General features: G+C 42.3%; 8 protein-coding genes, 1 long non-coding RNA gene and 1 pseudogene across 11 annotated transcripts; 3 read left to right on the top strand and 7 right to left on the bottom strand.

The window, feature by feature from the left end:
* Nucleotides 1-15,117: 15,117 nt before the first annotated feature.
* On the bottom strand, nucleotides 15,118-28,494 carry LOC139463545 (carbohydrate sulfotransferase 11-like). The gene is made up of 4 exons (XM_071244816.1): nucleotides 28,436-28,494; nucleotides 24,047-24,201; nucleotides 16,989-17,128; nucleotides 15,118-16,766 (listed from the first exon to the last, which is right to left on the bottom strand). Exons 2-4 carry the CDS (start codon nucleotides 24,141-24,143, stop codon nucleotides 15,657-15,659), a joined length of 1,347 nt encoding a protein of 448 aa, XP_071100917.1. The 5' UTR covers nucleotides 24,144-24,201; nucleotides 28,436-28,494; the 3' UTR covers nucleotides 15,118-15,656.
* Nucleotides 28,495-38,294: 9,800 nt separating this feature from the next.
* LOC139463546 (uncharacterized) lies at nucleotides 38,295-39,985 on the top strand. Its single transcript, XR_011653046.1, has 3 exons — nucleotides 38,295-38,497; nucleotides 39,180-39,270; nucleotides 39,955-39,985. It is a non-coding gene; the product is annotated as an uncharacterized lncRNA (long non-coding RNA).
* An 8,787-nt stretch (nucleotides 39,986-48,772) lies between these two features.
* LOC139463665 (uncharacterized) lies at nucleotides 48,773-64,273 on the top strand (annotated as a pseudogene).
* Nucleotides 64,274-74,962: 10,689 nt separating this feature from the next.
* LOC139464052 (neuronal acetylcholine receptor subunit alpha-7-like) lies at nucleotides 74,963-90,997 on the bottom strand. The gene is made up of 6 exons (XM_071245578.1): nucleotides 90,931-90,997; nucleotides 85,548-85,687; nucleotides 84,797-84,841; nucleotides 82,036-82,145; nucleotides 80,030-80,574; nucleotides 74,963-79,169 (listed from the first exon to the last, which is right to left on the bottom strand). The coding sequence occupies exons 1-6, from the start codon at nucleotides 90,974-90,976 to the stop codon at nucleotides 78,733-78,735; spliced, it is 1,323 nt and encodes a 440-aa protein (XP_071101679.1). The 5' UTR covers nucleotides 90,977-90,997; the 3' UTR covers nucleotides 74,963-78,732.
* Nucleotides 90,998-94,849: 3,852 nt separating this feature from the next.
* LOC139463547 (neuronal acetylcholine receptor subunit alpha-6-like) lies at nucleotides 94,850-143,797 on the bottom strand. 3 transcript variants are annotated; one of them, XM_071244818.1, is made up of 6 exons: nucleotides 143,744-143,797; nucleotides 113,102-113,241; nucleotides 103,364-103,408; nucleotides 100,721-100,830; nucleotides 99,801-100,339; nucleotides 94,850-97,131 (listed from the first exon to the last, which is right to left on the bottom strand). In XM_071244818.1, exons 1-6 carry the CDS (start codon nucleotides 143,787-143,789, stop codon nucleotides 96,704-96,706), a joined length of 1,308 nt encoding a protein of 435 aa, XP_071100919.1. In that variant the 5' UTR covers nucleotides 143,790-143,797; the 3' UTR covers nucleotides 94,850-96,703. The 3 variants fall into 3 exon arrangements, with proteins under 3 accessions (XP_071100919.1, XP_071100921.1, XP_071100920.1); XM_071244820.1 differs by lacking the exons at nucleotides 103,364-103,408; nucleotides 113,102-113,241; nucleotides 143,744-143,797 and adding an exon at nucleotides 102,650-102,661; XM_071244819.1 differs by lacking the exons at nucleotides 103,364-103,408; nucleotides 113,102-113,241; nucleotides 143,744-143,797 and adding an exon at nucleotides 102,140-102,148.
* Nucleotides 143,798-160,309: 16,512 nt separating this feature from the next.
* Nucleotides 160,310-167,121, bottom strand: LOC139463548 (uncharacterized). Its single transcript, XM_071244821.1, has 5 exons — nucleotides 167,075-167,121; nucleotides 165,509-165,698; nucleotides 162,246-162,385; nucleotides 161,807-161,933; nucleotides 160,310-160,583 (listed from the first exon to the last, which is right to left on the bottom strand). The coding sequence occupies exons 1-5, from the start codon at nucleotides 167,112-167,114 to the stop codon at nucleotides 160,388-160,390; spliced, it is 693 nt and encodes a 230-aa protein (XP_071100922.1). The 5' UTR covers nucleotides 167,115-167,121; the 3' UTR covers nucleotides 160,310-160,387.
* Nucleotides 167,122-178,025: 10,904 nt separating this feature from the next.
* Nucleotides 178,026-197,107, top strand: LOC139463666 (vitelline envelope sperm lysin receptor-like). Its single transcript, XM_071244923.1, has 8 exons — nucleotides 178,026-178,103; nucleotides 183,269-183,325; nucleotides 188,974-189,030; nucleotides 189,292-189,471; nucleotides 190,770-190,826; nucleotides 191,507-191,864; nucleotides 195,372-195,789; nucleotides 196,090-197,107. The coding sequence occupies exons 1-8, from the start codon at nucleotides 178,026-178,028 to the stop codon at nucleotides 197,105-197,107; spliced, it is 2,223 nt and encodes a 740-aa protein (XP_071101024.1).
* Nucleotides 197,108-213,955: 16,848 nt separating this feature from the next.
* LOC139463667 (vitelline envelope sperm lysin receptor-like) lies at nucleotides 213,956-217,557 on the bottom strand. The gene is made up of 2 exons (XM_071244924.1): nucleotides 217,005-217,557; nucleotides 213,956-214,005 (listed from the first exon to the last, which is right to left on the bottom strand). Exons 1-2 carry the CDS (start codon nucleotides 217,555-217,557, stop codon nucleotides 213,956-213,958), a joined length of 603 nt encoding a protein of 200 aa, XP_071101025.1.
* Nucleotides 217,558-218,005: 448 nt separating this feature from the next.
* On the bottom strand, nucleotides 218,006-253,738 carry LOC139463668 (pneumococcal serine-rich repeat protein-like). Its single transcript, XM_071244925.1, has 5 exons — nucleotides 253,679-253,738; nucleotides 223,929-224,010; nucleotides 219,269-221,637; nucleotides 218,859-219,207; nucleotides 218,006-218,817 (listed from the first exon to the last, which is right to left on the bottom strand). Exons 1-5 carry the CDS (start codon nucleotides 253,736-253,738, stop codon nucleotides 218,006-218,008), a joined length of 3,672 nt encoding a protein of 1,223 aa, XP_071101026.1.
* A 16,276-nt stretch (nucleotides 253,739-270,014) lies between these two features.
* LOC139463669 (uncharacterized) lies at nucleotides 270,015-270,638 on the bottom strand. Its single transcript, XM_071244926.1, has one exon. The coding sequence runs from the start codon at nucleotides 270,636-270,638 to the stop codon at nucleotides 270,015-270,017; it is 624 nt and encodes a 207-aa protein (XP_071101027.1).
* Between the last annotated feature and the right edge of the window lie 17,720 nt (nucleotides 270,639-288,358).

The raw sequence follows: 288,358 nt of genomic DNA on the forward strand, positions 1-288,358 counted from the left end.
CAGCCGTTGATGTGGATTGTTATACACATTCAGCAGGGGGGCGTTTGGATGAAGCTGTAAAATTGATCCCCAAACGCTACGTTTATGTGATTTGAATGTGTTTTCGCGAATTATAGACACATCATCTTTCTGTTTGACTTATTTGGTTCTCATTTAATGTAATTATTTTAGATATTTAGCAAAGTGATTTTACATCTATGTCAAGTTTCTTTTTTTGAAGAGTATATATAATATAACAACCGGTATATTGATACCGTACAAACAGCTAGTATTACGATGACAGTGCCAAATGTGATATTTCGGATATTTTTCGGCCTTTTAGATCAATGACAGTGGTTCTGGTGTCAGCTTTGGTGTGACTCTCTCAGTGATTTGAAATGGATTTCTGTTGATCCGAGTTACTCTGACATCACTCTGATATCACAACTGGCTTTTGGTCACATTATTTATGAAATTATGAATTTTGCCAGCAGTTTTATGTCATGGGCCAATCTGGGTTTTCGTGTTCTTCAGAAATGTGTCATGGGCCGAACCAGCCTGGCATGTGTTCTTTAAGATATCACAGCTTTTCAAGTCTTTATTTTCTGTAGTATAGCACCTTTGTAGCCCTGATGTTGCAGACTGGCTTCCACGGCAATGTCGTCCTTGTTGACACGCGGGTAGGGAGCATGGGTACTGAATCCTATTAATTACACACAACACACTCATTCTGGTTCATCAAAGACTTTCAACTGTCGACATGTGGACTCTTCTTTTAAAGAAACAGTACCTCAAAATGATGATTCCTGGCCGAGGTTCTTAGTTATAACATTTGCTGATGGTAACCCATTACAATTAATAGCTTCTTTAAGATTTTAAAAGATTCGATAGATGAATCACGTTTTGGGGATGATTTTAACATGTCTTGTCGTGGAAAGAATATGCGAACAATAGAAAGACAATCACAATCGTGTCTAAATAAAATACATAAACGGTTTTAAATTTTCAAACTCTGAAAGAAATTGTATTCACTTTTGTAGAAAATACAAACCTCGTGGAGAATCAGAATTAGTTTTGGGTTGCAGTCCTATTAGGGTTGTCAACGACGCAAAGTTCTTGGGTATAATTATTGACAGCCATTTGACCTTTTCACCTCACATCAAACATTTTAAAAATAGATGGCTGAAGGCCCTTGATTTACTGAGAGTTGTTTCAAATTCAAAGTGGGGTGGGGATCAGAAAACCCTACTCCAACTGTACCGATCACTGTGCTCTGAACTAGATTATGGCTCCATCGTCTGTGGTGGGGCCTGTAAAGGTATTTTAAAATTATTGGATACTATTCATAAAGAAGGTCTGAGGCTCTGCCTTGATGTCTCCAGTCAGTAGCCGATATGTGGAAGCTGGTGAGCCATCCTTGAAGCAACGTTGCATATAATTAGCCTTGCACTTTGTTACAAAAAATTACTCTAATCAATTTAATCCTGCATATTACTGTTTTTTCATCCTTCGTATGAGGACTTGTACAATAAAAAATCATCCCTTAATCCATCTCTGTCAATAAAACCTACCTTTTCTGATGCTAATATTAACCTTAAAATTATATCTCCGACTCCGAATGTGTCTTCTCCACCATGGCACTTCGTAAAGCCCGAGGTATACCTAACATCAAATAAACTAAAGAAATCAGAAACGAACCAATGAAGTTATTAACAACAACATAATGAATTAAGAAACAGGTATGGTACTTACAAATCTTTATTTACAAATGGATGCAAGGCTTGTGAGTCTGTTGTCTGCGTCACTGTCATTGGGTCAAGGACTATCTCATCCAGATTATCTTAGAACTGTTCTATTTTTATACAACAGAATCAAATGCCATTTTGACAGCACTAATGTATATGAGTAAACAGTCAAAATACAAGAAGTCTGTAACATTCTCAGATTCACTTTCGTGCCTACAGGCTATTCCTAACATGTCATATAAGCTTCCACTTTTGATCGGACCCGTGAAGATCCGGGATAGACTAGGTCTTCAGCAACCTATTCTTGCCCTAAAAGGAGACTACGCTTGTCGTAAGAGGCGAGTAACGGGATCGGGTGGTCAGGCCCGCTGACTTGGTGGATGCATGTCATCGATCCCAATTGCGTGGATCGATGCTCATGATATTAATCACTGGATTGTCTGGTGCAGACTCGATTATTTACAGACTGGTGTTATATGGCTGGAATATTGCTCAGTGCTGCGTTAAACAACAAACCAACCAACCAAATCATAACATGTCAGATGAACATCTACTTTTGATCGACATCTTTTGATCAGTTACACGTGCTTGTGTTGCCAGTCCAGATTTGAAGAGGTCATAATACGACGATATTGGCATATAAACACATGGATATTTGTTGAAAGGTGAGGATCCTCCATTTTGTATCCCCTGTGATCGGAGAATCACACAGTCAAGCATGTCCTGCTTGACTGTGTCGACCTTGCCATCACAAGAGATATATATTTCAAATCATCATCTGTCATGGAACTTTTAAATATTATTAGTTCTCATATTACTACTGTTTTTAAAGGTTTGAACAAATTTATTCATATGTATTCAATTTTTGAGAAATCTAAATGTCGTTTTGAAATTGGTAGATTAAATTTGCAAATGAGATTGTTAGTGGCTGTATTCTTGAAGGGGGTTAAAGTACTGAAAAATGATGTAAAAGTACACTTAGGCCTTCCCCCTTTTTAATTGTAGTATATTTATAAGTTTTAATTGATAGCTAAAATTGACTACAATCACCGGCGGATGATGGGATGGTGTAAACCCTGCTGGGGAACCGTGCTGGAAGCGAAGTATCGTCCCCACGGTCCCTAGTATGGTGGCTTAGCTTTGGGTGCTGGTGATCACCAGCTCGTTTTTATCATGTTTTTTATGTATAGTGATATCGTTTTATAATTCCATACTAGCTTCAAATACATCTGTGGTACTCTAGTTATATTTGGCTGTCCTTTGCTGACAGCTTTTTAGAAAGTCTAAACATATGTCGTATTGATGTCTAAAAGGTTGTAGGAGGCACGGGTGGCCCAGTCGTCTAAAGCGCCGAGATTCGCTGTGCAGAGTTGCGTCCCTTGGGCACGCCAGAAACCTATGTTTGTGGGTTCGAATCCCGGTTCGCCCCAATTATGTTTGTAGGTTTCTGGGTTTCACCGAAGTGGTATACGTCTGAGACTTGCATCACTTCGGGCTTTCCTCCCACATCAAGCTGACACGCCACGATATAACTGGAATACTGTTGAAAGCGGCCTTACGCCCAACTCTGTCACTCACTAAAAAGTTGAAGTCACGAAATGGCTGAAATACTGCCGATGTGAAAATATATTTTAGCTCACTAATATCATCTGAGGAAGTTGTTGAGCAGTGCTGCTTCAAGGCATCTCGGTCATACATTAGATGCATTTATTAAACGGACAAATTAAAGCGTGTTTCACCTTAGCTTTATATTCACACCCATGTATACAGGACGTCATGTAAGATCCAATTATGACATGCCTAAAGGACCGTTCACTGAAACGTTTTTGCAACACCGTATCTGCTTTCATTTTCATTTACTTTCATTTACCCATGTTTTTCAGGTGAACGATTGACTTGCCATTGCATGTGTTTGTGACAGGTGCCATCAGTGGGACAGGATGTGCTCACCTTTTCGCGAAAGCCTGATATAATTACTATTTGACTGTGATTCAAAAACACATGCTCATTATATAGTCGGAATCGCACAATCGACTCTGCTTTATGCAGAGATTTCTATTGGATAAGGAAAGGGTTTTGTCGCGATGTTGAATGGCCCACGGTTCCTTTTGAATCTTTGATGTGTTTGTAAGACATTATCAAGTTGCTCTTTTCAGTCTCATTGACACAATGGCTTTTTGAAGAATGTTGCAGAACATCGAAGACAGATGTCATTATTTTGACAAACCTTTGGCTGTATGACCTTGTGTGTATGTCCTTGACTTGGACACGGACGTCGTAATGTTTGCTTTCTCTTTCAGGCTGCCATTAAGAAGGGAAGCAGACACGTACAGTTGATGGTTCGGGACCGGAATGTAAAGGCAAGGGGTTTCTACAAGAAGCTGGGAGCTGTAGGTATGTATAAAGAAGAAGGATGGCTGTTCTGTCAACTTCATTCTGACGCCATGACAACTGTCATTGGAAGCCCAACTGCTGACACTACAGTTACTTGTGGATAGGACTTCAACGCCGAAACAATTCAATAAATATATTTGCTATAATCGAAAGCAAGACTGTAGTTACGATTGCTTGTTTAGGTAATGTAAATATAAAACATTATCTCAGTCTCGATTGGCCGCTGAAACAGATTCCATTGGGCATAAAGGGGAGATAGTGGTGACAATGAGATATCAATGGATGACTGAAAATCAGTGACACCAGGTGTTCTCGAAAAGGGTAAGCATATCCTGCTCTACCGGTAATACCCGTCACTCTTCGTCACAATATTTAATAATTTGCTGATCACCATGACCTCACTGAAACATTCAACTAATACATGTCCCATGTGAAGTTCCTGCCTTGTCAGTCTTCACACTGTATTAGCACATCTGTACGGGGCACGGGTGGCCACATCTGTACGGGGCACGAAAAGCCACATCTGTACGGGGCACGGATAGCCAAAGATGTACGGGGCACAAGTGGCCGCAGCTGTACGGGGCACGGGTGGCCACATCTATACAGGTAACGGGTGGCCACAGCTTTATGGGGCACGGATGGCCACATCTGTACGGGACACGGGCGGCCACATCTGTACGGGGCACGGGTGGCCACATCTGTACCGGTCACGGATATCCACAGCTGCACGAGGCACGGATAGCCACAGTTGTACGGGACACGGGCGGCCACATCTGTACGGGGCACGGGTGGCCACATCTGTACGGGGCACGGGTGGCCACATCTGTACCGGTCACGGATATCCACAGCTGCACGAGGCACGGATTGCCACAGCTGTACGGGACACGGGCGGCCACATCTGTACGGGGCACGGGTGGCCACATCTGTACGGGGCACGGGTGGCCACATCTGTACGGGGCACGGGCGGCCACATCTGTACGGGGCACGGGTGGCCACATCTGTACGGGACACGGGCGGCCACATCTGTACGGGGCACGGGTGGCCACATCTATACACGGCCACATCTGTACGGGGCACGGGTGGCCACATCTATACAGGTAACGGGTGGCCACAGCTGTATGGGGCACGGGTGGCCACATCTGTACGGGGCACCGGCGGCCACATCTGTACGAGGCACAGGTGGCCACATCTGTACAGGGCATGGGTGGCCACATCTGTACGGGGCACGGATATCCACAGCTGTACGAGGCACGGATAGCCACAGCTGTACGGGGCACGGATAGCCACAGCTGTACGAGGCACGGATAGCCACATCTGTACGGGGCACGGGTGGCCACATCTGTACAGGACACGGGTGGCCACATCTGTATGGGGCACGGGTGGCCACATCTGTACGGGGCACGGGTGGCCACATCTGTTCGAGGCACGGGTGGCCACATCTGTACCGGGCATGGGTGGCCACATCTGTACGGGGCACGGATATCCACAGCTGAACGGGGCACGGATATCCACAGCTAAACGAGGCACGGATAGCCACAGCTATACGGGGCACGGGCGGCCACATCTGTACGGGGCACGGGTGGCCACATCTGTACGGGGCACGGGTGGCCACATCTGTACGGGACACGGATAGCCACAGCTGTACGAGGCACGGATGGCCACATCTGTTCGGGGCACGGGTGGCCACATCTGTACGGGGCACGGGTGGCCACATCTGTACGGGGCACGGATAGCCACAGCTGTACGAGGCACGGATAGCCACAGCTGTACGGGGCACGGGCGGCCACATCTGTACGGGGCACGGGTGGCCACATCTGTACGGGGCACGGGTGGCCACACCTGTACGGGGCACGGGTGGCCACATCTGTACGGGGCACGGATATCCACAGCTGTACGAGGCACGGATGGCCACAGCTGTACGGGGCACGGGTGGCCACATCTGTACGGGGCACTGGTGGCCACATCTGTACGGGGCACGGATAGCCACAGCTGTACGAGGCACGGATAGCCACAGTTGTACGGGGCACGGGCGGCCACATCTCTACGGGGCACGGGTGGCCACATCTGTACGGGGCACGGGTGGCCACACCTGTACGGGGCACGGGTGGCCACATCTGTACGGGGCACGGATATCCACAGCTGTACGGGGCACGGGCCGCCAAATCTGTACATCTGTAACTAAGATGTGTAAATAAGGTATGTAAATGGTGTATGGCACACCTATTCATCAGCCTGTTCATGTCTGCTGTTTTCTAATCAAAGTTGACTGAGAATTAGCTTTCAGAAATCGTCGCATGGAGTGTTATATGTGAGCATTATTTATTTTAAACACGGCGTATTGTAACCAATAGTGGTGTAGTTAGATTCCTGCTGGTGGTGTAGATAGATTCCTGCTTGTGGTGTAGAGGGCTTCCTTCTGGTGGTGTAGTTAGATTCTTGCTGTTGGTGTAGAAGGCTTCCTTCTGGTGGCGTAGTTAGATTCCTGCTGTTGGTGTAGAAGGGTTCCCTCTGGTGGTGTAGTTAGATTCCTGCTGTTGGTGTAGAAGGGTTCCTTCTGGTGATGTAGTTAGATTCCTGCTGTTGGTGTAGAAGGGTTCCTTCTGGTGGCGTAGTTAGATTCCTGCTGTTGGTGTAGAAGGGTTCCCTCTGGTGGTGTAGTTAGATTCCTGCTGTTGGTGTAGAAGGCTTCCTTCTGGTGGTGTAGTTAGATTCCTGCTGTTGGTGTAGGAGGCTTCCTTCTGGTGGTGTAGTTAGATTCCTGCTGTTGGTGTAGAAGGGTTCCTTCTGGTGGTGTAGTTAGATTCCTGCTACTGGTGTAGAAGGGTTCCTTCTGGTGGTGTAGTTAGATTCCTGCTGTTGGTGTAGAAAGCTTCCTTCTGGTGGCGTAGTTAGATTCCTGCTGTTGGTGTAGAAGGGTTCCTTCTGGTGGTGTAGTTAGATTCCCGATGTTGGTGTAGAGGGGTTCCTTCTGGTGGTGTAGTTAGATTCCTGCTGTTGATGTAGAAGTGTTCCTTCTGGTGGTGTGGTTAGATTCCTGCTGTTGGTGTAGAAGGCTTTCTTCCGGTGGTGTAGTTAGATTCCTGCTTGTGGTGTAGAAGGGTTCCTTCTGGTGATGTAGTTAGATTCCAGCTGTTGGTGTCGAAGGGTTCCTTCTGGTGGTGTAGTTAGATTCCTGCTGTTGGTGTAGAAGGCTTCCTTCTGGTGGTGTAGTTAGATTCCTGCTGTTGGTGTAGGAGGCTTCCTTCTGGTGGTGTAGTTAGATTCCTGCTACTGGTGTAGAAGGGTTCCTTCTGGTGGTGTAGTTAGATTCCTGCTGTTGGTGTAGGAGGCTTCCTTCTGGTGGTGTAGTTAGATTCCTGCTGTTAGTGTAGAAGGGTTCCTTCTGGTGGTGTAATTAGATTCCTGCTGTTGGTGTAGAAGGCTTCCTTCTGGTGGTGTAGAAGGCTTCCTGCTGGTGGTGCAGAAGGCTTACTTCTGGTGCTGTAGGAGGCTTCCTTCTGATGGTGTAGAAGGCTCCCTGCTGGTGTTGTAGAAGGCTTCCGTCTGGTGGTGTAGTTGGCTTCCTGCTGGTGGTGTAGAAGGCTTCTTCCTGGTGGTGTAGAAAGCTTCCTGCTTGTGGTGTAGAAGGTTTCGTTCTGGTAGTGTAGAAGGCTTTCTTCTGGTAGTGTAGAAGGCGTCCTGCTTGTGGTGTAGAAGGCTTCCTTCTGGTGGTGTAGAAGGCCCTTCTGGTGTTGTAGAAGGCTTCCTTCTGTTGGGGTAGAAGGCTTCCCGCATTTGGTGTAGAAGGCTTCTCCCTGGTGGTGTAGAAGGCTTCCTTCTGTTGGTGTAGAAGGCATCCTTCTGTTGGTGTAGAAAGCTTCCTTCTGATGGTGTAGAAGGCTCCCTGCTGGTGTTGTAGAAGGCTTCCTTCTGGTGGTGTAAAAGGCTTCCTTCTGGTGGTGTAGAAGGCTTCCTGCTGGTGGTGTAGAAAGCGTCCTGCTTGTGGTGTAGAAGGCTTCCTTGTGGTGGTGTAGAAGGCTTCCTTCTTGTTGTGTAGAAGGCTTCCTTCTGGTGGTGTATTTAGATTCCTGCTGTTGGTGTAGGAGGCTTCTTTCTGGTGGTGTAGAAAGCTTCCGGCTGGTGTTGTAGAAGGCGTCCTGCTTGTGCTAAAGAAGACGTCCTACTGGTGGTGTAGAAGGCTTCATTCTGGTTGTGTAGAAGGTTTCCTGCTAGTGGCGTAGAAGTCCTTCACAGCCCAAACGACGCTATCATCATTGCATAATGCTTACAAGACAGGTTTCTCTCCACGTTTGACTGAGGTGAATATCTGAGGGTGCCCAATGTAGTTATATCTGGGGATGTTCAATGGTGACCACAGACTTGTGCGCCGGGGCATTGTCCTGGTGTAACAACTCGACTTTGGTGGGGAGTTTTCCATGAAGCTTTGGATCGATATTCTCACCACTTTTCCCACGACCTTTGGCCTTTTAGCATTGCCTATGCAGATTAGCATAATTTTGGCCATGCATTGTCTGACCTTTCGGGAGCTAGGCCACCAGTAAGATTCCCAAGAAGACCGAAGCTGTCACATTACCTGCTAATCGATGGAACAGACGTTGCCTTTTTCGTCGGAGGTGACCTGTTAGTTGTCAGTTGTTTTCAACTGCGTTGACTTTTGCTGCGTCAGGCAACTATGGAATCCTAGACACCTGGGTTACTTTTGATAGTTTGTGACTGGAAGGGCGACAATGCGACAGGGCGACAATGTCACTACTAGGATTCCATACAACACTCACTTTTTATGTTCATTGTGTGAGTGGAGGGTGCTACCTGTAGGGCAGAACATGTTTACCCTCTTCGCGAACACCTAGTTACCACAGATTGTTGTGCTCTCTCGCGTCAAGACTGGCAAATTGTTGTACTCTCTGGCGCCACGGCTAGCAGATTGTTGTGCTCTCAGGCGCCACGGCTGACAGATTGTTGTGCTCTCTGGCGCCACGGCTGGCAGATTGTTGTGGCAACAGCGTATGTAGCTGACCGAGAAGAAACATGTTATGGTGTGTTTTTGAAATCTCGAAAAAGCAATTATAGACACATATGTTATAAAGTGTCAGTGTGTAACACTTAGCGCTAAATTATCAAATGTTGTAAAATTACATAGAGATTAGACTTATTGCTATACACTATACGTTGACATGGGGTTATATGCGTGCTGCGTTAGGTTTTATATCACGAGCCGGAGGCGAGTGGTTTTTTTACCTAACGGGGGACGCACAAAACTCCATGCACCCTCTTGATCCTGCTGCAACGAATGTATCTCACCGACATGTCTTAATATGACATTGTAAAAAATTCGAACAAATTCAAATTTGATAGAAAGTAGCTGTTCGATTGAGCTGAGGTCATCTTGCGCTATGTCACGTGACTTGACTCGGAAAAAGCGTGCGGATCTTTGCTCGTGGCGGGGTATAAGAGATTTATTCCCCCGCTGAGAAATGTTGTCCCCTCCAAGGCGGGTTACACTGTTTTTTATCAAGATCTTGTGGACCAATCAGATCTCATCATTCTGACATGGAGGTATGGTAAATGTCTTTATTTGCACTGAAATGAATTCAACTTCTAATACAGATCAGCGGGCAGCCTTCATGAAGGTTCGAGGTTCGAGGTGCAAGGTGAATAAAGCAACCAACCTGTTGATAGGACACGGTGAACACTACATTGTTTTATGTCCATCGAGTTTATCGTAGTTACAAGAGTTCATCTTTGGAAGGAGGTATTAGGGCCGTAGGTTCATACATAAATATGGATCTATATTTCTAGTGTATCCGTAGAATTCCATGTCGGTAGAGGTTCCCAGCAACCTACGCTGGTCCCACGAGAGGACTCGGTGACTTGGTTGATTGCGTGTCATCATACTCCGATGGCGTGTAATGTTGCCCTTATTATCGATAACTGGATTGTTTGGTCCACATATATTTACAGGCCGGCGTCATATAATAACTGTCATATTAATGCGTGCGACATTAAACAACAAACAAACATTTTCGAAGGGACAGATCGGATAACCTTTTCAAATAAGCGTTTTAGCATGGCGTTACACTGCACACTCACGCAAGAACTGACATTTGACACAATATAAATATTTAGGGATAGGCCTAGGTATTGTCGTAGACGTGTTTATACAGTCTTTGCTTCAAAAAGAAACTGCCTGAACTGCCATTACCATATAAGTAGAGGTATAGCTCAGTTCACAATGCCGCCATTTGTTTGATAGATATATACATAATTATGAAAACCTTCGGTGCGAAACCAGTTCGAGAGTGCTTGTTCCTGGGATTCAAATGTTCACTATGTACACCGATGTGTGGAACTTTAAGTGGACAAACGACATATTTATGATTTCACCGAGGATTATAATTACATTGAAATAATAGGCAGATGTTTATAGCTATGTGTACAGTCGGGTCGATTTTTTTAATCAAGATTTCGTTATTGATTTTATGAATACTGTATTCATTGTGTGTAACTACACATGTATTCATACTTCTGACTAAAAGAGATTGTATTACGTTGTGTCAATAAGCATTCTCTCTTCACCATGCTGGATCTAAGCATAGGCATAGAATTTGTATTTTCCGAAGTCGCTTTCAGTAAATTTGCTTTGCCTAAATGACAGGAAATGATAAAAAGAAGGGGGGTGGGGGGGGGGGGGGGGGGGGGTGTGGGGGGGGGTGTTGGGGTTTCAAAACTGTGAAATGTATTAGTTTGCTGGATGTATTTTGAATTTTATTCGACTTCGAAGTGAGGGTTGAAGAGGAGGGACATATGTGTCGCTGTAGTATCCAGAGGGTTTACACTCTAAAAACGATAACGCTGACAACAGATAATGTAACTGATAATAATAACAAACAAACTCGAAGACGAGGATGCGTTTGTTTATTATTATTAATCACACGGTCCCGTGGTTAAATACAGACGTAGGCGAACATTCGACTGAAACAAAAGCAACTTATGAATGACTTATACTCGGGAAAGTAGTCCGTCATCATCTGACCTCAGGTCATCACCATGGAGTAGCCAGTCACGGGCCTGGAATTCGATCTCATACATATGTTTGATACCAGTTATCTCAAATGGGTTTCTCACCCACCGGTATGTAAGAAAAGGTGGTACCGTATTTTCTTGAGTATAGTGCGCACCCATGTATAATGCGCACCCCTCTCTAGCGGGTTCAATATTTTGGAAAAAAAGAAATTTGAATATTATGCGCAGAATTTTTTTACACCGTACCCTTTCAGAGAAGTCAGGAAAACGAACGGGTGCTGAGAAACTTCGTCAGTACAAATTTGAAATTTGAGATAAAAAATCACCAGACATGTTTATCTACCGTTTAAATAGAATTTATTGTTCTGCTAGGCATTGTTTTATATCTAGGGATTAAGATTACCTTGTGTATTTTCTCGTAAACTAAGCCGGAAACAGCAATCAGCTGTACACACGTTTTCTTGGAATCGACCGGTGATTCGGTCAAGACACACCCAATGATATAACTTTATAGCATTTTTAATGCAAGGATCGGCAACAATTGTATCTGAAACTAATTTTTTTATCAGGAATAATATATTCCATTATTTTCTTAATTATATGCAGCCTTTACTAAACATATTTAAAATAATAATAACCCTAAGCGAAGCAGCTGATCGCTATTGACGGGTATTATTTTTTACATGGAACCAGTCTGACCAGTCACCGTAAAGGCTCAAGCGCACGTGATCGCGAGAATTTAATGTTGACATAGAATCGTCAAACAATAACAAATATGACTTTTAACGAGTAAAAGTATGTCATTTATGATATATGTATCCATTCTCTGTCAACTAAAGTTCGTTTCAAGGCGTCAATAGCGGTATTCTGACCGTGGTTGCTGTTAATAACGGTGAGTTGTGCGATCTTCCTATCGCTTCACACACGATTTCGCCGTAATTAATAAAAACAATATTATATATATATTATTATTATTATATATATGTATATAAACCTGTCGAAGTACCCAAGCGGTCTGTATAGACTATGGTCCATCTTTATAATGCCATGGTTGGAGATAACGATCACATAACGATCAGTGATCCTCACTATACAAAATTATCATTGTCAACAGTGCTATGGAAGTTGCGGTTGAACACATTTTTATGTTATGTTGGAATAAATTGTCTAAGCAACAAGGCGATCGAAGCATATGTTCAAACATGTATCTTGTCGACGTAGACATCCACTGTCAATTACCACGGTTATTATCTTTGATAGCAACTGTCATCTTGATCGGTAACCCTTGTCGAAATCTTGTTACGCTTGGAGTTAAAGGGTAGGTCAGAAAGTAGTGGCGAATTAATTTGACATCATCGTTCATTGAATGAGTTGTATTGGTCCACAAGTAATTGCCTGACTCGCCCGAGAGAAGCACTGACAGAAAGAGCAATGTTCTTTTTCGGCGTATGATATAAAGGAATATAAAGACGCTGCAGTTCACTGTGACAAAGAACATGAAATACTTCCTTCACGCCGAAGCCTGTTTTCACAATAAGATGTGTGTGAACACAATGCTGTTAACGAGAATGAAGTTACGTTATAACCAGGTGCAACACATCTACAACAGATTTTGTCAGTGAATGGAGTCACAACAGACGTTGTGACTACTGTGATCCTGGGTCTCGAAGCCTTGGTGGATATAAGCTATAAGAACACCCGTCGATAAAAGCCTTGGAGTTACAAATCTTTATCGACTTGTGTTGATATATTTGCCATCACATGACTCGAGTGAGATTCTCCATGTCTACTTCACAAAGGTTGTATGCATAATATACCATTGAACCACATGGTTGGATGGGAAATGCTGGGCTTTGAAAAGGTTTGGCAAATTGAAACTAATACTTTCCTCATATTTCTCATTAAACTCGTACCAGTGAAAATTAGACTTTGGTTATAAATTTGACATACAAATATACTTAAATATTAATTAACACGACAAACGCGTTTCTGTCGGACCATTGTTAGTGTAGGTGAGTCGCATATTAAGATCAAAAGCCTGCTTTGTGATGAGAAATGGTCTACCTGACATACACTTCCGGTGTCCTTGTGTAAAGCCTAGTTTATTATTGCTTGAGTCCACGTCGACTGAATCAGAGTTCCAATGATCATGGGACTGGAGTTGAGCCCTTTTAGAATATGACGTCACTCATTCGGGTGACTTTGAAAGTGACTGAGAAAATGAAATTCTAAGGATTGTATGTGCATGTCATCAAGTTAATGCGGGTGTCGACACATGTCCTAAAATGCGTCTGAAAGTAACGCGAATAGCCTTTAAACTCTAAAAACTAATCCTCTGTATAATAGGTCATATATATGACACAGGTAGAGTACAGAGTTAGCAATAAAGTGTCGCCTACTGCTGGAGTACAGGTAAGATAATTGTACAGTTTGTAGTGACATATGTTAAAATTGAACAGTTAAGCTGAAAGTAATATGGAGGCCTACTAAAGAAAGAACCTAAGTCTAGAAAAGTTGGGCTGTTGGTGTCGGGGATGCGAGGTAAAGCGGTTGTTGGTGCTAGTGAGTTGGCTTTGTTTGGATGGTCAAGACATTAGCGTCTGCTCTGGGTTATTGAGGTTCTGGTTTGGAGAATGGATATGAGCGATTTGGCGCGCAGACGCCGTAGAAGACAATCCGCGCTGGAAGTTTCGTCTCCGATCCTAAATGAGAAAATTTGGGTTTTTTAGGAAAAGGTTTAAGGCGGCGTTCGTCAGGGATGTCTTAAAACAATTCTGTGAGCTTAGTGTTATGAATAAATTGTATGATTCCGTTGATGATTGTGGAAGATTTGAATGAGTAGAGAATTAATTGTTTATATAGTGAGAAGGGATATCGTGATATAGTTGTGTATGAAGGTGTTATAGAAAGGACAGTTGTTAAAAACATGGTTTCGGTTAGGATGAGTAACAGTGGCTGCAGTTACTATTAATGTGTCTATTTGGGCTATACAGTATGTAATGTAGTCTTGCGTTGCCACTAATGATACGGGATATTAATTTATCATGAAAGTTCAAAAGGTTGAAATTGTGTCACATATTTATGGGTTTAGTAAATAGAGTTTTGATCAATTTTGAGCTAGAATGTTGAATGAGAGTTTTGAAAGTTTGAATTTTGATGCAATGTTTGATTTTATCTCGACCTTTGAAAACTAGGTTCGGATGATGGGTTTGTTGTTGCTAGTTTAGCTGCTGTCTGCTCTGTCGTCCCCTGGTGTGTTTGAGTGGCTAGGCATCCATAGTAGATTAACTGTTTTATCATCTGATTTTAATTCTGATATTAGTTTTATGATGTTGTTAATCAGATCGGGTCGGGTGTTTTTGTTTTAAATTTGTTTATCGTCATTACACCTTTACTGTCATGTCATCAGTTCCCTTTTCTGTCGGTAGTATATATGTTTGGTTGGTAGCGAGTTTTTGCTGTTTGGTGGCCGAGTTGTTTTGGCTTCAAAGATTATCTACAAGTTGATACAGAATATGTATGTTTTGGACTCATTACGAGATCCTTCAATATTTCATTGGTTTGCACCCTTGTTCCGAGCATATTCCCGGTCGACTAGTTAACCCCAATTCACTCATCCCCGACAGAAAACAGCTCAAAACATAGACTATATGTAATACCTTTCTCTGTCGTTGATGTTCCATACAGTCTGGTGTTGAGGCTGTTACACTTGATGACACTTCCGACTCGTGTTTTTTTTGTGTTTTCATCCTTGGTAGCCATATTAAATTTCTCAAAATACGATATGGCCACAAGAGGTCCAAAATATTACTTGAGAATCAGTAAAATAAAAATAACAAATAAATATATTTCCTTTACGATTCATTTTACAGAACGAAAATGAGCATAGACCCAAATAAGAAACATGGGCCTATTACATACAACATTTGGTGTGTTACGTTATTAAAATTCTTGCCTTCTATTGGAATTTGGCCCAGAGACTATTCTACTGTTGACTATTCGAAAAACGGTTGGTCAAAAATGTCCATAATGACGCATCCGAATTCACCTAATACCTGTTCACTGGAGGAATGGTAGTATATCATAACAAAACAAAACAAAACTCTATGAGGCAAATTTAATTGAGCATGGCCACACTCACATTCTGACACTGATTTTCAAAGACCAATAACATATATCGGTATCGTTCTCAGTTTTGGTATCAGGCTACTGAGTACTGTGAGCCTTTCTTGAAGACATACTGATTATTTTATTGCAAGTATAACCCATGCAGGGCAATGTGCTTATAAAAGGTCCAATATTCTAGCTAGTCACTAAAGCACAGTTACTTGTTGTGCAGTGTGTCATAATAAATATGACTGAGAGGTAACCTACACGGGTTGCTAAAATCTTTGATGCGGAGGTTCGTGTTATATGCGCTTATAACGTCTCAATAATATAAAGTCTCACTTTTACACAGCTCCGTCATTCCGCTATAGGATGAAACAATCCCCGACACAGTTAACGCAGTGCCCGTTATAAACTCAAAGACATTGCATCATAGTAGTCGAAAGAGTTTTTGTTCTTAGGTTTGGCTGAACCTTTCCCATCAAACAGATAAGATGGCCTGTCTTCATAATCAAACAGTATTAAGTCTTTGAGGTATTTCAGCCGCAGTTGTTCGAGGTCCTCCAAAGGAACCTGGCTGTAGGCTTGGAGCAGAGCTTCTTGTTTGTTAAATCTAGCCGCATGCGTTGATCGCCCATACGCTCGTAACATCAAATCCGTTATCACTGTTACATTTGCCTCTTGGCTCTCGTCGGGGTTTAAAGGGTAGTTGTCAAACTTATCAATCAACCCTCCTATCTGTAGGACACGCCACAAACGAAGATGTACCATGTGATCACTGATGCATTTCAAAGACAGTTTCTTTAAAGCAAAAGCTCTTCTTACTTTAAAAATAATGTTATCTACGTTTTTTTCCTCTGCGAAATCCTTGAATATGACACCTTTCTCAGATGCATTCGTTATGTTTCGAATGTACATGACGTCATGCTTAAATGTTTCGACTTTACCTATCACGTCATAATGAATATCGCATACGTCACATTGAGAAGACACAGGCTTAAAATGACGATCGTAAGATTCAGGGTCCGTTGCTATCAGATATTTCACAAGTTCCCCAAACTGTACATCTTGACCACATTGAAACTTTGTATTTAACTTTGATTTTCGGACAATACTTAATATTTTTCTGCCAATAGACCAATATCTACCGTTTGGACTTACCAATTTATCAATGTAAGTTGAGAATATCCTCTTGTAGGGATCTCGTGTGAACATGATTTTCTGGGCCAATTTTATTCTTTTTGCAATTTCTGCATTATTTACGGAATTTCTTATGCGATATACCGACTTAGGGCCGTCTGAAATCTCAAATGGTGAAGTATGTTCACCGGTTTCCATCACATGAAACATTCTGAACCAGAATTTCGTCCCAACCTTTGGTACAGAACAATAAAGAACATTGATGTTCTTGTAATATGATACTCGATTCATGATGTCAGCCATTTCAAATCTCTTCAACACAGAGCACATCTGAGTCACGTGGTTCTGTCGCTGTTTCATTAGCGTGTCATCAAATTCCTGGAAACGGTAACAAGTTTTAAAGTTTTCAGTAACGTAAGAGGTACACTAAAAGGTAACACAAACAACTACTTTCCATTAATCGATACAAAACAATCATGAAACACATGCTAATAAACCTATTTCACAAAATTATCAAAACGATCTTACATCCATTGATAAAAAACATTCATAAATACTTATTATGATATTCTTGCATGTCATTGCATCCACTATACTAACTTGGAGTATATCCATTTTATCCCCCAGCTGTTGATGCACCTGGCGGATCGCTGCTTCAAAGAATGCGCCTTTCTTTGCAATGGTGTCATTAATAATTACGCTCACGTGCGACCTGCCTGCCATCGGTTTCCCTTGATAATCTGCAAATCAAAACGCCTAGGGTAGGGACGTAGAAACATCATATCATAACATTGTATAGCAATTGGGTCTCTTTTGAGACATGCTTTTCACCATTTACATCCCGGGAGAAGCCTTCTGTCATCTGATTGTTCACACAACATTTTCTCGTCTGAAATAAGTTGTTTTTCCATGTACTTCGATTTATCCCGAGTTTCAATTCAAGTGAGTCTGGTTATTCTTACTTCTTTGTTATCATCTGCTGTTCGAACGACACATCAGGACACATTTCACACGGCCATAAAAATACCACACATCATAAACAAATATTATAATACATGATATTAGAAGATGAAACGCACATAAGACATGTAACATTAATCTCTTCCCTAAAATGATGCAAACAAATATGTTGTCCTAACGTTTCAAACAAGAATCGTTCATAGGACATGTTCTGATACACAACCTGTCCAAGAGACAATGTTTGGCTCCTTGCTTGTTGTAGCAGTTCCACCCCAACCCACTATACCTCACCTTAGTGACGGATTGCTAGTACCGATACAAAACGGTTCACTTATTTAGTCCATGAGCCAGACCCCAAAATTTTATAAAGCGGTACCACCTGGGGTGGCAAAATCTCAGTATGATTTTTTGAAAGTCATATATCCATAGATGCAAAAAAACTTTGAAAGCAATCCGGGACTCACAGCTTAGTGGTAGTAATCACCACGTAAAGGGGGACCCCAGAGTCAAATCCACGGGACTAGATTTCAGGGTAGGGGAAACCAGAAAGTGGAATAACTTTACAAGCAATAGTCATATGGTGAAAATGTTGGTAACCTGACGCTCTACATGTTGGTATGTAATATAGGACTAATACAGTAAAAATGTAGGTCACCAGAGGTCAAAAGGTCACAACATTTGACCTCTGCTTCAAATATTACCACCTGTCAGAAAATAAACTGCACATACCACTACAATGGGACTTTCTTAACCCAAATGGGCTATGATTGAAGCCAAGAAGTACCCAAGTCCGTTAAAAGTCTGAAAAAGGTGAAATTTATAATCTTTTGTGGTATGGTAAAGAATGGTTTTGATGCATTTTAAGACAAATGTCGTTTTGCGCTAAAAGCATACAAGATTTGTATGAAGTTGGACTTCCTGATATATGTCATTTTGTTTTAATAAAAACCTACTCCTATTGCTCATAGTCATGCCCTATATGTATTCAAATGATGGTTAAGTTACATTTTGATGTAATTTGGTTACCACTAATCCATGAAGAATGCCATCCTGTAATATATTTGAACTCGGTTTTAACCTGAATATATACTGAAGAGCATTGAAAACGCACCAGCAATAAATCTTGAATTACTACAAAAACAACTTGTGCAATGATCGATTTTAATTAGAACAGACATAGACGGATTATTAAGAAAGACGACAAAGGAAACAGGAATACCACACAGTAATTACATTTACGTCATCAGTGTGAGGAAGACACATACATGTAGGGTTAAAATGAAAAGTCAATATCTGGTATGTCCGCCATTGGCAGCAACACAGGCCATGCAAGGTCTTTTCATTGATCGAATAAGTCTGCGAATAGTGTTCTGTGGGATAGCATTCCACTCTTGACGTAGTGTATCTTCAAGTTCTCTCAGGTTCCGTACTTGCGGACGACGTGAGAGGCGTTGACCCAGGTAATCTCATAGATGTTCAATTGGCGATAGATGGGGGACAGGCCTGGCCATGGAAGCAGAGGCACATTATTGTTCGCTAGGTGCTGTGTTGAAACACGTGCTGTGTGCGCTCTCGCATTATCTTGCTGGAAGGTGTGCATATCCTGGTGCTGGTGAAGGAATGGGATGACGTGATTTGCCAATATGTTATTCCTGTAGTAAAGGGCATTAACTCTTCCACGATAAACATGGAGCTCTGTTCGATGGTTATGACTGATGACGCCCCACAACATGACACTCCGAGCACGTAGCCCAGCTGAGCGGAGATCTAGTGTCAGCGCTGATCTAACTCTGTCGGCCTTGTACGGTTGCTGCTATCCTGGTAGCCGGAAGTGTACGATCACAAAGATGCCAACGAACAATCCTGGCGATCGTGACGTGGTGTAGTTACACGACGTTGACCCGGACGTGGTCGATCTCTGGTGGTTCTTGTCTGCTGGTATCTGCTCAGTAGCCTGAGGACTGTTCAATGATGGCATTGAAACCGTTGTGCAACGACCCTACTTGACGTACCAACTTGAAGCATGCCCAAGGCACGTTCACGTTCCTCTGCTGTTAATCTTGGCATTTCTTGTGTCAGTACCCTTTACGTCTGCAGCAACAAGTGATGTGGCTTTTATAAGTCTGTCTTTTATAACCCTATTCTGCGTGCTTCCCGTGAAACAAAACACGTTTTCCATGATGCGCACACAATTTGTTGCGTTTTGGCGTTGACGCTCACAAAAAAATTAGGAATGTGTTTCGACGAGCTGTTCTTCTTCATGCTTCGTCCAGAACGTCGTATATTACTCATTCAATTATATATTTTCATATGACATAAGCCCGGATAAAAATACATCCATTTTCATGGTGGTGTGTTTTCAATGCTGTTCAGTATATTACAAAATATGACCCTTTAAGTTAGAATAAGAAGGGACCTTTATTCTGCGAAAGAAAAGACAAACTTAATGTTTTGTACTAAAGTTGAATTTTGAGACAATGACTGCTCGCTTTCAATGGCCTCCTCATAAGAACAAGAACAGGGATGTGAGCCAGAAGCATTATGTGAGCATAGAAGCTTTTTTTATTGGAAAACAGTTGCTAATATTTAACTCTACTTAACATAGGAAAGTTCAAATGATCAAATACACATTTTCCAAGTCACATTAACGGTACTAAACATTCTTAAAAAGGAATCCAAACAGTGTTGTCTGCTTTTCAAGAGACATAACTCTCATCTATCGTTTTTCAAAAGGGAGCAGTTAATGATTTTGGGGTCGCTGCTGAAGGAGATTTCAATCGCTCTGGCTATACACTAAGCTTGGAAAGACGCCACAAGCCAAATCTAGTGCTGCGGCAGCTTCCAGGGGGACATCACACTAAGTGAATGGAATCAACGTGCAGCAAAAGGTGAGTGGTCCACAGCATTTGAAGGATGTCCTGAATGAACCAACAGAGAAGCATGGAACTATCAAGGTTGTCAAGTCGCAGCTTCCTATCTACAATGCATGTGTATGAGCTGGTCCGCCACCCCATGATAACATTGAAGTAGATGACATAGAACTGAAACAGGATGTGAACAAGAAAACCCTACTCTGGATGATAACTCGGTTGCATTGTTCAGCAAACCAGACTGCGAGCAGGTTGAAGGGGTTCAATATTCATGTTCCACTCACTGTCCATGAAGTTTTTTGTCAGTCCCAGATGATCAGAACGCCACTAGCCCTTGGGAGCATTGTTTTGGTTTGCGACCAAGCATTGTATGTAAAGGCAACTGAAAACATTTTGAAACAGAAGAAGCTATTCTCTGAATCGTTCCTAGGTTAGGCGTATTTCACACAGTGTACACACTGTTAGGTGTGGTAGAAAAACTGGATTAAGAGACCTCTGCATAGAAACTGGAGTGATCTATAGACAAGTATTATGTCTACCTAAATACCACTTTATAGTGTCTCAGATCGCGGTATTTAAAGAAAACAAGGTGCTCAAAGTGAAGCTCCTGTGTGTAATCGGTTTAATTGTACGGTATACATTGTAGACAGACAGACAATAATTTATTAATGCCTCACTTCTGTACATACATAAAACAGCTTTGTACAAATAAACATTGATATAATGTACAGAACCATTCAATAGAATTATGAGAGATTATTAACAGAATATCCCACTGCTAAGTATATGATAAATTGTTGAATTAACATTAGATAAGGTTGAGAATTAATTGTGTGTGTTTTTTCAATACATCTTAGACTGGTGAGTCTTGCCCTAATAGCTCTTTTGCGCACTACCTTTGCAATGTATCGTATGTTATTCAGGCAGCCAGCGAGAATGGTTCCAGGGAGGGAATTAAGGTCAAGCATGTAACGCGCACTCAGTCGTTCTCCCTTCACACTGCTATTGCAAATTATTGTTCAACACGATTAAATACCAGGCGTCTATGAAGCATGACTTTGTTCAATAAACAACACATGTAAAACAACGGGTTTGATATCAGATATTTGTAATAAGTTGTCTTCACAATCACATGTATGGTGCTTGCTGTGCAGATTTGAGCACAGTTTCAAGTAGTTCACTGTATATAAAATATGATTCATACCGTTTCATACGGCGGTTTATGGTTCTGCATGGTTTATTGTATTGACAGTTGTTTTAACTTCCTGCACAGATTATACACCCGTATAGGATCTTTGCTTCTGGATACATTGGAAATCAACAAGCTGGCCCTTAGTTTGCAATTATTCTCCTGAAAAATCATTCGGTTGCTTGATATATTCACGATGTTTGGCTTGAACATAGTAACATTCTTCTAAACATACTTCAAATTTAAGCCGGAAGTAATTACAACACAAACCCAGTTAACCAAACGGAATCGTACACAAGAGTAGTAAGTGAGTGAGTTGGGTTTAACGCCGCTTTGAATAGTATAATTCCAGTTATATCACGGCGTGTCAGCTTGATGTGGAAGGAAAGCCCGAAGTGATGCAGGTATTAGACGTTCACCACTTTGGTGAAACCCATGAGCACGGGTATAGTGCTGACAACATAATCGGGATTTGAACTGTAAGAAAATACAGTAAAAGTGTTTGACTTTAACGGATCAGTTTTCATTCAATGCGATGTACTGTGCCATTATAAACTGATACATAGGTAGATATAATACTACTCTATAGATGTAAACACATTTGATGATACATCTGTGTGTTTAAAGTTGATTTTGACAGCCCGGGCCAAGTCGGACCGAACACTTGTGAGACTGTTGTTAGTATGGGGAGAAGAGGTCTACTTTAACCAACGTGTCTGCTTTAAATACGATGAACAGTGACACTATTAAGTGGTATTTACTTAGATATAGTCCTGTCCTATACATGTAAACGCTATGCCAACAGATGGAAATTTGTATCACAATAGCTAGAAGTATTTTTATACGTTTCAAATCCTATTTCGTTTAACGATTGCCCTTTTACATGTTACCTAGATCAGCGACGCTTACACACAGCTCCACTTTCTGGTTTTCAAGCGATATACTCCGAATCACTTAATTATTGTGCACGTTCTTGGTTGATGATTGTTCATTAATGTCAAGTGTGTGTGTCAATGATATGTAGGTATGGTCGCCGATAATGGAGTAATTAGCCAATACAACTTTGGCCCGTCTTGGCCCGGCCCGACTTTTATACAATCCCGTTTACAAGCTGTGATACCGTCAGCTGCTTCACTGGAAGAGGAAATGTTTCAGCCCTCAGGCTACTCCCCAGCGACATACACAGCAACACATTGACTTGCGTATGCACAAGCTGGAAAGTTTCACCACAGCTGTTCAAGGCACTAGAGTCACAAATGTGCTGTCTATACAGCACAAGGACACTTATTGAGAAGTGAATTGCGGTACAACCTGTTTTGCGCAAAGTGGCAGCTTCCTCATTGCGCCTCTTCACCGCAGAACCATTGCAAGAGGGACAATTATCAAGTATGGAAAAGGAGCATGGAGGCTTTTCCTGTTGGTCATGGTTGGAAGGAGGAGGGTGTGGCCTTGGTTATTGACTTGGGGGGGGTGGGGGGGGGGGGGGGGGGGGGATGCACCACTTGCTTCTGCGACAGTGATGGAATTGGTTGCATGTAACTGTTTAAAGAAGGTTTTAGAGTATAATAAATAAATAAACATACCTTTTCAAATTACAGACATGTAGCATTCAGCAAGTTAAGGACGAGGTTGAATTTGAAGCGAGCGATGTTGATGATGGTCCAGATGATGGGTAATCAACAGTGTACAATGTAGGCTCATACCCTTGTTTCGGTTTACAATAATCAAGACTTAAGTTTCTAATACTAATGTGATAAAAATAGTTTTTGTGTCTAATTGTGTGATCTTATCAAATATTAATATTCATTATGCAACAGATAACTGCATTTTATGTTATTGCGGTTAGCATATCCAATTTGACACCTATTTGACCTTCAGTTTAATCTTGTGAGCCCCCCAAAAAAGAACAATGTATCTTCAAAACAACTTCTGACTACATCTAGCACATGGCCTTTATAATTTGGAGTTGAGAGTTATACATTCATGTGAACTTATTTCAAGCAGCCAAACATTATACAATTTTACATCTTTTTAGCGCATGATGACATTCGTTTTAAAATGTACCAAAAACCGTGCTGTACCACACCATAAAAGACAATAAAGTTCCTTTTATCAGACTTTAAACAGACTTAGGTACTGCTTGGCTTCAATCATAGCCCATTTGGGTTAAGAAAGTCCCATTGGTGTGGCATCTGCAGTATATTTTCTGGTAGTTGATAATATTTTAAGCAAAGGTCAAATGTTGTGACCTTTCGACCTCTGGTGACCTACATTTTTACTGTATTAGTCCTATATTACATACCAACATGTAGAGCGTCAGGTTACCAACATTTTCACCATATGACTATTTCTTGTAAAGTTATTCCACTTTCTGGTTCCCCTACCCTGAAACCTGGTCCCGTGGATTCGACTCTGGGGTCCCCCTTTATGTGATGATTACTACCACTAAGCTGTGAGTCCCGGATTGCTTTCAAAGTTTTTTTGCATCTATGGATATATGACTTTCAAAAAATCATACTGAGATTTTGCCACCCCAGGTAGTACCAATATCTGGTCTGGCTCATGGACTAATTGTGGTGTTATTGCCGCATGTATATACGTAGTTCTCACTTTCTTGGCTTTTGTATTTCTTCACTTACCAATATTCCATGTAAAAAACATAAAACTTGCGGACAGGAAGACAGTCGCAAAAAGAAATGTAGCTCTGTACGACCGTCCATATCGTATATTAAACATGCTGCCACGAACAGTTCCAGATAGGGACAAAGGCTACCCAGTTATGCTTCAACAAACTCTGAAACAGAAAAAGTAAGTTTCCTCCTTGACAGTCTGCATATTTGTCTTGTGTTTTAAGTATGTTCCGACTAAATTGTTTTAAATACATGAATTGTCAATGCAATATAATAACCAGTCTACATTATTTGGCCTAAAGGCAAAGTTGTGAAAATTATATGAATGGACCACTGAAAATCAGGTGTTCGCGAAAAGGGTAAGCATGTCTTGCCGTGACTGTAGCACCCGCCATTTACGCATTCTTTAAATGTTTGTGATGAATATTAGAGTTAACTGTCACACACGAATAGGATATGATTATTCATCATCGGGTTACGTGTGTATTTTTTTTTTGTTTAACTCCGCGTACAGCAATATTCATCAGGTTAAGCTTCGTGAAACATGATATTTTAAACTTAACATCCTTCTCCTTGTGTCGTTCAGTTAATGCCAAATCCGAAAATGAGAAAACTTAGAGAACAGAAATAAAATTTATATGATGTATATTACTTTAGGGGTTATACATTTAGTTCATCGCATTAACCTTTCTCAAATTCATGATACTATCAGAATATCATTAACCGCGGATTCCTGAAACATTGAATTTCTCTTATTCTTGGTATTATCTTGCAACATTAAATCATTCAAGCAAGCTACTTTAATAACATGGATAAGAATAAAGTCACTGTGTCAGCCCGAAAGCAAGAAAGTAAACAACGGCTTCTGTTATAGAGTTTCTAATCATTAACGAATTATTTATATCATTATATACACATGCATTTATGACTACAATTGTCAATTATATTTTTTATATGATTACTACTATTTGAAACTGCTGTCCTTACTATGGAAACAAGACATCCATCTTCAATTGTTTCGATACATTAGAGCAATGTTTTCACGTTATAATATTACGATGTTTGGGTGAGACTGTTTGTTTATGGGCAAAAAGGTATTCTTGACTACTACAAAAAGAAACTGAGGAGGTAAGGGTTATCTAAGGGTCATTTTCTATCTTCCCCACCGATCTTAAAAAGTGTTGATGTGTAAATTGTTAAGTCTACATTGTCGACGATTAGATATAAAGGGATATTTGGAACCAGTTTTACGAAAGGTGTAAACGTCCATAATGCCACTGTGGCTTTGACGTTGAGATTAAAAGATTTTCATTAGATCGTTCAATTGTTTACAGCCCTACAAAAAGTAAATAAGACAAACCTAAAACATATTTGATAATTTATCAAATTTACATGTTCATGTACAATTATTTCCAAATTTTCAACGGCAATGCTAAAAATCAAATGTTATTCCTTATGACGCCCTTTTGAAGGCAATACTTGTACAATCTTTACACCAGGAGTTCATTTTTTTCAATTTAAGGTGTTTTATTTTTGTCTCATTATTTGTACATAGTGCGGACAAAAGTCAGCGGAGCATAATACATCAACACATGTACAAACGTCACCCAAACGGGCTATGAGAGGCACTAAAATCCAGATATAATTCTGTGTAAAAAGTTAAAAAATCGTGTTAAGTTTACTCTGCGAAGCAAGTACACTTACGCACATGCACATGTATATAACTTCCTTACACTAATAAATAAACATATACATTTATCCCCACATGGACATACGGTATATGCGTATAAATACATAGTTAGCGTAATATGCACCAAGGAGAAGGAAAAGGTATAAGAATAACATATATGAAATAAATTATGCTTATTAGGATATAAATTATGAATAAAAGAATAGTTTTCTGTGTGAAAATTTTACAGCCCATAGTACCTAATGAAGACCTCGGGTATTATCGTTGAGCAAAATATTCAAATTAGTGGCGGAGCAATCACTGAATAAGGTCGGAAGTTTACTGCGACGGATATCATTACACTGAAGTAGGAAATGGTTTTCATTTCCAACACCATCTGAACAAAAATTACAAAAACGTTCGTTTGCAGGGACTGGTGGGTTACTGTATCGGCCCGTTTCAATCTCCAACTTCAGGGAGCCAGATCTCAAGGAAGCAAGGGTGGATCTCCTATGGCGTGGTAGTTGAGTGTAGGGTTTAGTGTATAATTCTGAGTATGATCTTCAGATAGTTGTTAAAATGTCAATTAATCCAAAATCAGTAACAACACGTTTCAACTTTCTCTCCCAGAACTTCCACAGTGCGAGCGACCACTTGTGAATTTTATATACGTTTATTTTCAGGCGTGCACCATCAGACGGGCAGGTTCCATGTACAGTTTCAACTGAGAATCCAACCATCCCATATCACCCCACGCAGCCAGGTGTTACGTATTTCTTGACATATACGACATGCTCTGTTCTGAATAGCATATACATCCTGATATTTACATATTCCATAGCAGTTTTCCAACACAGGTTGCACTACACTGTCATTCAGTCTTGCAAACACTTTAAAGTGCATATCACCACAAAAGAAGACAATATGGCCTAGGAAACTCAGTGCTCTGGAGGCAGATTTGACCAGTTCCCGTGCAGTATGACGTTGAGTACGGTGGACATATGACCATAGACGGGGTAACGGTAGCTATATCTGCGCACGCTCACTCTCCCCTTGGACGTTTATTTCGCAAAATTAAAATGAATTTGCAAAACCATACTTTTGTTAATATTGTGACAATATTTATACTTATGAATAAGGTTCTGTATATCTGCAGTACTCTCCACATATGTATTGACATATACAGTTATGTCTATAATCAGACAATATATGTATTGGTAGACTCACTCAGGCAATGTACATATTGCCTGAGACTTGACTACATATGCTAATATCACTCGTTATAAAACTGTACAAATTCCTTGTAAGAATCACAAAAAGGCGTAGTTGTTAAACCAATCCATTCCAAGGATTTTGAGGCCAGGTCGACCTTGTCGACATGCAGTCAATGGCGATTGGCTCCTAGGGCGCTCTCAAAATTAGGAATAGGGTTCTGTTATAAGAATATTATTTTGGTGAAAAAAAAACAGTTGAAAGATAAATTTCGTGGTTTATGCTGACAGCCTGAAATGTTTATGTACGACAGATATATGTTTCCAGAATTATATTGCCCATAATTAAGGGTGCATATAACACACGAGTGTGTTAGATACGCAAATAAATAAGTCTTGTGTACATTGATCAGTTGGAAGGGGTTCTTATTGGGATTGTTCACTTGCCAATATATCAGCAAATTTCGCCGTGGGCGATTTGGAGCGGGGCGCTTATTACGTCGAATACGGTATCACTGGTAAAAGGTAGCATCATTGCGAAAATTAAAATTAGATAAAAGATCTCACATAGAAAAGGGCAGCCAGGTGCAGGAGGAATGTACCGAAGAACAATGTGAAAATTGCTCTGCTATATTTGACGGCCCAACTTGCCACACTTCCAGAGAAACGTCCTATTTGGAGACGGGGCGATTAACCCTGTGGGCCAGAAGGGGACTGGAGAACCTTAAATTGGTGGGGCAAAAACACGTTTGCCAGCTGCATGAGAAATTAATTTCACTATTCCTTTAAATTTCCTTTTTGGGACAATATAAAATTAATATAAAATGTGCAGACAATACCCAAACTTAGATACTCGTATCTTAGAGATCAGTTCAAACATTCGATTATAGCTGCTATTTTTTAGATTTAAGGATAAATATCCGGGAAAGGTAACGGATGGCAAACTTGCAGACCTGTTGAAACGCCATTCACCGAAAACTTAAGGAATTTAGCTTCTTATCCGACATCGAACTTAAAAACTGTTTTTCTCCTTAAAATATTCAAAGAAATCCAGTCGTATATTAAGAGAAAAGGCGATTTTGATTTTAAAGCTGTTTGCTATGAAATAAAATAATGGCATCATTGTACATTTGTACATGTTATAAAAAATATTGTTGTTTAAAGCTACCGTTTATAACTGCACTTGCTTAGTTAACTGTACATAACTTGAATGTTGTATATTTATTATAATTCGAAATATAGTGCATGTTTTTACTCATTATCTTTGCAACATTATTCATTGTCTGATAATGTAAGTATGTCAGGTGAAGGCCAATGTAACCATACCAAATCCTGTAATTGTCTAATGTGGACACGGACAGATAATATTCTATTAAACTTCTCGGACGGTCTAATTTGATGCGAATTCCGATCAGAATGACTATGAGCATAAACCGATGATAATGCCCTGTGAGATGTTACTCAGCCGCCCACAGGGCAAATAAGCAGACAATATGTAGGTTTTGATAAATGACTCACCGTGCTTACGCCGTTAATATTCCCCACCTCGTTCTCTGCAATCTGATTTTCGTTCAGTGCTTGCGACGAATTATGACCATACACGTTATTATCATAATCGATGTCTGATGTCACACCTGCCATTTGGCGAAGCAGGTGGACGTGCGGCCAGTGGTTGATTACAAACATTAATCTTAGGGACAAGGAACAGACAGACAGACAGACAGACAGTTTATTCAGTTATTTAGACATCAAGGCCCAAAGTACAATGCAGATTGGTTATTAACATTTATCACGTGATGTACATGATTAGATTTTAAATCAAGTTAAACATTCCTCATTATAAAGACATGTTTGAAATATACAGAAACAGCATAGATCATGTCATGATTTGATTTTCAGAGTTTAGCAGATTTATAATTAACTGACGGTCTTTCAAAATACCTTGCAACATCGGGAGACTAACGCACTATGTAATCTATACCTAAAATGGGAATACGTTTCACATATAAGTAAGACATGGTATTCATCCTCTATTTCTCCGGATGAACAGTTTGTACAAATAGTGTTCACAATATCCCTGTCCTTGGACCTGTGACAAACATTTACATTAAAATTGTGCAAAGAAATGCTAAATTTACAATAAGCTCTGATTCAACTTTTATCGTTTAAACAAGTAAAATATCTTTCATTTTGTAACAATGATTTTACTTTGCTGTAATTGCTAAGATAAAGTAGTACAGAAATACTTCGGTGCCACTGTTGACAAAATATATCCTTTTGTCTTTACTTAAATGAATCTAAAAATAACTGTGGATCTCCCACATCTAGGGAAATTAATACATATGAAAAGCCACTAATAAGTAATAGATTTCTCACTTCTGAAACCCATTTTTTCCCCATGATCATCAAGTAACATTTTGTAATACTGATATGGGTATCTATCAGGCATCATTCTAAGTAGCGATTCGCTGTGCAGAGTTGCGTCCCTTGGGCACGCCAGAAACCTATGATTGTGGGTTCGAATCCCGGTTCGCCCCGATTATGTTTCTAGGTTTGTCAGCACCATACCCGTGCTCGTGGGTTTCACCGGAGTGGTAAACGTCTGAGACCTGCATCACTTCGGGCTTTCCTCCCACATTAAGCTGACACGCCGTGATATAACTGGAATACTGTTAAAAGCGGCGTTAAACCAAACTCACTCACTCACTCATTCTAAGTAGCTTTATCCAATACTATATTACCCTTAATTGGCTGGCTACAAAAATATTACCTAAGCCTGTTTCACTAAGGATTGCCTTGTTTGAGGCACACTTACAAACACTTAGAAAACATTTAAAATATGAAGTGGGAACTTTTTCAATTGCAGCGTAATACTTAGCACCCCATATTTCGGAAACGAGACAGTATCGTCGTTGCCTGACTATCGTATGCCTTCAGTAATGTCATGTAGCTAACACAGCAAAAAAAATGCAGTTTCCGGTATCCGGATACCTGCCGGATACCACCGGACACTTACCCAAAACGCGTCCGGGTATCCGGTGGCAGATACCTTGCCGGATACCAGATCCGTGGTATCCGGCATGGACACCTCACCTGAAAGTATGTCACCTGGAATCCGGGTATCCAGCACCGGATACCTCACCGGATACCTCAATCTGGGTGTCCAGGGATCCGGCACCGGATACCTCATTCTGAGTTTCCAAAAACATGTCACAATTTGGGGGGTGCATTTTGTTCAACTAAGTGTGAAACACCTAAAAATATATTGGAAACTAACCATGAAAATTGAACAATGCTGAAGGTATCCGGCAGGTATCCGGATGCAATTTTTCGAGATGTCTTTCTCCTAGTAAATAATGTTAGCCTGGGCATAGCATATAGCTGTAGTAATATTCTGTGTTATTTTGGTTGTAAATATCCCCTTAAAGTTGAGATCTATGGGCAGGTACTTTTGGTGAAAACATTTTTCAAATTCATATATATTTCATTTTAGATGTTCAGCGTATTAAATGAAAAGCATTCAGTCCTGGTATGATGGTATCCTTACATTTCATCTTCATATTCCCAGTTTGTTCTAGCTTCTCGTGGTTGAAGCGCTCGATTCACCACATCGGTACATTGCTTGGTGTCACCCATCATGATATTGTTGGAATTTTGCTCATAAAGTGACATAACACCATATTCACTCTGACAAAAAAAATGAAAGTCATTGGCTTTGTGCTCACTTGGGCCTTTGTTCCTGGTGAGATTAAAAGATTATTTTGGAACTGTATCAGTACTTGTTACATCTTGACAGACGAGTTTCATTGAAGTTTGAAACAGAATATCATAAACCCAAATGGGTGCATCCACAGAAAACACCTAATAAAGTACCGGTACATAAAAATATCAATGTAATTTTTCTACTGACATGGAACTAAAAACTTCATTCAGTGAGCTGTATTAATTGCAGGAAAACATTCAGGGCATTAGTATATTTGATATGTGTTAGCACCTATGTTATGAATGATCAATATCATATTTCTTTAAAGAAGCAAAACAAAAAAATTTGTTAAGATAACAAATCATATTTATTGATTTTATGACATTTCATTGGTTCAGTAACAAAAGGTGTTTGCAAGAACATTCAAAAACAGAAACAGATGCTTCAATGCCATTTTCTAAATAAACAAATCAGTCAAATCTCAGAATAATTTCAAGGGAGAAGAATATCTAAAGTCAATTATGTTTGTGCAGTAAACCACAAAAGTCATTCAGATTTGTATAGTCAGCGTCAGTGTACACCACATAAACATAGTCTCACTGCTGTGGTATTAATTCCTTTAGACTTGATTAATGTCGTAATAAAACAACCTACAGAATCACACTGATGTGGCATTATTCATTCAGAATCATCACTTTCTGAGGTGAACCTGCTAGTTGTTCTAGGGAGGATTATTCATCACCCTGAGAGTCCTTTGTATGACTTGTCTGATCTGGTGTCATTGTGAAATCCAGGTGCCTGAAACAATTTATAACATCTTTAAAATATTGTTATTAAAAATATAAGAAACACACATATATTGACAAAGGGTAAAAAGTTGGTTTCTCAATGAGTAAGGTAATGACAGTTTATCAAGCAACTGTTAACCAAACCATGTTAACCAATGTAAAAAGCCATGGCAAACAGTAAATTTTACCGAAAATACAAAATTGTAATTGATCTTCTGAAAACAATTCCTGTAGTGCCATAGGCAGGCTCACCTGAATTTTTCTCAAATGTTTGCATTACATCAAAACATAAGGAAGGGTAAACAAGGCAATGCAAATTGCATAAAATAGGTTCTTATACATAAAAACAGAACTACCGTATTTGATGTAATAAGCGCCTCGCTCTAATAAGCGCCCACGGGAATATTTGCTAATATATTGGCTAGTTAACAATCCCAATTAGCACCCTTTCCAATTGATCAATGTATACAAGAATTATTTATTTGCATATAATACACATTCGTGTGTGATATGCACCCTTAATTATGGGGAATTTCATTCTGGAAAAATATATTTGTCGTACATTAACATTTCAGGCTGCCAGCATAAACCACGAAATTTTGAGAGCACCCTGGGCGCTTATTCTGTCGAATACGGTATTCATAATTATCAAAACTTTCAATCACACAAGTCATGTAAGTGATCTCAAAATATTATATAATGAGTGTGTAAGTTAGTATAGTTCCACACAGCTTTTAGCAATATTCCAGCAATATATCTGCGGGGACACCAGAAATGGGCTTTTCACTCAGTGCCCATGTGGGGAACAGAACCCAGTGCTTCGGAGAACGCATTACCCACTAGGCTACCAAATACAAATATCATCTCAAATACAAAAGTAAGTAACATTAGGATTTCATACAACAGATATTTTCACCAAATATCAAGTCACTATACAACTGATTGAATTACTGATTAGAGAAGCAAGTACATATAAATGTAGCAGCTGAATCAGGCTTAATTTGAATCGTTCCTTGCTTCAGTTGCAATGGGAGCCACATTGAAAATAATTATCTCACTTATTATTGATAATTAATATCTACCATTAATTGGTAGGCCAAAATAGACACTGATACAAAAAATCAACTGAAAAGAACCACCTGAACAATCGACTAAAAACTATGTATATTACATTTTGGGGACCTTATTTCGGCTGCTGGCAATAGCATGGGCGGATACAGAGGGGGGGGGGGGGGGGGGTGCTGTGTTGCGCACCCCCCTTTTTATTTTGAAAATAAATCTTTATTTCTGTATAAATTACCACCAAAGACAATAAATAGCTGTAAAAAAAGCTGTATCCGCCCATGATTAGTCATGAGTAAAATCATTATCATATTTTTATCATTTATCCTATCTTTAAGATTAACAATAACGGGAAAAACTGCCAAATATATTGGTCAAGTGTAATCATAATTTAAGTAGTTCTATTTGGTTTAGGAACTTTTCAAGGGTCATTGTAAATATATGTGTATTCCTATTTGAATACTCGTTTGATTGTTATAAAGTTACACAGTATTGCATCTATCGTCTGTTTCTAAATACAGTGGAACCCATCTTTGACTTGTGTGACATAATTGAATCATACCCCAATTGAATCATACCCCAAGTGCATTGTTATGCATCTGCACAGAGTGGTCAAAGTCCTTGTCACACACATAGTTTGCTACAAGGCAGAATCCAATAAGTACAGTTGAGACATCAGGTTGTATCCAGACAACTTACTTACTTACTTACTTTGGAGATTTAACGTGCGCTTTCCGACTGATGCGTATTTCGCACACGGGCCCGGCCAGGCCATTTAATGTGTTTCCGAAAGGGGCGAGGGTGGTCTGTGCAACCCAAGAGGGGGCTTAAGGGGTTGCTTATATAGAATTTGGGAATTTTGAGATTTGGAATAGATGCCGATGGGGTTGGGGAGGAGAACTAAGGGAGCTGGGTATGGTGGATGCTTGTTTGTTTATGTGATTTTGATTTGGTAGGTTATTATGGTTTTAGATGCGTTTTATTAGTTCCGTTTTTATTAAGAATACGCCTAAGGCCTTGAAGTTTTCTAGTTTATTTTGTGGGTTTAGTATTGCTTCTAGAGTGAGAGCCTTGTTTAGATTGAGGGTGGTTTGTAATGCGGTTCGATGTGTTAGGTAGTGTGTGCAGTGGATGAGTGCGTGTTCTGGGGTTTCTGGTTGTTTGCAGTGTGGGCAGTTACCTGTAGTGTGTTTTTTAAATTTTTTTAGGTGGTTATTTAGGTTGGTGTGTCCTGTTTGGAGTTTAGTGATTACTCTGTCGATTTTTTTTGATGGATGGAGAATTTTTGGTTTGGTTAGTGGTTTGCTGAGCACTCTTTTGATTTTGCTATTTGAGTTTAGATATAGGTTATGCCATTTTTTTGTGATTTTTTGTTTGTTTACACTTTTAATTTCTGATTTTGAGATGGGTAAGTTTAAGCTTATTTCTGGGATTTTAAGGGATAGTTTAGCTGCTTTATCGGCGTTTTCATTACCGTATATTCCTACGTGGGCGGGTATCCACAAGAAGGTTATTTGTTTGCCTGCTTTTGTTAGGTCGTTGGAGCTTTTAAGTATTTGATTTATTAATTTAGGTCGGTTTTTGGTATTTTTGTTTTGGAGGGCTTGTAGTCCACTTAGGGAGTCAGTAAGTATTAGGATTTTTTGGTTGTTTTTGGATTCTTGATTGTGGAGGGCTGAGGCCATGCCCATTAGTTCGGCCGTGAATATTGATTGGTTATTTGGGAGTCGGAAGGATTGTGTGGTTTTAGTTGGTTGTGTGGTATGGACTCCGAAACCCGTGTGTTTGGAGGTCGGATCTGAGGATCCGTCCGTGTAAATGTGACACCAATTTGGCCAATTTTTGTGTATGTATGCTAGTGTGGTAGTTTTAGCTATGTTTGGGTCGGTTTGTTTATTTATTTGGCTAGCTAGTGTTGTGTCTATTTTGGGTATTTTAAGTTTAGGGGTGAAGATATTTGATTGTTTGCAGTTTTGTTTAAGATTTTTAATTTGGTGTTCATTTAGGTAGTTTGTTATTCTTTGGGATATTGGGGTAAGTAAGGGGTGTTTACGAGCTAGAGCTTGGTTTTTAGGGCTGATGTTTTGGTTTATTAAGTTTTGGATGAGAGGGTTTGATTGGGACGCGGCCCAGAAATTTAAGCTTAGCTGTTCCCTGCGTAGACTTAGTGGCATTTCTCCTGTTAAGGCCTGAAGTGAGGTGTAGGAGGTGCCATGTTGGGTGCGTGTAATGAGTTTGAGAGCCTGATATTGTATTGAGTCAAGTTTTTTGGATAGAGAGTTGTTTAGGGTGTTGTATATGGCGCAGCCGTAGTCTAGTTTTGATCTAATTAGGGATATGTAGAGAGAGAGGAGAGTATCTTTGGAGGCTCCCCAGTTAGAGCCAGTTAGGCATCTTAGGGTGTTTAGGTCTTTACTGCATTTAGTTGTTAGGTTTTGGATGTGAGCATCCCAGGTGAGATGTTCATCGAAAATAAGTCCTAAGAATTTGGTTTGTTTTTGAAATTTGATTGTTTGGTTGTTTAGCTGGAGGATTGGGGAGGCGGGTTTCATGTTTTTATGTTTGAATACTATTCCTGTTGTTTTTTCTGAGTTAAGGGAGAAGCCCCATTTGTCAGCCCATTGTTGTATTTTATTAAGAGATTTTTGGAGTAGATTTGTGGCCATTTTCATGCTTTTAGTGCGGATCCAGATGGCTCCATCATCCGCGAATTTTGATGTGTTTACTTTAGGGGATAGACCCTCGAATAGATCGTTTATCATTATATTGAAGAGGGTGGGGCTGAGGATACTGCCCTGTGGAGTGCCATTTTCTAAGGGACATTGGTCCGATAGAGTTTGGTCTATACACACGGTTATTTTACGTTTGTTTAGGAAGTCCTGGATGTAGTTTATTATCTGACCTTTGAGTCCTATTTTTTTAAGTTTTTGTATTAGCCCATCGTGCCATACCATGTCGAAAGCTTTAGAGAAGTCTAAGAAGATGCCTGTGGTATATTGTTTATTTAGTTGTCCTGTCTTAATATCTTGTTCTAGTCGGGCGAGGTTATCTAGGGTTGAGCGGCCAGGAGTGAAACCGCTTTGATCTGGGTTTATGGTGTTATTTTGGGTTAAGTAATGTTGTAATCTATTTTTAGCCATTGATTCCATTACTTTACATAAGTTTGAAGTTAGGGATATTGGTCTATATGAGTTAGCTTGATTAGCTGGTTTATTAGGTTTAGGGATTGGTATGACTAGGGCCTGTTTCCAGGGTGTAGGAACCTGTCCGTTTAGGTAGATGAGATTGTATAGTTTGAGTAGTGCCTGGAGCAGTTTTAGGGGTCTGATAATCTCAAGTATGGTCTTGGTAGGATCAAGGGATGTAGTTAATCCTAAATAAACATTAAACAAATGACATAATCTCTTCTACAGAACACTTGATCAAAGCCTGCCCCACCTTTGATGTATATCATCTTGTTACGCTCACAACAGCTCATTAGCAAGATGAACTCAATGTCAACTCATGGTGGATTAGGGATTAACAGGGCAATTAGTGTCAGGTGGGTATTATCACTTGCAATTATCTGTTAATTACTTAATTGAGTAGTGACGGCTTAGTTAGTTTCCAACCACACTGACAAGTCAGTTTACAGTTTACTGGTAACATGTTTCTGTGGACCAAGGAAATGTATCTTGTCAGATACTTAAAAAGTTCTACTCATAAGTAATAAAATAATGACAGTTTTGATATGCAATTCTCCCTACAAAGACATTTAAGACATTGATATACATAAACTGTCTGTTGAAACTATGATGATGCTAATATACAAGTCGCACAAAACAACTAATTCATATACTGGTACCTAGCCAAACATACATATTTTTTCTATACGCGTATGCACATGCTTGTACATATATACCTCTACTGGCACATCACACATACAAACAATCATTAGATGGATGTAATCGTTCAAAAATATTTTACATACACAAACAAGTGAACAGATTCTGTAATAGCACGGTTAATATTGGGAGATGTTTAAGCATTTCCATTTTCACAGAATCGAAGGCATATCCTTTCAGGACTCAGATCAGCTTGTAGTGATTTAAATTCACATAAAAATGATTAATGTCAAATGACCTATCCCGCATGTGTGGCACCTGTTATAAAAATACCATTAATTACTTATTTGTGTGTCCAAATTATGCTATTATTAGAAATAATAGGTATATTATACAGCATGGATATAAGAAAGCTTTATATGGAATTGTTGAAAATTATGTACAGGAAAACATTGAAATAAATCAATCAATACGTGCATTTATCTCAGAATCTGGTACATTTAATCAATATGGACTTCTCCTTCATTATCTAATTATAATCAGATGATTACATTATTGCTCAACTGATAGTTTGCAATAGTATAGAATTAGTATCTTATTAATAATTATTTTGTATTTGAGCATCATTTAGATAAGCCAATGAAAAAAATATATGTTTAAAACACATGTAGTAGAACATATTGCAATAGTTAAGACCCAAAAAGAAGTTATGTGTAGGATCCTCAAAATGGTATCCACAAGAGCAGGTTGTAGAATCATGTTGGTGTTTGTTGTTTAACTCTGCACTCAGCCATATTCCAGCTAAATGACGGCGGTCTGTAAATAACCATGTCTGGACCAGACTATCCAGTGATTGACGTCATGAGCATCCATCCACACAATTGGGATAACAATGACATGGATCAACCAAGTCAGCCAGCCTGATCAGCCGATCTATTAAGTTATCTCTTACAACTAGCATAGGTTGATCATGTTGATGGGAACTAACTTCAACCTGGAATCCCCATGTGAGTATGTATGCGGCTGTTAGCTTTGTTTGATGTTTAACGCCACACTCAGCAATATCGCAGCTATGTGGCAGGAATCAAACCTGCATGGGTCTTCAGCACGAAGAGTGAACGCTTCAACCACTAGGCTACCCCACCACCCAAAATTCCCCCATGATAAAGTTGTCATCATGGTTATTGTTCAGCTAGTTCAAGTGAAAATGTTCATACCCTTAAAATGTCTTATCTTCCACTTCACGATGATCTCTGATGCAAAACTTCCCTGTTCTTGATTCTTCACATCTGGAAAAATATGTTGAGGCTATTAATCATCTCACAGAGTAAAGGGAGTATATGAAATAAGACAGTGAGTCACATTAGCATACAAATTATCCAGTTAAAGTAAACATATTTCTTCATTATATACATAAGCAAATACTAACATATGATAGACAGGCTACTTGTTATATAAAAATATAATTATATCCTGATACATTTACTTACATGTTGGCTATAAAAGTTAATATGTCACATGTGACAGGCTTACATGTGGTAAATTACTTTAATACGTGATCATTGTAATATTCACATATTCCTTACCTTAATGTGTCACTTCAGCTGCCAGCATTACCTCAGCTGCAATCTCAATATTTGGCCAATTTTGACGAAATGACCGATCGTGTTCAGTGTATAAGCTGGGCCTCGTCTCTAATATAACTTGGCGCAAGTTGACGACGCGCATAGAGAGCCGGGAACCAGCTTATGTCGTGTTAAATTGGTTTCCGGCTCCCTATGCGCGTCGTCAACTTGCGCCAAACAATATTTTGATATTAGAGACGGGGGCCCAGCTTTGTGTTAACCCGGAACAAGCCAATTTACCCATATTCCCCTGCGGTCCAGGGCCCCGTTCCACAAAGCGAGCTTAGTGCTACGTTGGTCGTAAGCCTATGATAAAGTATGGGAGTTACGACCAACTTAGCACTAAGATCGCTTTGTGGAACGGGTCCCAGGGCGCCATTTTAGAACATGGATGTAAACAAACCTCGTGTATCGATATACACTGTGATGCTTGATTACGATAAGCTTACCTCGTGTATCGATACATTGTTCTCATTCACCTCCACCACGGAAATGCCGGCCGAAGTTCCTCTGAGCCATCCACAACGCGGAAGTCAACAGTATTTGGAAAGGCGATTGGCAGCAAATGCGGATGCCAGGTACGTAGCAGGGCTTCGTGACCTTATGATTTCCGTGCAGAGATCTTATGGAACGGATTGATTTAGATATTTTCCTGCTCTACATACTTTACCGTAAACGCCAAGGGTCTTTTTTTAGAATTATGGTCAACTGTTTGTTATGACGACAAGGATTTGGATAAGGGGCGTAATGGATTTGTGGTCCAAACAAGATGATCCAAATTAGATCCGCTTTTTATAGATAATGAAGAAATGTACAAAGATGTAGGAACAATTATTAACTCTAAACTTTTGCGGGATGCTAATACAGACTATAATTTACAATAATGGCCACCAAAGACTTTACTTTTTTTACGCTTAACATATTTTTATAATTACACTGTTATGTCCTTGTTTTGTATAAGCTTCATAACTAAATAATTCAATATTTCATGGAATGACTCTGACCTTGGCGAGGATCTTTTTTGCAACAAGTTATTCCCTATGTAAAGTGTATGTTGAATGACCCTGGCTTTGTTGTTAAATAATTGTTTGACAGTTGTTAAATATGGGATTATGTTTTATCTCTGAATGTTTGGGATGAAATATTTTAATAAGGACAGTTCTAAGTTGGAAACTCAACTGGGGCCTTTTCAATTGAATTCAATGTACAGCATGTACAGTTTGGATATTTCTGTAATGTGAATGCTACTTATTTTTGCAGAATGTCTGGATGAATGAATGAGTCAGTCATCTGCACAGCATCAATGGAAAAAGGGAAGCAATGAGGAACAAGAGAAGAGTAGCAGTGAGTGGTAAATATTTGAAATTATTCTGTTTGGTTCATCATGTTCATGTAGCTATTCTGCAAATATTTCTTCAGTTTGCTTGTTCTTTATCACCTGTTGGCATGGATGGCCTAATTATCAAAGGCACCACAACTTGCTGTGCATAGTTGCATCTCTTGGGCTTGACAGAAACCGATGGTCGTGGGTTTGAATCGAGGGTAACATCATACACTTGCTTGTGGGTTTCATCAAAGTGGTAAACATGTAAGACCTGTATCACTTCGGGCTTTCTTCCCATTTCACTCATTTAACACCACATCCAACAATAGTTCAGCTAAATGACAAGGATTATAAATAATCAAATCTCAAATCTCAACTAGGCAAACCAGTGATTAATGTTATGAGCTCGATCCAGACGCACCGATGATGACTGTTATGGACAACATCCCACGTTATTGGGTACGATTACGAGCGATCAATGAGCCCACTTGCTACCTCATCTATTACTTTGGCTTGTATGGCAAGCATTTTTAAGAGATGTCAGTTAATGATTGTTTCAACTCATCAGCATGGAACAATATATATCTCCAATGTTTGGTATATAACAAAACTCAAAGATGATAAATTAAGTGAATTTGCTGCCTTTTATCTGTAAGTACATGTTGCAACAATTCTTTTCTATTGCTACAATCTTTATACATAATTTTGCAGAAACTGAAGTCCAGCTTGAGATACCCGGATGATTGGTTGACAGTCTGGAAGGACCCTTCCAGATATCAGAAGTGATAGGCAGACAGTGATGAGGAGAATCCTGTTATTTCAATGGGGGCCTACCAAGAAGTTATATCCCAATTGACACTGGGACACACTCACAAAGGCTGGTCCAGCTAATGTGAGAAGACCAACCAATGCCAAGTCGGAATGGAACCCTTTAAGGACGTTGAAGAAATTATTGTCTTTGGCCTTGTGGTAATCACTTGAAAGGAATGATGTTTGCGACTACTTGTCTATAAATGTGGACCCAAACACCAAATAGAATGTTCACAATTCTACTAACACAATGCAACAGGGATAGAGCCGATCTGGCCTCCCCTCATCCTGGTTCATCCCTCAGAAGGAAAAGGATATTTGAGGGCAAGTAACTCTGAACTGGTGAGCATGGTCTGCTTATGCTTTCAAGCGAACAGTTATCCCACTCTGTTATGAGTATTGAAGAATAGGAGGAAATTGCATACTGCATCAGGAACCATCATGTGAACAATGTTCAGTGTGTGGTATAGGCATATAAATAAAAGAAATTGATAATTTGTTTGTTGTTTATGTTTCTTTAGCCAGGTGTGTAAATGGGGATTTTCCAATATTTTGCCTCAGTTTGATAGCCACAGTTATCGTATGAAACCATGCATTGCTTGGACATCTTTGGAATAACACATTGATCTGCTATGTCAAAGGTCAATGTCATAGCCAGACAAAAAAATTGTTAATGGCCAAACTCTTCCTTAGGGCAGGGATAGAAGTTGGCAACAGGTCATACACTTACTTTTTATCCCCCCCCCCCCCCCCCCCCCCCCCCGGCATATAATACGGGGTGATACAGCGAGCAGCCAGTCTGTCTGTCCATCCGTAATCATTTCCTTTTCCAGGGCAGGATTCCCAAACCATTCAGTGTATTTGATCGAAACTTGGCAAATCTATCAGGCACATACTGAAGTGGTGCCTTTTGATATTTGGGGATTTTTCTAAAAAAATTTAAATTTTTTTTTTTATGGAATGACGTTGGACATAGACTCAATTGGGGATGGGGTTCGTTTCCGGGGCAGAATTAAAAAACCTTCAGTGTATTTGATCGAAACTTGGCAAAGCTACCTTTACAAATAATCATATTATCATCTCACTGGGACCAAAGGCCCAAGTGAGCACACAGTCGATGAGTTTATACTTTCACTCAGAACTATCTGGAAGTCTGAACATGAAATTTAAGGATATCATCATACATGTATTAGAACTGATGTTTGTTCATTAAACAGCTTAACATCTAAAACGATTGAAAAAATTGTCTTCTCCAAAAGTACATGCCCATAGATCTCAACTTTAAGGGGATATTTACAACTAAAATGACACAGAATGTTACTACAGCTATCTGATATGCCCAGGCTAACATCATTTACCAGGATTAAGACATCTCAAAAAATTGCATCCGGATACCTGCCGGATTCCTTCAGCAATGTTCAATTTTCATGGTTAGTTTCCAATATATATTTAGGTGTTTCACACTTAATTGAACAAAATGCACCCCCAAATTGTGACATGTTTTTGGAAACTCAGAATGAGGTATCCGGTGCCGGATCCTTGGTATCCAGTGCCGGATCCTTGGACACCCATCATATCACACAACAACACTTATCATATCATATCACATCATGTCATGTCACATCATATTATTTCATATACATATAATACTAAACCATTTGTAATATCCCGTCCCACAATATCATATGACAGCCTAGTAGTTTAATACCATTTCTAACGCTTTTGTTTGTAGTTTATTCAGATGGCAAATATCTATAAATATGTACTTAATGTATATACACAATAGTTTCCTAATACCAAGCAGCTAAGATTATTCTTTCATAAGGTTCTGTCGGTATAAAGAGGCATACTATATGTACATGGAAACATTTTGTAAGATACTTCTTTTTTGTGTTTGACAGCAGTGTAACAAATTTAATAATATTAGGGTACCTGTAATAATAAGTCTGTCATATATACAAGTTTTTGGGGTCCAAATGAGGACCCGATCGACACAGTAGAGATGCTGTGCTGACAAGATACATGATTACATGCTTGTCAACAGTCTTGTGTACTCCTCCAAGCTTGGCCAAATGTCACAACAATGATCATTGCCTTATACTGGCTTGAACTAAAATGAATGTATGATGCATCTATTGCTTCCTCAATAACACTATAGTATCCGGGATGCAGCTGACGAGAACAATGTGTCAGTCTTCATCCGTGTCCAGCAAGGCAGAGTTGACAATGTGCAATATGTATCGTGCTGGCTTGGGTATTGGGGCGTACCGAGTATTGAGGTTATATCTTTAGACCTCATGTTGTACATGGTATTATCTTAATAAAAGGTCAACAAAAAATGTAATGGCTAAATGTTTGCCACATATTTCCAGATGTGTGTTTGTTTGCAAGACTATTTCCAGTAAATATGAATCCAGTTCAGACGTCCCAGCACTGACTTAATGATATCGATAAACTCTGTTTCATAATCAAAATATGAACCGTCAGCGCCAGAGAATAATTTAAATATTTGTCCAAACAGATTCCTTTGTTTTGGGCGTGAAAGATTTTGTTGAACGACAAACGACATCTTAAATTTTAATTACGTATGCTGCGAATAAGTGCAGATATTCAGATGCCACTTACGACAATCATAGTCGCCTCTCACATAGAGCATGGGTTGCTGAAGATCAATTCTAACCCGGACCCCCATTGGTAGCTTTCATGATAAGAGTACCACGATGCCTCGGATAGCTGAATAAGAGGAATGAAGGGCCGTTCATACACCTGTTTACCCATATGCAAGTAACACTATCAAGCTGCCATTGTGTATGTGTGATTTTACCCGAACCAACCACAATAGGTACAGTACATAGGTACAATGAGTGAAGCTCAATGAATAGTGTACATTACAAAGTCGGGAACATGGTTGTTCTCAAATATCTGAGTGTGATCTGATGGTAATGGCCTTCCGTGACGACTGCACGAACACTATTGATGATGATACTGTTACCTCATGACCCGTGGAAGTTGACAAGTTCTCACGACAAGCATGGGTTGCTGAAGATCTATTCCTACCCGGATCTTCGCGGATCTACACTACCATTTTAACACGTTACATCACTATTAACTGTTTAATATTAATGTCATAACATACATTTTAAACTGCCATTATGTTGAGATGTTGTAAAGATTCACGGAAACCCTCGAGCTACAGAAGCAGAAAACAGAGTGATAAATTGCTTGAATGTATATGCCGATAGGGTACAATCATCTTCCAGAGGCAAGGGAGTTAACTAAGTTATTATCTTTAGAAACTCACTTCTTAAAAGTACCTAGCCAGAATATAGGACATGGCGAGGCTCAATTGGGCTTGAATGTGAACACGTGATTCAAGTAGAGGACATATTTGCCAATAACCATAGAAACAACAGCCAAAACTGCGTTCAATAACCCGGGAAGAAGATGTGTATCTCCAAGCACAGACTTTACGACTTGACAGGTGCTTTAAGGTCTGCTTTTAAAATGTAAATGGACAAGCCACGTGTAAGTACCCCCACTGCATCTACTCAGGCGGTCGCCTCGTGAGAGACTATGACACTAGAAATTGTCATAAACACAACTTGTCATGCACTGATAATATTCACATACATGTAGGTAGTAGGACTCTCGCCTCAAGACACAAAGGTATGCTGAATAGCCGAGACCATATGTGATACTGATATGTATACACCGGTCGGTATATGGTCTCTGTGAAGAGTCGCCATGTATGTGATACTGATATGTATACACCGGTCGGTATATGGTCTCTGTGAAGAGTTGCCATGTCTGTTGCTGATATATATACACCGGTCGATATATTGTCTCTGTAAAGAGTCGCCATGTATATGATTGATATGAATACACCAATCGGTATATGGTCTCTGTGAAGAGTCGCCATGTATGTGATACTGATATGTATACACCGGTCGGTATATGGTCTCTGTGAAGAGTCGCCATGTATGTGATACTGATATGTATACACCGGTCGGTATATGGTCTCTGTGAAGAGTCGCCATGTATGTGATACTGATATGTATACACCGGTCGGTATATGGTCTCTGTGAAGAGTCGCCATGTATGTGATACTGATATGTATACACCGGTCGGTATATGGTCTCTGTGAAGAGTCGCCATGTATGTGATCACAGTTTCTCTTTTCTGTCTTTGCTATGATATGTAGGGGTGTCATTACTACCACCTGACAGTCTCGACTATACTCGGAACTCTTAATATTGGAAGTGTTAGGTAGAAATAACATAGAAAGTCATAGGCTAAAGCTCCATGTGGTCCCGCATTATGCATTGACAACGTACAGATAGATCGAAGGGAAGCCTTAAGCTCTAGGTGATGGACATTTGTAAGGAGTGGAGTAAGGAGACAATGGTCACCACAGGCTCAAGTAAAATGTGATTAGTGATCGCGACGTCAAGAGCGAAAAAGTTTTTAGGTTGTTCATTTCTGATTGCTTGTTTGCTGTTTAACGCCGCGTTCAGCAATATTCCAGCGCTATGACGGCGATCTGTAAATAATCGAGCCTGGACCAGACAATCCAGTGATTGACATCATGAGCATCAATCCACGCAATTGGGATACGATGACATGCATCAGCCAGGTCAGCGAGCCTGACCACCCGTTAATGGCCTCTTATGACAGGCAGAGTCGCCTTTTTCGGCAAGCATGGGTTGCTTAAGACCTATTCCCTCCCGGCTCTTCGCGGGTGGTTCATTTCTGAATATTTTAATACCAGACATGGATGGCTTACCCAATCTTAGCTACAAAATAAATCGTTGAAAACATTGCACTAACAGACAGGATATTTATTTTGGTGGTGGTTTCGTTCAGGCGGCAATACCTTTGAATAAACACATAGTCAGAAATCCATGCCTTATATCCCAGATCGAGAATAATTTGTGACGACGTCTATGGTAAACAGCGAACAACCCGCTCTCGTCAAGCTCATCTTTGTGCAATGTATGTCGTGTCACGGTCTAATGCTGTCAACCAGTGAACATTGCCCCATTGCATGTACACCACCTGACACGAAGTCTCACAACGGTCATGGGAATAAATTCATGACAGCGAAAAACTTGAATCTACAGAGAGTTCCTCCATCTGCAGATAGGATGATGCCTCTAAGCGTATGCGTTGCACTTGTCGATGTGAACAAGGGTATTGGTCTGAAGGACAAACTACCTTGGCCACATATTAAGTACGTCACCTACAACCGACATGCAGACAGTTCAACCATGTATATGATCAGGTCTTATATAGAGTTCGTATTTGAACAATGGAAGAGGCGCATACAGTGGTTGTGATCACGATAAAACGTGCTGTTAAGACAAAAAAGGGGCTGATAACTTTCAGAGTAGTCACTCTTTTCTATTAAATGTGCATGTATTTGGTAGATGAAAACATTATGTGTCCTTTGTGTGCTGCCCTTGGCCTGAATGTAGTGCCATAGAACGTGTATGGTGATGTCAGTTGAGGTTGACCTTTATGTTGACTTGTTGACCTGATGAAGGAGTAAGTATATACCCCTGAACGTCGTGTTCCTCATAACAAATAAGTTAAAATACATAAATTCTCTTTCTTATGTGTATAATTTCTAAATGCAATTCAGAGTGAGTGAGTATGGTTTTACGCCGCTTTTAGCAATATTTCAGCAATATCACGACGGGGCACACAGGAAATGGGCTTCACACATTGAACCCATGTTGGGAATCGAACCCGGGTCTTGGGCGTGACGAGCGAACGCTTGAACCTCTAAACTACCCGACCGCCCCTGCAATTCAGAGGCTTAATATCGACTATTGGATGAAAACTGAACAAGAAGATAAAGTATTCAATATCCCCCACCATTCAACTATGTGTATACATCGAACAGTGTGTATGTCGTATACTAGTACCTGATTATACATAAACAGGTCAGTGAGTACAACTGACATTAGACAGATGACTAAACCGCAAACAGAAACCCTCGGGTGAACATTTTATGAGTTATGCTTTTAAAACGACCCCTACCCTCGTGAATTCCCACTTGTTGTCATGGAAACGCAAAAAATGAATAAAAACGTCCCGAGTGCAGTGTATGTATGCCTGATGTGTATACCAAGTTGCATGACGAAATATTGCATGATTTATGAGTTATGCTCCTGAACGAAACGTGACAGACGGACCACGTTACTTCATTTGATCGGGGAATAGTCAAAAACATTAAAGTGAATATGTGTGTACATTTATGTACTTTAGCATACAGAAAATACGTGTGCGTATTATTTTTGCAAAAATTAAGTTCAGTTCATACACCCAAACAGAAACGGCCCTTATTTTTCAGGCAACTAAATTGCATATGACACAACAATTACAACTCACTTTTTGTCACCCATGTTTCCTGGTATAACCCTACACCTGTGTATTTGTCGTCGTTCACATGATACTAAGTTAATGAATTTATTACACGTATAATTAGTGGTAGTACAACGCAGATAACCTGACAAATGCCTATCTTTCCGTATTAATTCCAAGACATTAATGTGGCGATACGCTTTTGTACTCTCAATGAAAAGCGACAGATTCGTAACATAGGTCGCGAATTAATCGAGATTTCAGGGATAAGATCCGGGTAACCACGCGAAAGAAACAGTAACAAAGGCAGCATCCCGTCCTGGAGAATTGTCAGAGATCAGATCCCCCTTTAAAGTGGTCGCCGTGAATTACCTGTCTGTCTGTATGTCTGTCTTCCTTCTTGTTTTTGTTTTTTGGTACCTCGAAGAATGTATATACAAACACACATTCATTTGGTGCATGTTGTCACGAGGTGATGCCCAGCTTGACACGCAGTGGTTTCGGAAATCGGTAAACTAAAGTGTGAAATCAGTAAACGACCACTCAAGATCATTCAATAATCAACAAATTATATTCCAACACAGCTTTAGATTTACAATAACAACGGCAATACAATGGCTGAAGTAAGTGACGGCAGCAATACGTTACAAGCCCAAGAATCGATATTAGTGCACTCACAAAAGTCCAGAATTCTGTCTTTGCTGAGTGTCTTGAAACAGACAAGAATTCGGTGTTTCCAAACCGAACTTGGCAAATAAGACACGTTAGGGCACGCTTGCACAAAGCCCCATTTTCCGAGGACACTATTTGCAGCGTAGGATGTTTTTAAAACACGCCCTTAAAAAAATTACACTGTTTTCATAAAGCACCCTCAGTGCCATCACAAGGAAAAGATTTTCTACGACCGCCCTTTGCACTAGCTAGGGTCAAACTCTTTTGCAATGGAGATGCGTATTCCCCTGAGTTTCCTTACTGGAGTAGTCTCCCTTCCCACAAGGGCACGACCTTTTACTAGCACTTCAATCTTTTAAATTGCTGCCACCGTTAATTGGTACAAATATATTTGAAACAGCCTCTACTGCTAGATAACAATGTGTTCCCCAAAACAAGAGATAATATGAGCGTTTATCATATCATTCAGAATGATAAGATCTGATTGGTCCACGTGATCTTGATAAAATACGGTGTAACCTGCCTTGCAGGGTAATAAATTTCTCAGCTGGGGAGGGGGCACGGGCGGCCCAGTCGTCTAAAGCGCCGCGATTCGTTGTGTAGAGTTGTGTCCCTTGGGTACGCCAGAAACCTATGATTGTGGGTTCGAATACCGGTTCGCCCCGATTATGTTTCTAGGTTTGTCAGCACCACACCAAAGCTCGTTGGTTTCACCGAAGTGGTAAACGTCTGAGACCTGCATCAGCTCCCTCACTTAGCGGGGGAATAAATTTCTTATACCCCGCACGGAGCACTACAGGCTGCACGTGCATTTCAGAGAGACAGAATAAATCCTCAAAACCCCGCACGCTTTTTCCGAGCCAATGGATGTCACGTGACAGATCGCAAGCTAACCTCACCTCATTTGAGCAGCTGTTTTCTATCAAATTGGAATTTATTTGAATTATTTTACGATGGCATATTAAAACATGTAGATAAGATAAATACGTCGTAGCAGGATCACTCCGGGAACATGGGGTTTTATGATTTTTTCCGGCTGGTGGCATAAAACCTAACGCGGGACACATAAAACCCCATATGCCCCTTGTGATGCTGCTAAAACTTATAATGTAATGCCTGGTTACAACAAATAAATTTGAATAATATCATCACAAGGTGAGCAATGCCTGTTAAGAACATTCTCAGTATATCAAGCACAGTGACTATGTGTCGAAATACATTTATTTCAAGTACACTTTAAGTACATCAGAGCAGTGCAAACCCCTTTCTGTAACACTACTGGGCATTGAGGCATGTGTCCATAACTACCAGAGCAGCCTCAGTGTAAACCCCTTTCTGTAGCACAACTGGACATTGAGGCATGTGTCCACAATTACCAGAGCAGTCTCAGTGCAAACCCCTTTCTGTAGCACTACTGGGCATTGAGGCATGTGTCCATAACTACCAGAGCAGCCTCAGTGCAAACCCCTTTCTGTGCATACATCGGCAGGACACGTTTGTCCAGCGACTATGAAAGTGAGAGTGTTTGTGTCGCGATGTGACTCTGTCTCATGTCATGACAACTGTGGGTTTTGCATGGGTGTTCTCACACTGGGAAATATGTATTACATCATATAGCTGTCTGTTGTATGTACGCTAGGGTAAACTGTGTGCACACCGACACTGACAGGGTGTCCTTGTCATGTTTGACACGTACCATAGTCAGATGAACCGACGTACATGTGCTGTACTTTCTTTCGATACGGAGGGTTCGCATAGGAGTCTTCACAAAGTTGTGACGTCATTTGATGAAGCTGTAGATTATGCCGTTTCTGGACCCCGCCGAGGTGAGATCGAGGCAATCTGGGTGATGGAAGACACCAACGTGTATGAGGTAGGTACGCTGAGCTACAGCTGTATCCGCAGATTATTTCGATATAAGCATTTCTAAATGTTAGGATTCTGGGACATGTGTGCTGTGCTGTGCTCATGTCATGAGCCACATATTGTTTTATATTGCTGACTTCAGGCTGCGCCAATATAGCTGATATATTGCTGACTACAGGCTGTGCCAATATAGCTGACATATTGCTGACTACAGGCTGCGCCAATATAGCTGAAATATTGCTGACTACAGGCTGCGCCAATATAGCAGACATATTGCTGACTACAGGCTGCGCCAATATAGCTGACATATTGCTGACTACAGGCTGCGCAAATATAGCTGACATATTGCTGACTACAGGCTGCGCCAATATAGCTGAAATATCGCTGACTGCAGACAGTTGGCATCTAGTTGACATATTGCTGACTACAGGCTGCGCCAATACAGCTGACATATTGCTGACTACAGGCCGCTGTCATCTAGTTGACATATTGCTGACTACTGGCCGCTGTCATCTAGTTGACATATTGCTGACTACTGGCCGCTGTCATCTAGTTGACATATTGCTGACTACAGGCTGCTGTCATCTAGTTGACATATTGCTGACTAAAGGCCGCTGTCATCTAGTTGACATATTGCTGACCACAGGCCGCTGTCATCTAGTTGACATATTGCTGACAACTGGCTGCTGTCATCTAGTTGACATATTGCTGACTACAGGCCGCTGTCATCTAGTTGACATATTGCTGACTACAGGCCGCTGTCATCTAGTTGCCATGCTGCTGACTACAGGCCGCTGTCATCTAGTTGACATATTGCTGACTACTGGCCGCTGTCATCTAGCTGACATATTGCTGACTACAGGCCGCTGTCATCTAGTTGACATATTGCTGACTACAGGCCGCTGTCATCTAGCTGACATATTGCTGACTACAGGCCGCTGTAATCTAGTTGACATATTGCTGACTACAGGCCGCTGTCATCTAGGTGACATATTGCTGACTACTGGCCACTGTCATCTAGCTGACATATTGCTGACTACAGGCCGCTGACATCTAGTTGACATATTGCCGACTACTGGCCACTGTCATCTAGCTGACATATTGCTGACTACAGGCCGCTGTCATCTAGTTGACATATTGCTGACTACTGGCCACTGTCATTTTGTTCACATATTGCTGACTACAGGCCGCTGTCATCTAGTTGACATATTGCTGACTACAGGCTGCTGTCATCTAGTTGACATATTGCTGACTACAGGCCGCTGTCATCTAGCTGACATATTGCTGACTACAGGCCGCTGTCATCTAGTTGACATATTGCTGACTACAGGCCGCTGTCATCTAGCTGACATATTGCTGACTACAGGCCGCTGTCATCTAGTTGACATATTGCTGACTACAGGCCGCTGTCATCTAGGTGACATATTGCTGACTACTGGCCACTGTCATCTATCTGACATATTGCTGACTACAGGCCGCTGTCATCTAGTTGACATATCGCTGACTACAGGCCGCTGTCATCTAGTTGACATATTGCTGACTACTGGCCACTGTCATCTATCTGACATATTGCTGACTACAGGCCGCTGTCATCTAGTTGACATATCGCTGACTACAGGCTGCTGTCATCTAGTTGACATATTGCTGAGTACTGGCCGCTGTAATTTAGTTGACATATTGCTGACTACAGGCCGCTGACATCTAGTTGACATATTGCCGACTACTGGCCACTGTCATCTAGCTGACATATTGCTGACTACAGGCCGCTGTCATCTAGTTGACATATTGCTGACTACTGGCCACTGTCATTTTGTTCACATATTGCTGACTACTGGCCACTGTCATCTAGCTGACATATTGCTGACTACAGGCCGCTGTCATCTAGTTGACATATTGCTGACTACAGGCCGCTGTCATCTAGTTGACATATTGCTGACTACAGGCTGCTGTCATCTAGTTGACATATTGCTGACTACAGGCCGCTGTCATCTAGATGACATATTGCTGACTACTGGCCACTGTCATCTAGTTGACATATTGCTGACTACAGGCCGCTGTCATCTAGTTGACATATTGGTGACTACAGGCCGCTGCCATCTAGTTGACATATTGCTGACTACAGGCCGCTGTCATCTAGCTGACATATTGCTGACTACTGGCCGCTGTCATCTAGTTGACATATTGCTGACTACACGTCGCTGTCATCTAGTTGAAACATTGCTGATTATAGGCCACTCATATATAGTTGACATATTCCTGACCAAAAGAAGCAACAACAATAATGTCTGTTTTTTTCTTTACCGTTTATAATGAAGTCTGCATATATATAGAGTTTGGTTAATGCAGCGACATTAGGTTCAGACTGCATGGTGTGCTTATCTCAACCGTTCTTTAACAGAATGCCATCAATCACCCGATGTGTCAAAGGCTATATTTGACAAGAGTCTTCGGAACCTTTGATGCAGATGTCTTTTTTCCAAAGTTTGAGGAAAAGTTCAAGAAAATAAGGTAAATGGGTTTCAAAGGAAAAACGTTTAAGGTTATATAACTCGATACGTACTCACAATTCAGATAAAACGACATCCTTATTGTCTTTGGTATCAATTGTTCCAGTGATCTGAATATGGATGGTGAGCCGAGGGAAGATAATGGTGTCAGATACCAATTCGAGGTATATGAGCGTCTGAGAGAGATGGTTTAGTACCACGGGCAGATGAAGACAGGAGCACCATCGATGTCGGATACAGGAACCTAGAGCCTACCTGACTGGAGCCTACCTGACTGGAGCCTACATGACTGGAGCCTACCTGACTGGAGCCTACCTCACCGGAGCCTACGTGACTGGGGCCTACCTGACTGGAGCCTACGTGAATAGAGCCTACGTGACTGGAGCTTACATGTCTGGAGCCTACCTCACTGGAGCCTACGTGACTCTAGCCTACGTGACTGGAGCCTACCTGACTGGAGCCTACCTGACTGGAGCCTACGTGACTGGAGCCAACATGACATGGCCTGGGTGGTGCACTGTTGTACAGTTGTATAGCCATTATTTTCTAAGGTTACATACTTTATTGTCATTTCATATTTAAATCATGTATTTGTCATTTAATTTCAGAAATATCTCCTATTATGACAATGCTCTTGTTTCGAAAAGTGAAATTATGTATTAGCTTTTTTGATGATTGTTAATGTTCTGTATTTGTTTCAAACATTTCTATATTTATGAAAACCAACACGGTACCAGGCTGATTCCGACATGCTGAGAACACGTGTTATCTGACTATATAGATAAGAGTTGTTGTAGCTCAGACCTCTTGAAATGCAGATTGATTGTTGTTGACTCACTAATTGCTTGATTGTCAAGTGTTCTTATTGATACAACTTGATGACATGAGAAGATTTTCTTCAGGTGTTCAATCGTTAACTAAGCGGCGTGCCATGAGAATCTCCTTGTCGAAATGTGACGCTCCTGGTGTTCCCTGTATATGCATTACCTGTATACAGCAATATATTATGTTATCAGGGAAATATTAAAACTGTTTAGTCGATAAAGCTAATGAAACATTACATGAAGCATATTAACCTGATCGTTTAACTGGCAGAACTTATGTTTATTACGGTATGATCGGATCAAACTATTCCTCTCCAAATAACCTCTTTAGGAGTTCCGGGTCTGAGAAGTACCCGAATACCCACTAGATTGTTGTAATACGTTAAACAGTAAATATATTAACACACATTCAAATATCTTTTGTTGACTTATTTTCAAAGCTATGCAGTCTATAACTGCTCTGTTATTCCAAGTGTGTTGCTGAGGTGCACATATGAACATAGGCTTATCAACTGTGTAATCTGCCAACTCGTGCTGCAATCTATTATATGTATTATCTTACAGTGTTACATTGCCGACAAACATTGCATACAGACATCTTTCCATTAATCTATAGATTAAGGTTGATTTATCACCAGATTAAATAACCAGAGTTTACAATTATTCAGCCATGTGTATTGATGACAGTGCATCATCTTCGTGACATATTGTTCGTAAAGGGCACACAGAAAGCGATCAATTTCACGAACACTACTACAATTGACATTGAATGGTTTACACCCCAGGGGACGCACGATGCGGATGACGGTTTACAAGTGTGGCAAATATATTCTAACATGCACTTGCACCTTCCTGAATAATCTTACCACCGACAAAATCCGAGTATAATGTTGCACACATTATAAGGATCAATCAGGTCATGTCAGTCTTTACGACGACTGCTGAAGCAGAGTGTTGTGTGTTTTGACGAGACTTCCTGCGGGAGGTTCAGAGCATCGCTAAGTGTATTCGTGACAATATTGTAAGTACATGCAACTGGGATACGAAGGAACATAAATACAGGACAGGTCACGCTTGTTGACCAATGTCCGTACTATTTGTGCTTTATGTTATCCCTGAAATGTCATGGCATCGTGTCTGGACTATACTGAGGTCACGTTCTGCAAACGTCTTTTCCAGATCACAAAGGGATTCTGGTCAAGACGAATATTGACTAACATTCTCTGACATTCCAAGAATCCACGAACTGGATACAGAACTATCTCTACGATTTCACCGAGGAGATGCAATTTATACCTGTCATGAGACATGTTTATATGTTGGAGTTATACTAAAGATTATAAAACAACACGATACACTTATGTTCATGTTTTGTGTTAAGAACTGTTCTCCATGATCAATAAGACAATTTCATGAATCTCTTGAAATCTCCAGGACGTTAACGTACGCGTTATGTGACGACATGGCCCCAACTCGTCAGTCACTCGATGGTTCACGCAACGGGTGTGTATGTTGTATCACGTGGCATTGGTCAGACCAGCTTATGACCGACATGCAATACAAATTTAATAAAGTTTTGAACTGAAATATTGGCCAGTTACATTTCTCAGAAAAGAATACTGTCGCTTGTATAGGCGCTGAAAGACTATAGGAATGATACACCAAGATAAGTATTCAGCAGATATACATTATTTATTATAGATACTGACGGAAACAAATAAGGGAACAATGACAAATATAGGGAAATAAGCTTTACTAGTACTGTCAGTACAATTGTAATAGCGTCCATAGAAATTAAACATATGTCAGAATCAAATGCTGAGATGTGTTTGTGTGCATTGTTTCCAACCTGTATTTGTAAGACAAGGCTGGGAACACATGACAGCATACCATTTTACTGTGTCTAGAACTAATTGCTCCCTCATTACTCTCCATCAGCATATTAGCAATGGTTTACTAAATATATCTGCTAATATAAAATATATCTCACTTGTGAAAAATAACTCAGAACGACTTTCTGTATGTTCCCCCAGTATCTCCTACACATGATGTGCAGACGTGTAAAGCAGAGGTTGATCAATGATAGCGTACAGCAGGTGACAACAGATGGCTCTATCGACATAGTTGTTTACTGATTGCTTGAGTATACTTGAAATATCACCTTAGCTCTGTACAGCTGTCACAGCGGGTCATGCGTGTCGAAATATAAAGTTTGATTGTATAAAAAATTTACATAATCTAATAGGTAGCAAAGATCGATCATCCATGGGTATTTATAGATGTGTTGTTTAATATACTTTATGGATGTATATACATTTTGACTCGTCTGAATATAGTTAACAATTAAATATTCACTTTATCATACCCATAAGTTTGGAATGAAGGCAATCGTGCTTCCAAGTAACTGTAAAACGGGAAAAGGTGGCAGCAGTGTACGTTTCAACGATACGTATGACGGTTGATATTTGTCATTTCACTATCTGGAAGCATAGATATCCTCAAACAAGCTGCATGACTTGTGATAACAGTGTTGAATAAGTAAGAAATAGACTCACGGTCGTTGTTTATCGTACAATAAAACACTGCAGGGGAATAAACCATGAATTTACATACATATTGTACAGCATGTTGTGGATGTTAATAAAATGTTTAAACTTTAAACATATTTACCCGTATATAAATAATGATGACTCATTGAATATAATCCGACCTCGGCAATGTCGGACAAGTCCATTTTGTGAACAAGGGTTTTCGTTTGGTATTTCCCCCATATTCTCGCAATTGTCATGTCGATTATCTGTACCTTTTCCCCAAATATATGAATGCGATCGTTCGGCCACTGCGTTCTTTTCCATTGCCCGGCTCCATCTATGGGGTACAACAAAATAAGGTCGTCCAATTTACATCGTTCAAGTTGCGAGCGCATGTTCGAATCTCCAGAAATGACATCATGATAGAACAATTTTTAGCGTAAAATAGACGTGTGAAGAGATGACTGAGTGTGCATCCAAATATCTTGCCATGAAAAAAATGTTTATCAGACCAAAAGACTAAAACAATATATCATATTTGACCCGTTTAATGTTCTTGTCTTTACATGTTTAACAGTGCCTTGTTGACAGAGATTATTCTCCCATTGTTTCAGCCACGTCGGCGATTTCGGAAGAGGCACGTCATCGTCTCTGCCTGTATATAATTGATGTTGGTTCGTAGTATGATGAGCTGTAAGAGCATGTTCCTTTTATGTTGAGTTGTCTGATGATGAGTGTGTTATGATGACCTGTCAAATCATGATCGAATTATGTTGAGTTGTCTGATGATGAGTGCATTGTGATGAGCTGTCAAATCATGGGGGCGGTCGGGTAGCCTGGTGGTTAAAGCGTTCGCTCGTCACGCCGAAGACCCGGGTTCGATTCCAGACATGGGTACAATGTGTGAAGCCCATTTGTGGTGTCCCCCGCCGTGATATTGCAGGAATATTGCTAAAAGCGGCGTAAAACCATACTCAATCACTCACTCACTCAAATCATGATTGAATTATGTTGAGTTGTCTGATGGTGAGTGTATTGTGATGAGCTGTCAAATCATGATTGAATTATGTTGAGTTGTCTGATGATGAGTGTATTATGATGAGCTGTCAAATCATGATCGAATTATGATGAGGTGTTGGATGATGAGCGTATTATGATGATCTGTCAAATCATGATTGAATTATGTTGAGTTGTCTGATGATGAGTGCATTGTGATGAGCTGTCAAATCATGATTGAAATATGATGAGGTGTCAGATGAAATATATTATGATGACACTTTGACACTCTTTGACTGTGACTTTTTGCGAAGGGAATGAGGAGTGAGTGAGTCAATTATTTACTTTGCCTTTTTGGGTCTTGTCTTCGGGTGAAAACTAGAATTTCGAGAAAGGGTTATATACAATGTGTTGAATGACATATCGCGAGTGTATTACGGTGAGAAATCCGTACAAAATCAGACCATGTATGGGTTCGTATTCTGAAACTGAAAATTCCGTTCATAATTTCAAATATCTGTTAGACTATGTTCCTAATACAATACGTTGAGGCAGATCATCAGCTGTAATTGAGTAGGGTGAGCATATACCATAACGAATAAGGATGATGTACGGTTGTGTTTGTTACAATGGAGATGATCTGTAGGATGAATTATGTCAACAGATGGACCAGAATCGTCAGCAGACACATCCATGAAGAGGCGACATCTTCACGTTAATGAGGTACATGACGGTGTTTCATTCCGTACCAACTGAACTGTGTGAACAACTTTGTTCATTCCTTTGTTCATTTAGTTTAACTAGTGTGTTTCCGGAGCAGACAAAGGTGCCCTAGTACACAATGCATGTCGTAAGGGACATGCCACATAATACTGAGATATTTGTTAGCGCCACAAAAAACTAAACTAATCAGCGACAACAACAAAAACAACAACAACGACGACGATGATATGATGATGATGATGATAATCATAATAATAATAATAACAACAACAACAACAACAACAACAACGCGCTCAAACTCCACAGCGTACTCATGGCGTCTTCACAAAACGAAAAAGAAATAATGGGATGTTGAAGTAGAGTTTTGAAAGATGGGTCTTTTACTGTGCTTTGAATTGTGCCAAAGATTCAGCAAATCCCCGAAAAGGAAAATAATTCCACTTCGTAGCTGCTTCTACTCCGAAAAAGTGATATCCCAAAAATATTTGACTATAAATATAAACCTGATGGCCACAGTGACGACATGGGATGGGAGGTAGCTGAATGTGTGACATCAACCGCAGGTCAATTCCTGGTTGTACTCAGTCTTTGTTTGTGTCAACTGACACCACACGTACTTTTTACTATCGATTAATTAATCTATATTGCCCAATAAAACGTGATAAATCTCCGGTGCTCCTAAATGTATTCCCAATCACTCGGTAAAGGAGCAGAGCCGAATTGTACCGATTCCGGATAATAATAGTAATCTGGGTCATCCATGTTTTATAGCCCCATTAGTAATACATAAATAGGAGAAAGTCTACATTTTAATGAAAGTAAAAGTTCTACCACTTACAAACAAATTTAACTACAAGGTATATATCAGATGAGGAAAAAGAATTATCTGAAATTGGCAATAGAGGGCATCCATACGTCCGATGAAAAAGTGTTACTGAAGCGCTACCATGACAGCCTGATGACTGCACTGGGAAACAGAAGCGAGGAGACCAAGATGAGAAGCAAATGTATCTTGCATGCTTCAGTTTCCACTTGTGCTACCTATCCCCCGCTAACGTCCAGGCTGATACGTGACCCGCTGTTCGTGTGTTATTCAACTGTGTAAGGGCATCAGTGTACATATTTGCTTTCCTCAAACCGACCGTATTTCGCACAGTTTCTTGATTTCTTCCGACCAGCTGGCAACCCCCCAACCTGATCACAAAAGTGATGGAAATGAAAACAATAAGATAGAGATATTAATATGGCATGCTGGGTAATGTAGGCGAGCGGCCGTGTTTACTGAGATCCCGAGATGGGTATATGTCTAGAGCAATATCGTGCGAAAATAGGCACCTTTTCGCAACCAAATAAGTCCATACGCCCTGTGCATTGCATTTCGCTCAGATGAAAGTCTGTATCGATGACTCTGAGGCTTGTTTTGATGTTGTTTACACTACTGACTGTATGTGGTGACGTGGAAGCTAATCCCGGTCCGGACATTCGACAATCAACGCTCTCACGGAAAGATATAGGTGCTGTCGGCATTTCAAAGACAAAATATACAAACGATGATATCATGCAAGCTCTGTTAGACTTAAAAACTGATTAAAACAGTGAACGAGCGTGTAACAACAATGGACATGAAAGTCGACAAAATGGCGGCTGAGGTATGCGAACAACGAGAGACGAAATCGCTCAGCTTCGTGATGATAATAAAGTACTCCAACAACAGACCAGTGCAATGAGAGACAGGCTTGATGACTTCGAATCCCGATCAAGGAGGAATAACCTTCTGTTCCATGGACTTGGAAGATAAGAACGAAACTTGGGAAACTTCGGAGCGTAAAGTTCGAGAATTCATGAAGGAAAAATTGGATATCACTGAAGCAGACGATATACTTAATACAAGAGCTCATCGATTACGCAATGGGAAGCAAAACCCACCTATTATTGCAAATTTCGTCATTACAAATACGAGGAACAACATTCTATATTCGGCTAAAGGAAATTCAAAGGTCAACAAAACCCACAGTACAGAGTCACAGAGGACCTGACACAGCGTGTACGCGAGGCCCGACGCTCCTTAGCTCCATTATATTCTGAAGCTCTAAAAGCCGGATTAAAACCGAAAATTAGACACGACAAACTCATGTTTGATGGAAAAGTGTTTGTATAAGACAGTGTGAAGAACATGAATGTATGCACGACCAATGGAAACAAGATATCAACAAACATCATAGGCACACAGTCTAACCAACAGCACATACACGCCCCTTTGTTTACGTCGGAATCTGGATCCGGAAATGGAATGGAGAGCACTCCGGACAGAGGTCCGCGATCGACAACGTGGAGATGAGGAGAAGGCCAAGGCACAAGTTGTAGTATTCTCAGTTGGAATATTAATGGATTGTACAAATACGTGAGTTCTTCATATAGTGATTTTAAACAGTTCTGCAGTAGATACGACATTATTAGTTTCTGTGAGTCCTTTGTTAAGCAGGAAGATGATCTATTGTCCGATTTTCAATCATTTAACCTTTGTCGACCTAAACATAAACAACGTTGCTTACAGTGGTGGTTTAACCGTATTGGGGAAAGATAATTTCATCAAGAACAATCTTATTCGTCGAATATGTCATCCATTTATCGGTTGTGTTGTGCTGCACTTTCAAACAAGTTATTTTGGATTACAAAAAGATTCAGTTTTAATATTTGTTTATATCTCGCCTGAAAACTCAGGTGTTTATAGGGGGCACTGGTGCCCCAGTCGTCTAAAGCGCCGCGATTCGCTGTGCAGAGTTGCGTACCTTGGACACGCCAGAAAACTATGATTGTGGGTTCGAATCCAGGTTCGCCCCGATTATGTTTCTAGGTTCGTCAGCACCATACCCGTGCTCGTGGGTTTCACCGAAGCGATAAACGTCTGAGACCTGCATCACTTCGGGCTTTCCTCCCACATTAAGCTGACACGCCGTGATATAACTGGAATACTGTTAAAAGCGCCGTTAAACCCAACTCACTCACTCCCCTGTTTATAATGAGGCTAACATTGATCCCATAAGTCGCCTTGAGAGATATATTGAGACAATCATAAATAGTTATAACAATCATTACCTACTACTTGCTGGAGATTTCAATGCAAGGATGCGTACATTCCTGGATTATATCCCAGCTGATGATCACATGATCAACTTCATCCATGAGAACAGTGATGACTCTCCAACTGATGGGATTGATATTCCCCGTAAAACAAAGGATAACACTCGATACAACAGTTATGGTGTCCAACTATCAGAATTACGTTGCACACATGACGTTCATGTACTAAACGGGCGGCTATTTGATGATATGGATGGGAACTTTACTTGTATCACTCACAATGGTGCCAGTGTGGTGGACTATTTTCTGGCAAGTACAGATTTATTTCCATATTTTAGCTCCTTTGGTGTTCATGAGAGAGATGAATCTAATCACTTCCCTCTTTACTGTACTATTGACTTTCCACTTTATTACTCTGAGGAATCCAACAGCAACCCCAATGTTTTTGATCATAGTCATATTGGTAATGTACAGATATTTAGGAATTATTTTCTCACCAAAGTTATCTTGGACCAAGACCCAAGCATGTCTAGCAGCCCAGGCAAGGAAAGCACTTCTATCAATATATAATTATCAAAAACAATTTGGATACATTAATCACCATGATCTCTTTAATATGTTTGATGCTATGATTTCACCAATCCTATGTTATGGATCAGAGATCTGGGGAGCAAGCTACTGTAACATTATTGAGAGTGTCCATAACAGATTCTGCAAATTCTTTTTGAAAGTAAATAAGTACACCAAAAACAACATGGTTCTAGGAGAGTTCTAGAGTTCTATAACTACATGTCAAGGGCAGTCAAGTACTGGTGCAGACTAATTCAGATGGAACAACACAGGCTACCCATCCAAGCTTATTATATACTAAAATCTCTTGATGATAATGGTAAAATTACATGGGCATCACATATTAGAACGATTTTATTCCAGTTTGGATTTGGTTTTGTTTGGCTAAGCCAAGACATTGGTAATATTCAACATTTAAACGAAGATTTTACGACTACCTCACTCAATATTGGCACTTTTCCCTGACATCATCAACGCAATGCAATTACTAATCACAGTTCTAGTCATTACTAAATGTGGAATCATATATTACTGGAAATATGTCTTCTTACCAACGTAGACTTATAGCCATGTTCCGGTGTAATAATTACAGACTTGCTGTTGAATTGGGGCGTCACAACAACATCCCATGTAATGAACGTGTCTGCACTTTCAGTTTTTCGAAGGGACATAACCATGTAGAAGATGAATTCCATGTTCTTATGATTTGTGACCAGTATTCTAGAGCAAGAAGAAACTCTTTTCCCAGGCGTCTCCTTACCCCTCCCTCTATTGAGAATTTTATAAGACTTATGTCAGCTGAAAACGAACAGATTATAAAAAGCGTAGGTAAATTTCTCTCCCAAGTCATTAACATCGAACGGCAACACAGTGTTGAACGGTGAATCATTATTAAATCTACTCAGCATGCAAATATATATACAGTCTATTTCCATTGTATTATGGGTCGGTGGCCTTAAGTACCGAATACATTTGTCTGTCTGTCTGTCTGTCTGTCTGTCTGTATATTAATGTGAAATAACGAGTCCTGCGCAGTGGTTATAAACCATGGTGTGCATTATCTATAACGGTTTCTTTTACTCTTTTTCCGGCCTACACATTTCTTATGTCTGATGACCAGGTTAAACGTTAAACATTGCATGCATTGATGTCGTCAAGACTGTATTGTTTTACAGTCTCTTGACTTAAGTCACTTCTAGAACTGAACGAAGACACTGATGGAAACACTCTTAACAAGGCAAAGAGTGTATGTGTAATAATTTGTATGTCTAGTAATGTGTATGTGTAATAATATGTATGTCTAGTAATGTGTATGTGTAATAATATGTATGTCTAGTAATGTGTATGTGTAATAATATGTATGTCTAGTAATGTGTATGTGTAATAATATGTATGTCTAGTAATGTGTATGTGTAATAATTTGTATGTCTAGTAATGTGTATGTGTAATAATATGTATGTCTAGTAATGTGTATGTGTAATAATTTGTATGTCTAGTAATGTGTATGTGTAATAATTTGTATGTCTAGTAATGTGTATGTGTAATAATATGTATGTCTAGTAATGTGTATGTGTAATAATATGTATGTCTAGTAATGTGTATGTGTAATAATTTGTATGTCTAGTAATGTGTATGTGTAATAATATGTATGTCTAGTAATGTGTATGTGTAATAATATGTATGTCTAGTAATGTGTATGTGTAATAATTTGTATGTCTAGTAATGTGTATGTGTAATAATTTGTATGTCTAGTAATGTGTATGTGTAATAATATGTATGTCTAGTAATGTGTATGTGTAATAATATGTATGTCTAGTAATGTGTATGTGTAATAATATGTATGTCTAGTAATGTGTATGTGTAATAATATGTATGTCTAGTAATGTGTATGTGTAATAATATGTATGTCGAGTAATGTGTATGTGTAATAATTTGTATGTCTAGTAATGTGTATGTGTAATAATATGTATGTCTAGTAATGTGTATGTGTGATAATATGTATGTCTAGTAATGTGTATGTGTAATAATATGTATGTCTAGTAATGTGTATGTGTAATAATATGTATGTCTAGTAATGTGTATGTGTAATAATATGTATGTCTAGTAATGTGTATGTGTAATAATATGTATGTCTAGTAATGTGTATGTGTAATAATATGTATGTCTAGTAATGTGTATGTGTAATAATATGTATGTCTAGTAATGTGTATGTGTAATAATATGTATGTCTAGTAATGTGTATGTGTAATAATATGTATGTCTAGTAATGTGTATGTGTAATAATTTGTATGTCAAGTAATGTGTATGTGTAATAATATGTATGTCAAGTAATGTGTATGTGTAATAATATGTATGTCTAGTAATGTGTATGTGTAATAATATGTATGTCTAGTAATGTGTATGTGTAATAATATGTATGTCTAGTAATGTGTATGTGTAATAATATGTATGTCTAGTAATGTGTATGTGTAATAATATGTATGTCTAGTAATGTGTATGTGTAATAATATGTATGTCTAGTAATGTGTATGTGTAATAATTTGTATGTCTAGTAATGTGTATGTGTAATAATATGTATGTCTAGTAATATGTATGTGTAATAATTTGTATGTCTAGTAATGTGTATGTGTAATAATGTGAATCCTACACAAATATGCCAATATGTACAACTGCTAAGTTGAAGATTTCTTTTCGAACAAATACTTCATTTACCCGAAATGTGTACATTTTTATTATGTGTTTTGCAAAGAAAACAAAACCGTCATCTTTTTCAAACGATGATGGTTTCACAGAATTGTCGCATTGCAATGGAGGATAAAAAGCAAATATTTAAACATATCTTCATTGAACATCTTTTATGTTATCACAGATTAATAGCAGCCCCTCTTTTCCGGTTATTCGTTTGTAACATGCACCAATACCCGAAGATGAACTGGAATGTCTCCTATTTACAGCTCCCAAATCGAAATCGATACCCAGAAAGACGGGATCACCTGACACGTGCGTGTGATTCCATACCAGGAAGACAGACGACTCTAAGATCACTGCACACCTTGTGGTACATGGACACTTCTAAGATGGTGTACTGTTCTGTTGCCAAATCTGGTTCGAGTTTCTAGAGACGCACATGGGAAGCGTTCCGTGTGTATGATGGTCATGAAACATCACCCTACAAATTTGCTCATTCAGCGTTCAAATCCCAATATCTTAGGCTGGACATTACCAAAGCTACTAAGTCAGGAGAGATGGGTTTTTCCTTGCTAAAACTGCTTGACACATCTTTCAAATATGTATTTGCAAGAGATCCATACGCACGTATTTTTTCGGCGTATGTTGATACATTTGTAGCTCCCAATAATTATTTATGGAAACAAATCGGAAAGAAAATTGCCCAATCCAGAGATTTGGCTTCCGATAAGAGTCTTCGATGTGGGCATGATGTAACATTTCGTGAGTTTGTGAAGTACATCATAGACACCCCTAGGCGTCGCCTTGACGATCACTTTATTCCCGTGTCTAGTGTGTACGATGTATGCAACCTTCAGTATGACGGTGTTGCGAAAATGGAAACGTTTAAAGAGGACGTGTCATACATTTTTAGGCATATCAATGTCGACAACAGAATAAATTTTAAAGATCTCAAACTGGAGCATATGGTTGATTCAGTCGTCGATTACGTCACACGGGCCAACTGTCACACTTTTCCAACGCGAGCGAATTCGTCCATGTATGTCTTTCCAGTCAGCCCTGCGTCGTCTCTGGAGACAGATGCAGATCCTGGGACTGATATCAAAGCAGGGAGAGGTTCCCCTTAACCCGGAGCAAAGTGAAACATCCAAGGAAATTGAAGTCATCAATTTTGCCCTTGAAGCAAGCTTGAGAAGTGGTGTGTCCGCATCAAACAAGAAGGAGGCCTTTCTTCAGGCATGTAGTAAGATTTCGAAAGACGATTTGGAAGAAATAAGAAAAAAATACCATAAAGACTTTTTTGTTATTTGATTATGACGATCGTCCACAAATGTTGTTTCAGAAATCTGAACAGTTGGACAATACGTTTGATTATTATGATGTGCTGAATGAATAATCAGGAATGAAGCATTCGATGACACCCTAATTGTGATAAACATTTCAGCAAAGCTCCTATTATAAACTGACGTCCAAAAGAAATTTTACCAACTGAAAATATAAATCTCAGACAAAGAATACATTTTTTTCCGATGAAGTCTATCTAAAACACATAACCTAAATACAACAATAGTGTATGCAGAAAATGTTAATCGTCTGTTACATGTTTGCGAGATAACACGCGAAAAAGTGAAAAACACGTGCACCACGGACAACTGCAAATGCACGTGCGGGAAAGGGTATAACACGATTGCAACGGCAAGTCAGACATCCACAGTGATAAAAAACACACAAAAGAAATGCCACGACACACAGTCGAACAACGTGGACGAGCTTTGGGTATGGTACAGATGGGAGCCACCCACGCCCATATTGCACAAACCTTCGGTTGCTCCCGTGTTGCCGTTACCAACTTTACATGCAACGTTACAGACAGACAGGGCGGACCGCTGACAGGCCAAGAACAGGCAGAGCCAGGGTGACCACGCCCAATGATGACCGGTACTTGCGTACCTTGCACCTCCGAAATCGCTTCCTGACAGTGACGTCATCGGCTACAAATGCCTTAGGTCACAGGGTTAGTCGACAGACAGTGGCCAGGAGACTCAGGGTTCATTGAATCAGGGCTTTTAGACCATACAGAGGACAGCTATTGACAGCGCAACATCGTCGTCTGCGATTGAGATGGGCCCGGACTGTACGACGTTGGCAAAGTCGTGACTGGCAGAGGGTTGTCTTCACTGACGAAAGTCGATTCTGTATGTTTAGGGCTGATGGAAGACAACGTCTTTACCGCCGAAGGGGTGAACGAACGGCGGCGTGTTGCGTGCAGGAGGTGGTGGAGGGAGTGTCATGGTGTAGGGACGAATCTGTGGGCAGGAGAGGACACCACTGGTCATCGTTGACGGAAACTTGACAGCTCAGCGGTACATGGATAACATTCTTCGTCAAGTTTTCCTTTCATTTCTCCAACAGCAGCCACGTGGTGTCATATATCAGCATGACAACGCTAGAGCCCATACAGCCAGAATTGTCACTAACTTCCTCTCAGCCAACAACGTCAACGTCCTGCCGTGGCCTGCACGCTCACCCGACATGTTGTTCCCCATAGAACACCTCTGGGACTTGATGGATCGTCGTGTTCGACAACGACCACACTCTCCAACCAACCGGCAAGAACTGATCTTGGCCCTCCAAGACGAATGGCATCAAATCCCACGTGACTTTTTCTGTGAGTCGAAGAGTTTTTGCGTGTATTGAGGCATTTGGTGCTCACACGCGCTACTAGTGACTTGTTATTGAACGTGAGCGATTGTTTATGTAATCTGCCTATTGTCCATGATTCTGAAAGCTCGAGTTTTGTACCACACCCAACTTTGGGGGGCTCTGACGTCATTCTCGGTCGCGGTATGATTGTCATGTTTAGTGTTGATTATGTTGATATATTGATCTTCTCAATACACCTTACTTCATGCATGTATGTTTTGTTTTTGAGCAAGAGTGATTTCAAACTCTGGTAAAGTTTCTTTTGGACGTCAGTTTATAAAGAAAACTGTCAGTGAACGTGTGTGTGTGTGTGCGTGTGTGTGAGGGACAATATTTCAGCTATATGACGGCGGTCTGAAAATAATCGCGTCTGGGCCAGACCATCCAGTATTTGATATCATGAGCATCGACCTACGCAACTAGGATGCGATGACCAGCATCAACTAAGTGAGGGAGCCTGACCACCCGATCCAGTATAGGAAACATGTTCCGGATTGAAAAGACATTTTACGCCAAAAGAAAAGACGAAAACGTAAGTCAATTAAATTGAGAAACTGACTCCCAATACGAAACTATTGACAACGGTATTTTTGTGTAAGCTGCAAGTGCATCAATACCTCATTGTGAACACAGGTCTTCTAATTATTTTACAGGCACACAATGCTAATCTACTAGTAATGCCATGGCAATAGCTCACGATAGTCCAAGAAGTCCTGAATGATCCTAGCTGTGTAAGGTCTGGCGGCGTTGTAAGAAATAACTATTGCAAGTGTTTCACTGTCAACTGAACTGACGTGCAAAAGAAAGTATACAGCTATGTTTGATAATTAATTTTATTATTAATTAATAAAATGCATTATTTTGGTAATCCTACATTATTCCAATTCAAGGGGCTTTCGCCCTCTGCATTTGTGTTCCACGGTCAAAGGGAAGCTACTCTTCCTGGTTTAATAGTGCAAGGGAAGCTACTCTTCCTGGTTTAATAGTGCATGGCCTTACACCTTATCAGTGTATTATTCAGGAATTGTTCTTCACATGCTCTAAACAAAGGGAAGTAACCCATTTTGCAGCTGGATTTAGTTGCTACATCCTCTTTTCATCCACACAACCACACCGGTAACACGTTTTTACCCTCCCATCCCACCCATTACTTCTAATTTCAAACGTAAACATCTGTATAACATTTCCTCAGTTGATCGTTAATCTAATTTCAAGTATTTGTATGTATCAGGAACATGTACTGCTGCTTGTTTTCCTTTATATTGTAGTTGTAGCAAGTTTTGGAAAATTCAGTATATGCGAGGAAAGATGTGTCCTGTCATAAACATGCGTCGAACAAGTCACAGGGGTTTGTATGTGGCAACAGGTGAATATCCTGGACTAGCACATTACACATTACATCGCACGACAATTGGTTTGTATGCGTCGCGGAACACTTTTGGGCTGGGAGTGGTGATTTTGGTGTTTGGTGGTATTTGAGGTATACCCTCTAGGCCCTATTTTATGATTGTGGTTGTAGAGCCTACAGCAGACCCCCTTTGCGCTTTTCCCTGGGGGGTCCCATCATTTGGCTCCGTGTGGTTTGTACCCTCGGAGCCGCGTTAACTCTTCTGTCCGGGCACCTTCGGGTTGACAGTCAGCCGTGTTTCCCAGGCCAGGAGTGTTCTCCAGTCCTTGTACTTGTCTGTATATAAACCTGTGGCCTTACATCCAACTCAAGTCTTTGTTTTTTCTTGCAATGGTGCAGCATCTACTTCTGCTAAAGCATTATCCTAAAATAATGTCTAAAAATGAAACAATCAAGAAATGGTTATTCGACTGAGATGTATTTGATACGGGTATCATAGTTGTGTTTTGGACCTTTGGTTTGTAGTGTTTCGCTGACTGTTTTATAACCTTGTAATATTTTGATAATGTTTGTAATTTATTCGTCATGTGCAATTTCAAACTTACGGTAAATTATCTGTGATGCATTTCCTGAATTCACGCCGTAGAGGTGAAATTAATCGTTAGTATCAGACCTGAACGGTACAGATAATGTTTGGATGTTTGTTTTAAAAAAACATTTCAAAATATTTTGGCCTTACCAAAGTGTACCTAAATCCCGAGAATATATGTGTGACACATTAACTCTTGCTGTAGATATAACACGTCAGCACCAGATGATAGTCAATCCGCTGAAACATATTCAATAGAGGATAAAAGGCAAAATAGTGCTGACAACTATATGAATGGATTACAGTGATGACACCCAGTGTAAGGGTAAAGGGTAAACAGATTCAATAGAGTATAAAAGGCAATATACTGCTGACAATTATATGAATGGATTACAGTGATGACACCCAGTGTAAGGGTAATGGGTAAACAGATTCAGTAGAGGATAAAAGACAAAATAGTGCTGACAATTATATGAATGGATTACAGTGATGACACCCAGTGTAAGGGTAAAGGGTAAGCATGCCCTGTTGTACCGTTAGCACCAGCCACTCACAAAACAAAAAGGAAGGGTTTGTTCGTTGCCAAAATACTGTCGCACTCACCAATTCTCCTGCCACAAACCTCATTAACAGATCAATTCTATCAAAGCTTGAGACCGGCCGTTACACCTAGGTCTGAACAGAAATTCTATTGCATGTTTAGATATCTGCCTTTCGAAAGATGTCAACTCCTTGATATCAACTTAATTCATTTTTTCTCCTTTTATGAAATTGGGCGGTCGAGTAGCCTAGTGGTTAAAGCGTTCGCTCGTCACGCCGAAGACCCGGGTTCGATTCCCGACATTGGTAAAATGTGTGAAGCCAATTTCGGGTGTCCACCAGGTGCTAATGCTGGAATATTGCTAAAAGCGGCGTAAAATCAAACTCACAACACTTTTATTAAATGTAGGACATCAAATCATAATCTCCCCCGTCGAAAAAAGAAGATGGCAAAGTTTAACCCAAGAGGACAGGACATGTAATATATGAATGGAAATGTGTTTGAAAGTGAACGATTATGTACATTACAAAATTTAAAAAATCGAAATGATAAGTAACATTACATCAGCTGTCTACAGAAAATTACTAAATTCGTGTTTGTTAATGTCATATTATCATGTGTCTTTTGTTTTTTGTTTATGTAATCATATTGTGTGTACCACACGCTCCGTAGGTAGGTAATGACAAAAAAAGATTGACTGATTCCCTTCAGGTGCGTTTTCAAGGTGCGATTTGTCGTAACTACATGTAGCATGTTGCAACAGAACGTAGCATGCAGTAACAACATGCAGCATGCAGTATCAGTATGTAGAATGAATTAACATTAATATGTATTAGGGATGGAAAACGTGTCTCATGCAGTAACAGTTTGTAACATGTAGTATCTTCAAGTAGCATGCAGTAACATGTAGCATGCAGTAACAACATGCAGCAATAGCGTGTAGCATGCAGTAACAGTATGTAGAATGAATTAACATTAATATGTTTTATGTATGGAGAACTTGTCTCATGCAGTAACAGTTTGTAACATGTAGTATCTTCAAGTAGCACGCAGTATCAACATGTAGCATGCAGTAAGAGTATGTAGAATGAATTAACATTAATACATTGTATGTATGGAGAACTTGTATCATGCAGTAGCAGTTTGTAACAAGCAATATCTTCAAGTAGCATGCAGTATCAACATGTAGCATGCAGTAACAGTATGTAGAATGAATTAACATCAATATGTATTATGTATGGAGAACTTGTATCATGCAGTTACAGTTTGTAACATGCAATATCTTCGAGTAGTATGCAGTAACAACATGTAACATGCAGTAACAAGATGTAGCATGCAGTAGCATTATGTAGAATGAATTAACATTAATATGTATTATGTTTGGAGAACGTGTATCCTGCAGTAACATGCAGTATCTTCAAGTAGAATGCAGTACAACATGTAGAAGGCAGAAACAAGATGTAGCATGTAGTAACAGCATGTAGAATGCAACAATATCTACTTTGATATAATATTGCTTAATACAGCTGAGTGTTCCCAACGAGAATATTCTATCAAGATTGATATGATAAAGCCTTGAATCAGCTGAGTGTGGCCAACGAGAATATCCTGTCAACATTTATATAATAAAGCTTATATACAGGTGAGTGTTCCCAACGAGAATATTCTGTCTATAATGATATAACATAGCTTGCATACAGCTGAGTATGGCCAACGAGAATCTTCTCTCAACTTTGATAAAATATAGCGTGTATACAGCTGAGCGGGGCCAACGTGAATATTTTCTCAACATTTATAAAATATAGCGTGTATACAGCCGAGTGTTCCCAACGAGAATATTCTCTCAACATTTATAGGGGCACGGGTGGCCAAGTCGCCTAAGGCGCCGCGATACGCTGTGCAGAGTTGCGTCCCTAGTGCACGCCAGGTGGGTTCGAATCCCGGTTCTCCCCAATTATGTTTCTAGGTTTGTCAGCACCATACCCGTGCTCGTGGGTTTCACCGAAGTGGTAAACATCTGAGACCTGCATCACCTCACTCACTCACTCACTCAACATTTATAAAATATAGCGTGTATACAGCTGAGTGTTCCCAACGAGAATATTCTGTCAACATTGATATAATACACCATGTATACAGCTGAGTGTGTCCAACAAGAATATTCTCTCAACATTGATATAAGATAGCGTGTATACAGCTGAGTGTTCCCAAAGAGAATATTCTGTCTATATTGATATGAGATAGCGTATATACAGCTGAGTGTGGCCAACGAGAATAGTCTGTCTATAATGATATAACATACCTTGTATACAGCTAAGTGTGTCCAACAAGAATATTCTCTCAACATTTATAAAATATAGCTTGTTTTCAGCTGAATGTTCCCAAAGAAAATATTCTGTCTATATTGATATGAGATAGCGTGTATACAGCTGAGTGTGTCCAACAAGAATATTCTCTCAACATTGATATAAGATAGCGTATATACAACTGAGTGTGGCCACCGAGAATATTCTCTCAACATTAATATAATATTGCCTATATACAGCTGAGTATGACCATCGAAAATATTCTGTCTACATTGATTTAATATAGCTTGTTTTCAGCTGAGTGTTCCCAAAGAGAATATTCTGTCTATATTGATATGAAATAGCGTGTATACAGCTGAATGTGGCCGTCGAGAATATTCTGTCAACATTTATATAATATAGCTTATATACAGCTGAGTGTTCCAAACGAGAATATTCTGTCTATAATGTTATAACATAGCTTATATACAGCTGAGTATGGCCAGTGAGAATAGTATGTCAACATTGATAAAATATAGCGTGTATACAGCTGAGTGTTCCCAACGAGAATATTCTCTCAACATTAATATAATATTGCCTATATACAGCTGAGTGTGGCCACCGAGAATATTCTGTCTACATTGATTTAATATAGCTTGTTTTCAGCTGAGTGTTTCAAAAGAGAATATTCTGTCTATATTGATATGAGATAGCGTGTATACAGCTGAGTGTAGCCAAAGAGAATGTTCTGTCTACATCTATATGATATAGCGTTTACAATTGTTTTTCTTCGTATACATTGAAAAAGCGAGATAATTTTTGTTTTCGTATAAAATATAATATATGTGCAAAATGCAGTGTTTCAAGTTGATCACTGTGTTTCTTTGTATATGCTGACAAAGGGAGAACATTGTTTTGCATTGTTATATAATTGTTCTGTATTGTTATATAATTGTTCTGTATGTGCAAAGTGCAGTGTTTTTTTTAAGTCGATTTATATCATTAGCAAGTTTTAAAAAAAGGGATATAGTGGCGTGTAACATAACTTGAATGTTTAATTAGTACTCCACACTGATAGCGGGGGTACCTGCAATAATATTGACAAGTAAGCGAATGAGATGTCTGTTACTTTTCCTGATTGGTATGTGAGTAGACATTGTGGTCAAATGCATACAGCAGATTCGCAGTCGGAGGTGATTGCACTTGCGGCGGCTTCTATATTAAACTGAACCGCAAAAGTGACGCCACCCAAAATAATACTGCATGAAAGTTGTCATTTAAATATCTGGGTAATTTTTGACAAACTTTCTAAAAATTAACATTACCATGTCCGGAAAAATGAAATTTGATGATAAAAAACAAAGCAGAAAACAATAAAACCGATCGCACAAACGCATCACGGCAACGGCCATGGTAACCCGATGCACGTGAGTTCCATGCAAATTGAAATGCACATGCGTTCCCCCATTTCTAGCACTATAAAAATCCACCCAGATCGGATAACATTCATTCGTTATTGAATTGCTACCACATGCCAAGATTGACAAGAAATCAGCGACCCAAGCCCCTGGACGATTGCAAGCTGGACAAACCGCCCGGCAAGTAGCCAATGTATTTCAAGTCGACGTAAGGACCATATACAGGCTCTAGCAACTGTACCAGACCACCAACACTACAGATGACGACCACGTAGTGAAATACCAAGGGTCACCACCCGACATCAGGGTCGTCAGATTGTGCGACAGCATCTTCAAGATCGCTTTGTTACTGCTGCGGAAACTGCTCGAGAGACCATGGGGACACACCAGCGACACATTAGTGCGGACACCATGCGTCGACGATTGACGAGCAGACACCTTCACTCTCACAGGCCGCACCGAGGACCCCTTCTGACACCACGTCATCGCCGTGACCGTCTTCAGTGGGCAACACAGCACCAGCATTGGCGCAACCAGCAGTGGAGAAGAGTCCTCTTCTCAAGCGAGAGCCGTAACTGTATCTCAACAGCAGATGGCAGAGAGAGAAAGTCTGGCGACGCCATGGGGAACGTTATTCGGATGCTTGTGTTGTTGAGAGAGAGTCAGGGGATGGTCCGAGCATCATGGGTTGGGTGAAAATGGTCTTGCACAGAGGGTCGGCCCTGTAGTCTTCTAGAAAATTGGTCCAGGGAGAGGCAATGGTGTCACGGCAGCTCGGTACATTGATCAAGTCTTGAGACCACACGCCATACCTCATTTGGCACGTCGCCGCAACCACGAGTTTCAGCATGATAAAGCCGGTGCCCACAATGCGAGAGCAACAAGAGACTTCCTCCAGCAGAATGCATCAGAACCATGCAGTGGCCTGCCCTCAGTCCCGATTTAAATCCCATTTAGCACCTAGGGGACGAGATTCAACGAGACGGCTGAATGACGTCCGACCAAGGCCGACAACTGCAGCTGAACTTCGTCAGGCTTTCCTCAGGGTGTGGGCTCAAGTGCCTATGGCCTTCATCAACCGCCTTATCCATTCCAATTATCGACGTTGCACAGCAGTCATCAATGCACATGGCGGACACACGAGATACTGACTTGTGGTGCTATTTTCTAAGAGCCTGGTGTTGTGTTTCACTTGAAGAACATTTGACAGTTTAGTTTCAAATTTGATAAACAGTTTTGCCAAGTTTCATCTTTTTAATATGTCTCAAAGCATGTTTACAGTATTTGGACAAATAAGGTTTCTCATATATCTATCCATGGTGACGTTTCTTTTGCGGTTCAGTATATAATCACTTAGCTGTCGGTTTAATTGTACGGTATACATTGTAGACAGACACACAGACAATAGTTTGTTCGTGTCTCACTTCTGTACATACATAAACAGCTTTGTACAAATAAACATTGATAGAATGTACAGAACTATTCAATATGATAATGAGAGATTATCAGCAGAATATCCCACTGTTAAGTCTATGATAAATTGTTGAATTAACATTAGATAAGGTTGAGAATTAATTGTGTGTGTTTTTTCAATACATCTTAGAGTGGTGAGTCGTCTGCCGTGGTCTTGTGGTAGAGCGTCCGCTCGGAGAGCGGACGGTCCGGGGTTCGATCCCCGGCCGCGTCATACCAAAAGACGTTAAAAGATGGTACTTGTTGTTACCCTGCCTGGCGCTCGGCATTCAGGGGCTAAAACAAGGACTGGTCGGGACGGAGTCAGTATACTGTGTCTGAGTGGGGTATTCATGTTAAACTGCGGCATGGTATCTCAGTGGCATGGGCTGGCACTATAAATCGGCATCAGTCCGGACTAGTACAAGCAGCCACACACACACACACACGTGTATTGCACGTCGCTATATAAGTGCAATAATCGTGGACTCGACGTTAAACCCAATTTCACCTCACCTCGCTGAAGATAACCGGTCCATATTGTGTAAGAATAAACGCATTGCGCATTGAGGGATTATCTCCTTTAGCTATAGGCGTAGTATAGAGCTTTATCACGCACTGACCTTGCAATGCTGTACATCGTATCTTATTCAAGCTGTATCACTGAGAGTGGGTGATTATCTCCCTTACCCGGACAGCTTTGCAATGGATCGTATGTTATTCAGGCAGTCAGCGAAAATGGTTCCAGGGCCGGGAGGAATCCAGGTCAAGCATGTAACACGCACTCAATCTTTCTCTCTTTATTCGGCTATTGCAACTTATTGTTCAACACGATTAAATACCAGGCTTCTATAACGCATGACTTTGTTCAATAAACAACACATGTAAAACAACGGGTTTGATATCAGAAATTTGTAATAAGTTGTCTTCACAATCACATGTATGGTGCACATCGTGAAAATTTGAGCACAGGTTCAGGTAGTTCACTTTATGGAAAGTATGATTCATACCTTTTCATGCGGCGGTTTACGGCTCTGCGTGGTAAATTGTATTAACAGTTGTTTTTACATTCGGCAGACATTATACACCCGTGTAAGTTCTTTGCTTCTGGATACATAGGAAATCAACATAATGGTCTGTAGTTTGCAATAATTTTCCTAAAAAATAATACGGTGGCATGATATATTCACGATGTTTGGGTTGAACATAGTAACATACTTCAAATTTAAACCAGAAGTAAGCACAACACAAACCCAGTTAACCAAACGGAAACATACACAAAAGTAGTGAGTGAGTTGGGTTTAACACCGCTTTGAATAGTATGCCAGTTATATCACGACGTGTCAGCTTAATGTGGGAGAAAAGCCCGAAGTGATGCAGGTATTAGACGTTCACCACTTTGGTGAAGCCCATGAGCACGGGTATAGTGACAACATACTCGGGGCGAACCGTGATTCGAAAACAATGTCACAGGTTTCTGGCGTGCCCAAGGGACACAACTCTGCACAGCGAATTGCAGCGCCTTAGGCGACTGGGCCAACCGTGCCCCTGTACACGACTGTAACAAACTATCATACAAAAATGAGATATGTATTACGTAACATTCCATGAAGAAACAGTGGCAATATTGCACTATCACAAACTACAAAATATATGCACAATAAGTGCAAAACACAGGTACATTCAAAATACAAAGGGGGTACATTATAACTTTATTGTAAAACAAGAGTATTATAATGACATGGAAACAATATGAGAATTGAGCAAAAACTCTGGTAATGTTGTACATACAAGGAATTTGTTTATAATTGTAGTTATGGTAACAGATCTTGGAAATTGTTTCTGGATAACTGTTGTTAAAAATTAGTAAGCGTTGTTACTTTCAACAGAGTGTACCAAATTCTTTATCATTATTGATGATTATTTGTGTTCCTCTTTCTTGGTCTGCATAATGTTGCTAATCTTCAACGACGTCAAATGTTTTACAGAGACGTTGTTCCAATGGGGTTGGTGTTTTTGTATATCTACCATTTTCAATGTTTAGTTTAGGATCACTTAAACGAAGTTTTGAGAAATGTGGCCTATGAGCTTGGTTTTTTGGCAATATGTAAGCAAATATTTATAGATGACTTGACTAACCTGTATGTTCTTAACTTGCTGTTGAAAAAATGGGAATCCCTTAATGAATGCGTGAACATATTTTGAAATTTAGACTGAAGTTCATTTCAATGTATTCATTACATTTATTTGTGTTTACTATTTCAAAAGTTTGTTTAGACTCTTCAAAACAAGAAACGCAATACGGATATGTTTTGCCATAAAAGCATTCTTAGCGGACAAAGAAGTGCAAAATGAACATGTGTTACAGTATCAGTGACAAATGTCACGGATCAAAATGATCACAAGGACATGAAAACCATTAGTCGGGGAACACGTACGATTCAGAAAAACGCGCAGAGTGCCTTAACAAAAGGGCCATGGAGCTGCACGCACTTTACGTGCAGATTCACTATGACCGGTATTAAAGTGCAGGGTTTTTGATTGCCTGGCATCTGCGTCAATCGAACAGTGACATTTCAACAACATGCCAAGATTAACAGAAGTGCAAAGAAACAACGTCATTGTCCTGTTGCAGATCGGGCTCCCGATCAGCCGTAGCCAGGGTTTTCAATGTAGCGCCCAGCAGCATCACAATGCCATGGGCTCGGTTTCAACAACATGGGTCAACACGTGATCGGCCAAGGTCGGGATGACCAAGAGTAACCAACCCCGCCCAAGGTCGTCACATCCGATTGTGCCACGGGCAGGGCAGTCTTGCATCAACGGAATTCTGCTAACACACGTCCTCCCAATTGCAGCCAAGGGCAACGGTGTATTCCAGCAGGAATATTATATTATTTGTAGTAATAGCGGGTATATACCAAGTTCTGGCTGACAAGCCCAGTTACATGTTTTCCGGCCTTGGTTTTCCTTGTGTTCACAATTTACTTACTTACACAAATTTGGAATTTGAACGTGCGCTTTGCGACATATGCGTATTTCGCGCACTAGACTGCCAGGCCATTTAATGTTTGGTCGAAAAGGGTATGTCCGAAAAGGTGGGGCAACCTAGGTGGGGCTTTTAGGGTTGCTTACTTAATTTCGAGAACAAATTTGGAATTTTGAAATATGCCATTCAAAAGGTGGAGGGGGGAATAAATGGAGTTCGTGTGTATCTATAGGTTTAGATTTTGAGGGTTTATTGGCAGCTTGTTTGTTGTACTTTGTTAGATGCGGCCGAGTAGGTCTGTTTTTATTAGATATATGCCTAGTGCTTTAAAGGTTTGTAAGTAATTTAGGGGGTTTAGTATCGTTGCTAGTGTCATTTGATTGCTGCAGTTTAGTGTTATTATTTCATGTTAATCTTTGTGCCATGCATGTAACTAAAGGTATATTAATATATATAATATACTTTGTCTTTTCAACCAGTTTAGTTATATCAACAGCTTGGCGTGATTTTGGCCTGGGAGTTATCGTAAACTACTGAAGACATTTCCGTTATATCGCCCCGGTATATTTCTATTATTCAGCATAAAAGAAAATTGTAAATTAAGACTGTTATGTATGTTATTTTCTAATCAGTTTGGAATCGCAATAACTTGGCCCTGTACTTGGCATTATCAATGCTGCAGTTAAAGTAAAGCCACTGTTTCTATATATGTAATACTGATATTATCAACAAAACCAATATGCTGTATATGTGCTTCAAATAAGGGTATTATGGTCTTACATAATACTATGTCCTAATTTTACAGATATTTTAATTCACATGGTGTAGTAGAGATGACGTTTGCCCTGATAGGACAGGTAGTTGGAATACGTTAAAGACCATTCTACCACAACATTGACGAAAGTTTGATTCTGATTGGTTTAAAAGAGGATTTTTTTTAAACCAGTCAATACCTAAGTGTCAAGTTCAGCCAGCTCGCACTTAGAGGGGGGGAGAGAGAGAGAGAGTCATTCGTAATATGTATTACTTTACTGGGGAGATAGTTCAAACCAACTGCTACTTACGTGGACCTTCAAAATACCTAAATTCCTGTTATCTTATAACGTTTGTGGGAGAAACAAATTTGCTCAACAGTTACCCCTGTCATGTTGATTTCAAAGAAATGGTTTATATGCGTGCATGCAGTGCAAATATACAACAGGTTGTGGTACAATTAAATATATTTCTTTGTAGGGTTATTTCATTAATTCTTTTCGAGAAAACACTGTTTATTTTGTAACCATTATTTTGAATTAGTCAAGCATGACAGTAACTTATCTTGAACTTGAGTAATAATTGTTACATTGTTTAGTACCCAACCTATTTACTTCCGAGGACTGCCCTGTCTGACCGAGGATCAATTGTGGAATATGTATATACATTAAAAATATAACAGGTCAACGTCAGAGAACAACTAGCTATGAAAATGTGTCATCTTCGATTATTGTTTGTTTCATATCTTCACTCTGTTATCATATATACATTATCACATACTTATATCTTATCACTAACTTTTCATTTACTTATCACATACTTATCTGTAACTTATCACATTTTTATCACATACTCTTCACTAACTTATCACATACTTGTCACATACTCAACACTAACTTATCACATACCTATCACTAACTTATCTCATACTTATCACATACGTGTCACTAATTTATCACTAACTTATCACATACTCATCACTAACTTATCAGATACTTATCACTAACTTATCACATACTCATCACTAACTTATCACATACTCATCACTAACTTATCACATACGTGTCACTAATTTATCACTAACTTATCACATACTCACCACTAACTTATCACATACTTATCACTAACATATCACATATTCATCACTAACTTATCACATACTTATCACTAACTTATCACATACTTATCACTAACTTATCATATAGTGTCACTAACTTATCGCATACTTATCACATACCTATCACTAACTTATCACATACTCATCACTAACTTATCACAAACTTATCACTAACTTATCACATACTTATCACTAACGTATCACATACTTCTCACATACGTGTCACTAACTTATCACTAACGTATCTAATACTCATTACTAACTTATCACATACTTATCACTAACTTATCACATACTCATCACAAACTTATACGATACGTGTCACTAACTTATCACATACTTATCCCATACTTATCCCTAACTTATCACATACGTGTCACCAACATATTACATACATATCACTAATTTATCATTACCTTATTATGAATTTATTACATACGTTTCACTAACTTATCACATACTTATCACTAACTCATCACTAACTTATCACTAACTTATCAAATACTTATCACATAGCGTTTCTTGCTCTTGAATATACCATAGACTGCAATTTGTAGCTGTCTGTCTTTCGAATATAAAGGAAGTTCTTGTAGCGATGTTTCAGGGTATTCCTTCTGATAGCAAGGATATATAAAGCACTGGATAAGCGAAGTGAGAAGCCTAAATCTTAGTGTTACTATGGAGCATCATCGAACCCAGAACAACTAAGACTGCGATGGTGACGGTTGCTATTGTACCCAGATACAGCCTGAAGAAAAGCACGTCCAAGGCTCTGGCTATCTCCTGCCATGTCATCTCTGTACTGGGGCTGGCAGAGGGGGCACTCGCGATGCCGTCGGCGTCGGTTGGATCACTCTCGTGGACTGCATTCTGAATGTCCTTGAACTTGGGATCTCCCACAGTGTCGTTGCTGCTGACTGACGCTGACCTCGACTTCCGGTTCAAGCTCGGGGCACAGGTCAAGGGCATAACTACACACCTGGTTGCATGTTCCAGCCACGGCGGCACTTTACCTTCCCGGAAGTTGAAGTCCAGGACGACGATGGTCAGCACTACGGACAGGCCGCTCAGACAGAGGATGACAGCCAGGTACATGGCTGAAATATCACACATGATAAACAGGGTTAGAAATTGCTCGATAGATCACAACAGACTGGATGACATATATGGACACAGGTTAAAGAGAACTGACAAAATATTACATGCTGCACAAACCTGTCTACTCAACAACGCCAATCACATATGGGAATTCATTTTCGTCTCTCTTACTAAATAGGGGAAAACCCCATAGTTCTCATCCACGAACATGTTCATGGTGTGGGGGTGGGGTGGGGTTGGGGTGGGGTGGGGTGGGGGTGGGGGTGGGGGGGTGGGTTGGGGTATGTGTGATCTGTATCTGGCCAGTGAAATCAAGACTGTCTGCTGCTTCTGATACCACATGTACTACCACCACGTCTTCCCTCACAACGTTGTCTACCACTACATCTACAACCAAAACGTCTTCTACAACTAGATAAGTTTTCTACCACTACATCTACAAACACCACGTCTTCTATCACTAAGACGTCTACCACTACATCTACAACCACCACGTCTTCTACCTCTAGACACGTCTTCTACAACTACGTCTTCTACCACAACGTACAACTTCTACAACGACGTCTTCTACCACTACATTTTCCACCATTACGTCTACAACCACTTCGTCTTCTACCAGTACTGATTTTACCTGTATGTCTGTAACCGTTTCGCCAACTATCGCTACGACTTTAGGTCTACTACCACTACGTCTACCACTACGACGTCTACTATCGCTACTTCTAAATCAACGAAGCTGTGTCTTCATATATGAAGTGTTCAGGATCTAGTACCACTACGTCTACAACAACTACTACTGCTACTTCTGTTACTACTAGGTCTACTACGTCAACTACCACTACGACAAGCCTTTTCTTACCCATGTAGGAGGTGTCGCGGGAGGTGGTGGGCATGCGGTCAGCGATGAGAGTCAGGAAGACAGCAAAGGAGAGAAGCACCGTGAGGGAGTAGCCCATCTTCTCCCCGCTGTCCGGAGGCAGGATGAACACCAGGGCCGACAGGATGGACAGAACCACCACGGGAAGGATGATGTTGATGCCATAATATTCTGGTCTCCGCTGAAGTCGGAATTTGAAGGCAACCGTGGCAAAGGTTTTGGCTTCAAAGTTACGTCTACGTGTCTCCTCCTGTCTCTCGCTGAAAGCCTCTATCAAGCTCCACTCCCCGTTTTTCACATACTCACCAGTGTCCACACCCTCGTGATATTTCTTTAAGTCAAGTTCCCCGATGTTGTAGCCCCAGCTTTGAATGACGACAGAACATAGCTGGAAGTCGAAGGGGTAGTAGGTGATGTCAATGTCGCAGTAGGTTTTGTAAATTCCGGGTGGATTCCAGTATATTTTGCCCTCGTGACTGACTTTCAGTGGAATGTGTTCGTTAGCGATGACGTCTAAATTGTCGATTCTAAAACATACCACGAACACAAGAAATATATGATAATCATTTTTCAATGATAGTAAAACAGTTTGAATGTTTAACAGTCTAACTCCACTAAGTGATTCGGAGAACGGGAAAATATTTTCATACTACGATTCAATTTTATGTAGCTTATCAGAATCAAGTTACATCGAAACAGAACAAGATATTTCCAAACTTGATAAAACGTGACGTGATGAAGACTAACACAGGCTGCAGTCTTATGCAATTTACGGCCAGTCATATGTCTGAAAGGACGTAATCAGACATGAAAATATGGAACCAACGATCCGACCGACCATTGACATATTGCAATTGCAGGTGTCTCTTTCGATATAATAACGTCACTCTGAGGCCCCGGATTACACACTTTCATTCGAGAGTGAACCCGCCACATGCCCGGATGACGGTCTCCAACCCGTGTCTCATCTCTTCGGCCAGACGTCGGAACTACTGAAAGGGCAACTCGCAACTCGCGATGCAAATCCCGCACACGTTTTACAGGTGACTCCAGTGCCTGTATACGACACCCAAGTATTCCCGTCGAATCAGATCTTAAGATTTAAGGCGGGTTGAGGCAGAGACAATTACAGCGTTGTTCTGGTAGGCTGCCCGGGAACAATGGTGTCTGGTTGCAGGACATCTCGAACGTACTGACTACCTGTGAGGTTGACTTGTAGGATAAACAGGTCAAACTTGCAATCGTGTGAGAAACCTCCCCCAATCATTACCGAGACGCCCTACAAGGCACGGGTGTCTTGGTGTATCGCGTATCCTGGGTATCGAAGCCGCATTCCTGTGCAGCCAAGTCACCAGTTGTCATCCGTGACATGGAGCATTCGTCAGAACGAGGGGGTTCAACCAGGTTCTCACATACAAAGTCCGTCGAGTTAATCACCGTGCCAAAGGTAAGCCCTGATGGCGATCTGGCAGTAGGGAGCGCTTGACGACCCCACTAGGCGCCATTCACGCTGCTCACATTCGGTCACTCAAGGTTCTGGTTGCAGAAGTGGACTGGGTAGCCATTGTAGACAGTCCTGTCGTGGTACTAATCGAAGCAGTCTTAACTCTGTGACGTCGCAGGAGGTCGTCCTGACAGTGGAAGACCATCCACAGAATTGGTTTCACCATGTTGTCTCACCAATCGGCTGATTACTGTGTGATGGTAGCTGCAGCTGAAAAACCCTGCTGCATGCTCTCCGCCTTTTTGCCATCTTTGCGCCTCTGAAATCCTTCTTCGTGCCATGTTCACAGTGAATAAATACACAGTGCAACACAGAGGATTTAAAGATCGAAATTAGATGCCTAAAGATTTTGTAGAATACATGAGTTGCATGTTGCATAATCATCATTGTCATTGAATAATTAACATTAATTGTGAAATGGTGTAATTCTTTATCTTCGTGGATGCTTAACAGTGTTTCAGATAAAATGATTCGAATAACTTACGCGTTTTTTACCACGAGCGAGGGTCGCCATATTTCAGTTTCATCGGAAAAGAGAAACATAATGTTGTCGTACTTTGTAGTGTTCCATTCCAGGCGTGTGTCGTTCCATATCTTGGCAAAATACAATACATGAGTCAGTATATATGGGCTACCACAGAAATGAGTATCCGATATTCTTCTTGCGTCTACTCATCTTGCATCAACCGGGGTCTCAAAGATATAATTAACAATGGCTTAAAGAGGTTAACAAGGGAGACACCTGTTCAAGAAACACTGAAAAAAACCCGTTTTTGCTTCCTGTTGAAAGAACTATATTTGGTGTCCTTGGGTTCTGGTTTTCGAATGTTTACCTCGTCAAGAGCAATCATTCGTTTTGTTATACGGAAATTCACTTAAAGTTTATGAAGTCTTTAAACTGTCCAGTCTTTCATTACAGTAATCTACGAACCGTGACATGTTTCTACCAGACAACATCTTGATAACTAGCATACGAGACTATATCTGACAGGTCAGTCATGTGACGAGTGAATATTCGAGTGTCGGTCACGTGATTTGGGTCTCTAAATTGAAATGCATTGTTTCGTCAAGTGGTGCGGATTAACCAATGGCATTGCAAGAGTTTTAATACAGGTAAAACCACATAGTGACATTCCACGTGACAGGTAGAAGGACACATTGCTCACCGAGCTCAGACTCGATGTAGATGTAGTAATTAGTGCAGAGAGTGAAACGGTTTTCACTCTGTTGTGAGGGTAACCACTGCCTCCAGATAACATGTGTTTCAACTCGTAAATTCAAAAGTGATGGTCCCTTTTAGGTGAGAAGAAACTCAGCACGAGAGCCTTTTCACAAAGCGATTTAAGCTCTACGACTATCGTAACTTCCATACTTCGACACAGAACACGTCAGTCGAAGACGAGATCACTTTTTGGAATGGTTCATGGGTCATCAGGAGTGCTCATTATGATCACGAGCGAAGGATCACAATCGAGCTAAATCTGAATTCGGACAAACACCAACGGATCCAAGTAGCTTACAGATTAAAACACCTCGTCTTAATCTAAATGTTTCTTTCTGCAGTGGTCCGTGTAACTTGTAATATTTCTAAATCGTTACATTTATTAATGGTACTATGCTAACCATCGAGGTACAAGTTAATATAACGCATAGATCATGATACAAACACCTAGCCCTTGGAAGTAAAACGTGCGTACCGAATTCCCGCCAACATACACATCAATTACATACATACATGTGCATACATACATACATACATACATACATAGTGTATGTAAACTACAGGGGTTGTTGAATGGCCATGACGTCTAGGGCGCCGCAGTGCGCTGTCCATAGTTCCCTTCTTCACAACCCATGATTGTGGGTTCAAATCCCCACTCGCCCCCCCCCCCACACACACACACACACACATACATACATATTGTTTCCCCCATTATGTTTCGAGGTTTGTTAGCACCATACCCGTGCAAGTGGATTTCACCAAAGTGGTAAACGTCTGATACCTGCATCACTTCAGGCTTTCCTGCCACAAGATGACTTGCTGTAATACAACTGGAATACTATTCAATACAGCGTTAAACCCAACTCACTCACTCACTCACTCACTCACTATATGAAACATACATCTGCCTTATTAGAGGTGGGTTCGTTCACCGTGTAACGGTACATGGCCACATTCAATGGTCGACAGAAACCACGAGCAGTAGGTATTATTCACAGGAGAACAGTGCTACAAAGCACATTCTACCCTTTGTGGTGGGTCACGCATAATCATCTGTGACAGGACCGTTAATACCGACCATCAGGTGGCATGTCAACACTTCAGCCATATGTAGCATGTCATTATGCATTGTAGTTGGTCTGACGAAAATCGATACCAAATGTGTTTATGGAAAGAGTGTGACTAACGTACCATGTAATATGTTGCGGTGATGACTGTATTTCGATTGTGCCACTGTAAATATTCTGTACATTGTAGTTCTAACAATGGCGGTCAATATTAACGCGACGCAATTATTCAAGACAATTAGGTTCCCATTCTTGTGTGGTAAATATAAACTGTACCGGCTAACTGCAGCGCCATGCTACTTGTCATGGAGTCAACACACCCAGGGGCGTGGCGTTACCGTTAGGAGCATATAGTACACACGTCATGTAGTGGCGGTGTATATACCTGCTGGGGTCAGAGCGGATGAGAGCATGCATTCGGTTCTTATCAACATGTACTCCTGGTTTGGATCAAAGACACAAACAATAGGATTCACAAATTGTACAACGTGACAGGTATTAGCTTCCCCCACAGTCCTTGTGTAGACATACATCAGACGCTGATGAGCCATACAGACAACCATACTTCCGAGTTAGACACAACCCCTGTTACTGGTTGACGTCACTGGTTTCACCATCGGAACCTTTTGCCTGTGCTATGCACATCTGCAAATTGTGGAATAATGTGAGGGTCATCTCGCGTTTTCGCGGGATCAAACTTTGGAAACAAGCTATAAAATAGACACGAATGGCGGGTATAAGACATCAGGAGATTTTGCAAAAATTTCGCCTTCTCACGTTCTCGCATTCTTGTGCTTTTAGGTAAAAGTATTTTTTCTCAAAATTCAAATGCATGGAAGCATCATATGGACACAATGTACAACTCGCTATGCGATGCTTCATTTTCTATAGCAAATATATAGGGTGGGTACCACTAACACCTGCTGCTGCTACACACTGTTCCGAGTGCAACTTACCACTGTGAAGTAGCCTGACACGGAAAACGTCTGAGTCCGGGTCACCTGCACAAGAAAAGAAACACATTGCAAGATATATCACAGAAAAAACGGTAACCGCAACATTGGTCAACCTTCTATCCGTGAACAACAAGCCACTTGTTAAGACAGGCCAGGGTTTCTTTGAAACTGTTTTAAGCATTTGGGGCTAAAATTTCCCCACAACTCAAATGGACTCCCTCTTTGGGGAATTGTGTGGAACCACACTCCGGGCTTCTGTGACGAACGCTTTAACCACAACACATGAAAATGAGCAGACATTTCGCCATAACCTTCGCACAGAACACAACCATTCTATGCAAAGGATACTTGAAATGTAAAACTTTTTATTGGCTTAAATCTTAATTGCAAAATAGATAAACGTGTAGGAAGGACGCGGGGACTAGTATTCATCCAAATTAAATAACAGGTAATTTAATATCTTCGAAAATGAGAAGACGTTTGAAGAAAGAAGTGTATCGGTCAGTGGACCTGATAGATGATCTATAAAAATGATGTATCTTTTTTGTGAACATGGCGGATGAACTATAAACGTTATGTGTTGTGGGCCTCTGGCTGTCCAGTAACAACGATATACTTCATGTTGTCCACCTTGTGAGTTGGACATCAAATATCGCGTCATCCAAAAGCTGCTGAATTAAAGTTGAACCTAATGAACAATACAATAATTTAATGTTCCTAAAACGGGTACAACGCTAATAATTCGACCCACCAGATCGTTAACCGTAAGGATGTTGAAGGCGAGTCCGACGTCCGTGACACCCTGTGGACGAACCTTCACGGAGTAATTGGTCAACAGGTCAGTCCGAAGCCGGTTTTGTGCCTCGAAAGAAAACCCCAGGACCGGAAACCCTGCAACCAGAAGACGAAGAGGCTACTAGGGCTGACACACTAGACTGCTTCAAGACTTGACATGGGTTTGTCTGACAGTTTGTAGGGTTGACACACTAGACTGCTTCAAGACTTGACATGGGTTTGTCTGACAGTTTGTAGGGTTGACACACTAGACTGCTTCAAGACTTGACATGGGTTTGTCTGACAGTTTGTAGGGTTGACACACTAGACTGCTTCAAGACTTTACATGGGTTTGTCTGACAGTTTGTAGGGATGACACACTAGACTGTTTCAAGACTTGACGTGTGTTTGTCTGACAGTTTGTAGATGTCCTGCAGGACATCCAGAAACTCCAGCGAACATTTGGTTTCTTTTTGACAAAATCTGAGGCGTAATTCCTTTACTTACCAGCAATATAAAAGTACCTAGCTTATTATTATCATTATAATTATTTACAGATTAAAGTACAAAATGCACAAAAGAGGGTTTGGGTGATCCTGGCACAGTCAGGCTCGTTATCAGCTCGGGGCCCTTGCCCCCTCTACACGCAACCCGGACAGCGAATGGGACTTCTCCTAGGAAGCGCTGCCTAGTCAAACCCACCCAGAACTTTTCGGAGAATGTGAAGACTCCCTACACTGCAGCCTGCTACATTACCCAGATTGTCAGAAGGGCTGTAATCCTGGCAGCAAACTATCCCAATGTCAGTCAACAGATTGGGAGGTACCAAACCTAAGGCACCAAGAACAATGGGGAGTCGAACAACTTGGTACTGGGGAGCTACATGTTGACTGTTGTTTATTCAACTGATCATATACTAAATAATCCCTTTGTTAACGTGTCATCGGTAGTAAACAGATATAATTCCCAACCTTGGAATCATTAAACCTCACTTGATGTTAAGTTGTTTGCGACCCGTTTGTGACGTGGCACTGACAAACGACCAGGTAATCGCTGCATGGAAAGTAAGTGTGTTTTGTATAGAACTGTCTATTTACCTACATATTTACTGTGCTTCTCACAACACCGCTCCAGTTAATGGCGTATAATTGACAGGTCAGTCATTAGCCCACTTAGTTTGGTCATGTTAACAGCTAACAACACACACAACACCAGATTATATTGATTTCTTGTCTGTGATTGGCGCACTTTGATGTGAATGTCAACCATGCCTACTAAGTAACGACAGGGATGGTTCAACCAACATCATCACAGACATACAATGTACGTGTACAGACAGCTCAGTTAACTTTTTCAACTTAATCAGCTGATTGCGTTTATAAGGAAGAAGGGGGGCACGGGTGGCCCAGTCGTCTAAGGCGCCGCGATTCGCTGTGCAGAGTTGCGTCCCTTGGGCACGCAAGAAACCTATGATTGTGGGTTCGAATCCCGGTTCTCCCCGATTATGTTTCTAGGTTTGTCAGCACCATACTCATGCTCGTGGGTTTCACCGAAGTGGTAAACGTCTGAGACCTGCATCACTTCGGGCTTTCCTCCCACATTAAGCTGACACGCCGCGATATAACTGGAATACTGTTAAAAGCGGCGTTAAACCCAACTCACTCACTATAAGGAAGAAAACGTTTTTAATATATCTTTGTAAACATACAAATGAATATTTGCCTTCTTATTGAATACATGCGTCATTCCAGTTGACTCTTGACCAGTAGGTGTGTTAGTTTGGACTTCACTATTGTCGTCTGTTTTTATACCCCTGTTCTGAAACTGTTACCTCAGTATTTGAAATCATACAACCATATAACAATAAACCACTGCCTTTTATTAGATGAGGTGAAATTGGGTTTAACGTCGCGTCCAAGATTATTGCGCTTATATATCGACGTGTATGTACGTGTATGTGTGTTTGTGGCTGCTTGTACTAGTCCAGACTGATGCCGTTTTATAGTGCTACCACACTGAGATATCATGCCGCAGTTTAACACGGATACCCCACTCAGACACAGTATACTGACTCCGAGCCGACCAGTCCTTGTTTTAGCCCCTTAATGCCGAGCGCCAGACAGGGTAACAACAAGAACCATCTTTTAACGCATTTTGGTATGACGCGGCCGAGGATCGAACCCCGGACCCTCCGCTCTCCGGACGCTCTACCACTAGACCACGGAGGCGGTAGCCTTTTATTAATCAATATGCAATGTGTTTGGGTATTTGAAGTATTACAGTTATACTTGGGCGAGAAGATACATTAAGTCTGTCCGTGATCGCACTCCGTTCTACTTCTCCCTTTGACGCCGTCGCTCCATCGTGACAGTCAGTAACACAAAGTCTGGTTGATATTGTGATGGTGAAATAGGTTCAGTTACTGATTACAGTTAGAGTACTATATTGTGTAGACCCAGTAGGCTCATTTCTATATACTGTTCTCACGGCTGGGTAATATGGGATCTAGATACCTAAAAAGTGATGGACATGATGAAGTGGCGTGAAATGAAGAGAAGACCTTTAGATACCATCAGTGAGTAAGGTTGGGTTTACGCTGTTTTTAGCAATATTCCAGCAATATCACGGCGGGGGACACCAGAAATGGACTTCACACATTGTACCCATGTTGTGAATCGAACCCGGGTCTTCGGCGTAACAAGCGAACGCTTTAACCACTAGGCGACCCGACCGCCCCTTAGTTACCGTCAAATAGAAACACTTACAGCACATAACGATTGAAACTAGCTTTTTAGTAGTGGCAAACAGAATATTAATTAAGGTTTACCTGTCAGACAATACATGTTGACAAAGGGCTGTGGAACAGCCAGGTGGTTAAGGCGTTCCCTCGTCACGCCGACGTGCAGCATTTCGAATCCCAACATGGGAAGTGTTAAACCAATTCTTGATGCCCCCTTCGTTACATTCATATTGCTAACAGCGACCTCAGAACAAAAGTCGCACACACGTTTCAACTTGTCATTTTGTCCAGCTGTGTAGAGAATCACGTTGTCATTTGTTCACCTGTTTGTGGATACTGCGCCAAAATATAATATCGTTGTGAAATATAAACATAAAAATTCTGTATCTGTGCGTGAGTTGGTCTGATCTGTATTGTATTTTATCACGGATTTACAGATGAGATGTGAGCTTGAAGTGATGCAGTTGTTTACCACGGAGGTGAAGCCCCGAGAGCGGGTCTGGCGCAGACAAACCCGGAAACATCATTCGGGCGAGACTGGGATTCGAAACAAAGATCACAGGTTTCTGTTTTGCCGAAAGTGTAACTCTACACATGAACATGTAATGTACTACATTATTCACACGAGTACATGAAACAAGACAGTTACTTGAAATATTCAACCGCGGTCATCGGGCACGGATGTTCAAAATGAATGTATTCTGGAAAAAAATAACGGATCATTCAATACAGATTGTGATGGAGACATCTTCTCGACTTTAAGGTCGTGATTCACAATTTGAACGTGCATGTTAATACAGGGCGTACACTTTGGATACTTGCGTATTTGTTGGGAGTATGATACTCACACAAATTTGTTTTAATTTAAACAGCACACTATGATTGTTCAGCTATCAGGTTCTCCTGAAACGCTTATGTTTAACAACAAATAACGTTTACGCAATGCCACGGTTTGCTGAAAATCAACGTTTTCTGCAGCAGGGCAACAACACTCATGACTTGCCATGGGTCGGTCGTCCACGTGTGGCAACCATATTCGGTTGGTGCGTCGATCCAAACTGCCACTTTAAAAGCTCAGAAATAACTGGGTTGAGATCAATCAGTGGCAGAACCGGACGCAGCCGTTTGAAGGAACAGAAACCTGCGACCCGCCGTTCAGCGATAAGCTCGACTCTGCCTCCACGTCGCCGTCAGGCACGCAGGTAGACAGCGTCTGAGTTTAGACGACAAGCACAGGACATGTATGCCGTGCAAAGGTGAGTCCAAGTTTCATCTGGACAGCTCTGATAGTCGTGCAAGGGTCTACAAGCGTCCGGGCAGACGTGTTAGCGACGCTGGCGTTACTCAATGTCGTCAGTTTGAGGATGGAAGTGTGATGAAGTGCAACATGGCCTACTATCGAGCCTCGCATCCCCACAACGCGGAACACAATCTGATCAAATAAACTGCAAGGAAAAGAAAATAAACACCCTTGTTTGATGGTGGCTTAAAATGAAACAGACAAGAAATGGTATACTTGATTGTTATGTATTAAATACTTGTGGTTTGGACCAGTGTTTTTGCGACCGTTTTCAGACAAGAGACGTTTTGATAACGTTGTAATTGTTTAGTCAAATCCAATTTTCAAATATACCATACTTTTCTTTTGTCCGACAGTTTAAGTCTGAAGCTTTTAACTTCTTTCAAAAAGAAGCTAATAAGCTATTCCTCTAGAGACCATGCCTGTGGAAAAAAACAACTGTTTTTATCAGAACGTCGGGTTTCTCCGGTACCGCCGACATGGAAAAGAAGGGTTGTTAAGCTCATCCATATACTCAGGTGGACTAGTCCAGTTCAACAATTTTAACCCGTCTCCCCGACCGACGATCTCTTTGAATCGACACGTCGGCGTCGGACATTGCCGAACACACAACTATGAACTAAGTACATGTGCACTGAGTCTAAAGCCCCATTCACATGGACACTTTTACTTACGTGAGTATATATACTTACATATGTAAATTTACTTATGGTGGCATGTGAACGCATTTGCTTACGTGAGTAAATATACTCCAGGAGTAAAGATACATGAGAAAAGTATATTTGCTACACCTGATGAGGTCTAGTAAAAGTATATTACTCATAAGTATAAATGCTCCTGGAGTATTTCTGGTCATGTGAACAGATTCTCTATTTGCTTACGTAAGCATATTAAATCCTGTGCAGGAAAATACGGCCGTAGTTCCTTGCAAAGAACATAAAATGTTTCGCGTTTCATGCGAAAGTTATCGATCCACAGTTTATCATCAAATGATCTTTTGACGACATTGTTCCACCAGTGTTGAGAACGTTCTCTCTTCCACAGTTCTCTTTCCTGGCATAATCCTAAGACTAATCCCATACTAAGAAAGTATGGAAAGCCTCTCTTTCGCCTCTGGTTGACTATCTTCGACAGCGACATGGCCTCAAATGATAAAAGTCCACAATTTATTTATGAACTTATCTTTTCTTCTGCCTTGCATAAACTTCATGTGAACGCAATGTAAATATACTTTTGCTTACATGAGTAAATTTTGTCCATGTGAATGGGGCTTATTAGTCTTTGCCTCGCATATGTTATATTATGCTTTACAATACTTACCGTATAACGCTATGGAAAGAAGCAGCTTCAGCACACCTGTGTCCATCCCGTCACTCGGCGAGCGCTGTTCTCCACCTTCTGTACCTGACTGTGTTTAGTATCCCGGGCCGTGCCTCATCGACTGGTAGCGCGCCTATTGTATGCTAGCGCTGCCCTTGTTTGATTTGTCAAACTTGAAAAACATTCTGAGTGACGAATTTTAAGTTTGCTTCAAAGGTAATGTACATAGTGCAAGGATATAACATCAGCTGTTTTCAGACTGGCGGAGTTAATGAGTTTCGACAAATGTATTTAATCGATGTTGTAATCACCTATGTTACCTGTAATTATCGTTTTCAATCTACCTGTGAAACATCGTGACGTCCCTCTGGGCGACCCGTAATGGATTGCTTAAACTACAACCGCCCAGTTAACACAATGCGGAGTGTTGTTACACACATGCATCAAGCTGGCGTATTAACGACTACTATTGTCCTACCGATTACATCGTATTAATGAGTGTGAACAAATGTAAACTAAAAAGGAAAAGTATTTATGTAACGTGAATATCAGTGGATTCCAATTATATTAAACAAGGAATCCGATGATGTCAGGTATTCATTTTTATAGCCCGTCGACAGTCATGTGAAGGCTGGCGTCAGAGTTTGTATGGAATAGTAGAAGGGCCATAGTCGCGTCGTCTAAACAAACACACGCAAAAAGTGTCAAAATGAACCAAAGAGACAGTTTAACGATAATGGAACATTACGACAAAGAGACATTGGGACCAATTGTCGCATTGTCGAATTTGAATAGCATTTATGCTTTGTATCAAATAGTGGTGCGCATATTGTTTGTTGGACGCAAGCCTGAAACATGACTGTCAACGCGACCGGCGTTATTAACAGTGTGAAGAATACATTTTGATGGCCAGACGTTTGTCACACGTCTCTGTTTTAGAAACTGTGTAAACACCAGGGAACCAATCTACCCTGTCCTTGGGACTTCTTGCTTTGATTATTGTCTGTGCTAATTATCCAGATGGCTTCAATTTGTCAAATGTCATTCCCATTCTGTGACCTATCAGTGCTAAAAAACCCGGCCTCCCCATGGGTGGATACAGCATTTTTGAAAAGGTGGTGTGTGTTTTTGTGTGTGTGTGTGTGTTTGTGTGTGTGTGTGTGTGTGTGTGTGTGTGTGTGTGTGTGTGTGTGTGTGTGTGTGTGTGTGTGTGTGTGTGTGTGTGTGTGTGGCTGGGTAGGTTGTACATAAGAGGAAAATAGCGTGTTTACGTATCTCTCACGCATTTCATCAAATCTGAGCCAGCTTTCATGTGAGGATAGCTCATATTCCCTGATTCCCTGCTTAGTCTCGGAAGCTTGACCACTGTCGCCGCTGGGTGAATATTATGAGTTGTAGGAGGATCACGAGGGGTACATGGGGTTTTACGCGTCCCGCGTTAGTTTCCATACCATGAGCTGGAGGCGAGTGGTATAAAACCTAACGCGGAACGCATAAAACCCCATGTACCCCTCGTGATCCTCTCCGGCTCGCGGTATGAAAGCTAACGCGGTACGTATAAAACCCCAGGTACCCCTCGTGATCCTCTCTGGCTCGTGGTATGAAACCTAACGCGGTACGTATAAAACCCCAGGTACCCCTCGTGATCCTCTAAGGCTCGTGGTATGAAACCTAACGCGGTACGTATAAAACCCCAGGTACCCCTCGTGATCCTCTCTGGCTCGTGGTATGAAACCTAACGCGGTACGCATAAAAAACCCAAGTACTCCTCGTGATCCTCTCTGGCTCGTGGTATGAAAGCTAACACGGTACACATAAAACCCCAAGTACTCCTCGTGATCCTCTCCGGCTCGTGGTATGAAACCTAACGCGGTACTCATAAAACCCGATTTACTCCTCGTGATCCTTTCCGGCTCGCGGTATGAAAGCTAACGCGGTACGCATAAAACCCCATGTACCCCTTGTGATCCTCTCCGGCTCGCGGTATGAAAGCTAACGCGGTACGCATAAAACCCCATGTACTCCTCGTGATCCTCTCCGGCTCGCGGTATGAAAGCTAACGCGGTACGCATAAAACCCCATGTACTCCTCGTGATCCTCTCCGGCTCGCGGTATGAAAGCTAACGCGGTACGTATAAAACCCCATGTACCCCTCGTGATCCTCTCCGGCTCGCGGTATGAAAGCAAACGCGGTACGTATAAAACCCCATGTACTCCTCGTGATCCTCTCCGGCTCGCGGTATGAAAGCTAACGCGGGACACATAAAACCCCATGTACTCCTCGTGATCCTCTCCGGCTCGCGGTATGAAAGCTAACGCGGGACACATAAAACCCCATGTACTCCTGGTGATCCTCTCTGGCTCGTTGTATGAAACCTAACGCGGTATGCATAAAACCCTATGTACCCCTCGTGATCCTCTCCGGCTCGCGGTATGAAAGCTAACGCGGTACGCATAAAACCCCATGTACTCCTCGTGATCCTCTCCGGCTCGCGGTATGAAAGCTAACGCGGTACGCATAAAACCCAAAGTACTCCTCGTGATCCTCTCTGGCTCGTGGTATGAAACTTAACGCGGTACGCATGAAACCCCATGTACTCCTGGTGATCCTCTCCGGCTCGCGGTATGAAACCTAACGCGGTACGCATAAAACTCCTCGTGATACTGCTACAACGAATTTAACTTACCGAAATGTTTTAAGAGACATTGTAAAAGAATTCAACAAATTGGAAATTTATAGAAAACAACTGTTCGATTAAGCTGAGGTTACCTTGCGCTATGTCACGTGACTTCTATTGACTCGGAACAAGCGTGCGGTTTTTTTGCTTTGAAGACATGGAGGTATGATAAATATTATTATCACTAACTTTTGCTATCACCGCTGTATTTGTGTATTTGGTATTGACCACTGCCATCATATTATATACTGTCATTGAGTATTGTTTTAGTATAAGTAATATAATATATTTATCTCGTGTTGAGGAACTCTGGTTTCTCGCGAGAATTCAATAAGGTTAACGCTATTGTCTGGGCATTAACACTGACAAAAGCCCGATGTCTGCCATCAAATGCCCGATGTTCGGTTGATATAAAACTAACAGGACAGAGTATGATAATATCCCCTCCACAACCTCATGAAGTTAAACAACATCGTATGGCAATCAGGTGTTATTTTCATGAACAACAAAACAGAGGCCAACTGATAACATCCCAATTTTTGAGGGCGTCATAAGACCTTGACGTTCGATTCCCCTGACATTAGGAGACAATTTTGTGAGCTATGCCAACACCAATTTTCGGAGTTTGCTTGACAGTGAGATTTTAATTGATATTAGAATGATTGACAGTGCAATGTTTGTTTGTTTGTGTGTTGTTTAACGCCGCAATATTGCAGCTAAATGTACATGACAACGGTGTGTAATCGAGACAGTGCAATGACTGATGCTGGCATCTACACGGAGGTTCGGACAACTGCCTAAACGTTGTGTACAGTGAAGTGTTCGCTTTACCCTTAATCCCAAAATCTGTCGAATGTCTATTGATCACTTATGTTTTGTTGAAATAAATGTTTAATCAGAATCTGGGAATCTTATTGGTATCAAGCCAGGGAATGGGCAACCACTTTACAAACCGACCCCGTTATTCGGAGTGTTTGTAATGTGGAAACATGTCATGCCGTGTTGTGTATAACACGTGTATGAAGCGCCAGTATAATATGCCTGATTGCCCACTTTGAACTGCACGTTGTTAATGAGACTAGATCTCTCACGAAGTCTGTAAGCGTTCCCAGTTTGTGTGGCACGGGGCCAGAGGGAGCTACTAATAGTGACAGACGCGATAAAAGCGTTTTGGAAATACCAGACAAGACTTCGCAAAGGGAATACAGTATTTATTTCAGATTACATATACACTGTTCAGTTGATAGAGTGAGTTACATCTTGTACAGCATGCGTGGTGGGTGGGAAGCGAATGTATCAACGCTATGTACAGGTGTTCACTAACATACGGTATTGTCGTAAAGTAGTGGGGAGGTTGGGGGCTGCGATTTAAGACAACATTTATGAACTCATTCAATATATAACAAAATATACAATCCGAACACGGGGATAACTGGCACAATGCATATAGAGAGATGCAAGAATAGAGTGGGGCAGACAGTCTGCAGAGGGAACGTACTTGCGAGATAACTGTACACCTCGGTCACACATCTGCATCTGTTAGTGATGTTAGTACAAGGGTTAGAATCCAAGCTTCAATTGAGTTATGTTAGAGGCTGTATGCATAGTACATTGTGAGTGTGGAAATGTGGTGATGTGTTGCGCTCATGACCCCAATCACTGGATTGTCTGCATTCGTCACCACTCGCCCCTTTCCGTAACCTGCAAGAAGACTCGTCCCCCTATCGATGAATGTTATGTGCGAAAATACGACAAACAAATCAGAATGCGTGTATGATTTCAAATTCTTTGTCAAAGAATCCCTCAGAAATAATTTTTGATTTTACATATGTCTTGCATCTAAAAATATACCTTGGACACAGTTAAATGTGTTCAATCATACTGTATAACTCCGCACGTCCCGATGTGCTTTAAATTGCATCTGAAATATATATAATATATTGGGAAAATGTGTGAACGATTACGCAACGAGTTGACAATTGTTTTAGGTATGCCCGTTTGCGCTAAGACGGAACTCGTACGCAAAAATGGCCACGGGAGGGGCACGAGTCGCTATTCGGCTTGTCCCGGAATAACACGAGTTGGTCACGAATGGATTGTCTGGTCCAGACTTGATTATTTACAGATCGCCAGGATATAGCTGGACTATTGCTGAATGAGGCGTTAAGCAACACACAAACAAACAAACAAACACAAACTGCAATACTCTTAGGATACTTGTATAAGTACCTTGTCTTCAAGAAAGGTTGCCCCGCCGTGATATTGCTGGAATATTGCTAAAGGCGGCGTAAAACCAAACTCACTCACTCACTCAAGAAAGGTGATGCAAACCAACCACAACTCCAGGGGGATGCTAGAGGGTAAAATTCTTAAGACATTTATACTCGATCCTAACACATATCCTCCGTCAATGTGGGGCGGTCGGGTAGCCTAGTGGTTAAAGCGTTCGCTCGTCACGCCGAAGACCCGGGTTCGATTCGCGACATGGGTACAATGTGTGAAGCCCATTTCTAGTGTCCCCCGCCGTGATATTGCTGGAATATTGCTAAAAGCGGCGTAAAACCATACTCACTCACTCACTCCTCCGTTAATGTGGACGACTTTTTATACCAGCTCAGTATTCACTGATCGTGACGATTACCATGTGTTTCATATTCCATTGGAGTGATCGATAATATCTCGCACTAGGCTGCAACTATTGATACTTTAATTTGTTATCCATACCTCCGACAGATCAAACGTTGCACACCTACTTCAATGGTTATTAATAAACATAATCGCCACACTGAAATTACCAGGTGCTCCCGTTGTAAGTGAAGATGTTTTGTTCTACGAGATACGGAGCATACATGTACATAGGAACGGCGTAATGTGAGACACCACGCGGTGTGCCATAACTATCACAGCTTGGTTTAATGAATCTTGAAGATGGACAAATGTATCGCATATATAACATTGACAGAAAACTATTTCCCACAACACTGTAAACACTGTGGTCAAACTACCCCAGATGATGTCTGTAGGCATTATCAGTTAAACTTGAGACCAGGTCGAAATGTTTTTTTGTTCTGTTAAATTTAGAAAGGGAGGCTTTACTAAATTTCACTGCCAGACACCGTACCTTGTATGCCCAGGACAGTGAAGAACATGGCGGATATGATGACGATGACGATCATGTACAGTCTAAACATGAATGCATCAAAGACACGGGCGATGTCCTTCCACGTCAGCCCTGCACCGGACCTTGCGGAGGATTCCCTCCCTGTGGGCTCCTCTCCAGCTGCGGGCTCCTTCGTCTGGGTTGGTCCAGTCCTGACCGTCCGTAACTTCATGTCGTCGCTGACAGCGACTGACCTCGACTTCCGTCGACAGCCCCGGACACAGATCAGAGGCATGATTATTGCAGTAGTGATGCGCTCGAGCCATGGCGGAACTTGATCTTCCCGATAATTTAAGTCCAGGACGAAGATGGTCAGCACGACGGACAAGCCACTCAGACACAGGATCGCAGACAGGTAGACAGCTGAAACATAGGATCACAGGATCGCAGACAGGTAGACAGCTGAAACATAGGATCACAGGATCACAGACAGGTAGACAGCTGAAACACAGGATCACAGGATCGCAGACAGGTAGACAGCTGAAACATAGGATCACAGGATCACAGACAGGTAGACAGCTGAAACACAGGATCACAGGATCACAGACAGGTAGACAGCTGAAACATAGGATCACAGGATCACAGACAGGTAGACAGCTGGAACATAGGATCACAGGATCGCAGACAGGTAGACAGCTGAAACATAGGATCACAGGATCACAGACAGGTAGACAGCTGGAACATAGGATCACAGGATCACAGACAGGTAGACAGCTGAAAAATAGGATCACAGAGCGGCAGCCAGCTGAAACACAGGATCACAGAGAGATAGGCAGCTGAAACATAGAATCACAGAGTGGTATACAGCTGAAACATAGGATCACAGACAGGAAGACAGCTGAAACATAGAATCACAGAGAGGTAGACAGCTGAAACATAGAATAACAGACAGGTAGACAGCTGAAACATAGGATCACAGACAGGTAGACAGCTGAAACATAGAATCACAGAGAGGTAGACAGCTGAAACATAGAATAACAGACAGGTAGACAGCTGAAACATAAGATCACAGACAGGAAGACAGCTGAAACATAGAATCACATACAGGTAGACAGCTGAAACATAGGATCACGGAGAGGTAGGCAGCTGCAAAATAGGATCACAGACAGATAGACAGCTGAAACATAGGATCACAGACAGGTAGACAGCTGGAACATAGGGTCACAGAGAGGTAGACAGCAGAAACATAGAATCACATACAGGAAGACAGCTGAAACATAGGATCACAGACAGATAGACAGCTGAAACATAGGATGACAGACAGGTAGACAGCTGAAACATAGAATCACATACAGGTAGACAGCTGAAACATAGGATCACAGACAGATAGACAGCTGAAACATAGGATGACAGACAGGAAGACAGCTGAAACACAGAATCACATACAGGTAGACAGCTGAAACATAGGATCACAGACAGGAAGACAGCTGAAACATAGAATCACAGACAGGTAGACAGCTGAAACATAGGATCACAGACAGGTAGATAGCTGAAACATAGGATCACAGAGAGGCAGACGGCTGAAACTCGGGATCACAGAGAGGTAGACAGCTGAAACATAGAATCACAGACAGATAGACAGCTGAAACACAGAATCACAGACAGGTAGACAGCTGAAACACGGGATCACAGAAAGGTAGACAGCTGAAGCATGGAATCACAGACAGGTAGACAGCTGAGACATAGAATCACAGACAGGAAGACAGCTTAAACACGGGTTCACAGAAAGGTAGACAGCTGAAACATAGGATCACGGAGAGGTAGGCAGCTGCAAAATAGGATCACAGACAGATAGACAGCTGAAACATAGGATCACAGACAGGAAGACAGCTGAAACATAGAATCACAGACAGGTAGACAGCTGAAACATAGGATCACAGACAGGTAGATAGCTGAAACATAGGATCACAGAAAGGTAGACAGCTGAAACATAGAATCACAGACAGGTAGAAAGCTGAAACACGGGATTACAGAGAGGTAGAAAGCTGAAACATAGAATCACAGAAAGGTAGACAGCTGAAACATAGAATCACAGACAGGTAGACAGCTAAACACGGGATCACAGACAGGTAGACAGCTGAAACATAGGATCACAGACAGGTAGACAGCTGAAACATAGGATCACAGACAGGTAGATAGCTGAAACATAGGATCACAGAAAGGTAGACAGCTGAAACATAGAATCACAGACAGGTAGAAAGCTGAAACACGGGATTACAGAGAGGTAGAAAGCTGAAACATAGAATCACAGACAGGTAGACAGCTGAAACATAGAATAACAGACAGGTAGACAGCTAAACACGGGATCACAGACAGGTAGACAGCTGAAACATAGGATCACAGACAGGTAGACAGCTGAAACATAGAATCACAGACAGGTAGACAGCTGAAACATAGGATCACAGACAGGTAGACAGCTGAAACATAGAATCACAGACAGGTAGACAGCTGAAACATAGGATCACAGACAGGTAGAAAGCTGAAACATAGAATCACAGACAGGTAGACAGCTGAAACATAGGATCACAGACAGGTAGACAGCTGAAACATAGAATCACAGAGAGGTAGACAGCTGAAACACAATCACAGGATCTATGTCCAAAAACATTCTTCTACCACTCCGTCTACTACAACTACGTCTTCTACCACTACATCTTCTACCACTACATTAACTATTAATACTACGTCCACTCCCACTGCGTCTACCATCACTACGTCTACTACCGCTACATCTACTACTACTACGTCGTCTTCCACTACGCCTTCTCCCACTACGTCTTCTACCACTTCTACTACTGTTTTCCACCACTGCGTCTTTCACTACTACGCTTACTACCACTACGAGTTCTACCACTACATCTACTACCGCTACATCAACTATTAAACTTCGTCTACTCCCACTGCGTCTACTACCACTACATCTACTCCAACTGCGTCTACTACCACTACGTCTCCTACCACTACCTTTTCTACAACTATATCTACCACCACTACGCCTACTAGTACGACGTATACGACAACCCGTGTCTTACCCATGTAGGAGGTGTCGCGGGAGGTGGTGGGCATGCGGTCAGCGATGAGGGTCAGGAAGACAGCAAAGGAAAGAAGCACCGTGAGGGAGTAGCCCATCTTCTCCCCGCTGTCCGGAGGCAGAACGAACACCAGGGCCGACAGGAAGGACAGAACCACCACGGGTAGGATGATGTTGATGCCATAGTAGTCCGGCTTCCGCTGCATCTTGAAGACGAAGGACACTGTCGCGTACGTTTCCGCGTCAACATCGTGGGTCCTTTCCTCTCTCTCGGCGAATGCTTGTATCAAGTTCCACTCACCGTTCCTCTCAAACTCAGCTGTCTCCACGCCAGATCCGAACTTGAACAGGTCGAGCTCCCGGAGGTTATAGCCCCAGCTCTGCACGATCACAGAACATTCCTGGGAGTCGAAGGGGTAGTAGGTGATGTCAATGTTGCAGTGGGTTTGGTATATTCCGGGCGGATTCCAGTATATTTTGCCCTCGCTATTGACTCTCAGTGGGATGTTTTCATTAGCGATGACGTCTAAATTGTCGATACTGTAACAAAACAAAACAAACAGGAATATCAATTTGGATTAGCTTCTTTAATACCGGTTATACCAAAGTCCAATTTATTCCTGAATATTGTTTGATAGGCATTTTCTTACAACTTGACAGAAGGAAAAGTTGACAATTGTCATGGATAACAACTTCTTTATAGCGACATTTCCGTATAGATGCTTGTACCGTTGTCAAGCAGCCCTGAAACGGATCTAGTAGAGTCTAATAACTTTTTTGTCTACTTTGTAATCCTGAACAGTTTTGGAGTTTTGAACAGTATGGAGTATATGATTTCATTTCCGCATATTAATTCAAATATCAGCACGTATAGTAATCGTTGTCGGCTTGAGTATCGAGTCACTGTCTTTGTGTACTTACGCGTTTGTCACGACGAGAGAGGGTCGCCATATTTCCGTCTCATCAGAGAAGAAGAACATAATGCCGTTGTATTGCTTCCGGTTCCACATCAGACGGGTGTCGTTCCATACCTGTCGACGTAAGATGGTGTGACTCTTTAACAATCTGATGACATGACACAACTACTAACACTACAATGTCCTAATCCCCTAAATGCAAGCCCAACCGGGTATCTCGAGGATGGATGCGCCTTGTGTTGTCGACTCCACACTAATAATCATTTACTAAACATCATCTGGAATACAAGGATGGAGTTCACCGCCAGTAATATAACCTATCTACGCTTTTCGTAAGAGGCTTGCTCAAAGTGATTTTAATAACCCTACGATTTTCGTACCTCCCATACTCAAACATTAAATTGCAATGGTCGTAGCACTAAGATTGTTTGGGCAAGATGGCCCTTTGCGAATATATGTGAGTTCATTGGAGTATGAACCTTCATAGACTGAGGGTCAAACTGTATGAACGTCCGAGCTTACGACGACGTTCATACAATGTTTGGCCCTCACTCATGACTGATCCTGATCCTAATAACGTACTTGTCTTTGGATGCATTGCACAAGACAAACAAGAATATGGAACTAATGTCTTATTCATGACATCTGTTGAGTTGCTTGACTGGCTGGATGTTGACTTGAAGGTTGACTCGGGTATCCTGACTCAATGCTTAGAGAGATATTTATGTGAGTTGGGTGGTGTCTGAACCGTGAAACAACCAGCCCGCAACTTTAGGGAGTGGGCTGGAACTGGAAGACGAGTCGTAGACACGACTGGCTATACAAATGTGAAATGCTGTCACAAAAGCTGGTGTTAGTCGGAACTGTTTTGCAAGGTGGGGCGGGTTTCCTGGTATCTGTGGAGTATTGTGTCTTACGTTTATCAAAGTAAAATGATACAACTGACAGAAGGAGTGCATAGCAAACTCCAGTGACACCCGCTAGCTTGTATCCGATAGACCTTTCTGTCAGGCGGGAGTGCGTGATAATGCGATACTAATATTTACAAGTTAAGGTTCACTTCTGTTACTGTGGGGTGAGAACTCGGTGTTATGCAGCATATTTGAAGGCCTCACATCCACACCCATTACAGTATATATATTGAAATACATTGTTGGAATATGTGTAGCGTTATGTTTTGTAAAAAGGCTCTCCTCGATAATAACTTGGTTCCAATAGGAAACCTGACACATCAATCTGATGCACCCCAACACCCCTATGTGATCTGTATAACACTTATCATTGTGAAGTACCTCGCCAATCGAATGTTCCAGACATTTACTAATGTGAAGTACCCTGATATTCAAGACACTTACCATTGTGAAGTACCCCGACATTCAAGACACTTACCATTGTAAAGTACCCCGATATTCAAGACACTTACCACTGTAAAGTACCCCAATATTCAAGACACTTACCATTGTAAAGTACCCCGATATTCAAGACACATACCATTGTAAAGTACCCCCATATTCAAGACACTTACCACTGTAAAGTACCCAAGCATTCAAGACACTTACCATTGTAAAGTACCCCGACATTCAAGACACTTACCATTGTAAAGTACCCAAGCATTCAAGACACTTACCATTGTAAAGTACCCCGACATTCAAGACACTTACCATTGTAAAGTACCCCGATATTCAAGACACTTACCATTGTAAAGTACCCAAGCATTCAAGACACTTACCATTGTAAAGTACCCCGATATTCAAGACACTTACCATTGTAAAGTACCCAAGCATTCAAGACACTTATCATTGTAAAGTACACCGACATTCAAGACACTTACCATTGTAAAGTACCCCGATATTCAAGACACTTACCATTGTAAAGTACCCCGATAGTCAAGACACTTACCATTGTAAAGTACCCCGACATTCAAGACACTTACCACTGTAAAGTACCCCGACATTCAAGACACTTACCATTGTAAAGTACCCCAATATTCAAGACACTTACCATTGTAAAGTACCCCGACATTCAAGACACTTACCATTGTAAAGTACCCTGATATTCAAGACACTTACCATTGTAAAGTACCCCGACATTCAAGACACTTACCATTGTAAAGTACCCTGATATTCAAGACACTTACCATTGTAAAGTACCCCGACATTCAAGACACTTACCATTGTAAAGTACACCGACATTAAAGACACTTGCTATTGTAAAGTACCCCGATATTAAAGACACTTACCACTGTAAAGTACCCAAGCATTCAAGACACTTACCATTGTAAAGTACCCCGACATTCAAGACACTTACCATTGTAAAGTACCCCGATATTCAAGACACTTACCATTGTAAAGTACCCCGATAGTCAAGACACTTACCATTGTAAAGTACCCCGACATTCAAGACACTTACCACTGTAAAGTACCCCGACATTCAAGACACTTACCAATTTAAAGTACCCCAATATTCAAGACACTTACCATTGTAAAGTACCCCGACATTCAAGACACTTACCATTGTAAAGTACCCCGACATTCAAGACACTTACCATTGTAAAGTACCCCGACATTAAAGACACTTGCTATTGTAAAGTACCCCGATATTAAAGACACTTACCACTGTAAAGTACCCCGATATTAAAGACACTTACCACTGTAAAGTACCCCGATACTGAAAACTTCTGTGTGCGCGTCACCTGAAATAACAAGGAATCATCTGTTGCAGATGTGTAGCGTCCATATGATAAGTATTAATTGAAGTATTAATATGAAGAGATGGAGGAACATTTGACATTAAACAATGTTCTGAGCCTAACTACGAACAACTGACAGTGCACCCTGAACAGTTACCATGTATTAAGTACCCTGCTCTCCGTGTTTTAATCCCAATACAGAATCAGGCAACACATTTCTGCAGGCATCAAAGTGACCAGGTATTTAATGTTGATAGCATTGGCTACCAACTCCAACCACCAACAAGCGGACATGTTGACAACATCAGGTGGTGATGCTCCTTTATTTGCCAGTGTTAGTAGGTGGGCTGTGGAGAAGACGATCCAAAGTCGGGACGATCGTCAACTGCCTACACTAAGGAAAATGTTGATAACATTCATATAATTACGGATGATCGACGCCTCATGTCACACGTCACACAGCCAATGCAGTGGGCATCTGTTGTGAGTGTTGAGAACTTTCTGAGTAATGCACTGGGCAGGCCTGGTTCATCATCTCTTGTGAGAATCTACGGTGTTTTCAAGTGGCCACAGTTGATTTTGTTTTGACATTTGTAACCAAGAATCAGTCTTGGCTTCACCTCTCTCAGACAGACATTAACTACAGTCTAAGCAGTGGAGGCCTCTAACGTCGCCTCCTCCCAATACAAAAAATCTTCTCCATCAGGGATGAAACGGAACCATGCTGGTTACTACTCCCGTTCCTACCAAAACTATTAATGCCAAATATTATTCCAGCACCGTCGGCAGAATTGTGCGGACCTCGTTTGCGATTATATTAAAGAATATTAAGAAACCAACTCCAACAACGCAGTCCTTCACAGAACCTTTCAGCCACCCTCGCATGTTCGTGATCACCATCTGATTATTGAAACCTTTCAATCCTTGTTCACATTTTGCAGAATGCACTTTAGTATTAAAGTATTAGGTAGAGTTTATACTCCCCTAGATGAGCCAAAAATATACGAAATAGGATGGATGGTATAGGGTGTAAATGTGCAACAATAAAGACGGAAAATAAAGGCGATATAGATATACTATGGTTGGTGCTTTGAATGCGAGAGTAGCGTTGTTAGCTGATTATATTAGTGAAAAAGATATTGACATTTTAAACGAAGGAGAATTATGTTATGTTGAATCGTTTCGCATGGAAAGATCATTACAAGATAAATTTGATTTAACATTCTTAAAAGTCTGCCAACGATAGAATTGACGCATAGTAAATGGGAGATAACCGGGAACAAAGCAGGTGCGTTTACATATACTGGTTCAAATTGAAGGTGTTAGATTATTTTATTGCCTCAACAAATATGTCCGCATCAAAAATTCACATAATTGTGCGTATCAGAACAGAGAGTGACAATTTCCCAATCTCCTGCCACTGATATGAGCTTAGGGATAAAGTTACGTCGGATATTTCAAAGACAGCACATGGACGTAGTATGACGCGATACATAGGGAATGTCGCAGGCAAACGAACCTTCACTGGCGATGCTAACTCTTATCATGCTCAAGCAATTATTCAGCAATTTTTTGTACTGGTTAATGGAAATGTTAGTGCTGCTGCTGAGAAATTGACTCGTTCCATTTTGCTGTATCGCATTTTGAAAGACGGATAAAAACAGAAGATAATAATGCATGTCTTTGGAAACAGCCTGTGTGGTTTAACAACGAATGCAGAGAATTATCTAAGGTACGAAATACAAATTTCTCTCATATCCGTAAATGAAGGAATGCCCTAAATCCTATTCTTTACTTTGAAGCTAAAAGACATTTTATGAAGCAATGTAGGGAAAAGAGAGAATTATTGAACAAGGATGATATTGAGAACGTCAGTTTGGCTATTACCACGAGAGATTGTAAGACATTTTGGAAAAGCATTTCACCTGAAACATGGGCAACATGGCTTCAGGACTGACACTGGACAAAGTAATGAATTTGCTAATAATGTATATATCTTTCTCTGTAATCATGATTGTATGATCAATGTCAATTTATAGTACCGATATGCTACCAGTAGAGATTACAGACGATGAAATTTGAAAAAAAAACTTTCATAAATCTTAAATCTGCCAATTCATCCGAGATAGATGGCGAACCTCAGTTCCTTCAGCATCCAAATAGGCTTTATTCCATATCTAAACACACTACATAATACAATCTTGAAAACTGACATTTTTGCAGATGCGTGGAATATTGGTTTTATTATACCCATATACAAGTCTGGCTAACCAACACTTCAGTATAATTATAGGGGTATATCTCTTGTAATCGTTATGGTGAAAATATTCACATCCATTTTTGAAGAACCATATATTTGGACTGAATTTAACGGGGCAGAGATTTCTTATGAATATGGAAATGGTTTTATCGCTTTTATTTGCCTATGTTTGGATTGCCCAAGATTGTGCACATATGAAACAGTTCGTATGTTTAAACAACGATTTATGAAATTAGAAATGTAAAATTGGTATAAGAAAATTGGTTATAATTTCTGACTTATTCTAATTCCTATAAGCACATGCTTTGCTCCAGAATCGTATCTTACATCACATTTGATGGGAAAAGACTTGGCACATATTCCGACAAAATTTCCTATTCTAGGCCATAATCTAAAAGTACAAAAAATGTGTTATACCAAGCTAAACTAGTGTCCAAAAGAAACGATACCAACTTATTTTCAAAATTGTTTTTTACTAAGTGAATTGTCTAGTATGAAAACATGCCAATTCGTATTGCACATCCCAAACACAGCATAGTCGATAAAAAATACCGGGAACACGTGATCACTTCCCGGAAAAAACGTAAATTTCGTGAAAGTGACATTTCCCTCTCTAGCATGTTCTGCACGTGCATAAAAACTGTATAAAACGGCTGATCAGACACGTTGATATCACAGCAACAAAAAGAACACAAGATATGCCACGTCTCACTATCACCAGGTTGATGCAGCGGTTACGTCAGACAGGTCAGACGTCAGACAGGCCCAGGAGTGGAAGACCACGAGTAACCACGCCCCGTGAAGATCGTTACATCCGGGTATTACACCTGAGGAACCGCACCGTAACAGCGACGTCCACGGCGACTACAGCACTGGGACACAGGATCAGTCGACAGACCGTCTACAGGAGACTACGGCAGTATGGTATCCGGCCACGTCATCCCTACCGCGGACCGCTCCTGACGCCTCGACACCGGAACAACAGACTGATCTGAGCCAGGCGAGTTCGACGTTGGCAACAGCGGGACTGGGCACGTGTTATGTTCTCTGATGAGAGCTGATTCCTCATCTTCAGAAACGATGGACGGCAGCTTGTATACCGACGATTTGGTGAACGTTTGGCGCCTAACTGTATCCAACATGTCCGGCCGTTTGGAGGTGGAGGGTTAATGGTTTGGGGTGGCATATGTGGTGACGTCAAAACGATGCTTGTCGTAATTCGTGGAAACCTGAATGCACAGCGTTATCTTGATGACATCCTACGGCCTGTTGTGGTGCCCTTTATTCAGCAACAGCCTCGTGGACTCCTTTTCCAACATGACAATGCAAGGCCACACACAGCAAGATTGACACAGAAATTCCTTGCCAACGCCAACGTACAGGTTTTGCCATGGCCCGCATGTTCACCGGACATGAATCCCATCGAGCGCTTATGGGACCACCTCGATCGGCAAATCCGACGTCGCCGTGTGCCTCCAGTCAACGTCCAGGACTTGGAACGATGTCTCCTCGAGGAATGGCAACGCATCACTCCCAACGTCATCAGACGTTTGATGTCATCAGTCCGTATCGTGTTCTGGCATGTATTGATGCTCACGGTGGACATACCCGCTACTGACTTGACTTTGAGACGTGTGGTGTGACATTTCCCGTTGTTTCTGTAATCAGTGCTCTAACGAAATGTTCATTTTTCGACCCCACCCATCTTTAAAGGCTTGTCATATTGGTTGTACAGATTTTATTGAAATGAAATTTTTGTACAGATGTTGTGAAAGGATTTCTCAAAAGCATAACACCAATCCTAAACTTCTGCATTGTTTAGTTTTTCTTTTATGTCGTTGCAAACAGGTGGTATCGTTTCTTTTGGACACTAGTTTATATTAATATGTTAAAACTGTGATTATATGGTTACAGCAGATAAGTACCATTTTTCTTCTGGTTTGAAAGAAAAATGTACACATTTAAGGGGTCATTGCCCAGTACTGAAGAGAGTCTGATTTAAATAAATGTGCTTTGTGATAATTGTTGTTAAAATGTTATCCACAGTCTGAACAAATTGTTTATATAATTGTAATCGTGGCCATGTGGCCTCCAATTCTGAAATATAAAAAGAGAATGAGAGAAAATATACTTTTCTTAACGTTATAATTAGATAAAAACATTTTTGTAATAAGATGTCTGGAAAAAGCAAAGTACTCAGGGTTTGAGGTTATATGTTCTGTTTGTACTCATCATTCTAGTTAGTTGGCCAGGGGTGAAAAACAAGATTTTCGTTCCCACAATTTCCTGTATACCTTAAACCTTTTCTATTGCATAAAGGAGGTATCTGTACACAATTTTCATTGGGTAGTAAGCTTGCAAGTGTGTGCAGGAATTTTCAGGGGGTCAAAATTGCATTAATTGAAGGAAAAATGCATAATTTGATAAAATTGTCTGTAACATTTTTATTAAGTCATTAAACTATCCAAATTATGTGTTTGATTAAAGGTAATATGTTCGGTTATCTGAATTTGGCACACATTTTGTTTCATTTTACTGTTATTCTAATTCTCAGTGGAAACATTGGTAAAAATCATGTTTTTTTACTTCATTTTCAAATCTTGTGAGTAGGTAAAACGCTAATTCCATTGAATTGTAGCAATAAAACCACTACAACTGGGTATTAAAATCTGCCTGAACCATTTTACTATCCTATACAAAAAACAAAATGAAGATATATCACATAGGGGTTGAGGAATTTTGAGGAAAATTGCTTATTGAGATATGGTGGTAAATGATGTTGCTGTAGTGGATGAGTTGGATAATTGCAACAATGCTTAAAAACACCAAAATAGTAAACTCATAAAGAAAAAAGATGTTTCAAGTTTTTCTGTGAGCATTTCTGTCAAACACTGCATTTATGTCAAACACTGCACTTTAAGTATTTTTAAAAACAACCAACTCTAAAAACCTGACGTCATACGACTGTAGACAACATAGTTTTGATATATATTTCCACATCGTAATAATCAGATCAGCTATCTAGTTTCATACACATATTGAGCAATCAGTTTGAATGTGAAGTTTCATACACATATTGAGCAATCAGTTTGGATATCTAGTTTCATACACATATTGAGCAATCAGTTTGAAAGTATAGTTTCATACACATATTGAGCAATCAGTTTGGATATCTTGTTTCATACACGTATTGAGCAATCAGTTTGGATATCTAGTTTCATAAACATATTGAGCAATCAGTTTGAAAGTATAGTTTCATATACATATTGAGCAAACAGTTTGGATATCTAGTTTGAAACACAGATTGAGCAATCAGTTTGAAAGTATAGTTTCATATACATATTGAGCAATCACTTTGGATATCTAGTTTGAAACATAGATTGAGCAATCAGTTTGGATATCTAGTTTCATACACATATTGAGCAATCAGTTTGGATATCTAGTTTCATGCACATATTGAGCAATCAGTTTGAAAGTATAGTTTCATACACATAATGACCAATCAGTTTAAATATCAAGTTTCATACACATAATGACCAATCAGTTTGGATATCTAGTTTCATACACATGTTGAGCATGTGGATATATTTATATCACGTTGTGTAGAAATTGGAATTTGCAATCACTTACTACACTTTTGTTACCGTTTTGGGTCACATTCAATGAAGCCACATGTAAGGATTTCGGGGCAGAATAATATGTCCCCAGTATCCCATGGTTGTCACAGCAACAGACTGAGAGCACTACGGCGTAACACAGCATTTCTGGGACACACTTACATCCATCATTGTCTTACCTTATTGTCAAACACTGCACTTTAAGTATTTTTAAAAACAACCAACTCTAAAAACCTGACGTCATACGACTGTAGACAACATAGTTTTGGTATATATTTCCACATCGTAATAATCAGATCAGCTATCTAGTTTCATACACATATTGAGCAATCAGTTTGAATGTGAAGTTTCATACACATATTGAGCAATCAGTTTGGATATCTAGTTTCATACACATATTGAGCAATCAGTTTGAAAGTATAGTTTCATACACATATTGAGCAATCAGTTTGGATATCTTGTTTCATACACGTATTGAGCAATCAGTTTGGATATCTAGTTTCATAAACATATTGAGCAATCAGTTTGAAAGTATAGTTTCATATACATATTGAGCAAACAGTTTGGATATCTAGTTTGAAACACAGATTGAGCAATCAGTTTGAAAGTATAGTTTCATATACATATTGAGCAATCACTTTGGATATCTAGTTTGAAACATAGATTGAGCAATCAGTTTGGATATCTAGTTTCATACACATATTGAGCAATCAGTTTGGATATCTAGTTTCATGCACATATTGAGCAATCAGTTTGAAAGTATAGTTTCATACACATAATGACCAATCAGTTTAAATATCAAGTTTCATACACATAATGACCAATCAGTTTGGATATCTAGTTTCATACACATGTTGAGCATGTGGATATATTTATATCACGTTGTGTAGAAATTGGAATTTGCAATCACTTACTACACTTTTGTTACCGTTTTGGGTCACATTCAATGAAGCCACATGTAAGGATTTCGGGGCAGAATAATATGTCCCCAGTATCCCATGGTTGTCACAGCAACAGATTGAGAGCACTACGGCGTAACACAGCATTTCTGGGACACACTTACATCCATCATTGTCTTACCTTATTGTCAAACACTGCACTTTAAGTATTTTTAAAAACAACCAACTCTAAAAACCTGACGTCATACGACTGTAGACAACATAGTTTTGATATATATTTCCACATCGTAATAATCAGATCAGCTATCTAGTTTCATACACATATTGAGCAATCAGTTTGAATGTGAAGTTTCATACACATATTGAGCAATCAGTTTGGATATCTAGTTTCATACACATATTGAGCAATCAGTTTGAAAGTATAGTTTCATACACATATTGAGCAATCAGTTTGGATATCTTGTTTCATACACGTATTGAGCAATCAGTTTGGATATCTAGTTTCATAAACATATTGAGCAATCAGTTTGAAAGTATAGTTTCATATACATATTGAGCAAACAGTTTGGATATCTAGTTTGAAACACAGATTGAGCAATCAGTTTGAAAGTATAGTTTCATATACATATTGAGCAATCACTTTGGATATCTAGTTTGAAACATAGATTGAGCAATCAGTTTGGATATCTAGTTTCATACACATATTGAGCAATCAGTTTGGATATCTAGTTTCATGCACATATTGAGCAATCAGTTTGAAAGTATAGTTTCATACACATAATGACCAATCAGTTTAAATATCAAGTTTCATACACATAATGACCAATCAGTTTGGATATCTAGTTTCATACACATGTTGAGCATGTGGATATATTTATATCACGTTGTGTAGAAATTGGAATTTGCAATCACTTACTACACTTTTGTTACCGTTTTGGGTCACATTCAATGAAGCCACATGTAAGGATTTCGGGGCAGAATAATATGTCCCCAGTATCCCATGGTTGTCACAGCAACAGATTGAGAGCACTACGGCGTAACACAGCATTTCTGGGACACACTTACATCCATCATTGTCTTACCTTATTGTCAAACACTGCACTTTAAGTATTTTTAAAAACAACCAACTCTAAAAACCTGACGTCATACGACTGTAGACAACATAGTTTTGATATATATTTCCACATCGTAATAATCAGATCAGCTATCTAGTTTCATACACATATTGAGCAATCAGTTTGAATGTGAAGTTTCATACACATATTGAGCAATCAGTTTGGATATCTAGTTTCATACACATATTGAGCAATCAGTTTGAAAGTATAGTTTCATACACATATTGAGCAATCAGTTTGGATATCTTGTTTCATACACATACTGAGCAATCAGTTTGGATATCTAGTTTCATATACATATTGAGCAAACAGTTTGGATATCTAGTTTGAAACACAGATTGAGCAATCAGTTTGAAAGTATAGTTTCATATACATATTGAGCAATCACTTTGGATATCTAGTTTGAAACATAGATTGAGCAATCAGTTTGGATATCTAGTTTCATACACATATTGAGCAATCAGTTTGGATATCTAGTTTCATGCACATATTGAGCAATCAGTTTGAAAGTATAGTTTCATACACATAATGACCAATCAGTTTAGATATCAAGTTTCATACACATAATGACCAATCAGTTTGGATATCTAGTTTCATACACATGTTGAGCATGTGGATATATTTATATCACGTTGTGTAGAAATTGGAATTTGCAATCACTTACTACACTTTTGTTACCGTTTTGGGTCACATTCAATGAAGCCACATGTAAGGATTTCGGGGCAGAATAATATGTCCCCAGTATCCCATGGTTGTCACAGCAACAGACTGAGAGCACTACGGCGTAACACAGCATTTCTGGGACACACTTACATCCATCATTGTCTTACCTTATTGTCAAACACTGCACTTTAAGTATTTTTAAAAACAACCAACTCTAAAAACCTGACGTCATACGACTGTAGACAACATAGTTTTGGTATATATTTCCACATCGTAATAATCAGATCAGCTATCTAGTTTCATACACATATTGAGCAATCAGTTTGAATGTGAAGTTTCATACACATATTGAGCAATCAGTTTGGATATCTAGTTTCATACACATATTGAGCAATCAGTTTGAAAGTATAGTTTCATACACATATTGAGCAATCAGTTTGGATATCTTGTTTCATACACATATTGAGCAATCAGTTTGGATATCTAGTTTCATAAACATATTGAGCAATCAGTTTGAAAGTATAGTTTCATATACATATTGAGCAAACAGTTTGGATATCTAGTTTGAAACACAGATTGAGCAATCAGTTTGAAAGTATGGTTTCATATACATATTGAGCAATCACTTTGGATATCTAGTTTGAAACATAGATTGAGCAATCAGTTTGGATATCTAGTTTCATACACATATTGAGCAATCAGTTTGGATATCTAGTTTCATGCACATATTGAGCAATCAGTTTGAAAGTATAGTTTCATACACATAATGACCAATCAGTTTGGATATCTAGTTTCATACACATGTTGAGCATGTGGATATATTTATATCACGTTGTGTAGAAATTGGAATTTGCAATCACTTACTACACTTTTGTTACCGTTTTGGGTCACATTCAATGAAGCCACATGTAAGGATTTCGGGGCAGAATAATATGTCCCCAGTATCCCATGGTTGTCACAGCAACAGATTGAGAGCACTACGGCGTAACACAGCATTTCTGGGACAGAGTTGTGAGTACGGACCCTCGAGATGAAAACCCAGTGTCCGTTCCCTATACTTTAGCCAAATCTTTGTGAAATCGATAAATACACAGTAAATAACCCCAAGTTATCCGGTCAGGGGTATCATCCTGTTATCTCACCAGTTCGTTTATGGTGATGATGTTGAAGACGAGCTCGACAGCGGTGACGGCACTGGGGCGACTCTTGAGGGAGTAGTTGGTGAGGAGATCCGACCGCAGCAGAGTCTCGTTGGCAATATCGAACGCCAGAGTCACGTGACCTGAAATGAAAGAAATGGATAGGAAATGGGTAGACATATGCATGTATAACAATTATAGCAATGGATAGCAATTATAGATATACCGATGGCATGTATTGAAACGCAAGTAAAGATTAAGATTCAGCAAGAATATCAAATACTCAAGCTGTGTCAACATGTTTTCAACAAATTGACAAATCAAGGTTCTAATTAAATGTAGTTTTAGTCTGAAGTAGGTTCATCTTGCCATGTTGCCAACAATGGACAACTGAGGTCAATGTCTCAGTATAATATAACGGATTGTGTTTGCATTCAGCAATATTTCAGCAATGCCGCAGCGGTCTTGAAGCAGTGAGATTCCCTTGATAGTAACTATGAGCAACCCCTTCACGTCGGCAAACATGACAATAATCAACCAAGAAAACAACGCCCAGCACAGGTTACTGGGGGCAGTACGACCCCGAGCTCCCTGGGTATGTTTGTTCGATTCTGAGTTCGTTTCAACAGATGTAAGTGGTATTTGTTCTCGTTCTGAAAATGTGACTGAAGCGACCTTCCACTACGGTCAGAAAGGCAAGCCCGTATGGAAGGACATCACAGTCACATATTTCGGTACAGCAGGTTTTAAAACGATGGACGTGTCCAGGAAGACCTTTGCTGATGACGGTTGGTAGGAATTGGTTCGGAAACATTACGAAAGTCATTTCTTGAATGTATATGAAGGATTATGATAATATTTTAGGCCGGGATTTGTGGTACATGTGCTTTGCAATTTAGTACAAAAGGGTCATGAACATGTCGTGTTTCAGAGTCAACTTGAAGTTGATAGTACTGATGAAAGGTTTGGGCAGATTTCTACGTGAGTTAACATCCTAACCTCATATGTGTCATTATTTGATGTGTCTCTAATACCAAATCCTTTTATCAAGGGTCCGTGTAGTGATATTTATTAGTGATAAATGTAGTGTAGTGATAGATATTTACTCGGTGAAAATAAATCCCAGACTGCAAACAAGATTAATGTTTGACGTGCGAAGATATCGAGAACATGACAAGTGAAGCTGATACTCTTGAGGATATAAATCTGATCACTCTGTAACTTAACGTTGTCACAATTTCTCCCATTAAAATGATTAGAAACTCACAGCAAAGACCTTTCAGAATGAGAATGAAACTAAATTAGCTGAATCATCTCGATATAAAGCGTAAATGGAACAGATCTGGGAAGCAGGAATATAAGGGACACATATACGAAATGGAAATAAACATCTAATTATTTTTGTCATTTAAAAAATAGGTATTACGCCATTACGTACACTAATAAATAGTGTATTCTCAGACGAGGCTACAGAAATGCCACGAGAAAAAAAAGATATTTAATGACCCTAGATCGTTTTATAAGAAATCGTATACAGCAAAATGAGAGTTTTACAACAGTACATAGATACAATAACACAATAATCAAAAAGTGACTTCAAGAAAGCAAACTGAACTTGAAGAAATTGCAAATTCAATAAATTACATGAAAGACAATAATGTATAAATTCCCAAGGTAATCATTGTAAGAAAAGTACAATTGGTGCACACCACACTGGTGGAATATTATGCGAAACATTAAAAAAAAATATAATACATATTTTGAGAAATGTTATCAATAAGGGCACTCATTTAGTGAAAGGTATATGTAATAACGCCGATATCATTCCAATTGATGACTTCAAATGATCATTTACATTATAGGTACAATATAAGATAATAGACGTACACTTTATAATAGAACCAAACTATGGAAAGCAATACGAGCCACTCGTGAACATATCTCCTCTTCCACGTCACGAGATGAGAGATACATCAATGTTCACTAGACACATGAAATATAGTATTTATCACATGCTTCCTTTGTTGCTGAAATTTAAGCGCAAAATCTAAATTCTTCCCTACTGTACACAATGACCTTTTAATGCATGGCTTCCTGCACGCAAACAAGATATATTGCCAATTTAAACATATAATGAAAAACAATAATAAACTCCATAAAATGGGTGGTCAGGCTCGCTGACTTGGTTGAAGCATGTCATCGATCTCAATTGCGTGGATCGATGCTCTAGATGTCAATTGCTGGATTGTCTGATCCACACTCAAATATTTTGCATATTTTCATACAGCGGGAATATTGCAGAGTGCGGCGTTAAATAACAAACAAACAAACAAAGCATGCTGTAAAAATAGAAAGAATTTCAAACAAATAACGCATCAACAGAACTGTCATCCAGTAAATGTTTCACTGGATGTAAACTATTTTCAGTAAACACAGTAATGTGAGTGTTCCGAAACCCGGCTCCATCCGCATGCGACAGGCGCACGGGCGGTCAACTTCGTTACGGGTTGTTCCGGCAAAGAGTTACTGCATAGCAGTGAACATGTCTCTTTTCTGTCACTGCCGTGAACATGTCACTTTTCTGTATCTGCTGTGAACATGTCACTTTTCTGTTTCTGCTGTTAACATGTCACTTTTCTGTATCTGCTGTGAACATGTCACTTTTCTGTTTCTGCTGTGAACATGTCACTTTTCTAACTTTTCTACACTTTAGAAATCTCAGGCTTTCTCACTGATATAATGATCGTATAAACGATTGAATTAAATATTAAAACATATAAAAGACATGATCTCTTCATTCAGATCCACTGAAAGGGCCCAGACGTATTGACTCGTGAAGATCCGGGGTACAATAGGTCTTCAGCAATCCATGCTTGCCGTTTAGATCCGGGATAGAACAGGTCTTCAGCAACCCATGCTTGCCGAAAAAGGTGACTATGCTTGTCGTAAGATGCGACTAATGGGATCGGGTGGTCAGACGTGGTTGATGCTTGTCATCGATCCCAATTACGTGGATCGTAACATACTTCAGGCTTAATATTATCAATATTGTATAAGATGATGATGATCGATCCACGTAATTGGGTATGTTACTGGTATCAATTAAGCATTGAATGTGATATCCCAGGGTATAAAACCCGTACGGGATATTGTAGTAAAGGAATTAAAGATGTTAAGATTGTAGATTTCTAATAGAATTAACTAAATAGAGATGTTTGAAATAAACTGAAAACAGTTGCTAGAGATGAAATTAGTTGATAACAGTATTTGTTCACATATATTTCATATATCTAAAAAATACACGACTCATGAGAAGCCCGTCATGGTTTATTCTCCCTCCAGTGTTTAATTGTACGATAAACAACGACGACGTGTCGTTTATTTCTTATCTGAAATATCAACATTATGTGAGTGAGTGAGTGAGTTGGGTTTAACGCCGCTTTTAACAGTATTACAGTTATATCGCGGCGTGTCAGCTTAATGTGGGAGGAAAGCCCGGAGTGATGCAGGTCTCAGACGTTTACCACTTCGGTGAAACCCACGAGCACGGGTATGGTGCTGACAAACCTAGAAACATAATCGGGGCGGACCGAGATTCGAACAATAAAAAATGTCCAAATTTGCCAAAGCGTGACATTGCGACAATGCGACAAATAGCAAAAATATTGCGTTGTCGCATTGTCGGATTGTCGCAATGTCGCGCTTTGTCAAATTTTGACATTTTTTGCTTGTTTTTGGAAGGGCTACAATGCGACAATGTGACAAGGCGACAACGCACCAATGTCCCTTGTAGTATTCCATACGTAATCGACTATATGCGGTGGAGGTTTTCCGTCCCTGTTGTCACCTGGGCCTTTCTGAAACGTCAGACAATTATACTGACTGACTGTACGTAACGAATTATGAACGTTTGTTTAACATGACGATGATGATCGATTTACCACAAAAAAATCCATATCTGCGCTCAAGTGTAATCAACACGGCTTTAGACTTGGTGGAGTGATATTGACCCGTGGCGATTTTTTAGGAATGAACTGCTTCCTCATCATAAAAGCATTTTAAGCGTCTGGGACCCAATCATCGAAAACCAACCTTATTAATAATGGCATTGACAGAAATTGTGCACTCGTGAGATGTACATGGGTACATTCCTAATAAACAGAATGGTCATACGGGTACTTTAATGGTAGGTGTGTGTAAACAGCCGCATGTTTCAGGTGCGCGATCGTCAACCCGAATAACGTGGTACTTGTTCAATTTATGAAGTAGTTTGTCCTTAGTGTTTCGATTACTATTTTCACTAATAACAAAAACAAATTAACTTGACGGTCAACTCCTTAGGTGGTACTTAATACCCCCTTCGTCACTCCACATACGGGCGGTAAACAATGGAACGTGATTTACAATGTTTCGCATCAGACCACAGCTATGAATGCCACGTTAATGGAATTCCCTCACAATGACAAACAGTGACGAATGGTTCGATGATTTGCCATTATGCCGACGCTCCATAGAGACGGTGATTGCCGTCACATCAACTGTGGAGTGTTCTTTCATTTAACTCCACGTTTATCAGCGTGTGACGTTTACGTCATGCACGAGGTGTTATTATCAGGTAAATACCATTATATGAATTATCATACCTCCATGTCAGAATGTTGAAATCTGCTTGGTTCACGTGATCTTTAAAAAACTACTATGTATCCCGCCTGGGAGGTACAACCTAGCTCACTCCCCATAAAACCACATGGTCCCCTCCCAATGGCATTTGTAGGGACAAGTTACATCAGGGCGGGTCAGCATATATTCTTGTCTTCTTACCTTACACATTAATGTCGGATTCGACTTTAGTGTCACCCCAAAACCCCACAATTGGAGCACCTTGCGTTGTAACAACTCTCCACACACCGCGGGGGGTACCAAGCTCGGGGAAGCTGGCAGCCCCAGCGAGGTATATTAAAACAGTTCAAACACCACTTGTTATCTGTTTTGTAACGTAACAGGTACTATTTCATTCAAAAATCATTGTTTCAAAGTTTTTTTTGTTTTTTTTATGTAAATGCTGAATTACAAACGTACAACTCTATACTTAAAGTGGGCAATAGACGATAGAGCGGAGTCCTCTATTTTCAGTTTCCTTAATAACACAGCCATGAGTTCGATGGTAGCAACACAGGCACACATCCATCTATTGGCATATGGAGATGAAGGTCCTGGGCGGGACCAGATAGATGAGAAACTTCAGTAATTATAGAAACCTTTCTCTTCTCCTGAAGCTGAGTACGACATGCATGATTTGTTTCAGATACTTGAAAGGAAGTTTCTAAAATAGTTTACCTGTAAATTATTACATGATTGGTTTCCCCTGTAATTAGGATGTTGTTAATGCTAGCATGTAACTACTTATAGTTGACTTAGGTGCTGATCAAACGGTGTGTTTGTATTAAACAAATCCCTCCTGCTGTATGGGTAATGATAGGTTAATATTGATAGCAATAGAAGTAATTTGGAAAAACCTTTCCTTTAGAGCAGATTAGTTCAAAACATGCATTGACATTTCGGTTGGGTGTAAATCTGTGATGAAACTAATCAAGCGACTTTTGTCACTCGTAGATTGAATCGAAGATAATCTATATGCTAAATACAGCATTTGTATATTGTGTAAGTATAACGACCGTGGAACAATGTGGAGCAGTTGTCAACATGGAGCACGGAACGACCAAGGGACACGCCTATTTTAAAGTGTAAACAAGAAAACAGGCTATTGTAGTTAAATTATGAGAAGATTATGGTTAAGCTGCAACTCGATGAAAGGACGAACATGACATCATAAGAATTAGATTTCTCTATTCTATTTGCCTTTGTGTGTTGAAAGTTCAGGACTGAATGAGTGACTAAAAGTATATAAATGGAATGCCTTTAATTGAGTTAGGGACTTGAAGATTCAACCCTGTTTGTTTAGTCCTGTTACAATGACATGATTAGGAGATAAACTGACTGTGGTTTGCTTCCAAATTAAATAAGAGGTGTCTGCTCTACAGTGGGACTACATCAAATTTCAAAACACAGTAGGTTTATCTCCATTCTACCATGACGGCAACAACACTTTGAAAACGGCGCTCTCTTGCAACGCGTAACAACACAGGTACACAGGTCTGCAATTTTAGAACATCCCGAAAAGTGGTCACAGGTTGTTATATATGTAACAATTATTACTAAATTTCAAGAGTAAAAACACCATAGTGTTGAGTTGTTCAAAATAAGGGTTCAAAACACATGTTTTTTCAAAAAGAAGATGACAAAAAACACTCCAAACTTAGTCATATGATGTTAGTTAGATGTCTTAATTCCTACCATCCCGTTCTGCACTGCTTGGACTGGCGATGTCATTTCTTGGAATTACACCAGAGAGGTCATTTCTTGGAAATCGAACAGGCCATTTCCATCGGTGTAAAAAGGTCTTACAATGCTAAACGATGTTTCTACATCAAACTTAATGAATTAACATTCTATAATACATTTAACATGTGTAAGTGTTATAAGTTAGTTAGCAATTACCCCCAGCAAACAATGATACATAAAAAAATGCCTCCCCACCCCGAACTTGGATGTGGCAGAACTTGACCTACATCACTGTTACTCACACGTCACAGCTGTCAATGGCTGAAAATCTTGTGTTTGCATTCTCCGTGACTAGTTAAACGAAGCAAGATGACAACCCTGATCTGTGATGAGGTTCAACATTAACCTGTAGATTTACTGGGAATGGTCGAGCCTGCTGGTACAATATGATTACCAATGGAACAGAGTATGACTGAACAGACGCTTTTTAGCCTGCAGACGAGCCGGACATTTTGACTCGAGGTAGGGCCTATCTGCATGATGTGACCTGTCAATTTTTATGGATTCAAAGCCAGAGTGTGAATGAAATGAGACATTCGTGGCTCAGAAATAGTCAGTCGTGCATGATTTTCTTAATTGTGCGTGTTCTGAAATGAATTTCATCAAATTTGACTTCAATGATGTCGGGACATTGTTTCCGTGGATCTTCGAATGGATGAGTGTTTTCTGAGTGATGGACTTTCAAACAGAGGAAATAGAGATATGTTTGATAGTTCACATGGGGGTGATAGATCGGCAGCCATTTTAATGAATCGATATGTATGCTATGTATGTATTTATACGCTCGTTTTTTGGGGTGGAAAGGCTTAATATATTTGAAAAGGGGTTCCGTAGCAAAAAGGAAACCTCTTTTTAACCAATCAGAATCAAGCATTCATCATTGTCATGGTAGAATAACAGTAAGCTATCTTGAATAATTATTAGTTTCTACTTCTCAAAAACGGGTGCACTAAGTGTAAGCTCTATATTTTACACCGTTCACTAAAACATAAAAATGGGTTCATATCCATGTTTATGGAACTTTCGACATTAAAAGAAACCTGTGTTCTCTTGAAACACTTTGACACACACAAGACTACTGTTGGGCACTATATCTGTTCCTGAACCTACCACTTTTGGGTGAGATGATCAATACCTTAGTGCACAGAATTGCTACAGGTTTCAAGCGGTCTTATTTAACCCTGTTCTACAACCCTGTGTCCGAGGTAGCGCTTTGGAAAAGCAACTGGCTGTTGGTGCATTGATTGTCCTTCTATTTGAGCCGTAAAAACGACACGGACAATTGATTCTTACGTGACGAAAACCTATGTACACGCTCAATACACCACATGTCACTGAAACAGTGTGAGTTTGATGCACCAGTTCCCTTCACGATTGATTCATTGGAAGTATTGCTCTTCGATAATAAAGGATTCAGTGTTAAATGTGTTTTAAATGAATGTGAAACATTTACACATAAATTATGTTGTGACGGGCATGGGGGGAGACACACAGTGTACTCAAGGCATCAATGCTGTGACGGGGTGGGGGTAGAGGGGGAGACACTCACACAGTGTTTGTCAAGGCGTCAATGCTGTGACTGAGTGTGGGCCTACTGGTTTAAGCATTCTCTCGTGACGCCGAAGATCCAGGTTCGATTCCAGAGAAGGGTACAATGTGTGAAGCCAATTTCGGGTGTCCCCCGTCGTGATATTGCTGGAATATTGCTAAAAGCGGCGTAAAACCATACTCACTCACTCACTCACTCACTATAAACTCCAAAGGCTGGAGCTGCTGGAATGATTGCTGGAAATAGCAATACACCCACATGTCACTAAGACAGTGTGAATTTGATGCAGCAGTTCCCTTGACGATAAATTCATTGGAAATATGTTGCTTTTCGATAATAAAGGCTTCAGTATTACATGTGATTTAAATGTGAAACATTTACTCAGAAATTATGTTGTGACTGGGTGGGGGGAGACACTCACACAGTGCACTCATGGTGTCAATGCTGTGACAGCTGGGCGGGGTAGGACGGGTGGGGGGTGGGGGGCAGTCTCGAAGACCCGGGTTCGATTCCTTACATGGGTACAATGTGTGATGCTCATTTCTGATGTCCCCCGTCGTGATATAGCTGGAATAATGCTTAAAGCGGCATAAAGCCATACTCACTCACCCACTCAAGGATTAACAATGAACTCATTACTTTTCAAGACATCAAAATATAATGAGCTTGCTGCCTAATGGGCGTTCATTACATGGTTGAGTACAAGTATGTTGGGGAATAGTACTTTGTGTGGATTCAAATGAGTCTCATTAATTTTCATAAAGTTGTTGCAAGAATAGAATCGTGCTTGTAACAGTGAGAACAGGAGAAGGAGAACACCATCAGTTGTGCACACTTGATACATGCACTACGCAGGGTGACGGGGCTGATTTCAGGTGGATCTAGGGTATAAAGACATTATCTTTAACAGGGCTGCCCTGGGTGGATATCGGGTATAGGGAAGTTTTCTCATGACAGTGACACAATGGGTGGATCGCGGGTATATAGAATTTACCTGAAAGCTATTACACCCTGGGTTGACCTTTCAAAAATGGAAGTAATCTCATGACAGTGATCTCGGATGTATAGAAGTTATTTCATGACAGTGACACCCTTGGTTGATCTCGGGTATGTAATCATTATCTCATGACAGTGACGTCCTTAGTGGATCTCGGGTACATAGACATTATCTGATTAGTGTGACATCCTGGGTGGACCTCGGATATATAATAGTTATCTCATGACAGTGACACACTGAGTGGATCTCGGGTATATTGAGTTCATCTGAAAGCTATGACACTCTGGGTTGACCTCGCGAAAAAAGAAGTAATCTCATGACAGTGATGGCCTTGGTGGAGTTCGGGTGTATAGATGTTATCTCATGACAGTGATGGCCTGGGTGGTTCTCGGATGTAAGGACGTTATCTCATGACAGTGATGGCTTGGGTGGATCTCTGATGTATAGACGTTATCTCATGACAGTGATGGCCTGCGTGGTTCTCGGGTGTATAGACGTTATCTCATGACAGTGACTGCCTGCGTGGATCTTGGGTGTATAGATGTTATCTCATGACAGTGATGGCCTTGGTGGAGTTCGGGTGTATAGACGTTATCTCATAACAGTGATAGCCTGCATGGATCTTGGGTGTATAGATGTTATCTCATGACAGTGATGGCCTGGGTGGTTCTCGGGTGTATAGATGTTATCTCATGACAGTGATGGCCTGTGTGGATCTCGGATGTATAGACCTTATCTCATGACAGTTATGGCCTGTGTGGTTCTCGGGTGTATAGACGTTATCTCATGACAGTGATGGCCTGCATGGATCTCGGATGTATAGACGTTATCTCATGACAGTGATGGCCTGTGTGGTTCTCGGGTGTATATACGTTATCTCATGACAGTGATAGCCTGGTGGATCTGGGGTGTATAGATGTTATCTCATGACAGTGATGGCCTGGGTGGATCTCTGGTGTATAGATGTTATCTCATGACAGTGATGGCCTGGTGGATCTCGGGTGCGTAGACGTTATCTCATGACAGTGATGGTCTTGGTGAAGTTCGGGTGTATAGACGTTATCTCATGACAGTTATGGCCTGCATGGATCTTGGGTGTATAGATGTTATCTCATGACAGTGATGGCCTGGGTGGTTCTCGGGTGTATAGATGTTATCTCATGACAGTGATGGCCTGTGTGGATCTCAGATGTATAGACCTTATCTCATGACAGTTATGGCCTGTGTGGTTCTCGGGTGTATAGACGTTATCTCATGACAGTGATGGCCTGCATGGATCTCGGATGTATAGACGTTATCTCATGACAGTGATGGCCTGTGTGGTTCTCGGGTGTATAGACGTTATCTCATGACAGTGATGGCCTGGTGGATCTCGGGTGTATAGATGTTATCTCATGACAGTGATGGCCTGGGTGGATCTCTGGTGTATAGATGTTATCTCATGACAGTGATGGCCTGGTGGATCTCGGGTGCGTAGACGTTATCTCATGACAGTGATGGTCTTGGTGAAGTTCGGGTGTATAGACGTTATCTCATGACAGTTATGGCCTGTGTGGTTCTCGGATGTATAGATGTTATCTCATGACAGTGATGGTCTGGGTGGATCTCGGGTGTATAGACGTTATCTCATGACAGTGACGGCCTGGGTAGATGTCGGATATATAGACGTTATCTCATGATAGTGATGGCCTTGGTGGTTCTCGGGTGTGTAGAAGTTATCTCTTGACAGTGATGGCCTGGGTGGTTCTCGGGTGTATAGAAGTTATCTCATGAAAATGATGGCCTGGATGGTTCTCGGATGTACAGATGTTATCTCATGACAGTGAAGGCCTGTGTGGTTCTTGGGTGTATAGACGTTATCTCATGACAGTGATGGCCTGGGTGGATCTCGGGTGTATATACGTTATCTCATGACAGTGATGTCCTGGGTGGTTCTCGGATGTATAGACGTTATCTCATGACAGTGATGGCCTTGGTGGATCTCGGGTGTAAAGAAGTTATCTCATGACAGTGATGGTCTGTGTGGATCTCGGGTATGTAGAAATTTTCTCATGACAGTGATGGCCTGGGTAGATCTCTGGTGTATAGACGTTATCTCATAACAGTGATGGCCTGGGTGGTTCTCGGATGTATAGATGTTATCTCATGACAGTGATGGCCTGGGTGGTTCTTGGATGTATAGACGTTATCTCATGACAGTGATGGCCTTGGTGGTTCTCGGGTGTATAGATGTTATCTCATGACAGTTATGGCCTGCGTGGATCTCGGGTGTATAGACGTTATCTCATGACAGTGATGGCCTGGGTGGTTCTCGGGTATATAGACATTTTCTCATGACAGTGATGGCCTGGGTGGATCTCGGGTGTATAGACGTTATCTCATGACAGTGACGGCCTGGGTGGTTCTCGGGTATATAGACATTTTCTCATGACAGTGATGCCCTTGGTGGATCTCGGGTGTATAGATGTTATCTCATGACAGTGACGGCCTGGGTGGTTCTCGGGTGTATAGACGTTATCTCATGACAGTGATGGCCTTGGTGGTTCTCGGGTGTATAGATGTTATCTCATGACAGTTATGGCCTGCGTGGATATCGGGTGTATATACGTTATCTCATGACAGTGATGGCCTGGGTGGTTCTCGGGTATATAGACATTTTCTCATGACAGTGATGGCCTGGGTGGATCTCTGGTGTATAGACGTTATCTCATGACAGTGACGGCCTGGGTGGTTCTCGGGTATATAGACATTTTCTCATGACAGTGATGCCCTTGGTGGATCTCGGGTGTATAGATGTTATCTCATGACAGTGACGGCCTGGGTGGTTCTCGGGTGTATAGACGTTATCTCATGACAGTGATGGCCTGGTGGATCTCGGGTGTATAGATGTTATCTCATGACAGTGACGGCCTGGGTGGTTCTCGGGTATATAGAAATTTTCTCATGATAGTGATGGCCTTGGTGGTTTTCGGGTGTGTAGAAGTTATCTCTTGACAGTGATGGCCAGGGTGGATCTCGGGTGTATAGATGTTATCTCATGACAGTGACGGTCTGGGTGGATATTGGGTATATAGAATTTACCTGAAAGCTATGACACCCGGGGTTGATCTCGCGAAAAGGGATGTAATCTCATGAGAGTTACCTCTAGTATATAGAAGTTATTTCATGACAGTGACACCCTTGGTTGATCTTGCGTATGTTATCATTATCTCATGATAGTGACGCCCTGGGTGGATCTCGGGTGTATAGACGTTATCTCATGACTGTGTCAATCTTGGTTGTTCTTGGGTATAGTTATCTCCTTACTATGACGCACTGGGTGGACATGAGGCACACAATAATAATGCTTGTGTTTATATTGCACATAAAGGGCAGACAACTTTATTGGGCATTGAAATTATTTGTTGAAAGGTAGGTTTTAATGTGGGTTATTAGAGCAGGATTGAAAGAGATAATTTCACGTTATCTGGAAGAGAATTCCATAGAATCGTTGCGGAAAAGGAGAAGGGACTTTCCTCAAACGCGGATGCTCTGATTTTCAGAAATGAAAATAGTTTTCTTTTGTTGAGATCGGAGAGTTCTCTGTGGAGAGTTGAGTGGCAAGAGTTCAGAGATATATTGAGGCAATGTTGTTGAAACGTTTGTATGCATAGAAAATGATCTTGTGTTCAGTTGCAACAGAGAGCCAATGGAGTTCTCTCAGAGTTGGCATAATGTGATTGATTTTAGCTGTTCTTCAAACAATTCTTGCTGCTGTAGGCTTTATATCTGGTCTTTGGAGACTTCGCACGGAGGCTGTTGCAATAATCCATTCTGGACATTGCTAGAGAGAGAACTAGTTTTACAATTGAAGGTCTTGTGAGATAAAGGCTTAGCTTTCGGATATTTCTGAGGTGGTAATTCTCTGTCTGACACACCCGTGTAACATAATGGTTCATTGTTCATTGTTCTTTACTCTGTTTGACTGGTAGATGATGTTATTGTCGATATCAAGATGGTTAAACTCTGTACAATGCTTTAGTTGTTGCTTGGATCCGATCAAGATGAATTCTGTCTTGTCTTGATTGAGTTTTAAACAGTGAACTGCCATCCACTGTTTGATGTCGACACAACAGTTCTCAATTCTTGTCAGAAATCTGACTGCCGAATCTTGTGTGAAACAAATGTACAGTTAATAGTCATTTGCATACTGATGTTGATTCATTCTGTTCTTACAGGCAACGGAGGTGCTGAGAGATCGTGTGTACCGCATGAGTAAGATGGGACCAAGAACAGATCCTTAAGGGACTCCACACTCCAAATTTATAAAGATTGTATATATTGAGACTGATCAATAACAAGCTGCTGCTGTCTGTCGGTGAGGGAAGAGATAAACCATGCAAGTGTTGTGTCTATAATGCCGAGGTCTGGCTGTAGGATGTTGATGACAACTGAGTGGTTGACAGTATCAAAAGCCGCCGACAAATCTAAAAGCACAAGAGTTGCTGTTAGGCCTTTGGGTGTCATTCGTCACACTGATCAGCGCTGTCTTTGTATGCAGATTGAAGTGTTACCTGCAGGTTGTTGTCTTCCAGATGCTTATGGAGACGAGTTGAAACTGCCTTTACCTGGGCCTTTGAAAGGAACTTCAGATTTGATACAGGTCGAAAAAATGTTATATCGTTTTTGTCAATACCATTTTTCTTGACAAGTAGGGTGGGACTTTGCCAGTAATCAGAGACTTATTGATGAACTTTGGGATGAAGGGTAGAAGATTGCCAATGCATTCCATTTTGTGGGGATCGGATTGAGGCCACAGATTTTATTGGGCATCTTACTTATCAGTTTCTTCAGTTCTTCCTCTGTGTACGGTTCCAGTTGGTGTAACGCCCAGTGTGGATCTCGGGTATGTAGACATTATCTCATTACAGTGACACCCTGGGCTGATATAGGGTATGTAGAAGTTATCACATGACAGGGTCAATCTGGGTTGATCTGGTGTGTCGGTGCGTGCGTCCATGTGTTTGTGTGTGTGTGCGGTGCTTGTGTGTGTGCGCGTTTGTGCTTACAATCGATTGTTTGAACGAAATGTTGGCAAAGATCTAGGCTTTATAGGGGCGGTCGGGTAGCCTAGTGGTTAAAGCGTTCGCTCGCCTCGCCGAAGACCCGGGTTCGATTCCCGACATGGGTACAATGTGTGAAGCCCATTTCTGGTGTCCCCCGCCGTGATATTGCTGGAATATTGCTAAAAGCGGCGTAAAACCATACTCACTCACTCACTCTAGGCTTTATAAATTCTAATAACGATGGATTACACTCTAACTACGATGGACCACCAACCGCTGTTGTGCTGGCGAGGGGAGATTTGCATAAATTACTTTGAAAAGGGAACTTTGTTTACACTACGAAAACTGAACCACACACACGACCATTTGAGATACCCGGTGGTTAGCCTACTCCTCTTAGCAGGTGACATCGAGCTCAACCCCGGACCCATCGGTGACGACTTATCCGATCTTAAAGCAGCAATCATACAGCAGATTAAAGACTCGGAAAACAAGATATCGAAAGATATTACTTCAGTGAAAGAGGAAATACAGTCGATCAAAGACGAGATCGATCACCAGAAAGAAGAACAAGCGATCCTAAGACTTAATATAGATGCTATGAATAGTAGAGTAGAAGACATAGAGAGTTATTTGGATGGTATCAGTGAGTTGGAATCAAGAGTCGAAAACCTGGAGAGACAAAGTAGAAGGAATTATATTATCCTCTACGACGTGCCTGAGAGTGGGGATGAGTCCTACAGTACTTGTAGAGTGAAAGCAGTAGATGTAATTAACAGGGCTAGAGCCATGGACGAGAACGCGCCACTACAACATAGAGACATTGAACGGGCCCACAGAATCTCTTCAAAAAGTGACCATAAACCACGCCCACTGATTGTAAAAATGTGTCATTGGGAGGACAAGATGCACACTATCCGATTAAGAGAAACCCTTAGAGACATGGGATATGGCGTAGCAAATGACTTGACATATAATCAAAGACAAGAACTCAATAAATTACGAACTGAAAATCCGACTAAAAGATTTTTCTATAAAGGAGACAAAATCGTAGAGGATATTAGACGCGAAAAAGGAAATGACAACACACAGCAGAGTAAAGTGAGAGACATAAGCATTAGATAAGATGACAGGAGCGACACCCGGACAACACAGGATGATTCTGGGAGCGGGGAGCGAAGGAGACGTTATCTTAGGTCAACCCCTCGCTCCCAGACCCCTGGTCGGAAGGCTGTGAGATAGGGGTGTGGCCAGGGCCATGACAATTTACGGTTGCTTCAAACAAGTGTACCCCACAGTACTATCAACAATGATGTACAATTTTTATTTTGGAATGTATCAGGGCTGATGGCTAAATTACAGGATAGTGACTTTGTAAGCTTTATATGTAAATGCGACATCATTGGATTGACAGAATCCTGGTCCAAAGAGATTGACTTACTATCCATATTTCCAGATTTTAAGGTTATAACAAAACATGGAGAAAAAATATCTGACTTCGGCCGCCTTTCAGGTGTAATAGTACTTCTTATTAGAAAAAAGTTTACGAATTTTGTGAAATGGACAAAAATCCGTAAAAGTGTATATTTGTGTTATTAGACAAAACCATGTTCAATACAGATAAGGATGTAATGTACTCATGTGTGTATATTCACCCAGAATCGTCACGCTGGTACAGTACGTTATCACCTGACTGTAGTAACGATGTGCTATTGTTGCCGGAGGAGCTACTAGATGTTCTTTCTCACTGCGGCAACTATCATATTATGTTAGGCGGAGATTTCAATGCACGCACAGGTACTGAGCCGGATTTTGTTGAAGATGATATTCTTGAATATTTAGAAAATGATAATTCTTCCGTGTATAGTTTTCTACTCGACCATTTCAACATGGTACGAGCGTCAGCAGATAATGTGTTAATCAACTTTGGAAAAAGTTTGATAAATTTATGTAGTGTCTTAAATATACATATCATGAATGGAAGATGTGGGTCAGACTCAGAAGTTGGAGACTATACGTTTATTGGCAATCAAGGTGCTAGCGTCATAGATTACATAACCTGTTCATCTGGGTTGTTTGACGTATGCTGTAATTTCAACATCGTATCACGCACGGAATCCTGTCATCTTCCTGTCATGGCTAGCTTATATACTTCTGTGCAGACTAAACCCGTGCAAGCTCATGGTAATAAGAAGGCTTCCAAATTTGTTTGGGTCAATGATAAAGCTGACCAATTTATGTATAACTTGTTGAGTTCAGTGAATGCTACTCTTTATTAGAAAAGGCTGTTGACAAAGTGTTACACAATGTAGACGAAAGTGTTAGATACATGTCAGAGGCCTTGTGCACGGCAGCAAGCTACATGAAAAGAGTGTGTACTTCTAACACATCTACTCAACAGTGGTTTGACCGTGAATGTGAGCTACTCAAAAAAGAAAGATGTAAATATTTAAACAATTTAAGGAGAAAAAAGGATAATAACTCATTATATGAGTATAATTATGTTAGAAATAAATATAATAGTGTATGCACAGAAAAGAAAGAGAATTTGTTCAAAGAGTAACAGGAAAAACTTGAATATTGTATACGCGATTCTAAACAATTTTAGGCCACTCTTAAAGGGCTAAATACTAATCGTTATACACAAAACAATATTCCAATTGATGATTGGTTTAACTATTTCAGGGATCTATTTTCAACTTCTACAGAGAACGAAGAAAGATGTTTTTATATCGACGAATCAAATACATTTGATAACTCTTTTTGTCAGTTAACTTCAGATATTCTTGATTCCCCTATAACAAGAAATGAAATTTCAGACAGCATCGCAAACTTAAAGAGCAATAAAGCAGCCGGTGAAGATAATTTGATTCCTGAATTTTTTAAATATTCGTCCGAAATTCTCCTCCCCTACCTTGAAATCCTTTTTAACGTTATGCTTGAAAAGACTTATTTTCCAGAACAGTGGACTTTGGGGATTGTAATTCCTTTGCACAAACAGGGATCAACTAATGTCACCAACAACTATAGGGGTATAACTCTTTTGAGTGTTTTAAGTAAGTTTTTTACCAGTATTATACACAAACGTTTAGTATTTTGGACCAAATCCTTTAATAAGATAGATGAAGCACAAGCCGGTTTCGGGCATGGATACTCTACAATTGATAATGTATTTGTATTGCAGACACTTGTACAGAGATATTTAGCACGAAAAGGAGAAAAAATGTATGCTATATTTGTTGATTTTGCTGAGGCGTTTGACTCAATTAACAGAAACATGTTGTGGTCCCTTTGCAAATCTCAAGGTATCAGTAGTAAAATTGGTAAATTACTATGTTGCATATATCACAATGTGAAGGTCTGTGTTCGAAACAATAACACCATATCTGATTCCTTCTACTGTAATATTGGGGTTAGACAAGGATGTATTCTAAGTCCATTTCTGTTTTCGTTTTTCATAAATGAACTTTCGATACAAATATCTGAAAATTGTAACGAGGGTATCCAACTCCATCCAGAAACTATTAAACTTGTTCTACTCCTTTTTGCTGATGATATAGTTATGTTCTCGAGCACAGTACCTGGACTTCAAAAGTTAATTAATGAACTTGAGTATTATTGTAAGAATTTGAAATTGAATGTCAATATCGATAAGACAAAGGTTATATAAACCCCTTGGAAATATTAGCTATGAAACATTCTCTAAGATTTTCGACAGTAAGATTAGTCCTATTCTACTCTAAGATGCTGAAGTCTGGGGCCTAAAGAGCTATGATACAATAGAGAAGGTGCATCTATTTGCGTATACAAGATTTTTGGTAGTAAATTCCAACACTCCAAATGTTACAGTTTATGGGGAATGTGGGAGATACCCAATGTATATATTTAGTTACATAAAAGTAATAAAATATTGGATAAAATTGCTTAAAATGCCAAATACCAGATTCCCAAAGAAATGCTATAACATGATGATTCTTTACGATAGCAGAGGTAAAAAAAATAAGTGGGCCTCGGGTGTCAAAAAGATACTCCAATCTTGCGGGTATGATTACATTTGGAGAGAGCAACATGTAACAGTACCAGATCGTTTCATATATAATTTAAGACAAAGGCTAAAGGATATGTATTTTCAAAAGTGGTACTCTTCACTAGGTTTACACAATAAGTTAAAGTATTACACCTGTTTTAAATCATTCATTCTGACCGAAAATATCTTTAGGATATAAATGTTAAGAAATTTCGAACAGCACTATCCCGTTTCAGATATATTTGGGATTAATGGTTTCTTCAAGACTAAACTGGCCTGTAAACACTTGCATATTTAAACAATATATTTTTGTTACAACAGCTGATGATCCATTTACCACAAAATGATCCATATCTGCGCTCAAGTGCAATGAACATGGCTTTAGACTTGGTGGAGTGATATTGACTCATGGCGATTTTTTTGGAATGAACTGATCCCTCATAATAAAAGCATTGTGTACTCGTCAGATTACATGGGTACATTCCTAATGAACAGAATGGTCATGTGGGTACTTTGATGGTGCGATGGGCGTTCAATAAGTTTGGCAACTTGGGCATTTGTGTTTACACAAACAATGTCAACTTGTGGCAGGTGTGACACTGGTCATAACATCCGGTTGGCACGTGTCATAGATAGTATAGACATAACAATAAGTCAGATGTGATGGCTTCATTCACCTAAGGGTGGTCACAATCCTGGATTCTCTCAAACATGAATAAGGCGCTGTAATAAAGTTCCTTACCAAGCAGGAATGCAAAGCAAAAGAAATCCATGATCGCATGTGTAAAGTGATGGGTAAGGATGCTCCTGACTATTCCACAGTTTGCCGTTGGTCTCTACAGTTTAAAAGGGTTTGGGAGTCCATAGACGATGACCCAAGGTCAGGCGGGCCTTCAGATGCCACTCAACCGCAAACCATTGCTGCTATAGAAAGAAGAATTTTGTCTGACCGACGAGTGAATCAAATTTAAAAACACGGTAGGTTTATCTCCATTCTACCATGACGGCAACAACACTTTGAAAACGGCGCTCTCTTGCAACGCGTAACAACACAGGCACACAGGTCTGCAATTTTAGAACATCCCGAAAAGTGGTCACAGGTTGTTATATATGTAACAATTATAACTAAAGTTCAAGATCAAAAACTCCATAGTGTTGAGTTGTTCCAAATTAGTGTTCAAAACACATATGCTCACACGCAAAAGAAACGCAAGTCGAGTATGCAGTATACATGTTATTTATTTTCAACAGTGAAGACAAGAAATACTAATAGGGCAAGATTGACAAAAAATTGACTGAAGACAGTTTAATGGATAAAAAGGCAGATGACATAATTGTTTTTTTTCAAATGTTATGGGCTTACACAGTTCCGGGTCAATACCCAAACTGTCAGTCAATACCTGGTGTGACCACCATTAGCATTGATCACTGCCAAACATCTCCTGTACATTGAGTGGATCAGACGATTTGTGAAGGCCCTAGGGATCCTCCTGCACACATCCAGATCAGCTGTGCGTAGTTCATCGGCAGTTGCAGGGACTGGGCGCACATTGTGCAGACACCTTTGAACCTCATCCCACAAGTGTTCGATGGGGTTCAGATCAGGGCTGAGAGCTGGCCACGGTAGAACACGGATGTTGTGTTGTTGCGGAAAGGCCATGGTAGCTCTGGCAACATGGGGACGAGAGTTGTCCTGATGGAAAATGTGTTGTTGATGTGCAAAAAATGGAACAACGTAGGGTCTGAGCACATGAGTGATATACCGCTGAGCAGTGACGCCGTGTCCCCGACCTTGACCAATATTCTGAAAGCAGATGGGCTCAAGTCTCGCATTAAGTCCAATCCCTGCCCACATCATGACGCTAGGTCCACCCCATGGATCCCTTTCCACAACATTTCTGTCAGCAAAACGATCACCTCGACGCTGCCAAATTCTGCATGGGAGACACAAAAACGACTTTCATCAGAGAAGATGACAAGCCTCCACTTACGATGACGCCAATTGCGATAACCCTGTGCCCACTGAAGTCGTGCTTGTCGATGCCGTGTTTGGAGAACAGGACGACGTGCTTGTCGGCGACATCTGAGGTTGTTGTAACGGAGACGTCGGATCACAGTGTCCCGGCTTATGTGTCGATTATGTGTTCTTATGGTCTGTCGAGCACTTTCACTTGCAGTTAGGAACGGATGTCGCTTGTGTTGACAGGTAATCTGCCGATCTTGTCGAGGTGTGGTGACCCTAGGACGACCACCCTGAGAAAAATCATCTGTGGTCTGTGTAGCATTGTATCGATGAAAGAGACGGTAAATTGTGGTTATGTTAACGTTGAAATGACGGGCACCATCTTTGACAGACTCTCCAGCTTCCAAACGTCCGATAGCCTGGTTTCTCTGAATTTGAGTTAGGCGTGGCATTGTTGACCAAGGAGTGGTAGGTCCAAGAATCGGCCACAGTTTTATTCCCACTACAGTTCGTGACTGTTCGTGCATTTTCGATTTCACGAGAAATGGGTGTATGATACCCACATATTCATTGAAATGGTGCGTTTTGGCGATTCGTTTTTTATGTTGCGTTTTTATTCGGGGCTTCCAAAATGCAACCACAAATATTGATAGCACCATTAGGCTTCACTACATGCTAAAACTCGTATCAATTTATGGTTCCCTATTCGTTACCTATTTGCTTTAAACCACTTGCATTTCTTTTGCGTGTGAGTAAAGTTTTTCAAAAAGAAGTTGACAAAAAACACTCCAAACTTAGTCCAAAGTCACATCCTTTAAGTTCTACCATCTTGTTCTGCACTGTTTGGACTGGCGATGTCATTTCTTGTAATCATAGAGAGAGGTCATTTCCTGGAAATCGAACATGTCCATCGTAGGGGTGACAGGTTGTACAAACAGGTCTTAAAATGCTAAACGAACAAACTTTATGAATTAACATTCTATTATGCATTTAACATATGTAAGTGTTATAAGTTAGTTAGCAATTACCCCCAGTAAACAATAGTAACATCAAAATAAATGTCTCTCCACCCCGAACTTGGCTGTGGTAGAACTTGACCTACATCACGGTTACTCACACCTCACAGCTGCCAATGGCTGACAATCTTGTGATTACATTCTCCGTTGCTCCGTAAGCAAGATGACAACCCCGATCTATGATGTGGTTTAACATTAACCTGTAGATTTACTGGGAATGATCGAGCCTGCCGGTTCAATATGATTTCCAATGGAACTGAGCTTTTTAGCCTGCAGACGAGCCGGACATTTTGACTCGAGGTAGGGCCTATCTGCATTTCAAGATTTTATGGATTCAAAGCCAGAGTGTGAATGAAATGAGACATTCGTCGCCCAGAAAGAGTCGGTCGTGCATGATTTTCTTAATTGTGTGTGTTTTGAAATGAATTTCATCAAGTTTGACTTCAATGATGTCGGGACATTGTTTTCGTGGATCTTCGAATGGATGAGTGTTTTCTGAGTGATGGACTTTCAAATCCGCTTCTGCAAAATCCTTACGATGTAGGTTGGAAGAGATGGCGACGAATATAGATCACAAAATGGTTTGTAAACAACATGTTTTCATGAATAATATTTTTTTCAAACAATTTTTATAATGTTATATTTACTTTCATTATCGGTTGTTTCAATAAGGACATCCATGTTTATGGAACTTTCGACATTACAGAAACCCGTGTTCTCTTGAAACACTTTAACAGTGTACACACAAAGACTACTGTTGGGCACTATATCTGTACCTGAACCTACCACTTTTGGGTGAGATGATCAATACCTTAGTGCACAGAATTGCTACAGGTTTCAAGCGGTGTTATTTAACCCTGTTCTACTACCCTGTGTCCGAGGTAGCGCTTTGGGAAAGCAACTGACTGATGGTGCATTGATTGTCCTTCTGTTTGAGCCGTACAAATAGGGACAATTGATTCTTACGTGACGAACACCTATGTACACACTCATTATCTGATTGCTGGAAATAGCAATACACCCACATGTCACTAAGACAGTGTGAATTTGATGCAGCAGTTCCCTTGACGATAGATTCATTGGAAATATGTTGCTTTTCGATAATAAAGGCGTCAGTATTACATGTGATTTAAATGTGAAACATTTACTCAGAAATTATATTGTGACTGGGTGGAGAGAGACAGTCTCACAGTGTACATGAAAGATGTGACGGGCCCGGGGGAGACACTCCCAGAGTGTACTCTAGGCATCAATGCTGTGACGGGGTGCGGGGAGAGGGGGAGACACTCACACAGTGTACTCAAGGCATCAATGCTGTGACGGGGTGCGGGGAGAGGGGGAGACACTCACACAGTGTACTCAAGGCATCAATGCTGTGACGGGGTGCGGGGAGAGGGGGAGACATTCAGACAGTGTACTCAAGGCATCAATGCTGTGACGGGGTGCGGGGAGAGAGGGAGAAACTCACACAGTGTATGTCAAGGCATCAATGCGTTGACGGGGTGCGGGGAGAGGGGGAGATACTCACACAGCGTACTCAAGGCATCAATGATGTGACGGGGTGCGGGGAGAGGGGGAGACACTCACACAGTGTACTCAAGGCATCAATGCTGTGGCGGGGTGCGGGGAGAGGGGGAGACACTCACACAGTGTACTCAAGGCATCAATGCTGTGGTGGGGTGCGGGGAAAGGGGGAGACACTCACACAGTGTACTCAAGGCATCAATGCTGTGACGGGGTGCGGGGAGAGGGGGAGACACTCACACAGTGTACTCAAGGCATCAATGCTGTGGTGGGGTGCGCGGAGAGGGGGAAACAATCACACAGTGTACGTCAAGGTGTTAGTATTGTGACAGCTGGGCGGGGATGAGACAGTCTCACAGTCTACGTCAAGGTGTCAATGTTGTGTCGGGGTGGGAATGTGATTTGATGTGATGATTAAGTGAGTGTAAGGTATATGTATGAACAACTTCTTAAATACAATTACAATTGATGTTTCTAAGTAGGTTCTGACACCGTTATCAAGCAAAATGATGAAATTATAACCAATCCAAAATTAACATCGGCACCAAATCAAGGGTATACAATGGCACTATATCCAGGATTAACGAGGCAGTCGGGTAGTCTAGTGGTTTAAGTGTACGCTCGTCACGCCGAAGACCCGGGTTCGATTCCTGACATGGGTACAATGTGTGATGCCCATTTCTGATATCCCCCGTCGTGATATAGCTGGAATATTGCGAAAAGCGGCATAAAGCCATACTCACTCACCCACTCACTCAAGGATTAACAATGAAGTCATTATTTTTCAAGACATTAAAATAACATGAGCTTGCTGCCTAATGGGTGTTCATTACAGAAGGTATGGTTGAGTACAAGTATGCTGGGGAATAGTACTTTGTGTGGATTCAAATGAGTCTCATTAAATTTCATAAAGAATTGTAGCGTGTTTGTAACAGTGACAACAGGATAAGGAGAACAACATCAGTCATGCGTTCCTGGTACATGCACTACGCAGGGTGACGGGGCTGATCTCGGGTGGATCTAGGGTATAAAGACATTATCTTTGACAGGGGCCGACCTGGGTGGATATCGGGTATACAGAATTTATCTGAAAGCTATGACACCCTGGGTTGACCTCGCGAAAACGGAAGTATTCTCATGACAGTGACGGCCTAGGGGGATCTCGGGTGTATAGACGTTATCTCATGACAGTGACGAGCTGAGTGGATCTCGGGTGTATAGACGTTATCTCATGACAGTGACGAGCTGAGTGGATCTCGGGTGTATAGACGTTATCTCATGACAGTGACGGCCTGGGTGGTTCTCGGGTGTATAGACGTTATCTCATGACAGTGACGAGCTGAGTGGATCTCAGGTGTATAGACGTTATCTCATGACAGTGTCAAGCAGAGTGGATCTCGGGTATCAAGGCAATTTATGATTAGTGTGACATCCTGGGTGGATCTCGAGTAGATAGAAGTTTTCTCATGACATGACACACTCGGTGGATCGCGGGAATATAAAATTTATCTGAAGGCTATGAAACCCTGGGTTGATCTCGCGAAAACGGAAATCATCTCATGACAGTGATCTCGGGTGTATAGAAGTTATTTCATGACAGTGTTTTGCAAACAATTCTTGCTGCCGAATTCTGGAGGCTGTATATCTGGTCTTTGGAAACATTCACAAGGAGGCTGTTGCAATAATCCATTCTGGACATTGCTAGAGAGAGAACTAGTTTTATCTATAGAGGTAACATAGAAGCTATCTCATGACAGTAACGCCCAGCGTGGATATTATTTCATTACAGAGACACCCTGGGCTGATACAGGGTATGTAGAAGTTATCACATGACAGGGCCAACCTGGGTTGATCTGGTGTGTGTGTGCGTGCGTCCATGTGCCTGTGTGTGTGTGTGTGTGTGTGTGTGTGTGTGTGTGTGTGTGTGTGTGTGTGTGTGTGTGTGTGTGTGTGTGTGTGTGTGCGTGCGCGCGTCCATGTGCCTGTGGTGTGTGTGTGTGCGCGTCCATGTGCCTGTGGTGTGTGTGTGTGCGTGCGTGCGTGCGTGCGTCCATGTGTGTGTGTGTGTGTGATGTGTGTGCGTTTGTGCTTACAATCAATTGTTTTAACGAAATGTTGGCAAAGATCTAGGCTTTAAACATTCCAATAACATGTGCATGTTCATATCAATAATATCAATTATGAGATCAATTGCAAAGCTTGTCGTGATCGTTCCCATCTATATCGTGCAACACAATGTTAGCGCTCAACAAACAATTCATTTGACAAGTTTTATAACAAGCCTTTGTGTTGTTTTAAGAGAAAACACGTCGGCATTAAGTCAGCATATCGATATGAACACGTTTTATTATTACGTCGCTTATTGACGTGACCGATCGCGACCATGTGATCGAGGACATCGGCACCAGAGGCCAGTGTATGAATTCTTGTTTATACGACTAAGGAAGAATTTTCATGGATGTCAACTTCTTTATTATGGGGAAAACAACGTTTCGGAGTATATACTTACTCCTTCATCATGTCACCTGTCAACATCCATAAAATCTCTTCCTTAAGTGTATCACCTCTAAATGCCATTCAAAGAGTTAACTCTGTGACTTATTATAAATATTTGGGTTTAATGGTTTCTTCAAGACTATACTGGCCTGTAAACACTTGCATATTTAAACAACATACGTTTATTACAACAGCTTGTATAAAAAGTCCAAACACTACATGTAAAGGGTTCCTCGGTGTCATTATTATTATCATTATTATTATTATTATTATTGTTGTTGTTGTTGTTGTTATTATTTACAGATTAAATTACAAAATGCAGCAAAGAGGATTTGGGTGATCATCACACAGTTAGGCTGGTTAGGGTCATCGTCAGCTCAGGGCTGTCGAACTTTTCGGAGAATGTGAAGACTCCCCAACATGACATCCCCTGGGATGCAAGCATGACATTTCGAAAGCCAGGTCTGCATATTTGCCTTGTTTTTCCTGAATCTTGTCAATCACTTTAGTGTCAAATTGTAAACAAAACGGGGCTTCAGCTGTACGATGTTCGCTATTGTTGGTGACGAAAAGCTGTTTTTATTTATATTCAAACCTGTCAATAATCAATATGAACATCAAACGTTTTAACACATTATTCATGTATTAACACATCATTGGGAACAGAAATGTACACATCAAAGTTAAATTTTACAGCGTCAAATAGGTTGTTTTGAAAATTTAGAACTTCTCTTTATAACTTTAATGTGAATAACATCCGTAAATTATATGAGTTGTGATTCGGGTTACATTGGAAATGTATTTCATGTGTTATCTTATGATACCATATTGATTTATGTATTATTTATTTTCACATTTACGATTAAAATAGTTACCCCATCTTGCGCACATGTTCAAATGTAAATCGACAATAATCAATATATTAAATTTGAAGAATGTTAACCGCTATTTTCTCTATATCCTTGTTTATAGAACATATGCTCCTTGTAAGCAAAGTCTAGTTTAAATATTTCTTGCAACCATTTTTACGTGACAAATTAAGCTGACACTCCATTTTTTGTTGAATGAACTATTAGGTTAGTCACTTCAATCAATACTAATAGTTTAACCGTTGAAGAATGGGCATTGAAGTTTGTGTCTGAACGCACGTGTGAATAGGTAAGTGATCCTTAAAAGAAACCAACGGATATTTAAAAGTATTTGTTTGCTCATAAACGAAACCTATCGTCATTGAAAAGAAATAGTTTAGTTATTGATAAATGTTCCCGAGCTGGTCCCATATAGTTATATCTGTCCTTGAGAACGTTCATGTCATAACACACGTTTGGCTGTCGCGAAGTGCACTTGAGAAAGGCTCCGGGAAAACACTTCACGCGCACCACGCAGAGGTGACTCACAGAGTGTTTCCACAGTCACGCACAGCGTTCTTGAATATGTTTGATAGAATGGTTATCAAAGCTAAATTGTCAATTTGCAACAGAATAACCATTCTAGTGTATCTTATTAAGTGGCAACAATTACAACATCGGTATGGGGGTGTGAGAACTGATATAGACATAACATACGATGACGAGAAGAGATGAGATTATGTTTGGGGGGTGCCTGCCTTAACCCTACGTCCCAACGGATTCCATAGATGCGCGATTGGAATCAGGTCTGGGCTTCGAGAAGGCCAAGGCAGAGTCTAAATGGCGTTGCCCTGGAGATGGTCAACTCGTACTCGGTGGGGTCGTTCATCGTCGTCCATGAAGACAGGGTGAGTGCACTGTTATCACAATGATAACCGTTAAATGCCCCCTGAACTGTGATCAAATCAAGTTTACAATCCAATGAGCACCATCCCCATACCATCACTGACCCGCCTCCACACTCCATACCATCACTGACCCCCCTCCACACTCCATACTATCACTGACCCGCCTCCACACTCCATACCATCACTGACCCGCCTCCACACTCCATACTATCACTGACCCGCCTCCACACTCCATACCATCACTGACCCCCCTCCACACTCCATACTATCACTGACCCGCCTCCACACTCCATACCATCACTGACCCCCCTCCACACTCCATACCATCACTGACCCCCCTCCACACTCCATACTATCACTGACCCGCCTCCACACTCCATACCATCACTGACCCCCCTCCACACTCCATACTATCACTGACCCGCCTCCACACTCCATACCATCACTGACCCCCCTCCACACTCCATACTATCACTGACCCGCCTCCACACTCCATACCATCACTGACCCCCCTCCACACTCCATACCATCACTGACCCCCCTCCACACTCCATACTATCACTGACCCGCCTCCACACTCCATACCATCACTGACCCGCCTCCACACTCCATACCATCACTGACCCGCCTCCACACTCCATACCATCACTGACCCCCCTCCACACTCCATACTATCACTGACCCGCCTCCACACTCCATACCATCACTGACCCCCCTCCACACTCCATACCATCACTGACCCCCCTCCACACTCCATACTATCACTGACCCGCCTCCACACTCCATACCATCACTGACACGCCTCCACACTCCATACTATCACTGACCCGCCTCCACACTCCATACCATCACTGACCTGCCTTCGCTCTCCATACCATCACTGACCCGCCCCCACACTCCATACCATGACTGACCCGCCTCAACTCTCCATACCATGACTACCCGCTTCCACACTCTATACCATCACTGACCCCCCTCCACCCTCCATACCATCACTGACCCGCCTCCACACTCCATACCATCACTGACCCGCCTCCACACTCCATACCATCACTGACCCGCCTCCACACCCCATACCATCACTGACCCGCCTCCACACTCCATACCATCACTGACCCGCCTCCACACTCCATACCATCACTGACCCGCCTCCACTGTCCATACCATAACTGACCCGCCTCCACTCTCCATATCATCACTGACCCGCCTCCACCCTCCATACCATCGCTGACCCGCCTCCACAAGACACTTTTTCGGGCACTGATGATAAGATGTTCCTCTTTACTTCCAGAAGCGAATCCTTCCCCATGACCTCAAGTTCCCATGTGCTCGAGTCGGGTACCAGGCTACCCGGTCCTGCGTGTGTTGGTGTGAGAGGAGGGGATGTCTTATTGGTCTTCTGGATCTTAACCCTGCAGCTTTCACTCGACGCCTGGTGGAGCTGAGGGACACTCTGTTGTAGGTATGCCAGTGATGACGAAGAACAGTGCAAGTTTATGTTGGCAGTAGCTTTGCCTGGAGTACAAGGACCCTGCCTTCTCTGGTACTGGTCTCGGCAAGACCCTCACATGTCCAGTCAATGTGTGTTTTATAATGAGTCGACTGATTACAAATTAATGTTCAACACGGTGGCAATATCCCGATATGACATGCCAGTTTGGTGCGTGACAATGATTTGCCATCTTTGTTTTCTGGCATTGGTAGTTAGCTTACAAGCCTTCCAAAGACAGACTTTCACATTGGTAGAACTTTCATTAAAAAATAATAGCAGTAAAGACGCTTAACATTCTGTCATGAAACATGAATTTTCTCAACAGAGACCCCTTAAATGTGCATACGGCTCGCATCAACGCACCCATCAGGTTGGGCAGTCAAGGTGGCTACCATTCTACAGGCAGATGATGTATCAACACACAGTGTAACAACTGAAAATTCCTACATTGAAAATGAATTCGCAATTACACTTCAAATTTGGTTGTGCGATACATTTGACGAGGTATGTTGGTTGGTTGGTTGGTTGTTTAACGCCGCACTAAGCAATATTCAAGCTTTATGACGGCGATCTGTAAATAATCGAGTCGGGACCAGAAAAGGCAGTGATTGATATCATGAGCATCGACCCACGCAATTGGGATCGATGGCATGCATCAACCAAGTCAGCCAGTCTGACCACCCGATTTCGTTGGTCCCCTCTTACGACAAGCAGAGTCGCTCTTTACGGCAAGCATGGGTTGCTGAAGACCTATTCTACCCCAGATCTTCACGGGTCGACGAGGTGTGTGTCAGATTAGGTAATCGATGAGTGAGTGAGTTGACCTTCCCCTTCCATGTCATGACATCGTTTGTTAGGTGGTACATTAGGAATAGAGTGTTGACATTTGTGTTAGCTTAGGGAGGATAGTGGGGGGCATAGTTCATGAAGCACACTGAGATAATACACATAGCATTCAGCAGTATGTCTACAGTCAGTAAGTGAGTATGGTTTTACGCCGCTTTTAGCAATAGTCCATCAATATCACGGCCGGGGGCACCAGAAATGGGCTTCACACATTTTACCCATGTCGGAAATCGAACCCGAGTCTTCGGTGAGACAAGCGAACGTTTCAACCACTAGGCTACCCGACAGCCCCGGTAATTGATGAAATACAGGGGACGAAAAGCATAAAACGCAGTGTACTGCTACTGTTAAATAGTGATCTCATGTCTTAACACATCTCAAGATTTTCCCTTTGCTCTCTTGAAATATTCTCTTATTCTGAGACTAAAAACAACCTGAAGACCTGCATTTTCACAGAACGTGCAAATATGGCTGCTGTTTATTTGAAAAAGTCATTTTTGTCGAAGAAGATTCTGAGGCACTTCAGTTCCCTGACTACCGCTGCTCTTAAACTGGTGTTATGGCAGGTACCTTCGCACTCTGAACTCTGCTGTTCATATTACATTTAACTGCAGGAAGTCAGTGGTAGGTATCTTCCCTTGGGATGTTCAGGAACAAGATGAATGAGCTCATGTCCACAAGACTGCATGATAAGAGGGATGACATCAACTTTCTAATAGTCAACTTTCCCTTCATGTCGAGCAATATTCCAGCAGCTCCAGCCTTTGGTGTTTACAGTGAGTGAGCGAGTGAGTGAGAGAGCGAGTTGGATTAACGCTGATTTAAACTTCATTCTCTCCGTACGACGGTGTCAGGCACCAACATATCGCACACTGTGTTCATGTGAGGAATCGAACCCGGCCCTTTAGCGTGACAGGCAAACGCTTTACCACTTCCCCCACCAAACCATTTAATCAGAAAAAAGGTCAAACAACACAGCTGTCTATTGTGACAACCATTCAAATCTATTTCATCATGTCACAAGGATGTATATAAACATATAATGAGAATTTATCAATAATCATATTTGGGGATACATGGATCAGCCGACAAATAATACATGCCATCGTTGATAGACTACAGTCATTGTCAGACACGCACAATCACGAATCAATCAACACCATTAGCGGTGTGTTTCATACATCCAAGTTAAGCGGCACACATCAATGAGTGAGTGAGTATGGTTTTGCGCCACCTTTAGCAATATTCCAGCAATATCACGGCGGGGGACACCAGAAATAGGCTTCACACATTGTACCCATGTCGGGAATCGAACCTGGGTCTCCTGCGTGACGATCGAACGTTTTAACCACTTGGCTACCCCACCGCCTCCTGGCGCACATCAGAGATCAACACCATTAGTTCAGCAGTGTGTCTCATACATTCACGTTACCCGGCACACAGTAGTAATACAATATGAGCGTCGGTCTTAATGTAGAAAACAGACAGTATGTCACACGTGTCTTGGTGTGATGAGAAACACCGGTACTCACTGTGAGCCAGCACCGAGACCACGAGCAGCAGCAGGATCCCCGTCATTGTAGGTGAACGCTCTCCAGCAGATTCCCCACTGAATCTCAGTGAATGCCTTAAATGGATCTGTACACACTGCTAGTCAATCGACCGTGTCAGTTAACCAATTATAATGTCTGTTGCGACCGCAGCTATAGCGACTGCGCTTTCAGTTCACCACAAACATGAATAAACTGTAACAATACGGCATAACGACAGGCTTCCAATATTTTATTTATGTCAACGCCACCATCAGGTAAAGGTCTGAAGAAAATAATGACTGATATCTAACCTGCGTTACCAATTAGATGTGTATGTATGTCCACTAAACGAAATACTTCTCTGAGAGGCATTTAGACGGTTTTAAGTAAGCTTATGTGTACCAAGTAAGGATAAGCTATATGGATGGACAACTTCTTTGCTACAGTCAGGAGCGATGTTTCAGTGTTCGTGCAAACACCGTTATCAAACAAATGATGTACAAAGTGTGATTATGAAACTTTATTTGCAGGGATGAAGTTGTGTAACAGCTGGGTAGATAAGGGTGTGGTTACAGTTGGGTGGAGAAACCCGTTAGGTACACAATGCGGGGGATTTCAGGTATAAATAGCCTTGGCCACGGTTGATATATGGTTGGGGTATTTTGATGGGGTTTGCGTCTTGGAGTCTGAAGACTTTGCGGGTAGTTGAAAGGGCTTTGATTTTATCTCACTGGTAGTTGTGTCTTGGGTTGTCACGGATAAGGTCTGATAAAGCTTACTTAGAAACCACTTTGGAAACTGAACTGTGATGTTCTTTAATTCGGGTTCTAAGGGTATGTTTCGCCAACATAATCATGTCCACACTGAAGGTGATACGCTGCTTCCTATGATTCCTTCTGTAGACTGCATGGTGATGTCCATGTGGAAGGCTTTTCTCCATATTCACAGAAAGTGGAATTAATACCATGTGGATTCTCAAAAACTCAAAGAATTTGCTTCACTTTTTGCAATCTCAGAAAAGGACAAAGTTCAATATATATTTGATTTTCCAACTTTGTACACCACTATCCCACGTAACAAACGTAAAGAAAAAAGTCATTCCTTGATCCTTGTGGCTTTTGTTACAAAACGTGGTGAACACAGATACAGCTACATGTACGTATCTGTCTTCAGAGGCTGTTATGTGTCGATTCCCAAATTGAAACAAAATGTTAACCCAGAAATCTGTACGTAAAAGAACTTAGTGTGAAACCACCAAACAACCAACAAGTCACATACAATCAACAAATGTATTGCAAAATTCATAAGGTTTACAAATCAATACAAATTACTGCACGGCAATTACAATGACACAATAGAGTAGTTGTACAATAGTCAATGGCAATAAATAATATGATGGAAGTGGTCTGTATCAAATACAAAAATACAGTGGTGGTAGCAAAAGTCAGTCATAATAATTTGTATTCACCCAGTGGCGACTGTGCTCAAGCTTCCAAGTTTGGCTAAACAGGGAATCAGGGATGTTGAACGATCTTCATCTGAAAGCTGGTTCCGAAACGATGAAAATGCGTGAGACACGAAATGTGTGAGAGATACATAAACACTCTCTGGTCCCACTATATATACAGCAAAACAAGCTACTGGAAGTTTCTAAACCGTGCTATCATTAGTTTAGCAGCACTGGATCATTATGGCACTTTCCATATGTTTCTATAACATACTATCACCGTCCGCGGTAGTCTGCGGTATACCGGACCGGAAGTTTACACACCACAGAACATCTAAATATAGTAACTTCCTGATCACTGTCCAAACATAATGCAATGAGCGCCCACTGATTCTCAACCGAAAACAATGTAACACAGGTACAATCATTGTTCAACAATAAAATACACTGCTATTTAACAAGGTTCAGGGCAATTTGTCAAAAATGAAAGCATATGCCACATGATGTTTACAGAGAAAACAATATGTGAAATGTTGGACTTCCTCCTTGATAACATCTATGTGAATTTAGTGGTAAAGACATTTCGGCAAGACGTAGGCATGCCCATGGACACCAATTGTCCTCCCCTTCTTGCGGAACAGTTCCATTATGCATATGAATTGGATTGGCAAAGTCAAAACAAGGTAATTTGGCAAGTTCAACTTAAGCTTCAGGTATATCGATAATCGGACATCGTTCAGTAACAATAAAATAGTTACGTCCTTCCAACTGATGTATCCACCTGAACTAGAAATAAAGGACTTCTTTGAGAGGCATTTAGAAGGTGGGGTACTAAGTAAGGATAAGAATTTACGGATGAACAACTTCTTTATTACAATTGAAGTTTCGGTGTAGGTTCTAACACCCTTATCAAGCAAGTGACATGCAGACTGTGGTTGGCAAGTATATTTACAAGTAGGAGGCAATGTTTATACAGTAGAGTAGATACTGTTACACTGGAGTAGAGAAGCCTGTTATGAATATACAGGGGTAGTGATGACAATCATCGGGGAAGTCAGTGACAAATGAAACAACTTCTTCTTCTAACACCGTTATCACACTATGTATATCACTTGCTTGATAACGGTGTTAGAACCTACACCGAAACGTCGCTCTTAATTGTAATAAAGATGTTGTTCATCCATAAATTCTTACTTAGAAATAAAGGAGACCAGTGAGGTCGCCTCATCTGGTACATATTTCCATCTATGCACAAAGATTCAGAGTGACAAAGCTCTCTCCACAAGAATGTATGACAAGAGGGGTGACTTCAACTTTTAAGTAGTCTTAGCTTTCCCTTCATGTCGAGCAATATTCCAGCAGCTCCAGTCTTTGGTGTTTACATTCACATTTACCGAACTACCCAAGCTATGGCGTTTTCAGTTCGTACCATCAAGTTTACGGTATGATAAAAAAACAAAACAGGTATAGGGGTGGCCTCAAAAACAAACGTGAGAAGTAAAAGGATATAATACAGCTTTGATACAGGGTGATATAATGTACAAGCTTTATGAGCAGAAGGTAACCCTGACTAATAGTAGAATTTGAGAGGAATTAAAGATACAATTAATGTTTCCCGGACTGTACTAACTATTGCTCTCCAAGAGATGGGATTTCGATATACTGCGCGTGGCGAAGAATATGCACTATTCAGGGGAACATATTTCATCCTGTCTATCCAGTACTCATCCCGTTGCCAACATGCGAGTTGAAGTGAAATGGGGTTTAACGATTATTGCAGTTAAAGATCATTGCGAGTTTAGGGCGACGCTCGTGCCTGAAGGGACACGTGTTTGTTCTGATTGACAGGAACAATGCCGTTTTAGAATGCTAGAGATACCATTCCGCAGTTTCACATGGCTACCCACTCAAACCAGTGTATTGACTCCTAGCCGAGTCCAGTCTTTGTTTTATCCCCACAATGCCGAGCGCCGGGCAGCTGAAGTGTAACAAATATCATCTTTTAGCGTCCAGGTTTCCTATCTACGGTCAGACTTTCTACACACTACACCACGGGGACCGCCTGTTGTCAACATGGAGGTGTCCGCTGGTAAATTGATATTAGTGCCCTTTTAGTCAAGAAATAATGTCATAAACATTTCACTTCAAGTTTTGATAACATGTATTTTGGCATGTCTAATGCATGCACTATCACTGCTTACATCTGGTGTCGCACACATTTTGTCTAACAGTGGATCAGGGAGCACGGGTGGCAAAGTCGGCTTATTCGCCGCAATTTCGAGAGTTACGTCCCTTAGTTGTGTCAACCACCTATGATCGTGGGTTCAAAGCCCTATGTTGCTAGGTTTGTCAGAACTATACCCGATGGTTCCACCAAAGTGGTAAACGTCTAAGAGCTCCATCACTTCGGGCTTTCCTACCACTTAAAGCTGACACGCTGGGATATGAATGGACTACTATTCAAGGCACCATAACACAAAACTCAGACCAGATCCTCCCATGCTGCGTCACTCAACACATTGGACTCCTCCCATGCTGCGTCACTCAACACATTGGACACCTCCCATGCTGCGTCACTCAACACATTGGACACCTCCCATGCTACGTCACTCAACACATTGGACTCCTCCCATGCTGCGTCACTCAACACATTCGACTCTTTCATGCTGCTTCACTCATCACATTAGACTCCTCCCATGCTGCGTCATTCAACACATTGGACTCCTCCCATGCTGCGTCGCTCAACACATCGTTTCGTGAATAAAGGTAATTAGTGTATCGGAAACGAGAGAATCAACACACTCACTTCGATGAACTGTCTGTCCTAAGCAGCTGCCATGTCTGGTCCCATTGATTGAATTACCCCTTAATGCCGAGCGCCAGGCAAGGTAACAACAAGTATCATCTTTTAACGTCATTCGGTATGACGTGGCCGGGTATCGAACCCCGGACCTTCCGCTCTCCGGGTGGACGCTCTAACCACTAGACCACGGAAGCGGTCGTGTACAAGAGAGAATCAATTTTAGTTGGATTTAAATCCGCTTCGGTCTCAGTTACACCTTGGTGTGTCGCCATATTTGTTGGGAAAACAGCTTTGAGAAACCAGCTTTGAACTAGCAAACCAAAATTCACGACCAGCAAGGATACCTTGTGTTTGATCACGTGAGTTCAAGAGTTCAAGTTACGTCTGGAACTTTTCTGAAGTCAGTATGGCAAATGAAACCATTTGAACACTTACAGAAGTCTATTATCTTTTACAAACCGAAATTGTTTCAGATTTGGTAAAAAACATAACTTTTCATTAAATCTTATTCAAAGTCACAGGAACTTTTGTTGTTCAGTATAGTCTGAATAATGGGGGCGGTCGGGTAGCCTAGTGGTTAAAGCGTTCGCTCGTCACGCCGAAGACCCGGGTTCGATTCCCGACATGGGTACAATGTGTGAAGCCCATTTCTGGTGTCCCCTGCCGTGATATTGCTGGAATATTGCTAAAAGCGGCGTAAAACTATATTAACTCACTCACTCACTCAAGTTACGTCTGACTGTTTGTACATTTGAATGATTTTACGACCCAGTCACATTACACAGGAATCTCATTAAGATCAGATTTTAGTCCTTGCTACCAGTAAACATCCCATTACAGATAACGCCAGAACGACCTTTGGCGAACTTGACCGACCAATGAAATGACTGACAAGAACTCGCCATTAGCTCATCAGAAGCAGCTTTCTCGAGCTCTACTGCGCTATTTTCTAACTAGCGACTTCCATTCCGCTTTGAAAAATATGTTACCTGCCTTACTGGCACAACGTGTTAGAGCACGGTCCTAAGAGTTATGGCGTAGTGAAACCAAGAGATGTAAGTAGCTTTTACAAGTATACATTGGTTCCCGAAAGTTTAAAGGAGCTTTTCTGTTCAGAATGTGTATCACAATATATGTATGGAGAGAACTGGTGTTTTCTGTCCCCCACGAAGGACTCGACAAGTCGGCCATGTTGCTGCCGACACTCCATACACGAAGTGGACACCGGGCGTTGATGTGGGTTATCGGCTTGGGACAATATTTTTCTTGGGACAATATTCTGCTCTCTGTCGATATGGAAATTAATCCAGGGCCAAGCGGTAAGAATATGGACAGTGTTGTATAACATGTTTTAATGATGTTTTCCTGGAGTTTCGTTTAATTGAAACTGAACCAGCAAGAGACTTTAGAGGCATTGAAACATGGACATGAACGCTTGGAGATAATCTTAAGGGTATAAAACACAGCACTGAAGAGCTAAAGAGAGAGCTGATTATATATATATATATATATATATATACATACATACATACATACATACATACATACATACATACATACATACATACATATATATATATATATTACGTTTGGACATGGAGGCAATTAATAAACGCATGGACAAGATTGTGCAAGCTCATTATACCCCTACCAGCTGTGCATCTACAGGCAAACTGACCGAAATACAGAATGAATTAAAATGATCAGAGCAGTCCAGTAGAAAGAATAATGTCTTATTGTGTGGTGTGTCAGATAGGGTCGTGAAAGAATATCAGGATGTAAAGATTTGGTATTTGAACGTTTGGAACACTTTGGATAAGCCAGTAGAGAGTTACCCACTCTCACATCCTGGCATTGCTGAAACTCATTGCTGAAACTCACAGACGTGTAAACAAAGCTTCATACGAAACGTCCATGACCAATTGTCATCAATTTCTATAACACAGACAGGAAACTCAGGTGCTTAAAACTTCGAAGCGAATTTAACACTTCAAGTATGGGAAGACAGAGGAGCTACGTTCAGAAAACAAGCGAGATCATTTCAAAAATTGTGTACTTATAACTATTATCTCTGATTTAAGTCAGGATGTATTGACGAGCAATACTGACGACAATGAGATTACATTAGTCTCATGCATAGAAATAGGGGGTGGTCATGGCCATGAAAACTTTGAGTGAGTGAGTGAGTATGGTTTTACGCCTCTTTTAGCAAAATTCCAGCAATATCACTGCGGGTGACACCAGAAATGGGCTTCACACATTGTACTCATGTCGGGAATCGAACCCGGTCTTCGGCGTGACGAGCGAACGCTTTAACCACTAGGCAACCCGACCGCCCCTGAAAACTTTGAACAGGTTCGTAACAGTACAACTTTATTTAATCTATTATTTTGGAATATTTCAGGTCTCCTAAGTAAACTGTTGGACAAAGATTTCATGAAGTTTATAACGCAATCTGATATTGTTGGACTGGCGAAAACATGGACAAAGAACTATCAATATGCCTACTAGATATCTACAGACGACAAGGCCTATAGTCTGGATGCAGTGAACACAGCTGACAGAGGACAATTGTCGGGCGGTATACCAGTAAGAAAACCAGTAGCTATACGTGTGAAGTGGTCAAAAGTATCAGAAAATGCTCAGACAAATGTGTGTTTGATATTGATAACGACATTCTAATGTCATGTGTATATGTACATTCGCCTGCTTCTACATGGTATACCAACAGAAACACAAATGTGGTGAGACCTTATTTTATAACTCTTTACTTGAAGTATTATGTATAAGAAATAGCCGGAACTAAAGAATAATATCGGTCAGTTTGTTATTAGCGTGTTCGTTATTAACATAGTTTACTGTAATTCCGATGTTGGACTGGTGCCATCAGTGATCAAATAGAAGACGACATTGCTAAGGTCCTTGGAGATGAAGATATTTCAGATATAACGGAATATATTCACATTGACACACAGACATATTATTTCTATTGATACGTGTCGATTCCCAAATTGAAACAATAAGTTATCCCACAAATCTGTACACAAAAGAATGTATTGTGAAACCAACAAATGACCAGCAAATGGTATAAATCAACAATGTTATCACAAAATGAACTAGGTTTACAAATTAATACTGCACAAGAATTACATTGGCAGTGCCCAGTAGAATGGTAGTACATTGCAATATTCAATGGCACTAAATAATGTGATAGCAGTGGTCAGTGTCAAATACAAGAACAGTGGTGATAGCAAAGTGAGTGATAATGATACATTCACCCAGCAGCGATGATAGGCCTAGGCTGAGAATCCCGGGTGATAAGTGATCCTCACACAACCGCTGGTCTGAATGTAATGTGAGATGATATGTGAGATGAAATATGAGATAAGACAGACACGCGTCCGCTCCACTTATATAGTCTAACTAGCTTCCAACACTTTCCACACAGTGCTAGACCAGTCCAGTGGCACTAAATATCACAGAATATTCGTGTTTCTGTAATGCATGACATCCATCTATGCTATTCCGGAAGTTAACAGACAATTCAAGCATCTGGCCTCTGGTGGATCGAAGCCGATACTGTGCGGTTTAAGTGACAAATGGCAGATTGGTCAGTATTTAGCGCTGATATGTTCATTACAAGCACGTGATCCCAGGACACCCGGCGGATCAACAGATAGTTCACGTGCTTCCCGCATCAACTATCGCTGTGTGTGGGACGATGAAAAACCTCAACAATTAAGAGATAATTTGTTATTACCTAAAAGTATTAACATTTTGGAACAATGCTCGATTCTTAATATCGATAATGCAATTGTTTCATTTTCCGATAACATCTGCCAAGTGTATGAAAGAAACTGTAAACGGTTAGGTCGTGTTTCAGAACCGTAGTTATTACAGATGTGAGAGAGAACGATTACTTCGAGCTTATAGACATTGTAAGAATGTTGAGAACTTGAATTGTTGTGTAAAAGCAAGAACTAATTACACAACCACTCTCCCTGCTTGGAAAAGAGTCTATATGAGGTAAATGTTTGTAAAGGGATCGTGCCTTCCAAACAGTAAAGGCTTCTGGTCTATTCTACAGGAAGTCTCTAATTGTCTAACTAGACAGAAACCAAACATATTATTGAGTCAGTAGGTGACTCATGCAATAAATATTTGATATTGACGAATCGGTCCATGAGGCTATTGACACTGCTGACATCGATATTGGTAACTAGATTATGTTAGACTGTCCATAGTAACAGGACGAAGTAACCAGTGCTGATCATACCTTGAAATGTGGTAAATCACCTGGCAATGATTTATTTATTAACTGGGGAATTCTTTAAATATACCTGTGATATCCTTGTACCATACCTTACAGTTATGTTTAATGTATTGTTTTTTAATGCTTATTTCCCGTCGTGGTCAGTTGGAATTATTGTTCCATTACCCAAGTATGGAGATACACATTGTACATGCAACTACACATGTATATCAATTCTATGTGTAGTGAGTAAACTGTATGTGTCTTCGTAGCAGACGATCAACATGTTGGTGTGGTTTTTGTCAAGGGTACTCAACGGTTGACAATGTATTTATATTACAGTTTATTATTGAAAGATACTTGTGTAAACAAAAGGTAAACTTTATGCACTTCTTTGTAGACGTTTCAAAAGGGTTCGACAGCGTTAAAGGGAAAGAGATGTATCTCCTAAAACATTAAGATGTGTTTAATCAGTCCATGAATCAGTAAAATCTTGTTTAAGATTGTATAACTCATTTTCGGAAATGTTTCTTACGTCAACGTTGAGTTCGTTAGGGTTGTTAGTCTGTTTTTGATGTTCCATTTTTATTAACGAGTAAGCAATGGAAATAGGAAAGCTGCCAACCAGGGCTCCAGTTGCACCCGGATCGGAAGCAATTGTTTCAGTTGCTTCTCGCAGATGTTATGTTTCTAATTTCAGATGTTACTGAGGGTTTGCAGAAGCGAACTGATGTTTTGGAGAAATATTGCATTGATTATTAATTAGATGTTACTTTGGATAAAACTTAAGGGATGGTATATGATATACAAGAAGTGGGGGTCGGAAGGCGGGGGGTGGGGGTGTTTGGATGGGGGCATCTATTGAAAAATTGAAAAATAGGTTTACAAAGGGACGAGACTTGAGTGTGTATCTGTTTGCAGATACTTAGGCGTTATATTACTGGAGGTCTGTCGTGGTCCAGACGCTTTGAAACAGATAGCGTACCCCGTTCACATGCGCCTCTATACATATGTGCATACGTGTGTAGAAATACATACGTGAGTATACTTGTCATGTGAACGCGTTTACTCATGTGTGTATATTTACACCAGGAGCAAATTTGCATCATGTCTAGATCAGGTGCAGATGTAAATGTTGCAATGTGAACGTTTATGTTTACGTAAGATGAAGGTGAGGTGAACTTGGGTTTAACGTCGCGTCCATGATTATTGCACTTATATAGCGACGTACATGCACGTGTATGTGTGTGTGTGGCTGCTTGTACTAGTCCGGACTGAGGCCGATTTATAGTGCTAGCCCACTGAGATACCATGCCGCAGTTTTACATGAATACTCCACTCAGACACAGTATACTGACTCCGAGCCGACCAGTCCTTGTTTTAGCCCCTTAATGCCGAGCGCCAGACAGGGTAACAACAAGTACCATCTTTTAACGTCCTTTGGTATGACGCAGCCGGGGATCGAACCCCGTACCTTCCGCTCTCCGGGCGGACGCTCTACCACTAGACCACGGAGGCGGTCCGTTAACGTAAGAGCATGATTTGATTAATATCTGTTCTTTTGCCAACATCAAACAAATTGACAACAGCTGCCAACTTTTATGCGTATATAAAGAGTTGAGCGGGCGATGGTTTCTTTTGGTTTTTAAGGAGTCACAACTTTGTGTACAAATTAAATCAAACACATGTTGCTTTGCGTGAAGCTTTTCGGTGAAGTAACTCTCTTCTCATTCAACTTTGATTGAAAAACAACCTGTTTTGTGTTGAAAGTCGTAAACAGACTGGGGAATATGTGTGCCTTACACAATTTACATACTTTATTTACGCACCTAAGATGCTTTTCATGTGAACGAAGTAAAATTACATATACGCACGTATGTATCGTTACACGTGTAAAATTTCTTACGTCACTAAATGTTGTGCATGTGAACGGGGTATTAGACTACTTAAATTCTTTAAACGACAAAAAGTTCAGTCATCCTTAAATAATTATATGAAGCAAGGAAATCAATATACAAATGTTACTCGTGAAAAAAGAGACAATATCAAGAAGGCATCAAAAGCGCAGCTGTTAATAATATACATAGAGGTAAACTGTTCTTGTCTTCGTTGAAGTGTTTATCTACTCGTAACACTCAATCTACTCCAAAACCGGAAATTAACATAAACCAATGGTTCGAGCACTGTCATAGTGTGTTTAAAACTAAACCTGATCCAGTCACCGAAGATGAACGTATAAATGCGAACACCGATCAGCTTTCAGAGTCTATTCTTGACTCTTCCATTCTCCAAGAGGACGTTATTAACTTTTTGTACACTTTCCAAGGCTTCTCGGCTCTGTTTATAGATCGAAATTGTGGAGTGTATTACACGTACATGGAGTCTCGCCAATGATGTATAAAAAATATCCAATCTATCTATAAATATGTTATGTCTCGTGTTACATACTTTCAGATTTTTGTCCGTGTAATGTTGGAGTCCGCCATGGCTGTATGCTAAGCCCCTTTCTGTTTATTTTGTTCATAAATGACTTGGCTCTAGAAATTGTATCCAAATGTGAACCAGGCATCCAGTTTCATCTCGAAATTGTTCAGCTGTTTTATCACTGTTTGCGGCCGATGTGCTGATACAGTATTTGGCCTACAGAAGCGCTTTGATGTTCTTAAAGAGTATTGACATAGATATTCATTCACTGTTAACTTAATAAAACTAAAGTGGCGGTGTTCAATAAGGGAGGAGTGTTGTTGAAGAATGAAAAATGGTATTATTGAGATGCTAGATTAGAATGTGTTTTCTTCTTATAAATATTTGGGTGTGTCATTCTCAAAAAGTTTAAATTGGTCTAACCACCTATGTAATGCTGCACTTCAGGCCAAAAAAGTATTGTTTGGCATTTTAAAATCACTCAGTAATGTAAAATCGTTTGATTGTAAAGTATTTACACGATATTTGATAGCAAAGTAGCACCAATATTGTTATATGGAGCTGAAATTTGTGGCTTAAATAAATGCAAAAAATTAGAACAGAACCATTTTTTAGCATGCACGTGCGGTAGATATCCTTTGTACATTTCAGCATATAAGCGTTGTATTACTTACTAGTGTAAGGTTATTTGCCTAATAGTCGTTACCCAAGAAAGAGCTATAATCTGTTGTTTAAATAAGCTGTAAATGGCAAGATTAATTGGTTAAAAATACCTTATTTATTATATTTTGTTTTGGCTATCAGTTTCTTATCCAAAACTATTTGAATTTGTATCACGATAAGAATATATTCATGAACAAGAATGACATTCAGATATTGCTAGCAGTCCTAAAATGCATGCATATTCTTTATTTAAATTAAATATTTGTGTTGCACGGTATCTTCTTAATATCAATATTGATAAATGTACTGCGCTTTCCCGCTATCGTTGTAGTTCTCATACACTCCTGATTGAAGTGGGTAGATATCACGATGTCCCAGGAGACCAAAGAGTTTGTAACCTCTGTAACATTTGTTTTATCGAAAACGAATACCATTTGATGTTAACTTGTAAAACATATAACAATCTTAGACATAAATATATTCCGGGAATATATTATGTTCATCCTACATTACATTAATTTAACACATTGTTGTCAGCATGTCACGCTGAAAACATGAAAAAAGCTTTCAGCCTATATATTCCATACCATGAATATTAGAAGCTCTTTAATGACCATTGTGGGCCTATTTAAATGTACCATGGGCCAATGGCCTACAGTGCGAAATAAATGAAGAAGATAGTTACTAAGGTCTATAATACTTCTTCTAGCAATCCGTGGATAACCAGCCTTCCCCTGATTAACTATTGACTATCAAAGTGACAAACTTTAGTCGATTAAGACTAGTTGATATTCAGTTACTTACTTACTTATATTGGAGATTTAACGTGCGCTTTCCGACTGCAAGCGTATGTCGCACACGGGCCCGACCAGGCCATTTAATGTGTTTCAGAAAAGGGGAAAAGTGAGTTTGTGCAACCCAGGAGGGGGGCTTTAGGGGTTGCTTATATAGTCATTCTGAAATTTTGAGATTTGGAATGAATGCCCAAAGTGGGTGGAGGACAAACTAAGGGAGCTGTGTGTGTTGGGTGGTTGTTAGATTAGGTAGTTTTGGTTTTAATATTTTATTTGGGGTTTAAATGCGACTAATTAGTCTTGTTTTAATTAGGTATATGCCTAAGGCTTTGAATTTTTCTAATTTGTGTAAGTGCGGTTTTAAGATTTAGGGTGGTCTGTAGTATTTTTCGGTGTGTGTGGTAGTGTGTGCAGGAATGAGTACGTGTTCTGGTGTTTCTCGTTGTTTGCAATGTGGGCAGTTTCCTGTTGTGTGTAGATTAGCTATTTAACGGTGATTTTTTAGTTTGGTATGGCCTGTTTGTAGTTTAGTAATATTTTTGATATTCAGACGTAAACGTCTATTTTGTAGTCTAAGAGACTCATTTTAGGTATGAGCCTACAGTGTTTGTTTCCCGTTATCTCACTCAGACGGGGTTAATTGACTCGGGTGTTAATTGGTCGCAGCTGACTTAGTTTGCTGTCTAGGCATCTGGTCCGTATCTTGTCAAAGTGTTGCTTCAGCTACTCCGAGTTTTATCGCTGTAGTACGGTTGTGTAGCTACACTGGTTGTGTATTTGCTCTGATGTAATTCATCAGTGATCCTTGTTAGCGCAGATTGGGTTATCTTATCTTTTATTGTCAACTATTAGCACAGTTAGACGCTATTGAACAACCTGGAACCTATTACCACGTTTGCTTTATCAATTGATTCTTATTTTATGAAACCCCTGATTATTGGAGCACGGCTCCGTGACCACGTGCCTTTACACTTCTATAAGTGAGGTGCTCCGCACCCACGCACGTGCACTTGGCAGGATGCCAGATGTCCCCCGTGACCCCACCAGCTCATACAAAACCTCGGAGCGGGGTCAGCATGTGTTACTTATTCTCGGTTGGATACACTAATAACCGTTAATTCCAAACGAATCAAACGTACGTGTGTTCAACTGCAACCCAGCGCAGTGGTTATAATGGGCATTGATCCTGGCATTATCAACATTCCAGACCACTGACTGTGTTGTTTGTGTGTTGTTTAACGCAGAACACAGGAATATTCCACCTATGCCTATTTTGATTTGTGTCATATGTTCCTGTGATTATTTTTCTGGATGTGTTTGTGACGGGTGCTACCGGTGGGACCGGATACGCTCACCGTTTTGCGGACACTTGGTACGATCACTTTTCGATAGTGATACATAAGCAGATGTTCATGATCTAGTCGGAATCGAACAATTGACTCTTTTCGTAGAGCCTTCTTTTGGAAGTATGAATATTTGTTGAGACAGAACGCGAGAATCATGTTATAAGTATTAATCATTACACTTAAACTGTCAACGTGAGGATTATCGTTAAAGTGTTTACAGTGAAACTTGTGTTGAAGATGACATTTACTTTGTAACACACACGTTTGAAGACTTGACCATTTTAGTTTGGCCGTCAAGGCAATATGCTATGCCTGAAGACAGGGCATTCAAAATCCACAAGCATGTCATACTCGTAGATGTTTTCTCTCAAGACGAGGGGTGTCATGTCTTGAGCGCGCCACTCCTGTCAGGTCACTTTATTTTTCTGTGTTTGAATGAGAGTCCACTTTGAAAGCACTCAACAAAGACGATTGTGTGCGGCCACCGCTCGTGTGTTTGTCTGTGGTTTCTCATGGTCCGGACAGCCACATGCCCTCCAGGACGCTTTAGAAACCATATTTTCTGCTTCACAGTTATTATTCGTAAACTGAAGCTGCATATAGGTTCATATAGCACCCATCGAATAACAAGAAGGGCGCTAACCGATATTACCTGACTGGTACAGTGTTATGAATAACTTCCAGCTATATCACAGCAGCCTGTAAAGAAGAGAGCGTGGACCAGACAAAACAATAATTGATATCGCCAAGGGACATAGCATACAGGTGAATTATTTACCTATTAAGTTCTTCCAAATAGAGTCATCGTTTGTGTCATTTGGTCGAATTTTGGAAGCGTTATCTACCAACCAGATGGGATGTACGAGAATAACTTTCCATAGTCAAAACCGTCGAAGGTTGAAAGATGTTTCTTGGTTCAAAAACAATCGTCGAGTAATAAAATCGCCCATACAGTACTGGCTGATGTAGGTAGGATGCGTCGTGCATGTACTGTGTATCTGTCTAAATTCGAAGCTTTCCAGTCTCATTGAACTCTAACATGACCTCTGACCTACAAATCTCAGGCTATGACCCATTGGATAACCGTCTGGGCTATCGTTTGTTTCTTGTTCAACGCCGCACTCAGCAATATTCCAGTTATAATGACGGTGGTCAGTAAATAATCGAGTCTGGACCAGACAATCCAGTGTTTGATATCATGAACATCGATCCGCTCAATTGGGATACGATGACATACATCAACCAAGTCAGCGGGCCTGACCGCGCGATCCCGTTAGTCGCCTCTTACGACAAGCATGGGTTGCTGCAGACCTGTTATACCCCGGATCTGCGCGGGCTCGTCCGACAAGAGTCTATTGAAAGTCATGCTACCGAACTTGGCTTGCTATGGCTGCCCAGTTATCATTTTTCGTTCTATTAAAACCCAGCATTATTTGCCTGTTATCGTTTGAAAATCATTTCCATTTTATCGATCGTCGTTTAACTTTTTACCCAAATTGACCTTGTCTATACGTCACATATTTCGAATTGAAACAATTGTTTGTTGGAACTATCATTAAAAAGAACACTTCTTTAAAGGCGAGAGGTTGGATGTCGAAATTGACCTGGGACCCAGGCTTTTAAGACCACGACTTTGTAGAAACTCAGGGCTATGATGCAAAACATCCATGTATCATTGTCGGATCATAGTCAGATCATAGTCACATCACAGTCACATCGTAGCCAGATCGGGGCGGTCGGGTAGCCTAGTGGTTAAAGCGTTCGATCGTCACGCCGAAGACCCGGGTTCGATTCCCGACATGGGTACAATGTGTGAAGCCCATGGGACAAAGGTTTTAAATATCATAAAAAACCCGAGGGGAAGTGTTTTATCTTACTTCTAAACCGAAAAGAATTTAAAACAACATTTATCAACATATTTATGTTTCAAACATACTTTCCACGAACCTTAGGAAACGGGCGTAAAATATATGTTGCTAGCGTACCGTACTTGAAAGAAAACATTCTTAAAATCATTGTAATTTAGCGTCATTTTGACAATGCAAGATAAATTTCTAGCGACAAACACTCATATGTTACAATTTAAACTGAAGTTGTTTTGATAACAAAACCTGGGATATTATAACATCCGATATAGAAAAATAGTTTGACGTCACTGGTGGTTTACAATTTTCAGTAGAGAAACGCGACAAACAACGCACAACTCTCTAGACACATGATGGTTGTATTCCTGACAAACACTTTGTTAGAACATATTCGTATAGACATAGTAGAACCACATGGTGTGTACAAATGTAAATACATGTACAGACAGTGTACAACAATGGAATACAACACTAACACCGGATGTTCCAAGTGGACAAAGACACGTGCAACATAATAACATCAAGCAACATTCGTTATTAGTGATTGTACTCATATTGATAATATAATTTTCACAATGCGCAACAGTCGGTTGATTTCTCCTATGAAACTTGAAAAGTTACAAAGGGAATAAGCACTGCCATTTCTGTTGTCATCGGGCTGCAAAGTTATATGTGTTTGTTCTCGGACCTTATAAATAGCCACGAATGCTAATGCGATACTCCGCCTAGTGGGATTCCTAACATAATAGTTATTAATAGAAACCTTCTATTTACACCCGTGTAAACAAAAACGTTACACCAGCAGCCACGGGTATGAGGACAAGAGTTACGGAGGGGCGGATAATGTCGCTTGCAGCACAGCAGGAGGGACCCAGTACTGTCATGATAGCTATTAATAGAAACCTTCTATTTACACCCGTGTAAACAAGGACGTTAAACAAACAAACACAGGTATGAGGACAAGAGTTAAGGAGGGGCGGATAATGTCGCCTGCAGCACAGCAGGACGGAACCTGTACTATCATGATAGTTATCAATAGTAACCTTCTATTTATACCCGTGTAAACAAGGACGTTACACAAGCAGCTACAGGTATGATGACAAGAATTAAGGAGGGGCGGATAATGTCGCCTGCAGCACACCCGGACGGACCTTGTAGCTTGGTGGACAGCGACAAGAGGGCGGCCGTGTTACCGGTACATGTTGCATATGCAGCCTGGGTGCAGGTCGCTGTCAAATCCGTTTGGCTGTAAATAACAGAGAAATTGAATTATTAGTAATTAGATCATAATTAATGGTACTGCAAAGATATATAATCTAGGACGTGTGACTCGACACACACATGCAAATACAATTACATACATAAACATAATATATTTAATAAATTAACGAAATGAGAAAGAAATAACAATCAGACTTATCATGTAAGTCTGTTTCCTCCTGGAATTGCCTATTTTGTACCATATATTTCCGTGGGTTGTGTTCTTGGTGATTGACTTGGTGTTGCATGTGTTTGTGACGGGTGGGAAAGGATAAGTTTCAAATGGTATCATAACTATTTGATAGTGACTTAAAAACACATGCTCAAAACATAGCCGGAGTCGTACAGTTGCCTCTTCTTTTGGCATATATTTCTTCTGAATATGAACATAGATTTCTTGCTTTTATTATTGAGAAAACTTAACATGTGCACAGTCCGATGCCCCGGAAGCGCCCATAAAATCGACAACACGACACGCAGCAAGAACAGAGAGATGAACAGTTCTACAGATGAGGCAAAGCAGCATCCAAGGTTGAAAATGTAATTTTAATATATTTGACAACTTCAGACAAACAGGTCATGATATAAATTCACTTGACTTTCAGTCGTTTGAGCTAAACATGCTACCTACCTACAACATCACCTGTTTTGTATATGACCTAAACTGCTTTGTATACAACCTCACCTGCTTTATATACAACCTCACCTATTTTGCATACAATCTCACCTACTTTATATACAACCTCACCTGCTTTGTATACAACCTCACCTATTTTGCATACAACCTCACCTATTTTGCATACAACCTCACCTACTTTATATACAACCTCACCTGCTTTGTATACAACCTCACCTATTTTGCATACAACCTCACCTGCTTTGTATACAACCTCACCTATTTTGTATACAACCTCACCTATTTTGCATACAACCTCACCTGCTTTGTATACAACCTCACCTACTTTATATACAACCTCACCTGCTTTGTATACCACCTAACCTACTTTGCATACAACCTCACCTGCTTTGTATACAGCCTCACCTACTTTATATAAACCTCACCTCTTTTGCATACAACCTCACCTGCTTTGTATACAACCTCACCTACTCTATATACAACCTCACCTGCTTTGTATACAACTTCACCTACTTTATATACAAACTCACCTGCTTTGTATACAACCTCACCTACTTTGTATACAACCTCACCTGCACTGAAAGGCAACTGATGCCACGGCGTCAGAGGGGGTTGGTGTGGCTGGTGGGGTGCCTGCCACTACACACGCATCCCTGGTAGCTGATCGAGAGGAGTCCGCCACACACGTCGGGTCAACGTCTGAAGTGTACAAGTCCGAAAACAATGCATGTGACGCTGCTTCAAGCCAAACGTTCTACATTACATCATGTGTCATTGTTAACAACGAGAGTCAATGGCAAATTTCACCTGGCATGGCAAATGTCGTCTCGCATGGCAAATGTCACCTAGCATGGCAAATGTCTAGCATGAAAAATGTCGTCTAGCATGGCAAATGTCGTGTAGCATGGCAAATGTCACCTAGTATGGCCGATCGTATCGCGACTTTACCATATAATCATGCATTATATCGTGAAAATGTGCATCGTCACAGTGCGCATTGTGAATGCTTACTTTGTACATTTTGACAGATGTAGACAATGTGCTGTTTAGTCTGCTGTACAGTCGGGTAGGCCTTCTGCCACAGGGTCGGGATACAGAGCACTAGCTTTGCATAGAGACAGTCGTACATCGCCTGAAGTTGGAGCGTGTTTCTGAAACAAATACACGCTAATTATGTACTGGAAAATATATATGGAACGCCTTTCAATGTCACTTTTCACAATGGCTGAACCGCTTGAAGACACACCGATGTCTTTGATAAGAAAATGTTAAGAGGTCAGATGGTGTGTTGGTTATGTTTTGAAGAGGGTGTTTCACAGTTGTAATGCTCTTTCGCCAACATATTACGCACGACAATCATTCTTTATCCGAAAATGGTCCAAAATATTGCAAAGACTTTAATTTCATTTGTTTTGTTTAATGTGATAATCTGTCACACACCCTGGAACTTATTGGAGCGGAATACAACCGTCTACAAACAGCAGTTGAAGGACTGGGGGACCCCCATGCTTCCACACACGCCTATTGATTGTACCCCTTCCATCTGGAATATTGCTAATTTCGGCGTTAAACAAGAAACAAACAAACAAACTAATATTAGCGTCTTCGCCATGCTTGTGATTTTGACTCAGAGGTCCATCCATGGTACGACCCAAAACATGTAGAGGGCGTCATGGAATATGATAAATACCAAATTCTTTGGAATAGGCCCTTATACAGCCTCAGACATATGCAGGCCAACACACCTGATCTTGGACTTTTTGATAAATCCAATGAACTCATTTATATCATTGAATTTTCTGTCCCTTTTGACACTATTGTGATTGACAAGATTGAAGAAAAACATGGCAAATATACGGACCTCGCTTTCGAAATGTCCAAGTACCAAGTGGTACCGATTGCACCCCAAGTACCAAGTTGTCCGACTCCCCATTGTTCTCGGTGCCTTTGGGTGTGGTACCTCCCAGTCTGTTGACTTACATTGGGAGAGTACCCGGGTTTGCTGCCAGGAATATAGCCAATCTGGGTAATGCAGAAGGCTGCAGTGATGGGGAGTCTTCACATTCTCCAAAAAGCTCTGGGTGGATTCGACTGGGCAGCGCTTCCTGGGGGAAGTCTTATTCCCTGTCTGGGCTACGCGTGGAGGGGGCAAGGGCCCTGAGCTGATGATCAGCCTAGCCAGGGTGACTCTCTTTGCTTCATGTATTTAATAATAATAATAATAATAATAATAATAATAATAATAATAATAATAATAATAATAATAATAATACCCGATTCATGAATCAGTGTGTACTCGAATTTCATTCTCAGCTCCATGAGGGGTATACAATCCATGCGTTAGAAGTTAAAAAGTGATGTTACCATTTCTTCCCCCCGGGTACCCATGCACTGTTTGCTGTGTTCTTGCGGGGATGTATATTGTAAACGTCAACAACAGAGAGTCATCAGTCATTTTGTTACTAAATACAAATGGTGTCTGTCTGTATATACCTGACACTGTAGATGCCCCCTTCTCATGCTCAGGTTCTTCGACTTAATGGGCTTCACTGTTCTAACTGACCCCACAGATGATGGGTAGTTCCTGTTTGGGATGTGTACACCCTGCATGATGTAAATCTAGCCTTTCTGCGGACCAATAGCTTTAAAAACAACAACCATAAGCTACATAAAACCCTGAGGTGAGTTTATACAATGTGATTGGAAAGACATACTCTACCATGTGTCACACTATCGTCAATACACACGGGATGTCTATAAGCGGTTCAGACATCATAGCAAGTGACAGTAACAACCGTTCCCAAACGACATTCCTGGGACACACTAACACTTGTCGCGAACACCCGGTATCATTCCTGGGACACACTAACACTTGTCGCGAACATCCGGTATCATTCCTGGGACACACTAACACTTGTCGCGAACACCCGGTATCATTCCTGGGACACACTAACACTTGTTGCGAACACCCGGTATCATTCCTGGGACACACTAACACTTGTAGCGAACACCCGGTATCATTCCTGGGACACACTAACACTTGTCGCGAACACCCGGTATCATTCCTGGGACACACTAACACTTGTCGCGAACACCCGGTATCATTCCTGGGACACACTAACACTTGTCGCGAACACCCGGTATCATTCCTGGGACACACTAACACTTGTCGCGAACACCCAGTATCATTCCTGGGACACACTAACACTTGTCGCGAACACCCGGTATCATTCCTGGGACACACTAACACTTGTCGCGAACACCCGGTATCATTCCTGGTTTTCAGTGATCCATTCTTTCAAAGTTTCTCTATAACTTTGCCGTTTACACCCAGTGGAATGGGTTTGGGCAGATAATCCAGATTGATTGTTGCCTGGTCCCCCCACCATCTTTTAAAACACACGCCCAAAATCGACTCAAACTTTAACTCCGCTCTGAAATCACGCATTCGCTCCAAGACAGAACATTAAAAAATAATTGAGGTTTGTCTATTTGTAAGCCACAAAGTAAAACCTGGTGGCCAGGCCGTACTTATTAAATAAATACATGTTCCTCTATTTTTCACTGAATGAACACACAATTCTTGACATGACGCTCATCTGATACATGGAAATACTACACACCAAAGGGTCATGCTCTCACTTCACGTTCTGAAAGGAACATTTAGAGAGATGTCAGCTCGCTACTACTAATACTAGTTCTACAACAACTACTACTACTACTACTACTTCTGCTACTACTACTTCTTCTTTTACTACTACTACAACTACTTCTTCTACTACTGCTTCTACTACCACCACCACTACTACAACTACTACTTCTACTACTACTACTTCTACTACTACTACTACCACTACTACTACTACCCCTACTTCTTCTACTACTACTACTACTACTACTACTACTACTACTACTACTACTACATCACTACTACGACCACTACTGCTACTACAACTACTTCTACTACTACAACTACTTCTTCTACTACTACTACTACTTCTACTACTACTACTACCACTACTACTTCTCCTCCTACTACTACTACTACCACTACTACTACTACCACTACTTCTACTACTACTACTACTACTACTACTACTACTACATCACTACTACGACCACTACTGCTACTACAACTACTTCTACTACTACAACTACTTCTTCTACTTCTACAACTACTTCTACTACTACTACTACTACTACTACCACTACCACTACTACCCCTCCCCAACTGTATAAACGTTTAACTGTGATACAAAGATTATACGACGAACGCTGTTTGACAGATGACTCCAGAGTTTATGAGCACAAGACTGCCGACATCGAGAAGTGTGGACGGGTCCGTCAGGAGACCGGAGAGCGTTGTATCTGTGACGGTGGACTGCAGGCACGTGACTGCGTCTGTCACAACGTTGGGGCAAAAGGTCGACACGTCCGCCTGTCCACTTGCAAACCCAGGTAGGGCTGTAATAACGTCATACAATATGACAGCAGACCTAAACTTCATAAAAACCCACTACCCCGACATAATCTAATCCACATAGGATCAGAGACCCTTAATATAAAATAAAATATGTTGAAAATTGAAGTATTATTTTATTAATATATTTTTCTACATTCAGAGTCATCAACACGATTGTTGTGCCAGCACTAATTATCAACGCAAGCTTATGTTGTGTCCTACACCATTCACAAATTCCTCAACAGAGAGTGTGTTGTGACTCCAGGCTAAACACAGGTTGTGCAATCTTTTCTTGCTCTGTTTTATTGATTTTTTTATTAGGTTCGAGGGAAAATTAGAAGTAAACTTGAAATAACGAGAAAATAATCACAGACACAAGGCAAAACTCGAAGTAACTAAAAATAATGCAACCAAAGTGACAACATTAGTTTTTGGTATAATGTGGCAAATAATGCAAGGAAACCACGGTTTGAAGTGAAATGTTGTCATGTCAGAAAACAATACACCTTTCTCACGCGGCGGCCCTTGAAAGTGAGAACAAGGCTCGATATCCACGATCTACTTCCGGGTTCGCCATCTGCTACAAATATGCCACACGGACAATCGCTACCCCAGTTCACTAGGAGTCCGAAGGCTTTGCCAATATTAAAGTCGTCCGATATAATATACATGTGTGGGTCGCCGAGTTTCGGACTCCGCGAGATATGTATTAGAAAGGATATAGTATTGTTTGTTGAATTGTATGTTCACGGTGTAGAAGGTTTCACACTTCGGTGAAACCAACGAGCACGGGTATGGTGCTGACAAACCTAGAAACATAATCGGGGCGAACCGGGATTCGAACCCACAATCATAGGTTTCTGGCTTGCACAGCTAATTGCGGCGCCTTAGACGACGAGGCCACCCGTGCCCCCTGCTCCTAGAGAAGATCGCTTATGTAGATTATGTAACTCACCAGGCACTAAAGCTGGATTTCACTATATATTTCGTTGCAGGGGTTTTAGAAAACAAAGAATAACATTTATTGACAGTAAATGCCTAAAATACCCAATCATCTCGAGATAAACCGCCTCATGAGTACTCCCAAATGTAAAGATTTAAAAGAACTTTCCTAACAGCTATACATACAGAATTAGGTAATCAGTCACATATACAGTATATAATCTGAAGTCGCTTTACTTCATGTATATCCTGTGTATACCCAGAGTTATACATGAATGTATACAGCCTGTCATCTTGATCGTTGATTCGCTGTTCACAGTTTACATATCATGTATTATATCAGTGCTCATAACCACCGATATTGGTTAAAAGAGAAATATAAAATCTGAAATCTAAAAGCAGTGTGTACTCACTTACTCGATCACCCACTACATACCTAGGGACATGACCAGCAGGGCTGTTATGAAGATGGCCATGGTTGAAACTCTGTTGACAGCTCGCTCAGCTTAAAGTCGGAACTTAGGGACATTCAACTGTAACAGTTCGCCAGTCCAATGATTTATACAGGTTCGCGTGAGTTGGTCACACATTTCTCTGCCTGTTTGGTTTCTATACCGCAATATAGTTTGTACGTAACCGTTGGGAAATATGTGAAACATACTACTCACACTCTTTGTATTCTTTATAATCGGATATCGTATACCTCGCTTTGTGTGATTCTTTGTCCTTTGATAGTTGGATGTCAGTCAGCAAACCAGGGTCATTCAGCCTGCATGGCCTACTAGCGTGCTGGGTCACACAGAGTCGGCCACGAGACAGCCCCTCCTTGGTGGGTACCAATATAGTGGGTCATACATAGGTAGTAGAACTGTCTGGTGACATTCACAATGCAGGACGCCACTGTCCCTTGTGGATTCAGCGTCAGAATGTCCTCAGTGTCTCAAACCCGTCTCAAGAGCCGACTAGTGGTCAGGCACTTAAACGACGGCGTATCACTGAAGGCGAGAGACTGTGCCTGTCTGTGTTGAGAAATGTAAACACCAAAGACGGGAGCTTCTGGAATCTTGCTCGACATGACGGGACATTTAAAGTCAACCCTCTTGTGATACGGTTTTGTGGAGAGTGAATCTTCATATGTTATATATGCATAGATTTAAACACGAAACAGGTGAGGCGGCCTCACTGGTCTCCGTCTATTCTAGTTCAGGTTGGTAAATCAGTGGAAGGAAATTGACTATTAATTTAAAGGTCTGCAGCATACCATGATGTCACACACTGGAACTGGTAACCACACCTACCAATAGAAACAGGCCGATGGGAAACTATACCACGAGAACAAAGGATATGTATACTGGGTGACTAACAAGTAATTGGTGACGAGTTCCACTATTAATTCAGCTGTAATTCACTTTAACCCTCTTGGTGCCGCGGGACCATGTATGGTCCCTTACTTTTCACACCCGTATAGTGCCAAGGGACCATATATGGTCCCGAGAAAATGCCCTTTTTAAACCGTGAATTTAGATATCAAACACTGAGTGCACAAAATCAAAATTATAACCATCATCACCCCAATCATCTTAGCTTTAACATCGTTTAAATGTTTAATTCCCCAATTCTTCCTACGTTTCTCTTCCCGTGTATGTTCTGAAAATGCAGAGCCAATGTACTCAACGAATACACGAATGGCATTGTTTACATTTCCAACAAGTGCAGTTTTTTCAGCGTTCGTTTTCACACCTCATTTATTTTGCTTCATTACATCTAGACAATTTGTATTGGTGACAAAGACCATTTGGCATTTGATTCTAAAATGTATGAGGAATTCAAGGATGAATATCGCAGCTGAAATATACGTGATGGTATTTGCGTCTCATTACCGGTGTACGTTAATTACCAAAATCACAGTCACCATAGCAACAACAGAACGTTCGATGTTGACGCCTCACAACCGAGTAAGTACGAGGTGGTAAAGAGTGTGCGTGTTTTTTCTAAATAAAACAATAGGTTTACAATATCGATAAATACTATGTGTGTGTCTATTTCCGGGATTTTATCGAGGATTTGCATCTTGGAAATTCATCTCGAGACCCGAAAGCGTTAGCTTGAGGGGCTCGAATAAAAATTTCTAAGATGCAACACATAGTATTTATCTTCTAATTCTATCCATTTTAGCTATAAGAAGTAGTATCATACAGTTACGTAACGTCATAACATTTAGGAGAACTACGACGTCACAATACCAAGGTGACAATGGACAAATAACATACGCCTTCCTTTACATTTAACTTAGGCGCGTATTTATGAATGAAATGTTGCTCTTTTTGAAACAATGTAGGTTCATGATCAAAATTATGCTTATATAGCGGGAAAACTGAAAAGTTGCCGCTTCCACATGTATCTAAATGTTCACTGAGTGGAATCGTGCGGTTGTGTGGCTGCTTTATTTGTGAACGGTGAAGATTCATTCTTCTTTTTAATTTAAGTTCTGTCTTTCCGATATACTTTTCATTGCATCCACTACAAACAATCAAGTAAATAACATTTCTAGTATCACAAGTCATATTTTGTTTTACAGTAAATTTAGTGTCCTTTGTAATTTGGACTGAACAGCCTTCAGTTATATTGCTGCAAGTAAGGCAATGTTTGTCACCGCACTTAGAAACCTGTGGAGTGATGACAAAAAAATCAAATTTAGAACTTGTCAAAATCTTTTTAAGATTTTTGGGTTGTGTTTGGCTGTTGATAATTTTGTATTCGCTCAATATCTTCTCCATTTTAATACTTTGATTCAAAATAGGCAGGTATCGTTGAACCATGGGTCATGTCATCCGTAACAGACAAAACGGAATATCCCTTACTGTCTCGCAAGACGTATTTGTACCATTGTTTCCGGGAATGATGTTAAAACTACTCGCCTTGCTGAACTTAAGAGTTTCCTACTGCATCAAAATTATCTCGCAAAGCTAATTGAAGATAGCATACAGAAGGCGCTAAAGTATTGAGCAACTAAAACTGAGAGAAAAGTCTGAAGAAAACAATATGGGGAATAATTTAACTCCAGTATCTACCTTCAACCCCAATCATGAAAAGACATTATCCATGGTTCAACGATAATTAAATTTTCGCTGTGTTCATTGATATTCCTGCATTCTGATTAGCTGAATTGGTCACTTGATATTGCATTCATTGCCCAATGACACACTCCGGCGCAGTGGTGACTCAGCATAGCACCGCTGCCACAGGCTAATTTACATATCACGTGACCGGACTTTTCTCTTGTTTGTAAACAAACGCGCTTTTTTCAGTAATCAGTATAGAACGGACTAATGCAAAGCTTTCAAATGGATGTGCGTGATTCCCGTGCAACCTTTCGAGTTGAGTTGATTGGTTCAACTGTGTCATATGGGCCTGTGACGCAGGGGTAGCATTATGCAAATGGTTGTTACCATGAATGCTCGTTCCAACCCTGACGAACAGGTCTGGTTGTTGATAAAATATAGTGATAGCTAAATAGACAGATTTTTTATTAATGCACCGAATGTCTTTAAATGTAATATCCAGTTATGTATGACTGTTTAATAATCTCATACCATCTTTGACTGGAGTAGGTCCAATAGTTTTTCAGATATTGTAGTAAACGTCGGTACCTTAAATTAACTTCCAGAGTATACCTGTGACCACTTTTCGGAATGTTCTAAGATTGTGGACCTGTGTACCTGTGTTGTTACGCGTTGCAAGAGAGCGCCGTTTTCAAAGCGTTGTTGCTGTCATGGAAGAATGGACATAAACCTACTGTGTTTTGAAATTTGAAGTAGTCCCACTGTAGAATAGGTTCCAAATTATAATATGGAGGCATCCATTCTACAGTGGGACATCAAATTTCAAAACACAGTAGGTTTATCTCATTATTAATATACATGGGGAAGTTTTGAAAATTATACTTTTAATTTAAGTTTAGGTTTCAAAAGCTTAATAAACATCTGTTCTTTTTCCATTCGTGAATGTTTAAATGTTTACATGTGTTTATTGTCTTAACAGAATACGTGGCTAACTGTCTAACAGTCACAATGCCCTCTTTACACCCTACACGTGGCTGTCGCCGTGCTCTCTTTAGACCCAACACGTGGCCGTCGCCGTGCCCTCTTTACATCCTAAACGTGGCTGTCACCGTGCCCTCTTTACACCCAACAAGTGGCTGTCACAGTGCCCTCTTTAAACTCTACACGTGGCTGTCACCGTGCCCTCTTTGCACCCTACACGTGGCTGTCACCGTGCCCTCTTTACACCCAACACGTGGCTGTCACCGTGCCCTCTTTGCACCCTACACGTGGCTGTCACCGTGCCAACTTTACACCCAACACGTGGCTGTCACCGTGCTCTCTTTACACACTACACGCGGCTGTCACCGTGCCCTCTTTACACTCTACTCGTGGCTGTCACCGTGCCCTCTTAACACCCAACACGTGGCTGTCACCGTGCCCTCTTTACACCCAACACGTGGCTGTCACCGTGCCCTCTTTGCACCCTACACGTGGCTGTCACCGTGCCAACTTTACACCCAAAACGTGGCTGTCACCGTGCTCTCTTTACACACTACACGCGGCTGTCACCGTGCCCTCTTTACACTCTACACGTGGCTGTCACCGTGCCCTCTTAACACCCAACACGTGGCTGTCACCGTGCCCTCTTTACACCCAACACGTGGCTGTCACCGTGCCCTCTTTGCACCCTACACGTGGCTGTCACCGTGCCAACTTTACACCCAACACGTGGCTGTCACCGTGCTCTCTTTACACACTACACGCGGCTGTCACCGTGCCCTCTTTACACTCTACACGTGGCTGTCACCGTGCCCTCTTAACACCCAACACGTGGCTGTCACCGTGCCCTCTTTACACCCAACACGTGGCTGTCACAGTGCCCTCTTTACACTCTACACGTGGCTGTCACCGTGCCCTCTTTACACCCAAAACGTGGCTGTCACCGTGTCCTCTTTACACCCAACACTTGGCTGTCACCATGCCCTCTTTACACCCAACACGTGGCTGTCACCGTGCCCCCTTTACACCCAACACGTGGCTGTCACGTGCCCTCTTTACACACTACACGTGGCTGTCGCCGTGCCCTCTTTACACCCTACACGTGGCTGTCACCGTGCCCTCTTTACACCCTACACGTGGCTGTCGCCGTGCCCTCTTTACACTCTACACGTGGCTGTCACAATGCCCTCTTTACACCCAAAACGTGGCTGTCACCGTGCCCTCTTTACACTCTACACGTGGCTGTCATCGTGCCCTCTTTACACCCTTCACGTAGCTGTCACCGTGCCCTCTTTACACCCAACACGTTGCTGTCACCGTGGCCTCTTTACACCTTACACCTGGCTGTCACCGTGCCCTCTTTACACTCTACACGTGGCTGTCACCGTGCCCTCTTTACACCCAATACGTGGCTGTCACCGTGCACTCTTTACACCCAATACGTGGCTGTCGCCGTGCTCTCTTTACACCCTACACGTAGCTGTCGCCGTGCCCTCATTACACCCAACACATGGCTGTCACAATGCCCTCTTTACACCCAATACGTGGCTGTCACCGTGCCCTCTTTACACTCTACACGTGGCTGTCACCGTGCCCTCTTTACACACTACACGTGGCTGTCACCGTGCACTCTTTACACCCAACACGTGACTGTCGCTGTGCCCTCCTTACACCCAACACGCGGCTATCGCCGTTCCCTCTTTATACCCTACACGTGGCTGTCGCCGTTCACTTTTTACACCCAACACGTGTCTGTCAGAGTGCCCTCTTTACACCCTACACGTGGTTGTCACCGTGCCCTCTTTACACCCAACACGTGGCTGTCGCTGTGCCCTCCTTACACCCAACACGCGGCTGTCGCCGTGCCCTCTTTACACCCTACACGTGGCTGTCGCCGTGCCCTCTTTACACCCTACACGTGGCTGTCACCGTGCCCTCTATACACCCAACACGCGGCTGTCGCCGTGCCCTCTTTACACCCTAAACGTGGCTGTCACCGTGCCCTCTTTAACCCTACACGTGGCTGTCACAATGCCCTCTTTACGCCCTACACGTGGCTGTCGCCGTGCCCTCTTTACACCCTACACGTGGCTGTCACAATGCCCTCTTTACGCCCTACACGTGGCTGTAGCCGTGCTCTCTTTACACCCTACACGTAGCTGTCGCCGTGCCCTCATTACACCCAACACGTGGCTGTCACAATGCCCTCTTTACACCCAATACGTGGCTGTCACCGTGCCCTCTTTACATTCTACACGTGGCTGTCACCGTGCCCTCTTTACACCCAACACGTGACTGTCGCTGTGCCCTCCTTACACCCAACACGCGGCTGTCACCGTGCCCTCTTTACACCCTACACGTGGCTGTCGCCGTTCACTCTTTACACCCAACACGTGTCTGTCAGAGTGCCCTCTTTACACCCTACATGTGGCTGTCACCGTGCCCTCTTTACACCAAACACGTGGCTGTCGCCGTGCCCTCTTTACGCCCTACACATGGCTGTCGCTGTGCCCTCTTTAACCCTACACGTGGCTGTCGCCGTGTCCTCTTTACACCCTACACGTGGCTGTCACCGTGCCCTCTTTACACCCGACACGTGGCTGTCGCTGTGCCCTCCTTACACCCAACACGCGGCTGTCGCCGTGCCCTCTTTACGCCCTACACGTGGCTGTCGCCGTGCCCTCTTTACACTCTACACGTGGCTGTCACCGTGTCCTCTTTACACCCTACACGTGGCTGTCGCCGTGCCCTCTTTACACCCAAGACCTGGCTGTCGCCGTGCCCTCTATACACCCAACACGCGGCTGTCACCGTGCCCTCTTTACACTCTACACGTGGCTGTCGCCGTGCCCTCTATACACCCAACACGCGGCTGACGCCGTGCCCTCTTTACACCCAACACGTGGCTGTCACCGTGCCCTCTTTACACCCTACACGTGGCTGTCACCGTGCCCTCTATACACCCAACACGCGGCTGTCGCCGTGCCCTCTTTACACCCTAAACGTGGCTGTCACCGTGCCCTCTTTAACCGTACACCTGGCTGTCACAATGCCCTCTTTACACCCAACACGCGGCTGTCACCGTGCCCTCTTTACGCCCTACACGTGGCTGTCGCCGTGCCCTCTTTACACCCTACACGTGGCTGTGACCGTGTCCTCTTTACACCCTACACGTGGCTGTCGCCGTGTCCTCTTTACACCCTACACTTGGCTGTCGCCGTGCCCTCTTTACACCCAACACTTGGCTGTCGCCGAGCCCTCTTTACACCCTACACGTGGCTGTCACCGTGCCCTCTTTAACCCTACACCTGGCTGTCACAAAGCCCTCTTTACACCCAACACGCGGCTGTCACCGTGCCCTCTTTAACCCTACACCTGGCTGTCACAATGCCCTCTTTACACCCTACACGTGGCTGTGACCGTGCCCTCTTTACACCCTACACGTGGCTGTAACCGTGCCCTCTTTACACCCTACACGCGGCTGTCGCCGTGCCCTCTTTACACCCAACACCTGGCTGTCGCCGAGCCCTCTTTACACCCTACACCTGGCTGTCGCCGTTCACTCTTTACACCCAACACGTGTCTGTCACCATGCCCTCTTTACACCCTACATGTGGCTGTCACCGTGCCCTCTTTACACCAAACACGTGGCTGTCGCCGTGCCCTCTTTACGCCCTACACGTGGCTGTCGCCGTGCCCTCTTTAACCCTACACGTGGCTGTCGCCGTGTCCTCTTTACACCCTACACGTGGCTGTCACCGTGCCCTCTTTACACCCGACACGTGGCTGTCGCTGTGCCCTCCTTACACCCAACACGCGGCTGTCGCCGTGCCCTCTTTACGCCCTACACGTGGCTGTCGCCGTGCCCTCTTTACACTCTACACGTGGCTGTCGCCGTGTCCTCTTTACACCCTACACGTGGCTGTCGCCGTGCCCTCTTTACACCCAAGACCTGGCTGTCGCCGTGCCCTCTATACACCCAACACGCGGCTGTCACCGTGCCCTCTTTACACTCTACACGTGGCTGTCGCCGTGCCCTCTATACACCCAACACGCGGCTGTCGCCGTGCACTCTTTACACCCTACAGGTGGCTGTCACCGTGCCCTCTATACACCCAACACGCGGCTGTCGCCGTGCCCTCTTTACACCCAACACGTGGCTGTCACCGTGCCCTCTTTACACCCTACACGTGGCTGTCACCGTGCCCTCTATACACCCAACACGCGGCTGTCGCCGTGCCCTCTTTAACCCTACACGTGGCTGTCACAATGCCCTCTTTACACCCAACACGCGGCTGTCACCGTGCCCTCTTTACGCCCTACACGTGGCTGTCGCCGTGCCCTCTTTACACCCTACACGTGGCTGTCGCCGTGTCCTCTTTACACCCTACACGGGGCTGTCGCCGTGCTCTCTATACACCCAACACGTGGCTGTCGCCGTGCCCTCTTTACACCCTACACGTGGCTGTAACCGTGCCCTCTTTACACCCTACACTTGGCTGTCGCCGTGCCCTCTTTACACCCAACACTTGGCTGTCGCCGAGCCCTCTTTACACCCTACACCTGGCTGTCACAAAGCCCTCTTTACACCCAACACGCGGCTGTCACCGTGCCCTCTTTAACCCTACACCTGGCTGTCACAATGCCCTCTTTACACCCTACACGTGGCTGTGACCGTTCCCTCTTTACACCCTACACGTGGCTGTAACCGTGCCCTCTTTACACCCTACACGCGGCTGTCGCCGTGCCCTCTTTACACCCAACACCTGGCTGTCGCCGAGCCCTCTTTACACCCTACACGTGGCTGTCACCGTGCCCTCTTTAATCCTACACCTGGCTGTCACAATGCACTCTTTACACCCAACACGTGGCTGTGACCGTGCCCTCTTTACACCCTACACGCGGCTGTCGCCGTGCCCTCTTTACACCCAACACCTGGCTGTCGCCGAGCCCTCTTTACACCCTACACGTAGCTGTCACAATGCCCTCTTTACACCCAACACGCGCCTGTCACCGTGCCCTCTTTACGCCCTACACGTGGCTGTCGCCGTGCCCTCTTTACACCCTACACGTGGCTGTTGCCGTGTCCTCTTTACACCCTACACGGGGCTGTCGCCGTGCCCTCTTTACGCCCTACACGTGGCTGTCGCCGTGCCCTCTTTACACCCTACACGTGGCTGTCGCCGTGTCCTCTTTACACCCTACACGGGGCTGTCGCCGTGCTCTCTATACACCCAAAACGTGGCTGTCGCCGTGCCCTCTTTACACCCTACACGTGGCTGTAACCGTGCCCTCTTTACACCCTACACTTGGCTGTCGCCGTGCCCTCTTTACACCCAACACTTGGCTGTCGCCGAGCCCTCTTTACACCCTACACCTGGCTGTCACAAAGCCCTCTTTACACCCAACACGCGGCTGTCACCGTGCCCTCTTTAACCCTACACCTGGCTGTCACAATGCCCTCTTTACACCCTACACGTGGCTGTGACCGTTCCCTCTTTACACCCTACACGTGGCTGTAACCGTGCCCTCTTTACACCCTACACGCGGCTGTCGCCGTGCCCTCTTTACACCCAACACCTGGCTGTCGCCGAGCCCTCTTTACACCCTACACGTGGCTGTCACCGTGCCCTCTTTAATCCTACACCTGGCTGTCACAATGCCCTCTTTACACCCAACACGTGGCTGTGACCGTGCCCTCTTTACACCCTACACGCGGCTGTCGCCGTGCCCTCTTTACACCCAACACCTGGCTGTCGCCGAGCCCTCTTTACACCCTACACGTAGCTGTCACAATGCCCTCTTTACACCCAACACGCGCCTGTCACCGTGCCCTCTTTACGCCCTACACGTGGCTGTCGCCGTGCCCTCTTTACACCCTACACGTGGCTGTTGCCGTGTCCTCTTTACACCCTACACGGGGCTGTCGCCGTGCCCTCTTTACGCCCTACACGTGGCTGTCGCCGTGCCCTCTTTACACCCTACACGTGGCTGTCGCCGTGTCCTCTTTACACCCTACACAGGGCTGTCGCCGTGCTCTCTATACACCCAAAACGTGGCTGTCGCCGTGCCCTCTTTACACCCTACACGTGGCTGTAACCGTGCCCTCTTTACACCCTACACTTGGCTGTCGCCGTGCCCTCTTTAAACCCAACACTTGGCTGTCGCCGAGCCCTCTTTACACCCTACACCTGGCTGTCACAAAGCCCTCTTTACACCCAACACGCGGCTGTCACCGTGCCCTCTTTAACCCTACACCTGGCTGTCACAATGCCCTCTTTACACCCTACACGTGGCTGTGACCGTTCCCTCTTTACACCCTACACGTGGCTGTAACCGTGCCCTCTTTACACCCTACACGCGGCTGTCGCCGTGCCCTCTTTACACCCAACACCTGGCTGTCGCCGAGCCCTCTTTACACCCTACACGTGGCTGTCACCGTGCCCTCTTTAATCCTACACCTGGCTGTCACAATGCCCTCTTTACACCAAACACGTGGCTGTGACCGTGCCCTCTTTACACCCTACACGCGGCTGTCGCCGTGCCCTCTTTACACCCAACACCTGGCTGTCGCCGAGCCCTCTTTACACCCTACACGTAGCTGTCACCGTGCCCTCTTTACACCCTACACGTGGCTGTCACCGTGCCCACTCTACACCATAAACGTAGCTGTCGCGTGCCCCCTTTACAACCTACACGTGGCTGTTGCCGTGCCCCCTTTACAACCTACACGTGGCTTTCGCCGTGCCCTCTTTACACCCTACACGTGGCTGTCGCCGTGCCCCCTTTACAACCTACACGTGGCTGTTGCCGTGCCCTCTTTACACCTTACACGTGGCTGTCGCCGTGCCCTCTTTGTTTCGCCGTTCCCAGATTATGGTATGTCAGTATCATACCCATGCTAGTGGGTTTCGCTAAAATGGTAAACGTCTTAGACCTACATCACTTCGGGCTTCCATCCCACATTAAACAGACACGTTGATGTATCCATGGGATGCTGTTCAACGAGGCGTTAAACCGAACTCACCCACTATTGTTAAGGACCGCCCCTGTGGTCTAGTGGTAGAGCGTCTGCCCGGAGAGCGGAAGGTCCGGAGTTCGATGCCCGCACGCGTTGTATCAAAATATGTTTAAAGTACTTGTTGTTACCCTGCCTGGCGCTCGGCATTAATGGCCTAAAATAAATCCCACTTCACCTCACTTTTGTTAAGTGAAATGTTAGAGCATTCTGGTCTAATCATATCACCTAAACGCAACCACACGTACACGCTCGTGAAAACATGACGACTGGTATAAATGCGCAAAAAGCGTGCAGACTCACTGTTACTGAGTTTTGCAGGAACGATGGGAGCGTCTTGTCGAGGCCTTCGTTTGTCATGTCTTGTCTTGGTGGACATTGCATTGATAGTCCAGGTCCTCACGGTAAGTGGGATGCACAGTTTTAGCTGTACAGTCTGTACGTCTAACCTCATTTGTCGATGTTTTTGTTTTTTCCGTTTGTTGTTTAACGCCGCACTCAGTAATATGACGGCGGTCTGTAAATAATCGAGTCGGGACCAGTCAACCCAGTGATTGGCATTATTGGGGATCCCAGACGATTGGGTAAAACACGTCCCATTTTAATTCTGGAAACCCAAAAGTCCAGAAACTGTACGGTCTTTGCCGACTCTCGGTCAAAGGTATTTACAAAATTAAACATGCTGTTTTCATGGGAACATACCAAGGAAGAAAAATTGGAGAAAGAAATTGTTCAAAAACTCAATATTTACACTGTCGCCCATGGGCTAGAATATGTTCCTTTATTTAAAACTAATGTTTTTGTTTCGCAAATACATTAAATGTATTCATTCAAGTATCATGACACAAAATTTAACTCATTTTAACTATTGGCCATTTTAACTATTGACCATAAAACAGATTAAAATATGTCTTTGTATCATATTTAGCTGCTATGTTTTTATATGTTCGAGTAGCTGTCTGTCCCTCTTAAATTGACATAGTTCTGCCTCGCTATTGCATCTCTTGACTACAGGAGATCTACAGCATATAGCGGATCTAACTGCAGTTCTTGTCTTAACCAAGCCCGGGTTTGACATTCCAGTAACTGGATTCAGGTTGATTGCAAGATATGCATACCTCGTCATAGTGATTGTTGTGAATTCCTCAAAATTGTGTTTGTTTGTTAGTTGTATAACGCCGCACTTAGCAATATTTCAGCTGTATGAAGGATTTCTGTAAATAATCGAGTCTGGACCTGACAATCCAGTGATTGAAGTCATGTGCATCGATCCACGCAATTGGGATACGATGACATGCATCAACCAAGTCAGCGAGCCTCTTACAAGCGCTGTCGCCCTTTTACGCCAAGAATGGATTGTTGAAGATCTTCACGGGTCCATTGACGCAGGGATTTGTGTAAAGTCATTCAGACAGCATACAATGCCTTAGACGACTGGGCCACCGTGTCACTTACTTTCCCAGTGTGATGTATCAACGAGACATAAATGGGAAATGAAAAAGAAACTAACTAAACTTTAATGTTTGAAAATGTCGCCAAAGAATTGGCGTATCGTTACAATATGTAAAAAAGGTGAAGTTTGTAAAACTTCTGGAAGGAAACATCCAACCAAAGGCCCTTTTTAAATAGTAATGTAATGATATAATATAAAGTATATTTCACGTGACACAATTTACTCTGTACACAATTAGTTAATTATTTAAAGGGACTGACAAAAACATGGGCGAAATATTTTAATAGTTGAATTAAGGTAAAATGAGTTGAATCATGTGTCATGCTTATAAAACCTTTATGTATTTGCGAAACTAAAACTGTTGAGCAAAGGAAACATATTCGCGCCCATTGGCCAAACCTTTTTCTCGCCCATTGGCGAAATATTTCAATATCGCTATAAAATAGTTGAATTAAGTTAAAATGAGTTAAATTTTGTGTCATGATACTTGAATGAATACATCTAATGTATTTGCGAAACAAAAACATTAGTTTAAGTAAAGGAACATAAGTGGGCCACACTTCGCCCATGGGCAGGCCCATGGGCAAGCCCATGGGCGACAAGGTGTAAATATTGAGTTTTTGAACAATTGTTTTCTTTTCCTTGGTATGTTCCCATGAAAACAGCATGTTTAATTTTGTAAATACCTTTGACAGAGTCGGCAAAGACCGTACAGTTTCTGGACTTTTGGGTTTCCAGAATTAAAATGGGACGTGTTATAATCAATTTTGATCAATAAAAAGACCGCTATTAAATCTACCATTGAAGAAAGATGTTCCACCCCCCAAAAAAAGTATAATAAAATACTCACTGCGGGATAAATTACTTTGACAGGTGTTGAGAATAAACTGGTACTTGAATGAAAGGGGGATAACTCTTGTATCTGTCCGTTACAGTTGGCTTATTCACTCACCTTAAAAAAATACAAAACAGATTTTAGTACCGAAATAATGCAATTAATATTTTCATTAAATATGTTTTCACCTCAGTACACAATAAGAATTACTTTGATGAATCGGAAAGCATTGTTTTAAAGATAATGAAAGAAGCCAAACAAAGCCCAAACAATTCACACTCCAGTGGCCTCAGAAGAATAGTATTTTGAGTTATATCCCCTTACTTTCTTGACAACTTATTTTATAGCAGTTCATGTCTTATGCACCTCAAATGAATGGAATATGAACTCACTATTTTGTATATCAAACCGATGCGTAAATATTAAGAGTGTATTTTAAGATACTAATTTTCATGATTACTTTCTATTTTATGATAGGGGGGAACGGGTTGTCCAGTCGTCTAAGGCGCCGCAATTCGCTGTGCAGAGTTGCGTTCCTTGGGCACGCCAGAAACCTTTGGTTGTGGGTTCGAATCCCGGTTCTCCCCAATTATGTTTCTAGGTTTGTTAGCACCATACCCGTGCTCGTGGGTTTCACCGAAGTGGTAAACGTCTGAGACCTGCATCACTTCGGGCTTTCCTCCCATATTAAGATGACACGCCGCGATATAACTGTAATACTGTTAAAAGCGCCGTTAAACACAACTCACTATGATAATTAACTCAGTGTTTCAGAGTGGTTTCAAGAGTGATAAAAGAATGTGCATGTTATAATTCACGTTTAACTGTAATCACTTTGTAATGTTTGGCATACCATTTCAACAAATTTTTGAAGAAAATGGCAATCGATTTACAGTGCATTTATCATTCATTTACCTATTCATATGTCTGTGTTTCACAGAATGCTTCTAATGAAATGATTTGTTTGTTTGCTGTTTAACGCCGCACTCGGCAATATTCCAGCTATACGATGGCGGCCTCTAAATACTCAAGTCTTGACCACACAATTCTGCGATAAACATCATGAGCATCGGTCTACGCATTTGGGATACAATGACATGCAACCGTCATGTCGACGAGCCTGGCAGCCCAGTCCCGTTTGTGGACTCTGACGAGCATTGGTTGCCGTAGATCAACTATAACCTGTATTTGATATTAACATGACAACTTGAGATATATATTGGTAATCATCTAGTCAGCAAAATACAGTGAACGTGCATGTTGTAAATTTTGTACATGTTTACACATTATTCAGGTTTTGCAGAATGTCTGGATTTACATCTTTTATCATGGCGACAATTCCGTGAAGCGAATATGCGTTCTCAACTTGATGACGTCATATAATGGATGACATTATATTTTAAGAGGGAATATCCAGTGAGTTGTTTCCCATAGATGTAGCTGAGCCATAGACAAAGGCAGTGGCAGAACAATCACACCCAAAAGTGGTAGACGTATGACAATCAGTATTAGGAGAAATGGTACAAATAATCGACGTGAGGATTGCTAGAATATGCTGGAAATACCAAACTTAACCCACTTGTTCGTAAAATAGACTCGTTTGACATTTGAGGTCAGTTTCTGTTCAGGGAGTCATTATCATTAACATTTTGGGTAAACAGTTTTAAAGCTTGTACAGTTTATCAACATCCTTAAAGAGACAGTTCATAATGTTATCATATGTAAGAAATAGACGACTCATGGTCGTTGTTTATCATACAATAAAACACTGTTGCGCCCCTCATGGTTTGTTCTCCCTGCAGTGTTTTATTGTACGATAAATAACCCACACTGGTTGTTTGTTTCTTAAATACAATCACTTTTTTACAATATGTACATTTGATTTATGCGATCAACAGATACCCTAACATGAAATTAATACATCCTATTAACATAGTTAATTGAAATAGTACACAGCCGCCAAGCTTCCTTTTCTGTTTGCCGTGACAATCTGATTATTAATGTAGTGGTAAGTGCATATTCATTTTCTCAATAATTTATAATTAACACATCTATTTTTTTTAAAACCTGCATACCTGTATTTATGATATTCACGAAACATACATATCATAATGAATTAAGTGACTTAGTATATTTAATATATAAGTACCAAACACAAACTTTTGCTTTTCTATTTCGTATGACTAAAAACTGTATGTATACCTATTTATACTTATAATGGTAATGATACGGACAACGTTAAAAGGGGAATTCCAAAAAGAATATTAATAAACAGGTGCGGGACCAGTTGGTATACAGTTTTGAAGATTGCACGAGAAATGTCAAAAAAGCCTGACACCGAAACAAATTTCGTATGTAATAACACAGCATGTACGTATAGTTTCATAAACTGTAGTGTTAATTTTAACTAATTTGTTTCTCGTGCTCAATGCCAATGTTTTCAACCGAAATGTAAACACTTTTCTATCCCGGAATGGGCATAACTGTACCAAAAATAAAGGTATTATTATACATCTAAACTATTTTATATTACTATTACATTATCAAATGGGTAAAAATAAATGCAAAACTTACAGGGTATCTGCTACTCATACATTCGGCACTCATCATTTTTCACCACATGCTGAATGTGTATTCGTCTCGTGCGATCCGTGTTGACACTTCATTTATACCCGTGCAAAATAATACCGGGCATGTCATTTCCGGTTCGTTTTATTCTTGTAAATTAATTAAAGCCGTTATTATTTACACATCCCCAAAAAATAATGTTGCGGGCGGTCTTCCCGTTTTGTTACAGTTGTATTTATTACAGTTGTATTTATTACAGTTGTATTTATTACAGTTGTATTTATTACAGTTGTATTTATTAGTTGTATTTATTACAGTTGTATTTATTACAGTTGTATTTATCAAATGCCTTCATCTTCAAGATTGTCTCCATGGGAGGTTCTTCATGGAGAAATAAACCGACATGGAGAAATAATCGTAAAATACACAAAGGCTAAACTACATGGTCATAAAGTTAAACATTCGGAAGTGTAAAAAATATTGACTTTTTTTTCATCTAATTAAAATCAATGTAAACCGTAAGAATAATTCTGGGATACGATGACACGAATTAACCAAGTCAGCAAGCCTGACCACGCATCCCGTAACTCGTCTCATGACTTATTCTCTACCTTGATCTTCACGGGAACTAATTAATCTCCGTGTCACATGTCTGCTTTACCGGATATATTCGACTATCTGAAACTATATGGGATATTAACCTTTCTTTTCAGATCACCACTCCACTTCCGGGCGGGATTATTACCAGCAGCAATGGAAGCATCCCTGCGGTAAGAAATGGGGAGAATTCTTCATTTTGTTTGTTTGTTGTATAACGCCGCACTCGGCAATATTCCAGTTATGATGGTGGTCTGTAATTAATCGAGTCTGGACCAGACAGTCCAGCGATTGACATCATGAGCATCGACCCACGCAATTGGGGATACGATGACATGCATCAGCCAAGTCGGCGAGCCTGACCACCCGATCCCGTGGGTCGGCTCTTTCGAAAAGCAGTCGCCAAACATGGGTTTCCAAAGAACTATTCTACCCCGGAACTTCACGGGTTGAATTCTTCATGTGGTGACATGGCATAGAAAACAATCTTGGGTAGGGGTGGTGTCGTGAGGGCATGTGGCTTGGGGTCGGTTGATGTTGATAAATTGTGCAATTATAATAATTATGATAGTTATGAAAAGAATAAGTATGCTTCAAACTGTTAGGAAAAAGTCTGCCACAAAAACAACTAAATTGCAAGGTGCCTTTTTAAAAAAATATTTAGTCTCAGATTTAACTTGAAGCATATCTGGTTTTGCAGCAGTAGCTGAATTTTTTTTCTGCTGTATATCACAATTACGAGGCGATATTTGCTGTGCTGATATTTTAGGAAAAGTTGACAATTTCGAGGAATAAATTGTCATTTGCTGTGTTCCTGCTTAAATTTTACGTCAAAATTGCGAACTTCACTTTGCGTATTTCTCCTGCTTAATTGACTTGAGGTGTTCGGAATTCTTTAGGCGACAATTTATTTCTTGGTTTGTGGATTTTAAACTCATGATCATTTCCAAAGTGAGGTAGGCCAATAAAGAAAAAACAAAACAAAAACCTCAGATTTTGTTTACTTGATTTTTATCCTAAAGAGTTAGGTAGGTATAAAAAAATATATTCTGGAGTAACAAAGTAAAATTATTTTTTTTGTTATATCCCTGGCGGACAGCTAACACACACATGGCAATACATCAACATTCATGTCATGGGTGAAATGCATGAAAGACACCCTGGCGGACAGCTAACACACACATGGCAATATAACAACATTCATGTCATGGGTGAAATGCATGAAAGACACCCTGGCGGACAGCTAACACACACATGGCAATACAACAACATTCATGTCATGGGTGAAATGCATGAAAGACACCACCATTTGGGCAGCATGGGCGACGATTAACTCTTTGAACACCAGCCAACCAGAAGACTTTACTGCTGTGACACCGAGTTCCCAGAGACTCTTGTGTGATAGATGAAGCCAACATTTATCACGGAAATCGGCGATATAACTGGAATATTGTTAAAAGCGGCGTTAAACCCAACTCACTCGCTCACTTATCACGGAAATTATCTGCTTGTAAAGCATCTTTGCTGCTACATGTTTGGTTACACACTATTTGAAAGGTCTAATTAATCCTATTTATAAATATGAAAGTTATGTGTATCACATTTTTCAAATAATTAATTTAAAACTTAATTAAGTTCGTTTTAAGTTAAAAAATGTGAGCTAACATTCATAACGTCCAGATTAAGCACCAAAGAGCGAAAATGTAACGATTTGCGGCAAATATAAGATTTAATAAAATCCATTTACCTATTTCTTTTTTATTTTCATTGTTTACGTAATCGGAAAATTATTTTAAAAAGAATTACAAACAGTATCTGCCATCACCCATTCCCCGATAACAGCGGCTGTCCGCTCACTAGCATGAGAAAATACCTGTTTTCGAAGCTTCGTATTACTAACATGTGCGTCGAAGGCTGTCGTGTCAGTATCAATTAAAAAGCTTATTCTTCCGCGCCCTGAAGGGAAAGTATAGGGGTTAGCTTGTTTTTTGACTGAAGGATAGCGCCATTTTGGTTTCTCTAAGACAGTGCATAATGTTCATCTTCTGAGGCATCGCATGTTTCACAGAGACGTTGTTCCAATGGGGTTGGTGTTTTTGTATATCTAACAGTTTCAATATTTAGTTTGTGATTATTTAATAGAAGTTTTGAGAGATGTGACTGAGCTTTGTTATTACAATATGAAAGAGAATTCTCAATATTTAGAGATGACTTGACCGACCTGTATGTTAACTTGCTGTTGGATAAATGGGAATCCATTAAATGAATGCGTGAACATATTTTTACATTTGGTATAAGTTTATTTACGTTGGATTCATTACATGTATTTGTGTTTACTGTTTCAAAAGTTTGTTTTATTTAACCCAGCCAACATTTTGTCCAGAAAAAAATTATATTTGCTGCCAGAGCATGTTTAAGGAATGACATTTCTTGTGTTATCTATATAGGACATGTAATCAATTAGTTTTTATATTAATGGTACTAACAGTGGGTATATACCAAGTTCTTCCTTGTTTTTTCTTGTGCTTACTATTTAAAGACACCGTTTCTTTTATTGTGCTTTCCAAAGATAACAAGATTAATAACAACCAATTTGAACTTTACACCAATCCTCTCCTCTCCTCCATTGCTTACACGTCCTTCCTCTGCATAGGACATATGGCCGGGAACAATTGATGCACTGCAGCGGTGTACCGGCCTGCGGTGTCTGGTGACTCGTGGCTTGTTGCCCGGTGTACCGGCCTGCGGTGTCTGGTGACTCGTGGCTTGTTGCCCGGTGTACCGGCCTGCGGTGTCTGGGTCACTCGTGGCTTGTTGCCCGGTGTACCGGCCTGCGGTGTTAAGAGTTAACCTGGTCGCCACTGCGCTTTGCTTTGACACGCTTCGCTGGTGTTAGAGAAGGATCTCAGCGCGAAATATCAGTGACTTCCCTTTGCTTTACACTCGCGGAGAAAATGAAATCTTTTTTGGTTTGAACTTTTTGTGCATTTTTTAAAATAAAGATCGGCGGTAATAAAATAATTTTAATTTTTATTTTGGACTTTGAAAGAGCGGCGAATCTGTAAACCAAGTAATTAAACAAATGTCGCCTTATTCCATTCAAACAAAAGGATACAGCAGTCAAACATGCTGTCAAGCTATTGCCAGATCCCTGAAGGTACAGTAGAATTTCCACAGCAATGCTACCAATAGTAACATATAGCCTACTCAAAACTAAGTTAAAGAGCACCCAAAATTAAAAAGCTGAGTGTTCCAATTCCACCAGCCATGACAGATTAACTATTGTCATATGAAGAAAACGGGTGTTCCTTAACATATTTTTAGTATATTATGTATGTTAAGTAGTCGGCAAAAACGGTGACTCTATTTTTCCATGACACAAGTACTGTTTTAGCAATGAAAGTGTAAACACATGGTTGCTTCAATAAGGCAATAACATTTTGTCTCAAATTTATTTCAAAACAAATCTGCCAGTTGAGATTTACATGTTAAATACCCTGTTTTTTATAACTTGATTGTCACAGCAGATCCCAATTGTCATTGTTCCTTATATCTTTGGTAAGTAAGGGGTTTTGCCCCGCTTTTAGCAATATTCCAGCAATAGGTTTCAAACATTGTACCCATGTTGGGAATCGAACCCGGGTCTTCGGCGTGACGAGCAAATGCTTTAACCACAAGGCTACCCAACCACCCCTACATTTCTGGTCGACAGCAAACCGTGTATCCATTCTTACATTAGATTCAATCGACTCGCATATTTATATGAAACATACCATTTTAGCAGCGTATTACACAAATCGAATATATAGTCCTACAGTCTCGTAAACATTAGTGAACTTCACAAGACGAAATCTCTACTGTGTATTAAACGTATTAACGAAACAATCTCAAATTACATTTGCCCACAATTGAGTCAGAAAGTCAAATGTACCACTTCTCGATATGCATTATGAAATGGGAATGATACTGTTACCATAAATGCTACTTTATTATTATTGATGAGACAGAACACCTAGTCAGTGGATGTCTTAGACACCACAGGTGAAGCTCAGCAACGTTTTGAGGCGGAGTGTAGCCTGGTGGGTGACCGTGTTTGGCAGCTCAGCTGAGTTTCCTGTGCTTCGGTCCTGCCCAACACTGAAGCACATGCTTTGTTTCTTGCGCCTCCGGGGGCGGTCGGGTAGCCTAGTGATTAAAGCTATCGCTCGTCACGCCGAAGACCCGGGTTCGATTCCCGACATGGGCACAATGTGTGAAAGTCCATTTCTGGTGTCCCCCGCCGTGATATTGCTGGAATATTGCTTAAAGCGGCGTAAATCTATACTCACTCTTGCACCTGACCGCCTCCGTGGTCTAGTGGTAGAGCGTCCGCCCGGAGAGCGAAAGGTCCGGGGTTTGATCCCCGGCCGCGTCATATCAAAAGACGTTAAAAGATGGTACTTGTTGTTACCCTGTCTGGCGCTCGGCATTAAGGGGCTAAAACAAGGACTGGTCAGCTCTGAGTCGGTATACTGTCTCAGTTGGGTATTCATGTTAAACTGCGGCATGGTATCTCAGTGAGCTAGCACTATAAATTGGCATCAGTCGAGACACGCACACGCACACGCACACGCACACGCACACACACACACACACACACACACGTGCATGCACGTCGCTATTAAAGTGCAATAATCTTGGACGCGACTTTAAACCCAGTTTCACCTCACCTCACTCTTGCGCCTCCGACAGCTTGGGCTGTATACTCACAGGGTGGTGAATGAAATCGTGCGGTCACTGATCCATTGATGGTATAACCTATGTAGTACTTTGAGCAGGCGACTGTGTGGTGAGGAACTGTATGGCAGTATCATTGGCCATGTGGCCGGCCCATGCAGACAGGCTTCTGTTGCCAGGGTTCGCACGGGCTGGGAGTGTGGGCTGTTTGGAACCTGTGTCGAGGATTCTTAGTTCCAATCCAAACGTCTTGGCGAGGGGTGGTCATGGGTGGGGAGGTACTAGAGGGACGGTCCGACCAGGTTGTTCTGACGTCAAGGGTCTTGTGGTGATGCGAGTTACCGGATTCCTACGTCCGCTTTACACCCATCACGCGTTCACTGTTATAATTATGATGTCGTTACAATTGTCTTTGTCCACATCAGTCACTTTGCCCTCAGTGCAAAGCAAGAGCGTTATCACCTACTTTGAAAAGTATTGAACAAAGTCATTTATTCCGAACTCGTGAAGTCGTCGTCATCGCTGCTGTTGATCTGATTAATGAACGTGTCGAGTTCCTGATATATAAGACTACTTTCTAAAGCTGTACGTTTGTATGATAATAACCTTTTCATCATCCCGGCATATGATGCAGGGGGATAGTTATGTTATGGTATGGTCCGTCCGTATTTCATTTCCGGAGCATAACTTGAAAACCATGAACAAAATGTAATCCACATTTGGTACATATATTAACCCCCTTTACACCCTACACGTGGCTGTCGCCGTGCCCCCTTTACACCCTACACGTGGCTGTCGCCGTGACCTCTTTACACCCTACACGTGGCTGTCGCCGTACACTCTTTACACCCGACACACATGCACAGTTGACATTTAGGAAGTTGAGTTGAAATTGTCTCTGTCCAGATCCCCACAATCTAGAGTGTACTCTATAGTAAAAGACTGTTTTCCTAAGCTGTACGTTTGGATTATATATTTAACCTATTTTTATCAACCCGGCATATAATGCGGGGGAAAATATTTATCATATAATCTGTCTTTCCGTCCATATTTCGTTTCCGGAGCATAACTTGAAAACCATGTAACATTTTTCATCCAAACACAGATCATCACTCCTCCTCCGGGCGAGAAAGATTCCAGCCGCAACGGAACTATCTTCAGGGTAAGGAAAGGAGAGCATGCTTTGTGATGACATTGGCATAGAAACATGCTTGTCGTTAGAGGCGACTGATGCGATACGGTGGTCAGGCTCACTGACTTGGTTGATGCATGTCATCGTATCCCAAATGCGTGGATTAATGCTCGTGATATCAATTACTGGATTGTCTGGTTCACACAATATTTTATAGCTGTAATATTGCTGAGTGCGGCAACCAAAATAAACCAAGTATATCTTGTGATGAAATATCTTATGATGAAAAAGGGAGGCTGCTCCAGGGTGGACTACTTGGGGGTGGACTACTTGGGGGTGGACTACTTGGGGGTGGACTACTTGGGGGTGGACTACTTGGGGGTGGACTACTTGGGGGTGGACTACTTGGGGGTGGACTACTTGGGGGTGGACTACTTGGGGGTGGACTACTTGGGGGTGGACTACTTGGGGGTGGACTACTAGGGGGTGGACTACTAGGGGGTGGACTACTAGGGGGTGGACTACTAGGGGGTGGACTACTAGGGGGTGGACTACTAGGGGGTGGACTACTAGGGGGTGGACTACTAGGGGGTGGACTACTAGGGGGTGGACTACTAGGGGGTGGACTACTAGGGGGTGGACTACTAGGGGGTGGACTACTAGGGGGTGGACTACTAGGGGGTGGACTACTAGGGGGTGGACTACTAGGGGGTGGACTACTTGGGGGTGGACTACTTGGGGGTGGACTACTTGGGGGTGGACTACTTGGGGGTGGACTACTTGGGGGTGGACTACTTGGGGGTGGACTACTTGGGGGTGGACTACTTGGGGGTGGAAGATATAGGCTGATGAAATATAAGAGGTATTTTGGGAGCAGTTCCTTCCTTTACATGGAGACATTGGGTGTTGTGGGTATTGGCTGCTGGCACACTATTGGGTGTGGTATGGATTGGCTGCTGGCACACTATTGGGTGTAGTGGGGTTTGGCTGCTGGCACACTATTGGGTGTTGTGGGTATTGGCTGCTGGCACACTATTGGGTGTTGTGGGTATTGGCTGCTGGCACACTATTGGGTGTTGTGGGTATTGGTTGCTGGCACACTATTGGGTGTTGTGGGTATTGGTTGCTTGCACACTATTGGGTGTTGTGGGTATTGGCTGCTGGCACACTATATTCGGTGTTGTGGGTATTGGCTGCTGGCACACCATTGGGTGTTGTGGGTATTGGCTGCTGGCACACTATTGGGTGTTGTGGGTATTGGCTGCTGGCACACTATTGGGTGTTGTGGGTATTGGCTGCTGGCACACTATTGGGTGTTGTGGGTATTGGCTGCTGGCACACTATTGGGTGTTGTGGGTATTGGCTGCTGGCACACTATTGGGTGTTGTGGGTATTGGCTGCTGGCACACCATTGCAATTGGGTGTTGTGGGTATTGAATGCTGGCACACCATTGGGTGTTGTGGGTATTGAATGCTGGCACACTATTGGGTGAAGAATGTAGAATATCATCACTCTAGATAAATACCCTGGCACTTCTCATTACAAAAACTTCGACATGGAAATGAGGTCACCATATTTGATTGATGGCTTCACTGCTAATTTCTCACTGATGGGACGGTTATGTTGGTCTTTCAAGACGAAAGAATGTTAGCGATTGGATCCGTGTTTCAATAACAGACTGGAAATATTACATATTGTATAATGTAAAGTGTCCAAATAATCGAGGATGGCTAGAACTGTTTCCATTAAAAATATTCTTTCTTTGCAGATCATCTTTGGCAATGATACCGACGCCTACAGGAATATCTACAGGAATATCTACGGGGTAAGGAGATACGGTCGGGCGTGCTTGGTCAGTGCAATGTGAAAAGGGAGTAAGTCCTGGTGGCGACGTGATGGTGACGTGGTGACCGAGCGAGTATATTCCAATACTCCACTCAGTATGGACGGGGCAAATATGTTCCTGGTATCATGTGGATTTTTATATTTATTCGTTTTGTGTAATGGGGTGTGCTGGCACCTGGTGTGTGGGAAATTAATTCTGCTACAGGTGTTATAAAAATGTTTATGAAAATGATTGTTCGGGTTTGCCTTTCGTATTTCCGTATTTTGGGAAAATATTTTCTGAAGCAGTGACTAAATGTAAATCTACAATGACATCAATAAATATGACTAACAAATGTCTGTTACATGAGGAATGTTTTGTTACTTGGACAATTCTGTCTACAATACATCGGCAATACCTTAACCGTATGAAATCATTATTGCAAATAGGTTCAAGTTTTACGCGTATATATTTAACAGTAGGGATCTTTTGGCGTCATTTGCTTATCGCATCCACTGTTCCCTAAATACAGCGAGTGTGGAATTTGGGGAGGGGACGAGAGTGGAATTATGTCTTATGTCTCAAGGAGATATTGATCTAACTTCGATTTTCTTGTCCTCATGTGGCGTACCATACCGCCTGGATCAGTTGTTTAATATTATAAATGTTCATTCTTGCAGGACATTCTGGCAGACAAACGGCAAATGACGCACAACCAAATCGTATTTTGCGACAACATAGGAGCTATTGTGTACAATGAAAAGTCCGTGTACCAAACCTGTGCCGTTACATATAGTCAAATGATCTGCGCCAACTCGACTGTACCAATGATATTGCCCCCTAGATCATCGTTCTATATGCTGAAAGCCTACGTACCTTCAAATCAAAAGGCTATTCAGAATGATATTAATGCGTGCATCATGGATGGCCCCCACAAGGTAAATGGAAGTAGCTCCTTGATGTACAATGTCACAGTTTCCATGCTGTGGAATGATGGACGCGCTACAGGGGCAAAAGTCCATTGTTTGGTAAGTGGCACTACCACCACGCCGACCACCACGCCGACCACCACGCCAACAACCACCACGACCACCACGCCAACAACCACGACCACCACGCCAACAACCACGACCACCACGCCAACAACCACCACGACCACCACGCCAACAACCACCACGACCACCACGCCAACAACCACGACCACCACGCCAACAACCACGACCACCACGCCAACAACCACGACCACCACGCCAACAACCACGACCACCACGCCAACAACCACGACCACCACGCCAACAACCACGACCACCACGCCAACAACCACGACCACCACGCCAACAACCACGACCACCACGCCAACAACCACGACCACCACGCCAACAACCACGACCACCACGCCAACAACCACGACCACCACGCCAACAACCACGACCACCACGCCAACAACCACGACCACCACGCCAACAACCACGACCACCACGCCAACAACCACGACCACCACGCCAACAACCACGACCACCACGCCAACAACCACGACCACCACGCCAACAACCACGACCACCACGCCAACAACCACGACCACCACGCCAACAACCACGACCACCACGCCAACAACCACGACCACCACGCCAACAACCACGACCACCACGCCAACAACCACGACCACCACGCCAACAACCACGACCACGACCACCACGCCAACAACCACGACCACCACGCCAACAACCACGACCACCACGCCAACAACCACCACCACGCCAACAACCACCACCACGCCAACAACCACCACCACGCCAACAACCACCACCACGCCAACAACCACCACCACGCCAACAACCACCACCACGCCAACAACCACCACCACGCCAACAACCACCACCACGCCAACAACCACCACCACGCCAACAACCACCACCACGCCAACAACCACCACCACGCCAACAACCACCACCACGCCAACAACCACCACCACCACCACGCCAACAACCACCACCACCACCACGCCAACAACCACCACCACCACCACGCCAACAACCACCACCACCACCACGCCAACAACCACCACCACCACGCCAACAACCACCACCACCACGCCAACAACCACCACCACCACGCCAACAACCACCACCACCACGCCAACAACCACCACCACCACGCCAACAACCACCACCACCACGCCAACAACCACCACCACCACGCCAACAACCACCACCACCACGCCAACAACCACCACCACCACGCCAACAACCACCACCACCACGCCAACAACCACGACCACCACGCCAACAACCACCACCACCACGCCAACAACCACCACCACCACGCCAACAACCACCACCACCACGCCAACAACCACCACCACCACGCCAACAACCACCACCACCACGCCAACAACCACGCCAACAACCACCACCACCACGCCAACAACCACGCCAACAACCACCACCACGCCAACAACCACCACCACGCCAACAACCACCACCACCACGCCAACAACCACCACCACCACGCCAACAACCACCACCACCACGCCAACAACCACCACCACCACGCCAACAACCACCACCACCACGCCAACAACCACCACCACCACGCCAACAACCACCACCACCACGCCAACAACCACGCCAACAACCACCACCACGCCAACAACCACGCCAACAACCACCACCACGCCAACAACCACGCCAACAACCACCACCACGCCAACAACCACCACCACGCCAACAACCACGCCAACAACCACCACCACGCCAACCACCACCACCACGCCAACAACCACCACCACCACGCCAACAACCACCACCACCACGCCAACAACCACCACCACCACGCCAACAACCACCACCACCACGCCAACAACCACCACCACCACGCCAACAACCACCACCACCACGCCAACAACCACCACCACCACGCCAACAACCACCACCACCACGCCAACAACCACCACCACCACGCCAACAACCACCACCACCACGCCAACAACCACCACCACCACGCCAACAACCACCACCACCACGCCAACAACCACCACCACCACGCCAACAACCACCACCACCACGCCAACAACCACCACCACCACGCCAACAACCACCACCACCACGCCAACAACCACCACCACCACCACGCCAACAACCACCACCACCACCACGCCAACAACCACCACCACCACGCCAACAACCACCACCACCACGCCAACAACCACCACCACCACGCCAACAACCACCACCACCACGCCAACAACCACCACCACCACGCCAACAACCACCACCACCACGCCAACAACCACCACCACCACGCCAACAACCACCACCACCACGCCAACAACCACCACCACCACGCCAACAACCACCACCACCACGCCAACAACCACCACCACCACGCCAACAACCACCACCACCACGCCAACAACCACCACCACCACGCCAACAACCACCACCACCACGCCAACAACCACCACCACCACGCCAACAACCACCACCACCACGCCAACAACCACCACCACCACGCCAACAACCACCACCACCACGCCAACAACCACCACCACCACCACCACGCCAACCACCACCACCACCACGCCAACAACCACCACCACCACCACCACGCCAACCACCACCACCACCACGCCAACAACCACCACCACCACCACGCCAACAACCACCACCACCACCACGCCAACAACCACCACCACCACCACGCCAACAACCACCACCACCACCACGCCAACAACCACCACCACCACCACGCCAACAACCACCACCACCACCACGCCAACAACCACCACCACCACCACGCCAACAACCACCACCACCACCACGCCAACAACCACCACCACCACGCCAACAACCACCACCACCACGCCAACAACCACCACCACCACGCCAACAACCACCACCACCACGCCAACAACCACCACCACCACGCCAACAACCACCACCACCACGCCAACAACCACCACCACCACGCCAACAACCACCACCACCACGCCAACAACCACCACCACCACGCCAACAACCACCACCACCACGCCAACAACCACCACCACCACCACGCCAACAACCACCACCACCACCACGCCAACAACCACCACCACCACCACGCCAACAACCACCACCACCACGCCAACAACCACCACCACCACCACGCCAACAACCACCACCACCACGCCAACAACCACCACCACCACGCCAACAACCACCACCACCACGCCAACAACCACCACCACCACGCCAACAACCACCACCACCACGCCAACAACCACCACCACCACGCCAACAACCACCACCACCACGCCAACAACCACCACCACCACGCCAACAACCACCACCACCACGCCAACAACCACCACCACCACGCCAACAACCACCACCACCACGCCAACAACAACCACCACCACGCCAACAACCACCACCACCACCACGCCAACAACCACCACCACCACCACGCCAACAACCACCACCACCACCACGCCAACAACCACCACCACCACCACGCCAACAACCACCACCACCACCACGCCAACAACCACCACCACCACCACGCCAACAACCACCACCACCACGCCAACAACCACCACCACGCCCACAACCACCACCACCACGCCAACAACCACCACCACCACGCCAACAACCACCACCACCACGCCAACAACCACCACCACCACGCCAACAACCACCACCACCACGCCAACAACCACCACCACCACCACGCCAACAACCACCACCACCACGCCAACAACCACCACCACCACGCCAACAACCACCACCACCACGCCAACAACCACCACCACCACGCCAACAACCACCACCACCACGCCAACAACCACCACCACCACGCCAACAACCACCACCACCACGCCAACAACCACCACCACCACGCCAACAACCACCACCACGCCAACAACCACCACCACGCCAACAACCACCACCACCACCACGCCAACAACCACCACCACCACCACGCCAACAACCACAACCACCACCACGCCAACAACCACAACCACCACCACGCCAACAACCACCACCACGCCAACAACCACGCCAACAACCACCACCACCACCACCACGCCAACAACCACCACCACCACCACCACGCCAACAACCACCACCACCACCACCAAGCCAACAACCACCACCACCACCACCACGCCAACAACCACCACCACCACCACCACGCCAACAACCACCACCACCACCACCACGCCAACAACCACCACCACCACCACGCCAACCACCACACCAACAACCACGTCCACAACAAGGCCATCCAACGCCACAACTTCGTATTGTGATGCCGACAAGAACCCTGATTACATTGTTCACATTGAAGCAAAGTGTGGTTCCACTTCTGAAGGTACACCATCGATCCTCATCAGAACGGACCTTCATTTGTCGGCCATTGCGGTGTGCTACAAGGACCAGGTGTACAACTTCTCCACTTCCGACACTGTACACTTCCGCCTAAACGCCTCGTACAATCAAACTGACTACAAAGACAGATGCGTGTTTTCAAAACGCACAGACGCGGAAGTTTACAACCTCAGAATTGAGGTGTCTTGGGGAGAGAGATTCAGCCACGTGCACACTTGTAAGAAGGAGTATCAAATCACCTGCACCTTTGAAGGCCGTCTCAGCAAGGGGAGTGCGTCCTCCAAGAGTGGCCCGTCACTGATAGCGGCTCAAGAAATTCAGTCTCACCAAGGTCAGAAAGGTTCTTCCAGCATTAGTCTGGATGTCGTAAACGTCCTTGGAAAGCCGATTCCCGGTCCGATCCCTTTGGCCAGAAGGGTACGGCTGTTGGCTACAGCAAGTGGTACGTCGTCTGAGCTTGGCTTGCTGCCGGTGGCGTGTGACGCCGTCTCGGCCGACGGACACAGATACGCTGTTTTGCGAGCTGGTTGTGGTGATGGGATCATTTTTGCGAAAAACCAAGGATTTACGACCAGGGGATTACAAACATTCAGTCCCTTCTTCAAAACATTTAAAATTCGCAAGGACAACAGTCTGAAATTTGAATGTAATTTCACACTCTGTGCCAGCAGCTGTAACGGGGATTCTTGCAGCGGAAGGATTAAGAGATCAGCGGAGAGCTTCCTAGCCGAAGAACCTTCCCCCATCATTGATGTGCAATCCAGTAACACTCGGGAGTGGCTAGTCTTGCAGCTTGTCTTGAAGCTAGCTTGTATTGCATTCTTTGTTATGGTGATGTCGCAAATAGTCATACTTGTTTTGCTATTTTTCAATATGCGACAGAAAAGAGTGACCATTTCGAGGCAATAAATACTCTCTCGATTCAAATGTTTCTCGTAATTATTTCAAGTATGTGTTTGTTTAACTCCGCACTCAGTAATATTTCAGCTGTATAACGGCGATCTGTAAATAATAGTCTGGACCAGACAATCCAGTGATTGACATCGTGAGCATCGATCCACGCAATTGGGATACGATGACATGCATTAACCAAGTCGGCGATCCCGTTAGTCGCCTCTTACGACCAGCATAGTCGCCTTTTACGGCAAGCATGGGTTGCTGCAGATTCTATCCCGGATCTTCACGGGTTTTCAAGTGAGCCAGTGAATGTTGAAAGCAGCAGTCAGAATATTACAGCTGTTATACAGCTGCCATGCCACATGCCATATGGTGCAGACGAGTGGTTGTAATCAACAAAGGGGCCACCCAATCCTCCCTGACCGGTTTTAACAGGCATGGAGATACCTGACATAAGACCGCACGCTGCAGAACGTTTGTGGAAGCTACAGCTACAGTCCAGTTTCCACCCTTGCCGAACTACGCTGGAATTCTGGAATTAGTTTCTGCTGGATTTACGAGCCTATGCAATCCAATCAAAATCGCGTAACGAACAAAACATCCTGTTCGTAAACATGGATTTCAGCGTGCATATGTCCGTCGACTGCAACATTTTTAAAGCATGTGTACCGTGGACTGGGCTTCGACAGCTATTTTGCAAATCTTTTCATGTTTTTAATCAAGGAGCGCAAGTGATAGGTTGGCAGGGACCAGTTCCAACCCGGAATCCCAATATGCATGTTCAGTGTATTCAGTAAGAACATCCAACTACAGTCCGTTTGACTCCAAATGAGAACGATGAATTGCAAAATAACTCGAAATCCAGAAAAGTGTATGAAACGTCAATACGGTACTTGACCATGAATACCCTGTACCCAACAAAATCTGAATTTTGTTTATTTTAAGACCCATGACGGATGAAGTTCTTTAAGAAACTATCATGTAATTTTGTATAGAAATGTGTACATGACACGTAGGGGGACAAACCGTGGAAGGAACAGCGCAAGCGCGGTCTGCACGTGCTACACAGTGACCGTGTTCATTCGATGACAAGATGCGCTACTCAGCAGATGTTAAACAGTTGATGTTGAATGTGTATGATCTATTTAGAAGTGAAGCAGAAAGAGCAAAGCCTTTTTATGCAATTAATACATTCTTGAAACGAGCTTCAAAAGCTCTTGGTATGTCCCCTCAGAAACTTAAAAATGTTAGTCGAGATACAAATAGTCGGGCCAAGGCGGTAGGGAACATGTCAAAACCACGACAGTTTTCAGAGGGATCAAGTCCGACGTGCAATTGTTAAACTGCACTCAGAAAATAAGTACCTGTCCCTAGGAATTTTGAAGAAAAACCTTGAAACTGACCATGATTTACGTGTCACAAAGTACAAACTATGGCAGCTGTTGCATACATTTGGTTACAAATACAAAAAGATAACTGGAGAAAATAGGGCTGTTGTGTGAACGGTCTGACATTGTTCGTCTCCGAAATCATTACCATCGTACCATCAAGCAGAAACGTGAAGGATATGAGCCCGTCTTCTTAGATGAGACATGGGTAAATGCGTCACACACAGCCAGCAGTCAGTGGGTCCCCGGTGGTGACTTTAAGGAGTCTGGTAGAAAGTTGCCAATGGGAAAGGGTGAAAGACTCATAGTTCTCCATGCTGGTTCTGGTAGTCAGGGTTTTCTCCCAGACTGTGACCTCGTCTTTAAAGCCAAAGACAACAGGGACTACCACACAGAAGTGAACGGCAATGTATTTCTGGAGTGGGTGAAAGATAAATCAGTCCTGCTTTGCCTACCAAGTCTCTCATTGTCATGGACAATGCACCGTATTATAGTGTGCAGGATCCAGAAAACAAGACTCCAACCTCTAATAACCGTAAAGGAGACATGGTTACTTGGCTGCAACGGAGGAACATTACCTTTCCTTCTCGAGCGACGAAACCACAGCTCTATGAAATCATCAAAACTATGAAACCTGACCCCGTGTATAAAGTTGACAGTTACATCAAGGGTCAGGGTCACGCTGTCTTACGACTGCCACCTTATCACTGCGACCTGAATCCAATCGAGTTGGTATGGGGCATCGTCAAGGGTGACGTTGGACAATCGAACACAACGTTCAAATTACGAGACGTTGAAAAACTCGTAAAGGAATCCCTTGGTCGGGTAACAGTAGAAACATGGAGGCGTTGTGTAGCCACAGTCGTTGACGAGATAGAGCCACGTTATTGGTCACGAGATGGACTACGGCCAGCAACAGTCCAACCTATAATAGTGGCAGTCGGTTCAGTCACCAGCAGTTCCGACGACGAGATCTATGGCATGAGCGAGTCAGATTGCGACTGAAATGATCATGAGACGGTCCCTCTAACGCTCTGTCATTTCCCCTACCACAGAACGTGCAGTGCATGCGTGCTTGCGCTGTGCCTTCCACGGTTTGTCCCCCCTACGTGTCATGTACACATTTCTATACAAAATTACATGATAGTTTCTTAAAGAATTTCATCCGTCATGGGTCTTAAATTAAAAAAAATCAGATTTTGTTGGGTACAGGGTATTCATGGTCAAGTACCGTATTGACGTTTCATACACTTTTCTGGATTTCGAGTCAAACGGACTGTAGTTGGATGTTCTTACTGAATACACTGAACATGCATATTGGGATTCCGGGTTGGAACTGGTCCCTGCCAACCTATCACTTGCGCTCCTTGATTAAAAACATGAAAAGATTTGCAAAATAGCTGTCGAAGCCCAGTCCACGGTACACATGCTTTAAAAATGTTGCAGTCGACGGACATATGCACGCTGAAATCCATGTTTACGAACAGGATGTTTTGTTCGTTACGCGATTTTGATTGGATTGCATAGGCTCGTAAATCCAGCAGAAACTAATTCCAGAATTCCAGCGTAGTTCGGCAAGGGTGGAAACTGGACTTTTAGTCAGTTAACTCCCTTGTCTCGGGAAGATGGTGTTCCGAAACTTTATGCAATCGGTCAGGCTTCAGAAAGGGACGTTCAGGAGAGTACCTTGTGCGTCTTCCCCGATATTAAAGAGGCATGTATGATCTGGAGACAAGGACTTCTTTTACAAAGACATAATCTAGGGATAAAAGTCAACATGTTCAGATTTATTTCTAAAAAGCCTAGTCAATTCGCATTGGTCAGGACCTTTCGGGTATGCATTTGATTTGAAAAAGGTAGGCCATTGTGCTACTAGCCCTGTGCTTTTCAATATTTTGACGAATAACTTTTTCACTGATTTACCATTAAAATATACTACATCACTGTGTGATGTTCTAAGTGGGGCTTTAAGATTTCAGTCAAAATTTATTTCGATGACCCCTACGCAAAATGCCTCCATAAATAGAACTGCATCTTAGTGACCACAAAAGTGAATCTGTACACTTGTTTAAATTATTTGGTGTATATTTTGATCAGAGATTAACATGGGGTTCTCAAATGTGAGGAGGTTGTAAATAATTTGAAGTGCATTGCCAAAACAAAGTGAGGTGCTGATAAATAATCGATGTTATACCCCCATTGGTCTTGTGGGAGAGCGTCCGCCCGGAGAGCGGAAGGTCCGGGGTTCGATACCCGGCCGCGTCATACCAAAAGACGTTAAAAGATGGTACTTGTTGTTACCCTGTCTGGCGCTCGGCACTAAGGGGCTTAAACATGGACTGGTCGGCTCGGAGTCAGTATACTGTGTCTGAGTGGGATATTCATGTTAAACTGCGGCATGGTATCTCAGTGAGCTAGCACTATAAATCGGCATTAGTCCGGACTAGTACAAGCAGCCACACAAACACACACACGTACATGCACATCGCTATATAAGTGCAATAATCTTGGACGCGACGTTAAACCCCATTTCACCTCACCTCTTTACCCTTGGAGGCCTGAACAGGGCGTGGTGCAGAAAGGGTAGGGGCCGGGGTGGGTTTTTCCTGAGACTTGGTCTTAGCCTTAGCTTTGGCCGAGGTCAAGGGAGATGGAGAGAGTAGAGGTTTAAGAATTATAGGAAGTCTTGAGGGAGTAGTCCCCAACTCGGTAAGCCAGCAGGGGCAGAGACTTGGCAGAGACTTGGCGAGGTCTCTCATGCTTGTAGGGTAAGCGAGCTTGGATGGACACGTGTGCACTGGGCGAGTGTCCAGGCCTCGGAACGCAACGAGTTTTTATAGGATCGGACCCCATAGAGCGATAATTGAGTGCTAATGGATCTGGGGCGGTCGGGTAGCCTAGTGGTTAAAGCGTTCGCTCGTCACGCCGAAGACACGGGTTCGATTCCCGACATGGGTACAATGTGTGATGCCAATTTCTGGTGTCCACCCGCCGGTATATTGCTTTAAAAATGCTACAAAGCGGCGTAAAACCACTCACTCACTCACTCACTCACGCTAATGATCTCCATAGGTCGCCTAGATCGCGATCAGAGTGGAGCGCATAAGATCACGATGATCGCCAATGGATCGCAAAAGGAGCGCGATCTGATCGTGCAAGATCGACACATTCGGGGTTGTTTGGTCATGATCAAGGGTCTTCAAGTCGCTATCGGATCGCATGGATCGCAAAATGATCAGCTATCTGATCGTAATCATATCGTAAGTGCCCCGAGATCGCCGAAAAATGAGATCTATGGCGCTCCCTCAGAGCGTTGCCAAGTGGAATGGGGGTATCATTGCTATATAGAGCATTGCTACATCAGGGATTGACTATGGCTGTCGGGTATTTGTCGGGGCGGTCGGGTAGCCTAATGGTTAAAGCGTTCGCTCGTCACGCCGAAGACCCGGGTTCGATTCCCGACACGGGTACAATGTGTGAAGCCCATTTCTAGTGTCCCCCGCCGTGATATTGCTGGAATAATGCTAACAACGGCGTAAAACCATACTCACTCACTCAGGTATTTGTCTGCCTCAAAACATCATCTTTCTAAACCAGACTTCAGTCAGTAATACCATTTGAGGGGGCACGGGTGGCCCAGTCGTCTAAGGCGCCGCGATTCGCCGTGAAACCTATGATTGTGGGCTCGAATCCCGGTTCGCCCCGATTATGTTTCTCGGTTTGTCAGCACCATACCCGTGCTCGTGGGTTTCACCGAAGAGGTACACGTCTGAGGCCTGCATTATTTCGGGCTTTCCTCACACATTAAGCTGACACGCCGCGATATAACTGGAATATTGTTAAAAGCGGCGTGAAACCCAACTAACTAACTCACTCACTCACTAATACCATTTGCCAGTCTTGTGGAAACTTTTAAGTGTTTTTTCAGTATAATTATTGTCTATGCACAGACCTACATATGAAACAGACGAAGCGTCTCGCTGGTCTCTTACTGTTTAACGCCACACTCAGCAATATTCCATCTATATGACGGAGGTCTGTAAGTAATCGAGCCTGAACCAGACAATCCTGTGACTGACATGAGCATCGATCAACACCCTTTGACTTGCATTAACCAAGCTTGACCTCCCGATCCCGTTAGTCGCCTCTTACAGGCATAGTCGTCTCTTACGGCAAGCATTGGTAGCTGAAGAGTTATTCTAACACGGATCTTCACGGGTGCCAGACTTTTTTGTTTGTTGTTGAACGCCACACTCAGCAATATTCCAGCTATATGACCACGGTATGTAAATAATCGAGTCTGGAACAGACAATCCAGTGAATGATATCATGAACATCGATCCACGCAACTGGGATCGATGACATGTATCAACCAAGTCAGCGAGCCTGACCACCCGATCCCGTTAGTCGCCTCTTACGACAAGCATTGTCGCCTTTTACGGCAAGGATGGGTTGCTGAAGACATGTTCTACCCCGGATCATCACGAGTCGCCAGAATGGTAAATCAGTGGACGGGTATTAGCTATTTCATGGTTATTGAACGATATCGGATCGTCGATGGATCTGAAGCTTAAGTTCAACTTCTTAGTCAAATTACCTTTTTTTCACTTTGCCAATCCTAGCTAAAGTCCCGATCCACATACATGAAGATACAGATTGAGCAGGAAGGGGAAGCACATCCAGTGTCCATGAGGATGCCTTGGTCCTGCCTAAATATCTTATCCCATAATTTTACATAGATGTTATCAATAAGGAAGCCCAATATTTGATATATTGTTTCTCAGTAAACGTCAAATGACATTTGCTTTCATTTTTGGCATTGTCCTGAACCTCTGAAAATAGATATGTAATTATATCTATGGTGTAGTGACAAAAGCCACATGGAACAAGGAATTAAGTTTTACTTTTGGTTCATGTGGGATAGTGGTGTATAACGTTGAAAAATCAAATATTTTGACAGAATTGCACGTAGTTATTTTTCTGCGAGTGCAAAATTTCAAGGAAATCCTTGGATCTTTTCGAAAGAAACGTGAGGAATCCTAAATACCAGACATTGTCTAGGACAATGTGGGTTAAAGCTGGCCCTTGTATCGGTGATAAAAAGCATCCCCTGTAGGTAATCACTACGATGTGTGAAGCCTTTTTGGACTTGAATGCCCAGGCCACAATCATATCAGACTAAATCTAAAAAATGCAGTACCTGAGAAAGACAGCTTATTTTCTCTGGATACACTTTTAGGCTCCAACATATTTTGGGTATACGAGACTTCGTGTCTGCATCGGGAAACTGTGGTATGATGTTCATACATTGTGCATTGGCTTTAAGGCCAATTCAAAGGGTATTTTTAGATCTGTTTTTATCTTGAATACTGTTCACATAGGTTTCAAAATACAAACTAGATCATGAAGCAGATTGGTTGATCATCATATTTTTTTAACTCACTTTGTTCTTGTTTAAAGTCATGTGTTGTGTTGGGCGCAACAGATGGTCCATGTCGCCCTACAACTCCAATACCTTCCTAACTTGGACCATCTTCCCGAGGCAAGAGCGTCCACCAGCCTATTTATCAAAGCCTAGATTCCACGCTTTCATACATGCTAGTGAACACGCCGTCTCCAGGAAGATGTTTAGGGCCTTGAGTCGCTGTGTTCTTGGCACCCGATACTGACCCTGTAGAGGCGTTGCTTCTTTTCTTCTTGCCAGACTCCGATGATACCTAGCAGTTCTTGGTTGGCGATTTCGTATGGCAGTTTAACTTCTTAAAGCGCTTTGTTGTCGGCCCTGGCTGATTGTGTGGCAGCGTGCCCGGGCAGCGTGTCTGTACTCATGCTATCTACTACTTTTGTTCTGGCTCAGACTTGATTATTTCCAGTTCACTTCGATGTAGTAACTCACAGTACGACTGAACTCGCCAACACACTAAAAGCTGTAATGGGATGTTTCCCCGTTGAACAGTTCACACAATACTATTCGGAAAGCTAAACATTCTAAGTTATAGTGAGTGAGTGAGTTTGCTTTAACGCCGCTATTAACAGTATTCCAGTTATATCGCGGCGTGTCATGTGGGAGGAAAGCCCCAAGTGATGCAGGACTCAGACGTTTACCACTTTGGTGAGACCCACGAGCACGGGTATGGTGCTGACAAAACCTAGAAACATAATGGGGGCGAACCGGGATTTGAACCCACAATCATAGGTTTCTGGCGTGCCCAAGGGACGCAACTCTGCACAGCGAATCGCGGCGCCCTAGACGACTGGGCCACCCGTGCCCCCTCTAAGTTATAAAGAGTGAGTGAGTGAGTTGGGTTTAACGCCGCTTTTAACATTATCTTTGAGGTTTAGCTTGGCCAGTCAGTTGAGCGCGTCATGGCTTGGGTTTGTTAAGGCTTACAACATGAAGGACACATTAAGAATATTTAATCTATCTTAACAAATGATTAAACATAAAAGTTGAACACTTAAAAGCAGATACTGGAGGTGAATAAAATAAATATGTACAATGTTGAATCTGTCACACAAGCATACACGAATATTGGGCCAACATTCTGGCGCAGCCCACCATTTCTTTCGGAAGTTAGACAAATGCATCGCAGTTGTTTAGTTTGGATTTTAAGCAATTATTTTTTTCCGTGCATATCTGTTTTATTGTAGGATGATGATTTGTATCAGTAGGCTGGATATATCTGTTTGGTATGGAATGCTGTAAGGGACATTCTCGCGAACTCGCATTCTCGCGATCTCGACCTTTGGAAACGAGGTAAATATGCCCAACACACGAGAATGCGAGATCGCGAGAACGCGAGATTTGGCCAAAATCTCGCGATCTCGCATTCTCGTGTTTTTGGTACATAGCACTTTTTGTCAAAAGTCGACAACGCGAGAATGCGACTTTGGACATGATGCAAAATCTCCTAATCTCGCAATCTCGACTTGTCAAATTAGGCCACAAAAACACGAAATCGCGAGAACGCGAGAATGCGACATTTCATTTTCTCGCGATCTCGCGTTCTCGCGTTTTAGACACTGTCCGTGCGCATGCGTAATATCATAAGGTCAAGGCCCATGCGCACGTTAGTAGTCCTTTGGTCATGCTTCTTTCATGCCCTTCATTCTCCAAGTAGCATTTAGCAAACTTATGACTTGAGCTTGGAAATGCTATGTAATTTACATAAACAAAGTCTGAGTCATCTCCCGTTGTTACAGTTTCCTATGTATTTTATTATAAAACCCTCAACATGCTCAATATAATTTCACAAAAGAAATTGTGTGCATGAATCTCCAATGATGGTGAAAACGTTAATGTGTCCGCAAGCTGGAAACAAAACTATCACCGTCAGTGAGTGAGTGAGTAATATTGCTTAAAGCCGCATCAGCAGTATTGCAGCTATTCGCGCCTACGAGTTACAGAAATAATCACACGCCAGAGAGTTTCTCAATGAGGCAATTTTATACACGGCTAGAATATTTATTAAAATAAAATTCTCACAGATTTGTAGCATTAGGATAAAATGATATTGTCCGATGTTTTTTTTCAATTTTTTTTTATACGATACCATATTCGCTACTTTAATTAATTGATTTTCATCCGCTCCCGCCTGACAACAAAACATCCTGCCTTACATTATTCTAATGCCCTCAAATTCCTAGAAATAGAAGTATCGTTAATATGAGTGTTCCTACTTTCTTTACCTGATAAAATACTCCGTACACGTAGAACCTACTGAACACACATGATGCATGTGAATCGCATCCGTCGACAGCAATTGTACACATATGCCTAAAGTAAGTCGAGAAGAACAAAATAAAACGTTAAATTTAAATGTCTCCTGTCTCCCATGTTTTTAAAAAATCAATCAAACTGTAACTATTAACTTATTGCAGCCTTAACATCCAAATGACAGGCATGCTTATACTGGAAAAGTACCCCCAATATCAAGCCTGGGGGACCGGCATGGCTCTGAATAAGTGATTGAGTTTTGCTTAACACTGCTTTGAACAGTATATTTCAGTTATATCCCGGCTTGGAAGTTTAAAGGGGCACTGATCTTCTTCTCGGCTGTCTAACACTGCCAACTGGGGCTCACTATCTGCCGATGAGCTCGCTGACGCAACTGAGCGTGACAAGAGACTGGACTACCGTGTTCAAGAACACTGATTGGTTACCTATAATCTCTGAATCTCAGACACAGGGCGCATGTTAATTAATAACGTCAGCCTAAACAAACGGACAAAAAGAACGATGGAAGCTCATCGGATGTCGTTATTTGGAAATACCCCAGATGGTTATAAACTGAGGGCCAAAAGAAACGTTACCAACATTAACTGATTTACCACTTTGAAACAAAACTGAAACAAAACTGAAACTGTTCAAAAACAGTAAAGAACACATTTCACGAATACAGCCTTCATGTTCTCTGTCGTTCTTTTACACGTGCTTTACGGATTTGGGGAAATATTGGTGTTTTTCAGCATTTTTATAAAACATTCTTTCCCAAATTATCGTGCAATCCCGGGTATAAATTACGCACGGATCTGTTCCCTATCATTGGTTGCGATGATTAACACCAACGAACATGCCAAGACTGAACGCTGTCCAGAGGGAGAGAGGCATATGTATGCTGCAGATAGGAGCGACATAGAGAGCGGTTGCCATTAACATGAACTGCTCCAAGATGACCATTACCAGACTGGTCGCACGTCTCCGACAGACTGGCAGAACCGCAGACAGACCACGGAGTGGCAGACCAAAGGTCACGACCCCGCAGGATGACCGCTTTTTACGGGTACTTCATCCGAGGAACAGATTTCTTACTGTGACGTCATCAGCTGCCAACAGCTTAGGACATCCGGTCAGCAGACAAACAGTGACAAGACGACTACGACATTATGGTCTCCGGGCTTATCGCCCTTTCAAGGGCATGACCTTGACCCGTCAACATCGACGTGCCAGATTGACGTGGTGCAGGCAAACTCAGCGATGGGATTGGCGGCGAGTGCTGTTTAGTGACTAGAGCAGGTTCCAACTCTTCAAACCTGATGGGCGGACGCGAGTTTATCGACGACGTGGTGAACGTACGGCTCCTTGTTGTGTCCAGGAGGTTGAACCTTACGGGGGCGGAAGTGTGATGGTCTGGGGCGGCATTTGCCGGAACGAGAAGACGGAACTTCTCATCATCGAAGGCAATCTGACAGGACAACGCTACATTGACAATATCTTACGGCCAGTGGTTTTTCCTTTCATCCAGCGTCAACAACGGACGGTGTTCCAACAGGATAACGCCACACCCCATAAAGCCCGTATTACTAGAGACTTCCTCAACGCAAACAACGTGACTGTCCTGCCGTGGCCAGCTCGATCACCAGATCTGTCACCCACAGAACATCTCTGGGACCAGCTGGGGCGTCGTCTTCGGAAACGTCAACATCCTCCCTTTACGAGACAAGCGTTGATCGTTGCCCTCCGTGAGGAATGGAATCGGATACCTGCGGTCGATGTGAGGACGCTTGTCTACTAGGTTCGACGCCGCATTCGAAGATGCATTGCCGCTCATGGAGGTCATATCCCGTATTGAACGGTCTGGGGCGTCGTCACCTTAAAGTTGTAACCAATGTTGTTGATCGAATACTGGACGAATGACCCCTTGTCAAGAAATGTCCCTGTTGGAGGTCAAGGACTTTGTTGTTGAATTAGCAATTTTACGGTTCTGAATGACGAATTTCTACAATACAATTGTTATTGCTGCTTCAATTTGTGTTGGTCATATTTTATCCTAGAAATATCGTTGGTAACGTTTCTTTTGGCCGTCAGTTTATTTTTATAGTTTGAAAAAAATGTTATCCCAGCAGTGAAAGCATTTTCGGATTTTGGATTGCGCTGATAATACGATTCCTATCTCTTGTTGTTATCCACGTTTTCTCGCATAACCCTACACCTGTGTCTTTGCTCAGTTAATGAACCTATTACAGGTATAGTTAGTGGTAGCACTACTCAGATTACCTGACAACGGTTCCCATCTGTCATGTCTTGTGTCTGGGGTAATTATTTCATCTGAATCCAGGTTTGAAGTGAGGTGAAATGTATGTTATGTAATATTCACGTCGCAGCCCAGCAAGAGGATTGATCAGTTCACTTACTTTTTTTGTAAACGGATCATTCCTCGCCATCAAAAGTTCCACAGAAAATACGTTCATTGATTAATCACTGTTATCTTGCACAGTGGATTTATAAGTGTTTACATGTGTACGTTTACTAAAGCAGACGGAATACACTCATATCATGGCGTGAAGTGCCGATGTAAAAACAACATACTTGGTTCAAAGGATTAGCCGATAATACGTTTATTGATTGTTCATTGCTTTCTAACTCCATGGATATTTTTAAAGCACCATGGACATCATGAACATAATTGTCACACGTGCTATCTCAGCTGACCGATGAGACTAGACACCTTTGTGAAACATCTGAAACAAACTTAGTGATCAGTTGAGAAACGAACACGGGTTATAATATCCAGAAACGCTATATGTATATATTTTAAAACATTTGAATGTAACAGAGCCATGTGAAGTCGAAAAAGTTTATTTGTACAGCTGCAGACGTATGGGATATTGTTCCTATATGTGAATGTTCACGGATACATTCCTCGAACAATGGAAGGTGCCCAAATGTATACATAAAACTATTATGAAATTTGCATTTTGTTTTCATTCATTTGCTGTTGCATTGGATAGAATCATTTTTGTTCCTCTTGTACCTGTAGGCGTGTATACGTGTGTGTTACACTCAATGTGTAAAATGTGATTCACTCAGGCAATTTATAAAATGTCTAAATATATCAGTAATATAGAAATTGACTGAATCCAAGTCCAGATTGACTAACAATTTTTAAGAGGTTCAAAAGGGCTTAAAAATAGACTATTTATCCTAGTATTAGAGTGAGTGTGTTTGATTTTACCCCGCTTTTAGCACTATTTCAGCAATAACCACTAGGCTACCCGACCGCCCCGCTAGTATTAGAAGCCAAAACTATAGAAACGTATTTTGAATTTCGTTTTCTTTAATTTAATCCTATCATTTTCAGTCACTGGGTGATTAAATTAAAACATAAAAATGTTTGGAATTCGTAATAACAATAACATAAATTGACCGATTTTCAGTCAATTTGTAAATTAACTGAATATTTAGGCGTTGCAAAAATTGCCTTCGTGAAACTTTATACATTTTGGCTAAACAATATACCCACAATGAAAAACTATTAATAAAAGCGATACATGCGCTTACGAATGGCGCAGCACAGGTCGCGAACTAGTCTATCTGCTATATCATCCGGATACTCACGGGGGGAAAACAATGACAAAGACAACAACCAGTCTCGGGGCATTGCTGTTGATCAGTGCCCCTTTAAAATGGGAGGAAACCTACCATTGTAGGTTTCTGGCACATCCAAGGGACGCAACTCTACACAACGAATTGCGACAACTCAGACGACTGAGCCACAAGATGACTGTACAGGCAATCAAGCACAAAAACACGAGAACGCGAGATCGCGACACTTGACCAATGTCGCAATCTCGCGTTCTCGCGTTCTCGTGTTTTTGTGCTAAATGCCTATACAGTTATATGTAACTATTTTCAAAAACACGAGATCGCGACACTTGACCAATGTCGCAATCTCGCGTTCTCGTGTTTTTGTGCTAATTGCTAATACAGTTATATGTAACCATTTTCAAAAACACGAGAACGCGAGATTGCGACATTGGTCAAGTGTCACGATCTCGCGTTCTCGTGTTTTTGTGCTAATTGCCTATACAGTTATATGTAACTATTTTCAAAAACACGAGATCGCGACACTTGACCAATGTCGCAATCTCGCGTTCTCGTGTTTTTGTGCTAATTGCCTATACAGTTATATGTAATATTTTCAAAAAACACGAGAACGCGAGAACGCGAGATCGCGACACTTGACCAATGTCGCAATCTCGCGTTCTCCCGTTCTCGTGTTTTTGTGCTAATTCCTATACAGTTATATGTAACTATTTTCAAAAACACGAGAACGCGAGAATGCGAGATCGCGACACTTGACCAATGTCGCAATCTCGCGTTCTCGTGTTTTTGTGTTAATTGCCTATACAGTTATATGTAACTAATTTTCAAAAACACGAGAACCTGGGAACGCGAGAACGCGAGATTGCGACATTTGTCAAGTGTCGCGATCTCGCGTTCTCGTGTTTTTTGCTAATTGCCTATACAGTTTATATGTAACTATTTTGTAAGGTAATTCGTCACCGTTAACTCGGGGCGGTCGGGTAGCCTAGTGGTTAAAGCGTTCGCACGTCACGCCGAAGACCCGGGTTCGATTCCCGACATGAGTACAATGTTTGGAGCCCATTTCTAGTGTCCCCCGCCGTGATATTGCTGGAATATTGCTAAAAGCGCAGTAAAACCAAACTCACTCACTCACGGTAAACTCGCGTGCAGCGGCGTGAACTGAGGTGCGCACGAACCATTGTATCCAACATCTTATTACTGTCTACAAACTGAAAAAGTTGGAAGAATGATGTTGGATGATGAATAAAATCTCACGCTCGTGTCTTTTAACATCAAAACGACGAGATGAACCACAACGTTCATAGAAATTTCTGCTTTGCAAATTAATGCAGTTTATTTCAAAATGGCTGCTCAAAATCACGTGACTTTTGACAATGTCAGAATGCAAATGTTCCAAGTCTTTTTATCATACAGAAATATATGTGTAGACTGGTAACATAATAAAGTCAAGAACACTCTCCGTTTCTTGCCTGTGAACTGACTGAATTTGACAAATATTGTCTGACAACTAACAGTCAAATAACCAACATGGATGCCTAAAGGTATTTTTCAGAAAGATTTTGTTTGTTTGTTTGTTGTTAACGCCGCACTCAGAAATATTCCAGCTATATGACGGCGGTCTGACATCAAATATATCAACACTCGTTAGGGTGGCCCAGTCGTCTGAGGCGCCGCGATTCTCTGTGCAGAGTTGCGTCAGTTGGGCACGCCCGAAACCTATGATTGTGGGTTCGAATCCAGATTCGCCGTTCTCGTGGGCTTCATGGAAGAGGTAAACGTCTAAGACCTGCATCACTTCGGGCTTTCCTCTCATATTAAGCTGACACGCTGTGATATAATTGGAATACTGTTAAAAGCGGTGTTAAACCCAACTCTCTCACTTACTCTATTGATGACTACACGTTTAATCGCTAAGATCATTGAAGAACAAAGCGGGCAGTATTATACGATTAATCATGACCTTATTTCTGATGATTCGATTGTGATCTTGTAAATTTTTATCGCAGTGAGTTTGATGACGTTAGATGTGAGAGGGAAGAGACCGTCTGGTTGCTCTCCATAGAAGAAACATTTTCTTTTGAAAGGCGGTTGCATGAAGACGATAAACATCCCAGTGTCCCACAGGGTACGGGTAATTTACATGTTTGTTGTGTCTCGAAATATGAATTGTAAATAGTGTTACTGAATAAATACAGCAGTTTCAAGAAAGTGGTAATTGTATTTATAATGTTAAGTGTATTTTACAACATGGACTAGATTTATATTTTATCTTATGAGTGATGTCGGGATCGAGTTATCGCCCTTGATGAATTGTTTGTTTATTATAGGGTTAAGATAATGATTTTGTATATCATTGATTATTAAGTTCATGTTCATGTACAGAATATAGACGTACGTTTATATGAAACGAATGAATGTGTGAATATGTATGTGTATGAAACCTGTGCAGTATTGTCTTTATAATGTTATTGTTTTGTACATTAAAGGATGTCATTATCTACTCTGGCAATAGACACTCACACCCGTAGCCTATGTTTGAAATTGTATTTTCCATCACAATCCTCGGTTACAATATGACAATCGGTTTTGGGAGAAAAGGTACGTGTAATCGACCTGAGGATTGTGTGAGCATATGCGGGAATACCCACCTTAAATAGGGGTAAATAATTTTAAACCTTGTACATTTAATCAACCTCCGTAAAGAGGCTGTACATAATGTTGATATCTCATATAATCATTAAACGACTCGTGGTTGTTGTTTATTGTACAATAAAACACTCGCCCCTCATGGTTTATTCTCCCTGCAGTGTTGTATTGTACCGCCCACTCGTCGTTTATTTCTTCAACAGTGGCCCGCTCATTTATGATAACATGCGGGCGGTTTAATGATAATTTTATCCATTTTACTATAAAATAATGTAAAGCAGGATGTTTTGTAGTCAGGTTGGAGCGGATGAAAATATGATAGTTAATTTTGTATTTTAAATTTGTCTATGAGAATTTTGCCTTTCATGAATATGCTAGCCGTGTACAGAATTGCCTCATGGAGAAACTCACTGGCCTGTGATTATTTCTGTAACTGTAGTACTGCTGATGCGCTTTAAGCAATATTACTCACTCACTCACTGACGGTGATAGTTTTGTTACCAGCTTTCGGACACATTAATGTTTTCACTATCATTGGAGATTCATGCACACAATTTCTTTTGTAAATCATATTGAGCATGTTGAGGGTTTTATTATAAAGTACATAGGAAACTGTAACAACGGGAGATGACTCAGACTTTGTTTATGTAAATTACATAGCATTTCCAAGCTCAAGTCATAAGTTTGCTAAATGCTACTTGGAGAATGAAGAGCATGAAAGGAGCATGACCAAAGGACTACTAACGTGCGCATGGGCCTTGACCTTATGATATTACGCATGCGCACGGACAGCGTCTAAAACGCGAGAACACGAGAACGCGAGATCGCGAGAAAATGAAATGTCGCATTCTCGCGTTCTCGCGATTTCGTGTTTTTGTGGCCTAATTTAACAAGTCGAGATTGCGAGATTAGGAGATTTTGCATCATGTCCAAATGTCGCATTCTCGCGTTGTCGACTTTTGACAAAAAGTGCTATGTACCAAAAACACGAGAATGCGAGATCGCGAGAACGCGAGATTTTGGCCAAATCTCGCGTTCTCGCGATCTCGCATTCTCGTGTGTTGGGCATATTTACCTCGTTTCCAAAGGTCGAGATCGCGAGAATGCGAGTTCGCGAGAATGTCCCTTACAGTATTCCATACCAAACAGATATATCCAGCCTACTGATACAAATCATCATCCTACAATAAAACAGATATGCACGGAAAAAAATAATTGCTTAAAATCCAAACTGAACAACTGCGATGCATTTGTCTAACTTCCGAAAGAAATGGTGGGCTGCGCCAGAATGTTGGCCCAATATTCGTGTATGCTTGTGTGACAGATTCAACATTGTACATATTTATTTTATTCACCTCCAGTATCTGCTTTTAAGTGTTCAACTTTTATGTTTAATCATTTGTTAAGATAGATTAAATATTCTTAATGTGTCCTTCATGTTGTAAGCCTTAACAAACCCAAGCCATGACGCGCTCAACTGACTGGCCAAGCTAAACCTCAAAGTTGACCCTTTGTCTCACTGCATGTTCTCAGTCTGCACACATTTCCTGCACAGACAAGTTGACAAGTGAAATCATCTAAAATCAGGTTAGTTTGATATAGATTTGTACTGTATGTTATTGCAGTTAAATGTTGCAGTATATTAAACCTATAATACTAAACTTACCTAAACGTGTTTAATATGATCATATTCTCAGTTACAATCTATTTAAATAAATGTGGCAAACAAGACTAATAAATGTAAGCTTTGGTAATTACTAATATATCACTTTTCTTTCTCTTTATTCTTGTATGTATGAGGGAGAGTGTATGCGTTGTTTTATGGAATAGGCTATGTTTTAAATGCGTTTGTGATCAGTTCTGTATAATATACAGTCTGTACTATACGGGATCCGGAGAAATATTTTAACGTGTATTTAAATAGTTGTATTAGTCATTGTTATAAAAGTATATGTTTTATTAAGATATCCGGAATTACAAGTTGTCGCGCTAGTCGGGAAGCTTTAATTTTAAGACGCCCCAGTCTCACCCACAGGGTAGGCACATAATAACTTGTATAGTCAGTTTCTATGTTTGTGTAACACATAAGTGTATCACACCCGTAAAGACATGTATATGTATGTATTTTGAAAGAGATTTATAATCTCTTTACACCTAGTTAAAATATAAATAATTATTCTATTTGGTTCTTACATCAGTTAGCAGATCATTGTACAGTGTAACAACTAATATATGAAGAAGATGTGTTTGTAATGTAAACGGTTTGTAATACTGTGATGTCGATGATTGCATTATGTATATTGTTAATATTACTTATCCTTCCTTTAATATGTTTCAGGGTGTAGATACTAGATACTACATATTATATAGATAAATATGTGACAGATCCATTGGCGAAATAAACGTCTCTCACCCGTAGCGTGTGTTTGGCTATCACATCATTCACTGCCATAGTACTGTGACCATGTCGAACGATCAGCTGAGCGCTCTCGAGGCTTACAAAATCCGCCAAATTTGATCATATTTTCTCGCAGATAAGTATGAAAGTTGACATAAACACATTTATAGAACCCCGGACAATTTAACTGAAACATTGTTGCTTGCTGTCATGAATTAAATTAGGAAAGTTCAATTCTCGGAAAATTCAAGCGGGCGCTTCTCGCCTCGTCGGTACGTCTCGCTGTCGCCAGTTGTGCCCAATGTCTAGCGAAGCATGTCCGGCGCAAGATTGATAATAACATTGCCATAGATGTTATTTCCAGACATCAAACTCGTCAAAAAGTTCCTGTGGTCAGTTGAAGAGAAGTTATGCACCTGCGGTTGAGACAGTCGGCATCTGACGTAAACGTAATGTTTTGATTCAGGATCAAAGTAGTTTCGGCACCTTGTTTATATCAGTCACTAGTTACTGATAACTTGATCTGTCGTCACTGATAAATTCCAGTATTTCATTCATATGTGTATAAAAAATATATGTTGAGTGAGAATGCGTAGATAATAATAATAATGATGATTAGCAGGTGGTGACTTCGGACTTCTATTAGAAGAGGAATATTTCAGGGAGATTGTTTTATTCTTTTGCGGTTTATTTGTGTCACTATGAAAGCTTTTTGCTAACCAGGGAGGAGGGTTATCATGCCCAACACCCATTACTTACCTATTTACATGGATGACCTTGAACCTTTTGCCAATGGAGGATGCACGTTAAAAAAACAGATTCTCATTGGCATATCCTTGAGACGCCAAGGCTCTCTAAATACAACGCTTATTCCCAATACAGGATATTTACCATCCCCAAACACACTCGTGTATATATATATATGTTTTCACTTTGAAGGATATTCGCAATACAGCTTAGGACGATATAGATTTCTGAGGACATTTTAGGGAGGGCAATACAACATGAGATGTAGCACTCGAACATTTGTTTGTGTGTGTGTTTGTTGTTTAAAGCCGCACTCAGCAATATTCCAGCTATATGACTGCAGTATATAAACAATCGAGTCTCGACCAGACAATCCAATGACTGACATCATGAGCATCGATCCACGGAATTGGGATACGATGACATGCATCAACCAAGTCAGCGAGCCTGACCACCCGATCCCGTTAGTCGCCTCTTTCGACCAGCATAGTCACCCCTAACATTTGAAACCGTGGGGCGCTATTGTAGTGTACATGTATGCATTTATCACCGGAAATGGTGATCCTCGGAAGTACTTCATGCTTGCGTTGTGTTGGATACCAAAGTCACAAGGAGAGTAGGAATAACCTGTTTCACTATCCATATCCACTATCACAGGTTTGTCTTACTCAACTAAACGGTGCTGCCAGACACAAATGCTGATCCGGCGTAACGCAACATGCACTCACCAATAACCGTTTCCTTGTTTGTCTCCATAAGTATATCTGATGTTTGAAAATGCAGGCTGTCATTATATGGCTGAGACTGCCTCCGTGGTCTAGTGGTAGAGCGTCCACCCGGAGAGCGGAAGGTCCGGGGTTCGATGCCCGGCCGCGTCATACCAAAAGACGTTAAAAGATGGTACTTGTTGTTACCCTGTCTGGCGCTCGGCATTAAGGGGCTTAAACAAGGACTGGTCGGCTCGGAGTCAGTATACTGTGTCTGAGTGGGGTATTCATGTTAAACTGTGGCATGGTATCTCAGCGGGCTAGCACTATAAATCGGCCTCAGTCCGGACTAATACAAGCAGCCACACACACGTGCATGCACGTCCTTATATAAGTGCAAGAATTTTGGACGCGACGTTAAACCCAATTTCACCTCACCATATGGCTGAAATATTGCCGATAGAGCAACGCCGTCTTCCATTCCCGTCCTCCCTAAGGACCTTTCTACTTTGAAGTCACCGAACAACACAAATCACCAATCGCCTCTTTTATTTTCACCCTTTGCTGCGAATCTCAACGTAGCGAAAAGACCTTTGCCGGCAAAGATACACGGCAACGACAAGGGAGATAACCAAGACAAAACCCAGTAACGCCAAAGCAACTAGTGGCGAAAACTTTCCATGCTGTCTGTTACCTCCCCTAGGTGCAGTCACTGTCGAACATGATGCCGTAGTGCTCAGTTCGGGCGTTGTCGATATCTCAAGAGAGTTAAAGGGATGACCGATGCTGGAGGCGAGAGACTTGGCAAGACCAATGGTCGTGAACACTGTGATAATGTTTGCTGTTTTCTTCGTGCTCTTTCGCATGTCGGAGTGGCCGTGTTCCATGTCATTTCTTCTCCTTCTCTCATTCACACAGGAGCTGCCACCACACATCGAGGAACAAAGTGTAAAATTACACTCAAACTTAAGATATGACTCTGCTGACAGTGTAACCGACTCAAAGTAAGGACTAAATGCTTCCAGGCCATATGAGATGAAGCCACTCCTCCTGGGGAAGATAATCCCATCCCCACAGCCTGCCCTCAGCAGGGCGTACCTGTGGCCCGTGTCACTGCCCACCATGTCACACGAGGAGGGGCGAAGTCCAAGCTCCCCTGCTGCTCCGCTTGTGTTCAGTTTGAGTCGTATCTTCTTACCCAGCAGAAGCCGGGACACTTGGTGATTGAGAATGTCGACCACCTCCATAGTTATTTTAGAGGATGCCTCAACTCCTTGATGAGACTGCAGTTCCTTTGGAGCAATGCGACGCCATGAACTTCGTGATACCAAACTCGTTTTGTTTGCTAAAGCTTCAAAGGTACATGTAACTTGGTAATCGCTTTTTCGAGTGTGTATGTATTGTTTTATTTTACCACGGGATATCTCAATTAGAAGGTTATAAGTTTTAGAATTCTTGCGTTTCTCAAACACACACTGATCAGCTGCCGAATTCGCCCCATTGTAGAAGACAGGGAGCATGAAGTGTATTCCGTCTTTGGAAGTAAAAGGAACAATTCTGTTATCCTTGCAGACACCAACGATGTGAAGATTAATGTCTGTTACAATTTTTATCCATGCTTCTTCTTGAATACTGCTACCACAGTGAGGGACAATCAGCACGATAAAATCCTCTTTCTCTTGAGGCCTAAATGTACTAGGACCGGAACTTGTTGGCACAGTCGGTGGCTTTGAGGAACGTGTTGGCAAAGTCGGTGGCTTTGAGGAACGTGTTAGCACAGTCGGTGGCTTTGGGGAACGTGTTGGCACAGTCGGTGGCTTTGAGGAACGTGTTGGCGCAGTCGGTGGCTTTGAAGAACGTGTTGGCACAGTCGGTGGCTTTGAGGAACGTGTTGGCACAGTCGGTGGCTTTGAGGAACGTGTTGGCACAGTCGGTGGCTTTGAGGAACGTGTTGGCACAGTCGGTGGCTTTGAGGAACGTGTTGGCACAGTCGGTGGCTTTGGGAAACGTGTTGGCACAGTCGGTTGCTGTGAGGAACGTGTTGGCGCAGTCGGTGGCTTTGGGGAACGTGTTGGCACAGTCGGTTTCTGTGAGGAACGTGTTGGCAAAGTCGGTGGCTTTGAAGAACGTGTTGGCAAAGTCGGTGGCTGTGAGGAACGTGTTGGCACAGTCGGTAGCTTTGGGGAACGTGTTGGCACAGTCGGTGGCTGTGAGGAACGTGTTGGCAAAGTCGGTGGCTTTGGGGAACGTGTTGGCACAGTCGGTGGCTGTGAGGAACGTGTTGGCACAGTCGGTGGCTTTGAGGAACGTGTTGGCACAGTCGGTTGCTGTGAGGAACGTGTTGGCGCAGTCAGTGGCTTTGGGGAACGTGTTGGCAAAGTCGGTGGCTGTGAGGAACGTGTTGGCACAGTCGGTTGCTTTGGGAAACGTGTTGGCACAGTCGGTTGCTGTGAGGAACGTGTTGGTGGAGTCGGTGGCTTTGAAGAACGTATTGGCACAGTCGGTGGCTTTGGGGAACGTGTTGGCACAGTCGGTGGCTTTGAAGAACGTGTTGGCGCAGTCGTTGGCTTTGAAGAACGTGTTGGCAAAGTCGGTGGCTTTGACGAATGTATTGGCGCAGTCTGTGGCTTTGAAGAACGTGTTGGCAAAGTCGGTGGCTTTGGGAAACGTGTTGGCACAGTCGGTTGCTGTGAGGAACGTGTTGGCAAAGTCGGTGGCTTTGGGGAACGTGTTGGCACAGTCGGTTGCTGTGAGGAACGTGTTGGCACAGTCGGTGGCTTTGGGGAACGTGTTGGCACAGTCGGTTGCTGTGAGGAACGTGTTGGCACAGTCGGTGGCTGTGAGGAACGTGTTGGCACAGTCGGTGGCTTTGAAGAACGTGTTGGCACAGTCGGTGGCTGTGAGGAACGCGTTGGCACAGTCGGTGGCTTTGGGGAACGTGTTGGCACAGTCGGTTGCTTTGAGGAACGTGTTGGCAAAGTCGGTGGCTTTGGGGAACGTGTTGGCACAGTCGGTTGCTGTGAGGAACGTGTTGGCACAGTCGGTGGCTTTGGGGAACGTGTTGGCACAGTCGGTGGCTGTGAGGAACGTGTTGGCACAGTCGGTGGCTTTGGGGAACGTGTTGGCACAGTCGGTTGCTTTGGGAAACGTGTTGGCACAGTCGGTTGCTGTGAGGAACGTGTTGGTGGAGTCGGTGGCTTTGAAGAACGTATTGGCACAGTCGGTGGCTTTGGGGAACGTGTTGGCACAGTCGGTGGCTTTGAAGAACGTGTTGGCGCAGTCGGTGGCTTTGAAGAACGTGTTGGCAAAGTCGGTGGCTTTGACGAATGTGTTGGCGCAGTCGGTGGCTTTGAAGAACGTGTTGGCAAAGTCGGTGGCTTTGGGGAACGTGTTGGCACAGTCGGTGGCTTTGGGGAACGTGTTGGCAAAGTCGGTGGCTTTGGGGAACGTGATGGCACAGTCGGTGGCTGTGAGGAATGTGTTGGCACAGTCGGTGGCTTTGGGGAACGTGTTGGCGCAGTTGGTGGCTTTGAGGAACGTGTTGGCACAGTCGGTGGCTGTGAGGAACGTGTTGGCGGAGTCCCTGGCTTTGAAGAACGTGTTGGCACAGTCGGTGGCTGTGAGGAATGTGTTGGCACAGTCGGTGGCTTTGGGGAACGTGTTGGCACAGTCGGTGGCTGTGAGGAACGTGTTGGCGGAGTCGGTGGCTTTGAAGAACGTGTTGGCGCAGTCGGTGGCTGTGGGGAACGTGTTGGCGCAGTCGGTGGCTTTGAAGAACGTGTTGGCGCAGTCGGTGGCTTTGAAGAACGTGTTGGCACAGTCGGTGGCTTTGAGGAACGTGTTGGCGCAGTCGGTGGCTTTGAAGAACGTGTTGGCAAAGTCGGTGGCTTTGAGGAACGTGTTGGCACAGTCGGTGGCTGTGGGGAACGTGTTGGCACAGTCGGTGGCTTTGGGGAACGTGTTGGCAAAGTCGGTGGCTTTGAGGAACGTGTTGGCACAGTCGGTGGCTTTGGGGAACGTGTTGGCACAGTCGGTGGCTGTGAAGAACGTGTTGGCGCAGTCGGTGGCTTTGAAGAACGTGTTGGCGCAGTCGGTGGCTTTGAAGAACGTGTTGACACAGTCGGTGGCTTTGAGGAACGTGTTGGCGCAGTCTGTGGCTTTGAAGAACGTGTTGGCACAGTCGGTGGCTGTGAGGAACGTGCTGGCACAGTCGGTGGCTTTGAGGAACGTGTTGGCACAGTCGGTGGCTTTGAGGAACGTGTTGGCACAGTCGGTGGCTTTGAGGAACGTGTTGGCAAAGTCGGTGGCTTTGAAGAACGTGTTGGCAGAGTCGGTGGCTGTGAAGAACGTGTTGGCAGAGTCGGTGGCTTTGAAGAACGTGTTGGCACAGTCGGTGGCTTTGAGGAACGTGTTGGCAGAGTCGGTGGCTTTGAAGAACGTGTTGGCAAAGTCGGTGGCTTTGAGGAACGTGTTGGCACAGTTGGTGGCTGTGAAGAACGTGTTGGCGCAGTCGGTGGCTTTGAAGAACGTGTTGGCGCAGTCGGTGGCTTTGAAGAACGTGTTGACACAGTCGGTGGCTTTGAGGAACGTGTTGGCGCAGTCTGTGGCTTTGAAGAACGTGTTGGCACAGTCGGTGGCTTTGAGGAACGTGCTGGCACAGTCGGTGGCTTTGAGGAACGTGTTGGCACAGTCTGTGGCTTTGAAGAACGTGTTGGCACAGTCGGTGGCTTTGAGGAACGTGTTGGCACAGTCGGTGGCTTTGAGGAACGTGTTGGCAAAGTCGGTGGCTTTGAAGAACGTGTTGGCAGAGTCGGTGGCTGTGAAGAACGTGTTGGCACAGTCGGTGGCTTTGAGGAACGTGTTGGCACAGTCGGTGGCTTTGAGGAACGTGTTGGCAAAGTCGGTGGCTTTGAAGAACGTGTTGGCAGAGTCGGTGGCTGTGAAGAACGTGTTGGCACAGTCGGTGGCTTTGAGGAACGTGTTGGCACAGTCGGTGGCTTTGAGGAACGTGTTGGCAAAGTCGGTGGCTTTGAAGAACGTGTTGGCACAGTCGGTGGCTTTGAGGAACGTGTTGACACAGTCGGTGGCTTTGAGGAACGTGTTGGCACAGTCGGTGGCTTTGAAGAACGTGTTGGCAAAGTCGGTGGCTTTGAGGAACGTGTTGGCACAGTCGGTTGCTTTGAGGAACGTGTTGGCACAGTCGGTGGCTTTGGGGATCGTGTTGGCAAAGTCGGTGGCTTTGAAGAACGTGTTGGCAGAGTCGGTGGCTGTGAAGAACGTGTTGGCACAGTCGGTGGCTTTGAAGAACGAGTTGGCACAGTCGGTGGCTTTGAATAATATTCATGGATCAGCCTTGCATCCGGTGAGGTTGACCCACGGGTCCCTGGATAAATTCTACCCGGCGTCATGGCAGTGGTAGTGTTCGTGAGTGGTTTTAAATCACATGTTATCTGAAACAGTGAATATCGGTGATCTGACCAGTAAACAGTCACAATCGCTCTATACCTCTGTATATCTGTACCTGGTACGGTGTAAGGGCCGGGAAAAGTGCACGGTAGGATTACACCTGTTGTTTGTATTGTTGCATAAAAAATATAATGGATGTTGTTGTGTCTGTCGTTGTAGTCTTCCTTGAACTTTCTAACTCCCTCGACACATCCAATCCACACCATTGACACATGGGGTTCGTCCGCGTCATATTTATTTCCAACTGTAACCACGCTTATGTCATCAGATGTAGAGCCGCAATCCGTATTCAGTCGCAGTCTCGTGTACCGAACATCGACATGGGTCGCCTGCTGTCAAAATAGTGTCATTAACCTGAGGCAACAAATGCGATTCAATTTAGCACTTAATACTTCTACATTTAAGTGTTTACATATATGCTGGAAATGGCATGACACATTGGACAGGTCACACTTGACAGGACATGAAATAGTGGACAGGACATGACATACTGGACAGGAGAACACGACACAGTAGACAGGACCTGAGACACTGGACAGGATATGACAGGATATGACAGGATATGACAGGATATGACAGGACAGGACAGGACATGACTCACAGGACAGATTGACATGGCGCATTAAACAGGACATGATACACTGGACATGACATGACACACTAGGGGCATTAGACAGAACATGACACATTGGACAAGACATGGCACACCAGACAGGACATGAACCGTGTTAACACGTGCACACTGCATAGGACATGATACAGTAGACAGGGCATGATAGGCCATGATACACTGTAAAGGACATGACGCACTAGTCAGGACATGACGCACTAGTCAGGACATGACGCACTAGTCAGGACATGACACACTAGGCAGGACATGACAGGAGATGACAGACCATGACATACTGGACTACACATGGCGCATTAGACAGGACATGACGCATTAGACAGGACATGACGCATTAGACAGGACATGACACACTGGACAAGACATGGCATACTGGACAGGCCATGACATACTTGACAGGACATGATAAACTGGACTGGACATGATACATTAGACAGGACATGACACACCAGACATGACATGTTATATTGGACAGGACAGGACAGGACAGGACACACTGGTCAGGCCATGACACATTAGACAGGACATGACACAATGGACAGGCCCTGATATACTGGACAGGACATGGCACACTAGACAGGACATGATAAACTGGACAGGACATGATACATTAGACAGGACATGACACACCAGACATGACATGTTATATTGGACAGGACAGGACACACTGGACAGGCCATGACACATTAGACAGGACATGACACAATGGACAGGCCCTGATATACTGGACAAGACATGGCACACTAGACAGGACATGATACACTGGACAGGACATGATATACTGGACAGGACATGATATTCTGGACAGGACAGGATATACTGGAAAGGACAGGACATACTGGACAGGACAGGATATACTGGACAGGACAGGACATACTGGACAGGACAGGACATACTGGACAGGACATGATATTCTGGACAGGACATGATATACCGGACAGGACAGGACCGGACATACTGGACAGGACATGATATACTGGATAGGACATGATATTCTGGACATGGCAGGACATACTGGACAGGACATGATATACTGGACAGGACAGGACATACTGAACAGAACATGATATACTGGACACGACATGATATACTGGACAGGACAGGACAGGACAGGACACATTAGACAGGACATACTACACTGGACAAGACATGGCACACTAGACAAGACATGGCACACTAGACAGGACAGGACAGGACAGGACATACTGGACATGACCTACTGGACATGACAGGATAAGCAATGACAAACTGGACATGAAATGACACACTAGACAGGACATGATACACAGGACATGATACACGTGACATGACACATTAGACATGGCATGGCGTATTAGACAGGATAGGACATACTGGACAGGACACGACAAACTGGACAGGACATGACACATTCCACTGGACAGGATATGACATAATGGACATGACATGAAACACTAGAGAGGGCATGGCATACTGGAAAAGACATGACACAGTAGAAACACCATAACACATTAGACAAGACAAACAGGACAGGCCCTGACATACTGGACAGGACAACCTGGACAGATGGACATGACGCATTAGACAGGACAAACAGGACAGGCCCTGACATACTGGACAGGACAACCTGGACAGATGGACATGACGCATTAGACAGGACATAACATACTTGTCAGGGCATGCCATACTAGACAGTACATGCCATACTAGACAGTACATGACATACAAGACAGTACATGACATATTGGACAGGGCAGGACATACTAGACAGGCCCTGACATACTGGACAGGACATGCCATACTAGACAGTACATGACATACTTGTCAGGATATGCCATACTAGACAGTACATGCCATACTAGACAGTACATGACATACTTGTCAGGGCATGCCATACTAGACAGTACATGCCATACTAGACAGTACATGACATACTAGACAGTACATGACATACAAGACAGTACATGCCATACTAGACATAACATGACACACTAGACAGTACATTATACACTAGAAATGACATTTTGGACAGGACATAGTGGAGAGGTCATGACATACTGGACAGGGCATGGCATACTGGACATGGCATACTGGACAGGGCATGATACACCAGACATAACAAGACTTATTAGACAGGACACATTCCACGGGACCCGTGAAGATTCAGCAACCCATGCTTGCCGTAAAAGGCGACTAACGGGATCGGGTGGTCAGGCTCGCTGACTTGGTTGATACGTGTCATCGGTCCCAATTGCGTGGATCGATGCTCATGACATTAATCACTGGATTGTCTGGTCCAGACTCGATTATTTACCGACCGCACACATGACATGACACACTGGACAGGACATGACACACTGGACATGACATGACACACTAGACAGGACATGACAAACTGGACAGACCATGATACACTAGACAGGACATGACACACTGGGCAGGGCATGACACACTGGACATGACATGACCCACTAAACAGGACATGACACACAAGACAGGGCATGACACACTGGACAGGGCATGACACACTGGACAGGGCATTACATTACTATGCTGGACATGACACACTGTACAGGACGTGACACACTGGTCAGGACATGACATACTGTACATGATGTCAAACTGGTCATGACATGACATGACAGATTGTACAGGATGTGACACATTGGTCAGGACATGACACACTGTACAGGAAGTGACACACTTTACAGGATGTGAACACTGTACAGGACATGACGCACTGTAAAGGATGTGACACACTCTACATGATGTGACACACTGGTCAGGACACGACATACTGTAAATGATGTGACACTGGACACTGGACATGATGTGACACACTTTACGGGACATGACACACTTTACAGGATGTGACACACTGTACAAGATGTGACACACTTTGCTGGACAGGACACTGTACAGGACGTGACACACTGGTCAGGACATGACACACTGTACATGATGTCAAACTGGACATGACATGACATGACATGACAGATTGTACAGGATGTGACATATGGTCAGGACATGACACACTGTACAGGAAGTGACACACTTTACAGTATGTGAAAACTGGTCAGGTCATGACATACTGTAAATGATGTGACACTGGACATGACATGGCATGAAAGACTGTACAGGATGTGACACATTGGTCAGGACATGACACACTGTACAGGACACACTGTACAGGACACACTTTACAGGATGTGAACACTGTACAGGACATGACACACTGGACATGGCATGACGCACTCTATATGATGTGACACACTGTACATGATGTGAACATTGTACAGGACATGGCACGACACACTAGAGAGGACATGACACACTGTACAGGATGTGTGACAGGACATGACACACTGTACAGGATGTGACACATTGGACATGACATGACACACTGTACTGGATGTGACACACTGTACAGGATGTGACACACTGTACAGGATGTGAGACTGGACATGACACACAGTACAGGACATGACACACTGGACATGACATGACACACTGTACAGGATGTGACGCACTGTACGGGACATGGTACTCTTTACGGGACATGACACACTGTACCGGAAGTGACACTGTATAGGGCATGACACACTGTACAGGAAGTGACACTGCACAGGAAGTGACAATGTACACAAAGTGACACTGTACAGGAAGTGACACACTGTACAGGACATGACACACTGGACAGGATGTGAGACTGGACATGGCACACTGCACAGGACATGACACACTGGACACTCTACATGACGCACTCTAAATGATGTGACACACTGTACAGGACATGACACACTGTACAGGATGTGAACAATGTACAGGACATGACACACTGTACAGGATGTGACACATTCTACATGATGTGACATTGTCCAGGACATGACACACTGGACAGGACATGCCACACTGGACAGGACATGCCACACTGTACAGGATGTGACACACTTTACAGGATGTGAACACTGTACAGGACAGGACATGACACACTGTACAGGATGTGACACACTTTACAGGATGTGAACACTGTACAGGACCTAACACACTGTACAGGATGTTAACACTGTACAGGATGTGACAAACTGCACAGGATGTGACAAACTGTACAGGATGTGAGACTGGACATGACACTTTGAACAGGACATGACACACTTTACGGGACATGACACACTGTACCGGAGCTGACACTGTATAGGGCATGACGCACTGTACAGGAAGTGACACTGTACAGGACATGACACACTGTACAGGATGTGACACATTGGACATGACATGACACAATGTACAGGATGTGAGACTGGACATGACACACTGTACATGACACACTGTACAGGATGTGAAACATTGGACATGACATGACACACTGTACATGATGTGACACACTGTACAGGATGGGAACACTGTCCAGGACATGACACACTGTACAGGATGTGACACACTTTACAGGATGTGAACACTGTACAGGACATGACACACTGTAAAGGATGTGACACACTCTACATGATGCGACACAATGGTCAGGACATGACATACTGTAAATGATGTGACACTGGACATGACATGACATGAAAGACAGGACATGACACACTGTACAGGACGTGAAACATTGGACATGACATGACACACTGAACATGATGTGACACACTGTACAGGATGTGAACACTGTACAGGACATGACACGACACACTAGAGAGGACATGACACACTGTACAGGATGTCAGACTGGACATGACACACAGTACAGGACATGACACACTGGACATGACATGACACACTGTACAGGATGTGACACTGTACAGGACATGAAGCACTGTACGGGACATGACACTCTTTACGGGACATGACACACTGTACCGGAAGTGACACTGTATACGGCATGACGCACTGTACAGGATGTGACACATTGGACATGACATGACACACTGCACAGGATGTGACACACTGTACAGAATGTGACACTGGACATGACACACTGGACATGACATGACACACTGTACAGGATGTGACACACTTAAAAGGATGTGACACTGTACAGGAAGCAACACACTGTACAGGAAGTGACACACTGTACAGGACATGACACACTGTACAGGATGTGAGACAGGTCATGACACACTGGACAGGATGTGACACATTGGACATGACATGACACACTGTACAGGATATGACACATTTTACAGGGTGTGACACACTGTACAGGAAATGACGAACTGTACAGAACATGACACACTGTAAAGGAAGTGACACATTGGACATGACATGACACACTCTACAGGACATGACACACTGTATAGGACATGGCACATTGTACATAATGTGACACACTGTTCATGATGTGAAGCACTCTACATGATGTGACACACTGTACAGAATGTGACACACTGTACAGGATGTGACACACTCTACATGATGTGACACTGTCCAAGACATGAAACACTGGGCAGGCAAGAGACACTGTACAGGACATGACACACTGTACAGGATGTGAACACTGTGCAGGATATGACGCACTGTACGGGACATGACGCACTGTACACGATAAGACACACTGTACAGAAAGTGACCCTGTACAGGACATGTGAACACTGGACAGGACATGACGCACTGTACAGAAAGTGACACTGTACAGGATGTGACACACTGGACAGGACATGACACACTGGACAGGACATGACACACTGTGCAGGACATGGGACATTGTACATAATGTGAGAGACTTGACAGGACATGACACACTGTCCAGGACATGACACACTGTCCAGGACATGACACACTGTACAGGTCATGACAAACTGTACAGGAAGTGACACTGTACAGGATGTGACACACGTAACAGGACATGACACACTGTACAGGACATCACACACTGTACAGGACATGGCACATTGTACATAATGTGACACAATGTACATGATGTGACGCACTCTACATGATGTGACACACTGTACAGAACGTGACACACTGTACAGAACATGACACACTGTACAGGATGTGAACACTGTACAGGACATGACACACTGTAGAGGATGAGACACATTCTACAGGACATGACACACTGTACAGGATGTGACACACTCTACATGATTGTGACACTGTCCAAGACATGACACACTGGACAGGCAAGAGACACTGTACAGGACATGACACACTGTACAGGATGTGACACACTGTACAGGACATGACACACTGTACAGGATGTGACACACTGTACAGGACATGACACACTGTACAAAACATGACACACTGTACAGGATGTGACACACTGTACAGGACGTGACATACTGTACAGGATGTGAACACTGGACAGGACATGGCGCACTTTACAGGATGTGAACACTGGACAGGACACGACACACTGTACAGGATGTGAACACTATACAGGACATGACACACTGTACAGGATGTGACACACTCTACATGATGTGACACTGTCCAGAACATGACACACTGGACAGGATGTGAACACTGTCCAGGACATGACACACTGTACAGGATATGACACTGGACAGGACATAAGGCACAGTACAGGATTTGACACTGGACATGACATGACATGACATGACAGACTGTACAGGACATGACACATTGGACATGACATCACACACTGGACAAGACATGACACACTGGAGTGAGTGAGTGAGTGAGTTGGGTTTAACGCCGCTTTTAACAGTATTCCAGTTATATCACGGCGGGTCAGCTTAATGTGGGAGGAAAGCCCGAAGTGATGTAGGTCTCAGACGTTTACCACTTCAGTGAAACCCACGAGCACGGTATGGTGCTGACAAACCTAGAAACATAATCGGGGCGAACCGGGATTCGAACCCACAATCATAGGTTTCTGGCGTGTCCAAGGGACGCAACTCTGCACAGCGAATCGCGGCGCCTTAGACGACTGGGCCACCCGTGCCCCCTGACACACTGGACAAGACATGAGACACTGTACAGGACATGAGACACTGTACAAGACATGAGACACTGTACAGGACATGAGACACTGTACAAGACATGAGACACTGTACAGGACATGAGACACTGTACAAGACATGAGACACTGTACAGGACATGAGGCACTGGACAAGACATGAGACACTGGACAAGACATGAGACACTGTACAGGACATGAGACACTGTACAAGACATGAGACACTGGACAAGACATGAGACACTGTACAGGACATGAGACACTGTACAGGACATCAGACACTGTACAGGACATGAGACAATGTACAGGACATGAGACAATGTACAAGACATGAGACACTGTACAAGATATGGCTAACTTGAGTCATGAACAATGTCACACGAACAGTCAAATGAAAACATGTCAGATTTGTTAAAAAAAAGATTTAACAGTATTTACATATGTATTTGTCCAGTTGATAAACATACTGTGTTTTCAAAGTAGAGCAACGTTGCCTGTAGATTCAACAGCGCTACATTCAATTTGGAACCGAATATGAAGAGTGGGGTTCATTGTGTTTTGATACATCTGATTGACCAATCAAAATCGAGCATTTTACAAAATCTATGGTTGAATTATGGTTTAACGCCCCACTCTGCAATATTCCAGCAATGTGACGCCTGTCTGTAAATAATCGAGTCTGGACCAGACAACCATGTAATAAACATCATGAGCTCTTCGAGTATTTACATAAAGACAGTACTGACCTACTCAGTATTGACAAAAATAATAGTTACACAACACAATATTTAAATAAACACAATATTCAAATAAACACAGTATTGACATAAGCATAGTATTGACATAAGCATAGTGTCGATTCAACATTTCTGTTTTCTTCAGTATCAAATTGATTGCTTTCTTGGAATAGTTTCAGAAATATATCTTAATAATTAAAAGGCAGACGGAAGTCACGCTTGATGCTTGTTTACACGTATGCGTCACAGTAAAGACAAGGATCCTAGACGATTGCGTAATGTTACCTTCTGATGGATAAAAATAAAACCACTATTAGATCTACCATTGAAGAAAAGTTTCGTATATTCTTCTTCCTGATTCTGAAGGTATCACATGCAAATTAATACTTGTTTGTGTCTTCTGGATTACACGTGCGCTTTATGACATCAATAGGTAGGTATACTTCAAACTTTTTTTGCGCCGCGTTGATCCTTTGGATCAAAGTTATCTTGTAAAGTAACAATTATTTTTCATATTTGTGTGTAGCCGACGCCCCTAAGAATCGATACAATGGTGGACCATGGATTTGTTTGGGCAGAATTTGGTGTTTTTCATTATCATTAAAGAATTCTTTATCATTATTCAAACTAATTCTCATTGCATATTGAGGTGAAAACATATTTAATGAAAATATCCATTTTATTATTTTGGTACCTAGGTCTGTTTTTGTCTTTTGTCAGGCCAGTGAACTATAACAGACAGATACAAGAGTTACTCCCTTTCATTCAGTTGACAGTCAATTCCCAACACCTATTAAAGTCATTTGCCCCGCAATGCGTGTATATTTTGATAAAGATTTCTTAATGAAACTTCTTTTTCAATTATAGATTCAATAGTTTTTTTCTCTTTATTGATCAGAAGGCAACATTATGCAATCGTCTGGGATCCCCGAAGCCTGATCAAGGCGACTCGATCATTGCGCCCCGGGGAATCCCCGTGACGTCATTAGGAAGTCTCGTTCAGACAGTTTCTGCGGTCCGATCCAGACTTGCTGCATACATTTGACAAACAAATCAGATAAGTCATGGCAGACTTATAAAGTCCTATACAAACTAAAGATAAGATACCCGTACTTACCAGGCCCAGGGAGACGATACAACTTGCAAGTAAGCCACAAGCTATGATCGGGCACGTCCACTGCGCCATTACGAGGCCACCTGTGTGTGTGTGCCCCCGTGCACGTGAAACACGTGGGTTGCTTGATGACATCACTGAATACACTAAATTGTACCCGCACTTGATCATGACTTAAGCCGCCTTCATTTCGTCGTCTTGGTCAGTCGTAGACAGTATCCATTATCAGACTTCTTCTCACAGACATAACATTGGTTAGACCTCTCGCGCGTCGAATCGTTGCTTTTCAAGCATGGCCAATTTAAAAAGATATTCAAGAACGCTGTAGGAGTTTTTAGCCCTGGGTAATCCATGTGCTTTACGTTCCATGAGACTTTCGCACGTGCACCCTCGTGACTGGCGTTACGATATGCATGTATACAGGGGGGCAAGTATCCGTTCATATAGAACTAACTCGAGCATATTTACCAGTCACATAAATATTTCTTTCCCTTGTTGATGGACTATTACGAGCAAACATTGCACTGATCAAGATAAGAGTAGTTTCCTTTCCACCTGTTCGTTTCATTGGACGAATATTTAGCTTCCAAGTCACACGTACATACAATGCAAAGAATAACATAAAATGTGCTGTTTACAACACATATTTCATGGTCCATAAACGGACGAACTATTAATTAGTTAATATTCAGTTGTTATTTTCACAAGAAGACTACATCGTCAGATTTCTTCACGGGATATGATAGGGGAAAACAAAATACACAGTGTGTATCGTGCACATCACATCTAGTCTAGGGAAAAGGTGTAATGCCCGGGTGCCTATGCCTGCTTAACATTGATTTGTTCTTTTCTGATGATGAAGTGGTTCATCCATTGTTTGCCTTATGATCAAGTGGTTCATCCATTGTTTGCCTGAGGATAAAGTAGTGCATCCATTGTTTTCCTGATGATGAGGGGCGGTCGGGTAGCCTAGTGGTTAAAACGTTCGCTCGTCACGCCGAAGACCCGGGTTCGATTCCCGACACGGGTACAATGTGTGAAGCCCATTTCTAGTGTCCCCCGCCGTGATATTGCTGGAATATTGCTAAAAGCGGCGTAAAACCATACTCACTCACTCACTCACCCTGATGATGAAGTGGTTTATCTGCTGTTTGCTGATGATGAAGTGGTTCATCCATTGTTTGCCTGATGATGAAGTGGTTCATCTGTTGTTTACCTGGCGATGAAGTGGTTCATCTATTGTTTGCCTCATGATGAAGCGGTTCATCTGTTGTTTGCCTCATGATGAAGCGGTTCATCTGTTGTTTGCCTCATGATGAAGCGGTTCATCTGTTGTTTGCCTGCTGATGAAGCGGTTCATCTGTTGTTTGCCTCATGATGAAGCGGTTAATCTGTTGTTTGCCTCATGATGAAGCGGTTCATCTGTTGTTTGTCTGATGATGAAGTGGTTCATCTGTTGTTTGATGATGAAGCGGTTCGTCTGTTGTTTGACTGATGATGAAGCGGTTCATCTGTTGTTTGCCTGATGATGAAGCGGTTCATCTGTTGTTTGTCTGATGATGAAGTGGTTCATCTGTTGTTTGCCTGATGATGAAGTGGTTCATCTGTTGTTTGACTGATGATGAAACGGTTCATCTGTTGTTTGCCTGATGATGAAGGGGTTCGTCTGTTGTTTGTCTGATGATCAAGTGGTTCATTCATTGTTTGTCTGATGATGAAGCGGTTCATCTGTTGTTTGCCTGATGATGAAGGGGTTCGTCTGTTGTTTGCCTAATGATCAAGTGGTTCATCTGCTGTTTGTCTGATGATGAAGTGGTTCATTCATTGTTTGTCTGATGATGAAGCGGTTCGTCTGTTGTTTGCCTAATGATCAATTGGTTCATCTATTGTTTGCCTGATGATGAAGCGGTTCGTCTGTTGTTTGCCTAATGATCAATTGGTTCATCTATTGTTTGTCTGATGATGAAGCGGTTCATCCATTGTTTGTCTGATGATCAAGTGGTTCATTCATTGTTTGCCTGATGATGAAGTGGTTCATTCATTGTTTGTCTGATGATGAAGTGGTTCATTCATTGTTTGTCTGATGATGAAGCTGTTCATCAATTGTTTGCCTGATGATGAAGCAGTTCATCCATTGTTTGTCTGATGATCAAGTGGTTCATTCATTGTTTGCCTGATGATCAAGTGGTTCATTCATTGTTTGTCTGATGATCAAGTGGTTCATTCATTGTTTGTCTGATGATGAAGTGGTTCATCTATTCTTTTCCCGATGAAGTCGTTCGTCTGTTGCTCGCCTGATGATAATATAGTTCATCCATTGTTTGACCGATATTTATGCAATTCATCAACGTTTGCCTTATAATGTAGTGATTTCGTGTATAAAACCGCGTTAAATTCCATTTGGAACAGCACACACTCCATGACGCCTAGCCCCACAGTTTGCTTAAACCTAGCTTGATACCCTTGTGTCGGCAACAGGGTGGTCAGGCCCGCTAACTTGGTTGATGCATGTTTTGTTGGGTTCGAGGTATTCATTGTCGTGTACCGTATTGACATTGAATGTACTGTTCCCGATTTTGAGTTATTTTGCAATTCACCGTTCCAAGTTGGTGTCAAAAGGACAATCCGATTGTGAAAAAATATATTAGTATTGTGTCACATGTGTATTTCGACACGGCGTATATATGGCATTACGGTTGTTTTAGAATACAAAATGAGACGGCCGTGTTCATCACAATCCATGTTCATCACTATCAATGTTCACCACAAGCCGTGTTCATCACAATCCGTGTTTATCAAAATCCATGTTCATCACAAGCCGTGTTCATCACAATCCATGTTCATCACTATCCATGTTTATCAAAATCCATGTTCATCACAAGCCGTGTTCATCACAAGCCGTGTTCATCACAATCCATGTTTATCACTATCCGTGTTCATCACAATCCGTGTTAATCACAATCCATGTTCATCACAATCCGTGTTCATCACAATCCATGTTCATCACTATCCGTGTTCATCACAATCCATGTTTGTCACAATCCGTGTTCATCACAATCCGTGTTCATCACAATCCATGTTCATCACAAACCATGTTTATCACTATCCGTGTTCATCACAATCCGTGTTCATCACAATCCATGTTCATCCCTATCCGTGTTCATCACAATCCATGTTTATCACTATCCGTGTTCATCACAATCCGTGTTTATCACAAGCCGTTGTGTCCCATGTTTTCAATGTCTCCGGTTCAACAGACATTTTACAGGGTGTCTTCAGCTATTGGCTTGTGGAGATATAAGATTGTCTTTTCTTACTTTAAAGTTTATTAAATAAGTGTAACAATATTAAAATCCGCAAGCTTTAGAAATAGAAGGTGAGGAAAACATGCCAAGTTCCTTCTCACGCTGTTCTGTTAACGATGTAAGGGAGACAACTCTATTCACTCTAAGTGTATATACCCTGCTCGACGTTGCTTTCAACATATCTCTCTATACTGATGGCCGCATGAAATATCTCGAGTATTGGATTTTGTCTGTTCTACTTATAACGAGAAAAGATTGAATTAAAACATTTTTGAGTTTGTCGCAAATAAAAGTTGCTGCTACTACTACTTTTACTATTACTGCTACTACTGTTACTGCTACTAACACCGCTACTGCTACTGCTACTGCTACTGCTACTGCTACTGCTACTGCTGCTGCTACTACTACTACTACTACTACTACTGCTACTACTACTGCTACTTCTAACATTGCTACTGCTACTACTACTGCCACTGCTACTACTGCTACTTATACTGCTACTGATGATGCTACTACCACTGCTACTGCGACTACTCCTGCTACTGCTACTGCTCCTGCTGATGCTGCTACTACTACTGCTGATGCTGCTACTACCACTAGTAGTGTAGTCAGTGGAAATATATCATTATGAAAACACGGTTCCCCGTTATCATTGTTATCATTGGGGTTTTAACGTCGCATTCAAGATAGGTGCATTTATATGGCAACGTGAATGCACGCGTGTGCGTGTGTTTAAGTTGTGTTTGTGAAAGAAAACTCTCAGCAAAAAAGGGTTATTTGTAAGTGTGTGCGCGCGCGCGTATGTGTGTGCGTATGTGTGTGTGTGTGTGTTCATAATGGTAAACAATATGTTTAAAGGTAATTCAGCAACTTTAACCCAAAGTTAAACATAACTATCTGGTTTGGAGTGATAATATCTGCAAAATGTCATTTGGCAGCTCGGAAGGTATACCGCTTATTGCTATATTATTGTGGGAAATTGAACCGGTTGGGTGCGTGCGTGAGTGCGTGAGTGCGTGTGGTACTAGTTGGTACTGCTTGTATTGCCACTATGAATACATCGATCTAACACAGAATACAATGGATTCGTTTGCACTACTTTATTGGACGTGGAAACACCATTGGATTTCCGCTCTTTCCAACGGTACTTCGGCACTTCTCTAAGTAGTGGGCAGACTATTTGGCAAATGTTTTAAAATATGCGGTGAAGAAAAATACACCCGTGCTTAACTGTTGGTAATGAGTACAAACTTTGAACATGTGGTATTATGTCTGACATAGTAACATATCGTTTCAGTTTAATCTTCACGAATTATCATAAGTATTGTTTTTTAGTTCGAGGAATGTTTATAAGTGGATTAACCCCGAACTAACTGACGGTCATAGATTGATTCAAACAGATCAAACACTGTCTCACTTTTTATCATTAATAACTACAAACAAACTAATGGCGGGTCTAGAATCTTAGAGAATATATAACTGATACAAGTCACTACCAACAACGTCCAAACCGTAGAGCAAATACCCCCTTTAAGTGTGTTAGTCTGGCCAGCCGATGCCAAGGAGTGCAACAGGAACGTCTTGACCATCTGCTGAAGCATATGAAAAACACTGTGGATTGATACCTCACCAATAAAAAATCCATAAACTGTATCACAACTATACCACTGCGATGCCATTGGAAGATTCGAACCCGTAATTTACGTGTTAGGGGATGTCGAAGTTGCTTTAAACTAAATAAGTGGTTACCTCCCTTGAACCGCAAGACACACATTGTAACAAAAAGTAACCAGCCGAAAAAAATGGAATACGGAAGGTACATCTGATCTGTGTGTGTTGTGCTTGATCGGGAAAATAGAAGGTGCCTTTACTCATTCAGATCTCCGTGTTTTGTGTCTGATCGGGAAAATAGAAGATGCCTTTACTCATTCAGATCTCCGTGTTCTGATATTGGTAGGGAATCTAGATGACATATTTACAGAATCAGCATTTCGTGTTTTTTGTGTTTGCTTGGGAATATGGAAGGCTGATTTATCAAATCAGATCCTCGTATTTTGTGCTTGGTAGGGAATATAGAAGGTACATTTACCGAATCAGATTCCCGTGTTTTATGCTTGGTAGGGAATATAGAAGGTACGTTTACCGAATCAGATTCCCGTGTTTTATGCTGGGTAGTGAATATAGAATACACATTTACCGAATCAGATTCCCGTGTTTTATGCTTGGTAGGGAACATAGAAGACACATTTACCGAATCAGATTCCCGTGTTTTATGCTTGGTAGTGAATATAGAAGGTACGTTTACCGAATCAGATTCCCGTATTTTATGCTTGGTAGGGAATATAGAAGACACATTTAGCAAATCAGATTCAAGTGTTTTATGCTTGGTAGTGAATATAGAAGACACATTTACCGAATCAGATTCCCGTGTTTTATGCTTGGTAGGGAATATAGAAGGTACGTTTACCGAACCAGATTCCCGTGTTTTATGCTTGGTAGTGAATATAGAAGGTACGTTTACCGAATCAGATTCAAGTGTTTTATGCTTGGTAGGGAATATAGAAGGTACGTTTACCGAATCAGATTCCCGTATTTTATGCTTGGTAGGGAATATAGAAGACACATTTAGCAAATCAGATTCCCGTGTTTTATGCTTGGTAGTGAATATAGAAGGTACGTTTACCGAATCAGATTCAAGTGTTTTATGCTTGGTAGTGAATATAGAAGACACATTTAGCAAATCAGATTCAACTGTTTTATGCTTGGTAGTGAATACAGAAGACACATTTACCGAATCAGATTCCCGTATTTTATGCTTGGTAGGGAATATAGAAGACACATTTACCGAATCAGATTCCCGTATTTTATGCTTGGTAGGGAATATAGAAGACACATTTACCGAATCAGATTCCCTTGTTTTATGCTTGGTAGTGAATATAGAAGGTACGTTTACCGAATCAGATTCCCGTGTTTTATGCTTGGTAGTGAATATAGAAGGCACATTTATCAAACCAGATACCCGTTTTTTTCTGCTTGATATGAATATAGAAGGCACATTGACCGAATCAGATACCCGAAGTTTTGTGGTTAATAGTGAATACAGAAGGCACATTTACCGAATCAGATCCACGTATTTTATGCTTGGTACGGAACATAGAAGACACATTTACCGAATCAGATTCCCGTGTTTTATGCTTGGTAGGGAATATAGAAGGTACGTTTACCGAATCAGATTCAAGTGTTTTATGCTTGGTAGGGAATATAGAAGGTACGTTTACCGAATCAGATTCCCGTATTTTATGCTTGGTAGGGAATATAGAAGACACATTTACCGAATCAGATTCCCGTGTTTTATGCTTGGTAGTGAATATAGAAGGTACGTTTACCGAATCAGATTCCCGTGTTTTATGCTTGGTAGGGAATATAGAAGGCACATTTATCAAACCAGATACCCGTTTTTTTCTGCTTGATATGAATATAGAAGGCACATTGACCGAATCAGATACCCGAAGTTTTGTGGTTAATAGTGAATACAGAAGGCACATTTACCGAATCAGATCCACGTATTTTATGCTTGGTACGGAACATAGAAGACACATTTACCGAATCAGATTCCCGTGTTTTATGCTTGGTAGTGAATATAGACGGTACGTTTACCGAATCAGATTCCCGTGTTTTATGCTTGGTAGGGAATATAGAAGGCACATTTACCAAACCAGATACCCTTTTTTTTCTGCTTGATATGAATATAGAAGGCACATTTACCAAATCAGATACCCGAAGTTTTGTGGTTGATAGTGAATACAGAAGGCACATTTACCAAATCAGATCTTCGTGTTTTATGCTTGGTAGTGAATATAGAAGGCAAATTTACCAAACCAGATACCCGGTTTTTTTCTGCTTGATATGAATATAGAAGGCACATTTACCAAATCAGATACCCGAAGTTTTGTGGTTAATAGTGAATACAGAAGGCACATTTACCGAATCAGATCCCCGTATTTACCGCTTGGGGATGGGGGGATATAGAAGGTACATTTGCAGAATGAGATCCCCATGTTTTGTGCTTGCTAATGAATATACAGCTGTAGAGGGCATATTTACTAAAAAAGATCCCCGTGTTGTGTGCTTTGTATGGAATCGAGATGATATGTTTACAGAATCAGGTCTTCGTGTTTTTGTGTTTGGTAGGGAACATAGAAGGTACTTATACCATTTACACCTGGTTCTTTGTGCCAGATGTTCCTGGCGTGTGGAACAGTTCGACCCGTCACCGTTGAAGCTTCATGTTGACATATAATTGTCAATCTATAACAATTTTGACTTTTACCGAGGTCAAAGCATGTATCCAATCTCTTAGACTAACATTTAGTCTATGAAATCTTATGTTACACAATATCTGTCTTGACTGAAAAAAAAAAAAAAATCCCTATGTGGAAGAGAGCTAGCTAGAGCAGGCTATACGGCTAGACATGCGTTTGTATGCGTTTCTAGATTTTGTGTTTCATAAAATAATTATATTCCACAGTCACGGTGCAGGACTACCAATCTCTGTCAACTAAGGTTCTTTTCACGGCGCCAAGAACGTCACAATGATGGTGGTTACTGTCAATAACGATCATTTGGTGCCGATCTGGTTCACACAGGATTTCGGGGAAATTAATGTAAACAATGTTGAACGAAATGCGGAACACACTTCACTATACAGACAACAACCATGTTCGTACATTTACCAAATCGGATCTTCGTGTTATGAGCTTGGTAGGGAATCTAGAAGATATATTTACCAAATCAGATCTTCGTGTTATGAGCTTGTTAGGGAATATAGAAGATATATTTACCTAATCAAATCCTCGTTTTGTGAGCCTGGTGGGGAATCTAGAAGGTACATTTACCAAATCAGGTCCTCGTGTTTTTGAGCTTGGTTGATGGAGAATCCATTGGTATAAATGATTACCCATCTGTTATTGCCAGCATCTTGAGAGTTGTTTGTACCACGTGAGAAACCCTTGTTTCTACATCTGTTGGTAAGAGTTTATTTGTTGTCAGTAATATTTAAGCAATATCAAGGCCCCCTGTAAATAATGGAACCTGGTCCAGACAAGCCAGTGATTGATCAGCGCCGTGCCACGCCGTGTGACGCGTACGATGACATGCAACCAGCCACGGTTCCCGGGTCACCTCAGGACGTAAGATGTAGAGATTGTTGAAAGGTGCTTGTTAGTTCATGGTGCGTCACAGTCACCAAGTAATTGATCGTTTGGGTATCGTCATACATAAGTATCAAATGAGTAACAATACCTTTTAACTGGCGATAGAGGATCGCATACAAGACATAAGCATTAGGTCTTTCTGTAAATCGTGTCTTTAATTATTACAAGGAGCGTGGTAGGCGTCGATCAAGAGCGTGGCCGGGGGTCCCGGGACCTTGGGCCCCGAGTCCCGTGAGTCGACCTCCCCCTGGCCCCGTCTCGCGCTTTTACAGAAATACAAGTACAGTATACTACGGTTATAACGAACATGCTTATAACGAACTGACGGATATAACGAACTTACTTTTTGGCCCCGACTACTTGCTGTAGTCATGCTGTATATGTACTTATAAAGAACTACGTTTATAACGAACTAAAATTCGTAGTCCCTTTGAGATCGTTATAACCGTAGTTTACTGTACACAGTTTTATACATGATAGTGAATGCATTTACAGAAGTACGTACTACATACTGATTCGACAATGTATGCAATGAATATCATACAATTTCATTTGAATGGACATAGATAGATTGACTTTACCTCATTGACATTTATGCTTACCTATCTTTAATGAAGCTGAAACCTAACATGAATTACATGTGGGGTGTCAATCAGCAGTCCGTAATCACGAATGACGGACACCGTCACAAAGGACGGACAGGCCAAGCTGTGACACTTAATTATCTAAAGAATACTTTTATTGTGTAACCAACCAGTGCACCAACTACACTGGACGATTAGGTTTTACATTAGTGATTTCATCTCTAACTTTATGTTTCTTTATGCTTATTATCATGCAAATATGTATGTACATTTTGTAAACGTATACACGTAAAAGTACCCGTATGACAGGATTACCAATTCAAGTCCAGCCTTTACCTGCATGTATGATCAGACAATATAACATTATGACGTGGACGGTTGTGGGATGTTTATATGTCGTCTCTGTTCACACAGACCTCGCTGTATATTACTGTTGGCAAAGACATTATTCCGCTTGGCCAACATCCTGTGTCGTAATGATCCATGCGTGTCTCACAATCATAAATGAGCGATGTTCGCGTGTCACACATATCTATGAGTAAACACATCCGTCAAGCGTCCACACCAAGTATTACAACCCAGTAATGGGACAGGACCTAGTCGCCAAAGGCCCGACAAATTTGCCATGCAGAGTTGAGTCCCTTGCAAGTGCCAGGATCCTATGGTGTTTGTATCCCAGAGTTTCCCTACCCTGGGTTTGTCAGCATCATACCCTCTCTCCAATACGGTAAACATCAACACACGAGGTGATATAACTTAATGACTCTTCACAGTGGCATAAAGTACAACTCACTCACTCATCCACTCACTCGCTCACACCACAGTAACGTGTTCAGACATCCATGGAACTAGACCAGACCATATTCCAGAAGCGTTATACAGCTATTCCTGCTCGGTATTAATCAATTGGGTCATTTATTTCCTTCAAATACATTCATTCCCCAGTTGTAATTATAGAAGCGATTTTTTACGCGTCATAAAATCCTAATGTGTGTCTTTACCCATTGATGGAGCACCAAAGTGTTTGAGTGGCGTTGATTTGGAAACTTTATGATGAGCTGTGAATTCCACTTTATAATCTGATCAGCCGCTGTGGCAACAGTACCTCGGAACCAGCAAAGGAACGATAAGGCGGAAAATAATTGTAACAATACTAAAAATTAAAGCTATCATTCGAAAACAAAGAAGAATCTTAATTAACAGGTCGCGTGTAATAGTTTGTATGCTGGTATTTAACTACGTTCTCGTTTAATGGGACAGTCTGGTCATAATTGAAGCAATCTTGCAGGCGTATAAAGGCATCAGAACGGCCACTCTCTTTTCCTCGTGTTTGTGCTGAAATAAACATTGATTAAGCAATACTTCAAAGAAGCCATCGGTCTATATTTCGCGGTCGTAAAATCGGGCTTAAAAGAGCAAATTGGTGTACCATCGACAGAATTTCTTTCTGACAGCGTTTTATTACATTTCACATTGTGGCCATCGACAGAGGCAACCAACACGCTCCAGAACATATTTAGATTCAATCACGATGAGGTGATGAGAAATATTGCAGTTTGATTTTACCGTTTTAACCAGCTATAACCATGTGGTTTGAAGTTGGTAGGCTTGAAGCAGATTCGTTACGCTTCAATTCACGTCGGACAAGCATGTAAGTGCCCATACACATGCCTTGCCTCTACGACGACATTATTTAATATAATCAGGATTCCTGAGAGGAATTACAACAACGCACATGTCCACGACAGCTTTATTTGATACAATCAGGATGTATGACAGTGATATACATGTCCACGACAGCTTTATTTAATACAATAGGGACGTATGACAGCCATATACATGTCCACGACAGCTTTATGTGATACAATCAGGATGAATGACAGCGATATACATGTCCACGACAGCTTTATATGATACAATCAGGATGTATGACAGCGATATACATGTCCACGACAGCTTTATGTGATACAATCAGGATGTATGACAGCGATATACATGTCCACGACAGCTTTATGTGATACAATCAGGATGTATGACAGTGATATACATGTCCAGGACAGCTTTATTTAATACAATCAGGGTCTATGACAATGATATACACGTCCACGGCAGCTTTATTTAATACAATCAGGATGTATGGCAGTGATATACATGTCCACGACAGCTTTATTTAATATAATCAGGATGTATGACAGCGATATACATGTCCACGACAGCTTTATGTGATACAATCAGGATGTATGACAGCGATATACATGTCCACGACAGCTTTATGTGATACAATCAGGATGTATGACAGCGATATATAGTACATGTCCACGACAGCTTTATTTAATACAACCAGGATGTATGACAGTGATATACATGTCCACGACAGCTTTATTTAATACAATAGGGACGTATGACAGCCATATACATGTCCACGACAGCTTTATGTGATACAATCAGGATGAATGACAGCGATATACATGTCCACGACAGCTTTATGTGATACAATCAGGATGTATGACAGCGATATACATGTCCACGACAGCTTTATTTAATACAATCAGGATGTATGACAGTGATATACATGTCCACGACAGCTTTATATGATACAATCAGGATGTATGACAGCAATATACATGTCCACGACAGCTTTATATGATACAATCAGGATGTATGACAGCGATATACATGTCCACGACAGCTTTATGTGATACAATCAGGATGTATGACAGCGATATACATGTCCACGACAGCTTTATTTAATACAATCAGGATGTATGACAGCGATATACATGTCCACGACAGCTTTATGTGATACAATCAGGATAAATGACAGCGATATACATGTCCACGACAGCTTTATGTGATACAATCAGGATGTATGACAGTGATATACATGTCCACGACAGCTTTATTTAATACAATCAGGATGTATGACAATGATATACATGTCCACGACAGCTTTATTTAATACAATCAATATGTATGACAGTGATATACATGTCCACGACAGCTTTATGTGATACAATCAGGATGTATGACAGTGATATACATGTCCACGACAGCTTTATTTAATACAATCAGGATGTATGACAGCGATATACATATCCACGACAGCTTTATGTGATACAATCAGGATGTATGACAGTGATATACATGTCCACGACAGCTTTATTTAATACAATCAGGATGTATGACAATGATATACATGTCCACGACAGCTTTATTTAATACAATCAGGATGTATGACAATGATATACATGTCCACGACAGCTTTATGTGATACAATCAGGATGTATGACAGTGATATACATGTCCACGACAGCTTTATGTGATACAATCAGGATGTATGACAATGATATACATGTCCACGACAGCTTTATGTGATACAATCTGGATGTATGACAGTGATATACATGTCCACGACAGCTTTATGTGATACAATCAGGATGTATGGCAGCGATATACATGTCCACGACAGCTTTATGTGATATAATCAGGATATACAAAGAATACACGAGGATATACCAGGGAAACACCTGGAATACACCAGGATACGCAAGGAATATACCAGGATTACACCAGCACACATCAGGAATACACCAGGATACGCCAGGATACACCAGGAATATACCAGCATGCACCAGGAATACATCATGATACGCCAAGATACACCAGAAATACCCCAGGATACACCAGGAATACACCAGGGTACACCAGGAATACACCAGGATACACCAAGGATACCCCAGGAATACACCAATATACACGACGTACACCAGGATAAACAAATTACACACCAGGATACACCAGGATAAACAAATGATACACCAGGATACACCAAGGATACACCAGGAATCAACCAATATACACCAGGAACACACCAGGGATACACCAGGAATCCACCAATATACACCAGGAACACACTAGGGATACACAAGGATACACCAGGAACACACCAGGGATACACCAGGATACACTAATGATACCCCGGGAATACACCTGGATACACCAGGATAAACAAATGATTCACTAGGGTACACCAGGGATACACCAGGGATACACCAGAGAGTCCCACCCAACCATGTCCAGCATCCGGCCGCCTTAAATGGGAAAGGACAAAAACATACATTTCATCACAGCATGTCAAAGCAAAGTCTGCCTGGCCGAATTTGAATTTGAAACCTTGAATTCTAATATAAAGTTAATGTTGTTCCATCTCACAAACAAATCAAACGCTAAGTTCCACTCCATAACTATAAGAGAACAGGAGTTTTGATTTATATGCTTTTTAAACCCTGAAAGAGACAACAAGAACATGGTGATAGTTGCTCCAGTTTCTGACGATGTATTACAACTTCCAGGCGACAACAAACACTAATGTATCACATACAAACTCACTTATTGCTTCACGCTAATATTACTTTTAAAATATAAAGTATAATTCTTTAGTTTCCCGTCACGTACCGGGTTCATTATTTGCCCAGAGACTGATCATTAACCGGAGCATTGTGAGATCATATCTATAAATACGGCATGAGTAACGTCCTCCATCGCAACATCACCGACAATTACGTGGCATTTCAGTCTCAATACAACCACAAATCTGCAACATCACAGCAGAGCTCCATCTCTTTAACCATGTCCTGCTTTATGGCCACATGAACCTACTCCAGTCTTTGATGTCCTCATCAGCAGTCAGACTAGGCGGTCGCTGCATAGCAACAGATATATATGCCAGATCTGTTCATTGCCTCCGTGGATGTAGACAGGGGAGGTAACTCTGGGTGGCGATGCACGCCGGCGACTGCTGCAGGTTGTGACGAGGGACCATGTGACCATGTGACAATCTCGGACATTTTTTAAACCAAAACAAATTTCACCCCAGGCTTTTACACACAATACACTGTTCGCTGGATATGCTATGAGAGGAGCATAATAAACTATAATAATATGTGAGTGTCTTCATTGAATGTAGGAAGTGATGTGTCGAGGACATGTTTCTGGAGATATTCATGTCTCACAGCGAGGTTCATTTAGCTCACTAGATGCAGGTCCAGGTGCATTTCTTTTTAACAAACTGATCGAATATCAAACGCCATCATCGACCCTTCGTTGAAAACGCAGAGTCAGCAACAGAAATGGAATATACTGTCAGTGACTTTGTGAGTGTAATAAGCTGCCATATACCGCCCACGGCCAAACATTCAAGGGAATTTCTAAAACATTATTTTGAAAAACTGTAATCTCCACATCCAACATTATGATTAACGTATACCATACTACACACAGGAGGAATGTATTCAGGTCGACACACGTGGCGCTCGTGGGTCTGTATAAAAAGAAAAATATTTATACAAGACTTTGATCTGGCTTCGAGGAAATCGACACGGAGTGAAAAACAGCGGTCAAAGGAAACAGGCAATAAAAATATTTACAGAACAATTTACTCACACGTCCAAAAAGTGGCCACGATGGGTCCCATACGGTGACAGAGCTCACTATAAACATTGCCACCTTGTGCATGGTTTGCCCAAACTCAGCTTGACTCCATACAGCGCAACCACGCATAGGCCTCTGATGTGTGTATGGGGACGACATGACAAACATGTCCTTTGCCGGTAAAGCGAGTTTGTGCATAAAGTCTCATTTCCAATGGAAAAAAATAGACCTTGTGCATTAACAAAACGCGAATAGTCTTTAAAGTTTAATTCTTTCCAATACGGCGTTGCATCTAATCAGACGGTTTTGGATCCGCCGACCAAACGTTTCACAAATGTGAACTGTAATTAAATTTCTTTGTTCTTGTTTTCTAACTGTCAATGATAAAATAACTCTTTGATGGAGGACGAAATGGGAACGGGCACATGTAGCCCCTGTACGTTTTCCTTCAGAAAAAAAAGGTTCCATTCATTTGCTTATTTCGTCCATCCGACGATTTTTTAGATTGATCATAACCATGTTTTCAAATGTACACTATTTTCGACGACCGGGACGTTTTAGAAGGAAAGTGCCTATATAGCTACAGTTAATGGCTGATGTGAATACTACACGAAGGCTATACTCATTGGCGTGGCGGGTGAACGTTCACCTCCCAACATGTAAACAACAAACGACTTTCACAAGGAACTATCCTTCGGTTGGTAATACATCTGTTAACGACAAACTGATGGGTGGATTGAGAAACATTTCTGCAGATCTATTCCATCGATTATCCTGGATGATCTGTGATCATGTAGAACACTTCCATCACCATGACCGGTGCAGCCCGTCTCCAGCACCAGATGCTGACACCGGTGAGGCAGTCTGCATGATGCCTTCCTGCATGTGAAAGAAACATGAATTTTATTTCCAATCTACATTGGGCCACACGTCTATAGCACGGTATACAAGAACACGGAGGAGTTCTGCAGCATGGTTTGTTTCCTAAGGACGCGTCTTTTGGACACATAAACATGGAGAATTCCTGTAGGAGTACACTGTCAGCACTCGTTAACCAAGATGCAAATTTGATACAATCTGGATCAGCTTAGCAGCAACTTTCCTGGTGCTTCTGGTGTATGTATTAACATAGTGGAAATGGACAACGTTTTACAAATAATTTATCACATTATATGCCATGCATTAAGGATTGGAAATTGTGAAATAGGGGAATATTACAACTAACGGACCATGTTTCAGTATGTTGAACCTGCCAAGGTCAAATAGATAACGCACATCGTACATGATCCAGGACCAGTATCTCTACTTGTGCTGGTCAGATAGAGTTAGGCAACCAATCAAATAACTGTTTATCATCCACCTTATCAGATCGCACATACCACGAATACAATCATGGCATGCCAGTTACTGGTAAGCTAAACATACTAAACGTCAAACATAAACACATTGATATCATCAATGCATCGGTCAAACTAAATTATATAATTCTCTCGAGATAGCATCACCAAAGTTCTCAATAACAACTTTATCGTCTGTTTAATCAGTCAATGAGATTATCTGTAGTAGCTAGAATAGGTATAAATACGGACGACAGACACTAACAACTCATTCTGTGGCTGTCTGATAAACTGACTGTTTATTCACTCAGGTGATAAACGTTACTATCTTGTACTATAATAAATCATAACTATATGCTAACACCCTTGGCAATACATGCAACTTTATTTGGTAATTGAAAATGTCATACTTATGTGTATGTTTTGGATATTTCCCTTGTTATACTGCGGCACATGGATTATGCCAATAATGTTATTTCTGTAAGGTTGATTACCTTAGATGTTATTATCTTGTGTCATCATCCTGTATCATGTTCTCCATATGTCTCCCAAACTCTCTCGGATACATAGTCGTAATCTTGGAAAGCGGATATTTCAAATTCTAGTAAACGCTCCTCATATCGTATTTTTAAAACTTGAAACATGTAGATGTATTTAATAAACATTCTTCCCCAATTAACCTTTAAATTCTGATTGCATCCCGAAACACTATTCAAAAAGACCAAATACATTACAACTCCAGAAATTATTCAACTGCCATAAGATATCAGTGTGTGTGTGTGTGTGTGTGTGTGTGTGTGTGTGTGTGTGTGTGTGTGTGTGTGTGTGTGTGTGTGTGTGTGTGTGTGTGTGTGTGTGTGTGTGTGTGTGTGTGTGTGTGTGTGTGTGTGTGTGTGTGTGTGTGTGTGTGTGTGTGTGTGTGTGTGTGTGTGTGAGGGGACATTCCTGATTTTGACACTTCAGTGACAGTACACCCTTCATACACACACGCGGACATCAAACACATATACACGCTAAATACACACACGGACATCAGACACACTCTACATACAAACACGCGGACATCAAACATATATACACGCTAACTACACACACGGACATCAGACACACTCTACATACAAACACGCGGACATCAAACACATATACACGCTAAATACACACACGGACATCAGACACACTCTACATACAAACACGCGGACATCAAACACATATACACGCTAAATACACACACGGACATCAGACACACTCTACATACAAACACGCGGACATCAAACACATATACACGCTAAATACACACACGGGCATCAGACACACTCTACATACAAACACGCGGACATCCAACACATATACACGCTAAATACACACACGGACATCAGACACACTCTACATACAAACACGCGTACATCCAACACATATACACGCTAAATACACACACGGACATCAGACACATATACACCCTACATAGACACACGGACATCAGACACACTTACACGCTACACACACACACGGACATCAGACACATATACGCCCTACATACACTCACACGGACATCAGACACATATACACCCTACACACCCACACACGGACATCAGACACATATACACGCTACATACACACACGGACATCGGACACATTTACACGCTACACACACACACACACACACGGACATCAGACACATATGCGCACTACATACACGTACATATACAGACGGAAACAGATTAGTACAGTCTCTCCTTCTCCCATTCTCTCCCTGTCACCAACGACCTTGCCTTCGTATAGCTGTCATGCCTATTGCGATGTTAAGCTCGATTTCACAGGCCTAAAAAGCATCAGTGGGATCTTGCTCATGCCCCTCCACCCGTCCCAGCGCCGTATATCGCGACAATGATTAATTTTGACATGAAGTGTAGATGTTAACAGATTTGTAACGCTTTGTGTCAGATAGGGAACACCAAAAGCTGAAATGCTATCAGCCTCCCCCGGCGACACTGTGTCACTTCTCCTCGAGTGTCTCCTGTGACTGTCGTGTTTATTGGCAAAACGAAGGACCAAACGTCACGACCACCAAACGTCAAAGTTTAGTGTCAGGGTTCTCACAAATGTCAGTTGAAATGCTCTTTCATTTCAGTAGTATCATGCAGACGGGCCTTGACAAGGACACATACATGACATGGTGTGCACATACAGTAAACTACGGTTATAACGAACACGCTTATAACGAACTGACTGATATAACGAACTTACTTTTTTTGGTCCCGACTATTTGCTGTAGTTATGCTGTATATATGCTTATAACGAACTACGGTTATAACGAACTAAAATTAGTAGTCCCTTGGAGTTCGTTATAGCCGTACTTTACTGTACTGTGTCACTCGCCACGACAACGTCGAGGAGTTGGACAATGTTTGTAACATAGTAAGTTTGTAACATAGTAATTACAACTACGATGAATTTGATAACACTAGCTCTTACACGTCACACTTTGTACTTTGTTTTTGCTATGAACAAGCACTAAACATATATCGTTTACACATATATCGTAAACATTTCAGTCTACAGTCAAGCCTCGTTAATCCGACACTCGTTAATTCGACAATCGGCTTTATCCGACACAAATGATGGGAACCGATTTAATCAATGCTATTTAGACCCGTTAATCCGACAGTCTCGCACTCCGGCTCCGACACACCTAATTTGCGACGAATTACCGAAATCACTCATTAATCAGTCTCGTTAATCCGACACAGTGATCAGCGTACTCCGTGGTCATCTGCCCGCGAGTACACAGCCCGAGTTTTGATGCGAGACGAGACGGCTGGTAGCTACATATTACAACCGCTGCAAAGATAAACTTTGCTTAACAATAAACAATTAATGCTTTAGATAAAGAAAACAGGATTAATCACATGCTTAGATTACCTCAATCTCATTAAAATCGGATACAAGTTCTCGCTATCGCCGAGGACATCCCATTAAATTACGTCAGAAGAACCTTTAGCGAACTATGACCGACGAACGTTGGTACTATATAATTTCGTTAATCCGACATAATCATATGCAACCAGCCATGTCGGGTTAACGGGACTTGACTGTATATACACGTTCATAATGCACTGTGCTCCATTGGAGATGAAATGAATCCCGATCGGGGTATTTAGTCACCGCTCTTACATGTTGCACGACTGTCCCGAGATTTCACCTGCCAGGATTTACACCTGCACTTCTGATCAAAGCTGACACGCCATGATATACACCGGTATAACTGCTCAAAGCTGACACGCCATGATATACACCGGTATAACTGCTCAAAGCTGACACGCCATGATATAGACCTGTACCTCTGCTCAAAGCTGACACGCCATGATATACACCTATACCTCTGCTCAAAGCTGACATGCCATGATATAGACCTGTACCTCTTATCAAAGCTGACACGCCATGATATAGACCTGTACCTCTTATCAAAGCTGACACGCCATGATATACACCTGTACCTCTTATCAAAGCTGACATGCCATGATATACACCGGTATAACTGCTCAAAGCTGACTCACCATGATATAGACCTGTACCTCTGCTCAAAGCTGACATGCCATGATATACACCGGTATAACTGCTCAACGCTGACACGCCATGATATACACCGGTATAACTGCTCAAAGCTGACACGCCATGATATACACCGGTATAACTGCTCAAAGCTGACACGCCATGATATACACCGGTATAACTGCTCAAAGCTGACACGCCATGATATACACCGGTATAACTGCTCAAAGCTGACACGCCATGATATAGACCTGTACCTCTGATCAAAGCTGACACGCCATGATATACACCTGTACCTCTGATAAAAGCTGACACGCCATGATATACACCGGTATAACTGCTCAAAGCTGACACGCCATGATATAGACCTGTACCTCTGATCAAAGCTGACATGCCATGATATACACCTGTACCTCTTATCAAAGCTGACACGCCATGATATACACCTGTACCTCTGATCAAAGCTGACACGCCATGATATACACCTGTACCTCTTATCAAAGCTGACACGCCATGATATACACCTATACCTCTGATCATACCTGACACGCCATGATATACACCTATACATCTGCTCAAAGCTGACACGCCATGATATACACCGGTATAACTGCTCAAAGCTGACACGCCATGATATACACCTGTACCTCTGATCAAAGCTGACACGCCATGATATACACCGGTATAACTGCTCAAAGCTGACACGCCATGATATACACCTGTACTTCTGATCAAAGCTGACACGCCATGATATACACCTATACCTCTTATCAAAGCCGACACGCCATGATATACACCTGTACCTCTGATCAAAGCTGACACGCCATGATATACACCTGTACCTCTGATCATAGCTGACACGCCATAATATACACCTATACCTCTGATCATACCTGACACGCCATGATATACACCTATACCTCTGCTCAAAGCTGACACGTCATGATATACACCTGTATATCTGATCAAAGCTGACACGCCACGATATACACCTGTACCACTTATCAAAGCTGACACGCCATGATATACACCGGTATAACTGCTCAAAGCTGACACGCCATGATATAGACCTGTACCTCTGATCAAAGCTGACATGCCATGATATACACCTGTACCTCTGATCAAAGCTGACACGCCATGATATACACCGGTATAACTGCTCAAAGCTGACACGCCATGATATACACCTGTACCTCTGATCAAAGCTGACATGCCATGATATAGACCTGTACCTCTGATCAAAGCTGACACGTCATGATATACACCTATACCTCTGATCATACCTGACACGCCATGATATACACCTATACATCTGCTCAAAGCTGACACGCCATGATATACACCGGTATAACTGCTCAAAGCTGACACGCCATGATATACACCTGTACCTCTGATCAAAGCTGACACGCCAAGATATACACCGGTATAACTGCTCAAAGCTGACACGCCATGATATACACCTGTACTTCTGATCATAGCTGACACGCCATGATATACACCTATACCTCTTATCAAAGCCGACACGCCTTGATATACACCTGTACCTCTGATCAAAGCTGACACGCCATGATATACACCTGTACCTCTGATCATAGCTGACACGCCATGATATACACCTATACCTCTGATCATACCTGACACGCCATGATATACACCTCTACCTCTGCTCAAAGCTGACACGCCATGATATACACCGGTATAACTGCTCAAAGCTTACACGCCATGATATACACCTGTACCTCTGATCAAAGCTGACACGCCATGATATACACCGGTATAACTGCTGTGAAAAAAAAATCACATTAGGTGCCACGGTGTTACAACAGACTCTACAGGACCACGTGGCTGGCCTAACGGGTCGTAGTATGTGCAGGCTTAGTAAACATGACTTGGGCAGTGCTTCTGAAATTCACTCTTTCATCACATGGTCCATTTTCTGATGTTTGTCAAAATGTGAACATGAAACTCTGGTTCCATAAGATAGTCATTAAATGTACAGATCTATTCAAAAACTTTACATTATACACATGCTATTTTGCCGTAAGTAGAACATGATTTAATATTGTTTCGTCTGTGGACACACTCTTTTTCACTCTAGATAAGACTGTATCTCTGCTACTTTCATATATCATTATTATATACTCTTCAAAAAAAGAAACTTGACATAGATGTAAAACCACCAAACCAAATATCTAACATAATTACATTAAATGAGAACCAAATAAGTCAAACAGAAAGATGGTGCGTGTATAATTCTCGAAAACACATGCAAAGCACATAAACGTAGCGTTTGGGGATCAATTTTACAGCTTCATCCAAACGCAACCGCCTGTAAAAAACGTGCAGGCATGCAGGCCCCCTTCTGAATGGATGTAAAAATCCACACCAACGGCTGTTCATACAGTCCATATAACGGCAGTAGAGGCGGTGACAGAATGCCAAGACTGAATGCAGCTCAACGGAACAACGCCATTGGGAGATTACAAGCTGGAGCAACTCAGCAAGAAGTGGCCAGGCACTTTGGCGTATCCAGACAGACAATCTCCGCACTGTGGACCCGATACAATAACACCAACAGAGTGGACGACAGACCAAGGTCAGGAAGACCAAGGGTGACAACCCAAGCACAAGATAAATACATTCGGCTGCGACACCTCCGAGACCGCACTACCACAGCCACGTCTACAACCACACAGATCCCTGGGGTACGCAGAATATCAGATCAAACGGTACGCAACAGACTGAGGGAGGCTGGACTTTTTGCACGAAGACCTGTTCGACGTCATGTATTGACCCCACGTCATCTGGCGGAGAGTCTGCTTTGGTGCCAACAGAGGGTTAGATGGGCACGTGCAAGGTGGAGAAATGTACTGTTAATTGACGAGTCCCGTTTCCTACTCACACGCGCTGATGGGCGCGCACGTGTCTACAGACGTCGGGGTGTACGTTACGCCCCCAACTGTGTGCAGCAGGTTGTCCCATTTGGCGGCGGCAGTGTCATGGTATGGGCCGGAATTCATCACGCTGGTAGGACGCCTCTCGTGCATGTGGCAGGTGCATTGACAGGTGTGCGTTACAGAAACTTGATCCTACAGCCTTACGTTCCTCCTCACGTCAACGTTCATGGCGGACAGTTCCAGCAGGACAAAGCTCGACCGCATATTGCACTTGTTTGTCAGAACTTCTTACATCACAACAACATCCAGACATTACCTTGGCCAAACCGGTCACCAGATTTGTCCCCGATTGAGCATCTGTGGGACGAGTTGGATCGACGCGTTCGCAGAAGGAATCCACCGCCCCAAACACTTCCGGCGCTTCTTGATGCACTTCAGCATGGATGGCAGCACATCCAACAGCGTGTTATTGACAACTTGATTGCATCTATGGGTCGTCGGTGTCAAGCGGTGATTGATGCACGTGGTGGGCACAACCGATACTGACATTTTCTGTACCCCTGTGACATTAATTGTATCGTGTACGTGTGTCTGTCTAGATGAAACGATTAATGTTTTGAACATTGTGTACATTGATCTTCAAACAGTGCTTCAATTATGGTTTCTGTGTCCTATTTTGAAACAATCGCATTGTATTATATTTTGAAAGTCAGTGTCAAGTTTCTTTTTTTGAAGAGTATATATTCCTATTCATATACACTGCCATCCATTTGAAAGAACTGACCCAAAATGTTGTATTGTTTCCGTCACTCCACATCTGTCACATTCATTACTGGACTTTCTGGATAGGCGTGGATGTGTCTGGAGGCAACCTAATGAACGTCATGCTAACGTCAACGTAATCCAACATATAGGACAGGAGTGGGTGTATACAAATACAGGACGAGATGTCTAGTGCTGCCAGAACGCCACTGCATACCGTCCACGGAGGTCACCGGACAGTACCCACCAGATACCAACCTGCAGTTTGCAGGCCATGCTACCGTCCCCGGAGGTCACCGGAGAGTACCCACCAGATACCAACCTGCAGTTTGCAGGCCTTGCTACCGTCCACGAAGGGCACCGGACAGTACCCACCAGATACCAACCTGCAGTTTGCAGGCCATGCTACCGTCCACGGAGGTCACCGGACAGTACTTACCAGATACCAACCTGCAGTTTGCAGGCTATGCTAACGTCCACGGAGGTCACCGGACAGTACCCACCAGATACCAACCTGCAGTTTGCAGGCAATGCTACCGTCCACGGAGGTCACCGGACAGTACCCACCAGACACCAACCTGCAGTTTGCAGGCCTTGCTACCGTCCCCGGAGGTCACCGGAGAGTACCCACCAGATACCAACCTGCAGTTTGCAGGCCATGCTACCGTCCACGGAGGTCACCGGACAGTACCCACCAGATACCAACCTGCAGTTTGCAGGCCATGCTACCGTCCCCGGAGGTCACCGGACAGTACCCACCAGATACCAACCTGCAGTTTGCAGGCCATGCTACCGTCCACGGAGGTCATCGGACAGTACCCACCAGATACCAACCTGCAGTTTGCAGGCCATGCTACCGTCCACGGAGGTCACCGGACAGTACCCACCAGATACCAACCTGCAGTTTGCAGGCCTTGCTACCGTCCACGGAGGTCACCGGACAGTACCCACCAGATACCAACCTGCAGTTTGCAGGCCATGCTACCGTCCACGGAGGTCACCGGACAGTACCCACCAGATACCAACCTGCAGTTTGCAGGCCATGCTAACGTCCACGGAGGTCACCGGACAGTACCCACCAGATACCAACCTGCAGTTTGCAGGCCATGCTAACGTCCACGGAGGTCACCGGACAGTACTTACAAGATACCAACCTGCATGCACGCCATGCTTTTCTTTTGTCCACGGCTTTTCTTTCAAGACGATAACGCTCGTGCCGACGTTTTGTACCTGACTACACCCATACATGTAGGTATATAACCACCTACTGCTGGAACCTCCTCCGTGTTGTACATGTGCATTTCTTTACGGCGATATAATATCATGTATAAATCTGCGAGTGTTCATTGTCCATTCTTAACAGGGCTTCGTTCACAAAGACACGACAGAAGCGTCAGTCTTTGAACCAAGCGATGATTTCATTATACCTCAGATCCCACCCTTTCTACAAGGGATAACGTTTTGGCACCAACTACCTCTGGTCTTTATTGTCAGAGCTAGGAGTCTCCGAAAAGCATCCAAATGGCACAATTCTGCCCCATGGAACCCCCTCCCTCCCCAAACCCCCACACTCGGCGTTAGCATGGTCCTCCTCAGCAGCAAACATGGCAACCATGCAACGTCCCGGGTGACATCCTGAGGCCGTTCTGATGGAGGCTCGAGGATTAAAGACGACATTTTGGGTTTGGCACGAGACGCTAAAGACAGGCCGACTCTGGTAACATATGGTTTCTACGCTCATATTGTTGTGTTTACCTTTCTAATTGGCGGCTGTAGTACAGTGGGAGTTGTCTGCCCTTGTTCGGAATCTGTGATGGTTGGAGATTTAATGTTTCGCCACGAGGAATGGCGTCAGTGGGGTGAGGTTCTTCTATGTGTGTGGGTTTGTGGTCTGATGTTGTGTAATGGTGACTCGTAAATGTCAGCTAACTTTGAATGGGTTTAACATGTCAGAAAACAGATTGCAAGTCTTAAGGGAAATGTATACAATACTCTTTGTCTGCGACATGACGGTATGCGAGAAGCATTAAGGCCACCTTCCAGCAACATATGCACCGTCTGCAGAAAAAATCAACTCGTCCCTCATGAATGCGTGTTGTGCTGGTTTGGATAAGGCTGGATGCAGTTCTTATTTCAAAAGGTAAAAGTCTGAGGTTGGAGAATTGTCTCAGCAATGTGTACAAAGGAAGGGGCGACATGTTGATGAAGCATGCGAGGTGGGGGATGTTTCTATGACCCATATAAAACACAGATGACTTATAGGCTCCCCAATAAGATTCCACCGACAGCATTTTGAACACGTGTGCATGCATTCTTGGGACACCTTCAGTGACGGTTGCTGGTGTTTACTGGTTTGCTGTGGTTAAACAACAGGACTGAGTGAGTGAGTTGGTGGGCGGATGGTTGAGTGTATGTATGTGTGTTAGACTAACATAGAGTCTCTGAAATGAACATATCGTACAGAAAAAAAACAGTTGTTCAGTTATCTTAATAAAAATATAATAAAAAGGGAGCCCAGTGATTCTCTTCATTTTCAGTAGATACTGCAGTAATCTAGACTTGCCAAACATTATAGACTTGCATGGGCTGTAGTTGATATATTTGTATCAGGATCTGTAAGACAGACTGGTGTGTGTGTGTGTGTGTGTGTGTGTGTGTGTGTGTGTGTGTGTGTGTGTGTGTGTGTGTGTGTGTTAGGTGTGCTAGACACCTATGGTCGTGGGTTCGAATCCAAGATTCGCCATACGTATGATTATGTGTTTGCCACCACCATATCATGTTACTAGTACTCCAGACTGTGAATGGGTATACTGTGTGAAGCCCATTTCTGGTGTCCCCCGCCGTGGTATTGCTGGAATATTGCTAAAAGCGGCGTAAAACCACTCACTCAGACTGTGAAAACTCGCCTGAAACATTGAGTATTGTACGTAGGAATGACACAGTATGACGAAAACCCTGGCCTGTATGATCGTAGAAACATTCATGCTACAGGACACTGACGGTACGGAAACACATTCAGGTAATAATCTCTATTCACTTGATCCATTGAAGTGCCAGGGCGAGGCTACATGCCTTACAACCTTGAAGATCAGGGTTAGAATATATCTTCAGCAACCCATGCTTGTCGTAAGAGGCGACTAACGGGATCGGGTGGTCAGGCTCGCTGACTTGGCTGATGCATGTCATCGTATCTCATTTGCGTAGATCGACACTCATGCTGTCATTGACTGGGTTGTCTGGTCCAGATTCGATTGTTTACAGACCGCCGCCATAATCTAGTTGGAATATTGCTGAGTGCGGCGTTAGCCAATAAATAAACAAACAAGCACACATACGTATATAATTACACAAGTAGTAATTATCGGTCAATAATACAGTAAGTAGTAACTATCAATAATAAAGTAAGTAGTCACTAGCAATACTTCATTAACTATCAATAGTACTGTACCTAGTAAATAGCAATCGTGCAGTAACTAGTTATTAGCAATAACTCAGTAATGCCTAAAATGTCACACTTCTATGTTTCTATCAATCATTATTTTAGTTTGACTAGATGTATCAGTCATGCTGTCAACCGTGTACATGCCGCCCTATCTCTGACTCTAAGTCACCAGTGGTTCGTTTAAGGCTTAAAAAATAGATGACGAAAGATGACTTAATTGATACCCGCATTATCTATTTCATTGACAACCCTTCTGAAATTACATGGCCGAGTATTGCATATTTATACGGAACAGAACATGTAGCTTACTTTCTGTTCCTGTAAACATATGATTACTTATCATTATCGGATTTGACTCATTGCCATGAAACGCCATAAATGTTTATCAGATTTCTAAGTCCATCTTCTCACTTTTGTTCAAAAGATCATGACACATTGGGTTGCCAAGTCACTGATGACCGGTCCCGCATGAGCTGGAGAAGCAGGCTGTATCTAGCATTTACTGTATATTATAAGCTGGGCATGTGGCAATCTAGAGGATCTCAGTGGCCTAATTATAAGTTCAGGGAACGTTGTTTTCTACTATGCATTTACACGTTATTATATTCTTTTCAAAATAGGACATTGTTTCATTACAGACACACTCATACTTTCCCAACTGACACACTTATTCGATGTATCCCAACCGAACCATAACTTTCATGTCAACCATCCACATAAATATCTACCCCCTGTGTTTTTTAGGAGGCACGCCACAAGGCTGGTGTAATTATATCAATTTGCCCAACTCCCTAACGGTACTTAGCACGATTAATATAGGATGGAAATAACAGGGAGCCAGCAAGCGGCCCGTTAGTGTCGGCCGATTACCGTTATCCACGACGGAGCCCGGTCAAGAAGCTCTGTAATGACCGGCTTAACCACGTGAGAATGTGAAGCGTTAATTATTGTCGAGGGATAAAAATACTAGGTTTCTTCTTGGGTGTCCATTAAATAGTTCCTGCTACGCATTGATACATGCAGGTGAGCTGGAAGGACTGGTTTAAAGTACTTTCACTTTGACATGATCATGTTTCAGTTGTAATTCTTCTGTAGCTACCTATACTTAAAATAAATCTCTGAAATAAGCGTAGTTTTAAGGAATTGTTTGGTTAAATTGTCTTTTTATATCAGTAAGAGACACACAGAATATCTTCAATTTTAGACAGAAGAAATCTAGACTTGCCAAAGTTATGTAGACTTGTCTGGAAGATTCAACTGTTTCATTTCAGGGTATGTATGAACGCCGAATGTTTCTTTTATCCCTGAAAGTCCACGCGGGTAGGATGTACATCACCTCAACCCTGTGTTAGTCAGTGGGAACGTGCGAGTCAACCCTGTGCTAGTCAGTGGGAACGTGCGTGTCAACCCTGTGCTAGTCAGTGGGAACGTGCGAGTCAACCCTGTGCTAGTCAGTGGGACCGTGCGAGTCAACCCTGTGCTAGTCAGTGGGAACGTGCGAGTCAACCCTGTGCTAGTCAGTGGGACCGTGCGAGTCAACCCTGTGCTAGTCAGTGGGAACGTGCGAGTCAACCCTGTGCTAGTCAGGGGGAACGTGCGTGTCAACCCTGTGCTAGTCAGGGGGAACGTGCGTGTCAACCCTGTGCTAGTCAGTGAGAACGTGCGTGTCAACCCTGTGCTAGTCAGTGGGAACGTGCGAGTCAACCCTGTGCTAGTCAGTGGGAACGTGCGAGTCAACCCTGTGCTAGTCAGTGGGAACGTGCGCGCCAACCCTGTGCTAGTCAGTGGGAACGTGCGAGTCAACCCTGTGCTAGTCAGTGGGAACGTGCGAGTCAACCCTGTGCTAGTCAGTGGGACCGTGCGAGTCAACCCTGTGCTAGTCAGTGGGAACGTGCGTGTCAACCCTGTGCTAGTCAGTGGGACCGTGCGAGTCAACCCTGTGCTAGTCAGTGGGAACGTGCGAGTCAACCCTGTGCTAGTCAGGGGGAACGTGCGTGTCAACCCTGTGCTAGTCAGGGGGAACGTGCGTGTCAACCCTGTGCTAGTCAGTGAGAACGTGCGTGTCAACCCTGTGCTAGTCAGTGGGAACGTGCGAGTCAACCCTGTGCTAGTCAGTGGGAACGTGCGTGTCAACCCTGTGCTAGTCAGTGGGAACGTGCGTGTCAATCCTGTGCTAGTCAGTGGGAACGTGCGCGCCAACCCTGTGCTAGTCAGTGGGAACGTGCGAGTCAACCCTGTGCTAGTCAGTGGGAACGTGCATGTCAACCCTGTGCTAGTTAGTGGGAACGTGTGAGTCAATCCTATGCTAGTCAGTGGGAACCTGCATGTCAACCCTGTGCTAGTCAGTGGGAACGTGCGAGTCAACCCTGTGCTAGTCAGTGGGAACGTGTGAGTCAACCCTGTGCTAGTCAGTGGGAGCGTGTGAGTCAATTCTATGCTAGTCAGTGGGAACGTGCGAGTCAACCCTGTGCTAGTCAGTGGGAACGTGCGAGTCAATTCTATGCTATAGCTAGTCAGTGGGAACGGGCGAGTCAATCCTATGCTATAGCTAGTCAGTGGAAACGTGCGAGTCAATCCTATGAATGTATATTTCAGCATGAAATACGACTTTTTTATTGTGATAATTGATACTTTCTCTTGTTTGTGTATTATGTGATGTTTGATTAGGCTGAGAGAATTAAATTCTTTTTAAATTGTTGTGTGATCTCTCCTTTTTATGCATGGAAACTGTATCTTGGATCCATTCGCTCCATTATTAACATACTCTGGAGCACCGCGACTTGTCCACGTCCGTTACTATTGTCATGAAAATAACTTGACTGCCGCAGCTAGTCAAAGTCCGTTACTATTTTCATGAACATACACTTGACTACCGCAGCTAGTCCACGTCCGTTACTATTGTCTTCATGAACATACACTTGACTCCCGCAGCTAGTCCACGTCCGTTACTATTGTCTTCATGAACATACACTTGACTCCCGCAGCTAGTCCACGTCCGTTACTATTGTCTTCATGAACATACACTTGACTACCGCAGCTAGTCCACGTCCGTTACTATTGTCTTCATGAACATACACTTGACTCCCGCAGCTAGTCCACGTCCGTTACTATTGTCTACATGAACATACACTTGACTCCCGCAGCTAGTCCACGTCCGTTACTATTGTCTTCATGAACATACACTTGACTCCCGCAGCTAGTCCACGTCCGTTACTATTGTCTACATGAACATACACTTGACTACCGCAGCTAGTCCACGTCCGTTACTATTGTCTTCATGAACATACACTTGACTCCCGCAGCTAGTCCACGTCCGTTACTATTGTCTACATGAACATACACTTGACTCCCGCAGCTAGTCCACGTCCGTTACTATTGTCTACATGAACATACACTTGACTACCGCAGCTAGTCCACGTCCGTTACTATTGTCTACATGAACATACACTTGACTACTGCAGCTAGTCCACGTCCGTTACTATTGTCTTCATGAACATACACTTGACTCCCGCAGCTAGTCCACGTCCGTTACTATTGTCTACATGAACATACACTTGACTACCGCAGCTATACATGTTACCTCCTTATATAGTTATGTACAACAATCAATGTTCTATCAGTGAAAGGTTCTCAACAACCCTTTCCCCTAGGTATTCATGAAGCTATCCCGTTCAGTGCTGACTAATACATGTGAATAAGTGAAAGTCCTGGGTTGCCCTGACGTTTCTGGTAAACATCAAACCATTCACAACGGTAAATTTAACGCCAAGAATAAATGTTAAATAACCATAAGCAATAACACCCCTTTATCGATGGCAGTCTGGTTCCGTCCGGATCTTACACCTCATCTGGTCGCAGAGTGCTCCGGACAAATCCCGAAAGATGTTCCCGCACTTAATGACATCGGCGATTGTTTGTGCTTAATTTCCTCCCCTCGTAATTCGCCTGAACATGGGGAGGCATGGCTAGCGTATCTTATTCCTGCCTTTATCTAATATTGACTGCCTTTTATTTGTTATCGATAAAATCAGGACGGATTTGACCCCGCAGTACGTTGTAGTTTGTCAAAGCACGTAATTTCCGTTTCGACAGCTACCGACAAAAGCGCCCTCTTTGTTGCAGAGTATCAAACTGAAGCAATTGGTGGATATAATTTCATTGCTAAACAAGCTTTCAGAGTTGCACCAGCGATGTTGTGGTGTGGTGTCAAATAATCAATTTATAATGCTTCTGAAATGCAAGTTCCTGACCCACTAACATAGTTGTGTGTGGTCTTGTTCCCATTCTAATTCTAGATCTGCCGACCCTGGCACACACACGCATGTAGGCTCACAGACACACTGACACACATGCTCAAACACATACGCACGTCCACCAATACGCACGCACACACAATACCATCAAACGCAAGCAAATACACAAACACACAAGCACGGAAACACACACAGACACACGCAGACACGCACGCACGCTCTCACACACACATACGCACGCACAGACGTGCTCGCAAACACAAACACACACACACACACACACACACACACACACACACGCACGCACGCACGCACTCACGCACGCACACACACACACACGCACGCACACATTAAACGCATAAACACTGATGGCCGAACCCGTTCATTCGGATGGCCGACTTGAACAGCCAACCCGTTCATTCGGATGGCCGACCTGTGCACGGAGCGATGCCCATTTGATGTACATGTTATATTGTCTTTCTCAACAAATTCCCGTTCGGATTTCGGATTCAAAGTTTCCGGTTTAACGCAGTTTCACTGTGGCTAATATCAAACCAATTGAGCCTCAAACTAACATGACGTTTAATAAGAAAAACGGCAGTGAGACAGTCAGCTCTGTGTTCCCAATCACCATCAGCAGGCAAGGGCCTTCAACAGAATGCCGTGATGCTTGAACACCCATCTGTTGTCTGTCAACTGGGTTACCTCCCCTGATGATGGGCGTCAAACAGACAACACACAGGAGAGGTTGAAAATAGCACTTACCTCACTCACACTGTAGAATGTAACTAGGTAATGCTGACATACATCGAGGCTGCCCCATACCACGTACACAAACACAGTCTTAGTCATCGCACTCCATAGGTTTTACACATGTTTCATCACGTTACAAACGACATATTAAGGATTTGGTGCAGTGAGAAATTGTGAACTAAGGAAATATTACCACTAACGGACCATGTTCCAGTATGTTGAACCTGCCAAGGTCAAATAAATAACGCACATCGGACATGATCCAGGACCAGCATCTCTCATCGTCCTGGTCAGATAGAGTTAGGCAAACAGACTTTAGGCTTTAATACATTTACCTGTAACTATCTACCCGTATTTCATCCACCCTTATCACACATACACTTACTACGTACATACTGGCAAATTGCCACCTATTATTCTTCACAGTAATCGTCACTCATAAACACGTTTATCAGCAATGCCCCAGTCAAACTAAATTATATAATTCTATGGATAACGCGTCACTAAAGTTCACAATACCAACTTTATCGCCCTTTTAATACGAAAATGAGATTATCTGTATTAGCTAAAAGAGGTATTAATTATACGGACGACAGACAGTTACAAATCACTGACTATCTCTGACTAAGACATGGATTGTTTATTCACTGAGGTAACAAACCTTGCTATCGTGTACTATGTTATATCTTAAGTGTATGCCTATATTACATATGGTAATAGCCGCAAGTTCATGTGGGTAGTGGAACAGGGTACACTATTGTGTAGATTTTAGATATTCTCGTTGTAATACTACTGTGAATAGATTATGTCAATTCTGTTTAACTTTATCATGTAATTGACCTTGGAATATGTATTGTGACTGAATATATCATTGTATGTAGCGTTTCTGTTTAACGCCGCAATAGGCATTTTCCAGCATCAGTTATCCATCAGGAGTCAACTGTGTGTGTCCAACATTTGTCACCTATGTGTGTCCATCAGTTGTCACTCGTATGTGTCCATCAGTTGTCACCTGTTTGTCCATCAGTTGTCACCTGTGTGTCCATCAGTTGTCATCTTTGTGTCCATCATTTGTCACCTGTGTGTCCATCAGTTGTCACCTGTGTGTGTCCATCAGTTGCCACCTGTGTGTGTCGATCATTTGTCACCCGTGTGTGTCCATTAGTTGTCACCCGTGTGTGTCCATCAGTTGCCACCTGTGTGTCCATCATTTGTCACCTGTGTGTCCATCATTTGTCACCTATGTGTCTTTTAGTTTTCACCCGTGTGTCTCCATCATTTGTCACCTGTGTGTCCATCAGTTGTCACCTGTGTGCCCATCATTTGTCACCTGTGTGTCCATCATTTGTCACCTGAGTGTCAATCAGTTGTCACCTGTATGTCCATCAGTTTTCACCTATGTGTCCATCAGTTGTCACCTGTGTGTGTCCATCAGCTGTCACCTGTGTGTCCATCAGTTGTCACCTGTGTGTGTCCATCAGTTGTCACCCGTGTGTGTGTCCATCAGTTGCCACCTGTGTGTCCATCAGTTCTCACCTGTGTCTGTCCATCAGTTCTCACCCGTGTGCGTCCGTCAGTTGTCACCTGTGTGTGTCCATCAGTTGTCACCTGTGTATCCATCAGTTGTCACATGTGTGTCCGTCATCTTTCGGCTGTGCATTTCAGCTGGCGCCTGAGTTTTTGTTTTCAGAGCACACGCTTCCCAAGAGAACCACCAGCACCAACATTTACCGTGTTTTGTATTCTCCCAATGAAGTTCCTGATCATCTTGAAATAATTGTATTACTCTGATTCTCTGTGAAGGGCTCTAAGAATATTGAACTGATTGACAATAACGTTAGTGCACCGAGGTTAGCGAAGGTCCCTGGTGCGAGGGACACCCAGTTCTAGCGGACAGGCACACGTTGTACCATCTGCGAACAAATAACGGGAAAAGACACTGGAGGCCATTAGATCCACAGCACCAATGTATATTCAAAGCAAACACGTACATTATAATTGCTCTTGAAGCTAAAAAAATACGTGGGATATTTCGAGAAGAACATGGAGCCGTTTTGACCCCACAGACAAAATCTCATTTTTTAAATATATATCTTCAGATATATTCTGAACAAAGTTTAATTCTCATAAGAATTCCGGAAAGTTTTGTTATTTCTTAGATCATGCAGAACCTGTTGGCCAAAAGGTGTCCTTAGGATACCCCGGGCTTCAAATTGTCTGACGCCGAGAGGATGAACATTAAGTGATAAGAGTGAAGCATCTGTTATAATGCCCAAAAAGGAAGCAACAGTTTCATACCATATCCTGAAGTATATGATGCTCGGCCTCGGGTACCTGCATCTTCTACACGCAATATCCGTTTCACAACTTTTACACGAACCATGCTGAATTTTGATATAATCCTCGGGCTCGGTGGGGAGGCACGGGTGGCCCAGTCGTCTAAGGCGCCGCGATTCGCTGTGCAACGTTGCGTCCCTTGGGCACGCCAGAAACCTATGATTGTGGTTTCGAATCCCGGTTCGCTCCGATTATGTTTCTAGGTTTGTCAGCACAAAATATGCATCACTGGATAGTCTGGTCCAGATTCGATTATTTACCAACCGTTGTCGTTTAGCTCGAATATTACTTAGTCTGATGTTAAAAAACACCAAACGAACAAAACTTGGTGAGTCGTGATAAGGCAGACATAGATGAGATCGTCTCATCTGTGTTGATCACTGACAGCATGTTTCTGCTTTTTAAGCTAAATATCAAGAACTACGACTGGAGCGCCCTCAACAACATACAGTGTATATCTCAGCGGGGTGTAATGGAATCTGGCCAGAAACCAATGGATCAAGGTCTGACGTCATAAATTGTGATTAGATGGTAAATTTCCGTATGAAAGCTATTGGACATTTGCTAACAATTTTACGAGATATGGCTTCTTTGTCTGGTCCATAATCGACTTTTTTTACAGACCACCGTCACGTCACACAGGTGGAATATTGCTGACTGTGACGTCAAACAAACAAATGCTTGACGAATACACTTAAAGGGACACTTGGCTACACATTCCTGGTCGAGACGTTGTATGTAGCAGCCATTACCGGTAGATTGATATACATCGAAACATTGGAGCTAGCGCACAGACAGGGCCGTGTTGGAATACTGAACATCAAAATAGCTCTGGCTGCCATTCTGCAAAAGGCGAGTGCCTCTTTATTGTTCCGGGTTAACCATGGAGGAAGGAGGTGTCGAATCGGGATAATAAAATGTAATTCAACTGTAATATTCGGGGTAATAAAACGTAATAAAACCCTCATATTTCAAGGTAGACACAATTTTATGGATAACAACTTCTTTAATACTGTAAAAAGCGACGTTTCGGTATAGATCCTTATACCGTTGTCAAGCAAGACTGACAGGTATTACAGTATTAAAGAAGTTGTTATCCATAAAATTGTGTCAAACTTGTCATCCGTCAACTTCTAAGTAATGCCTACCAAACAATTTCCCTCATATTTCGTGGTAATAAAATGTAATACAACCACCATATTCGGGGTAATAAAATGAAATACAACCACCATATTCGGGGTAATAAAATGTAATACAACCACAATATTCGCGGTAATAAAATGTAAATTACAACCACCATTTTCGTGGCAATAAAATGTAATACAACCACCATATTCGGGGTAATAAAATATAATACAACCACCATATTCGGGGTAATAAAATGTAATACAACCACAATATTCGGGGTAATAAAATGTAATGCAACTACAATATTCGGGATAATAAAATGTAATACAACCACCATATTCGGGGTAATAAAATGTAATGCAACCGCCATATTCAGGGTAATAAAATGTAATACAACCACCATATTCGGGGTAATAAAATATAATACAACCACCATATTCGGGGTAATAAAATGTAATGCAACCGCCATATTCAGGGTAATAAAATGTAATACAACCACCATATTCGGGGTAATAAAATGTGATATAACCATCATATTCAGGGTAATAAAATGTAATACAACTGCCAGGTTCGGTTTATAAAATGTAATACAACCACCATATTCCGGGTAATAAAATGTAATACAACCGCCATATCCGGGGTAATAAAATGTAATACAACCGCCATATTCAGAGTTATAAAATGCAATAAAACCATAATATTCGGGGTAATGCAATGTGATAATTAAGAAGAATTAGATGTTATTATGGCGATTCGATACCTCTTTCCTTGTCATCGGGGTGTTACAAAATAAGCAAATAAATATAAAATAAATCTTAATGAGTGATTTACAAACAGCGACGTCATGAAAGAGTTTGATAGTCAACAAAAAGCATTCTTCCGAGTCTACAATATAAGATGAATATGATACATGGCATTGTTAAATACATAGTCCTGGTGATGATCAATATGAAACATGGCATTGTTAAATACATAGTCCTGGTGATGATCAATATGATACATGGCATTGTTAAATACATAGTCCTGGTGATGATCAATATGATACATGGCATTGTTAAATACATAGTCCTGGTGATGATCAATATGAAACATGGTATTGTTAAATACATAGTCCTGGTGATGATCAATATGAAACATGGCATAGTAGATACACGGTCCTGGTGATGATCAATATGAAACATGCTCCAAAACGTTTTCTGATGATATCCGTGTGCCTTACTGTTGTCGAAGACACACACAGATATATTGTTTCTTGAGTCATCTCTATTTAATTGTCTATAAAGTTCAGTCATCAACATTTTTAATAATGATAGTGTATACTGTACAAGAAAAACAGCTTTATTTCTCTTCTTTGTAAATGGCAGAGTAGCAAGTGATCTTGCCGTGGCAAATGTCATCTAGGTTTCCCTGTGGGAATATCGATCAACGATCTAACATCTCGATGAATCTGGTTCCAGTACTTACTTCGCTCCTTCCTGATGGACATATGATTATGAAAACTGCGTTAAGAAATCCCGTTAGCTATAAACAAAGCGTTTGCAAACCGAAAGGGCCCCGGATCACGCATTCGCAGTAATTGATTTAGTGGCGAACTGGAGGGAATCCGTTCAAGATGTCCATGACATAGATCTGTGATCGAGCCATTGCTGACGACCAATGGTTGTTCGGACTCTGGAAGAGCGTGTCCCGATAAACTACTTATCGTGTTTCATCGGACAAATTAGTTTCTCTTCAGACGGATATTAAAAAATAATTTTACAATATTATATTTCAAATGTCGTTAACTTCATCTTGACTCTTATAAGTAAGGTTCTTTTGCTGGAATATCCACATCGCCCTTTAATCTATGATAAGCTGCGAGCGATGATCAAAATTAATTTGTTGATATTGAAAAGAAATAACTGCATTTGTAAGTTTACCACTCCAGAAAAAAACATATAGTTTAATGGAGAAACCAGTTAATGATGTTTGGTTCGATAACAAGCTCCGAGCTTAATAACTTGTCGGGTAAAAGATATTGGCCAGGACTACTTTTCATCAAACAATATTTTCTAATTGTCGGAGATGTATGAATAGTTCGTAGATCAAGGTTCGTGTTTCTCATTCAGTTTCCAACTGTCAGCTGATAATTCAATCAATCAACCATATTCAAGATATATTGGCATCTCAGCGTATTTATGAACGTCTGTGAAGTCTCGCAAATGTTTTATCTTCGTAACAAATTACAGAATCATAGCGAGCTTACGCGTATATGGGTTTGAGCTTCACGCGAGTGAGGCGTTGGTTATCATTGGGCGACATTGTATTGCGTGAAGTGCCTGCCACTTCCCCGCACTCACCGGGTCTGGTGGTTTCACGTGATGTATTTCGGCATAAACTCTCGTGTGTGGCAGGGAGGATTGTGAAGATACGAAGTATAATGAAAACAAACAGCGAAAACCAGCAGGTCGATACTGGCATTCAGAACAAGCGTCTCACGTTTGTGCTGTTTAAGGACGGAAACTACCCCTCCAGCTACATAGCATATATACATATAAGGGGGGTCGTTCTTGCATTTCCTAGTTCCCTCTTGTTGAAATGCATACTTCTTGTTTGCGCCATGTATACGTCCTGTTTACCACTGTATACATTACGCACATACATGTCCTGGCAAATTTCAGAACAACTGTGAATTTCTCAAATATATTCACAGCCATTAGTCAAGCCATTAGACAAGAAGCTTTCTATTTTGAGTATCAATGGGCGTCGCAACATATGTCACAAAGTATTGAATAAGTGAATATGCTTTTACGCCGTTTTTAGCAGAATTCTAACGAGTGACGTCATGTAGTGGCTCCACACAATGTACTCATGTTGGAGTCGCACTTGGGTTCCATAAAACGGTGAGAGAAAGCCCTTGTCTGTCGGAAACTGACTGTTATGTCACTACTTGTAAGCAGTTAATGATATTTACAGAGCAAATACTGGTTTTGTGCTCTATGACACGGCCTTCAATTAATGTGCAAACAGCGGGGATAGAACCGGGACACAGACATGGTCGTACCAGCAATCAATGGCGATATCCTACTGCAAGAGCCGTGACACCGATCTCATTGCTCATTCTCCAGTAAATATATCTGCAGTCATCTGCAACCGACGTACTCCTGCAATCATGCTGATAGGTAACCTGAACCATTCTAGGTTGGAATATCTAGTTTCAATGATCACATCACGAGTCAGAAAAGTCGATTTTCGACAAGTTTGAATGGCATTGACGTCCAGCACTCCCCCACCCCCACCTCAACTGTGACAGCAGTAACCCTGCATCTGAGACAACAGTAACCCTGCATCTGTGATATTAATGCCTATACACCTGTGACAGCAGTAGCCCTGCATCTGTGACAGCAGTAACCCTGCATCTGTGACAGCAGTAACCCTGCTCCTGTCAAAGCAGTAACTCTGCTGCTGTCAAAGCAGTAACCCTACATCTGTGACAGCAGTAGCCCTGCATCTGTGACAGCAGTAGCCCTGCATCTGTGACAACAGTAACCCTGCATATGTGACAACAGTAACCCTGCATATGTGACAACAGTAACCCTGCATCTGTGATATTAATGCCTATACACCTGTGACAGCAGTAGCCCTGCATCTGTGACAGCAGTAACCCTGCATCTGTGACAGCAGTAACCCTGCTCCTGTCAAAGCAGTAACTCTGCTGCTGTCAAAGCAGTAACCCTACATCTGTGACAGCAGTAGCCCTGCATCTGTGACAGCAGTAACCCTGCTCCTGTCAAAGCAGTAACTCTGCTGCTGTCAAAGTAGTAACCCTACATCTGTGACAGCAGTAGCCCTGCATCTGTAAAGCAGTAACCCTGCATCTGTGATATTAATGCCTATACACCCGTGACAGCAGTAGCCCTGCATCTGTGACAGCAGTAACCCTGCTCCTGTCAAAGCAGCCGGGTTGGTCGGGGACTGATGGTGGGACGGTGGACTGTGAGGTGGGCGGACGGGGGTAGCCGGGTTGGTCAGGGACTGATGATGGGACGGTGGACTGTGAGGTGGGCGGACGGGGGTAGCCGGGTTGGTCGGGGACTGATGGTGGGACGGTGGACTGTGAGGTGGGCGGACGGGGTAGCCGGGTTGGTCGGGGACTGATGATGGGACGGTGGACTGTGAGGTGGGCGGACGGGGGTAGCCGGGTTGGTCGGGGACTGATGGTGGGACGGTGGACTGTGAGGTGGGCGGACGGGGGTAGCCGGGTTGGTCGGGGACTGATGGTGGGACGGTGGACTGTGAGGTGGGCGGACGGGGTAGCCGGGTTGGTCGGGGACTGATGATGGGACGGTGGACTGTGAGGTGGGCGGACGGGGGTAGCCGGGTTGGTCGGGGACTGATGGTGGGACGGTGGACTGTGAGGTGGGCGGACGGGGGTAGCCGGTCGGGGAAGCAAGGGGGAAGACTTGATCCTGTTCTGCATGAAAACACTATTTGCAAAAGTATGATGCATCTCTGACTTTGTTTGAAGCACACTTTGGATGTATGATTCTCAGTTACCAGGAAGTTCAAGTTATTTGATTGTTCAATGAACAGTTGTCCAGTGAGTATCGGGACATTGTGTGATTAATGATTCACATGAGGGTAATATGTTTTGTTGACAGTGAAAAACTCATCACCGTTCCAATGTCTCACAAATGACGTCACAGGTTGATATTTGATATTAAAATAAAATCACAGATTGCTATCGGTGCGCACGTGCATCATCTGGGATACCTCCTTATTCTGAGTCAGACATACAGCGCCATTAGACAGCGAGGCCACAGAAACAACCGGTAGATGTCTTGCTGATCGGCCAACTCAAGAGACAATAATTATTAGTATTTATGTATGTGGATGAACCCAGGGGTCTAATTAATATAATGCATTACTTTTAGTGGTCATGTTAATGAAGCCAGTATCAAAGCCAAACATCTGCCACGTGAGACCGCGGCATCACAATTAATAATGATATATTGTCTTAAACTGGAGTCTACGCGGTCTGGAATTAATCTTTTGTTTCATGATAGGTCATAAAATGTCTTCAAAGGAAGCTAGGGTATCAGGTTTCCAAGCAGGCCGTGATATACGCAACAGCGATGACAGCGCCACATTAATACGATGGTAACTAGACGTCCACGACTGAGAGGGACACACCTGCGGTAAATCCGTCATGGCGACCATTGACTGTAGTGTGTCTGTGCGTAGTCTAGTTTGTCTGTGTGTATTATGTAGTGTTTCTGTGTGTAGTCTGTAGTGTGTCTGTGGGTAGTCTGTAGTGTATCTGTATGTAGTCTATAGTGCGTCTTAGTGTTGCCTAGTTTGTCTGTGTGTATTATGTAGTGTTTCTGTGTGTAGTCTGTAGTGTGTCTGTGCGTAGTCTAGTTTGTCTGTGTATAGTATGTAGTTTGTCTGTGTGTGTGTGCATTGTGTAGTCTGTAGTGTGAGTGCGGTGTGTCTCTGTGTGTTTGTATTGTGTCCGTGTGTAGTCTGTAGTGTGTCCGTTGTGTAGAATGTAGTGTGTCTGTGTGTAGTCTGTAGTGTGTCCGTTGTGTAGAATGTAGTGTGTCTGTGTGTAGTCTGTAGTGTGTCTGTGTGTAGTCTGTAGTGTGTATAGTTTAGTTTGTGTTTAATGTAGTCTGTAATTTGTCTGTGTGAAGTCTGTAGTGTGTCTGTAGTGTCGCCTGTAGTATGTCTGTAGTGTCGCCTGTAGTGTGTCTGTGTGGAGTCTAGTGGGTCTGTGTGGAGTCTGTAGTGTGTCTGTGTGGAGTCTGTAGTGTGTCTGTGTGGAGTCTGTAGTGTGTCTGTGTGGAGTCTGTAGTGTGTCTGTAGTGTCGCTTGTAGTTTGTCTGTAGTGTCGCCTGTAGTGTGTCAGTGTGGAGTCTGTAGTGTCGCCTGTAGTTTGTCTGTAATGTCGCCTGTCGTGTGTCTGTGTGGAGTCTGTAGTGTGTCTGTGTGGAGTCTGTAGTATGTCTCTGTGTGTAGAGTACCTGTTAACTGTGTGATGTGTTTAGCGATTACACAGTTTGTAATGGGTGTTTTGTCAGCAGTGTGTCTGTGTGCAGTGTGCGTTCAGTATGTCTCATTGTGTGGTCAGCCGTGAACCTGTTGTGCACCGTGTTGGGTAATGTGAGTGACTTATGTCCTTCATCTATCTTTGGAAAAATCACCGACTCGTAGTTAAAAACTCTGGCAGAGATCACGAGTAGAGATATGTTGCTGAAATAGCAAGATTCCCAATCTGTCCGCAAATTGGATTCGAAACCACAATCAGCAGATCCTGGTAATGCAAAGAGTCTCAACCCTGTATTAGCGGGCTTATGCGCATATAACCTTAAGCCATTCATCTCTTGCGGTGTTTGAATGTCTGTACCATATTAGAATTGTGTATACCTTCGTCTTTGATATATGTAGCAGGCTAGGTGTGGCTTTGCTAGCATTCACCCGCGGTCACACTTGCACTACGCACGTGTTCTACACCAGCGAGCGCCACATGGTGATACGAAGCTAGTGTGTTGGCGTGGACCTATCATGCAGTGTTATTAAAGGACATAGGATGTACACAGTTTAGACTTCGTGCAGACACATTGTCAGACTGATTCAGCTTCCACGAAACCGCCATGCAGGATGACCTTTCACAATAACACCATTGAATTTTAATTAGTTATGTGCCCTTTACGCGCCGGCTATTCATATTTCAACTTTGTCTTTGTCACGTTTGGAGTTCGGCAAAAAGTGAGGAAATCCCGAGCAACACAGAGTCAAACAGTACAGCTATACAGAGCGTGGTGGGCAGAGCACTCGTACAGGCAATTTGTGTCCCCGGTAATTAGGCACGTGCAAATGCCATTTATAACGGTGTTCTCTACAGACGAGGTGGTGGCCCAGAGGAACACGGACATAATGAGTCAATCCAGGCATTGTAAATAAAGACCATATAGCGGTATATGAAATATTGCCTTTAAAAACTGGTATTAAATTACGGACAAGCGCCATTGTGCGTTAACGGGCCTTTGATATTTGTTAATGAATATTGCGAAAACAAAGCTTAGGAATTCCAGTGCTTTGATCCTGCGATCGTGGTGTTATTCTATTAGGAGAAATCTTCCACCTAACGAGTTCAACGTAAGTGCTATGAGAAACTACTGGAAATTATTATCGGGAAACGACTAACGTGTTTTTACACTCGGTCCTGTTATTCAGTTTTGTGACTGAAGTAATAGGTGTTGGGGTTGCAGGGATGGAAATGGCGCTGAAGGGCTTCCAACACATCAGTGTGTGAGCGAGGCATTTAGATAGACTGGCAATGTCACATATTCGGGGCAAATACCACAATTGGAGTAGCCACAGACGAGGATTCCCTCTATAACAGGACTGTCATGCTATATGTCAATGGATTGTCTGTTCCAGACTCCATCACTGGAATGACTGGTCCAGACCCGATTGTATACGGGCCGCTTTTCATGCAAGTTATGTGACTGGCGGGTGCTACCGACAGAGCAGGTCATGTGTACCCTTTTTGCGACACATAAAAAACACACTCACTCACTCACTCATTCACTCATTCACTCACACCACTCATTCACTCACTCACTCACTCACTCACTCACTCACTCACTCACACCACTCACTCACTCACACACACCACACTCACACAAGCACATTGAATTTAAGCAAACTGAATATATGAACCATCAGAAAATCAATATGTATTTGGTTGTTGTTTAACGCCGCACTCCGCAATATTCCAGCTAAGTAAATATTCGAGTCTGGACCAGACGATCCAGTGACTGATATTGCGACTAACGACTCACGCCGTAGGGGTGCAATTACACTCAATCAACTAAGTCATCGAGCCTGACCAACAGGATCCATTAGATCGCTTCTTGCGACCAACCAAGTTTGCTGGGACCTATTTTAACCCTGAATTCCCATAGGGTAGACGTGTTAGAGGTGGTCTAGTACACAAAGTCTAACCGTATTACAACACTTATTACTAACAGATTTAGTGACACGAATTGCCGCATCACAAAATGTACCCCTCTGTTTCAACACTGTATCCGCCCTTGGGGAGACCTTTGAAGTGGTTTTACTTCCACGCCAGGTACATCAGACGCTTACAATAAAGTGCAGCTATGATAAAATGTGCCACCTCAGAACGCCAGCAATACAACACATGATTCATGTACTGACACATGTTCGCAAGGCTCCATGAGTGAGGAGTGAGTGAGGGTAGACAAACCATGAATCACAGTCAGTATACAAGACAGTATAGAAGTCAGTATAAAAGTCAGTATACAAGACAGTATAGAAGTCAGTATAAAAGTCAGTATACAGGACAGTATACAAGACAGTATAAAAGTCAGTATACAAGTCAGTATACAAATCAGTATAAAAGTCAGTATTAAAGTCAGTATACAAGTCAGTATAAAAGTCAGTATAAAAGTAAGTATTAACATCAGGAATAAAGTCAGTATAAAAGTCAGTATACAAGTCAGTATAAAAGTAAGTATTAAAGTCAGTAATAAAGCCAGTATTAAAGTCAGTAATAAAGACAATATATTTCAGACAGTATCAAAGTCAGTATACAAGTCAGTATAAAAGTCAGTATACAAGTCAGTATACAAGACAGTATACAAGACAGTATAAAAGTCAGTATAAAAGTCAGTATACAAGTCAGTATACAAATCAGTATACAAGACAGTATACAAGTCAGTATAAAAGTCAGTATACAAGTCAGTATAAAAGTCAGTATAAAAGTAAGTATTAAAGTCAGTATACAAGTCAGTATAAAAGTCAGTATAAAAGTAAGTATTAATGTCAGTATACAAGTCAGTATAAAAGTCAGTATAAAAGTAAGTATTAATGTCAGTAATAAAGTCAGTAATATAGTCAGTAATAAAAACAATAATAAAGACAATATTTCAGACAGTATAAAAGTCAGTAAACAAGTCAGTATAAAAGTAAGTATTAAAGTCAGTATACAAGTCAGTAATATAGTCAGTAATAAAGACAGTAATAAAGACAATATTGCAGACAGTATACAAGTCAGTTCTAAAGACAGTATACAAATCAGTATACAAGTCAGTATTAAAGTCAGTATACAAGTCAGTATACAAGTCAGTATAAAAGTCAGTATAAAAGTAAGTATTAAAGTCAGTATACAAGTCAGTAATATAGTCAGTAATAAAGACAGTAATAAAGACAATATTTCAGACAGTATAAAAGTCAGTATACAAGTCAGTATACAAGTCAGTATAAAAGTAAGTATTAAAGTCAGTATACAAGTCAGTAATATAGTCAGTAATAAAGACAGTAATAAAGACAATATTGCAGACAGTATACAAGTCAGTATACAAGTCAGTACTAAAGACAGTATACAAATCAGTATACAAGTCAGTATTAAAGTCAGTATTAAAGTCAGTATACAAGTCAGTATAAAAGTCAGTATAAAAGTAAGTAATAAAGTCAGTAATAAAGTCAGTATACAAGTCAGTATACAAGTCAGTATAAAAGTAAGTATTAAAGTCAGTAAAAAAGACAGTATTAAAGACAGTAATAAAGACAATATTTCAGACAGTATAAAAGACAGTATACAAGACAGTATACAAGTCAGTATACAAGTCAGTATACAAGACAGTATACAAATCAGTATAAAAGTCAGTATTAAAGTCAGAGTTAAAGTCAGTATCAAAGTCAGTATGAAAGACAATATTACAGACAGTATAAAATGCAATATTAAAGACAGTAGAAAAAGGCTATGGCATAAAGAAATTCAAAATGAACTTTCATCCCATCATTGGCAAAGCACCCTGCTTGTTGTTGCGGGGTGATTTCCAAATGGAAACATTGACGTTAGCCCAGTCATCGGCGTGCAAAGAACTAAACTAAATTATGAAATCAGCACATGACCACACAAGATCAATGCATAATCAATACCGTATATTTAATCGCACAGTTTCACATTTACAATAAAAAAGGCTAATGCAATGCGTAAACTAAGGGAGACCAGCAAAACCTTACAGGCCCTATGATATAACACTGTGTTTAGAAAACGTTCAGAATATTGTCACTGATGAATGTCTTGAAAGGAGCTTGTCTCCAGAAAATCCAGAAAAGTGATGGAAACTGGCAACACATGATATCCAAACCACACTTGGCAAGAAGATAGGAAACAAATCAGGTCAATCGCCATCTTGCTGCTCTAATAACTTCACATATTCAGAAACTTCGTGCACAATGTCTGCCTCTTTCATGTACCCAACATGCCAAGTACTTCCGCATAACACTGTCGACCATGGAGTCAGTGACATCACTTCCGGTTTATAACACCAGGTACAACGCCTTGTGAAGAGAGAAGAAACAATACCGTCGTCATTACTGACATTGAACATTGGTATAAATATTCAATTTAGTTTAATTTATACAAGGAAAATGTGTTGTTGGTAATTACCGTTCAATTTGTATTTAAAATTTAAAAGCTCTTTTTAATTTTGAAATATTCAAACTACAATTTTGCCACAGTTATATATATTTTCACTGATCATAACTGCGATGTTGTCATGTCATTGCCAACAAACAGACTTCAGTCATCAAGACAACATTTCATACACCGTTCACCAATCATCCAGACAGTATTTTATACACCATTCACCAATCATTCATACAATATTTATACACCATTCACCAATCATGCATGCATTATTTTATACACCATTCACCAATCATTCATACAATATTTATACACCATTCACCAATCATGCATGCATTAGTTTATACACCGTTCACCAATCATTCATACAATATTTATACACCATTCACCAATCATGCATGCACTATTTTATACACCGTTCACCAATCATTCCTACAATATTTTATACACCGTTCACCAATCATCCAGACTGTATTTTATACACCGTTCACCAATCATTTATACAATATTTTATACACCGTTCAACACCGTGTACAAAGGATAATTATTAGAAATACCAAAATGGATTTCGGTAATGTCCATATCTTTGAATATAATATTATATGTAGTTGATGACATAAGTTGTCAGTAACTTCCACAACCTCTTGAACATGTTTTTCTCACTTTCTTCATCAATGTGTATGACATTCTACATACTTCACATTTCGCGTGCTTTCATCTTTAGCCGTTGTATTGAGGTGAGCTGGGTGAAAGGGGGTTTAACGTCGCGTTGAACAACATTGCACTTATATAGCGACGTGCATGCATGTGCGTGTGTATGTGGCTACTTGTACTAATCCAGACTAATGCCGAGTTTATAGTGCTCGCCTACTGAGATACCATTCCGCAGTTTAACATGAATACCCCACTCAGACAGAGTATACAGATTCCGAGCCGACCAGTCCTTGTATCAGCCCCTTGATGCCGAGTGCAGACGCTCTACCACTAGACTACGGAGGCGGGCCCGTTATACTGGAATGGGTGTATATAGCCTAATAGCGATAATACGACATACATATGGATTCATCTACAACTAAAACACATTTCATGTTTAAAAGTGTGGATTCCAGCATCAAAGATAACAGTCTTGTTGACCACCAATTGCGAAACACGTCCACAAAGCGACCTGGAGTGAACCATCAGTCCATTTTCCAGTCCTGTTCCCACCCTTGCCGAACTAGGCTAGAATTTGGGTAAGAGGTATATTCTGGCTGGACTAACGAGTACAGTCCAATCAAATCGCGTAACAAAACGACACCCGGTTCGTTATCACCGTGACGACTGCCGGGAAGATTTCAGTCGATTGCAGGATCTCCAATGGTGAATACACGTGTACCGTCAACCTTGTGTCGACAGGTATTTTCCAAATCTTATCATGTTCTTAATTAAGATCTTTGAGTGATCTGATGCACATCATGAGGTTAGACCCGTTTTATTACAATATAGATCTTGATTATACTTCAGATCGTCTTGACTAGGCACCGCCACTTTGTTTGAAGAAAACGCAAATGATATGCGAGATGCAATCTTATTAGTCAATAGGAGGGACGTAGAAGGGACATAACTCGTAATAGCCACTGGTGGCGCTACGATCGAGCCACGAAATTCCAGCGTAGTTTGGCAAGGGTGGAAACTGTACCCATTCATCATCCCATCATCTCGCTTCGGACAGCCATTAAGTGGTTTACTGTAACAATATATTTCAGGACATGGCAATAAATATATAATTGTTTAAGATATACTGCCTAGACACCAGCGTCAACGTTTCCGATAAAGGTTGCACTGGTTAACCGTCTATAGGTGCGAAAGCAACACGCACAGCTCGCATCGCGCATAACAATTGCGCTACCAGTTTAAGATTGGGCCGGCTTGTTCAGCCCACGGCTTGCGGACTAGTGAAGGCAAGACAAATTGAAAAAGATCGCTCATTACGGCGCGTTAGGCAACTGGGCAACCGTGCCCCTGAGACATATTTGCTTTACCGCATCAGAATTTCCGGTCAGGAGTGCACAGGTAATCCGTGTTAAATCTTTAATCCGGAAGATGCTGTTTCCATTTATCTCGTTTTTATTTAAAACAAAATTCCGGAATCACGATTCAATGTTGCGGGCAATTGCCCGCGAAATGGGGTTTCCAGATCAACGGGGTTTCCAGACTGATTGAGTTTCCGGATTGATAGGGTTTCCAGATTGATGTGGTTTCCGGATTGATGAGGTTTCCAGTTTAACGGGGTTTCCACATTAATGGAATTTCGGATTGGTGGGGATTCCAGATTATCGGGGTTTCTGGATTAAGGGGGTTGTATTTGCGAGTATTCATGGCATATCACGAAGTAATCACCTGTTCACAAACTGGACTAAATGGAGTATAAGCTACATCTTGTTGGAGAAGATAACGATTCGTTTTACAAAATGGTTACCGTTTATGTTACATTTACCACCGTGTTTTAATTACACGAAGTGTTGGACTCTGTGGTGGCAACGTCACTCAAGATGTGCTGAACTTTAATAGCTATTTTCAACTTTAATCACTACACATGTGTCAGCTTCCAGTCAACGGGGTATTTATCAATATCATTTGCCTATTCAGCTATGTGTAAGTGAGTCGTTAACACTGCATTGAACAGTATCCCCGTTATATCTGACGTGTCAACTTGCTATGGAAGACAAGCCTCGGTACAGATCCATGGTAAGACTAACATCTAGTGTCCCAAATCAACATATCTTACCAAAAAAACCCACCAATTATCTTAATAAAAGTATAATAAAAAGGAGCCCAGAGACCGTTTTTAGATATTGCAGTAATATAGACTTGCCAAATATTATAGACTTGCATGGGCTGTATTGGATAATCTATATATGTATCAGGGTCTGAATGACAGACTTGTCCAGGGTGTTCATCACTTTGTTGAAGCCCACGTACAAGGGTATTGTGGTGACATGCTATCACAACCAGGGTGAGTATGTGGTTCGAGCCATTGCTTCAAACATGGACACCGCCTTCATTGTTTCAACTACGTACTGGGAGCTAACAACGGGCTGATTTGTGTTCATGGAGCAACACGAGGGTTCCGTAGATGGCTGAATTTACTGTTCGAACCATGGGAAAGTTTTTTAGAAACGCTGTAATCCTATTACACAGTCAAACGTATAGATTCTTGATGCCAGTTGTATCATCTCGGGACTCTTTAAAAACTGGCTTCTCAATGGGGATCAATCCCGGGCCTTTGGTGTGACGAACAAAACACTTTAACTACGAGACCACCCAAAAGCGTAAAACAGAAATCAATGTACGTTTTTAAACCAATAGAGCAATAGTTAGGGCTTCTAAGGCCCTTGAGGGCGATTTGGCTTTGTCTGACGGATGGAGCTTCAGTAAAGTTGGGTGCACATGTAAAACGGACATATACGCTGGTTCTGGAGCTCCGAACATCCGCAGAGCAGATTACCGTACCTCATGTAAAAACTCACGTATATGATTTCAATATACCAGCTGTGGCAACAAACAATGCTCGGCATCACAATTAACACATTACAGCAGAATGGGGCGGGTCATAACTCATCACAGTAGAATTGGGCGGGGCATAACACATCACAGAAGAAATTGGCGGGGCACATCGCTTTCAATCACTAATTAATACATCACATCAGAATGGGGCGGGGCACATCGCTTTCCATCACTAATTAATACATCACATCAGAATGGGGCGAGGCACATCGCTTTCCATCACTAATTAATGCATCACATCAGAATGGGGCGGGGCACGTCGCTTTCAATCACTAATTAATACATCACATCAGAATGGGGCGGGGCACATCGCTTTCAATCACTTATGGGGCGGGGCAAATCGCTTTCCATCACTAATGGGGCGGAGCACATCGCTTTTCATCACTAATTAACACATCACATCAGAATGGGGCGGGGCATAGCACATGATATCAGAATTGGGCGGGGCCCATCGCTTTCAATCACTAATGGGGCGGGGCAAATCGCTTTCCATCACTAATGAACACATCACAACAGAATGGGGCGGGGCATAACGCATCACATTAGAATGGGGCGGGGCCATCACTTTCGGTCACTAATTAACACTGAGGCCCAGTGTCATGAAACAAGGCTGGCGTATGAACTGGGACATATGTTACAGACGCCTAGCAAGACGGTTTCAATCAGCTTCATACAATACAAGGAGATCAATATTAATTTGAAAAGAACTGTATAAAAAATTCTGTATACAGAATGACCGACCATCCGTACCGCCCTTGCGATGTACAGGCACCTTGTGTTGTTGTGTGAGTTTGCAGCGTGAGTTTGCTGGAGCTACAGGGGAACTAAATTGATATGTATTTGATACAATACAATTCACTGTGAAGTCATTTAAAGGCGGCTCTTTATGCCAAACTAGACTCAAGAACGGCGAATAAAGTACACCAACATAACGTCACACCACATTCACCTCCACGAGTCACATTGAAGAAGGACAAACTGAGGGTCCCACCCCCAAGTTTGTTTCAAGTCCTTCATCTACTGTATACTGTAGATGCATCTGTCAGTTAACGCCCTGATTCCACTGTCTCAGTTTGACAACGGCTGGAGCAACATTTGGTCGTAAATTCACGTGAACCAGGTCAATATGTATGTTTAATAACAATGGAAGTCAACTTATATTGCGCCTAGTGCACCAAATGATGACGCTAGATAGGATGATGGGAAATAGGCAGAGTTGTCTCCCCGGAAAACTCTCGCGTATAATTGAGACGAAACCTGACAGTTGATGAATACGTGGCACTTGTTTATGGATATTATGCGATTTATTCTACGTATCGACGATTCAGGGTCCCTTTATCAGATGACCCATGTTGAGGTAATATACAAATGGCATGCTGATATCTTGTATAAGTATGGTTTGATGTACACAAGTAATAATGTTATAACCTTCCAGGCCATGTTATTTCCTGGCAACAAACAAACATTCTTATACCGTTATCAATCACTTGAAAATTGGAAACTATTGAGATACACAGAATGAAGTCGGCCATATCACAGATCAATTACAAAATATCATATCTATGTGTATATACTGATGCGGTTCGCCTTGAATACATTTAAAATCAGAGCGTAGGCTAAAGTACTTTATATATAAAACAAGACAACGACACGGCCATTTCCGGAACAAAACTGTCCTGACTGAAAGAAGCGGATTGGTGTTGAAGATTCCTTGTTGGTGCGATGAAGAGTGTTCTTTAGGGAACGTGATGCGGAGGAAAACTGCGACATAGATACACCCCTAGGGGTGATGATGTCACAGATGCTGAGGTACTGATGTCACAGAATCTAGGCAGGAGTGATGACGTTACCATAAGGTTCCTCCTTACCGGTATGTCTAGACACGAGTGATGACGTTACTTAATTTTCCTTACCGGTATGTCAAGGCACAAGAGGGAAAAGGTGGCCCAGTTGTCAAAGGCGCCACAATTCGATGTACAGGCTTGCGTCACTTAAGCACGCCAGAACCCAATAGTGGGTTATGTCAGCACCATACCCGTGCTCGTTGGCTTCACCAAAGTGTTAAACGTCTGAGACCTACATCACTTCGGACTTTCCTCCCACATTAAGCTGGTACGCCGTGATATAACTGAAATGTTGTTAAAAGCGGCGAAAGCCGAACTCACTCATTCACTCTAGGCACGAGTGATGGCGTAACAATATGTTCCTTACTGATACGTCTCGGCACAAGTGCAGTCCTCCCATAATTTCCTTTAAAAATATGTTCAGGCACGGCAGGTCACTGTTTCAAGATATATTTTTTTCCTCAGGAAATGGGACAGTTGTATTAGTTTTTCAACAGCGAACAATTATTTCGTTTGTGCAGCCCGAGGGTGTACTTTGCGACTAACTTTTAAATCTCAGGCCCCAGGGATATCAATGATCGACCCCTCGGTGTGCAGGACATAACGAAACTGACGAGGCCGTGTACGGAATCGAACTTGAATTTAATGCATAACGAGAAATAATAACACAAAACTTGAAATTTATCGCGCACCACTGCGCACCAATCTCCCGTACCATGTTGACACTAGCCATATAATAACACAATAAATGGTGCAGCGCTGCTTGATGCAGTGTAAGTAACGCTGCGCTAACAAACATGGGAAGTGAATTCACATTAACCCTGACGCAGCATGGCCATCAGAGATAGACGGGGAGCGAGTTGTCGTGCAGAAACACATGGACTCACGCAGGCAGTTGATTCTCCTTACTCGGTGTACTTTTTCTTCCACCATTGTAAATCAGTTTTAACAGTGGCAAATGTAACTTACAGCTTTACGACTCCGATTAAACATTCTACGGAGCAACAAGCAATCAGATTAATAGGGTTTAAAAGTAATCTTTTAAAGAAGGAAAAGCATTAACGACGTATTTGCTTAGTGAATTAACAGAATTGCTGGAAACCAATACATCACTGCTAGGCGCGACACGCAAATGGATTGCTGCCGGTTTTGTCCTCAGAAAATCTCATTATAAGTACAATATAATTGCCCCCTGGCACTTCACCTGACAAAGTCTAGTATCGCGAGAGAACGTACATGAAAATGAAGTAAGCGAGATGAATGATTATTTGCAGATTGTAATCTTTCTTTGTGGCTGTCTCGCGGTCGGCGATACATTAGCCGAGACCAAATTATGGAATCCAAGACACAGGGTGCAGTAGTGCAGATCTTTATTGCAGGAACTGACCAATGGCCTTCCGATATTTACGGTTACTCTAAATCACGAACATTGGCGTCACGGAAAACATGGCACAAGGTCAATCAGGTTCAGGCTCAAGGACAGGGTATAGTTAGATCTTCATCACTTGGCTCAGAGTCCCTTTATCTATGAAATGTATATAAATTAGAATGCATGGTTAAAGATAACTTGATAGGCTGAACTGGTAAATAACCCCAAGCAGGGTAACACATATAAATGATATAACAGCTATATTCCTCTGTGACGTTTCTGGACAAGGACACTAAGGTACACAGACTATGGCTTCTCACAATTGAAAGACCGGAACACGTCTGTGATTTAGGATTTTTATTATGTCTAAGCAGTATACAATCCGATGAATGTTTATGCGGCACATTTGCTTTTAATATTATCAAACATGTATTTGTGTATTGTAAAAAGACTCAACAACAAAGGAATATTCATGTTGAGTCTATTATTGATTTACGAGATGTGACAACTTTTTCTGGAACCTGGAGCGACAATGACGATACCTTTCTGTCCTTTTTTCTTGGCGGCTTGCCAACAGAAAGTACTTTGGCTATTGAATACAACTTATGGACAAATATAATGCTCCTTGTATGTAATACTATTAAAATGTGGAAAAAAACTCAGAAAACATTATATGATAACGATCTGAGACTACATACAATACATCCCCAGTATAAACGGAATATAAAGTATCGGTGCTCTATATTATTGATCAGTAAAACACGCTGTGATGGTTGTATGATGAATGTTCAGTTTCCACAATAAGAGTGGACATGAAGAAATGTTGATTTTACTGACAGGCATTTGCGATTATACAAAGTAGATAAAAAGAATAAGTAATTGACCTGAACTTAAACACAACATTCTCTGTCAACCAGGAACATGTTTTTCTCTTTTTGATCGCCATCACAGCTCGTCCAAAACAAAGACCCCCTCGACTGCCTTAACGGAAACCACGTTTGTATTTCCCCGTAAAGTCAATAAAATACATTTGTCGACCGCATTTGGCTTAATTAAATCTCATCGTGATAATGGCTTGCTTTGTGCCATGGTGTCCAAGTGACCATGGATCTGAAGCACTCAGTGTTATCCCAATTTGTCTAAACACAATACACGAATCGATTAAACCACTATTTAAGCCAATCTGCAAACCAAGCATATATTTTGTCTAACTATCAACTTGACGCCAGCTGGAGCTAGACGGATGCAATCTCCAGTACCCTCAGGTGTGGCTGGAAACCAACGACGCCGAGTGTCACCGTCGCTGACATAAAACTCGTAAATAGAAATTGGGTTTCTAACACAGTGTGGAGGTGGTTGTGAATTAATTAGATGCTATTTAATGTTTGATTGCCAGAGGTATTATAAGGAAGGCCATGTGTTGCCTGTGCCAATCATAGGTTATAACTCTTAGCTTTGAACAGTTCAGATGTTCCACGTCAATGTGCCGGAGGGCCCTATCAAGTCAAAACACATTTCATAAATGTATACGTGAATTGATTTTCAAAAGCTGGAGGGGTTTGGTCTGTATCCCTAAAAATGCATTGGAATCTACATAATATTCACACAACACATTATATCGAACACACCACACACCATACACAACAGACCATACACAACACAATACACACCACACTCCACACACCATACCGAACACACCATACACAACAGACTATACACCACACACCACACACCACACCACACCACACCACACCACATGTAAGAGTGAATATTATCCTACCCTGTTTATTATCCCGGGAATGAAATTCTCTAGTGTCAGGATGATTCTCCCTAGTGAATTTGAACCCTTACCAGTATGTTTAATTCTATCCTATACTATACTCAAGAGTAAACCTCACCCCCGGATAATAATCCTTGCTTACACACACACCACACACCACACACCACACACCACACACCATACACCATACACCATACACAATATATAAATACACCACACAGCACATACCACACCATACACCACACACCATTCTCTTTACACCACACACCACACCACACCACACTTCACCACACCACACCACACCACACCACACCACGCGGTAATTTTCTATTTGATACTGACCACTTCCATGATACTGAATATACTCAGTGATATATTCACCCAGTGGTCAAGCTTCGGAGATGGGCTAGGCAGGGAATCGGGGATGCTGAGCGATCCTCACATGAAAGCTGGTTCCGATGTGATGAAAATGCGTGAGAGATACGTAAACGCGCTCTTGTCTCCAAATATACAGCCTAACAAGCTACTGGTATTTCTATACAATGCCCTCGCCAGCCTAACGGTGTTAGAGCATTAAAAAAAGTTACCATAACGTACTATGATAAACATACTATAATAAATGTATATGTGAATTGATTTTCAAAGGCTGTAGGGATTTGGTCTGTGTCCCTAAAATGCATAACCAATCTAACGGTGCTAGAACATTTGAAACGTTTCCATAACATACTATCACCGTCCGCAGTATACCAGTCAGGAAGTTTACACACCACACTAGCATCTAAATATAGTAACTTCCTGACGACTGATCACTTTCCAAACGCTATGAATTGAGCTTCGCAAGAGATACAATGCAACACAGCTATCACTGTTAAGCAATAAAATACACTGCCATATAACAAAATAATATTTATGTATGTGACGAAGATATTTATCGAAAGGAGAAATAGTCCTAGTTCACTCAGTCACCCATTGCTTGTTCTTCGAGCCACTTGGGGAATACATATTGTAATCCTTATGGTGGTATTAAAGCATACCAACTAGTTTCAAATCTGAACCATTGTTTCAGCTCCATCGCCATTCCAATTCGTGTACAATGTTATACAACCTCTCATAAAACATAACACAATACTATAGAATACAGACAGTTTTCAGTAAGAAGGCCATAAGCCCATAATACAGACAATGGTTGATTGCATGAACTACACAATTGAAATCATGGAATCTCCTCAGTAAATACTCTACTCAACTATCTTTTCCCTGATCTGGCTCACAATAACATCTCTTCTGGAAAACTCGAGGAAAATGTGCATGAAAGGTCAGCTGGGACACCTCGGGCAAATAGGAGACACATTCTGAATTAAACCATATCTGAAAGGAACCACTTCATTAGAACACCGCGATGCAGTTACTAGGCTAAGACTCCGTACTTACGACCTTCATATTGAGAGAGGAGGATACTTTAACACTCCAACAGAAGAAAGAATATGTACATTCTGTAATATTAGTGAATCAGAAGATGAGGAACACTTCCTGTTGCAATGCCCTCTGTAGTATCTGAGACTGAAACTAAATTCATCCCCCGCCTTAGCTATCACCTAATATCACTGAAAATACTTCTGAATCCACCAGTGCCTTTTGCAAAAAATATCTCATTTATTTACAAAATGTTCATGTAAAGAAAATCTACATCTCTCTGGACTTTAATCTTAGCAATAGTATTCCGTTGTGTATATCAATGTTTATAACTTTCTGTTATAACTAGCCATGTTCGTGTTTTGTACTCAGCCCCATGTGGGTGTTTATGTACAATATATCTTCTTCTTCTTCTTCTTCAACAGCGCGGCGATATAGTCAGGTCAGTTAATAAAGCAGTAATGTTTCTCATTCAGTTTGCCTGCGTATTTCGAGTGCCTCTTGTTAGGTGAGACAAAGACAATGTTGGTGATATCGAGATTGCGGTTGTGCCATTGGTAGATGTGAGCCGTCGGTAAATTATCTCGCCTCGAACTGGACAACCAGCGGCTTCTCCTTCACATGGATCCTATCTGCCGTGAGTGTCTTTAACATAGCGGTCAGTGTCTGTGTAGGGTCAACAGACCAGTTGGCATGGTGTACTGATGTAGACAAGTTGGTGTTTATACTGTAATCAGGGTTCTGCCAGCAGTGCCATGGCGCTGACGGCCTTCACAAACACCACTTCTTTCTGATGTTTCCGTTCAACAAAACCCACGAAGTGTCGAGCTGAGTGTTTTTGCAACAACTGACATTCCCAGGTCTGCAGGTGGTTGATCAATGGAAGTGAGCCATGCCAAGCCAGCATTACTCGAGAGCACGTGCCCTGGCTATTGTCCTATCAGATTTCTGGCACATCGTGAATCCAGTGTGGGAACCAGAATGAAAACAACTACCGGCTCTGCTGAAGTCGGATCTCCTCGCCGTAGCCTTGCCGGAGGGACAAGTATGTTGGCGGCTTAATACGCCTCCAGCTGTTAATGCAATGGGTTTATTTGCTCCAACATCCCCTACTCATCATGCTTATATATAGGTCACGTGCACATTGAGTGTCGATAGCAGGTTCTGTGTTTTGATGTAGGGCGTGATATGACGAGGGGTACTGACTTTATGGAACGCAGCACTTAAGGGAGCAGTACAAACATTGGTTAAAATGTCATTTTTAAGACACGTCCCATACCCCCCCCCCCCACACACACACACACAAACACACACACACACACAAACACACACACATGAATGACTATTCTGACAGCGTAACTACTCCCGAATACTACCCTACATGCCACCAACTATTCTGACAACGTTAATACATCCAAACAGTCTATGCTCCGTGCGAACAACTATTCTGACAACGTTACCACATCCAAACACTACCCTCCGTGAACAACTGGTCTGACAACGTGCCTACATCCAAACACTACCCTCCGTGCTACTAACTGGTCTGACAACGTGCCTACATCCAAACACTACCCTCCGTGCGACCAACTGGTCTGACAACGTGCCTACATCCAAACACTACCCTTCGTGCAACCAACTGGTCTGACAACGTGCCTACATCCAAACACTACCCTCCGTGCAACTAACTGGTCTGACAACGTGCCTACATCCAAACACTACCCTCCGTGCAACTAACTGGTCTGACAACGTGCCTACATCCAAACACTACCCTCCGTGCAACTAACTGGTTTGACAACGTGCCTGCATCCAA

Source organism: Haliotis cracherodii, unplaced genomic scaffold (assembly GCF_022045235.1).
Source record: "Haliotis cracherodii isolate W230 unplaced genomic scaffold, xgHalCrac1.p SCAF_16, whole genome shotgun sequence".
NCBI classification, from domain to species: domain Eukaryota; kingdom Metazoa; phylum Mollusca; class Gastropoda; order Lepetellida; family Haliotidae; genus Haliotis; species Haliotis cracherodii.

What these genes read in the sequence shown, in the direction of transcription:
- LOC139463545 (XM_071244816.1), bottom strand. Translation starts at nt 24,143, where the DNA reads ATGTTTAATATACGATATGGACGGTCGTACAGAGCTACATTTCTTTTT. An exon ending in GTTTTTTACATGGAATATTG is followed by an intron (nt 17,129 to 24,046) that starts GTAAGTGAAGAA and finishes TTTGATTTGCAG; the next exon opens with ATTATCAAGGGAAACCGATG. An exon ending in ATAAAATGGATATACTCCAA is followed by an intron (nt 16,767 to 16,988) that starts GTTAGTATAGTG and finishes TACCGTTTCCAG; the next exon opens with GAATTTGATGACACGCTAAT.
- LOC139464052 (XM_071245578.1), bottom strand. Translation starts at nt 90,976, where the DNA reads ATGGACACAGGTGTGCTGAAGCTGCTTCTTTCCATAGCGTTATACG. An exon ending in TGTCAGGCTACTTCACAGTG is followed by an intron (nt 82,146 to 84,796) that starts GTAAGTTGCACT and finishes TATTTTGCCAAG; the next exon opens with ATATGGAACGACACACGCCT. An exon ending in TCGCTCGTGGTAAAAAACGC is followed by an intron (nt 80,575 to 82,035) that starts GTAAGTTATTCG and finishes GGTATGTTTTAG; the next exon opens with AATCGACAATTTAGACGTCA.
- LOC139463547 (XM_071244818.1), bottom strand. Translation starts at nt 143,789, where the DNA reads ATGACGGGGATCCTGCTGCTGCTCGTGGTCTCGGTGCTGGCTCACA. An exon ending in GGTCTCGGTGCTGGCTCACA is followed by an intron (nt 113,242 to 143,743) that starts GTGAGTACCGGT and finishes CTTTCATTTCAG; the next exon opens with GTCACGTGACTCTGGCGTTC. An exon ending in TATCGGGGTACTTTACAGTG is followed by an intron (nt 100,831 to 103,363) that starts GTAAGTGTCTTT and finishes TTACGTCGACAG; the next exon opens with GTATGGAACGACACCCGTCT.
- LOC139463548 (XM_071244821.1), bottom strand. Translation starts at nt 167,114, where the DNA reads ATGGCCATCTTCATAACAGCCCTGCTGGTCATGTCCCTAG. An exon ending in CCTGCTGGTCATGTCCCTAG is followed by an intron (nt 165,699 to 167,074) that starts GTATGTAGTGGG and finishes ACGTTATTACAG; the next exon opens with CCCTACCTGGGTTTGCAAGT. An exon ending in CATCTGTCAAAATGTACAAA is followed by an intron (nt 161,934 to 162,245) that starts GTAAGCATTCAC and finishes TGTACACTTCAG; the next exon opens with ACGTTGACCCGACGTGTGTG.
- LOC139463666 (XM_071244923.1), top strand. Translation starts at nt 178,026, where the DNA reads ATGGGAGCGTCTTGTCGAGGCCTTCGTTTGTCATGTCTTGTCTTGGTG. An exon ending in GCAACGGAACTATCTTCAGG is followed by an intron (nt 189,031 to 189,291) that starts GTAAGGAAAGGA and finishes ATGATGAAAAAG; the next exon opens with GGAGGCTGCTCCAGGGTGGA. An exon ending in CCATTGTTTGGTAAGTGGCA is followed by an intron (nt 191,865 to 195,371) that starts CTACCACCACGC and finishes CCACCACCACGC; the next exon opens with CAACAACCACCACCACCACG.
- LOC139463667 (XM_071244924.1), bottom strand. Translation starts at nt 217,557, where the DNA reads ATGGAGGTGGTCGACATTCTCAATCACCAAGTGTCCCGGCTTCTGCTG. An exon ending in AGTGACTGCACCTAGGGGAG is followed by an intron (nt 214,006 to 217,004) that starts GTAACAGACAGC and finishes TTGTCTGTGCAG; the next exon opens with GAAATGTGTGCAGACTGAGA.
- LOC139463668 (XM_071244925.1), bottom strand. Translation starts at nt 253,738, where the DNA reads ATGCGGTCGAGCTTTGTCCTGCTGGAACTGTCCGCCATGAACGTTGAC. An exon ending in TGTCCAGGTTGTCCTGTCCA is followed by an intron (nt 221,638 to 223,928) that starts GTATGTCAGGGC and finishes TATTATTCAAAG; the next exon opens with CCACCGACTGTGCCAACTCG. An exon ending in TTGCCAACACGTTCCTCAAA is followed by an intron (nt 219,208 to 219,268) that starts GCAACCGACTGT and finishes CGTTCCTCACAG; the next exon opens with CCACCGACTGTGCCAACACG.
- LOC139463669 (XM_071244926.1), bottom strand. Translation starts at nt 270,638, where the DNA reads ATGCATCATACTTTTGCAAATAGTGTTTTCATGCAGAACAGGATCAAG.